Below are 288,358 nucleotides of genomic sequence, written 5' to 3'. Positions count from 1 at the left end.
AAAAGCACATTCAACTGTCATTCTGCACCTGTTGAGCCAGTAGTTGAATCTTTCCTGGGTGCTGTCGAGGTTGCTAGGGCACCTTCATGAACCATGGGAATAAGGGGTAGGCTGGATCCCCCAGAATCACTACTGGCATTTCAATATTGCAAATACTAATCCACTGGTTCGGAAAGAATGTCCCTTGCTTGCAGCTTTCTGAACAGTCCTGTGTTCTTAAAGATGCAAGCACCACACATCTTCCCTGATCAGCTCACAGTGAAGCATCCCCAGTGATCCACCAATGCTTGCATAACCATAGAAAAATAGGCCTTTATGTTGATGTATTCTGTGGCAAGGTGGGCTGGGGTCAAAATAGGGATATGCATACTGTCTATTGCCTCAGCACAGTTCAGGAACCCCATTGCTGCAAATCTATCCACTACATCCTGCACATTGCCGAAAGTCACAGTCATGAGTAGCAGGAGATGATTAATAACCTCACACACTTGCATGACACCATCCCTACTGTTGATTTTGCAACTCCAGAATGATTTCCCACTGATGAGTAGCAATCCAGCGTTTCAACCTTCTAGAGTGAAATCTCCATATGCCGTGTCAATGCAGCTTTTATTCTGGTATCCCTGCACTAGAAGACTGGAGCAGGCTTGGCAGACAAATCCAGAAATGTGGCCTTTCACATCCGAAAGTTCTGCAGCCACTGCTTGTCACCCCAAACGTGCATTATGATGCAATTGCACCTCTCAGTGCTTGTTTCTTGGGCCTACACCTTCTGCAGCTGCTCTGTGAATGTCACCAACAACTTGAATTGCTTTTCGTTATGTCTCTCAGCAAACTGTCCTCAAAGAAATCGTCATGTCCCCTATTGTTGCAATACTTCCTGCGGGTCTGCAAATACAGGGGAATTGTGTATCCTGTATTTGCAATATTCTTGAGAATAATGCAGAGCCCTGCAGCCTCCATGCTTCTGTCAAATGTTTTCTGAATGAGAATGTGGAACTTTAAATATGACAAGGTAACGGAGGGCAAAAATCACAAAATGTATCAAGGTAAAAAATTTTAGACAGAAAGTATAAAGGAAATTGGAACATGGTAGAGGGAAGAAAAAGGAAAACCAATGCGAAGTGGCAGAAGGGTTAATTCTTTTTCAAATGGCACCCATCCTAAGGATTTTTTTTAAATCATCAAATTTGCTTAGAATATATGGTTTCCATTTTTGCCAGCTGATAAATCCAATCCACTCATTCTGTTAGTGTTGATCTATTATTCACTTTCGTAATGGTAGTCACAAAAGTGTTCACTGTAGATTGATATACACATGAGAGGAAAGTACTTGCACACATAAGAGCCGCTATTTTTAGTAGCTATACCAAGTGGAATGAATACATAGAAGAACCTGCCATGAAGAATTTTTTTGGTGAAACTGACATACAATATCAAGAGAAGTTATTGTATACAGAGAATATGTAGAGAAGGAGTAGCTGCCTTTTGAGAAGTTACCTTCTAACTTCCCTATTTTTCGGGCAAAAATTCTGAAATGTATATAGGCAGCACCAAAAATTACTCTTAAAAGATACATAAATTCCTACTTGGTAAGGTTCAAAACATAATAGGAAAGTCAGAGCTGCCAGATGCCATGAAATGTTAATAGCCAATGTTACGTGAAGACAGGCCTAAAAATAGCCCAGCCCTAACTGTAATAAGATTTTCTGCTGCATTTAACGAGTACATATGATGGAAAGTGGATTATGTACAAATTGATATAGCAACATGACATAATTTATTTCAATTTCATCAACGTAAACCATTCTTAACACTTACAAGGAAAAAGTAGATCATTTATTTTTTAAAGGGAATGTTACGCTTGTGACGATAGCCCTAGAGATGAAAGCTGCTTATATATTCACAACAGAGGTCCAGCATGGTAGTGCTAGTTACACTGCCTCAACCTGATTCTAAAGGGATCATACCTAGGAGTGAGAGGTAGTTCAGTCTCCCTACCCTTTGAATCTCTGAGCTTTCTGATGAGACTGCCAACAAGGCCTGTGTGATAGCCTATGGGACGCCTATCTGCTTTTAATCTTTTCAGTACTTACGACTTTCTACTTCTCTATTGCAAAAAAATAAGCAGTCCTGTTGGCATTACGCAACTGAAACTTGCTTGCTTTGTACCATGGATTTAAAAGGGTGATCTAGTCATTTTCATGTTAATGGAATTTTATGCAGGACTGGTCAAGTAAGAAATATTCATGATAGTTAGTTTGCACAGGTGTATGAGGAACACGGCCAATAAGGAAAGAAATTAGCATTAAGTGTATTTTAGAATCACAATAGAAAAAGAATCCCATTTTAGTAGTACCTTGAAATCAAAGACCTAAACCATTTAATGATAGGGGGTAAGACAATCAAACCTTAGTGAATATTGCAAAGGTTGATACCTTTATTTCAAAGCTTGGGGAATTATAAGAGGAATTGCTTGGGTATGACACAGCTATATACATTCTCTCAAGTTCATCACTAAGCTAGGAGTTGTAAGTAAAATGTATTTCTTTGAACTTTCTTCTTTTATCATACTAGCTTTTAGGGTACTTTCTACTTCTCCATTCACTGGCATTGGTTCAAGTCATTCCATTCAGACAGCAGAAGGTAGCACTGGATGAGACTAGCTCAAGGGGTTCTTACAGATCTGATTCTGCTGCTAACCATTTCTGTTGGTCTCTAGCTGTGACACAAGCAGAGTTTCAAGATGACAATAGATTTGGGAAAAAAAGAAGGGCCAGATTCTCCTCCCTATTATACCAAACCAGATTGGTATGAATGAGGTTGAACCAAGGAGAATATTGTTCAAACTGTGTAATCAGAATGTACCAGCCACATAAATTCTGAGTTCACATTTTTTAAAAGATGACTCTAGGAAACATACCAGGTTATTTATATTTCTCCTAATTTACATTATAATCTCATAGGATGAAGATTAAAGTACTGGTGAGAAGGACATCTATGAATGTTAGGTAGACTTCTCTCTGGTTTTTCTTTGCTACAACTGTGGCCTCTCCTTGAAAGCTACGTACCAACTAGCTAGCCAACAAATTCAGTGAAAAATTCTTATGTGCCCAAAGGCTGAGGGAAAGTGTCCACATCAGAATGAATAATTTCTTTTCTTTCTACTGCTGCTCTTTATTGTCTCTCCATTTCTTGTTTCTGTGTCTCTGGCTCCTCAAAATATGGCATCCAGGAGGAAGGCTAATGAGAAAATACTTGTTCTATTATTAGGAAGTTATTTTCCAGTTATTAGTTCAGGTATTGAGCAACCTCTATCCTCATCCAGAATAATATTGAGCTTGGAATTACAGCAATTCTTGAGGTAAAATATAAATTTGAGAAGCTATGTTAAAGATTGAAAAAGGTTTTTAAAAAGTGAACATTAAAAAGTAAGGGGAAATGAAGTCTGCTTTGTTCCTTTCTCTATTCCTTCAGAATGAGAAACAAATCTTTTTTCCTGAATATATCATTCTTCCTTTATTCTTTTTGCTGACCTTTCATAAGGTAATAAGTTTATTTGTATTTCTTTATGTCTATTGTTCTCTGTACTTTTGTGGTGAAATATAGACTATAATAAATGCAGACCAGATTCATGAACTCTTTGGGGTCAACCAAAAAATTATGAATCCCCTCTCCTTCTCCAGGCTCTTTGATTTTCCTCTCAGCCCCTCCAAATGGACTCTTTCCCTGGATCCTTCCTATCCAAAACAATCTCTTCCTCCCTGTCTGCTGCTTTTTACAAGACGTTCCCAGATCTCTCTCTCCCAGACATACTTAGGGTCAAATGCTACCCTTCCCAGCTAACAGCATAGATAAGGACTCATTAATCTCAGCTGCATGCCCTTTTTAGGCATTCTGAATGAACTCTTGTAGGAGGTGGGGCCAGTGGCAGAACAGATGGCAGAATTCCAAGTTAATGGCCAAGATCAATGGGAAACACAGAGCCCTAATTCACAGACCTCAGCCTGGCCATGGCTACACTCCTCCCCCACACTTCCTGAAACACTGGCAACATGGATTTTGTCCCTACCATGCTGGGATTGGCTGGCTCTCTGCCAGCACCTGCCCACAACTCGCCAGCAGATTTTTTACTCGGGGCGGAGGAGGAGGAGAGGGGAAGGAATGCATCAACTGCTGCTCCAAGAAAGCAGCAACTCTTAATCCAGTGATACTCAGACCTCAGTGGTTCAGGAGTCAAATTAGCAATCAACATTACCCACAGAGCCACAGTAGGGTGAATTCATTGTTTCATTTACTATTTTTACATATATAATTCTCAAAGCAAAATTACTGTCCAAGTATTATTATTTTCTCAACTACAATGGATTAATAACAAGGTAAAAGGATCTTGATTGGTTAATAACTTAGATTAGTTAAATATTAAATCATACAGTGTTTTAATATCATGTGCTGCAAAGAGCTGCAGGAGACACATTAAAGAGCCACTTGCGGCTCACGAGCCTCAGTCTGAGTATCACTTAGTCTTAATCGTAAATTCTGCTGTCCTGATAGGGATCATGCTACACTGAGAACGCAAAATGCCTCAACCTTCTTTTTGGTTACACGTTCTTTAACTGAGCTCTAGTAGATTAGTGTCAGAGAGGAAGATGACACCATGCCTGTCCCTTTTACATGCCTCCCCCGAACCCATTTCCATAGATTTCCTACAATATGGCTTCTCCACACATCAGCCAAAAGAAAGGGGCACATGCCCTTCAATTTTTCACTATCTTGGCTAATATGTCAGGCCCCTTTAGACTACCAGGCCTGGATCCTACCTTTATCTGCCAATGTACACCTGACATTTAAGGCATCAGAGAAAACATAAATTTTGATGGCATCATTGTGTTCTTCTTGATTTTGTAGCAAGGATAGGTGAAGAAGCAAGTTGCAGAGTTAAGTAGATAAGGTTTTCTTTCTAAGTAGAAGCACTTCCCAGAGGAAATGGCAGAAGAGATCCACTTCCTGGACACTATGGTGCTAATAAGCAATGGTCACATAAACACCACCCAATACCGGAAACCTACTGACTGCTATGCCTACTTACATGCCTCCAGCTTTCATCCAGACCACACCACATGATCCATTGTCTACAGCCAAGCTCTACGATACAACTGCATTTGCTCCAACCCCTCAGACAGAGACAAAGACCTACAAGATCTCTATCAAGCATTCCTACAACTACAATACCCACCTGCTGAAGTGAAGAAACAGATTGACAGAGCCAGAAGAGTACCCAGAAGTTACCAACTACAGGACAGGCCCAACAAAGAAAATAACAGAACGCCACTAGCCATCACCTTCAGCCCCCAACTAAAACCTCTCCAACGCATCATCAAGGATCTACAACCTATCCTGAAGGACGACCCATCACTCTCACAGATCTTGGGAGACAGGCCAGTCCTTGCTTACAGACAGCCCCCCAACCTGAAGCAAATACTCACCAGCAACCACACACCACACAACAAAACCACTAACCCAGGAACCTATCCTTTCAACAAAGCCTGTTGCCAACTGTGTCCACATATCTATTCAGGGGACACCATCATAGGGCCTAATCACATCAGCCACACTATCAGAGGCTTGTTCACCTGCACATCTACCAATGTGATATATGCCATCATGTCTCAGCAATGCCCTTCTGCCATGTACATTGGCCAAACTGGACAGTCTCTACGTAAAAGAATAAATGGACACAAATCAGATGTCAAGAATTATAACATTCAAAAACCAGTCGGAGAATACTTCAATCTCTTTGGTCACTTGATTCCAGACCTAAAAGTGGCAATTCTTCAACAAAAAAACTTCAAAAACAGACTCCAATGAGAGACTGCTGATTTGGAATTAATTTGCAAACTGGATACAATTAACTTAGGCTTGAATAAAGACTGGGAGTGGATGTGTCCTTACACAAAGTAAAACTATTTCCCCATGTTTATTCCCCCACCTCCACTGTTCCTCACACGTTTTTGTCAACTGCTGAAAATGGCCCACCTTGATTATCACTACAAAAGGTTTTTTTCCCCCGCTCTCCTGCTGGTAATAGCTCACCTTACCTGATCATTCTTGTTACAGTGTGTATGGAAACACCCATTGTTTCATGTTCTCTGTGTATATAAATCTCCCCACTGTATTTTCCACTGCATGCATCCGATGAAGTGAGCTGTAGCTCACAAAAGCTTATGCTCAAAAAAATGTGTTAGTCTCTAAGGTGCCACAAGTACTCCTTTTCTTTTTGTGGATACCGACTAACACAGCTACTACTCTGAAACCTGTAAATATACCTGATATGCATTTATGGGAAGATAATTGGAGAAGAAAAAAAATAACACTGATTCCAGGCTGATTTTTGGACTAGATGACCTCCTGAGGTCCCTTCCAATCCTCATATTCTATGATTCTATGATTTGGGGACTGAAATGGCTCCTTGATATAACTAGGCAGCTAGGGGAGCTATTAAGTTACAACAACCCATTCCAGGGTGCCTATGGGCAGCAGGGCTGCCCAGAACCCTTCCATAGCACTATGTGCCATAGCCTCCACCCCTGCATGTTCCCTGTGCTAGGGTTTGCAAGAGGCCCTACGCAGAGCAGACTGTAATTGTGCTATGTAATTTCTGAAACAGAGGAATTCTCCCTCAGCCAACTAAGGGCATTTCACAGCCCTTGTATACTGCTGTAGCTGCATACAGGGGCTGTAGTGGGAGGGGTGGGGGCGGGGGTGAAAATCTCACCCCAGCTGTTCTGACATCTAGTCTAGCAGTTTAACCACAACATTGTCATTTCTCCCAATAGCATATAACTATTGTACTGTATATTTTCATAGCAGAATCAGTTACAGAATTCTTACACTATCTTAACTTTTATCTCCTATGTTTTACTATTAAGAATTAGTACTAACCAAAACTATAACTGTTTCAGGCCTCGGCACTGTTAATTATCCAGCAACAAATTAAATTCAGTGGAACCCTGAAATACTTAATATAAAATCAGATTGCAGTTTTCATTTTCAAAATAAAATTAAATATGTTTAGTTGATCTTCAAAAGGAGCCAACCTTGAACCTAATCTTGCAGTCCTTATGTAGTAGGAATGCCATGTGAAGTTAATGGAAATTTCTCTTGGAAAGAAAAAAATATTAAAACCCCACAATTCTGCAGATGTATTTTGTGACAAAAGGGGTCAGATTGATCCCTGTTTAATATAATTTCATTGACTTCAATGGAATAACAACAGGGATGAACTTGACCCATTAAATTAAGTGGATTTTTGGTCTTGTTTTGACTGCTTGCCATTTATCTCTATAAGCACCAACTAACTGAAATGTCATCTTATGTTTTAAACATACGTTTAAAAATTATTCCAATAGCTTTCAATAGAAAAGGTGCTCTTACTTTTTCTCCTTTATTTTCAAGTGTTGCTAACCCCCTGCATTCCAAAATCATGATGCAGACCCCCAAAATCATAGAATTGTTTTAAAAATCATGATATTTTTAAAGTAATAAATGTTGGATTCTTTGTGTTTGCCTTCTGGCTTTTGAGTCTTCAGGGTTCACATTTCAAGCTATTCTCCATAAGCATGAGAGCTAAAGACTTATTTTTCTTTAAATGAAAGCAGAGATTCTCATGTGAATTCAATGACCTCAGGAAGCAAGTCTTTAATAAAGACACCAAATATCACAAGAATCATGACAAAAATCACAAGAGTTGGAATGGCCTTGCATCTGGATGACACATCCTTCCAGTCCATAAAATTGGGACCTAGCCTTACTACAACCCTTCAGTACCCCTCCTGAGTTGGCCCTGAGGAGTGTGTCATTACTGAGAGAGTCAAGGAACTCTTCCCCTCACAAGGGGCTGCATGGTGTTGCCTCTGAATGGCACCCAGTCCCTCCTGGGTCTGGGAGCAAGAGGCAAGATGAGAAGCTGAGCTCAGATCTCTACAATACAGACTGACAATAATTTTTGATAAAGTGTGTAATTAATTTCAATTAACAGCTAGCGATCCAAAGCCCATTTTTTAGCACAGTGGGTGTCTAGTTCTCAGACAAAAACGATGACTCATACAAAATCTAGGACTTAATTTTTTTCCTGTGGTTAGGAATATCTATTTAAAGGAAGCTGAACATTTCATAAAAAAATTACATCAAACTCTGCAATTGTTTCATGTTGCTATTTGGTGGATTCTGAAAAATTTTAAAACCTTGGATGGGCTCAAACCAAAAGCCTACCTGTGAACGCAGCAGGAAAAACAGGATCCATCACTATTTGAAAACAAGATATTAAAAAACAAAAAAACAAAACGTGACCACAAATCATTTGGCCCCTTAATAGAGAGAGTAAACTTCATTACTATATCTCTTCCCCTCTCTGTCAAAATACCTGTGCTCAAAAGCAGACCGAAAAAGGAGCAGGAAGAAAAGAAAGAGAGTTCTTGGAGTGGGTGAGTGAACATAGCCCTCAGTTTAAAATAGGCTACTATAAATATTAAATAAATATATGCCAAATTGATGCACTGTTGTTGGAGTGCATAAAGGAAAATGCCTCTTCCCCTTCCCCTATACTACCTCCCACAAAAACTAGTGGTCACGCTGCAGATCTTCTATTACAGCAACCATGGAGTTGTGGCTAAAGGATCAGAAGCATGTTGGGTGTGTTAATGAACACATGCTCTCTGACAAGGGCAATGGCTGTATGCAGGACCCCAAATAGATTATTCCTCCTCTTAGTAGAAATAGAGCACACGGGGACTCTGCATGACATTATTCTCATCCAGAATATAATCATACATGCTGCTTTTGCATCCAGTGAGTATATGTCTGTCTCTTTGTGGAGGGAAGGAGATTATTGCTGTTGCCAAGTGTCTCCCTGAATTTTGCTCTCCATTAGGAGTATTACAGAGATCAGACTAGATAGCATTTATTATTATTTAGATAGCACTGATAATATGGAAGGCACTGTGCAAAAGATCTTACAAAGACTTACACATGCTCAACTTTAAGCCTCTGAGTAGTCGCACGGAAGGCATTAACATGTACACTGACTAAAATTCTCTAATGTTGAGCACCTATACTGGGGCTCCTAAATCTATATTTATGCATCCAATAAAAGTGATCGGGTTTACAAAAATGCTGAGTATCCAGAGCTCCCATTGACAACAGATATTGAAGGGTTTGCTTCTAGCATACTGCATGTATTTTGCTTGCTTGCCCAGTACCTGAACTAGGGCCTTGTCTACAATGAGTTTTTTCTTAAAACTTCCCATAATTGCACCACCAGCAGTGCAGCTCCTAGTACAGACAAGACATCAGAAGCCACTGACATTTTTACCATTGTTATCTAGAGTTGCACTGAACAGGGTTATATGACACCGTGGGGGAATAAAACAGTGCCTTCTCTACACCTGAGCACCAACCATTGCTACCAGTGATGGAGCTGCAGTAGTGGGGGAAAATGTTAAAAGAAAAAAAAGCCTAGTTCAGACTGTGGGCAAGTGATCAAAATGCATGCCGTATGGAAGATGCAAAATCTTAAATATATGTGTGGTTTACAAAATGTCTAAAATTGGAGATATGGCAACTGATTTGATTAAGACAGAATATAAATGGAATCAAAGTTTGTTTCAACTATGCTAATAGATAAAGGCCAAAATGTTTTTCGAAAATAAATTTCAAGGTGAGATTGAGATAATTAAATTGCTTTTAATATAACTATTTAAAATGTATTTTGCTAAAGCAAAAAGACATTTTTGTTTCTTTTTTAAAATCATTGATCAAGGAATAATGGTCTAGTTTCAACAAGCTGATTGACAGAAATGCTATTTCCTTTTATTTGAAAATATTTTAGTCTCTGCCAAAAGTAGATTTCCTTAAGTTCGCCTTTAAAACCATTGCTTTCTAATACCATGTTTCCCCTTCTCAATAAAGTAAAAACAAAAAAAAGTGTTAGGAGGAAGGTTTTTTTAAATGCAGACACGCTGGTGAAAAACAAACCAATTCCAGTAATATTAATCCCCCTCCTATGAGCTTCCAACAGCACAGGTTGCATTTACTGCCACAAGTCTGGTGAGAGGTCATTTTTTATTATTCACCAGACTGAGAATCTGAAATTAAATGTTCAGCAATATTTGTACAAATGAAGAAGCCCCCAGCTCTATACTTTGACATAACTAGGACAATCTAACATAATAACTCTATAAAGATTAACTTTGCCCCAAACCAGCGCCTGATAAAAACATATGGCACCGTGTTTATCAGAATGAAACTCCCTGGTAATAAGCACAGGTTTCTTATATTTACTGCATGTGAACAATGCCACTTGAACAATGTCTGAAACATTTCTATAATTAATTGCTATTACTGAGACACTATCAAAATTAAAATCACATTTTAAGAACCATTCCTTACCTTTGTTAACACTTTAGATTATTAAAACTGAAATTCTCTTTAAAATCTGGTTTTCTTTTAATAATTTTTGCTGCTTGTTTATCTTTCACACTTTGCTCTGGCTGGACAGGAAACGTCTGGATGGCTACCTCACTTCCTCCTCAGCCCCATTTAAACCACTTTTTGCTAACAAAGCCTGCACTAGGAGTGAGATTCTGTGCTGCAGGGGGCTATGGCAGCTTTAAACCATCATTGTGCCCTCCGCTCTTGGTCTGTACCAAGCTTCCTGTAAGTAACACAGGGCTTGCATTGTTAACTCCAGATACTACTCTTGAAGTACTTCACGCCGGCTATTTAGCTCAAGTGAGAGCATCCACACTGCAAAGGCTAACTACAGCAATCCTCAAGTTACTGCGTGCACACTGTTGCAGTTCTGACTGGAGTGGAGGTGCTTGTGACAGGACTTGAGTGGTGGCATATCCCTTGGTTCTTAGCGCAACACTACAATGAGTCACAAATTGAATGAGTCAACAATATGTTAATACACCAAAAGACTAATATACTTCTGGGGTGTATTAACAGAAGTGTCATATGTAAAACCAAGGAGGTAATTGTCACACTCTATTTGGCACTGGTGAGACCTCAGCTAGAGTACTGTGTCCAGTTTTGGGCATACCACATTAGGAAAGATGTGGACAAATTGGAGAGTCCAGAGGAGAGCAACAAAAATGGTTAAAGGTTTAGAAAACCTGACCTATGAGGAAAGGTTAAAAAATGGCACATTTCGTCTTGCGAAAAGAAGACTGAGGCTATGTCTACACTGCCAACATTACAGTGCGGCCATGACAACGCTGTGACGTGGGCTGTGTAGTCATGCTTTATCGCTGGGGGAGAGCTCTCCCGGCAATAAAAAAATAACCACCTTGAATGAGGGGTGGTAGCTTTATTGCCGGGAGCCACGCTAAAACTTTTGTTGCTCAGGGGTGTGTTTTTTCACACCCCTGAAGGACTAAAGTTTTAGCACTGAAAATGACAGTGTAGTGTAGACACAGCCTGAGGGAGGACCTGATAGTTTTCAAATATATTAAGGGCTGCTATAAAGAGGACTGTGATCAATTGTTCTCCGTGTCCACTGAAGGTAGGACAAGAAGTAATGGGTCTCATCTACAACAACAGAAATTTAGGTTAGATATTAGGAAAAACTTTATAACTATCCGGGTAGTTAAGCTCTGTAATAGGCTTCCAAGATAGTTCTGATATTCCAAGATAGTGTGGAATCCCTCCATCACTGGACGTAATGGGCGGCGGGTATCATTGGCCAGGGGAGGCCAAACAGGGCCCTGCCCAGGCTCTGTCCCGAGGCCCCCTCCTGCATCCTAGTCTCCCCCTGTGCTCCTCTTCCTCCCCTTGCTCAGCCTCTTCCCCAAAGCATGTGGGGACTGAGGCTAGAGCAGGCTGGCTGGCCGGTGGCCTGGGACTCGGGGCTGCTGGGGCCAGTGTTCAGGCTGGCCAACTGGGGTGGGGGCCACCCAGCTCTCCAGGGCTGGGGCCACCTGGCACTGGGGCCATCTGGTGCTCTGGCCACCCAGCCAGTCCAGGGCGGGGGCCACCTGGGGCTGGGGCTGGGGCTGGCTTGTCTGGGCTGGCTGGCAGGCCAGGATTCGGGCTGGCCGGTGGGCCTGGACTTGGGACAGCTGGGGTGGGGCTCCTCTGGCCATGGTGAGGGGCTCAGGGCTCTGACAGGGGAGGAGGGCAGAAGGGGTAGGGTAGGGGCAGGGCCTCAGGAGGAAGGGGTGGGGAGTAGCCTCCCTGAACGCGGGGGTTGACATGGTGCCCATGCTGGGATTTTTAAAAACTGGTTGGACAAACATCTGTCAGGGATGGGCTTAGTTTACTTGGTCCTGCGTCAGCACAGAGGGCTGGGCTTGATGACTTTTTGAGATCCCTTCCAGCCCTACATTTCTATGATGCAATGTCCATCGGAGTCGCAGAGGATTCCAGTTATGAAATACAGTTATGTCACTAGTGACTGCTGCCTGTACCTGGGTTATGTATTTTGTTTCTAGGCCTGGAAGTATTTGTAGATGCTTGTGTGTCAAGCAATTGCCCACTCTTGAATCATCAATGTGCATGTACCTATGTTTTTAATCATGTATTTGTAACCGTGAATATCTCTGGCATATGGCGAAGTTTCACATGCATATTATAGCAACAGGTTTTTGGTGGAGAATGGTGGTATCAGGGAAGGATAAAGGCCTTTGCTTGTCTCTCAGACTGCACAGGACCAGAGCAGGGGTGGGCATTACACCCCAGTGGCAGCATGTAGTAGTGCAAGATACTGCAGATAACCTTGAATAGTATATAACATATTGTTAGTATGTAGGCCTGTTTGTTAGCCCGAGATAGAATTTTGGGTTTGATTTTTGATACTCTTATATCCTTACTAATATGTGTGAACAAAGAATAAAGACACTGTGTGTTGCTTCTGCCCAGCCAGATGGGTTTGTTAGTATAATGAGAAAAGATCAGGAATAGAGCTAAAGTGTTGCTGGGTAGAGTATGAGTTTAATATATGAGCGTACACTTGAAGGACAGTCCTGTCTCAACTCCTCTACCAAGAAAAGATCAAGCAATCAGTTGGGAGGGATGAGGGGGATGTAGGAGGGGAAAGTATAAGAAACACTAAAAGCCAAAGAAATGCCTGTCCCTGACCGAAGCACATCCTCGCTTCCTACCCATCCCATGGAATATAAAAGAGGTGGTACCAAAGTCCCCAGACTCTCCAAAATGGAATATGACCATAAGTTGTAAGAGGTGGGACCAGGGGCGAGCACTGCAGGTATATTTGGGCTTGCTAAGGAGGAGGTGGAGGTGGGAACAGGGACACAGGGAAAAAAGCTCTACTGGTGTGCAAAGCTATGGATATTCTTGCTTGATTAACCCCAATAAACATCGTATTGCCTGCACTTCGGACTGTCTGCTTTCTGTCTGTGTGACAAGAACCAGGGGAGGGGCGTAACACAAATGATAAAACTTAAATGGAGCTAGAAGGCTGTTTAAGGGAAACTCCGCCTGTCTTCTTACAGTGAATGAGGAATATTCCTCCCCACCCGGTCCCAACAACTGGGGAAGATATATAAGCCAGATATCTGGAACCATCCAGAAAGCAGCATGGCTAGTGTTTCATACTGTATCAGAAACTGATCTCTACCAAAGATAACTGCTGGTTAAGATCCTGATTCAGCAAAGCATCCCTGTTCGGGAAAGCACTTAAACATGTGGTTATGTCCCATTGTTTCATCACTTAACCTTCATGTCCTGCCATGCTGCTCTCAGAATATTCCTAGAGATCTGAATTATATATTCACCACAATTGTTGGGAAAAGTTTATTCCTGAACTGAGGCCTAAGTGACTAATATTTCTTATATTTTATTTACTTAAGAAGGTCCCAGACGTTTCTAGTCAGGATAAGTGTTATATTCTATTTCCCCAGTTCTCTAAGGCGTTCCTTAAATAGACACTGTAGCTTCTAAGGCCAGAAGGGACCATTATGAACATCTAGTCTTGACATCCTGTATAGCACAGGCCATAAAACTTCCCCAAGATAATTTGTAGATCATATCTTTATAGAAAAACATTAAATCTTGATTTAAAAATTATCAGTAATGGAGAATCCACCATAACCATTGGTAAATTGTTCCAATGGTTAATTACTCTCACTATTAAAATGTACACCTTATTTCCGGTCTGAATTTGTCCAGCTTCCATTTCCAGCCATTGGATTGTATTATACCTTCTTCTGCTAGATATAAGAATTAAATATTTGTTTTTCAAAACTGGTTGAATATGTATTGACCCTGACAGTTATACCTGAAGAAGGTTGTCTATAGCATACCTGTCTCCAGTGCCAGGAAGGTTAATACTTTCTCCATTTTCTTGAGTTGCTGGCCTAACAGACAGTGGATGCTTCTGGGTTGCAGTAGCAGTCACTAGAATCTGACTTCGGGCAGCCTAGGGTCTCTAAGGTGCCACAAGTACTCCTGTTCTTTCTAGGGGGTAGTGTGGAGCAAAGACCAAGCAGGCTATATTCCTCTCAGCAAGTTACAGACAGACTTGACACTTGAATAGTATGATTTTTCTAGCCTTTGTCTGCGCAAGGTTTATTTAATGTGGGAAAGTTACAATTTAGTTTACATTTGCAATGGAGTTTTGCAATGGCACAACCAGATGGCAACATTTAAAAGAGTTTGCTAAAATTGTGGGCTTAGAAAATCAATATGCCTAGTAGCTGGTGAATCGCAAAGAAAATACAATCAGTAGGAGTTTGAAATAGCTTTGCCCCAATATCATAGAATTCCTGCAGTACATGACCATACACAAAAATCAAACATAACTGAAGAGGAGTACTTGTGGCACTTTAGAGACTAACCAATTTATTTGAGCATGAGCTTTCGTGAGCTACAGCTCACTTCGTCGGATGCATACCGTGGAAACTGCAGAAGACATTATATACACACAGAGACCATGAAACAATACCTCCTCCCACCCCACTGTCCTGCTGGTAATAGCTTATCTAAAGTGATCATCAAGTTGGGCCATTTCCAGCACAAATCCAGGTTTTCTCACCCTCCGTCCCCCCCCTCACACAAACTCACTCTCCTGCTGGTGAGAGTGAGTTTGTGGGGGGGGGGCAGAGGGTGAGAAAACCTGGATTTGTGCTGGAAATGGCCCAACTTGATGATCACTTTAGATAAGCTATTACCAGCAGGACAGTGGGGTGGGAGGAGGTATTGTTTCATGGTCTCTGTGTGTATATAATGTCTTCTGCAGTTTCCACGGTATGCATCCGATGAAGTGAGCTGTAGCTCACGAAAGCTCATGCTCAAATAAATTGGTTAGTCTCTAAAGTGCCACAAGTACTCCTTTTCTTTTTGCGAATACAGACTAACACGGCTGTTACTCTGAAACCAAACATAACTGAGTGACTGTGACTGCTAACAAAAAGATTATTCCAAGAATGCAGAAGAAAGTGGGATAGCCAATTTGTGCCAGAGAGCTTTAGATATGATATTTTAATCTAAAAAGTTCAACAAAACAAAACAAATGGTCCCCAACTACAAGAAGCCAAATTGTGTCTGGCTCTTGCTCCAGTATGCACGGGAGTTGTGGAAGGAAAGAGTCTTCTCCTCCTTGAACCTGCTGAAGGACCAGACACAACTTAACTCTGTAGGTCTGATTTTCATTGCTCTTACCCCACTCCCAGTCAGGAGTATTTCCACTGAAAATAATGGAACTATACCAGTTTTACATAGTTACACGAGAATTAGGTCCTCTGGGCGCTCATAGGAGTGGTACTCTGGTATCATGCCCTATGGTGCAAACCACTACACTAGGAATTGGGCGAAGCTGTGCCATGGGCCTGTCCCCTCCACACTAGCTGCAGTTGCAGCAGGCCTGCTCACCATGGCTCATCTGGCATGGGGAAAGGATTTAACTTGTTACTGAGGACTGTGTTTCAAACACTTTTCTCTGGCCCACTAGTGGAATTTCACATACAACATCTCCTGGGTAATGTCTTAAGGAAGCATTCCATCTCAGGTGGAGGTGATTATTAAAGCATTTCATTACAGTAGCTATAAGGCATAAAACATACAGCAGAGAAAAAATTCCCATTATGAAAGGGCTGGATCTCACGACTGGGTGTCTTTCTAAAACATATGCTCTACCACAAATAGAAGCTATGCGCTTGATGTAGAAATTATTGGGTGAGGTTCCATTGCCTCTGTTATGCTGGAGGTCAGACTAGATGATGAGAGTGGTCCTTTCCGGCTTTAAAATCTATGACAGCTATAATAAGTTTTTCAGGCTTTTGGGGTAAAAACTGTGGCAGCAAATTTTGAAAGATAATCTTAAAATCCCTCCCCCCTCTCCACACACACACACAGCGAGAGACCAAGGAGCTGACAAGCATCTACATGCAGTGTGTGACTGCTCTGGTGCACTCCTCTTTATTCCCCTTCCTTCTATGGAAGATTTTCTAGAAATTACCAGAATTCAAACAAAAAAAAGGTTCTCTAAGAAATTACTCTAGAACCTATATAATTTAATAGGAATGATATCCTTTCTGCAGAACTTGAGAATACAATCCCTCGTATAAAGTGCTATAGTGGTTTTCGACCTTTTTTTCATGTGCAGACCCTTAAAAAATTTCAGATGGAAGTGCAGCACCTTTGAAAATCTTAGACATGGGCTGTGGACCCCCAGGGGTCTGTGAAACCAGGTTGAAAACCACTGCTATAGGTGGTTTAAATTTTCTCTGTTTAATTCCTATAGACCCTCGCCACTCGGGGTTTAACTTCCTAGGTCTCATCCACCTCTGTTCCTTTGGGAGGACTGAGAGTAAGGTATTCTCAACTGCTGTCTGGTCATCCTTATATTGTAGCTCCATTTAAAATTAACTTCATCTGTCTTCTGATAGCGATTTCAAAGCAAGCAATTTAACTTGGGGATTTGCATCACAGGCATCCCTCCTCCCCACTGACAGAAAGTTTAAATACCAGTTTGGGCCCTTCATTCATCCCAAGCCCTGGCCCTGGCCCTAGCCCTAGGCGTTCTGTCAGGTGTTTTCACCATTTTTTCCTCCAGCAGTTTTGAAACTCAGGCCCACATTTTGCAAGCAGCTCTGTGTTTGTGAATTCCGATGTTTGTTATACAAGCCAGTGAGTCTCTATGGTGGAGTGCAGGGGTTCACTTGTGTGGAACAACTTGCAAGATTGGGCCTCAGATTTCTCTTTCTGGATCACAGAAGGGAGACTCTTCCCGCCCCCCTCCCCTGCATTGAGGTATTTAATGTAAAAATTACCACTCCACCCACCCTCTTCCTAGGCCCCAGGATCAAATTAAATTTTCATTTGTTCAGTTTTTGTACCAAAGGTGTTTTTTTTTAATTAAAAAAAAAATCACATGGTAAAATATATCATGTTACATATAGTGACAAATATTACACAAGCTCTCAAACAAGCCAATACTGACAAGCTGACAAAACCTTGTATTCTGTACAAGTAAGAAAATAAAAATATCTGCACTTTTGGTGGCATTACATGTGAGACATATGACATAACATTCTTGCTCATGCGTCTGTATAGGAGGGGCCAGAATGTAGACTGGACAGGCCACTTAAGCCCCAGTGGGATGGTGGTCGGAGGACTGTTTGCAGCTGTGGACTCATTGCTCCAGTGCTTCCTGTCCACACTGGCACTGCACCAGTGGAGACAAAATAATGGCTACCCTTACATTTTTGGGAGCAGTTTTGTGTGTGGACACATGCTGTATTGAAGACATGTTTGGGTGGACATAAACTGGTTAGTATTCTCGAATTAAGAAAAGGAGTACTTGTGGCACCTTAGAGACTAACCAATTTATCTGAGCATAAGCTTTCGTGAACTACAGCTCATTGCATCCGATGAAGTGAGCTGTAGCTCACGAAAGCTTATGCTCAAATAAATTGGTTAGTCTCTAAGGTGCCACAAGTACTCCTTTTTTTTTTACGAATACAGACTAACACGGCTGTTACTCTGAAACCTATTCTCGAATTCTAATTCTCTAGAGTAAACCAGGCCTAGGGTCTGATTCTGCATTTCTTGTACATTGCAAACTCCCACTAACTCAAGGGGGAGTTTAGGGTGCACAAGAAATGCAGGCTCAGGTACGATAATTAGTTCGAGAGAGAGTGCAATTAGAGTGTCTGAAACAGGAGACCACCTTTGAACCTGGACACTTTCTCTCAAAAACATGACCATCAGCACTCTAAAGGAAAGATGCAATTGATAATTGTGTTGCTTTCCTAGTCCTGCTCTTGCAGTCCTTTTCTGGCTAGAAATTGCTAATCAGATCAAATTGTAATGAATTATCTACAGTAAATGCACTGTGATATTTCTGACAAACTGCTATCCAATGAGAGCAATTGCCTGATCTACCAAACTGATCTAAAGGTGGTTTTATAAACTGATTCCCTAAACAAAGAGAAACTGTGTTTTAGTTTTAATCATTAGTAGCTGCTTTTCCTGGAAGAAAGTGTTAAATCTGAATATCTCCATGGTTCCAAAACACAGTTTTTAAAAGAAAGCTACAACAATTAGTGTCCATCGGTACATAAGTCTGGCTCATTTGACAGCACATGCTTCTTTTCTTTTATTTTTTCTCCTACAAATGATTTAAACTGAAACGTAAATAGGTACACTATGTCAAAAGTAAAATAAACAGACCGTTGCAGCCGATGAAAGCCAGGAAAATAAGATGGAGCCCAGCCTTGCCATCCTTTGTAGTACTGTACCACTGCCTCTTCAGTTTTTACAGTGTCAGCTTCTGGGGATTTTTTTCTTTGTGAGCTCGGATGTCAGTAACTTGACTAAAAATGGGAGTAAAAGGCTAGTTGTGCTTAAACCCTCCCTTTGCTCTGCTCCCGCCCCCTTGGAAAAAATAACAAAAAACTGTCACATAGATTTCTCTCTTTCCCTCTCTCTTCAGTCAAAGGATCATGAAATAAATTGTGCTTAATTTTTAAGACTAGAACTGTCCGTTTGATCCAGGCGGATGAAAGATGCAGTGGTGCCTATAGCACTGGCTAATTGAGGATTTCCCACAGAAAACACATTTAAAAATTGAAAAGCTTTGCTGTGTCTGCTCAGAATGTTTTGCATAGGTTTTTCTCCCTCCTATTTTAAAAACAGAGCAGAGACTGACCCCATCCTGCACTCTGAGGGCAGCTGAGTCTTGCACCAGACTAAAGAATAGCCTTTACTGTAAAATCTGTAAAAAAGATTCATGGGGAAAAGAAACATGACAATATCAATCTCTCACCAGTCAGGAACAGAAATGAGTTCTAAGGGCTAGACTATAAGACTAATTCAGGAGTTCTGGGGACTATTTCTGGTTTGCCACTGACTTTCTTTGTGAGCTTTAGTAAGTATTAGCCTCTCTGTACCTCAGTTTACCCAGCCTTAAAATAGTGACAGTACCTCCAGGGCCTTTGTTCTGAGGCTTAATTCACCAATATTTGTAGAACACTTTGAGATCCTTGGGCAAAAGCTACTATAGAAATGCAAAGTATTATCTTCATCAAGATTTCATACAGAGATTTTATATTTTGGAGAAATATTGAAATAAGAATTTCTTAAATTTTTTTTGTTAAAGCTATTTTGTTTTTGTTAGGTAATCATAGAATCATGGAATGATGGGACTGGAAGAGACCTTGAGAGTCCAGTCCCCTGCACAAAAGGCAAGACTAAGTATTATCTAGACCCTGACTGACAGGTGACTGTCTAATTTGCTTAGCTTATTTTATTGTGCTATCATAAGATATTAATCCACAGATTTTTTTAAGGTGCATTCATATTAGTTTTGAACAAAAGGTTGTCCATAATTATGAACTACTGTATTGGGTAAATTTGAATTGACACTTTGAAAGTGGCTAAATATAGTCTCAAGTAAATATTATGCACTGTTTGAAAGTGCTATTTCAGCCCATAATACAGTATTGGCTTCTTCCTTTGTATGAGTCTTTAGTCTTTGGATGTCTCTGCTCTCCTCCCTGTAGGTTCTATATCACAACCACCTCTTATAGTCTAGGCTGGCTGGAGAGCATTCTCTGTGGAGTCCATCGCTCCATGTCTTACTTGGTCTCTGATTCAGGAAAGCACATAAGCACATGCATACAGTTAAACAAGGGATGCTTTCCTGTTTAATAGGGGATGCTGGAGAGCAGTGCAAAGCACTCTGTTTTCCTCAACAGGTGTTAGGCCCTCTTGTCTTGATGCTGCTAGAAGTCAGTGGTAAAATTCTCATTGGCTCCAATGGGTCAGGATCAGGCTCCCTGCTTTCACTGTATTACACAGGAACAAGGGAATTCATAGAATCATAGAATCATAGAATATCAGGGTTGGAAGGGACCTCAGGAGGTCATCTAGTCCAACCCCCTGCTCAAAAGCAGGACCCATCCCCAATTAAATCATCCCAGCCAAGGCTTTGTCAAGCCTGACCTTAAAAACTTCTAAGGCAGGAGATTCCACCACCTCCCTAGGCAACGCATTCCAGTGTTTCACCACCCTCCTAGTGAAAAAGTTTTTCCTAATATCCAACCTAAACCTCCCCCACTGCAACTTGAGACCATTACTCCTTGTCCTGTCCTCTTCCACCACTGAGAATAGTCTAGAACCATCCTCTCTGGAGCTACCTCTCAGGTAGTTGAAAGCAGCTATCAAATCCCCCCTCATTCTTCTCTTCTGCAGACTAAACAATCCCAGTTCCCTCAGCCTCTCCTCATAAGTCATGTGTTCCAGACCCCTAGTCATTTTTGTTGCCCTTCGCTGGACTCTCTCCAATTTATCCATATCCTTCTTGTAGTGTGGGGCCCAAAACTGGACACAGTACTCCAGATGAGGCCTCACCAATGTCGAATAGAGGGGGACGATCATGTCCCTCGATCTGCTCGCTATGCCCCTACTTATACATCCCAAAATGCCATTGGCCTTCTTGGCAACAAGGGCACACTGCTGACTCATATCCAGCTTCTCGTCCACTGTGACCCCTAGGTCCTTTTCCACAGAACTGCTGCCTAGCCATTCGGTCTCTAGTCTGTAGCTGTGCATTGGGTTCTTCCGTCCTAAGTGCAGGACCCTGCACTTATCCTTATTGAACCTCATCAGATTTCTTTTGGCTCAATCCTCCAATTTGTCTAGGTCCCTCTGTATCCTATCCCTGCCCTCCAGTGTATCTACCACTCCTCCCAGTTTAGTATCATCCGCAAATTTGCTGAGAGTGCAATCCACACCATCCTCCAGATCATTTATGAAGATATTGAACAAAACCGGCCCCAGGACCGACCCCTGGGGCACTCCACTTGACACCGGCTGCCAACTAGACATGGAGCCATTGATCACTACCCGTTGAGCCCGACAATCTAGCCAACTTTCTACCCACCTTATAGTGCATTCATTCAGCCCATACTTCTTTAACTTGCTGACAAGAATACTGTGGGAGACCGTGTCAAAAGCTTTGCTAAAGTCAAGATACAATACATCCACTGCTTTCCCTTCATCCACAGAACCAGTAATCTCATCATAGAAGGCGATTAGATTAGTCAGGCATGACCTTCCCTTGGTGAATCTATGCTGACTGTTCCTGATCACTTTCCTCTCATGTAAGTGCTTCAGGATTGATTCTTTGAGGACCTGCTCCATGATTTTTCCGGGGACTGAAGTGAGGCTCACTGGCCTGTAGTTCCCAGGATCCTCCTTCTTCCCTTTTTTAAAGATTGGCACTACATTAGCCTTTTTCCAGTCATCCGGGACTTCCCCCGTTCGCCACGAGTTTTCAAAGATAATGGCCAATGGCTCTGCAATCACAGCCGCCAGTTCCTTTAGCACTCTCGGATGCAACTCGTCCGGCCCCATGGACTTGTGCACATCCAGCTTTTCTAAATAGTCCCTAACCACCTCTTTCTCCACAGAGGGCTGGCCATCTATTCCCCATGTTGTGATGCCCAGCGCAGCAGTCTGGGAGCTGACCTTGTTCGTGAAGACAGAGGCAAAAAAAGCATTGAGTACTTTAGCTTTTTCTACATCTTCTGTCACTAGGTTGCCTCCCCCATTCATTAAGGGGCCCACACTTTCCTTGGCTTTCTTCTTGTTGCCAACATACCTGAAGAAACCCTTCTTGTTACTCTTAACATCTCTCGCTAGCTGCAGCTCCAGGTGCGATTTGGCCCTCCTAATTTCATTCCTACATGTCCGAGCAATATTTTTATACTCTTCCCTGGTCATATGTCCAACCTTCCACTTCTTGTAAGCTTCTTTTTTATGCTTAAGATCCGCTAGGATTTCACCGTTGAGCCAAGCTGGTCGCCTGCCATATTTACTATTCTTTCGACACATCGGAATGGTTTGTCCCTGTAACCTCAACAGGGATTCCTTGAAATCCAGCCAGCTCTCCTGGACTCCTTTCCCCTTCATGTTAGTCCCCCAGGGGATCCTACCCATCCGTTCCCTGAGGGAGTTGAAGTCTGCTTTCCTGAAGTCCAGGGTCCGTATCCTGCTGCCATAATGAAGCTGACCAGAGTTCTGTATCATTCAGTATCCCATCTCTGGGTTTGTCTACACTTTGAGCTGGAAGTGTAATCTCCAATTTGAGTAGATGTACCCACAATAGCTCTGATTAAGCATGTGCACTAAAAATAGCAGTGTAGCTGTGGCAGTGCAAGTGATAGGAGGGGCTGGCTGCCCTGAGTACAATCTGAGATGTTAGGTATATATGCAGGAAAGCTAGGGCCTCCCACCACTGCCGCTACACTGCTATTGCTAGAACTTTAGCTCGATCAGAGCTAGCACATGTCTGTTTACTGAAACTGGCAATTACACCTTCAGCTAAAGTGTAGATGTACCTTAAGACCATGGACCCTACCGGGTGCTTGAGAAGAGGACGGTATAAGAACCCCACAGTAGGAAGATGTCGGGTAATCTGCTCCCACGTTGTCTCATCCTGATCTCTATTTGTTAAAGACTATCTTAAAGCCCCGAAGCACAGGGTTTAATACCACTTCCAAAATTTGTTATAACTAATTATGACAGTTCTGGACATTCTTGATATCCATATAATTATCCAGTCCCTTTTTGAATCTTGTTAACTTCTTGGCGTCAGTGACTTTATGTGACAATGAGTTCCACAGTCTAATTATACTTTATGTAAAAAAGTATTTCCTCTTATTGGTTTTGAATTCCCCCAGCCTTATAATTTCATTGAATTTTCTTGAGTTATGAGACAAGGAAAACAGAAGTTTCCAATTTACCTTCTCTAGACCATTCTTTATTTTATATTCTTCTATTATATTCCCTCAAAGTCATCTCCTTTTTAAAGGTAAACAATCCCAATTTTTCAATCTCTCTTCATATAAATTTTTTTCCAGGACTTTGATCCTTCTGTCTCCCTTCTCTGGACCCCCTCTAGTTCTTCAACATCCTTTTTGAGATGGGATGGTCCAGAAGTGCATCTTTTAGCATGTATTCCAGATGAAACTGCATCATAGAGCCAAAGGCATTATGATATTCTTTGTATTATCACCATTCTATTGTTCCATATGCATGCTAACATCTTGTTGTTTCTTTTAAACTTCAGCTGCACAGTGAGTGGAGGTCTTCATTGAGCTGTCCACGGTGATATCTAGGTCTGTTTTCTGATACAGTTTATTTAGAACCAGACAAGGTGTAAAAGTAGCTTATTCTTTTCCCTCCAATGAGCTTTTGCATTTATCTACATTGCATTTCATTTGCCATCATTTTGCCCATTCAACTAACTAGCTCAGGTTACTCAGGACAAAAATGGAATTTCTGAGAGACCTGGATAACTATGTTAGCTGCAAATGTTGCTATCTCACTACACATTTCCCTTTCCAAATCATTGATAAATATATTAAAGACCTCAGGACCTAGTGCAGAAACTTAAGATACATTGCTGTTAACCTTTTGCTATGATGAATATTAACTATTCAATCCTGCACTCTGCTTTCCGTCTCCTACCCAGTTTTTGAGCCAAGATAAATATTTTGTCTCTCAATCCATGACTTCTTAGTTTCTTTAGTAGCTTTTTGTGCAGGACCTTTGAAGTCTAAATAAATTATGTCAGCTGGTTCTCCTTTATCCAGTACTTTACTGACACATTCAAAGAACTTTAAGAGACTAGAGAGACATTATTTTCCTTGGAGGAAATCGTGCTGGTTAGACCCTATCATATCATGATTTTCCAGGTGTTTTGTTGTTTTATTTTTAATTATTGTTTCAACCAATTTTCCACGTCTATATGTAGGGCTTACTGGTCTGTAATTCCACAGATCACCCATCAAACCTCTTTTAAAAAATAGGTACAACATTTACTATCCCCCAAACTTCTAGATCAGTATTTTGTTTTTAATGAGAGATTGCATATTTTTGTTAGCAGCTCAGCTACTTCTAACTTAAGCTCCTTCAGAACTCTTTGATGTCTATCAACTGGGCCTGGTGATCTATTGCTTTTTAATTTATTTATTTTCTCTAGCACTTCTTCTGACACCTTCATCTCTGAGTACTCCATGTTTAATACCAGAAAAAAGCAGGTCCAGGGTAGGAATCTCCACAATATTCTTGGCAGTGAAGACTGATTCAAAGAAATCATTTAGCAATGTCTTTATCTTCCTTAACTGATCCTGTTAGTCACTGCAGATCCAGCAAACCACTGATTCACAGGCACAACGAGCCTGTGGAGATTGAGACCAGCACAGAAATCCAATCCTGGTCTCTGGCGTGTCAATGTAGAGTGCTAATTACAAGATAATTTGTGTCAGGCCAGTCCCATTGCATGCATTTTTAATCTTGTCCACACTAACCTTTTAAAAAAAAATTCTCCCCCTTGCTACCACCTGCACAACTACACCTTTGCTAGCAACAATGGGATCACTACTGTAGACAAATCACTAGTGGCCAGAGACGTCTAGCAGCCTACATCTAGCTCGCCTGCCATTCCTACCAAATGAGAACTGAATCTGTAGTAGCAACAGTGGGAAATTTTAAAGGAAGACAGGCTAGAGTAATATATCTCAAGTCAATCCACTATGCAAAGTCAGAATAGTATAAATAAGTATATGTCAATTACACATCTTTAAAATAATGTAATTGTTTGGGGAATTTTCTCTCTCAGGTATTTCTGAGCTGAGTCCATGTTTGCCTTGTTTCAGCCCAGAGGGAATATTGAAGGATAAGGCATACATCTCTGTAAAATAAAATATGATGCTGGAAACATGAGGGGCCAAATTGTCCCCTGATTTACACTCTGTGCGACACCACTGAAGTCACTGAAGGTTTCTCAGGGTGCCCAGTCTCCAAAGGCAGGTTTGGTGTAAAATAGGGTAAAATTTGGCCCCAAAAGACGCATCATGATTGCAGGACCAATTTGAATGCATAATAGCACCTTTAATTTCTCTGTTAAAAGAGGTTTGGAACATGGCTTATTTTAAAAGCTTCATGTAAACATTGTGCAAACCAGATTAGATATGTGTTTCAAAGTGAGCTATAACAGCAGCCTTAATATTAATCCAAATACTTAATTTTAAAGATTACCATCAGGAGAAACCATGCTGCTATAAACTATTTCAGAATTAGGGAGCGAGAATGTGTGTCTATATAAACCCTTCAGATAGAAGGGTGCCTCGATTAGGCTTTAACATTTTGGTTCAGTGTGCAGGTGTGGTGGGTCACTTATGTTCATCTCCACTTGGATTTAGCCAGTGCACTGTAAATAATTCAGCTTGACAAGATTTTCCTTTCAGTTTGTCTTATTACTAACCTCTCTCCCCACCCCCTTTACAACAGCCACCCTTGCTTACATCATTGTGGTTGGATTTAAATAGCTGTACATACCATATTTCTCCTAGATACAAAACACCTGATTGGCCATTACAGCAGCTAGCCTCTACCTACCAAAAGGGATAAGCCAGCATCTTTTACCCAATAGCAGCACTGCCTCTGCTGTTGCTAGAGTCCAATGACATCTCTGTCACTAAGGGAGGGAAATACATAGAGGCATAAAAGCTCTGTCATGTGTATTATAATATTTTCATGCCATGTCAGTGAATTATTTTTATGCTGATCTTAATATATTTTTTAATGTACATTTAGAAGATCATGGATGGATTCTTTTCTCTGTGTTCATTATCTGGGTTCATCAGGTAACAGGACTCAATATTTAGCTACATGATGTAGTAATGTCTGTTTGGGGGAAAAAAAGAATTGGAGTAAAGTGTTCAAACTACAGTTTTCTCCTTTGTTTTAAGGGATACAGTAGTCACATCCTTGGGGCAGTGAAATGTAGCATAAATATCAAGCTGAGTGTAGCTGCACTGTGTTTTTCTTCATGGAGCTTTTGTAAAAAATTACTGATGACTTGTGGGTTAACCAGTCTGCTGAGATTTAATAACCATACCTTGTGAATTTTATGGAAAAAGAACAAGATGAAAATATTTATAATAATAGTAAGAAAACACGGAGAGATAAATGTATCGTATATCCTATCATAGTCCTTGGATTTTTGTAAAGCAAGTGAAGGATCCAGAACCCAAATTACTATGTGATAGGTTGGAATGGACTATGCTGCCGTTGCCTGAAAATCTCAATCATTATTCTACAAAGGAAAAGCTTAGCTACCTGTTAGAAGCCAAAGTGCAACAATTTTTTAATAGAGAACGACAAAGAATCTTTTGATTTCCTAGTCAGCAAAGCTAGAATTCACAAGGTGCCACACAGATGGATTGCACGACAGCAATTACTCACGTATATACATAAATGCCACTTTACAGACACATCATACAAAAAATGAAAGCATGAATGTTATACATAGCATAGGGAATCAAAAGTGCAATTTAGAGAATAATCATTTGCTTCTTTTTCTAAAGTAAGTGTGTGTGTGTGTGTGTGAGTGAGAGAAATATTTAGTCCTCATAAAAGTGAAATACAGCACTCAGAACAAAACCCACTTATGGAAGCTTTCCCATACAATTACATCCATTACCTCAATCCTGATATGCAATTCCTTGCTTTTTCTGTCCTGGGCCTGTTCTAAACACAGACTTTTACTTATGTTTAAGAACTATGTCAAATCATGTAATGTTGTGAGATGGATAAAAATCCATTAAGATCTAGACTGAGACAATCTAGCTCATTTCACTTGCTATCTAAGTCATGTCTCCAGACTTGAGAAGAGAATGTACTAGCGTGCTTTACCACCAAAGCATAATGTTGTTTTGAAAATTTCCATGTAGCCATTATTTACTACCTTATGCCTTTCAAGTTTTTCTAAATTGTGTTTCTTGTGTTCTTCTTTTTTATTTAAAACAAAGTCTTTTAATACATTATTTAAAATCTTAAAAACATTGAAGTGATCTCAATGTGAGCCCCCGAAGTGAATGTTTGTGTAAGAAGTGTTGTCATAACTGGGTTGAGAAATTTCTGGGCTCTACGCCCAGGTGCTGGCTTCCTCTGTGGCCTATGGCAAGTCACATAACCTTTTTGCCTCAGTTTCTCTACCTACATAATGAGAATAAAACCCAGGTCATGGAGTGCTGTGAGGATTAAGCTTTTATCTCTTTAAAGCTGAGACGTTCTATATAATGCTAGATACAAAGGGGAAGATTTAACTTTGTTTTTTGGAAGGGCTCTGGAAAAATCCAAACCTGTGTTGATGCCATCTTTTGTTTCTGTATGACATACTGAATGAAGTCTTTATTTTTTTATGAATGTAACAAAAAAAATTCTGACTGTTTTCAGGGGTGTCAGGTCTCATTTTCCCATTTTCTGTTGGAGGACTTCTCAGATCATTCAGAAATAAGTACTGGGAGTATTCTCAGCCCTTAATTAATTATATAAGGCACTGAGAGCCCAGTTCTCTGTTGCCTTGAATCTTGTGCTATTTCCAGCAGCATAGGTAGGTATAAAACACAACCAGAACAGAATGGTAGCATTTTACACCCATTTTGCACTGGTATAAATGACTACACACAAGGTGCGGGCCAACCAAGAACTGAGGGTAAAATTGTCAGAAGTGCCTAAATTCCATTTTAAAAAGGATTTTTTTGAAAATTTTACCGTAGGGCTTTAATCTCAATTAAAAAGACTTTCCTCCAGATTGTTTTAGGTAAACAGGTGCTAACCAAAGATACTGGGCCAGATCCTCTGGTGGTGTGAATCAGTATAAACTGCATTGATTTCAGTGGAGCTCTGCTGATTTAGACCAGCTAAAGGTCCAGCGCAAGGAGTTTTAGACAGTCCGAATAAAAATCACTCCCCTTTTCAATCGGATTTCACCTCCTTGTTATTTGTAGAGTCATAATCCTACTACTTCTCCAATCAGTCAGACAAGACCTGAATTTCTATTGTAAGAAATGAGTGGAAAAAAATCTCCAGCCACCTTAAAAAATTATACATCATAAAAAAGGCAAAAAATAATGAAGGTACAAATCCAAGTCTTTTCTCTTTCCAGGTCAATTTAGATTAATTTGTTTTTACTGGTATTTTATAATATTAAAGTTGGGGGGGGGGGTGGTTCTCAGACAGTGAGAACAGATAATAGTCATTGGTGTGCCACCGCCTGTTCAGACTTTGAGAAAAACAATGTCATAAATAATAGCTTCATTCCCATTATTCTTTTTACACAATAGCAACAAGATTGAACCACCATTTCTAGCTATTACTCAATGGAACTCTTAATCTATACATGTGTCAGTTCAACTGTAGTTTTCTCTTTGCATGAATGTGAACCAGAAAAGTCTGATCTAGGTAGTCTCAGATAGCACTGATTCCAATGATTTGATCATGTCTGAGATTTTACCCATTACAAAAGTCTGAATAACATTAACATGAGGATTTAGTATGCTTTTCTGAATATGAGCTATACATTTCAAAAAAATAAATACACAAAAAGATGGCAAATAAAACATTCTGAAATTATAAATCCATAATAATATTCTGACTTAGATTATTCAAAACACTATTACCATGAACAATATAAAATAGTTATGTAATAATAAATTTAAGATCAAATGTGGGTTCCACATCTTTTTTAATGTCTCAGATTGCCCTCTGCGTTACTACATAATATATCACAAGGGAATATATATGTTCATTTCCTTCAAATCACTCCGACATTGGTGGTACTAAGCCCTTTCTCCAATGATTTTCCATTTCTCCGTAATACAAGTACTTGCTACTGCTAGTTGCTCTCAGCTCTGCTCTCTGTTATTGTAGTTACGATGCAAATCATAACCATCCTCTTGCTGTAAAGTTCATTGTATATTTCACTCTCCATCAATTATAGACTATGTTATTATAAACATAGCCTTTTTCTTTTCCCATAACAACAATTTGCATACAGTCTCCCAAGTCACAAACTGATCTGCTTCCTGCTCCTCATAAAAAAACTAAACATGCTTTTTTATATTTAAAAGCATCTGTACACAGCCACTCAAGTAGTATAACAAAGGTGGAACAGGCCTGTTTTTGGAACAGACCTAGCAAAGACTAATTAAAAATACAAAAATGTCACAAAATACTGAGATATTATTTAAGGGGATAAAAATCCATAATGAGTAATCAAACAGAATATAATCATAATCACAATCATAATCAGCCCTTAGACAGATTATAAAATCTAGATTATATATTATGAGATGCAGTTGACAAAAACAAGAAAAAGGAGGGTTGGTCTTTTTAACGATGTGTAATTCAGAACTCACTCATTTGGAAAGAAAGCGAAATTTTCCTTGTCCCTTCATAAAAAGATGAAATTGACAAGAGGAACTCCAAGCTAATAATTAGGAAGGTTGCTTGATATTTACTTTCTTATCTTTCCTACATGATGATCATTTACTGACTGAAATAGCATAGTAATCTAGTCTGTTATTGTTGCACCAATATGGTATTTTTTCAGACGACCTATTTGTTTAACAGGGCCTCAATTATGAACGTTCTGAAGTAGGAATATATTGTGATTTGGTATACTGGAAACGTAGGAATAAATTCTACTCTTATTTACACTGATATATATCCAGGAATAACTCAGTAAAATGCCAGTGCAACAGAGGATTTGACTTATATTCTTTTAACAGATTTTCTGATTTAACAATTTTCTACTGCATTTTTACCTTTCAGTGCACTCAAAGTTTTAGCATTTTTTGTTTTGTTTTAAATAAAGACTCGTATTCAGTCAGGTTTTGGATTGGTTCATGAGAAAAATATTCTTTCATTTTATTCCTTTTGCAAGTACTGGTATTTGTTGCTTAGTAGTTCTCCAATGAGAGATTAACCAAGAAAGACCACAATGGCTGAGATAAGCCATTTGTCACAGATGTTCATATAGTTCAATATTCTATTCTTAACTATCCCTACATGAGAAAAGGAAGAGGTGATCGATGTTTAACATGGAACCTTCGATCAAAGGAGAGTAAGTTGTTCAGGTTCAGACTAGTCTGATAGTATGTGGAACTGTTTCTGGATAACTGTATGAGAGCTTGGACACAAGAGTGTGAATTTGGAAGTGCTGGTGCTGTAATTTCTCAAATATGTTGCTTTAGTGCTAAGGAGTTATGCGGACAGGAACCAAATTACTATAAACCAGAGTACATTTTGCTATAAAATATTTTTGCTCTATTAACACCCAAATATTTTAGCACAAATGGCTGAGTTCTGTAGAACACAATGGGGCACTCCATCTTGAGAAGGTTAGCATGAAATGTGATTTGGGATAATGTCTCCAATATCAAAGAAACATATACACAGTTTACAGTATTTTATAGGTTTATAGACACATTATTGAGAATATATTCGATATTGGAAACAGATATTTCAAGACAAACTGTAAAGTAACATTTATTTAATCTTTTTCAGAGATGCTGAATTACATAATTAATAAAGAAGAACACACAACCAATACCTTTTGAGTGGGCCTGTGACTAGGGTTATTACAAAAGGGATATTTTTAAAATAAAACGTGGAACCCTTATTTTATTTGCTGCTGTTATTTAATTTTCTCTTTTGGAAGTTACTTCCTAACCACCATTCCCTCAATAGAACTGCTAATCCAAAGAAAGAGAAAAACATGTAATTCTTACAGTTAATTTCTGGTTAGTCCATCAAAGTTATATTTCCTTGAAATAAAAACAAAGTGTGACACTCTGGCACCCCAGGGGGAACCCGTCACAAAAAGTATGTGTATTAATCTTCTAGATTTTTAACTACTATTTTGTACTGTAAATTTTAAAACCAAATGAGTGACATCCATTTTAATGCAGCCTAGTACAGTACAGTGGCTATATACTAGCAGTATTTCCTCTCTATTGGCCAGAGATACGCAGATATATCAATATATTTAAGTACCTTAATACTGACCTGGAAAGAAATATTTTAATACAATAAACTTTGCATTTCACGCTGTACTTCCATTTGAGTTTTATAAGTAGGTACTAATTAGGCTGATTATCAAATAATCAAGACTTCCATAATCATGCCTGGCAGTTATCTATTCTTTATCCCCCTGCCCACACTTACCTTTTTTAATTTTTTTTTAAAATGATTTTCAATTGCATATTATTATTATTATACATTAGTTATATACAGAATTCTATAAGCCATATACTTATTGCATAAGAGATATTTATATACATGAGCAATATAAATGCTAGAAAAATTAAATATTAACACATGGGGTTAAAACATTTTTTGTATCATTGTTTAACACATTTACACATATTATAATGTAGCTCACCTTATATCATCAAGTCCTTCCCTTGCATAGGGAATTAGGATGATCCTACATAGTAAATGTCCGTCATAAGAAAAACAAGAATATTCTACCAGCTTTCTATTAATTCTAAAGGTGGCAATGCTTTCTTAAGAGGTCATTTTACTATTCACCTTACACAGGAACAGAATTAATTGCTGTAGACAAAATATGTAACAAATAAATTGGGATGGTGCTCTGCTAGAATAATTACTCATTGTGATGAATTCAACTTGTAATAATAGAATGCTACTCAAAAGATCAGTATATCTGCTAATGCTAAATCTTACCCATAGGTGGCAGTCTGCTTTCAGTATAATAGGGATATCGAACTTATATACATGGTGTACTTAGTTGACCTGAAACTATTTTGATGGTGTGTATGTTTGTGTAGGTGTGCATGCATGTGTTTTTGGCTAGATGGGGGGGGAGGGGGTTGGGTGAGGGAAAGAGGTCAGACTAATACATACATATCAAAGTCTGCCAGAAGCTGAATTACTATAGAAAAACAGTAATGGGGCTTCTCCTATAACCTCATCTGCAGAAATTACTGTTTTATGAAAGAAAGATCCAAACTTCGGGTGTCTTTTTATTATACACATTAATTTTACATGTATAATCAGCAATGGACAAACAAAAATATTTAAAGCTGTATTAAACATTTTTTTTGCCCCTCCAAATCTTCTTGAAAAAGAAGACGTGCGGTGCAAATTAAATATATGTTTTCAGGCCAACATTAAAAAGACAAGTAATCCATTTCCGCAGACTGTACACCTGTGAATGATTGGATTGAACCAATGCTGTAATGAAGATGTACTTGATAATGAAATCCAACAATACACTCCATTAAAAAGCAACATGGGCCAGAGTGGGGAGGGGATATTTAAAGCAAATTTCTCCTCTTAGATATGCAGAGTGAATCTCTGTTATGAGAGTCTGCTTTCCCTGTGCAGCGCTCCCACTGATGTCAGTGGCATAACCGTATGTGAAGAAAAGTAACAAAGTAGAGATCTACTCAATTTTGCCCTCAGCTCTTTTAGGGATTTATGAGGATTTCCTTTTGTAATATAAGTAAGGAGGCGCTTGGGACTCCAGCAAAACTGGAGAAGATGGAAAAAACTAATAAGGTGAAATCAGTTCAGTTTAAAAGAAACAGCATTTGTCGAACTACACATGGCATGTTAAGACCAAAGAGATCTTAGTGAAAAAAATAAGACTGAAAAATAAAATATTTGACTAGATAAGTCACAATTTTTTCTGCTACAAATGTATTGGGATTGTTTTCAATTAAGATAAATCTAATTTTGTCTGGAGCTCAGATACACGCGTAAGAGAGGGCAGAAATTGGCACTTTAAAACATTTAAAAAATAAAAATGGCCCTTTTTGTAAATATATAATTATTTATTGTTGCAGGAGTGTTTCAATGTCATGCAACCTTCTTGCCTCAGAATGAAAACAAAATAGCAGAATACTATTACAACACAGAGGGCCTGATTTTCAAAATTAGTGTGCAAAATATGGGTGCCCAATTTCATGCTTAATTGCACAAGTAGTTACGATGATTGCATGCACAAATTGAGTATCTTTACATATAGTCAGATTCATAACTGGACATTTATAATTTCTCAATTTGTTCACCCAACCACAGTAATTACAACCAGGTTCTGCATTTTTGCACACTTTTGTGCACCCTGTTGAATCCAAAAGTGTGGCACATTTGTGTAAATCTCCACACAGTTTGCACATTTTTACACAGTTGTGTGCACAATTTGAAAATCAGAGCCTGGAGGCTCAATTCTCTTCTGGATATGTGTGTGAAACACCTACTGATGCCAATGATACTTGCACCCATGTATTTGGAGACTGAATTATTCTTATTCAGGGGGATTTTCAAAGTGAGCAATTAGGGCATGCTGGAAGAAAGTTCAATGCTCTGTTTTGGGTGTGGTAGAAGTCAGAAGAAATCATGGTGGAGGTTGGGAGACGTGGCTGAAAATTCGCTTCCACCCTCACCCACCTCTCACTCTAGGTATGCAAACTAGCTGGGCCCTCTGGCTGTAGCTGCTCACTTAGACTTTAGTCTACCCAGAACTGTTATATTGGCATTGCTACACCAGTCCGGGGTGGTGGTAGTAAATAAACCACATTCCTGATCAACATAGTTGTGCCAACATAAACCCCAGTGCAGGAATAGTACTTCCGTTGACGTAGCTAATGTTGTTCAAGGTGGTGGTAATCCTACACCAACAGAAAAATTCCTTCTGTTGGTGTAGGCTGTGTCTACATTAGGGGACTATTCCACACTGACTCCTCATGTGGACACTCTTATTCCACAAGAACACTGCCTTTCTGTACATTAGCTTAATCAGCTTCTGAAGTGCAAAGTAAGAGTGAATAACAGACATAAGGTATCAAAGTTACAATCATCTTCAAGGATGGGTGATGAAGCAACTTGGTTTAGGATTCTGCTGGTTATTTTAAAATTTGTTTCCTCCCTTTCGACCATTCCTGAGCAGTAAGATAGGATGTCTTTTGCAGATAGTCAATGCTCCTGAATTTTTATATTCAACCCCAGATGAGTGGTCTTTAGAAGAGCATTTATGGCTGGACTCAAGGATAGAGAGTGGAACTGAAACTGCCTCTCCACCAACCAGAAAAGTGATGCTAGGCCAGGGCCATATAAACCTTGTACATCAAAACTAACAAGGAAGCACAAATGTATCTGGGATGTTTTCAGCTTCCTGCCTTCAAGGTCCTGTCTTGACTATTCTGATGCTCCCAAATCCATGATGAGTCCATCCACACTGCAGTTCTACAGTCTTTCTGGTTTACAATCCTATATTTCTTAGTGATGTTTTGAAGTGGTTTGGAGGGAGATTTGTTGGAGTCAAATGCACCATCTTCCCAAGATGATTTTCTGCTTTTTGTGAAAATCTTTGCATTTGCTTTAAAAACTGGGAAGTTTGCTGATTTCCACCACATATCACAGCTACTTCTAACAGTGTTCTGCTATGTTTGTATAGAAACAAACTCAATGCACTTACTCTTAGAATCAAAATGTTTGATTTCTCTTGATTGTTAGATTTCTTTGTTCTGCCTAACTCATTTTCTAGTGTCCACAGTTCAAGAAAAATGTTGATAAATTAGAGAGGGTTCACAGAAGAACCATGAGAATGATTAAAGGATTTAAAAACATGCCTTATAGTGATAAACTCAAGGTGCTTAATCTATTTATTTTAACAAAGAGAAGGTTAAGGGGTGATTTAATTACAGTCTAAGTACCTACATGGAGAACAAGTATTTAATAATGGGCTCTTCAATCTAACAGAGAAAGGTATGACACAGTTCAATGGCTGGAAGTTGAAGCTAGACAAATTCAGAATGGAAATAAGGTGTACATTTTTAATGATGAGCGTAATTAATCATTGGAACAATTTACCAAGGGTCGTGGTGGATTCTCCACTGACAATTTTTAAATCAAGATTGGTTGTTTTTCTAAAAGATATGCTCTATGAATTATTTGGGGGAATTTTGATGGCTTGTGCTATGAAGGCCATATAATTAAAAAACAACAACAGATCATCACCATGGTCCCTTCTGGTCTTAGCATCTATGAAAACACTGGGGTGCAATCTTAGCCCCGCTGAAGTCAATGACAAAACTCCCATTGATTCAACAGGGGACAGGTATTCACCCCAGGTAACTACACTGGAGAGAGTATCCAAAACGATATTCAAATGAAAGCTGTTTGTGGAAAGGTGGCTGGTCTAGTTGAATTCTAAACTGAGTGCATACAAGTATTTTATCAGCAAACAACTACATAGAATTTACTAATATTCAGTAACTCCTGGGTACCAAGTATGAAGTAAGACATTAATTGAAAGATGAATTCCTGGACACTGTGCTATCTGTTGACTTTTTTCCTCTCTTTATGGGATAGCATGACTTAAAAGTTTATTAATAACAGTTCTTGCCACAAAGTAGAATTGGTTAAGCAACTAGAATGAAGCAGAATTCATGAAGGATATAATAGGTGAGGAGTCAAATGTCATCAGATATCATGGGTCACATAAAAAGGGTATTTGACTAGGCCATATGCCACATGATAATCCTACATGGAGATCAAATTTGCAAGATCTGGGTCAAAATAATCTTATGTAGGAATGAAATAATATATTCATTACTCTATTTACAAAAACAATCTAATAGATTATTTTTTAAAATTATATGGCCTTCATGCCCAGGAGTGAGCGTATAAACGTTACTTGATTTTGAAAAGATTCAATGAAATTTGGAAAAAAAATATCCCCCTCCAAAATTCCCATTCCAACATGAAACAAGATGAAACTACCACCACAAACTACAAAATCTTTAACTTTGATTGGAAGGATGCCACAGATCAACTCTGCTGTACAGTCAGATGGATAAAGTAGGGGACGAAGAGTCTGGTAATCTTCAAGATGTGCATCAGTAACTTTAACAACTGCATAATCCCCTTGCCATAGCCCTGGTCCCTCTCTTTCTCCTACTACCTCAAGGATTTGTCACTTCCCTATTACATCTCTTGAACTGTAAACTCTTTAAGACGGGGACACAGGGCAACACTTTCAAAAGCACCTTACTCCCATTTTCAAAATCACTTAAGCACTGTAGAAATAGAACTGTATAATTCTCAGCTCTTCCCTTAACTTGTTTCATGAACCTGAGTAAGTCACTAGCTCACTTTGCTTTGATTTTCTCATCTGTAACATAGGGATAATTGTATTCACCTTCCACCATAAGATGCTTTGAGGGCTTTGGATCAGTGGTGTTATATAAGCGCAGAATATTATTTATGGGTATGGGTGGGGGACAGTATTCTAAATGCAACTATATTAATTTTCCTCTTGGTCAGGGAGTTGACCAAGAAGCTTAAACCCATTTCCCACGTGATTGGAAAAACAGGGTAGCATGGCATATCCAACTTCAGATGGACTAAAAACCATTTTGCTATATGCAGTGCTAATGTCTGACCCTCATGCAACTGTACCTGTGTTATTGAAGGTTCTGACGGGGTTTGGGAAAGTGCACTTAACTAAAATAAAAATAAAAAACTACAGTAATGATATTGGACTCAATACATCAAGTCATATTTCTAACAGAAAAATCTCTAATCAGTTTATAGTAATGTTGAGATGTGTTGCCCGCAGGCTTATCAGGAGAACTTGTGCAACTTTTGCCGAGATCTTTATGCTAACAACAATTCTGTTGGAGAGGGATATTATGAAATGGAAGTGTCACTATGTTTGTTGGGTGTTTCTTTATTAAAACATATATCTGCACTGGGGTTCTCCAATACAAATTGTTGTCCATATATGTAGAGTACACGGGAAGGAAGCAAGAAGATTGATTTCTTCTAGGATATACAAGAATTGTTTCACATGCAGACATATTCTGAGGTTAAATAAGGAGCCACATTGCAGAGATAACTGAAACAGAGGCCTGGTCTACTCTACAGGGTTAGGTCGATATAAGTTGCCTTGCGCCAACCTAGCCATGGAAGTGTCTTCACTTAAATTTGTCTCCTGCTGACGTAAGTGTCTCTGTACACCAATTTAGTAACACCACCTCCCCGAGCAGCGTAGAGTCACGGTCAATGTAATTAGGCTGACGGTGTCAGTGTATACACTGCATTGCTTATATGGACTGTTACTGGCTTTCAGAAGCTGTTTCACAATGCCCCTGTCATAAATATAAAGGGAAGGGTAAACCCCTTTGAAATCCCTCCTGGCCAGGGGAAAACTCCTCTCACCTATAAAGGGTTAAGAAGCTAAAGGTAACCTCGCTGGCACCTGACCAAAATGACCAATGAGGAGACAAGATACTTTCAAAAGCTGGGAGGAGGGAGAGAAACAAAGGGTCTGGGTCTGTCTATATGCTGCTTTTGCTGGGGATAGACCAGGAATGGAGTCTTAGAACTTTAGTAAGTAATCTAGCTAGGTACGTGTTAGATTATGATTTCTTTAAATGGCTGAGAAAAGAATTGTGCTGAATAGAATGACTATTTCTGTCTGTGTGTCTTTTTTGTAACTTAAGGTTTTGCCTAGAGGGATTCTCTATGTTTTGAATCTAATTACCCTGTAAGGTATCTACCATCCTGATTTTACAGGGGTGATTCCTTTACTTCTATCTACTTCTATTTCTATTAAAAGTCTTCTTGTAAGAAAACTGAATGCTTTTTCATTGTTCTCAGATCCAAAGGTTTGGGTCTGTGGTCATCTATGCAAATTGGTGAGGATTTTTACCAAATCTTTCCCAGGAAGTGGGGTGCAAGGGTTGGGAGGATTTTGGGGGGTAAGATGTGTCCAAACTATGTTTCCTAGTAAACCCAGTTAGAGTTTGGTGGTGGCAGTGGATATTCCAAGGACAAAGGATAAAATTAATTTGTACCTTGGGGAAGTTTTAACCTAAGCTGGTAAAAGTAAGCTTAGGAGGTTTTCATGCAGGTCCCCACATCTGTACCCTAGAGTTCAGAGTGGGGGAGGAACCTTGACAGCCCCACACTGACAATACAATCAATATAAGCACTCCTGGTGAGGACATGCATCACCGACACATGGAGACAAGGATGCACACACACAAGCGATTTAATAACTGTGGTGGCAATATGCCGACGTAAATTAGGTTGACATAATTTTGTAGTGTAGACATGGCCAGAGTTTGCTATGAAGTAACATGCTTTTTTCCAGGATTTACAACATGAGGTTTTGTCGGCTGAGTAACAAATTTCATCAATTTGCTAATGGCAGGGGGAAATGTGGTGGCATTAACATCATAATGGATAAGCAATCCTACTGCCTCAGTTAAAGAATAGCTAACCTATTCCCTGCTGAGAGGAGGTGCCTATGAAATCAGTGTTCATAATGTGGACAGTGTCCTACAACTAGGGTTCACCCATCATGGCTCATTAGAAAGACAGACACTCATTTAAATTGTGATATTTCAGTTACCTTTACCAACACAGGGTGTAAACCAACATAATCAAGGACCAGATAGGTTTTGGGTTCTTTAACATTCAGCTGCAGGTAGAAGCTTCCTGGAATGTGAAAAGCCAACACACTGCCTTGATAACTGCTTTTAAAATAAATAGCATAGAAGTAAAATTACATACTACCCAGCACACTGATGAGCTAAGAGACAGATCCTGTTGTTGTGCAGCCACTCCTCTTACTACTACTCTTCCTCCTTTTGTCAGGTAGTCACAGAAAGCAGGAGGTACAATATGTAGTGCTAACATTTAATACAAATAGTTAAACAGCAGGTTTCTGCAGTTAGTAGGCCAATTTCTGTTGTCACTTACATTGATTCAACCCCATTAACAGGAATAGGATTACAGCTGTAACTAAGGCCAGAATTTGGCCCATTACACCTGGTCTTTTAACTGATTGTGATTTTCATTGTTTTGTATATGCTATTTTTTCCCTTCTTATTCACCAGGTTTTCTCTCCGATCAGTTATTCAGAAAGGTTTAACAGATTTTGTTTTGTGCAGGGTACAAGTTTTGGTTTGTTAGCTTCAGTGGGATTTAAAAAAAGAGGGCCAGTCAGATATGAAATACTGTTAGAAAAACTTCTAGCAATTGTGGCAAGTCTCTTGGCAGGTTATTATGTCTAGCCTCCTGTGTTTCTTGTCAAGTGAATTTGTTACGCATCTAGTACAAGACAGACAAATATTTTAACAATTTATATACCAAGTTAGTCGGATGGTGGGATTTTTTTGCCCCCCCCCCTTCCCCCCATCTTCAATGGCAACAGGTTCTAAATATTAAAGAGCCTGCTCTACCTGTCATCCAGGCTAGCTCTTCCGAGGTCCTATTCTCAAATAAGAGACTAGGGAACAAGACAGTCCTAGTGGTCATCATGCAGTTTGTTTTCAACCTGATCTTTAATTAAAGCTGGTACCTTCTCTTTTCTCTCTCTCACACACACCCAGTCCTGACCCCCTTCCTTAAGGCACAAAGGCATTAGCTACCTAAAAGACTGTAGGGACTTAACTTCAGCTTGTCATTAGGAGATGCTGGAGAATAATGTACTCTGCATTTCCTGAGGCCATAATTGCCATTTCTGCAATGCGCCCAGCCTGGGGAGAAAGAGACCCATAATAACTCCCAAAAGGAGTTGTCCCAGACAACAGTATGGTGATCCATCCACTAAGCCATGGGGCTGGATAGGATAAAAGCTTTAAGATTACTCTTATCTCTCTAGCCCAGGGAGAATCAGAAATGAGTGAAATATGCCAGTCTAAAATTGTCTTGAAGGAAGAATTGGGCTCTTTGTTTTCTGTTTTAATCTTCATGGTCTCATTTTAGCAAGCTCTCTTTTCTCCTAATTTGCAATAAACAGTATTGACCTACTAACCCAAATCATCACCTAATTTGTATTACATCATACAGAAGTATTGTCTAATTGTTAGAACACAGACATGGGGGTCTGTAGTCCTGGCATCTGTTGCTGACTCTGCCACTGACTTGCCATATGATCATGAGTAAATAATTTAATATCTCTGTATTGTCTCAGTCTAGTCACCTGTACAGTAAGTGTTACCGTAACTACATCATAGGGCAGTTGTGAGGACTGATGTTTGTAAATGTTAGCTTTAAACTCCTTAGATGGAAGGAATAGTATTAGTACCTGATTTATATTACTGTCGCCAATAATTTTAGTTTATTGTTCATTATTGTGTGATGTTATGATTAACTCACATGTTATGTCATATATAATCATTGTATGTTAAATAAAATGAATGTGTGTGTGGTCACTACCCTTGGTCTTTATGTGTTCCTAGAGACTGTAAATCTGAAGCAAGTAGCAGAGGTGACTTACACTCTGTTAAGCTTAAAACTGTAGCCACCAGAGCTGAACCCACAGTGGTGTAATATCACATTACAAAATTCAGTTTAAATAAAATAAAAGGCTATATTAGCAACTGATTTATATCAAACAACTAAGATATTTTTGGACTAAAAATGGTTTGTAGCTTATTCTGTCTTGAAGTGCTTTCACGACAACATAAAATATCTTTTTGAAGAACTCTGACTAGTATAGGTTTGTCAAAAACATTAGTCTAAAAACATTAGTCTAAAAGCTGTGTACTTCGAAGTCTGTAACCTCTATATTTGTTTATAACACACTGATGAGACAGACAGAAGGAAGCGAAGAGGCCTTCTGCCAATATTAATAATAATTAAGCTGTCACTAAATTTGTACCCTAGTTTGCTTGAAGTGCAGGAGAAATTAATTGAATTGCAAGGGGGAAAGTGTTTTGACAATAATGGAATTCTGGCTGAATGACTCCATAACATATCAATGTTTCTGTTTCTGGAAGTTTAAGTTATTTCTGGAATAAATAAAAGGGCAACATTCTCCATTGATATGGTGCAGCTCCGCCAACTTCAGTGGGATATATGCCAGTTTACACTGGCAGACTAGTTTGGGCCATGTTTTCTAAGTATATACAGTATACATTAAAAGTCAATGGCAAATTCACATTCCATGCCAAATCCTGGTCAAAGAACATCTACTTTATGTACAGAAAAGTCTTAAGAGGAAGTTTGGGATGTGGCAAGTTGAGCCTCTCAGTAATACATATGAAATATCTTTCTTATATTAAAAGCTTTGATGATGACTGCTGGAAAACTGTGACGGCTCCCAAAGAAAAGTGGAAGACGGTTCATTTTCTACAGTGCTTCACACTGCACAACACACCCTACTTATATAGAGCAGAACAGAGTAAATCAAAGAATGCGGGGAAAGGTGGACAGTAAGGAGGATTAAGTACAAATGAACAGGAAGATCCTTGAAAGGATTTGTTCTTCTTTTCAATCTGGTGCACATATTCAAGTTTCTCCCAGGCAACACGTGCATGACTGATACTTACTCAGCTGATAACCCAAACCGACAGTAACCTTGGCACCAACACAGGGGCAATATTTACAAAAGGATGAACTATTTTAGAACAATGTCTCCAATGTACTAGGCACAAATGGGCTTTTCTTCAACATCAGGCATGCATGTCGTCTTGTTCCAACAATTTTGTTCATGTACAAATGTATTCATTGTGGACAATGCAAGGAAAATGTCACTCTCCATTTATATTCGAGTTTCCCTTTGTCCCTCTTACAGTATCTGAGGGCAGTGAACCAGTACAGAATCTTGCTCCAAACTCACACATTTTTGCCCCTAATCCCCCTTTAAAGCTCCAGTATTGCAGAGCAATTCAGAGTTAAGAGGCTCGAAATAGCAGATTTGTGGGGGAGTATGGGAATTGAGATTGGTCTCCCTCCCTCCACTTCCTCCAACAGAAGATTCCAGTCCTGCCTTTGCCCCATCACTTAAGAGTACACAATGTCCCTGGCAGCAGAGGATGGGGTGGCAGTAGCTTTTTGAGTTGTGTAAGTGGATGCACCTGGCACATAAGCATGAATAGACTATGTTAAGGCAATTCTCCCACGCTGATGTATGAAGCCATCCACTTCATGAACAGCCTCACACTGATAAAGGCTGCCTCTTTGTTGACTTGGACAAGTTCCACGGTATGGTCAAAAAGGATAGTGACAGACTTTGAAAGACGAACCCTTGCACAGAAATTAATTCATTTAGCAGTGGAAGGAGCATGGAGAAAGATTTAGTTACACTGGAAGGGAAAGGTTAGACCTACACTAAAAGATGGGTGTGGACCAGGATTTTGAAATAAACAAAGAGGAAATAATCTACCCTCAGAAAATAAATCCAGGGTTTCACATGGAGTACAGTGCATCTTCGGAGAGGAGTTTGGGAATGTAGTGTTATTTATTTCACTATGGAGTCTCAGTGATTTAATTCAAGGATATTCCAGTAACATGGGAAACAATATATGCACCAGAGAAGATTAGTTCACTAAGCAATACAGTAAGTAATTGGGAAGATTCTATGAGCTATAGAAACTATGCCTTGATTACACAGTATATTGTTAATCAAAAACAATCTTTTAAATAACATTTTCAGAACTATTCAAATATATAACCAAAGTATGAGAATACACAAAGATATAGCAGCATTACAACCAAGGCATCTATTAAAATACAGGGATTTATGCCACATTAAGTACAACTCAATGTCTATTTTTTGTTTTGTTCTTTGTTTTCCTTCAATACTCTCAATACTTTTTTAAAAAAGCCAGGTTTCCACTTGTGACATTTCTTGCTCTCCTCTGTAATCAGGGCCGCCTGGAAGGGGAGCGGGGGGGGGGAGGAGGAGGAGGGGGCAAGTGGGGCAATTTGCCCCAGGCCCCACAGGGGCCCCCACGAGAGTTTTCGGCAGCACTTCGGCAACCGGGGGTCCTTCAGTGCTGCCGAACACACCCGCAGTGAAGAACCCGCCGCCGCTTCTTTCGCTCCGGGTCTTCAGCAGCAATTCGGCGGCAGAAGTCCTTTCACTCCATGTCTTCGGCGAAGTGCCCCAAAGTCCCGGAGCAGAAGGACCCTCACCGCCGAAGACCCCAGGCCCCCTGAATCCCCTGGGCGGCCCTGTCTGTAATATTCTTTTAAAGTGAGCATACCTTATTAAAGAGGAACTGAACTAAGGCCCCATTTCAGAAAGGTACTGGAGCACATGCTTAAATTTAAGTATGTAAGTAGTTGTACTGAAGTCAATAGGAGAACTCACATGCTTAAAGTTAGGTACCTTCTTAGAAGATTTAGGGCCTAAAGAAGGAGAGACAGCTATTGCATGTGTAAGGGGACTGTTGCCCCTTTACTAACATTCAGTGGGGGTGTTTTGGTTGGCTAGCTCCTAGTACTAAAATGGGAAGAGTCTATGGGAAATCAGGACCTGGAGACTGATAGGCCCCAGGAACAATGGGGAGAGGCCAATGCTCCAGGTCAGCCTGAATGACAGGGCGGGCAGGCTAATCAGAGAGTCAAGAGGCCAGGAAGGTCCCGTCCTCCCTGTGAGCTGGAATTGCCTGGGTCAGACAGAGTGGGGCCTAGCTAAAGAGAAAGCAGGGGTGAAAGCTAAGCTGGGGAGCAGAGCTGTGCCAGATCCAGAGAGAGCAGACCCTGTGCTGGGAGCAGAGCTGCAGCCCCAAAGCCAGAGGCACAGCCCAGAGAGAGCAGACTTGCCCTGGGAGCAGAGCTGCAGCAACCAGAGCCAGAGGGGCCAGAAAAGCAGCCCAGGAAGCAGGTCAGTGCTGGGAGCAGAGTCACAGAAGCAGCAGGCAGAGCAGACCTGTCCTGGGAGCAGAGCTGTAGCAACCAGAGGCAGAGGGGCCAAAGAAGCAGCCCAGGGAGCTGGAGGCAGAGCAGCAGCAGGAGCTGCAGTGCTGAGACAGAGTGGCGGAGCTGGGCCTGGAGCAGTCTGGAGCTGGGTGTGGTGAGCAGCTGAGGAGAGCGAGGGGGACCCTGGGCAGCGGGCCCAGCACAGGGAGACACCTCAGCCAAGAGGCTCTGCAGGCCAGGCTTGGATCGTAACCCCGACAGGGGAGGGACGACACTGGGAAGAAGGGTCCTACCACTTAGAGCCTGAGAGCGTGTGGCCACCACCAGAGCAAGTGTCCAACCCACAGCATCCCTGCAGCACAGCCAGGGCCTGAGAAGAAGGCCTGGGACTTACAAGGAAATGTCTGCCCGGACATTGCAGAGACACTGTTTGTGATGTTCCCTGCCGCAGAGCGGGGTGATGTGTTTCCTTTAACCTTTCCCATTTTCCCTTATTCTTTTTAAAATTAATTGTTGATTAAATAACTTGCATGTGCTTTAACTTGTATGTAATGGTCAGTGGTTCAGAGAAGTGCCCAGTGCAGAGAGAGTACCCCAGAGTGGGGACACCCTAACCCCTGTCCTAGGTGACCACAGCAGGGTTGGGGGTCGAGCCCCCCAAGAATCCTGGGCCCAGCCTTGTTGGGGTTACGAGGACTCTGCCACACAGGAGAGTGGAAGGGGAGTCCTCAAGGGCAGGGAGGCCACTGGGTAAAGGAAGTGGGAGCGAGGACTCAGATCCTTTCGCTAGCCCACTTCATCAGGGTAGTGCAGAAGCCAGGAAAGTTCCCCACAATAGCGGGACTATTCCCCCGCTTACACATGGATACATGACAACACTTGCCATTCTAATATTTCTTTCTTAAGAGGGTGCATGTACATGAATATTACTATGAGACAAAATCAGGCATCATGGCAAAGCTTAAGCTCTGAGCTCCAGAGGAAGGGCCTGGTCTGTGCTTCTAACATGGCCAGGCTCCCATGTTCATTGTGGTAATCTGGACATAAATTATGTGTCAAGACCCCTGGTTTTTCTGCAGATTGGAGATTCTGTGGCAGCTTCAGCTAAATTAAATGAATAAATACAACTAGTGCTATAATCCAGCTGTTATTTATTTTTCTATTGATTTCAGTTTATTAGTAGCATGCCCTTAAATGGTCAGGCTACTCAGTTTTCAACTGACACTGTAGAAGTGTATTGTAAAAGTTGTCAGGTGAGGAAGTGGGGACAAGCTGGAGTTTTTAGCACCTGGACAGTTGAAGCTTTTGACACCATGGAAGGCATCAGAGGCTGTTTAAACCTGTGTAATTTGTAAGTTATCTGGATGTTTCTGCTAAAACGATCAGCAGTGAAATAGGTAACAACGGTTACATTTTAATTGGCATCATTGTGCTCCAGAGGCAGCCCACTTGAGATAAATGAGGGAATTCACAACACTGTACCAATCTACACCAGGTTCAGGTTTTACAAGTTTTATTTGCAACCATACGTGCTAGCAACAATAAGGCTCTGAGTTCTGTGGCAAGTTATTGCAATACAGTATGAATAATGCTGCCATAGCACATTCCACAGCCATGGATCCATGGAACATAGGGGCACATAGGCACCCGTCCTGAATTGGGTGGGACAGTCCCAAAATGCAGCTGGTTCCAGGCTGAATGACTCCGGGACAGCATTTGCCTGCTCTGTGCCTGCTCGAGGCTCAGGAGCACCGCTGGCCTCTTCCTGCTGGGGGAGGGAGGCAGTATGAGGTGGCCCTTTTACCCCCATCCCTCCATGAGGTCCCACCCCTTGTTCCTCCTCTCCCCCTCAAGGCCCCGTCCCCAGCCAGGCCAGAAGCCGGGCAGTAGTAAGAGATACCCAGGGAGTCTGGACCACTGTGGGGAGTCCCTGACCCTCCACCTGCCCTGAGCGGCATGCTCTGGAGGGAAGGGACTTAACCGGGGGCTGCTCTCGGGCACCCCAGCCCCCCGCTCAAGGCAAGTGGAGAGTCCAGGGCTCCCCACAGCAGCCTAGGCTCCATGGGTGGCTCTTACCATGGCTCAGCTATGCCTTCCAGGGTGGGGCCACGGAGTGGGGGCAGGGGTCGTGCATGTGTCCTGCTTTTGCCTTTGGAAAAGGTGGTCACCCTAGGGGCACTGGGCCTGTACACATCAGTCCCAAGACCAGGGGAGTTTCTTCTCCAACTTTTACCATCTTTTCATACATAATCACAGACCTGAACTGTGTTCCCCAGCCATAGGTGACGATCTGGCCCAGTATTTCTAAAACGTAACTATGAACTGATCAGCACTTCCTAGTTACATTTTTAAGTACAAAAACTGAACTCTCTTCTATGTATTGATATGGTAGTTGTTATCTCAAACATTAAAGATGTGATCCTCACAACATCGCTGTGAGGTAGGGAAGTACTGGCATCCCCATTTTACAAATGGGGAATTGCTGCACAGAAAGATTAAGTGACTTACCAAAGTCAGACAGGAAGTTGTGGGTAGAACCAGGCATTGAACCTAGCTATCAGTCTTCAGATGAACCCCCGCCTCCAATCTCCTGACAACTGCTCTTACAAAGGGGTCTGAGCTACTTTGAGATCTTACTTTCACTGAAGCAGCTAACAAGAGACCATTTTAAACAGCTTTCATTTTAGTTTTATATGAAACACTGAGGACCAGCTTTTGAGGCAGTGACAAGCATGGCAGCCAGGCAGCTGGAAGAAAGACTTAAAGGGAGAATTAAATGCCCCTGCAAATTATGATATTCAATATCTTTAAATGAAATGTAAACTAGCAGGAACTCTAAATGTCCCCATCAATGCCAGAAACATCTAATATAGCTATGATATCCCTAAGTCACCCATCACTATCGTACCTTAGCACCCAATACAGGGGCCAGATTCTGTCGCCCTTTCTCACACTGAACAGTGCCTTATTCATGCCTGCTAAGTAGTACTTTACTCAACAAATCATCGTATTTATTTCACTGGATTTCTAGTAGACAGAATCTGGCCCACAGTAATTAAAATGTACATGAAGTTGTCCTTAGCGTACTCTGCTCTTTGCATCTCCTAGCTTTGGCAGATTTGGTTCACATTGTGTGAAGGCTTGTTGCCAGCATCTGAGGAGTAAGGTATTATACAAGTTTGTAAGTCTCTCCCTTACTATCCAAGAGTGCACATAAAGGCAAATTAGTACATATACCATGGGCTTATCCTTTAGTGGGTTTACTATGGTGGAAAAAACTGCTGAATAATATCTTTGAATTAACAGCTCAGCTCCTTGTGGTGTCAACTTTTGCTTTTTTGTTTCCACTTAAGTATAATTTAATCAATATCATACCAAAAAAAGTGTGCAAACCTAAATCAAAATGTCTACACCTAGCTATAATGGCCAAGAGATGTCTTACAGGAAAATCCAAACATCCCCTCCATTACTGGAAAAATCAAAAAAGGCTAGTTCATAATCAACAAGGACTTTCCCTCCTTGAAAAAACTACATACAAAACTACCAGAATAGCTGAGGAATTTTACCTAATATAGGATTTCTACTGTATTCCATACAAAAGACTTGATACAATTAACAGATAATCATGACTTTTTACTTGTTATGTGATAGTTTGACTAAATTTATTTAGTGAACTAAATAATCTTCATGCGTGAATGTGAAAACAGACCTATTATGTTTCTATGGCAGGCTGCTCGGCATGTTTACCTCTTTCTGTTGAACAATGTGCTCTCACAGTATTCTAAGGCGATCACTGGCTCAGGTTCTCTGCTGTGCTGCGTTTCCACTCAGTGCACTGGAGGAGGAGGAGGAGGAGCCGCCATCAGGAAGCCTGTTAAGACAGATGAGTGCAGCCCCAGCACAGGGTGGGCTACTCCACCCTATGAGAGTTGACAATGGTCCCCAAAAGCACTGTGGACTCCACCCATACCCCCTTTGCCAAGATCTATTGGGGAAGGATGGTGCAATAGCCAAGTACACTTACTCCACACCATCTGACAGCTCCCCAGGGCAATTCTCAGCTGGCCAAATCTGCTTTCCAGCCCTTTTGACTTCTGGAGCAGCACAAGGGGGCTGACATTTTTCTCTGCTGGTCCAAAAGGGCTGTAAAGCAGAGAGATTTGGCAACGTACACAGGCATATATGTATGCTACATATGCACACATACAAATTCTAATGACAGATCTTGCTCTACTGTCTTCATTCCCTTTACTTTTGTTCTTGCACCCAGGAAAAAATCAAAGCTGTTGTGCTCTGTCTTGCTTTTGAAGTTGCTGTGTTTCTTTGAATATTGTCTATGTTTCTTCCTTCCACCTAGTGGAGAACAGGCTGGAACTTGTACGCTTCTAACTGGAATAAAACTGTTCCTATTCTTTACCTTCATCAGAATTTCAGACTGAGTTTCTTTCAGGGCACCATGCCATTCATAATTAGAGGCACACAAGTATTCAACACGTGTGCAATACCCAGTGTAGCCTGATGTTTAGAAAGCACTCAAGGTGAAGAGAAGATACGTTATTTTTTTAAAGAATTAAGTTTACAAGCACTCCACTCAAAATGAACCTGATCAAGTTTCTGGAAATATCTGGTTGCCACTGGGCATGCTCAAAAGGTTTAACAACTATGAGCAATTATTCACTTACTAGTGGGGTTACCATGTTTTGGGGTCCCCAAAAGAGGACACTGATGTGGGCTGGGGGAGAAAAAGGTGAGCTGGAGAGGTGAGTGTACCGGGAGGTGGTATTTGGGGGGTGTATTGGGGAGCATCTGAGGCCTCACTTGTGCAGTGGGGGCAGGTAGTATTGCTCTCTGTCACGGTGGTAGGGCAGCTGGCACAGGCCAACTGGCACAGGACACAGCGACAGATGTCTGTCACACCTCCCTGCAGGGCTCTCCCCCTCCCCAGGGCTAGGAGCTGGGGTGGGTAGGAGGGACCAATCAGATGTGGATGCAAGGGAGTGACCAATTGGGAAGCAGACGTCTGCTCCGCAAAAAACACAAACATTGCCTCCTATTTGAAAAATCCACCCGGACAGAGGACAGAGGATCAACAAAAGGGGCAATATACAGGAAAACCCGGACATATGGTAATCCTACTTACGAGTAAAATTAGGTCAGCTCCTCAGCTAGTGAACTGACATAGTTCCACTGAAGACAATGCCAATTTGCTCCAACTGAGGAGCCGGCCCATAACATCTATCCTTACAAACCGAAGTAGAAGTAAAACAATGTCTAGATAACAAATTGCACTGGGAGGGAGGGAACAGTGCCTGCCTTAAACTATATTACATATATTTGAAATAAAAACTCAAAATATGTACCAGCTCTGAGGTCCCTTTTCCTAGAAGGTCTTCCAGAGCAGGGGTGGCCAACCTGTGGCTCTGGAGCCACATGTGGCTCTTCAGAAGTTAATGTGCGGCTCCTTGTATAGGCACCGACTCCGGGGCTGGAGCTACAGGCGCCAACTTTCCAATGTGCCGGGGGGTGCTCCCGGCTCAACCCCTGACTCTGCCACAGGCCCTGCTCCCACTCCACCCCTTCCCACGCCCTCCCCTGAGACTGCCATGCCCTCGCTCCTCCCCACTCCCCCCCCACCCCCCGAGAGCCTCCTGCACACCAGGAAACAGCTGATTGGGAGGTGCAGGGAGGGAGGGGGAGGAGTTGATTGGCAGGGCTGCTGGTGGGCAAAAGGTGCTTGGAGCGGGGGGGAGCCGCTGAGGTATTACTGTGGCTCTTTGGCAATGCACATTGGTAAATTCTGGCTCCTTCTCAGGCTCAGGTTGGCCATGCCTGTTCTGGAGGGAAGATATCCCCAAACCTAAAGACCTTTGCTAGGATTACAAGAATGCAAACACAGACTGAGTGACACACTTTATTCTGGACCTGTTTTTGTTATACTAGCTTATAGTGCATAGCTGTATCAAATTTAAATCAGTAAATGCCACTTTATAAAAGGAATGGCAATGCCTCTGATTTATTTTATGATTTTCCTGCAGTTTAGTGATGTGTGAATTAAGTAAGTTTGTACTTTAGAGGTGGAAGGAGAATTCCTATATCTACTGGGCTCATCCCCTCAAACAAACAAAAAAATCTGAAAAACGGTACTTTTATCTCCCCCCAGCACAGGATCCTTGAACTTTGCAAACATATCCCATATTCTTTCTGAACCTCTCCTATTGTAGCTTCTACCCAGAAGAAGAACATATGACTGAAGGTTCAGCTTGGTGAAACCAGCTGCTCAAAACACTAGTCTAGCAAATAGGATTTGGGATTTTTCCTGGCATTTCAAGACGACTTCCGTAACAAAATATACACACATAAAAATAGGATGGTTTAATAAAGAAAGAGCTTTAATTGCTTCTAAATTAAATGAACCCTTTCCCCCCAAATCACTATTTTCTCTCTTACTTTCTTTTCTAGGCTTTCAGTGTAAAAAACAGATCTGTACAGAACACTTGGTGTGGTTAATGGGCTACCCAAATGAAAGGATAGTTCTTGTTCTTTTTGTGTAGCTTTACACTGCACAGGACCAAAGCTGGTAGATATGCTTTAAGAAATTAAAAGAAGAAGTAGGTGTGCTCGAGTCTGTTTCCCATCCAGAATTATGGTTTCAAAAGCTTTGATTTGCAGTGGTAAGTAACCTTTTCCTCTCATTCTTTGTAATGTGTAGAGCAAAATTGTTCTCCCTCAATAGCCCCTTGACTTCCCACCCACACCACATCAGTAGTAGGAAGATGTTGTGGGACCTTCCATCCAAGCCAAGAAGATGAGATACATTGCCTCCACTGAGGCAGCCGCTGATGACACACAGCAAGGAGCTCTGAAAATTAGGTACCAGGTGGCTCAGACCATTCCTCCTGCACACCAAATGGATCGACTCTCTGCCACATTCTTTTTTCAGTGCATTAGAAATCAGAGATCTCAGAGTTGCCTCCATACCTAGTTCTCTCTCACAGTGGCACACACCACTCTGCCATTGGACTGACCTTTAATATTCTTTCACTCCTCCTGGGTAGAGAGCTCTGAATCTGTATTCTGTCTATATTCATGAAGGGCAGCATTGACAGCAACTTAGTTACACTCCTATTGGCAATCAGAGGACAGAGACTGTAAGATATTAGTACCGCTGAATGGGCTATTCCTGACAGAGATTAACAAAACCTATTGCCAGCAAAATAGCTCTTTTAATCCTAACTGAACATCCATTGCTGTTGCACTTGCTAGGTAGAAATGTTTTTGCCTTTTAGATGTAAAGTGACTAATGGGATACATTCTTAATTCGTCAGCAAGTACTGGAGTCATTTTTTCATACCTTAGTGCCCTTTTAATATCAAGCTGCACCTGGAGTAAGTGGTAGCATTTAAATTAGACATAAAGAAAGATGGGGGAAATTTTGTTCTACGATAATCACATTGTATGTGGTTAACAAGGTTTATACCCTGCATAAGGGAAATTTTAAAAAAAATCTGTTTTTTTCATCTCAAGTGTTTTGCAATAATGAAGGATCTGATGGTGACTTTCCCCAAATGAGATTAAAAATATTATCTATGATGTGGGCTTAAAAATGGGGGGAAATAACACTTCCTACAAAATCCACCTAAAATTAAAATCCATCAGAAATATGTAAAAGGAATGGCCTTTTTAAACCTGAAGTGCAACCTTATATGGAAAATACACATCAATATGTGCCAAAATGTATGATAAGAAAATGTGTGTTCTAACTGGCATGTATGTAATAAAGGGTTAACTTTATTTTGGTTTAAGGAGAAGATCTTTAAAAACATAGGCCTACATTTTCAAAATTAGGTACCTACATGCCTATTTAGGCTCCTAAATAAGTGGCCTGATTTTAGAGGTATTGAACAGCTGCAGCTCCTATTTCAGGTTTGAAAATGTATCTTTCAGTATGTCACTAGAAAATGTCTAATTAATCTTTTTAAGGTGCCCTTCTAATTTAACTTCAATAAAGCACTCCTAAATTACCAAACACAGATTTACTTCTGTGCCTATTTCAGTCATTGGCAAAACTGACTGATTTCCCTGGAAGCACATTCCACTGTTATTTGCACTTCCATTGCATACTCGCTGGTCCCAGCATCACCAGACACTTACTGCTCCACACTCAGTTGTGGGTCCAATCAAGCTGTACAGGGTGAGAGAACATGGTCATCAAATGTATGTCTACAGTACAATTAAAAAAAAAGCTCACGGCACTGAGTCTCAGAGCCAGAGTCAAATGACTCAGGCTTGCAGGACACAGGCTGCAAAGGTGAAAATTGCAATGTAGACATTCTAGCTCAGTCTGGAGCCTGGGCTCTGAAAGTCCACAAGGGAGGTGGGTTTCAACTGACTTGTGCTCTGAGACTTGGTATCATGGGTTTTTTATTACAGTGCAGGCATACGCCTGGTGTCCATATTCTCTCAGCCTGCACAGCACGACTGGACCCACGACTGAGTTAGAAGCAGTAAGTGTTGATAGATGTTGCCCGATTGATCTATCAGTAGGAAAAGAGAATTTTAGGGCAGGGAGAGGGAAAGGACAAGAAAGAAGAAAAAGGAAGTTGTGAGGATAAAAGGAAACTGGAGAAGAGGAGAGAGACAGGATGAAAACAGAAAGAGAAGAGGAAAGAGACAGGGAGCTCAGGTTTGGGGATCATTCTGTGCTGTTCTTGATGTTACTTAATGGAAAATATGTTGTGCAATAAACATTGCACAGTTTTTGTTGTTGTAAGCTACTTACACTAAAAACTTTATATCCTCATTGTTTTGGGGAGATACTGAATGTAATGGATATACTGGTATAATGGAGGAGCCAGCAACCAGCACCAATGGGCAACATTCTTCAAACTTTTGCTATAGAGCAGGGGTCATGAGGAGTATGGTTAAAAACCAAATTTAAACAGGCACCCATTGTCACTTCAAAATATACTAGCCATACAAATATACCTCACCCCCTTCTGTGTAAGCTGGAAGGTTGAGGCAATTGGTAGGTTCTAAGGTTAATGAAGCATATACAGTAACTCTAGCCCCATCCAATCTGGAGTATGCAGTCTGCCAATATTCTTTGAGTCACTGTAGATTATGATATCTAATTTTAGATCTAGAAAGAGAGTCCAGGTAAAACCAATTCTACTGCCACCCCCTCTTTTTTAAACTATTTATTTAGGAAGTATTAGCAGGTTTACAAATCCTTGCCATGTAAATATCAGAAACAAAAAAATAATCACAACAATGAGCTTTTGTATAATAAGACATTATATAGGAATAAAGGCATCGGATCTCTCTAATAAGGTGTTACCACATTACTGAGTGAGAATCATTACAACAGCTCTCACACATTCTTTCTAGTGATTTTATTAAATTGGGTGAAATCTCTGATTATACACACTCAAATTTGGCCTGTCTATCAAATGTTAATATTAAAAAAAAATTGGACAAATGTGTTGGGTTTTTTGCAGGTGAATATACTTTGAGTATTGAATAAATGGTAACCAAATATATAATAAGTATCTATTAGTCCTCTGCTTATTTTTCTGGATACATAATTGGTGTATTATTTTTTCCATAACAATATCCTCCCATATCTTTTTGAATCAATCCTCTACAGCTGGTCAATTTTTTTTTCCAGTGAGAGGCTCTCAGTAATTGACCAGATGTCGTTGCTTCTATTAAAGTTAGCTTTCAGCATAGAACAGCTTTTCTAGAAATTTGAGAATCATATTGCCTAACTTGAAAGTACAGGAACCATGGGAGAGTAAGCCAGTTAAAGTTAGTTTTGATTTCTAACTAGGTTAGAAAAATTTATTTGCTGAATAGCTGGCCAACCATATGTATGCCATGGCTCTCCCAAACTTTAAAGCTCTCTGGTTCATGATTTGGATTAAGATCTGGATTATTTGCAATGGGTTTCATTGGAAAAGGAAAAGAATTTATCTCTACTTCTATCACAAACCCGAAGAATAATGCCACCACCTCTTTATACTCTTTTTTTAAAATCACCCTCTTATTTTACCTGAGTTTAAAATTATTTTGTGTACTTTGAAAGTATCAACAAGATTTACAGATTGAGACTTTACAGGGACAAGGTGGGTGAGGTAGTATCTTTTATTGACCAACTTCTGTTGGACAGAGAGACAGAAGCTTTTGAGTTTACACAGAGCTCTTTCACAGATTCATCTCTGTGAAACACATTCCAAATTGTGGGACTCAAATTGGGTGCAACCAACTTTTGTGGGTTTTTTTTCTTTAAACCCCAAAGGGGGGCTGATTCTTGCCAGGAATATAGAAGTTATTACAGAGTGAAGCTCCCTTACCATATGGCAAGACTCTTTATCTTGCCAACACTGTTTTATGCCTTGCTACAAAATTTAAAGAAACGAATCAGCAGCATGCTTTCCTTTGTGCTCTGAATGGGCGGGCATTTGTTTTTATTGCTATCCTTCAGTTTATTTAGTTTTCGTTAGTAAAGCATTTCAGCATTAGTTAGTAAAGCATTAATATAAAAGAGCTTCCTAAATTAGGCTTATCCCTGAACTTAATTTATAATGTAGGGACTAGACCACATGATGGCTTTTGAGTCTTTGTTCACGCCTGTTGAAATAAAAGTGAAATCGCCTCTTTATATGCATCTATCTCAATGTTTTAATGTTCCACTGGCCTTCTGGATGAAATTGACATATATTCCATTATTCTTATCAGTGAAAAAAATTAAATAAATTGAGAAGGGTGAACACAAATGCAAGTTATGATAAAAATATTTTTGCTTCTAAAAGAACTCAGCGCTAAAAGAACCAGAGAGAATATTTCAAAATTTGCAAAATAACAATGTTTAAAAGCAAAATTAAACATTTTCTTATTCAAATATTTCCCAAAGAAAATCAATGCACCCTTGAAGCTTAAAATAAAGGCTGCATGACAGACTTTTTTTTAAATGGCAAAAGTTATTTTCTGACAGTCTTTTGACTGCCTAGCTAAGAGTCTGATGAAAAAAAGAGTCAAATACCATGTTTGTATTTTTTAGATAATATGAAGATATGATGGTAACTTTAGCTCAAAGGGAAAAAAGTTTCAAACTGGTGAATTCATATATAAAGAATTTATGCCAGGGTTCTGAGTAAACAAAAATCTAATACACAAGAATTTTAAATGAGAAAAACTGGATAGTTTTGAAACTTTTTGATTTAGATCACCAGATGGTCTCAATTAAACTGAACAACTAGATTGAGAGGGAGGAGCAATGGAATTGATGTGCCATCTCAGCTATAACCCTCATGGTTGGAAATGCCTGAATTACTTTGCATATCAATGATATAGCAGCATCCTTTCAACTGCTTCCCCACTCCTTGGATATCTTAATGTCCTGATTAGAGCTGGCTGAGAAATTTATTTGTCCCAGGAACACTTTTTATGGAAGCAAGTTTTCCCCCATTTACTTTCAAATAGTTTTTAAGATTTATCAGGTTTCCACTGAAAGATCAAAAACTGTAACATTCTAGTTTTGAACAAAACAAATTCAGTTTATAGTTGCTGAAACTGAAAAAAAAAATGATGAAAACCTGCAGAATTTCAATAAAAACTGGAATTTTTTACTAAAATGTCTGTTTAAAAAAAAAAATCCACCCCATTGTCCATTAAAAAAAACCCCACCACAACATTTTAACTAACTCTAGTTTGAATTATGCCTCTGTCTGAATTAAGGATCAAGTCCTGCAGACAATTGTTTATGTGCATGACTACACCCAAGTCAATTTTGAAATCGATGGGACTACTCACATGAATCTAGTTACACATGTGCCTAGATGGCTCAAAGGAACCTGGCGGGAGGGGGGGGGGGGTTAGGCATGCCATTGTCTTTCAAGCACTGACTTTATTAAAAGAAGACCATACTGCCAATAAAATAATTATGTGGCAAATACTGTTATTAAAAAACAATCAAAGCTGGGAATTCTAAAGCAATTTAACACCTAGATAAACACCACTCATTCACTTGGCAGTGGCTGAACATATCGCCATTAAGTAAAATTTATGCAAGTATTGTCCCAGTTAAACAGTTTGTGTGACTAACAGTATTATTAAGTTTCAGAGTGGTAGCCGTGTTAGTCTGTATTAGCAAAAACAACGAGGAGTCCTTGTGGCACCTGAGAGATTAACAAATTTATTTGGGCATAAGCTTTCGTGGGTTAAAACCCACTTCATCAGATGTATGGAGTGGAAAATACAGTAGGCAGGTATAAATACACAGCACATGAAAAGATGAGAGTTGCCTTACCAAGTCGGGGGCCAGTGCTAACAAGCCAATTCAATTAACGTGGAAGTGGCCTATTCTCAACTGTTGATAAGGGGTGAATACCAAGGGAGGGAAAAATCACTTTTGTAGTGCTAATGAGGCCAATGCAATCAAGGTGGCTTATGCCCAGATAAATGTGTTAGTCTCTAAGGTGCCACAAGGACTCCTTGTTTTATTATTATTAAGCTAATTTTGTTCCTTGGGAGATGTCCCAATAGAGCCTCCATTAGATTCAGCATGTCCTAATAAATGGGAGTTCAAGCTCCATATAACAGCATAAGTGTGTACAGAGATTCTGTTTTTACACCTTGTTGTTTAAAGATTACTCTTTCAAGAAAAATGGCTTTTTAAGATCTCAAATCTATGCTACTACCTTTCAATAGACTCTGTAGATAAACTTCTGGACCACAACTTCTTTGTATATGTTCTAACACGAAGCCCAATATTTGTATTTTGTTTGGTCTATCAACCCATTTTTGATAGGTTTCTTTGAGGTTTTCTTCTGTAGCTTTAATTTATTGTAATTTATTAATTTGTTGTCATGTTTAGGAAGCTCAGTTTCTTCTGTTTCACAGAGTTTCCAGTCTCCTACATGGAAGTAAACCAATATCTCTCTGTAAATTTTTCTAGTGTCTGACAGTCTTTCTTGGAACAGTGAGGGAGACATGAGGAGTGGGATCTATTCAGATCAGAATAAAAAAACCTGTGAGACTCCCACTCTCCTAGAAATGACCCTCTCCAATAGGAATGTGTAGATCTGGCATTTCCTAATTTTACAGTGCTTGATTTTCAAGCCTAAACAACATCCTTTCAACATAATTTTTTGTATGTAATATCCAAGGTGGGTTTTTTTAGAAGGAAAAAGTTGAAACAAATTCACTTATGTCCAATTACAACAGCCCCCTTTCATGCGTCATCAGTAGAGTTTGAACCCTGACCTTTCAACATTGCAACACAGTTTGAGCTACAGGTCTAATTACACTAGGTGGCAGCAGGAGAAGGCTGTTATTTAAGTGGTTGAGTGGGGAATGAGCTGTGGGGGCCATGTTTTGCATCTCTGAGGGAGGGGGAGGTGTTGTTGGGGTGTGCCCAGCCTGGACCCCTCTCGCTCACCTCTGTGACAGTCTCTCATGAGTGCCTCCTGTTGGGTGGGTGTGAACCTGCACTCTCTCTTTTCACGGTGTCCCACCGGCCCTTGCCCTCATCAGGTGGGTCGCCAGTGGCTCAGCCCTCTGGCCCAGTCATGCAGAGTCAACATGTGAATGAACAAACCCCTTCCAGGGTAAATGTGCAACAGAGCCAGTCCCTGTGCCCTCGGTAATGTCTTTAGCCTTTAGGATTGGGGAGCTGCTCATGACGCAGGCACATTACTCACTGACATGGATGAAGGTGGTGGTGAAGGGCCCCACCCCAGCAGAGCTACTGGGCTCAGTCCTCCGCCCCTTCCGAGCTAGCATTAAGTCCGTGTCTGCCCCGTATAGAGCAGTATCCCCTGTGCTTTCTCCCTGTAGACTCTAAGTCCTGCCTTTCACTTGGGTCTCTAAACAAGCCTTATCCCCTTCTCAGGGCTTTGACCACCCTGCCAGTGGTGGGATTCAGTCCCCCACATTACTCCAGGTCCTGACCCAGGGACCCTATAAATAGCAGCCAGGTGCTGCTTCCTGTAATAGTTGCTGCTGCTATTCGCTAGGCCACTTCCCACATAGAATCATAGAATACCAGGGTTGGAAGGGACCTCAGGAGGTCATCTAGTCCAACCCCCTGCTCAAAGCAGGACCAATCCCCAATTTTTGCCCCAGATCCCAAATGGCCCCTTCAAGGATTGAACTCACAACTCTGTGTTTAGCAGGCCAATGCTCAAACCACTGAGCTATCCCTCCTCCCACATAGCCCCTTTCTCTTCACCCTTACCTCAGGGCTGAAGTTCTTCCTCACGGAATGCCAGTGTCACCAGAACCCATCTTCTGGTTCTCCCTGGAGCTCTAGCAACCAGCCAGCAACTGACCCGCTCAGGATATTATATGTGCATGTGTGTACAATGAGTCATTTTAAAGAAGGATGATGCCCCCTCCCCGCCACTTTCATTGAATGAAGCTGTAATAATTGTTTTAGCTTCCAAAGCAAGAAAAGATTCCCCCAGATCTGCTCTTCATTCTATCCAACTTCATGAATTAGCTCTGCTTTCCAAATCCTTTCAAAAGTGTTACCCTAGCAGTTAGAGAAGACAATTATCTTGCCCAGGTGGGTGCATTGCCAGCCAACATCTTAAATGACGTTACAGAATTTTTTTTCCCATTTGGGTACATTTCTCAAAGTACTTTTTAAATGCAGCATGGATTTCATTGGCTTCTGAAGAGACATTTGAACACTTAGATTTCCCTTTAATGTTTTATAGTATAACTTAACAAATAGCCCTATTCCTTTCCAAATGTATGACACTTTTTGGAGAGGGTCAGCTTTCAGGAGTATGTCTACGCTGCAATTAAAAGCCTGTGGCTGGCACATGCCAGCTGGCTCAGTGGTAAGGGACTCAGGCTAAGGGGCTGTTCAACTGTTGTGTAGATGTTCAGGCTCAGGCTGGAGCCCAGGCTCTGGACCCCATGATGGAGAGTGTCTCAGAGCTCGGGCTCCAGCCTGTGTCTGAACGTTTACACTGCAATTAGACAGCCCCTTAGCCCAAGCCCAAGCCCCACAAGCCTGAGTCATCTGGGACAGCCTTGCCGTGGGCGTTTAATTGCAGTGTTGACGTATTCCAGGAGGTCACATGTGCTGTTTGTGCACTGGATCAACCTGTTATGAGGTGGGGTGAGGAAAGGGGAGATGAGAAGGTCAGCCCTATGCAAAGTGAATGAAGAGCTACCCACCCTCTCTGTGGCTGGGACTGGGGAGCTGCTCATGACTCAGGCACATGACTCACTGACATGGGTGGAGGTGCTGGTGAAGGGCCCCACCACAGCAGAGCTACTAAGGTTGCTCCCCTACAGGAATGTGGCTTCCACCTCCAATTACTATTTGCAAGAGTGAGGCTGGTTTGAGGGAAGGAAAGAACTCTTCAGCCCCATAAGGCCTTTCCCCTGAATGATAGCTCCAGCTGTGTTTCAGAATGGGAAGCCAAGAGTTCAGCTTCAAGCGAGGCAGCCCCCTTAAATTTTTTCCTTAGCTAACTGTATTTTCCTGTATTAGAAGACTGGGGGGAAACCACAATACATTCAGTGCCTTTCTCCTTCCCCCCCACCCCCGCCATTTCGAAAGGCCCAGTTGCCATATATGGGCATTTAGGTGGAACTAAGTCACAGGCTCGGCTCTGGAAATGGGAAGGGCTTGTGCAGGCTATAAAGCCAACCTTTGTGCAAGCTGCATCATCTGTGTGTGACCCAAGCAATCACTTCATAATAAGGCCCCTACTGAACTATGTATTTAAGCACTTGCTTAAGTGCTTTGCTGAAGTGGGACCTTAAAGAGCCACCATAGAGGGTACACTAAAGTCTTGGTTCAGCGTACCATTTCTGGATATATAGTAATGGTTAAAAATCTAAAACTGGGAGGGAAAGGGGGTTGGCAGCCCTAGGCCATTAGTGTATCATTCTCTTGTTTCTTGTATCAGATTACGGGATGAAAAATGTAATTTCATCCAGTTATGTGCTTGGATGGAGTGAATGAGTAATCAGGAGCAGGAAAATCCAGAGTTGGATATTGCCTGTACTGTATGTTATCTATCTGCATTTCTAATGTACCCATCCCTGTAGTATCTGGGTTAAATAAGCACCTATTTTCATACCACAGAGAGATAGTGGGGCTGGACAGCTTCGCTGATGAGCTGTACGATGTGTAGGCACCAAAGCAGGCTCCTAGCCAGTGAAGGGATGTATTAATGAAGGGTGTTATAGTGGTTGGAGATACAATAACAGTAATTATCCTGTTTTAATGAAATAGTTGGGAGTTAAGACCCAGAGAAAAAGGAGAACCAGGAAGTGGGATACTGAAGGGATTGTTAGCTGCATTTCCATGGAGAGACTCAAATGTATAACGTATAAGTTATCAGCTAAGTAACTCGCCCAAGGTTACAAACAGTGGTCCATGGACCAACGACAGTTCACAGAGGGCAATACAGAGTTGGTGTGTCACATAGTGCCTGACTCATCTCCATATTCCCACTTGCTACATCATCCTAAAAGAATCTAAATACATGACATATTTTCCTACTATTACTTCTCCACGTGACCAGTTGCAGCAGTTGCAACACACTTGTTACATGCTTGCCAGTGACGGGGAAATAGTCCACATAAGTGTGAATGGGAAGGGAGGAGTCCAATGAGAAAATCTTTGCATTAAGAAGTGGTCCACTCTGTGCAATAGAGTCTGAGAACCTTTGTACTAGATCATGTTTCCTAGGAATGCTTGGAAAATCACAATAAATGAATATGAAAGTGAGGGAATGGACTTGAAACACCATTTTTCTGGTCTGTTTTTTCTAAATAGCATTTACAGCTCTACAACCACTTGCCATTCTATTTTAAAATACAGCCACCTGGAAACATACGGACTATCTGATTCCCGCTTACAATGGAAAACAAACAAGTGTTGCAGAACCTTGCAGCATATTAGCAACTACCTACCCCTTTGGTACTGAAAGTTCAGTAGTCTTATAGCACAGAACCATCTACTTTCCCACACTGCCATCCCTCTGTTCCAAACATGTGATTGCAGGTCTCTCAGGGAAGGCATACACAAAAGAGTCTTGATTATTCTGAGGGACCATGTGTTTTAACGGGGATGAGCAGAATGATTTGGTAAGCATCTTGGAGCCCAATAGTGTGTTGGGTTGAGCTGCTTGTGACTGAGGTTACCAGGAGGACTGACAGCTGGGAGGGGGATGATGCAGGATTTTGCCTTCAGAAGATGTGGGGAGTAAAATGATTTTGCTTATGGGTAGGAAATTTTGTGACTGAGGTTTTGGCAACTGCAGGTAGGCACATAAAGCTTATTGGATCCATATGAAGATCTGGAAAATGGAGAACTGACAGTTGTTTGTGTACTCCCTTTGTCAGTATGTTTTATCTACCCTACGAGTGCTCAGGAAGATGAAATGCGTCAGAGTTCTCCCAATTAACTATCTTATCCAAATATGCAATACCCTTCCAGAGGTCTTCAACCTTCACGATGGCCAGTGCCTGGTTTGGCTAATCAGACTTTGCAGCAAACACCTTAAAAGATTAACTTTAACTTTAAAAGAATTTGAACAGTCCAGAAGTAATGAAATTGCCAGACATTATGTTCTCACTGTGTCTTTCAGTTACCTGTCTAAACAGTAGCTGAGACTCTAACAATACCCTCAAACTGTGAACTTAAATAACAAACACCAGAAACATCCTCACTGTGTTTTCTGGTTACTTTCTCCAACATCCCTGCATCACCACAGTCATGTCTAGTTTGAGCTGCATCTATTTGGCTCTCATTCATGACCCAGTATCAGACTAACACGGAGTCAGAAAGCTGACTCGACCAAAATAGGAGGCTCACTGATGGTCTTGAATACAAGCTCTGTGACTGCTCAGCCCACAATTCACTGGACTCCGCATTGTCACAGTTCACAGCCCATGTTAAGGCTGTTTTGTGAAAACACAGACTGTGACTTCAAAGACAGTATTGTCTCATTGTTTCCTTGTGCTCTCTCTGCCTGTCGCTCTGTATTCACCAGTTGCATCTTGTCTTATATACATAGATTGTAAGGTTTTTGGAGCAGAGACTGTCTTTTTCTTCTGTGTTGTACAGTGCCTAGCACAATGAGGTCCTCATCCATGACTGGGTCTCTTAGGTGCTACTGCATGGGAGAGAGAGAGAGAGAGAGAAAGTCACATTTGACATCTGCATCCCATTATCTGGTTTTATCTATCTGACTGGATCCTAGTGTATGATTGGTAAAATGAACATCCAAAATACACAATCATTAACTTATTACTTAACTAATTAATAATTTTAATTTAACCAATAATATTCATTTTACCAATTGGTTAATGGAAATGGAGGAAGACCCTCCATTTTCTTGTGTTTTGCCCAGTCTTGTTTAATTCATCCTTCTAAGACTGCATTGAACTCGACTGGCCACAACACTAGAAAATGTGTCCAAGAGAACAATATTGCACCAGTAGCAGGATGGCCTAGATGATCTAACAGGTCTTTTCCACTGCTGATTTAGATTTCTTTCTGTGACTTCTAGGAACACTGTGCAGCCAAAGCACCCATTAGCTGGCATGCACAGTGTCTATAAATAGATACGTATCTCAGAACAAAGAGACAGAACAAACCATTAAGTGTTGACTCATTAATTAACATATTGATTCTTACTTGTTTCATGGTATATCGAATGGTAATTTATAGTTCTTCAGAGGCTACCTCATCTTGCAGACACTGCAGTGACTAAATACACATGTGCAGGGTCACAACCAGGGTGGGGCGAGTAGGGTGCAAAGCCGTGGGAATGGAAAAATGCAGTGGAGAAATGAAGGGGGGAAAATGGTAGAGGTCACAAATATGCTTGCTCGCTCTTGGCGCTAAAATGCCTAGTTATGGCTCTGCACATGTGCAGTATGGAGGTTAGTATATTTACTGTTCAATTATATAAACCAGATTCTGGAATTGTTTTGTATCAGGAAGGAGACCACAAGCATAAAAACAAAGGCATTAACACACAAGAGCAAAAACAAACAAACAAACTTTATGAGAGACTTTTTAATTGATATGTTATTTTAATTGTGTGCCATCAACTATATTTACTGAGGGGCTCCCCTATATTTATATAGCTATGCACACTACAGAAGTTTCATAAGAGCAGGCTTTCTTGGAAATAACCTTTTACTTTTTCTGTGGGGTCTTTCGCGGAGAGGGTCTTAATTTTACAGAACTGATAGTCCACTCTTATACTAAGCAATCCTAGAAGAGGCCTCATAGATAGACACTGATTGCAGGCCAGAAGATCCAGTCACCAGTTTCATATTGTCCCAGCACTCTACAAGTCCTGGAAATAAAGTTTAATTTCTAGCAGACTGAAAAGAATGGCTTTGTGAGGGATTAATTTTCCTTATCCAGTCACTACAATTAGGAAGAAATAATGTAGTCTCACATTTGTATGATGTGAAATCATGAAGAGTAGCCAGTCTTGAAGGTAGCCTGTGGAAAAATTAAGTGCAAGAATGCATTGGTTAAAACATGCTGCCCCACCTCGTTCATACCCAAGTCTTACTGCCAACGTCTTACTGCCAACCCTTCTCCTTGGTCCTGGAGGACCCGAGACACAATAGAACCACTACAGGAAGTGGGGTGTAAGCTGAGGAGACAGAGGAGACAGAGGAGGGTGAATGTCACCCTTTGTGAGAACCATGAAATCAGCTGTGACTTCCATTGACCTCCATGACATTTTCTGCCCCAGGGCTGGAGCTCCCAACTGCCCCCCCCACCCCCGCAGCTCCCAATCCCCACCCTGGTGGGGGGACCCCGCTGCTGTCCAGCCACAAGGGGTAGCAGGGGGACCCCTCCCCACAGCTGCCCAGCCACAGCGGGCAGCAAGGGGACCCTGCAGCTCCCGGCTTTGGCAGGCAGCGGGGGACCCTCTGGAGCTCCCAGCTGCCATGGGGAGTGAGAGGACCCTGCAGCAACCCAGCCCCTGTGGGGGGCAGGGAACCCCAGGGCTCCCTGCCACCACAGGTAGTGGGAACCCTCTGGAGCTCCCTGCTGCCACGGTATGCAGGGCCCCCCCAGAGCTGCTCAGCCACCACACGGGGGGGACCCCAGAGCTCCCACTCACTGCACTGGTGGGGGGCCCCAGAGTCCCAGCAGCAGTGGTTGCTGAACCTACCTCCCCATTTTGTCAGGGATATTTTTAGTGAAAATCAGGGACAGGTCACCGGCTTCTGTGATTTTTTGTTTATTGCCCATGACCTGTTCATGACTTTTCCTAAAAATATCCATGAAAAAATCGTAGTCTTACTCATAAGATACAGCTAGGAACTACTACACTATCCACTCAGATACGTGATCCTGTGCATTGCAGAGTGTAGCTCTGGGAACCGGGCCTCCAGGCATTTTCCTATGCAGGGGAGTTTGGAAGGTGAGGGAACAGGGATTAACCAGGTGACCACTGGAGGATTTTTTGCTATGTAGATTCACTGGCCCTTGTCCTGTACAGCAGCTGGAGCTATTCTAGCCTGAGAGCTATAATAGTGGCCACAGAGTAATTCAGCTGCTGTTTTTGTGCTAGACCCTCCCTTCTCCAACCCCAGTTACTCCAGCTTGAGTCAAATGCTGCCCTTAGGGCAGTGGTCTCCAAACTTTTTCTGTCACACCACGCCCCCATCCCCTTACCGGTAATGGAATCTACCCGCACACCCCTGGGAGCCACTGTCAGGAGCCAGGCCGGGGGACGAAAGCGGAGCTGCGGTCGGGAGCTGGGGCTGTAGCTGGGGGGCCAGGCTGTGGTCAGGACCGGGGCTGGGAGCAGAGCCCAGGCTGGGCCCAGAGCAGAGCTGGAGCAGAGCAGGGCGGGGTGGCGCACCTCCCCATCCCCTGTGGGGACTGGCCTGGGCTCTGCCATGCCCTCCTGAACATTCCTCTCTGCCCCCTAGGAGGGCACATCCCACAGTTTGGGGACCTCTGCCTTAGGGGTTGCACATATAGAAGTGAGGGTAGAAATCGGCTCCAAGCATTTAGTGACACAAAATTACAAGTGTTTTTAGGGGGTACTTTAGCTCTTCCATGACTGGCTTTTCTGACTCCTACCAAGTTCTGGCTGATAGTGAGAATTATTAACTTTGAAAGCAGCACAAAACTGTAGGCTTTTTGTGCTCTGAAAGGAAAGAGAGCATGGGAGAAAAACCACCTAAGGTCTTGAAATATAGAAAATAGGTCTGTGTTATTTCAGTAGACTTTCACTGCTAAAGACATAGGTTAATAAAATCTCCTTGGGCCACAAATGAAAGTGAGTAAGGCATTCTCATCCCAGTACTGTATATATCACAAAACCATCTTACAATTTGGTGCAATTGACAGTCTTATTAAGGAGAGACCCTGGACTAGAATTTTAAGGGTGTTGGAGGAGAATTGAAGGTTGCATTGGCAGAGTTGTGAATGGAAACACGCACTGTCCACACCTGGACTATTGCAAGGTGTAGCTCATGCAGTTAGTCCTTTATCTTACAGTGACTACTAAATTACAGAGACAAGGTGGATGAAGTAATATCTTTTATTGGATCAACGTCTGTTGGTGAGAAAAAAGAGCTTTTGAGCTGCTCAGAGCTCTTCTTCAGGTCTGGAAAACTGTACTCAGAATGACAAGTTTCAGAGCAGCAGCCGTTTTAGTCTGTATCCACAAAAAGAAAAGGAATCCTTGTGGCACCTTAGAGACTAACCAATTTATTTCAGCATAAGATTTCGCGATGCATCCGATGGAGTGAGCTGTAGCTCACGAAAGCTTATGCTCAGATAAATTGGTTAGTCTCTAAAGTGCCACAAGGACTCCTTTTCTTTGTACTCAGAATGTCACAGTTAAATACAGGGTAGAAGAGATTGTTCAGCATAAGTAGTTAACACATATTTCAAGGGACCATTCAAAGTGAAGTGGCCCGTTACCATCCCTTCCAGTCATAGGGAGGAAAGGAAAGAGGGGAAAGTAGCTGGGGTGGGGGGCTGTTATGGGTTACAGATTGTTGTAATAAGCCATAAATCCAGTGTCTCTGTTCAGTCCATGACTTTTAGTGACTAGTCTCTATATCTGACCTATCTGTCCTCATCCTCAAAGGAAACCTGCACAACAGCACAGTCAAAAGATGAGCTGGGAGCTTAAATTCATAACTGTGCTGGACACTAAAAATCATGGACTGAAGACACTCTAAGCTGATGGGAGAGAGCTCTCCTGTCGACTTAATGACTTCACCTCTGCGAGAGGTGGTAGCTATGTTGGCTGGAGAAGCTCGTAAGTTATACCGAAGTAAGTGGTAGTGTAGACAAGCCCAAAGTTAATAAAAAGATATTATTTCACCCACCTTATCTCTCTCATATCCTGGGCCCAACACAACTACAACAACACCGCATACTAAATTACACACTTTTTTTTAAACAGAAGCAGCTAAAGGAAAATACAGTGAAGTAGGTTCCTTTAGCCTCACAGCCTTCTTCAAATCCAGTATTTCTTTCTGCCTAAGAAATACTACTAAACTGCTTAAAATGTGGGACAAGTAAGTTAATGGGTAGGTATCTGATCATGTCAGTCAGCTTCTTTTAACATACCAGTCCCTATCAAAATTCAGCAGCCCTACTAATGCAGTCCCCTGCAGTCAGCAAGAAAGCAGCAGCGCTCCACAGATCTTTGATCCATCATTCCTAAAAATCATAGGCTACTACTGGATGCAGACTAAAGCACAGGAGGTTGGGTATTTTTATTTCAGCAGTTTTGCCTATTACATTTGTTCTGCTTATCCATACTCCATAGCACATAATCACACTGCTTACTTTGCAACACACACTAGAGCTACCTATAACATGAAATTGAACTTCCTTGGGGTAGTGCCACAGACCTCCGCATTAATGTTACTGTAAATGCATTCTGACACTACATGTCTTTTGTCTGGCAACTTTGGGATAGCCCTGTGGACGCGGCCAATTTATAGCACGTGTTGAAAGAAACATGTATTTTTATAAATAAATATTACATGTACAGCACTGTGAAGTATAAAACACCCTAAAGAATTATGCCATATTTATCACAGTTCTATATTATACTCCCACCCTTCTGGGAGAGGCCAAAAACCTTACAACCCAAATTTTAAAAAGTGTGCACTAACTTTGCGTGTCTGGAGTTTTGAGTGTCCAATTTGAGACAACTAGGGCCTAATTTTCAGGGGTGTTGAATGGCCACAACTTCAGCTGAAATCAGTGACAGCTGGAAGTGCTCTGAAAAATCACCTTTTATTAGTTGTCTGTCTTAGACTCTGATCCTGAAAACACTTACACAGGTGCTTAACTTTATACGCTGCGATCAGCCCCACGAATTCAATGGGGTTCTGCGCCCATACAGGAATACACTGAAACAAAGTTCATTGCAAGAACAGAGCCTAAACTGAAGCTGTTCAGGCCACGAACTGTAGGCACTTACATATCAGTGCTGCCTCAAGCACGGTGGGGCAATTAAACAATAAATAAAAAGTGGTACATACACATCTTTGCATGGAGTTGTTTTTACCAGTTTCCAGTCTTCACTGCCTAAAAAATCTACTGGTTACTACTTCACCAGCTGTTTCCCTCACTTTATTTAAAAATTGTAATTTAACCGTACAAGACAGTGTCATTTAATTTCCTAGGAAACAATGGTTTTTAATTTTGTTCTGTAAATAATGAAAATACTAGACTAGAATGCCCTAACCTGGATGTTGACAAAACCAGCAGAACAATGTCCCCTGTGATTTTAAATTTTATGAGCATGGCCGACTATGGATTAGAATAAATTGGCAGGGGCTGAAAGGTGTCAGTCACAGAGTTGCCCATTCTCATTTGATTTGGATTAATTTTTAATGTTATTTTTTGTGAAGAAGTCTTTTGCATTGTATTGCACAGAGACATTTAAAATCTCCCCTCTTCATCCCCTATGGGAGGTGGGAGCAGATGCAGTCAGGCACACTGAGGGAGTGGGGAGCTGGTAGCAAAGCAGTGGGAGCCACAACTCAGTCAAACCCTGGGTTGTATCACAAGGAGATTAATATTGGGAGACGCAACACAAGGGAGACTGGAAGCTGGATTTTAGAGAAAGAAGAAATAAGGAATGGAGAGAAAGCATTCTCCGACATGCCCAGAGGTCAGACTCAGAGTGACTGAGAGATTCACTGAGAACCAGGAATGCAAGGTATGAGTCCTGATTGGGTCTCACAAGGACCCCCAATTTCAGAGAAAAAGCTAAGCTCCCACACTGGAACAACCAGAAAGGAGGGCAACTTGGCAGAACCCTCTACCACCTATAAAGGACCCTTAGTCTCCCATAGTAGAACCCCTGCTGTAATCCCAGAGAAACCAGATAGACCAGGCAATGGCAGTATATGCCACCCCCGGCTTCTGCACCATTAGGCAGGAAGTGCTTCTCCTGTGGACAGGCAGGCTGCTTCTGAAGGGACTGTCCCTATATGGAATGTGACTATGGGCAAGTATGGACTACATAATCTAGGACCTGTAAGAAGAGCCCCACCAAGTGAGTACTCCCAGCATGGGTAGAGGCTAAGAAAGTAGTAGGGCTGATGGACTCAGGATCTAATCAGATCCAGATTCGCCTGCAACTCATAGACCCAGGGAACAACACAAGAGGAACGATCTTCCTCTATGGGGATGTAAGGCCCTACCCCACACAGTAAGTACGACTGGAGCTAGGGGGGTATATTCAGTGAATATATGGGTGAGCGTAGCATCTGTGTAGGGCCTACCCAGTTATACTAGGCTGGGACTGGGAGCGTTTCAATGAGGTCCTGGCAAAACAAGCAAACCCACAATCACCAGACCAATGTCACTCCACTATAGAACCTTCATGGGTAGGGGTGAGTGAACAAGAAAACCCTGGAGAGAGACCATCAAACCATGGCCCAACCCTCATTCCATCCAAGCCCTCTGCTCAAAGCTGAGATCTATAATGACCATGCAGATATTCTAGCCCGACACCAACTTTGTGCAGGAACAAGTGGATCCCACCCTCTCCCACATGTATGAGCAGTTAGCTGTGGTAAACAGGGAAGTCATAGACCCCCAGAGAGAGACAATGGCCCTGTTTCAAATTATGGGGAAAATGGCTTTATTGTACAGTATAGAGTGAGCAAGACAGACTGGAGAAACTAGGGCCCAACTGCTAGTCCCCAAAATGTATATGCAGGAGGTACTCCACTTGGCCCATGAGGTTCCCTGCGCAGGATGCAGGACCGGCTCTAGGCACCAGCAAAGCAAGCACGTGCGTGGGGTGGCACATCTCCAGGGGCGGCATTCGGGCCCTCCTTTTCTTTCGGGGCAGTTGCGCTCTCGGAGCTGTGTCACTTAGACGGGGCGAGGGCGCCGCGCCCCTGGCCGCAGCGGGAAGGGAAAGCCCTGGCTCCGAGATGCTGAGCTGCCAGGGCCCAGCTGCTACCTGGGGAGGAGAGGGTGAGTCTGCTGGGGAGCCGGGGCTGCGCTGCCTCATCTGCGCACGGGCTGCTGCGCTGCCTTGTGCCACCCCTTATATCGGGGCTTCTCTGCGCGGCCGGGCGGGGTCGGGGGGAAAGCCCCTGCAGGCGCTGGGAGAAGGTGACATCACTCCCTCCGCTTCCAGCGCTGCCTGCGAGCCCCAGCCCCACCTGAGCTTGGGGCGGCAAAAAACCTAGAGCCGGCCCTGGCAGGACGTCGAGGGAGGGAGAATATAGATGATCGCTTCACAGCTTGCTTTTCCTGGGGTGTTCCATGATGTTGCAGATTACTTTGCATCTTGCATGGACTACCAACTCTTAGGGGCTTGGTGAGAGTCAAATGGGCACCTCCTGTCCCATTTCCCCTAGCTGAAACTTTCTTTGAGAGGATAGATTAGATCTAGTTGGTGCCTTAGAAAAGAGCTCAGCAGGCTATCACTATATATTGGTGATAGTGAATTATGCAACATGTTACCCAGAAGCCATTCCCTTGTGATCTGTCAACATAAGCATGTTAATGAAACTCTTTGTCAGGGTAGGCCTGCAACAGGAAATCTTGACGAACCAGGGACCCAACCTTACGTCCAACCTGATTGTCTCCTGAAGATAGGCATGTTAAAAACTTTGGTCTACCATCTGCAGACAGATGGCTTAGTGGAACATTTTAACAAGAGCCTCAAGGGGATGTTGAAGAGGTTTGTCACCACAGACTTCAAACAATGTGATCAACTGTTGCCCCTATTACTATTTGCTGTCCAGGAGGTTCCCTAAGCATCAAAGGGTTTCTTCCCCTTCCAGTTGTTATATGACCAACATCCCCGCGCCCAGGGCATCTTCAATTTATTATGGGACTCCTGGGAAAGCCAGGGACCATGAGCAGAAAACTTAGCCCAATATGTCCTTCAGTTGCACAAGCACCTTAAAAGGTTGGGGGACCTTTACCCATGAGAACCTACAGGAGACCTAGCAACATCAGGCAGTGACGTACAATCATGGGACCCACTTACAAGAATTCAACCTGGGGGGAGGGGGCTGAGTTCTTCTGCTATTGGTGAGCACAGAGACCAAGCTACTGGCCCAAAGGCAGGGGCCTTTTGAGGTGTTGTGACACATAGGCCCCATCGAATATGAGGTATGACAACTAGGAGAAAGAAAAGACACCCAAATCTACTAAAGGCCTGGTGTGACAGGGAAGCCTTCCTTATCACTCACCTCACCACTGACTTGGAACTAGGACCTGAGATTCCAACAACGGAGTCTGGTAATGCTGTCAAGTTGGGGGAGATGCTTGAACAAAAAGCCCAGATGGATCAGCTGGTATAAACATTCCCTCAGGTATTCCCCTTCCTTCCTGGGTGTACTCACCTGACGTATCATCATATTGCAACCAATCCTGGACAGACAGTGAGGGAACACCTTGGACCCCTACCCAAGAAGATGTGGGACACTATCAAGACCAAACCCAAGCAATGCTAGACTAGGCATAATGGAGGAATCCCACAGTGAATGGTGAAGCCCCACAATTCTTGTCCCAAAGCCCGATGGCACAACAAGGTTTTTCATTGACTTCCACAAGGTCAACATGATCTTGAAGCTTGCTGCATACCCTATGCCACAGGTGGACCAGCTACTGGAACAGCTCAGGGCAGCCAGGTACCTGTTCACAAGTGACCTGACAAAACGCTACTAGCAGATCCCATTGACTCCAGATTTCAGGGAAAAGACAATGTTCATCACACCCTTTGGACTATACCACTTTCTGACCATGCCATTTGGACTTCATGGGGAGGCCACAACCTTTCAGAGACAAATGGATTGGGTGCTCCTTCCACGTAGACACTATGCCACAGCTTATCTAGACAAAATAGTAATATATAGCCCAGATTGGGACAGCCATCTATACCACATCACTACAGTATTAAAGTCAATTGCCAAAGCCAGCCTGCCATCCAACCCGGCTAAGTATAAATTCAGAAACAGCAAGATCATATCTGGGGTATATGGTGGGAGGCGGGTATATTTACCCACTTGTGGACAAAGTACAATAGCTACCAATACTCATGGCCAAAAAACAAGTTAGGCAATTTTTTGGTCTGGCCAGATACTACAGACAATTCATGCCTGACTTCGCCGCCATTGCAGCCTCACTTTCGGACCTGACAAGAAACGACAGACTTCAGAAGGTGCAGTGGTCAGATGAGTGTGATAGGCCTTTTAAAATGTTGAAGGAGGTGTTGTGTCATGATCCGGTGCTCTTGAACCCCAACTTCTCAAAAAGGAGTTTATATTCCAGACAGATGCATCAGATGTTGGTCTTAGGGGAGTACTATTCCAGACCTTTAAGGGAGAGGAACACCCCATATTATAATTAAGCTGAAAGATGTTCCTGCACAAAAGAGACTACTCTGTGATAGAAAATGGGCCTGGCTGTGAAGCGGGCCATTGATACATGGTACTACTATCTACTGGGAACCCCTCTCTGCTAGTCATGGGCCACACGTCCCTCTGATAGCTACACAGAATGAAAGACATCAACACTAAGATTATGTGTTGGTACCAAACCCTTCAGCCATACTGATTCCAGGTGCTTCATTGGGCTGGCAGGGCCCACACTAATGCTGATTTCTTCTTGCAGAGTACGAACACCATCATGGATAAAGAACACACATCTACCACCAGGAGCAACACCTCTGTGTCACTTTTGAGGTGGAGGGTATAGACCCCACCCAGACGAGGAAGGGGCAGAGAGGACCTGATGGCCAGACTAGCCCCATCCCTCCAGCCCTGTCAATCATGCATGATAGAGAGGAGGCCTTTAACAGGGAGGAAACTGCAGTTAGCAGGGGAGGAAGGAGCAGGATTGCCTTAAGCAGCAGACTTAGGAGCAGCTCCTGAAGGTGTGGATGGAACTCCTAGGCAGGAAGCCTTCACCCCAACCTTAAGGAGAGTATAGCAGTCTCCCAGCATAAAGACAGACAGTCTGAGCTGGTCTCAGAGACCCAGCCAGAGTGATTTCCCCAACCCATTGCCTGGGGCTGGATCATTGGCAGCACTATAGACTCATCACCCCCCTTCCATCCCCTGCTTTGCTGGGACTGCAGGGGGGGAGTATCTCTGAATGCATGGGGGTTAGTGGCGTTCATTTTGATCCCCCTGCTGGAAAGAGTTAAGGAGGCCCACAAAGGGCAGAACTCCCCCTCCCCACACAAAGAGTGGGAAATGGGACCCAGGTAGTGACCATCCAGTATGGCTAATTTGGCATGGTCAGATTCCCCCATGCCCCACAAATGAGGAACACCAAGGACTCTATTACAGTTCATTTTAAACAAAGTTCTTTAAAAAATGGAGGAGGAAAACTCCCTCAAATTCTTTGTTGTGAATTTTTCATTGTTCAATGGGACTTATTACGGAGTGCTTGGCCAATATAAAAAAATCTCTTTACATGCCGGTGGTGCTTGATTATTATTATTTACTACTCAAGTGAATCATTTTTACACAAAAGGGTGAAACTTACCAGTTTTAAATGTTTAATTCTAATACTTAGAAATGCAAAACGGATTATACTCCTATGTATATTCCACTTCTCTGGTTCTGACACTTTCCCCAAGTGCCTGGATAATTATTACAGATAAAAATTAATTGCTCCATATTAAAAAATGGCAAACTAGAACCTGTCCTCCAGGAAATGGAATGAGCCCAGTTCAGTTCATATAGGCTGAACAGATCTTTTAGAACTTGAAGCCAACTCCAGTCTGGGCTATATTTGAAACAGTGACTGAAGTGAAAGTCGATAGCTCAGGGATCGGCAACCTTTGGCACGTGGCCTGCCAGGGTAAGCCCCTTGGAGGGCTGGGCCGGTTTGTTTACCTGCAGCGTCTGCAGGTTCAGCCGATCACAGTTCCCACTGGCTGCAGTTCACCACTCCAGGCCAATGGGGGCTGCGGGAAGCGGTGCAGGCCCAGGGATGCGCTGGCCGCCACTTTCACCAGTGGGAGCTGCAGACGCGGCAGGTAAATAAACTGGTGCGTCCTACCCGGGGATTTAACCTTTGGCATGCGGCCCGCCAGGATGCCGATCCCGGCTTTAGCTTGTTTTACTGATTCCCCTAATCTACCCACTGTTCTACACACTCATTTCTCTTGAGATGATCATTAAAGTAATTTCATAACATTAAAAAAACCCTTTACATTGTAGTAATTTACACCTTTCAAATTACAAAGCAGGTTTGCTGGTAGAAATTTATCATTTATATACTTTCTAAATTAATTACAGGTTTGCAAAGTTCTTACATCTGAAAATATATTCTTTCATATTATTCATACAGATATTGTTGGGGTAATTAGTGACGAAGAATAAGACTTGGAAGGTTGACACTCTAGTCTTTCAAAACTTTTGGCGTGGGTTATGCAAGCCACTAGTTTAAGTCACATGAGCAGTAGGTCTACAAAGACTTCATTTGTTCATGCTGAATATCTTCTTACTGGGGAAAGGAATTAAAAACCTCCAGCTAGCCAGCGTATTAATGTTTATTGTCTCCATTGAGTGGTTTAGTCATCATGAGTAAGGAAAGGCTGTTTTTTAAAAGAAAACACACATCACAAACTACACAATGCTCACAAGAATAATAGAGGCATGGAAATGCCTTTATGTTTTCTCTTTTTCTTCCTTCTGTATTAAGGTTGGGTTCAGTTATTTACTTAAAACAGCAATTCACATTCTCTGTTTTGTATGAAGAGACAGTGTATCCTCTCCATCACCCCCCACCCCAGTATTTACAGCATGTAATCTGTGGATAAAGATTTAATTTTATGGGGATTTTCTAGTGAATCTCTTAGTGTATATGAGTAAAAAAAAAATTTTTTTTAATGGGATATTTAAAAATTTCTAGTATCTCACATTTTTGCCAACTATGGCTGGTTTATTATCCTTACTATTTTCCATATAGTTTAAACTCTTTGCCATCTACCTTCAAATATACATCTTCCAAAATTTAGGTTGTAATAAGCAAAGTTATTTACACATTATGTTTATATTTTAGGCCTTAATTATGACATTGTCACATTTAACCAACCTTAGTCCCATTTAAATAATTTTTTTGTTTATGGAATTTAATTAGATTAATACAATATATTTCTTGTACAGTTGCATTTGAAACTGTAATTTGAATAACAGTGGTTTCAACTATTTTAGCACGTACACATCTTTTGTTGATGAATCTCCTGATGTATATAGTAGAAACTCATCATTGGATAAACAAGGTTTTGGACAAAAATACTTTTTTCCATTACAAATAAAGCATATCAGGGACTTAGCCCAATTTCATATAACTGGGGTTTTCAGATAAGAAGGTCAGATAAATTAGGTTCTGCTATGTAGGTTACTATATAAGTAGAGGAAATAAAAGTTACAATTCCACACTCCAGGTACCAAATCCTGCCTACCTACTGCTTTTGCTAATTTGGCTTTGTGCTATCACTCTCAGTATATATTGCAGGTGTCTGAGACGAAGTGGATTAACTGGATTCAAGAAAAGTATACATCCAGGTATGTCAAGGGAGGTGGTTGGAAATCAGACACTTTAAGAGGTCTTTCCTGAACTGTGAGCTAATCAAATCTGTTAATGATATATGTGTCCTTTAGAGCTACAGCCTTGAAATTTGGTACATTTATTTAGCAAGGACTGACTATTACCATGGAAAAAACAAATTTGACAAATTTTTCTCATAGGTCACTAAAAGGTCAGTCTAAAAATATCCCCAAACTGTTCATTTCTTCCATGAGATCATTATGTTGGGTAGGAGGCTTCCAATTCAAAAAAACTAGGGTGATCTGAGGTCAGCCGTTCTATGCAACAGATTACAGCCCAGATAATTATTGAAGGTGAGCATGCCACAAATTCCAGTGCTGATAGTCACGCCCACCCTTAGCATGGACGGTTGTCAAGCAGGATACACACACACACACACACACACACTTTTATAAATGCACAGGAACGCAAGTTTGATTTGATCAGTCAGTGGAAGTTCTGGATTACATGCAAACATTTTTATTATTTACCACTACTTAGCAACATGATTTGCTCGTAGTGCAGAAGGAAGAGACAAATGTAAGGGTTTGTTGCATTTATTGTTTCACAGCTTCTGCTACACTGATGTACACTGAAAAGTTCTCTCTAGTTACTTTGCTCAACAGGCAGCTACAACATTCAAAAGTGTCCACGCCCTTGTGTATCCCACTCTCATCTCTGTCTCTGTCATGCACATAGCTTGACCCTAACAGGAGAGAGGAAAGAAAAGGAGACAAAAGGGAACAAACAGAATTAGCTCACTCTAACGATAGGAGAGCTGCTCTCTTAAGAGCAAGTATTTGGGGAGAAGGGTGACAGACTCTTGAATGGCTGGAGAAACTTCACAAGCAAGAAGAGATGCCTTCCAAAGGAGGAGCAGTCAGATTTGGAAGAAAATATGTTTATTCAAAACAGGTGCGTCTCTGAGGTCTGGGTCAAGCACACAAAGTGAGAAACAATTTCATTTTCTGTACCTCTGCCTGTGCGAGCTTGAATTGTGTAGAGATCAGTTTAATAATTCCAAAAAACAGATTTCGGGAAAGTGGAGCCAACACCTCACCCCTTAAGCCTTTTAAAAATATGTACAGCCAAGGGCTGCGCCAAAGAAGCAAAGACAACCATCCTGTAATATTTTACAAAGGTCTGAGCTCTCTTCCATGTTTTCTGGGGATGTTAGTTTTCTTAGTCCAGAATGTGACTAAACCCTACTAAGAGGAAACTGAATAGGGACCAACACAGGGACCATCTCCTATGGAATGTGTGATGGAGGGGCAAATTTAGTCCAATCACAAGGGGTAATTTTTAGAGACCCCCCAGCCCTTCAAAAAGAACAAATAGTCCATTGAAGGCTGTAACCTTGCTACTTTGTGCAAAACTATATTTAAGGCCTAATCTATACTAGAAAAGATTTGTCAGTAGATGCATCTGTGACAGAGATGAAATTTCCTGCAATATCCTTGAAAAACCTTATTGAAATAAGTTTGATTAGCTTTGGATTCCATTGTACTAAAAATGCAAAGTTTATGTATTATTGTGGGATTGTATGTACTGTAACTCCTTGAAGGGGGTGACATGAATAATGTAAAGCCTGGGAACAGTTATGCGCTTCAAAGGACTATTTGAAACAATGTGCCAGACAAGAATGAACTTGTGGGACAAAGTTAAGCAGGTTTCCCAGGAAATCTCTAGGGAGAGGTGTATGCAAATGTTCCCCCTCTGGTTATGCAAGAACTCAGCCTTTTGAAGTTTTGGCCTGAGGAAGGGACCTTTATCTGCTGATCATCTGTTACATGAGGACAAGATCAAAGGCCCAAACTGTATAAAGGAAAGAACGAACAATTCATGGCGGGGGAGGGGGGGTAAGGGGGGGAGAAGGGAGGGACCTGTTCTGATCTAACAACTATTATGAACTTGTAATCACACACACACACAAATCTCTTGGTGAGAGACACACACAGGTCTCCAGCCAAGAAAGGTGATGGCTGAGGAGCTGGGAGTGCATGCTGGTCCACAGAGGGGGAGTACAAGTGCAATTGCCCTGAACTGTGTCCTGACATCTATGGTGGCAGCATGTGTGGATTGCATAAGTGCCAACAGTGGTGAAAGCAAGTACACTAGAAGGGAAAAAGTACAAAGAACAGTCTCAATAGTCTATTCAAGAACGGAATAGGAAAAAGAGAGACATGGGAAAATGGATTATGTATAGCTGAAGAAAGGTAAGCTGGTTGAGGTATGCAAAGAAAGGCAGCTCAACCCTGAGAACCAGACAAAAGACACAGCTAGTTGACTTGCGATATTCTGATGACCAGAAGAGGAATGATAGTTCAGGTTCACAGGGAACATCCAACCCTTCCTGGAGGGAGGCTGGAAAGAAGCTGACAGAGGCAAACCATGTTCTGTCCAGCCCAAATGCATCACTGCTGCTGGAATTAGGGATAGGTCCACAGGTGGACCAAGAGAGGATACAGCTAGAGAGGGACTGACTTCATCTGGAAATCCAACAGACCGGGAGCAAGACAGAACAGATCAGGAGCACCAGCACAGGTAAGAAGAGAAGAATTAGGACTGTCAATATTAGCTTGAGATGGAGAAACTACACCAGCAGGACCTTAGTCCGGTAGGTGAAGCCAGATCTTAGGTACCTATCCTGGTGGGTGGCATAAACTCCAAACTATTTCCTTACTTTAGCGAGGCGGATGACATGGATGTGTTTCTAAATGTTTTTGAAATGGGGTGTGAATTGAATAAGGTGGGGAATGCAGACGTAGTATGGTATCTGGCTCCATTGCTGTCAGGGACACATACCTTGGACATTTTCACCCTTATGGACAGGGAGAGTTATAAAGTTTATGAGTTATGTAGACCAGCTTTGATGCCAAAGTTTAAACTGACCCATGAAACAGACAGGTTTTGGAGAGTTCAGAAAAAAGGGGACATGATCTGTGCTGAGGTTTCAACTCTAATTAGGGGTTATATAAGGAAATGAGGAACTGGTTGGGAGGTTACCATAGTCAATGAGGTCTACAAATTAATAGAACAATTCTGTAAACTCTGCCACTTCAACCATAAATAATGATTAATAGGCAAAAATCCTAGAGATGTAGCTATAGCTGGATAATGGAAAGACCAATAGGCAGATAGGTTTTCTATCAAACCCAGAACAACTAACAGGGAAGGAACGGGATCAGAAGACAAGGATCAGGCCTAAGCTGAGACCCATGCCAGTGGGTAGGGAAACCACCACTGAGAAGTCCTCGGACAAGTGAGGAAAAGTGGTGTTCCATATGTGGCCGGTATGGCTCAGGAGTGCCCAGTATGGCCCCTGATGTCCAGTGCAGTGCTGGAAAGGCCAGCCGCACCTCAGCTTCACAAAGTGAACTGTGTGCCTGAATCTCGGTAGGGAGGGAGTCACATAGCCAATTAGTTGATGGCATATAAATTCATGTTGAGCATTCACACCCCTAACCACTGCCCAAATGTCATGCTGCACCCTCCCGGGTGCAGATCCAGCCGATTGTTAGTGGGAGCGGAAGGTGGTAGTTAATGGGGAGACACTCCCTGGATGGAGAAGAACTGGCATTGCCAAGACTATAGTTAAGCCTCATGCTGTGAAACCTCATCAGATGCTCCTAGAGTGTGAAATGTGGGTTAAAGTTCCTGGTGCAAAAGCCTTCAGTCTCCCCACAGTCCAGATTTCTATTCAGACCCAGGAAATGTTGGGGCGCTGACTGTCAGTGTTTTGTCAGATACTCTGGATTCTTTGTTTTTGGGGGATGGTATTATGGCGTTGAGAGCATTAGGGGTGAATCAGACCCCCTCAGTTAGCTTCCAACTGGCCAGAGACTGCAAAAGCCAAAATGCAATTGGGGTAGCTGATAGGCAGGAGGGAGTGACTCCCCCTGCCACTATCTAAAAGGAAACTGACATGAAACTTACGGATACGTCACTTCCCTTGACCTTCTGCAACCTTGGGCAAGTTACTTCATATCTCTCTGCCTCATTTCTGTTTTAAAGAAAAGAGGAGGATAAATATTTCCTTTCTCTATCTTGTCTCTTGACACTATAAGCTTCTCAGGGTAGGGACTGTCTTTTTATAATGTGTGTGTACAGGGTCTATGGCGTCATCCGAGCATACCCCGAGCCCAGTCTAACAACTAAAACTACTAACTACTAACTGCTAACGCTAACTAGAGGTACTACTAAGAACACTGGAAAAGGCTGCAGCAGAACTGGAGCAGAAGTTCTGACTACCTTCACTGGTGGCAAGAAGGACCTGAGGGTGGGGGGAGTGCGCAGCTCCCCTCATAGCGTGATATAGAGGTGCCACTCCAGGGGTTGCAGCGGTGCTCCCCCCCTACGGGTACTGCTAAGGGTAAAACTTCCAGCACCGGTGCACATGGTGAGTACGCACACCGACTGTGGAATACACCTCAGCAATCACTTGAAGAAGCTGATAGCTACTGAACAAAGTTATTCTGTCAAAGAAAAAGAATGTCATACCATATTCTGGGCAATGAAGCAGTTCAGGCCCTATCTCCTTCACAAGAAATTCAGGGCCTTTGCTGACCATTCTCCATCAGTCTGGTTACACAGAACCAAGGGAACCACCTCTAAACTGCTGTAGGACAGCATGACATGCCAAGAATCTGACATGGAAATTGTGCATACTAAGGGAAAAGAAAATATAGTGCCAGATGCCCTGTCCAGGAAAGAGGGTTCTGACCCACTGCCTATGGTTCTGCCAGTAGCTGACCCTCTGAAGCATTGTAAGAGGGGAAGTGTGAGCCAGAAAGACAGTCATTGCCAATTGGCAGAGTGCACACCATAACCCACATCAGGCCTGACACACTCACTTCCATAATCTGTATCAAAAAGCTGCCACGTAAGGTATCATATGCAAACTGGTCATTAATATTATTGTGTGATGTATGTGCAGTCCGTGTATAAAGAATTATAGCGGTGTACTGGAAATATGTTCTTACAAGGTGTTTTTCAAGCAGTGCATAAGCCCTGACTGTTCTAGACAAAGGGATGTTCTTTCACCTGTTTTCCTGTGTCTCCAACATAAATTGAGTTAGGTAATACCTCAGAGGACAATGAAAAGTACATCTACATATGAGGTAAACAAATCCATCAAGCCACATGAGTGAGGGGAAAGACCACTTAACTAGCACAATGAGGGCTGGAGCCTGCATATCCAGGAAACCTTCCTGGCTCTTGAAATAGAGACAATAGACTTTTGAGAAATATAAGCAGAAGCAGAAAGCCATTTTGGTTTTCATCACTGGACGGACACATGGGGCCAGAGTTCTTGAAATCTGAGAAAGATGGATCCTTCAACCAAGGGAGCTGATGTCTCTGAAAACTGATCTTAGGCGAGAAACGGGCTTAGACAAAGATTGTAACTTGCTGAAGTTAAGGGCTATTCACTAGAAAGGGTGCTTTGTTTTACTTTGGGCATAAGCTTTCGTGCGTAAAAAACCCACTTCTTCAGATGCATGAAAAAGTGGGGTTTTTACCCATGAAAGCTTATGCCCAAATAAATCTGTTAGTCTTTAAGGTGCCACTGGACTCCTCGTTGTTTTTGTGGATACAGACGAACATGGCTACCCCTCTGATACTTGTTGTACTTGTAACATAGCTGGGTCTTCTATTCTTACTATTATCATTTAAATATCTGTTCTTTAACAAAAACAACAGAATGTTTATTAAGACAGTGCCATCTCAGTGCTCTGTCTTAAATGGAAGGGTGAACTCCTCAGCTAAACTAACAGGTGTGTGTGTGCTCTGGCTCTTTGGAGGCAGTGAATTGATTAACTTCTGCGAGTATCCAGTAAGAGGCACTGGACACTGCAGATGAGATGGTTTTGGGAAGACATGGGACTGGAGGCGCTGTTGGTGTCACCCTGCAAGGAGTAACCAAGTTGGTGGAAGCCAGGGTGAGGCTATTGCGCTGGGAGCAGGCTGTTAGTATCTATGAGGGCCCTGAGCAAAAGCTGCATAGCACAGAAGTGTTGCAGTGCACATGGTGACAGAAGCTCTTAGTGATCAGTCAGCAGGAACATCTGTGGGTGGCTTCTTTGAAGCTGCTAGTTCATCTGTCTGCCTCCGGCCCCTCCATCTCTAACAGGGACCCTGAAACAGCTGGATACAGAAGCAGACAACATGGGTAGGCAAGCACACAGCCAGCTGGTGGCAACTTCTTCTGGCAAACATCAGTCAGTAGGGCACAGATGTCAGAGAGAGGGAGGGTGTGTGTGAAGAGAGATGCAGGACTATCAGCGTAAATGAGGGGTGGAGTGCCATGCAAGTAATTGAGCATTTTGGGTGGGTGAGGCAAAGTGGAAGGGGATAAGGTACTTAAAGTTGTGAGAGAGGCCCACCAAACTTGGGCCTGGACCCAATACAAATATGGTTGCACCACCACAGAGCAAGGGATATTCTTTCCCCCAGTGTGCAGAGTCAAATTGTGGGGAGAAAGGAATCTGTTTAATCTAGATTTTACACCACCATAAATAAGAGATCCTCTCCTTGAAAAGGGAGACTTCAGTCATAATGGTGATGAAGCCAATCATGAAATAAGGTATGCTACCAAATCTGTTTACCTTAATCCCTTTAAGAATGCCCCGACTTTTTGTGACTTGTTTCAAATGGATGACAGCCAAATGATAAATGTGGATCATTGTCTTCAGTGGTCTGGCCTAACTAGCCACTGAACATATGTGGTCAATAGTTCCAAAACAGCTCACAGTCAGAGCCACAGACACGGAGGTTTTTGCGGGACTGGGGCAAAATCTGAAACTAAAGCCTCCCACCCTTCCAAAAAGTTACTGTTGAGGGGAGGCAGGGCAGGCAGGGGGAGGTTTGGAAAGTGAGCCTGCACTGCACTTACCCTGCAGCGGCAGCTTAGCTCTGGGCCAAAGAAGGGTCAGTGGGATAAACTGCCCCCTCCCCCAGACATCCCTGTTCCCAGTTTCTTCACAGGCATCAGCAAGAGCTTGAAATGATTTTTGTCTTTTAGGACTTAGTAAAGTTTGAAAATATTTTCAGAATAAAGCCACGTGTTCAGATAAGTATAATCGTACTTGAGATTGAGAGTAGTGAGCTCACGGTCATGGTTGATGCAATGCACAGCATAGTGAGTAGATCTTGTTTAATGTAGCATGTACCCCATCTGAACAACCTATACTCACTGCTGCCCCACCTAAATTCAGGCCAAGCTGTTCTGATTTGAGCCCATCTGTCTTGATCCCCACGTCTCCTAAAGTTGCCATAAATTGTGAATTCCAAGTCTACTATGAGAGCAAAGAAGTGAGGACAAGGTTTCCCATTCTGCACAGGTCTAATGTACATGAATTTGCTCAGCTCCAGACCTATTAATGGAGTCATCAGGAAGCACAGTAATAGATGCCAAAAGCTAGGTCTGAGACACTTTCTTTGTCTTTGCAATTTGCTCTGTTCAATCTTTTACTCCGTGGGTGTTCATACAAGTTCGAGTCAAGATTCAGGCTATTTTTTTTGCCCGCACTTTGCAAAGTGTTTCAAAAATCTCTAAAACTGAAATTGTGTTTAGCAGCCATGTTAGCTGCATTAATCAAGCTGGCAAACTTGGGGATCTCACCATGTTGCATTTTCCACAGCAGTCCAGCAATAGGAGCTTTTTGTGGACAAAGTGACATTTTCTGTTTCCATGTGTTTCACATGAACAGTAGAGTGGTTGTGTGCATACACGGATTCTGCTCTAAAAGTCATGTGCTCTCATGTAAAAGGGCCCCCCTTTTATGAAAGTTTATGCTTTTGGAAACTTATACAAAACCTATGAATACATTGCTTCCCATGGATGTGGGTGAGTGGGGGTTTTTTTGGTCTAAGTTTCTTTTATTCCTTATCATACTCTTCTATGCCATGTGCTTTCCGCTTGCTTCGCCCAGGGCTGAGAGTATTACCTTCTGCTGATGGTTTTCTTACCCCAAATCCCAATGTGGTGGCATCATGTGTTTCAGACGTTTTTCAAATACTGTGTTACACTAAGCAAGTCTGTGAGTATATAGTTCTCATACAAATGTGCTTAAAATAGCAAGTGTGTAAGACAAAGATTGATTTGCAAATAAACCTGTCTCAACCTGGCAGGAGCAGCTTACACGTGCAATAGCAACGAAGTATTAGAGAGAGGCCACCACCTTCCTGAAATCAAATGAAATTGTGTTTTTGCAACAGCAGCAGGAAATCTAATTATTGGTTATTTAACCACAAAACCTACTCTGGCTTGGCAGACTAATGGAACTGGTGCTTTCCTTCCTCACAAAAAATACTGGCTTTGAAGTTTGAACTATCTGACTGCAGCCTGCAGGCCTTATTCTCTCTCTTTAAGGCTATGTCTACACTGGCAATTGAACAACAAAACTTTTGTCTTTCAGAGCTGTTAAACACCCCTCCCCCCCGAAAGACAAAAGTTTTGGTGACAACAAGCACCAGCGTGAACAGCGTGTTGTCTGCAGGAGCGCTCTTGCAAACACCGCTCGTTGGGGGGTGGAAGATTTTTGTCGGCAGGAGAGCTGACAAACAGTGGCTACACTGTCTGACTTTCAGTGGCACGGCTGTAGCAACACCGCCGTGTTGGTGAAAGCTGTGTAGTGTGGACGTAGCCTTTAAGTCAAACCAAACCTCATCCTGCAGCAGTTGCTAAATTTGCAAGGCTCTAGGAGTGTTTATACAGCCCATTCTGGCTTGGCTGGAACACTAAACATGCAAAGCCCAAACCTATTTCCTCCCTCCACAATCACCCCAAGGCTCTAACAGACAACTCATTCACAGCGGGGCTCACTGAGGCACCCTCAGAAGTTTACTTTCCCCTGATCTCACCGCCTTCTCCGAAGACATTACTTGTCTGGCTGATGATATCTAGGCCCACCCTTCTCCCTTCTGACTGGCACTACAGTTTGTTTGCTGTGCTCAGCCTCTTTTCCTTCCCCTGTTCCTGAAGCTCCAGTGTCACTGACCCTGTGACTGGCAGGTGAACGGTGCTACTTCTAGTGTCATGCAGCCTACCCCCAGGCTCTGCTTTTGTCCTGGTTTGACAGACAGCAGACCTGAAACTTGCCCAGTTAACACTGCTCCTGAACCTGGTCAATAGGCTTACCCCAGCATGGCTGGGGTGTGCATGGGGGTGCTCTTACACAGAACACAGAACAAACCGAAGTGACCACATGATTTTACTCTTGAGCTCCCCTCTCCCCTTCAGTGGGTTTGGTCTCACTCGTGTCCTGTCTGAATGGAGGCTGTGAGCAATTTGGGGCTTGGACAATATCTTTTTATTTATTCGTTTAAAGCACTGCAGACACTTTGGGGCACTGTAAGTAAATGGTGATGACAGCAATCTCCTGGCATATTCAGTCCCACTGCTGGAAGCCATTTTTCTAAACAAAGTCTTCTCCTGCTTGCTCTGTAAACTAAAGCTGAGTCATGGAGTTTAAGGCTTGAAGCGACCACTAAATCATCTCATCTGACCTCCTGTAGAAGGCCACCAACACCACCAGCACATGCACCCTAACCCAGGAACTGAAATGACACCAAGGCATTACAGCCCACAGGAGACTAGACTACTAGCCGAGAATAGCAAGAACCAAAGTGCACCAGAGCTCAAGACCCCCTGCCATGGCAGGGAATTGCTTAAGTGAGATATACCCTGACAATCCGGACAAGTGACCTGCACACACATGCTGCAGACAGAGGAAGGCGTTTCTTTCCTAACCCTCTCTCCCACCAGTTCTCAATTTGTTCTCTGTATTTATCATTTTGGTTTCTATCATCAAGTTTTGTTTGTTAGTTAAAAATTGGTTTACACACACGTATCCCACGTTCTTCTTTTACCATCCCAGTGTGTAATGGCCTCGTAGTTCTTAGCCACTATTGTGCCCGGTTCCTCCAATTATAACCTAAGGGAAGAATCACTGTGTGAGAACTGGCAAGCTAGTCTGGGCATGAGACCTTTTCCACAGGTGGGTGAGACCCTGAGGCTGGAGGCTCTACCATGGATCTCTAACATCTTGAAAAACATAAAGCCTGGCTACATCAGCATTGCGGACTCCACAAAAACTTTGGTCCATTCCCAACCTCCAGGATGGAAACAGCCCTCCATATCTCCTCACCAATTCTGAGCAGGATGCCTGCTTCCCCCCCACACACCTTTTCTTTACTTTTGTGCTGGCTTCTTCCCTTCAGAATCCTTGGCTCTAGAAATTTCCTTTGGGTGATGAGGTAGAGCTGGTAAGAAAGTATACGTTGCCCCAGACAAAGGACTTCTGTGGAAGAGCATGTGTCTGCTAGAATGAATCACCCTTCTGTATTTGTGCCCCTCCCCCTTTTCTTGGGTCATGATGGCATGACCTGAGTGAGGAAAGGCATCCATTCCCTGTATCTCCTACTTCTAAGCTTCTTCCTGAGCAGCGCTCGCTTCCTCCAACTGTTACCAACAGGCAATCAGCACCTGGAAGGCAGCCTGTTGGGAGTAGAGCAGCAATCAGCTATGACACAGCTAGTAACAGGAGTACAGAGAGGTCAGAGCTGCAATCAAATGGCTGTATGCTCAATGCTTGCTGCCTCTCTGGTAGTGACTTGGATCTGGCCTTTGAACACCTCTGAATTCCCTCCTAGCGGGAGGCCTAGAACCATATACCCACTCTTAATCCCCTTTAGAGGCAGCATTAACTTTGGGCATGGGCAGCTTTAAAAAAGCAGACTTTAACGCACTCAGATAACTGGTAGGTAAAGTCCCATGGGAAGAAAATCTAAGGGATAAAGGAGTTCAGGTAAGCTGGCAGTTCACAAAAAGACAATATTAAAGGTACAATGGCAAACTATCCCAGGCAAAGGAAAGATAGAGCCATATTTGTCTCTTATTATCCTTCCTATCAGGAGCTCTTTAATGATCTAAAAATCAAAAGGGAATGCTACAAAAAGTGGAAATGTAGACAAATTGCTAGGAGGGAGTACAAAAAAATAGAACAGGCATAGAGGCAAAATCAGAAAGGCTAAAGTACAAAATGAGTTAGACCTAACAAGGGACATAAAAGGGAGTAAAAAGAGGTTCTGTAAATACATTAGGAGCAAGAGAAAGATGAAGAAAATGTAGGTCCTCTACTTAGTGGGGAAGGAGAGCTAATAAAAGATGACATCAAGAAGGCTGAGGTGTTTAAGGCATATTTTGCTTCAGTCTTCTCTACAAAGGTAAATTGTAACACAATTAATGTTAACAACAAGGTGGAAGGAACACAGGCCAAAATAGGGAAAGAACAAGTTAAAGACTATTTAGATAAGTTAGATATATTCAAGTCTGCAGGGCCTGATTAAATTCATCCTAGGGTACTTAAAAGCTAGCTGAAGCAATGTCAGAACCATTAGCAATTATCTTTGAGAACCCATGGAGGACCGGAGAACGGTAATCATAGTACATATTTTTAAAAAGAGGGAAAAGGAAGACCCCAGGGAATTATAGATCAGTCAGCCTAACTTCAATACCTGGAAAGATACTGAAACAAATGATTAAACAATCAATTTGTAAGTACCTAGAGAATAATAGGGTTATAAGGAACACCCAGCATGGATTTGTCAAGAGCAAATCATGCCAAACCAACTTAATTTCCTTCTTTGACTGGGTTCCTGGCCTACTGGATGGGGGGAAGCTGTAGACGTGATATATCTTGAGTTTAGTAGGGTCTTTGACAAGTCCCATATGACCTTCTTGTAAGCAAACTAGAGAAATGTTGTCTAGATGGAATTACTATAAGGTGGGTGCACAACTGATTGAACAGTTCTCAAACAGTAATTATCAATGGCTCAAAGTCAAACTGGGAGGAAGTATTTAGTGGGGTCCCATAGGGGTCTGCTTTGGGTCCGGACTGGTACTATTCAATATTTTCATTAATGACTTGGATAATGGAGTGGAGAGTGTGCTTATAAAATTTGTGGATAATACCAAGCTGAGAAGGGTTGCAAGCACTTTGGAGGGCTGGATTCGAATTCAAAATAACTCTGACAAATTGAATAATTGGTCTGAATTCATCAAACTGAAATTCACTAAAGACAATTACAAAGTACTTCACTTAGGAAGGAAAAATCAAATGCACTGTTACAAAATGGGGAATAACTGGCTAGGTAGTAATATTGATGAAAAGGATGGGGGGGGGTTATAGTGGATCACAAATTAAATCTGAGCCAACAATGTGATGAAGTTGCAAAAAAAAAAAAAGCAAATATTCTGGGATGTAACAACATGAGTGTTGTATTTATAATACAGGAAGCAGTTGTCCCTCTATTTGGCACTGGTGAGGCCTCAGCTGGAGTACTGCATCCAATTCTGGGCACCACACTTGGGAAAGATGTGGACAAACTGGAGAGAGTCCATAGGAGAGCAACAAAACTTATGAAAGGTTTAGAAAACCTGACCTATCAAGAAAGGTTAAAAACAGGGCAGGTTTAGTCTTGAGAAAAGAAGCCTGCTGGGATAACCTGATAACAGTCTTCAAATATGTTAACAGCTGTTATAAAGAGGATGGTCAATTGTTCTCCATGTCCACTGAAGGTAGGATAAGAAGTAATGGGCTTAATCTGCCTGAAGAGATATTTAGTTTAGATATTAGGGAAAACTTTCTAACTATAAGGGTAATTAAGCACTGGAATAGGTTATCAAGGGAGGTTGTGAAATCCCCATCAGTGACAGTTTTTAAGAACAGGTTGGACAAACACCTGACAGGGATGGTCTCCTTGGGACAGACTCACTGCAGGGGGCTGGACTTGATGACTTTTCGAGGTCCCTTCCAGCCCTACATTTCTATGATCCTATGACTTTATCAGCAGAGGTAGCACATTCACAACTGGGCTATACATATCCTGAAAACTCCATAACTCTGCAACATATTTTATGAATACATGTCTAATTAGAGCCCTGCCACCCGACCCAAAACTGACAGGAGCTGACTACAAGTGTCAAGGTTGGGTGGTAAAACAACTGGACCCTCTTGGGCTCGGGTCAGCTTTCCTCCTCCTGCACATGGGGTCGGCATGATGGCAGCTGTGTGCCCGGCTCCTGCTACCTCACCGTGCTGTGTGCACTGTGGAGCAAGTGTGCCGAGGAGTCACAGTGTCTCTCATTCCACAATGCGCACACAACACAGCAGTGGGTGGTGGCTGGCAGGAACAGGGCATGCAGCTGCTGCTGCACCAACTCCACAGGCAGGAGAGGCTGCGCTGCCTCAGGGTTGTAGGGGAGGGGGAGGGTCAGGCTCAGGTTGGGTGGGCTTGGGTCCAGGTCAGGCCTAAATATTAGGCCCATGCAGATCTCTACTTCCAATATTCACACCTCTTACTTATACCTGATATTTCTCACCATGGAGTATTTCCTCCATGCCTACAGGGGGCTCAAGGCACAGTGGAACCAATCTAATTTTGCTCTGCAGGACATGAGGGAGGTGTAGGCTTTGGGATATCTGTTTCTGAAAGGCAATGGCGGTGCGGGGGTGGGAAGCAGGGCATGCCAGGGAGGAGAGGGGATAGGGTCAGTGGATTTGTCGTTTAGCTGATATACCGGATACTGATCCTTGGAGAGAGAGAGAGGGCATATGAGCAGCATGAACTGCAGCCTCAGGCCTGCAGTGGTTTGGCTATTTTTTTTGGTGCAGAAATCAGGGTTTAGTTCTATATATATTAGAACCCAGGGACCCCAGAGCCTGGAATAAGAGACTTTATAAATGTGTCTGGGTTTAGCTGCATTTTTCATGGGAATGAATCGTCCCGAGTCAAGGGATTGCTACTGAGAATGCCCTGCCCTATTGCTCTTAATGTCTCAACCTTCGGCTAAACGGGGGGAGGGATCGCTCAGTGGTTTGAGTATTGGCCTACTAAACCCAGGGTTGGGAGTTCAATCCTTGAGGGGGCCATTTAGGGATCGGGGCAAAAATTGGGGATTGGCCCTGCTTTGAGCAGGGGGTTGGACTAGATGACCTCCTGAGGTCCCTTCCAACCCTGAGATTCTATGAATGTCTTCAGTATAGGCTTGATCCAATGAAGGCTATGTAAATAAGCATTCTAATTGACATCATTGGGCTTTGATGAGCCCCCCCTTCTCCCCCCCCCCACACCAAACAAACAAAACCCAACTCTATTTAGTTAAATTTATAAGTTATTTTTTCCCCTCCAGATTTCTAGGTTTAAATGTCTGAAATGTAATAAAATAGAATGACAAAAACAAAGCTGCACATTCAATGTAGAGATCCATTATGCTTTATTTACATGCGGCACCATCTCTTTTACAAACTAGATTACAATTTAAAATGGAATACACAAGGCAATATCTACTAACACCAAGTGGAGTAAGCACTGCATCTCTACTTCATTTGGAAAGGGGAAGATTTTAAAATCAAACATGTTTCCAATCTTTGTGTAGTAAGGTAGTATATTCATCCAAGGCAGCAACTAATTTACAAAGTCCTCAGTAAGAACGCAACATGAAAGTGCAAGAAAGCCCAGATTAATTCTTCAGTTCTTCAGTATGTAAAGACAGCCATGCATAAAGGCTGTCGATTTAATATTTTTCCAATGTATATGGCTTGACATGGTGAAACAAAAACAGATAAAACAGGTTTACAGATACTGTATACAGGTTATTTTCCAGTCATGCAACTTTTTTTTTTTAAAAAAAGTTTAACATGTGAAGCCAAAACGTACAATCATTTCCCCCCCCACCCCCCCATATTAACAAAATGCATCTGGTCCTCCTGCACGTGTTGACATTTCCAGTGTACATAATGTACTAAAACAATTATAGGAGCCTGATTGCCAAGCAATGACATAATTTTAGAGCAATGTATGTCCCAACATTCAGCTTTGTAAAGCAGTAGTACAATATTTCTGGAGTTAGGCAGTGGCCTATTAACCAGCTATTCATATGAGAAGATATTTCACAAAGAAAATTAAATAAAAGCAGACTTGTCTAAACTGCATAAGCATTACCCTTTTTAGAATGTTTTAAAACACAACATTTAAACAATCACCTGTGCATGTGTTCTGAGACTTTATCTGTTGGGCATGATTTTTGTGTGTGTGTGTGTGGGCGGGGTGTTAATGCTCAAAAATATTCCTGGAACAAAGGCCAAAGTTTCAAAAATTCCTGAATCCATACTTTGGCACCTAAATAAGTGATCTGATTTGCAAAGGTGCTCAGTCCCCATGGCTGCCGTTGGATGCTCTAAGAGATGTGACTATTCTGCACCTCTGAAAATTGGGGCCCTTTTTATGTGCCTAAATATACATTTAGGCCTGGGATTTTCCAAGGGGTCTCAAGGAATGAGGCACCCTACTCCCACTGAAAAACAATGAAAGCAGAGCACCTAACTCCCTTATGCCCCTTGAAAATTCCAGCTGTAGGTGCTTAACTTCACATATTTAAGTTTGAAAATGTTGGCCGCCAAAATTAGAGAGAGAAAAAACCTCTATGTTTTTCTAGTCCATCCCTCCCCAGGTAGTGCAGGTTTTTTCCCCTAACACTAGGAAGCCAAAACTGCACTGCGGAAGCCAATGAGAGTTTTGTCATTAACTTCAGTGGGAGCACTGAATAATAACTTCAGTGGGAGGCCCCTTATTTGCTTGTGCTTTGATTTTGATTTGTTTGAAAGGTTCTATAACTTCTCTGCCATTGATTGGATGTCTCTGAACCGACTGGTATTTCTTCATTTTCTAAAAAAAAGTGGACCATATTTTGCAAATCTGACGTAACTCCACTGATCTCATGGGAGTCACGCTGCATTAACACTGCAGTAACAAAGTTTAGCCCAGTTTGTTCAAACAAGCAGTCTTTCCCTTCCATTAGACATATTAGTTCCGTACCAAGAAAAAATAAAATTACTCGTCTTTGTTGCCGTAGTCATAACGTCAAAACAGAACTTTGTTGGTGTTAACAAAGGACTCTAACAACACAATCTGCACTCCTTATGCAGGCAAGCCCATTTAATGGGAGATTTCATCTGAGTAAAGACTGCAGCACTGGGCCTTATCTCCTTGTGTGCAACTGTGAACGATGGGGCAAATCCTGGTCACTGGCATAAATCCTGTCCTCCAAAATGGGTACAAGCAGGTTCTGCCTGCAGTGGAAGAAGAGGGGCAGTTCTGCTGCAATGTGAGTCTGCAGGAGTTGAATATCTGAAGACGTGGAGCTCACCTCAGTATGTACTGCCCAGAAGGGATTTGGGGATGGGGCACAGTTGGTGGATCTGCTGCTACGTGGATCTGATGGCCATTCCCTGCTGTGGAGGGGCACACAGGCAAGGCAGTGCTAAGGCTATTTCTGCTCTGATGCTGGAGTACCAGCTATGGAGTGGCCTGGAGAGGAGGATTCCTTGTTCCTGCTCCCAAGAAGATCCCTAGAGCAGAGCCTGGGTGCTTGGGTTGTGCATCAGGGAGAGACAGTGCTGTAAATCTGGAGTAACTCACTACCATCAGTTATTCCAGATTTACATCATCATAACTGAGAGCAGAATTTGACCCAATATGTTTTGTTATTCTGCTCTATAAAGTGGGCCAAATTTTCTGTTGGCACTATGCCATTTAAGTTATGTGAGCAGACAGGTTGGTCCAATATTTCTCCAAAAAATCCAAATAAAAAAGGTGCAGTCAGTGAATATATACGGTAGGTAGATTCAGTACCAGAATCCTGTCCTACCTATGTATTTGTAACCTGCCTTAAATTAGACCATGTGAAAGGGAGAATCTGCTGCTTGCTCTATGACAGCGCCACGATGTATTCCATCCTCCAGTGGACAACAGATAGTTCAACAAAACGTCACACCAGAAATAAACACAAAGCCTGCTTTGTACCAGAGTACTTGTGCACAGCCCTCCTATTAATCAGAGAGTGAGACTTTAAGATTGAAAAGTGTCAATCAGCAAGCACAATACCACAGAAGACAAAGAAAGAAAACCACCCTCAGTTTAATTCACATTTAATGATGTACCAAAAACCTGACAGATACTGTTATACACGCCGAGTACAGTGAAGGCTTGCAGTAAAGCTCTTTACTAACTTTGGTAAAAGGTGCCTGCATCTGGACTCCTGTAAGTGAACTGACCCCTAAAACAGATGACTGCTGTACACCATTGTCGTACTGGGTAGCTGGTTACCCGAAATATCATCTCAGCTGGGGAGATCAGTAATGTGCATCATCAACTAATTCTGATGATAAAGAAAAAAACAATAAACTAGTCCCTGCCATTGATAAATAGACCACCTTAATTTAAAAAGAATGTTGTTTCACCTAATGAAAATGATAAACTCTTAGCTGCTTGATATGCTACGGGTCTACTATAATCACAACTGCACAGAGTTTACATATTCAGTAAAGGGCAGGATGAAATCAACAGGTTCATCTATAAAACAGAACAGCACAAGCATGAGGAGGTTACAATACAAAACAAAATTTCCATCACACTAGGAGCTGTTATTTCACCAATATTACTTCAGGAAACTGGAAAGTAAGGAGCAAGATGGGGCCCACAAATGTGTGCGTGTGAGTTTGTGTGTGTGTGTATGCGTGCATGTGTGGTGGCAGCGGTGAAAGGGAGTCACTCCACATTGCATGGTACATGTGTCAGTGGGAACTCATGCACTGAAACTTTGGGTTAAAATGCTAGCTTGTTTTCCTAACATCCATGCATAATGATCCATTTCTGTACATAATAAAATATATTTATATATTTATATGCATAATGCTTTTATGCAAAGAAAAAAGTCTTCATATATCACTTTGGAGAAGTATGTATACACTGTCCTATTCAGAGCATCTTCATACCAAGTTCTTATGTACCATTGGTGTTTCCTCCTCTTTTTTCCTCCCCCCGCAAAAAAATAGTAATAAAAAGTAATCAAGCTTTCCAGATTATAGAATCTATACAGCAGCACCATACCTTTTATTCATTATTATTCATTTTACAAAAGAAAACCCATATAAGCAAAACATAAAAAACTGCCTTGTCTTTCAGTGTCATTTATCCAATTACAATCTAAGCTTATATGAAAAGCTGTTTGTATAGCATTACTTTCTTGCCTTTCCCTCTACAGCTTCTTTCAGATTGGATTACGCATAGTGAGAAGGAAAAAATAATCAAGGATATGTATGTAAAAAAAAATCACTGATGTAATAACTTACCCTGCAGTGATCTGCATTTGAACTTCTGATGACTCTACTGTAAGTCACTGTTGATGCATATACTGTAAGTTATCTTTTCTGCAATGTCATATATTTTACTTCCCTTTCCTTTTTAAACCATATCCTCACAAGTGGTTACATTCAACTTGTTTGGCAATGGGTGGACAGCTTATCTTATTACTTGTTTTAAGATCAACCAGTTTCCAAACTGCTGAGGCAGACTAATTCTATTCACTGCAACCATTAGGGCAGCTGTGCTAACATAATGCAATAGGTGAGATCGATCAAATCAAATCAGGTGCCGAATCAGTAAATATGATGAAATGGCACCCTCACTCAGTCCTTATAAACACTGGACAGGACTAGCAACCTTGCTAGTTTCTCTCGTTATGTAATCAACTCTGGTTTGCTGTTTATGAAAAACAAGGTATGTACCATTAAATTGAAGAAAAGGTTTGAAAAAACAAACAAACAAACAAAACCCACAAGCCACCTCTCTCTGGACTTCAGTCAGTTGCTTGGTGTAATGAATGCTACATACTCAGGTAGTGCTGATGTCTGAAGCTATGTTGGGTAATGGTAATTAGTATAGCCTTTCATTGTGCATACACTGTATTTCAGATGCACCAGGAGAGAAAGAGAAAATGGTTAAAACATCTTTAAAAAACAAAACAAACTGAAGGTTAGAGGGGTGAGATGGAGACCCCCCCCAAAATAGAAGCCAACTTAAAATAACCCACAAACCATTAATATATTGAAACACCACATACTCATTGACAAATAACTACTGTAAAGGCTACACAGTGTGTTCTCAACAGGATGGTGCTGAACATTGTCTCCACAGTAGGTGCTTGACCATCCCATAAAAGGAAGATTTTGCATACTTTAGAACGAGTTCAATTCCGAAAAAGGAGGCTCTTCGCTTGGGTAAGGGGCCCATTAACAGTCTCTGCTTCATTAGGAAAATAATGCAGGGCTCACAAAGATCATAAGCTGTAAACGGTATCACTGTCCACTTGCTGACAGCAGATTTGGCAAAGGGTTCTCTCTTTAGGTCTCATGTCAGTTTAAGGGCCTGGAGAGGAAGAAGGAACAAAAGAAAAGAAAACAAGATTATTAGGTGTAAAAAATAACCCACCTGAAATCAACAGACAACATTAACCATTTGGAACCAGCAAGCTCAGAGCTCTCCTGCCGGAAACATGGTACACTGTATAACAACCCTAAGCATCAAGCAAATGCTGGCTTCTGGCATGGAAGGATTAATGTCAAATTGTTTAGCGTCTCCCAAAAATTAAACAAACCCTCCTAATTAAAGAACACTACGGATCAAGTCTGAATGACAGAAACCTAATCAGGGGACAAGGAGGGTGAGGTAACTTTTACCAGCAGAAGTTGGTCCAATAAAAGAGATTACCTCACCCACTTGGCCTTGCTACCATCCTGGGACCAACATGGCTACAAACACACTGCAGGAAAGCTAATAAAGCTTCTGCAAATGCAATATATTTCCAGATGGTTGGTGGAAGGATCCACCAGTCTGTCTACCCATTCCTCTCTACCGTCCCTTGTGGGCCTTCCCAACATCACCAGATGGCTGGACACAACTTCTGTCTGAGTCAGACAGTAAATATCACTACAGGCATCAGCTAGAGCAGAGGTTCTCAAACTGTGGCCCGCGAGCTCCATTCAGGTGGTCTGCGGATAGTTCCCTCAAAGGTGCGCACCTGGGCGGCCGCACATGAGCGAATGAAGGGCCACCCGTCTAGTTAGTGGAGCCATGCAGGCGTGGCTCCACTAATTAGGTGCCGGACCCTGGAGAAGACACACATGTAAGGTGAGGTGGTGGCTTGGAGGGAATAAGGGGTAGGTTGGAGGGGACTGTGGGGTGAGAAGAGGGGGTGGGGGGAATTTGGGACGTGGAGGGCTGCAGCGGCCAGAGAAAGAAGCGACTTTCCCCAGTTCCAGGGCTGTGACTGCTGGGGAGAGACGGCCCTCCTTCCCAGCCCCAGCTCTGTGGGTGCTGTGGTGGTGGGAAGAGGGCACATCCATCGCATTAGAAAGGTAAGACTACCGATATTAAAATGCGAGTTGTGTGCTTTTATTTGTAGAACAAAAAAACATTAATTATTATTAAGTTTTTTTTTAATATAGCGCTTTTATCTAAAGCGCTTTACAATAGTCAGCTAATGGTACGAACAACATTTGGAAAGATCATTAAGTGGTCTGCCAAGATCCTCAGCAATTTTCAAGTGATCTGCGGAAAAAAAAGTTTGAGAACCACTGAGCTAGAGGATGCTGCCAAAGAGAAGCACAAGTTGCTCCCTTCCTCCCTGGGATTGAGGGTGCTGCTTCCTCTGTACTTCTGGCCTCTGCTGGTGCAAGGAGCAATGAACTAAAAGCTCAGGCCCTGAACTCTGACCTTCCACATGGCACAACATGCCACCACTAGACCAACAGGTGAGCCCCTACAAATTCAGTGATAATCAAAAACATTAAGGGCCACATCCTCAGCTACAGCTGAGGAGCACACAGAGCAAGTCGGGGTGTGCAAGGTAGCATAACGCTCACCTCTACATTCCCCCAATGCTGGAGCTGCTGTACTGTATATGCAGGACTAATCCCCAAGAATAAATTACACTGATGGATCCTAAATTAGTAACTGGAAAAGACCTGGATGTCATTGTGAAGAGCTCAATGAAAACCTCTACTCAGTGTGCAGCTGTGGTCAAAAAAAAGGAAAGAAAAAGTTAGGATATATAAAGAATGAGATAGAAAATAACACAAAAAATGTTCTAACGCCATTATATTAATGTATGTTATGCCATCACCTACTGTACTGTGTTCAGTTATGGTCACTCTATCTGTAAGAAATTGCACAGTAATCATGTTTGTGAGAAGAAGAAAAGCTAAAGAAACTAAAAAGCTAGAAAACACCAGTTTGGACTAACACTAACTCTGTACTGCTGGGAGAGGAGAATTAACATGGAAATGAGAGACTAATAAGTATGTATAAGAAAAGGTAACAAAAAGTTACAAATAAGTTTGTGTAACTTGTGAAGCTGTATTGTCAGGTGCTGGAGGCGACTGCGATGAGATCGTCCTCATCAGCTTCCCACTTATGAGTAAAGGGACGTGATAGAGGTATATACAATTATGACTGGTTCAGACAAAGGGGACAATTTTCAAAGCCACTTAGGGACAGATTTTGAAAGGTATTTAGGCACATAACTATGCAGTAGAGGATTTTCAAAAGCACAAAGATGCCTATCTGCATTGCTAGGGGCCTAAATACTTTTAAAAATCTGGCCCTAGCTGACTTTTGAAAAGGGGGTTTAGGCTCCTACTTCACATAAATGCTTTTGAAAATTTACCCAACACAAATTATTTAGCATTTTGTGTAATAAAAGAACAATGGGGCATTTAATGAAACTGAAAGGCAACAAAATGAAAACTAATAAAAGGAAATGTTTTCTCCCTCTGAAACATCTCGTCTTGGTCACTATCAGGCAGTGTCACTATGGACTAGATGGACCACTGATCTGATCTGGTCTGATCTAGTTTGGCTATGTTCCTTATTTCCAGGGTGAGTAACAACAAAGGAGATCAACCAGTGAACTAGAATGTTGTCATCAAGTGACTATCTCTGGCTGCTAGAATATTCTGAAGTCTCCACCCTCTAAGTTGCCAGACACTGATCCTATAATAACATTTTACTAAAATGACCTATTCCTATACTACCAAATGACTGACAGAAATTTAATTCTGCCTCTTGGTTACTGGAGCAAGAGAACGACAGCTGCTCCCTGTACCATTACAGGAGAACTTCATTCTGAATGCCTTGGAAAGCAGATGAATTATTGTTTCACTCAATCAAAATTTGGCTTCATCCTTAATTATGTATTTTTAGATAGACTATATTTGATGAATAAGGGGATTTCTGCATGGATAAACATATCGATTTTTTCATTTCTAAAGAGTAAATTAACGTCCGCCATTCAGTAATTTGGCTGGATAGCAGGGATTCCATTTAGTAAATGTGCGATGATGCTATCACAAAAGGTCATTTGATGAAAGTGAGCCAGGTCTAGTACTCACAATATAATCTGGGCAGCGATTTATATAGTACAATAAGTACACACCCTTTTCGGTCTCATACTCCCACATTTTCATTAATTCCTTGGTACTGGTGGTGTTGGAAGCTATCACCTTCTGTAAATAGAAAAGGAGTACTTGTGGCAACTTAGAGATTACTAATTAATTACAGGAGAAAGACTCACTCCTCAGCATCAAATGAAGTTCCCTATTTAGCAGAGCATTTAAGCATATGTAAAAAGTCCCACTGACTTCAAAAGGGACTATTCACATACTTGAAAAGTTAAGCATGTACTTAAGCATACTACTGAATCGGGTCTTGAGTAAGTTATTCAGCATTTACATAAAAAAAACTATTTCAAAATTGTATTGAGAAAGAGTAGGAACAAAAAAGAAAATACTAAGGATAGACAATCACATATCTAATTTTTGTAATTTGCACCATCAAATACTCTTCTGAAACTACAAACAATATACTGGGCAATATAAAGAATAGCTAGAATGAGGCTTAGCAAAGAGACAGTGTTAAATAAGAGAAACATGCAGCTAAGGTAGCATCTGCCTGGACTGTCACTAACAAAAAGAAAGAAGTAGGTTAAATTCGTAACCTATAGACTTTAACATTGTCCCATTACAGTTTATCATATACATAGACTTGCCCATGATAAACTTTGTTAGCTTTGAGTTAAGATGGCTAGACTGCAATATCCCACCACTAAAACACAGGGAAATAAGCAGTTATATCATTCAACACTCCATCCATCCCTCTGCTGATCAGTTCTCCTACTCAACTGTAAATACCTCCTTTCCATTGCCCACAGGTGTCCACCTGTGTCCTGAAGCACCAATAGGCATTCTTTCCTTTTCACCCCCGCCCCCACATCCCTGGGAAGTCCTAACCCTCCTCAACAGGCGTTCCAGTCTGATTCCGGTCAGTCAGTCAGGGGGGACCCCCATCTGGAGAACCATGAAAATTTGCTACAGAGATACAGTCTCTGAAGACAAATTGGTCGATCTTCAATTGAGGCACCAGTAGCTGTCCCGGCCACACCATTTCCCTTATTACTGATGGAGACAGGGTGAGAGGAATAATTAAAGCTGAAGTGTGAACAGATGTAACCAATGCAGAAAAATGTCTAATGGAGTTAGGGCACAGGTGAAGGGCAGCTGAAGAGAAGGTCAGAAGTTGGCTGGGTTTTGTGGGATATGGGGAATCCATGTAGGTGGGTGGGTAGTGGACCTGGGTAGCAGATCTCTTAGCTGACTCCCTGGACTCCTGCCCACTTGTCCCCAGCCCAGTCAATTCTCTGGCTCCTATGGGTAGGTGGGCTCCCTAGTTCCATGGGTTTGGCAGAATTTCCAATAGGGAGCATATCTAAATGTTTCCTATGCAAACAGAAAAGTCAATGATCCTTTGAAGAGTTTCTGTGCCAAATTTGGAGACTAAATTGAACCAGCAACATGCGACACCAAGGCATTTCAGTCTCACTGTTAGTGTAAACCTCAGTGCACCTTGACTACGGAGTTAATACCAACAACTCTAACGCAAACACACACATGCACGCACCTGCACTAAATTCAGAACCAGTGTAAGCAGATGTAGCAGCTTTGCTAATGATAGCTTTGATTTTGGCCCTCTGCACACAGAAGTCCACAGTAACGAAGAGAGCCACTGGACTTTTTCCACAGTGGTGTGTAACCTGTAACAAACGGGAATGTGTATGTGTGCACACGCATGCAAGCAATATTAAGAAAATAGGGTCCATATTTTTAAAATCACTGACTATAAATTCATTTTGACTACAGATAGCTCAAGACTATGTTCTGTTCTATAATACGCAATTAACATTTTGAATCCTAGATGATGGCTCTGTTAATTCCACTAGGAGAAGGTACAAGGTAATCAATCAATCAATCAAATGCTTTAGTATTTTCAATGTATTTAACTTGCAAGTGACTGTGTGGCAGACAACACACAGTCCTTTCATTCTGCCCCCTCCTCCTCCTCCTGTCTTATTCACCCCCAGCTTGCTCCCCACAGGTTATGAACCACTTCTCTTTGCATACTTTGTGACTTGGTTGTTTGAGATGGGATTTCCCTCTATGCAATAACATTTAATTTACCACTATATAACATCATTCCACCACTGTTAAATTGGAATTAAGTCCCCCAAGCCCTGATCTCAACTCAGGGACCAAGAGGGAAACTCTATAAGCATTACCTAATACAGACTGCTTTCCCCCTTTGGTTCCCACTGGTGTTCATTATACTGCACTGGAAACTTCTTCAAAATAGAAAGGTGACGCACTGATGTTCCCCAAGTGCAAGTCACAGCAAATGTGCTCCTGCTGAAACTGGCCTGCTCAAAAAAGTTTAAGTACAGGACATTATGTCTCTACAATATCCGAGAAGCCTCTGATCTTACCGTTCGATGGGCAGAACTCTGTCTTTCCCCCACAGACCTACACACGGGGAGAGCAGTGGTATCAACCGTGGGTGAAATCCTGGCACCACTGAACTCAGTGAGACTTTTGCCATTGACTTGGGTCAGGATTTCAACTTGCATGTTCAGCACTACCGGCATTCTGCAGTTGCAGGGCATGATGCTGCTGACCAAACGTACAGGTTAGTTAGCTGGAGGAAGAGGATTTAGATATGCCTGCAAGATAGTGAAATCATGCTCTGCATGAGACATTGTGTGCTAGCTGGCACGGTAGATAATTCCTATGTTCTCTGGAACACGAGAGAGAGGTCAGGTCTTGCTACATGTGTTAATAGGAAGAGGAAGTGGTATCCTAGTGCCTCTATGAAGTAGAAGGAAGGATTTTACTACCACTTTTGTATCTGAAGAACAAATGCCACTTTCGCAGTGAGAGGGTAAAAAGTATCTTGCTGACTGACAGCAGAACTAGACATAGTGAATTCTGGATTATATTGCAATAGAAACATAAAATCTACTCTTCATTACTCCACATGTATTTACCGACAACTTGCTTTTCCTCTGTCAGATTAGGGTAGTGAGCACCTCTTTAAAAGGATCCTTCCTGCCATACAGACTTCCCATTTTCTGCTGAAGTTAACTGAAAATGACAGGCCAATAAGCCAAGCAAAAATCACTAAAAGGAAGGCGCGCCCTATAGATATGATAGAGGAAAGGTACAATCTCGTCTATCACAAGCTCCAGAGGGGCAGAAACTCAGAAGGAAATGCGACAGAGAGAAAGTTCTCCCACTACATCAAATTTCTCTAGCCCTCCTTGAAATCAATTACTTTTCTGTGAAAATCAGGAAAAGAAGAATTTTGAAACAAGGCAATATAAGAAAAAAGACTGGAGAAAACATTAACTGAGAATGAAAATGTGCATAAACACCCACTGTTCTTTCTAGAATAATCCGGAAAGGCATTTTTCTCTTGAAACTGATCTCAGACCTTCAGGGCCACGCCGTGACCTCTGTGAAATGAGTTTAGTGCTCTCAGTCCAATTACCACTCAACAGATGTCCACCTCACACACCCCACAACAACTGCCACCCTCGCTGGTCATCTCAGTAGAAAGACCAAGGATTAAATGCTCCTGGAGACTGAGAGCACAATTTACAGGCTCTTATGGCATTCATTATTGCAGTATCTGAGTGGGGAAGCTTGAACTGCTGCGGTCTGTGCTGTACCTATCTGTGAACATAATAAACAGCAGTCTCCAGAACTGTCCATCACCTTAATCAAGCACAGAATTCACATGAAAAAGTGTTTTTTAAAAAAAGACCGCTCTTGACCCTGTGTTTCTAAAATGAACCTCTATGTGCTTGATTCTTTAAGAAAATTGTGTTTTTTAAAGGATTATTAAAAAAAGGCACCGTGTTCTTTAAAAAGAAATCAACTTGTAACCATCACAGTTATTAGGCAGTAGGACATTTCAGAACAAATGCTAACCTGCAGTTCTAAACAATCACTACAGCTCATTCACAGGAAAAAATTTTTGCAAAGACCCATCCTGTAATAAAATCCTAATGCTGTTGATACAAAGAGGAAAGCATTTGGGAGACCAACTGATGCAGGCTGTTCTAAAAATATCAGTTTATGCTGTCATCTGGTGAGAGTATGTCATCCTGTAATCTTGCATGGATGGCATGCAGGGATGGCAAGTTTCAGCTAATTACTGCTCTTGAATCACATGACAAAAACATACTGTACTAAAAAATAAAATACAATCCATAAAAATAAAACAAATCCAGAAAAAAAAAGAGGCAACATTAGAAAATTTCTGGTTTTGCAGTTGTCTTTTCACAACTCTATTCTATGGAGGGGATGCTGATTTTTATAGATTATTTTTCTTAGTTAATAAAAAATAACAAAAAGTAAAATCCAGCCCAACTCCAGATAAACCAACCTACCAATTGCAGAAGTAGTGAACAATTCAATGATTATATTTTGGGGCCTGTCACAGGTGACTGGCCCCTTTATGAGCAAGCAGGGTCCAATGCAGCTGGACTGATTACTTACTGCCCAATTAGGCTTAAGGGAAGGCACCTGAGTCTTTCAAAGGGAGAGACAGCTGCAGGTGATTGTTGGCAGAGGTGTGCAGACAGCAGGGAGTAAAAAGTCTCCTGCAGGGCCGTGAGTCAGTAGGGGGAAGACACCAGCAGGGAAGGCCTGTGGAGAAGGTCAAACTCCAGGCAAGAGGTGCTGTGAAAACAGGAAGCCAGACCCTCAGGAACTGGAGCAGAAGAGTGTTGGAACTCTGAAGGGAAGCGCCATTTGGGAATGGGGTGAAGAAATGAATTTTAAAGAAAGGACAGACATTTAGGAGCGAGGGGCTAAGTCCAACTGAAACTGGGATGAAGACTTCATACTCTTTGAGTTCTATTTTGAAAGACTTTGTACACGTCTTAATAAGCTGAATCCTTCCTCTCAACCAGGGAATGTGCTAGGACCATGAGAACCACTTCCAGCATTAGGCTGGAGTAGTCTCCCTTGTTGCTCTGCAGTCTTAAAGGGAGGATTCCTCTCTTTTTGGACATACCTAGTGCCTTGCAGAGATCTTGGGCGGGGTACATAGGGCCGAAATTCCCTCTCGTGCATAGTCATCTGGATGGTTCAATTGTCAATCTTCTGGAGTTGACTGTAAATCCCATGATTTGACTGTTAGTGTAGTGTATTTATTAATGATAAGCACATCCCTGCCATGGACCTGTACATTTTATTAATTGGAATTATAATAATCTATAAAAAATTTAAATAAAGGTATTTTTTATAAATGACAAAAGCTGGTGAATGTGATGTTCACCTGGACACAAACCTGATACGTAAAAGCTTGCCTGGGGTGAAACAACACTTAACATTAAAGTACACCGTCAACTCAAATACTAATCCATTAACAGTGAGTCAGAAATATTTTAGGTACTACACCTTCCTCTGTATCCTCCTGCCAAAACTTTTGTGGTTTACAAGAACATTTCCTAATCGTCAGCATATTTCTTTCTCTCTTCTTACTATCACCTTTAAATGACCCACACAAACAAGTGGGGAACTCACTAAGGCCCTGATGCTGCAAAGGGATATGGAAAGTGAATGGGGCATAAAGTTTGGTGGCATAAAAATTCACCAGCACAGAATCCCATTGATTTCCTATATTCCTTGCAAGGTCAGACCCTGACTTACTACTCAGGGCAACAGTGAAGTAGACTATAAGCAATGTGCGGTATATGCACAAAGTAAAAGAACAGAGAAAAGCCAATCTTTGGGAAACGTTTCCTGAAATATGAAGAAACTGACAGCACAGTTTAGAGTAAAAATAAAAACACCAAACTAATGTCTATACATTTTTACAAATAACATACTGAATGCGATAATTAAGCACCCAATCCTGCAAGGTGCTGAACCTCTCCTGTAAGGTACTGAATGCCAATGGGAATTGAGAGCATTTGTAGCAGGTACTTAGTGCATTGAAACAATAAAGTTTATTACATGCAATAATGAAGCACATGCCTTATTCAGATTTTACTCAATCTTTATCCATGGACACTGCTGCGGCAATGTGCTGGCTATCAAACTTAAGATATACATTTGTAGTCATTGCTACCTACTCAACCCATATGAAAGAAGAATGGGTTGTCAGCATTGAGAATAAACTCAAGGCCTGAATCATGCAATAGAGTCTGCTAGTTCTGACCCATATACCCATGGCAATTGCTTGCCTACATAGTACTGTCCTCTATGGCGGGATTTCTAAAGCACACTAAGGTGCTGCACATTAATTGGTCCATGTAGCCCCTGCTGGTGTGAACTAAAGGTTCCCTAATGCGCTTTAACACCATGTTAAAGCACTCCACCAGTGTCTACATGGACCAATTAATGTGCAAGATGTTAGTACGCTGTAGAAATCACACCCCCATAGTGCGCTTTGCTCTACCTTCTTCTCTACCCACTGAAGTCAATGAGACTCTTCAAGGGTACATGGTCCAAATGAAGGGACTGCATTGCACCTCGTACCTCATAATTTCACCAAACAAATAAAACAGTTTATCTCATCCTGGTCAATGCAGAAGTCCCAGAAATGGAGTGCCTCTTGGCAAAGGGCCAAGGATCATGCTCTGCCTTGCCTGTTGATGTAGAACATCGAGGCTGTGTTGTCCATGAGGACTCTGACTTGCTGCCCGGTAGGTGAGCTAGAAAGACTGTGCATGCTCTGTGCACTGCCCTGAGCTCTTTGACGTTTATGTGTAGCATCGACTCCTCTGGGGACCACATACCTTGGGTCTGGAGGGTGCCAAGGTGCACCCACCATCTGAAGTCCGAGGTGTTCAAAGCCAACTCAACTAAGTGAGGGGTGCTGACAAAGGGAACTCCTTCCAGGACTTTCCCGGGGTTAGTCCACCATCGCAGCGATGTAAATACCATCATGGGGATGGTGACAACCTTCTCTAGGTGGCCCCTGGACTGGGAGAAGATCATCACTAGCCACTGCTGCAGGGGACACATCCGGAGCCTGGTGCGGAGCACCACGTATGCACATGTCGCCATGTGACCTAGTATGCGTAGGCAAACCCTAGCTGGGGTCAGGGGAAACGCAGAGACTTCCATGAACTTGGTCATGGCCTGCCACATATTAAAATCATAGTGGCCTAGTAAGGCCTGACAGTTGTCCACCCACAACTGTAGACTGGAGAATGAATAAACTTTATGCCCAACCAAGTCTAGTCTCCTTGAGTCTTTATTCTTAGGGGTAGCCCCGGGTTGACCCTGTCTCTCCCTGTGGTTGACCGCCTCTACCAGTAGGGAATTGGGAGCAGGGTTGGTATAAAGGTACTCGTGGCCCTTGGATGGCACCAAGTACTTGCGCTCCGCCCTCTTGGAGATTGGAGGCAAGAAGGAGGGGGCTTGCCAGAGGGCATTTGTAATTTTAGCAACCCCCTCATGTAGGGGCAAAACTACCCTGGCCAGGGCCACGGGGCAGAGAACATTAAAGAGGGAGTCTGTGGGCTCCTCTAACTCCTCTGCCTGGAGTTGGAGCCAGGTTGGCGGCGACCATTTTTAGCAGCTCCTGATGTGCCGTAGCATCATCCTGGGGAACCGGTAGAAGGGGCCCTACTATGGCCTCACCTGGCGATGATGAGAAGGAAGCTGGTACCAGGGGGTCCTCTGCAACCAGAGGTGGTCTGGCGGCTTGCTCACCCACTTCCTCCTGTGCCTGCGGGGTGCCTGCAGCCAGGGTCTCTTGGGCTGGAGGGGGATGGAAAAGGGCGGTTGCCAGTCTCTCCGAAGCTCCGGACACTGAGCAGGTGGCCTGAGAGGACTGAGTGAACCCCCATGGGTTCCATGGGTACCATTGTGCCGGCCATGGAGTCTGAGGCCACAGGCCTGGCTGCGGTGCCATTGACATAGTCTGCACCGTAGGTGCTGGAGCCTGTCTTGCTGCTAGGGAACCTTGCTTCGAACCTGAGCCAGAGCCCGAGCAGTCGCTCCCCTGCGACCAAGACGGAGCTGATTGGTGGCTCTGTCCCGATTGGTACCGGTCGCCCCTCCCAGAGTTGGATCTGGTTGACCTCGACGTGCATCTGGACCAGGGCCTTGGCAACCGGCAACGCTCAGCGGATCCGCGATGGCCAAAGGCTGGTGATCTATGCCTCACGCTTCATGAGTGGTACCGCGATGTGGAGCGGGATCGAGAACTAGAGCGGGCTTGGCGTCGAGAAGATGCAGCTGCATGTGATGACACCACCCTGAGGGATCGGCGACGCTTTGGGGAACGGTAACGTTGGTCCCTCGATCTGTCCCTGGAGCAATACCGATGCCACACAGATTCTGGGCACTGACTCCAGAACTCCTGCCGGGGGGCGCGTGCCTCCAGAGGACTGCACCCGGTCACTGGCGAGCAGCGCCTCGAACCTCTCAGCCCTTGTCCGAAGTCCGGATGGGGCTATGAAGCGTCTGCCTATCATGATCAGAAGCATGTCGGCTGTGACGGGAAGACTGCTGGCATGACATTCCCCCATGACGGGAAGCGTTGCTGGAAAGGTGGAGACTATGCTGGTCCCAACATGGGTTTACCCCGGGACTGTGATCCCGAAGGGGTCGGAGTGTGCGACACTGGGAGGGACATACTATTTTGTGCTGCTTGGAGGGCCTCGGGCGAGGATGACACCCAGAGCTGATAACCTCTGCTGCTATCTGGGGTAGCCGACGCGGAGTGGGATGGGCTGCACCTCTCAACCTGAGCTGGGGCCCGAGATCCCAAAGGTGGTTAAGAGGCGCCTGAGACAGGGCCTTGGTCCACCCCAGACTTGTCCTTTCCCTTGCGGGAAATTGGAGACCTTCCTCGCCCCGTCTTCCTGGGCTTCTTGGCTGGAGCCACGGAAGGAGACCGGCACCGGCTCGCAGACGGTACCGGGGGGGTGCTGCGCACCGAGGTCATGGTGTTCAGTGCTGAATCAGAGCACTGCTCCAGCATCGGGGTAAGGGCAGACTCTATCAGGAGCGCCTTCAAGCGAATGTCACGTTCCTTCTTCATCCTGGGCTTGAAGGACTTACAGATTTTGCACTTATCGCTAATGTGACCTTCGCCCAAGCGCTGTAAACAACTGTTATGTGGATCACTAATGGGCATGGTCACAGGGCTTAAGGCCTGGGGACCGGGGCATGCCCTGTCCCAAGGTGAAGTCCCTTTAGAGACCTACTAAGTCTCTAACTTAACAAATAGGTTGAACTAAACTAGAGGGAAACTGTATACAGTAATATTTGCAAGAGGCAAAAGAATTCGAATGAAAGAAAAGCAACAGCTCTAGCTGAAACAGCAACAGTTCCATGCACCATCACTGGTGGCAAGAAGAAACTGAGGGTGGAGGGTGCCGGTGGTGCCCTATATGCCGTGGCACACGTGTGCCACTCCAGCAGGTGCCAGAGCCAGTCCCCTACGGATACTGCTGAGGGAAAAACTTCCAGCACCGGTGCATGTGGCGAGCACACACACTTAAGTTGAATGGACATGAGCAATCACTTGAAGAAGAATTGAACCTTATTTAATTGTTTATTTCTAAAACACTGCCATGATAAGCAGACATGAATATTAAATTTAATATCCAAAGAGGTCAAATCCACACCTACTAATTAAATTGCAATTTTAGAGAAAATGAGCCAGTTTCTAATCTCACCCGAGCAACATATACTGTCATCAAATATCTCAGTAATACTATAGTGATAAGCACTTTAGAAATGTTAATAGATAAACTGGCAAACATCTACAAAATGTCTAGTTGATGATGTGCAGTAGAAATCAGAATCTGTTATACATCTGAAAAAATACAAAAATACAGATATGTTATAACAAGATTTAGGACTTAACTGATTCCTTTTAGTCCTCATTATCTTTTTAAAAATGGAGAATTCATTTTATGCTCATGAAAAGGTTTGGCTTTATACAACAGTTAGAAAATATATCGGTCTTACATGTACTAATGGATAAAGGTGATGGTTTCACAAATAATTAGTGAAAAAGATAGTCCCACAAGTATTTCTGTGCTGTCTTCCATATTGGCCTCTATGCTTGGAACACATTCCTTCTTCCAGTCTGCCAAGCTGCTAAACTCTCCTCATTCAAATAACCTCCTGAAGACTCGATTCTGCTGAAATGCCCACGTGAGCCAACAATTTATTATCATATCAGCTACTATTAAAAAACCCAACCTGATGACTGAATCAGCCTGGGAGAAAGACTAATCTTGGTAATTGTGTAATCTTGTTGCTATAACTCACACAGCACCCCATATTACCTATTGGTTGCAATCCCCATTTCTTGTATCATGTCACCTATTGAATTGTAAGATCCTCAAGGCAGGGATCATGTCTTCTGTCAATGCTGTGAGGTGCCTACCACATGTTTGGGCATTGTAAAATGATAAATAATAATAATAATAATAATAGTAATCAAAATCAGTAATTGCTGATTCAAACTCAGACCTGAATATAACTTAGATCAGAATGTAAGTGAACTGTAAAGTAGACAGCATTTCTTCAACCCCATAAAATTGCCTTCTAGTCTGGCCACAAACTAGGCAGGGTCCAGTCTCAATAGGGGCAAGAGATGTACAAATATCCATTAAGTTCCTTCAGCATTCTGTGTGGGTCCTTGTGCCACTTCTCTGAGTCCTACCTGCCATCCAAGGGCCTCTCTGAAATCCCTTAATCCTCTGGTGGCTTTAAAATCCTTTAGATTTTGAAAGCAATCTCTATCCTATCTCCATCTATATAAACCTAGATAACTACTGCCTGCTGACCCTACACTTAAGATACAAGCTTATTTGAGGGTGCCTTCTTTCTGACCAGCACGGTGATCCCCATGATGGTGTTTACTTCAGAAAAGGGAACACGTATGACCCTGGGACAGTCAGACTCCTTGGACAATAGGTGCTCAATCTCTGCTTTCTTAATTTCAACTGCAGCAGCAGCAAACTTATTTTCTACAAAGACAAAAACATCTTTGTGGAACATTCTCTAGGCAAACCTCTCCAATTCAAAGGGTGGAATTTATCCAAGTGTAGAGGCTTTATGCACTGCTTAAGCTTTAAACATGAGTTTCAGTGGGCCTTCAGTGATCCACGGAGCCTTGTGTGAGCACAGGGGTGAATTTCACTGAGAGAGGCTTAACTGGTGAATACAGGTATAACAAATCAACAACCAGCCCAAAAATTCATCTCATTTGCTATATTGTGGAGGTAATTGTTGTTTTCAGTGATGTAACACTATGGGTTACCCTTTGTAATTTGGGTAATCTACAACTATAGTTAGCTGACTTTGCCAGGACTCTCTGACCTAGGAATGTACTATTTTAAATGATGCCTGAAGGAAAAATGAACGTCTCTAGCCAATTTTTGAGGTATTTTTGTTTTCAATTTTTAAACAAGTCAACTCAATCCCCCTGCAACTATATTATGGAACCTAGAGGAATCCGATGAAATAGAAATTTAAAATCTCTCTTCAGAAGATGCTGATCACCAGCCCATGACATTCTGATATAAAGTTCCAAACTATTCTACCTTTCTAGGTACGTTTTGGTCAGTACTGCTTCCTGAGTGTTCAGTGGGTGAGAACAACCACAAAACGAAGAAGAGCTGTTGTGGAACACCCAGGTGATAAGAAGAGACATTAACAATCAGAAGTACTCTAAAGAGAGGTTAGGGAAATAGTGACTGAAAAATTGTCCTGATTATTGAGGGTGTTGGGGGGTACATTCAATACCTTTGGGAGGGGGACAAAAGAAAGGAAGCTAAAAAGGAACACACGCCTCAACTGTCTGAACAGGAGGAAATCGCAGACAAGTGAATGAAGTAGGAGAAAGTTTACTGATTCTCTCCCTTTCCTTCTTCTAGACTAAAACCAACAACCATTATATCATGCTCCAATCAGGTCCCTCTGAAATGCTGGTCCTGGTTACCATCAGAGGCACATAGCCAGTGTAACAAAAGTGGGGAGTGTTCTATCTCAGAAATTTCTACATAAACTAAATTCATAACATTGGATTATTTGCACATTTGCATTGGCCCTATAAAGAAAGTCTTTGGATTAAAAAATAAAAAAAAAAATCCCACGTAGAAAATAAATTCTAAGCACAAACAAAACAACTCTATTTGTTCTTTCCAAAAAACTGACTCCCAAGAGATTTTGCCGGTTTATGGAAAATTTAGTACTTAGTATTCTATGTATGTTGATAACCTGTTGAAAATGATACATTTTGGTTTTGAAATCCCACTCAGCCTTTTTCGTGGAGCAGATTTCAAGTTTGCAATGGCTGAAACATTCTGCTGAAAAGTAGTTTCTTAAGCTTTAATCTTATAAAGATTCTTTACTGAGATCAGAAAATTGCTTAGAGAAGCATTTAATTCAAGCTCCTTATAACTATGGTGAAGCAGACAAATAATTGAAAAAGCAGTGCAGAATTACTGCATAATATTTTATGTGAGACACTTTTACCAAAATAAGAGACACTCATATGGAAGCAAATTCTCAAATGGGATTGTTTAATAAACCAGGAACTATTCATAATCAGTAAATTCAGACAAAAAACACATCTACCCTTGCACCTGGTACCAAATGAACCAATAGCACCAGGTCCAATAATCAGAGGCCATGACAGCCTTCCACAGAAAAGTGGCCAGTACTCCACCAGAGTTAACAAGTCTGTCCTTTGTAGAGAAAGGCCTTTCATACACAAGTACCAGTTTCTTTATTCTGAGTATTCAGCCTGGGAAAGATCAAGACATCTATTCTTTCCATGAATGACAAAGGGCAATCTTTTATGAGGCAGCTGAGAGAACTTTGCAGATATTCCTCCGCAGAACACTTATTATAATGTTGCCCAGCCAAGGCTCCATGTAGATATCCTTTTCGTGTAAGTGGCATAGCGATGCTACTAAAACATGGTGTCAAGGCATTTCCTTGGATACATTTTGTCAACCAATATTGTCAAGGGCATTTATTTTTGTGAGGCCTGTTGGCAAACGGTGACCTTGTACATTTTACTGTGATAACATTCCTGCTTTGTTTTTATGCATCACTTGAAGATTTGGGATTTCTAACTCAATACACTATGTATGCATTGAGAAGGAAAAGAAACAAACACACACAGAAAAAAACCAGCTCTCTCAACAAGTATGGAGTTTTGGAAGTTTTTGTTAATAGTTCAAGGACAAGGGTTCTAGAGTCTGAGGGACGGCAATCATTCTTTTTTAAAATTATTAAAAGACAAAACTGAAAGAGAGTCTGAGTCTTTTGAATTTCAGTAAATAACCACATAGCATGCACGGCCTTGTCAAGGTGCTATCCTACAGAATGATCAGCAGGATGAGATTAAGATTCTTCGGCTCATTCTCTCCAAAGACCATCTCCCGGCCTTGCACTTCAGCAGTCTGACATGTGGAAAGAGTTTGGCTTGTACTGCAAAGAAATCAGTGAAGCTCCTTTCTTCCAGACAAGATAAAGGATGGGGGCAGCCAACTATCACATCTACTGAAGTGGCCTCTGAAGACTAAATGAAGGAATTCTGTACATGGCACAGTCCTTTCTGTTTCAGACAACAAATCAATCTGTATCTTCTACAATGCTCAAAACATGCAGCTGGAAGCATCGCTCACCACTGCTGTTCCCCAGCTTCAAAGCCTTTCCTTAACCGTCTAACTGTGAATTAGAGAAAGAAATCTCCATTAACTACAGAATACCTCAAGTAGCAAGGGTCAGCGGGCTGTTCGTCAGCACGTTATGCAATTTAAACTTGAAAGACAAAAAAAAAGTTTATAGTATGTCGCAAACTATTAGCCTTGCAGTTGGGGTATTCTATACATTAGTCTAAAGTTAATGGAATTTCCACACTCTAATTTATAACTAACCTTTTGTACTCCTGTATTTTGAAATCTATTCCCCTATACTAATAAACAAACATTGGAGACAAAGGACACTTCAGGAGGAATCTATAACATGAGAGAGTGAATGTGTGTATGTAAGAAGATGGATGTATGGATGCAGATGAAAACCCAAATGATCTGCAGAAACAAAGAGGAGCACATTGACATCAGCGGCAAGCTTGACAATTTCCACTATTAAGGAAAAGAAATATGGAGAAACCCCATGAAACTGTAGTCAATTCAAAAAGATGGGAAGAGGCTAACGCCTAACCAGGAATATATTACAGCCCAAATCCGCTGGTGTTATGTGAGTGAAACTCTAAGTGAAGATACCAGGAGTCATGCATAGGACAGATTACAGGATTGGGCCCTAAAATGGAAAGAGTTGGCGACTTTTGGCTGTGATTACCCCTTACACATTTTACACATTTAAAATGGCTGTTCCCTGGGCCCAGGTTCCTAATAATTCCATGATTTTTGCATATTTTTCCTTGAGAAAAGAATGTGAAAAATATGTATAGCAAAAATACAGCTCTGATTAAGTCCCAATCCGTTGTGCACTTTACCGCACCAGATTCATGCACTGAGTAGATCCATGAGTGCAATCTCTTATCCTATGCTGTACTGCTGTTCCATACACCATGGGGCCCTCTGCCACCAACCATCCCTGCATATCACCCCGGTTATTTGGTTACTTGGGCTGTATACTGTGGTGAAGGTTCAGTCTGGCGTGATATAAAAATAAGTCATTTCTGAGTTCCATGAGTCCTAAAACACACATCTTCCACTGTTAATTGGTTTTTCATTATTTTCTGTAACTAAAAAGTTTGGTTTAATTAGTAGTTAACATTTCTAAAAACTAAATTAAAAAAGCCGGTGGCTTTTGACACTGTCTCCCTCAGTGACAGTGTTGCAGCTGAGAAGAAACTGCCTAATTGGGGTCTGGGGGTTAGCCCTGAACTTTGAACTTGAAATCTTTACAACCTTTAGCTTTTCCTCCCCTCCCTCAACACCTCCTAAGTTTGCTTATATCATATATATCACAATACAACAAGTTCACCACAGACCACATTAATATCATTAATGCACACAAACTATTGACTACTCAGGGTAACCACCAATAAAAAACAACAAACCAAATATTTTTACCATGTCTACAGAACACTGACCTGCTTTGCCCATTTCTCCTTTTCTCAAAGATCCTTCAGCCTGGCACCCAACTCTGTGACGAAGCCTGCTTAGCACCAGTGAAGCTCCCCACGTTCAGACTGACAACGTTCTGAGCTGAGATGAGGGAATCGAAGTTAAAATCCAACCCATCTGCATCCATGAGTTCACTGCGGATAATGGACTCCATGTCACATTCCAAGCTTCCATTGAAAATATCCAGGTCCAAATCACTTGGGAATTTATCATGCCCCATGACTGGAAGGTTCACACTAGTGGAATACAAAGAAGAGCCTGAGAGCGAGTCAGAAAGTGTTTGCATAGATTGATTGACAGGTGACTGCTGCTGGTGTTTGGCCGACCCCAAGTTGTTCGTATCATTTAAGCCCATGTTACTGATGGAATTTGACAAGGCACGACTGCCACCAAGAGAAGAATTCTGAGATTGATGTTGGTGGTGGAGCAGGTTCTGATTGACCAAACTTCCCTGGTTGGACTGAGCAGCAAATGACATCATTGGATCACTACGAAGCATGATACTCCTGCGTGAATTCTGGGCAGACACAGCTGTGCTGGCTTGAGACATGAGTGGATCAGACTGCGTCATCATGACATCACTGTGACTAAGTGAGTCAGATGCCAGCAGATCCTGCAGCGTCTGGTTGTTATAATGAGAAATGGAAGAAAAGGTAGCTTGCTTGTTCTCTTGAATGGTTTGCATGGGAGACTGACGAAGAGAATTCAGAGATGATGGTCCAAACACAGCACTGTTGAAATTACTTGATGGAGAACCAAGTCCGGAACCTTTGGAACCATATGGAAAACTGGAGCTTCTTTGCATGAGCCCCCCTGATGGTGACTGTTGGGGAGAGGGGAGCGTTATATTGTCCAAAAGATCATCCATGATGAGGTTATCTGTCAGTCCATCATTCAAGTTCATTGTGCCTGCCATATCAGTCAACCTCGGCAACTCAACAGTACATGGTTTATTTACCGATGGGGACATGCTTGATGGACTATTGTACAGCATTGGAGAAAGTGGAGCATCATCATCCTGAACGTCATCGAGTTCGGTACTCGCCAATATCGGTGACAAACGGCCACTTATTGTACTGGCATTTGAATTTGTACGAGAGCGGAAATCTGTCCAAGCATCCAGCTCATCACTGCTGCGGGAAGTTGGGCTCCCTGGCCACTTGGAAAGCTGAGATGGGCTGTCCTCGCTAGCTTCTTGTGCAGCTTGCAGGGCTGCCTTTTTCTTAGCTGCTCGGCCTCTGCTCTTTGTGTACTTGTTGCTATTGTCCATTGAAACAGCACGTCTCCGGGGGGGCTTCCCACCTTTTCCACCATCTGGATTAATCATCCACCAAGAGCTTTTCCCAGTTCCTTCATTCTGTACCCTGATGAATCGACTGTGAAGTGACAAATTATGCCGGATTGAGTTCTGTGGGAAAGGAATACAACAGAAAGTCAGGGCAAGTACCATTTCCACTGCTAGTCTAATCTCAATCATGCAAGCCCAAAATTAAACGAAACTTTGAAATCCGATCAAAACACTGGGCTGCTTAGGCAGGGGTCAGATACTGCCTGTAAATTGCGAGCAGGGAGTTTTCCTTGTGGAGAATGTCATGCTGCTGTAAAGCAGAGCCCGCTCCTTATCCCGCCTCACCCTTGACATAGAGAGCACTTCCAGGGAGAAGGAATGTGGCAGAGCTCCACTCTGCTGGGCCCATCCTCCACTGGTGTAACCATCACCCAGGCTGGGGACTGCAGGACGAGGGAGCTGCAACTGACACCCTGACAACCCACCCTTCTTCTGGGCTGAGCGTGACAACTGAGCCCTCTGTAGGTTGCTCAGACTTTCAAATCATTCAACAGCAACAAACAAACAAACCGCATCACCAACTGCAAAGCCCCGGTGGATCTGTACCGCTTCTATTTTTGACTGAATAAAATGTCCTGCATACAGATTAAATTATGAGTTACTATTGTTCCAACTCTCTCAAAATGAGAACTGCAAACACTTCAATAAAGGTGATTGAAAGGCTGTCTACTCTCATTGCAGCTTCTGTAAGTACCTTTGTATTCTTTACTGAAATGCAATTTTGTACATGTATTATAACAATACTCCAGTGCAAATCACAACTGCTTTCCCGCCTCCTCCTATAGAACTGCACACTGGAGGTGGGATGTACTTTTTCTTTCTATTGTTGGAATCTGAATTATATATACAAGGTAGCCAGACTGTTGCTCCCTGCACCCACAGCATCCTCATAGTGTCCCAAAGTTGGAATGCCATTATGCACAATAAGATCATTAGCACAGCAGGCTGTTAGTAACAGAAATACCCATAAAAGGTCCAATGAATCCCAAATCTTGCCAGGTGCCACCAGATACACTGGGCACAAGAAATGAAAAATAGTCCTGTATTCTGCCTATGCATTCTCAAAAGAGTGGTGTGACTTCACACTATGGCGATTGAACCCAGTACAAAATCCTGAGAGAGACCCAGAAAACTAGCTCCCAGTAACTCAGATAAAATGACACCAGACTTACACAAGTGTAACTGAGATCAAAATCTCACTCTAGAGCCTCTGCTTAAAATACAGCTAAAAAGACCATAAGAAATCTGCTAATAAGAATTTGTATGTTTTTTGATTTTATGCTCAAGTTAAAGAGTTTTGGAGCGATGCCATATTATTTTGGCAAACCAGTTGTACTAATGCTGTATATTAAATATGAACAAGTTTTAAGTCATAGATGTTTTTAAAATATTGGCAAACATCAGCTGTATCTATGTGGAGGATACAAATACATGTGTTCCACCAGCATGTTTTAAAAAGAGAAAGTCAACAGGCTCTCATTGTAATCAAACAAGCCAGAATAAGTGTTTTCCATTTACAATGTACTGAAGGGATTCCAGTTTCAACTGGACAAAGAACACACACAACCAAACAATTATTCATAAACACATTAGCATTCATACTATTAACATAAAGGGTCGTTTGATGTAAGTGAACTGAAGACACATTGGCTGTGTGAAGAAATGTAGCCCAGATTATTTTTTTTCTGTTTTGTTGACTGTAAATAAATTTTTTAATGTTGTATTTTTGGTCAGTTTCAGAACTGCCCCCCCACCCCCCCGCCATTTCTCTCAAATTCTTCTCACACATGGGCCACAGAAACATTCTTGTTTACCACTCATGAAAAAGAAAAATTAATAAACTACAGTTCAAAACAGGAGTTGTTATTTTTAAACAATTTGCACAGCATAGCAAACAAGACTCCATAATGACACTATAGTTAAGTTTGTATCAGCATCTCAATTATACACTCTTATATTTCCAAGGGACTATATAATGCCTTGAAAAAATTATTCTGGGTTCATTCTCAGCATAAAATTTCCTCAGTCTAGCCAGGAGGGAATTTTTTTATTATTGAATTAGTGAGATTTTAACTATATTTAGGGTCCGGCAGAAATATGTTTTAAATTATATTAACCAGATGCCACTACCCACTTTCCCACTCTCCCCCAACAGGGCTCTTAAATAAATCATTTGAGTTTTTAAAATGTAACTAACATTTCCTACCTGAGGCTCCAATCCTGCAACTGGGTCCATGTGGATGGACTCTTATGCCCATGCCTTGCTGGCTTCAATGGGCCTCTGTGCAGGAAGTATTTATGTCTGTCCATATGGATCCAGTTGTAGGATCAGGCCTAACTAGGGTTGCCAACTTTTTACACAAAACCGAACACTCTTGCCCCGCCCCTGCCCCTCCCCTTCTCCGAGGCCCTGCCACCTGCTCACTCCATCCCCACTCTCTCTGTCGCTTTTTCTCCTCCACCCTCACTCACTCGCTCATTTTCACTGGGCTGGGGCAGGGGGTTGGGGTGCAGGCTCTGGGCTGGGGGCAGGGATGAGGGGTTTGGGGTGCAGGAGGGAGCTCCAGGCAGGGGCTGAGGGGGTTCAGAATGTGAGAGGGGGCTCCAGGCCGAGGCAAGGGGTTGAGGTGCGAGGGGGTGTGTGTGGCATATGGGCTTCGGGAGGGAGTTTGGGTGTGGATGGGGCTCAGGGCTGGGGCATGGGTGCGGGAGCAGGCTCTGGGTGGTTTAGCCTGGAAGCGGCGACATCCCTCGGCTCCTACGTGTAGAGGTGGCCAGGCGGCTCTGTGCTGCCTCCACTGCAGGCGCCACCCCTGTAGCTCCCATTGGCCATAGTTCCCAGCCAATGGGATCTGCAGAGCTGGAGTGGGGGCAGTATGTGGAGCCCCCTGGCCGTCCCTCCACTTAGGAGCTGGAGAGCCATATTGCCGCTTCTGGGAGCTGCGCAGAGCGAAGCAGGGAGCCTGCCAGCCCCACCAACCAGACTTCTAATGGCCCGGTCAGCGGTGTTGACCAGAGCTGAAAGGGTCCTTTTTTGACTGGGCTTTCCGACCGAAAACCAGACACTTTGCAATCCTAGGTCTAACTGCACACATCAGTAAGAAAAAGTCACTCAAACCACTATAACAAGAGCACAACGAAGACTGGACACACAAGTAAACTGGCCAGTGATTATGCTAAAGAAAACGATCTTCTTACGGAAACCAGTAAAAAAAAACAAGAGTTGGTATGTAAATAGTACTTTATGTAACTTAAGACATACAAACATACTGCCTGAAATGTCAATCGCCACCCATTTTCAATGCAAAACAACCCACTGATGCTTGCCAGCTCTAACCCTATCCCATAAATCTCTGACATGCAAAATGCTGAGTGGTCTCAACTTGCATTGACTTCATGGAGTAGAGAGAGCTTAGCAGTTTACAGGATCAGGTCCTAAATGTGGGGGGGAGGGGGAAGGGAGATGTAGTTTGTATTTTTATATGGATCATCATCTCTTTGAGGCACAGTGTTGGTATTACACAAATAAAAAAATAATTTTTCCACTGAAAATTGGTGGTTATGAAAAATCCAAGCGGTTTGTTTTCATTTAAGTTACACGAAGTGCCATTTACATACCAGCTCTGGTTTTCCTTTATTGGTTTCTGTAAGAAGATTGTTTTTTGTAGCATAATTGCTGCCTATTTACTTTTGTGTCCCACCACACCCCCACCCTGCTCCACGCATGCCTCTCTGCTTCCATACATGAAGGGCCCTCCCATTCCCCTTTCAAATACTTCCTTAAAACACAATTATTTTGGGTAGCTTTCCCACATTACTCTCTTCATAATGTCTTGATACCTTCTTGTGCTGGAACTATGGTCCCATGTATCACATCTATCCAAGTCAGTCTGAATTCTGGCCTGATCCTGCTAGTGTTTCTCTTGTTAGCATTCCCACTAAAGTCAATGCAACTGATTGGTCTCATGAGCAAAGGCGATAGGATCTGTCCATCATCTTGTAAAGTGGGAGTGACCCTCTCTTTTACAGGATTTCTGAAGTGTCACGTGGACTTATATCACTGTCATAAAAAAAATGTAAAAGATTCTGAAAGAAATATTCACTCACAAAAATCTGCATTAGAAATATATCATCCTTGTGACAAACCACAAAGGGACCTCCCACAGGAAAACGCCAAGTGAGGATTCAATCCAGCTCCCATTCAAATCAATTGGAGTTTTGCCTTTGCGAATGGGAGCAGGATTAAGCCATTAAGATGGAAATATAACAAATCCTTCCATGCCCAATGAGACGCTTTAAAGATACTATAATGGCACTCTCGTGGCACTGTACTGGAGGACATATGCATGAGACAGATGCTAGTCATGTTGTTTAATGAATCAGTGAAAGGGGCTCAGATACCTCAGTGATGGGCGCAATATAAGGATCTGGATAAGAACAGAATAGAAAAAATATGGTGCATTGCTCCCTTTATTGTCTGTGGTGCCCAAAGTGTGCTATATATTTTATTAACAGATAGAATATCTGTGGTCCTTACAGTCTAAAATCAAATGTATAGAGTACTTATGTGTTTGTATAGGTGCCTAGCACAACAGAGCCCCAATCCCTCAATGGGGATCTAGGCATTTCTGCGCTACAAATAGTAAATAATAAAAATAATAAAGATTCAACACAAAAATGAAGAACAATAGGAAAGATGCCACGAGGAGAAAATAAGATGGTGGCAAGAAAATAAGAAAAAGCTGAGCCTTTGTTTGGCTGCACACTTCTCAAAGTTACAGGCAACTCAATTATTTGAACACTGGTGTTAGTGATTATGGATTTTAGCGGGTGGGAAAGGCTGAGATGGGTACTGAGCAGAACTGGAGCTGGGACAAGTTGTGGTGTTCCTGATGAGATGCATGATGAGCAGGGGGGAGTGAGCCTAGCAGCAAGGGGGCATGCATGTCAGAGAGTCAGCAAGATGTTAGAAGCAACTGGAGATGCCACTGTCAAGATGAAAAGTCCAGGAAGAAGAGAGTCCACATGAAGTCAGAAGGCTGCTGCGTCTGAACTGTGGCTCTTGCTGTTGCAAGTGGCTAAAGAACTCTGCTGGGATTTCTGGGGGGGGGAGGGGAGACCTTTTATAGACCACGTCTGGAAGGAGAAGTCTGGTGGAGGTGGGCCACATGGGTAGGAGGAAATGCTTGGGGCCTGAAATTTATCTAGTGGAGCTATGAAAATAGGGCTGGAGTGTCAAACTCTCGCCCTTGGCTCCTCTGCTGTGTGCTTTCTTGTGTCTGTTATATATCTCAACCTTTAATTTTTTCATGTTGTTTTGTATGTGAAAAGGACAGAATGCTGTATGCTAGGACAGGGCTCATTAGCATACAATGGTCCCTTCATAATGAATCAGCAGACCAGTGCTCAGATCAACAGCACTCATGGAGGTACTACTTTTATAGAACCCAGAGCTATATTTTCAAATTTTAATGAGCAAACTTTTATCCACTGCATAAAACTTCCTTAAATTAGTCTTCCCTCAAAAAATCAGCTATGTTTTGCTCTAGAAAATGGATGTACCTACTATGTCCTGATAACTTATTTCTCTGACCCTTTTTTGATAGGATTACAAAAAGGTAGGATTACATACCGGGCATTTTATCATTTCCAAAATATTATATACCAGATTTGATATAGACACCTAACTGCTCCTTGCCACAAAAGCCTTGCAATTGTAAAGTATTTCAGCATTTTATCCTCATCAGGCAAAACTGGCAGAACCCCTAGTCTTTAAAAATGCAAGAATTTCCCCGCCTCTCCTAGCCAGTGTCTGTTTCAGTCTCTTCCAAACTGTGTTTACCTTGTGGAGCCCATCCATTAACTCAGACACCAGCTGCAAGTGCTTCCACAGGAATACAGAGACTTTTTTGTCTGGAAGCAACATGTGGTATCAATTTATCATTCTCAACAACGCAACAAGGAATCCACTCACTTTAAAAATAAAAAGAGAGTTGTGTAACTTAAATCTTCAAAGCCCCCCCCCTTATTTATTTATTTTTTTTTTTAAAAGGCTGAAAATTATCATCAATGCAACAAGGAATCTACTCACTTAAAAATAAAAAGAGACTTGTGTAACTTAACTCTTAAAAGCCCCTGTTAAAAAAACAAAAAAGCCTGAAGATTAGCATGATGAGGTACAGCTGGTGAATGCTGAGACTAAGTTACATGTCCCTCAAATAATTCTACTCGTCTGGTGAGGAATGATTTCCCTTTATAAAAGCTGTGTTGACCCTTCCCCAACAAATTGCGTTCATCTAAGTGTCTGATAATTCTCTTCTTTACTATAGTTTCAATTTACCTGGTACTGAAATTAGTCTTACAGGATCACCTCTGGAATATTTTTTAAAAATTGGTATTGCATTAGCTATCCGCCACTCCTCTGTTACAGAAGCTGATTTAAAAGATAGGATACATACAACAATTAGTAGTTCTGCAATGTCATATTTGAGTTCCTTCAGAACTCTTGGGTGAGTACCACTTGGCCCTGGTGACTTATTACTGTTTAATTTATCAATTTGTTCCAAAACGTTCTCTACAGATACCTCAATGTGGGACAGTTCCTCATATCTGTCACCTAAAAAGGATGGCTCAGGGGAAGGAATCTCCCTCATGCTCTGCAGTGAAGACTGATGCGAAGAATTAATTTAACTTCTCTGCAATGGCCTTCTCTTCCTTGAGTGCTCCTTTAGCATGTCAATCATTCAGTGGCCCCGTTGATTGGTTTGGCAGACTTCCTGCTTCTCATATACTTAAAATATTTTTTGCTTTTAATTTTTGAGTCTTTTGCTCACTTTTCTTCAAGTTCTTTTTTGTCCTGCCTAATTACACTTTTACACTTGCCTTGTCAGAGTTTATGCTCCTTTCTATTTTCCACATTAGGATTTGACTTTCAATTTTTAAAGGATGTGTTTTTGCCTTTAACCACCTCTTTTAGACAGTGTTTTACTCGGCGAAGAGCCAACTTGTTAGTGTTGGAAGGACCTTTCCTACATAGCTCCACAGGACTGCCATGTTCCTCTGGTTCAAGAAATTTAAAAGATCCAGAGAACTCAAGAACATTTTATCTTCTCTGTCCCTGTTTTCCTTTAAGAATACCAGGGACATGCAACACAATAACTAGTGTTAATGCATTGCAGACGCAGAGAAACAAAGCACTCAGAAGTAAAAGTTCAAATCAAGCTTTCTCCCACAACATTAACTCAGCTATGTTACACGTATGTAATTTTTATTTCCTGTGTTTCTTGTTGAATATAAACCTATTTTTAAAAATATATTCCTGTTTGTTATTAATGTTAACCTAAGCAGTTAAAGTTGCAGGGAAAAAAATACAGAATTGGAGATTTCTTCACATTTCAGTGCTCGATTTCTCAATCTAAAACGCTGCATTAGCGCTAAATTTTGCATTCCATATTCTCTCCATAAACTGTGTATCAGCATGAAATATAGATATTACAAACACACACAAATTGAAATGTTCTTGATATAGTTTCATTTTCTAGTCTCAATATCTGATGAAATCTGTGAATCACAACAGATGTTCAGTACATGCAGTGAAAGAACAGTACTGTTACCAAAGTGAGAGCAGCGGCCCTTTATATACAGTTAACAATGGTTATTGCACTTAAAGTTCTGAGCAGAAATAAAGTAAAAGTGAGCCATGGGCTCCTTTCTGCTAGCCCCAGATGACCAAGCTGGGGTGACCTTTCTGTAGAAAAAAATTGCAGGAAGAGAAAAAAGTCAGCTGGAACTCTGAAAAGTTTGCTTTGTGGAATTCCCTTCTTATTCTCTTCTCAAGAGAGAGGTATTTCTGAGTGTAGTTTTAAGAGAGGAGCCAGGAGAGAGCCTTGCTGCAGTTAGCTCTCTCCCCCACGCACATCCTTTCTCCTACTCTTCGAAAAGGTAGGTTTCAGAGTAACAGCCGTGTTAGCTCACGAAAGCTTATGCTCAAATAAATTGGTTAGTCTCTAAGGTGCCACAAGTACTCCTTTTCTTTTTTCGAAAAGGTAGAGGGCATCAAGGGAATAATTAGAACTGCTTGAAGCAACATTCATTGGAGTGAAGATTTACACTCTGAAATCTGCTGTGGTCAGATAGGAGACTACCCTGCAGACCTCAGTCCACCCGAAAGTGAGGATCCCAACTGTGCCATATTGTGATGGGAAAGTTTGCTTAGAGAAGGGGAAACTAGCTCTCCTACACATGTACTTTCTGCTGGCTTTTGCTCCCTTACATCAGCATAAGTAGAAAGAAACTCCCATGTGTAGGAGTTTTACTCCCTCCCCATTTAGCTGCTGAAAAGGACTTCTTACACACTGTTTGAAAGTGTATGTACAATAGGGAAGTTATAGCAAAACAGTTATATGAGTTAGTTAGTTAAATTTATATTTAATCAAATGTTTTACACAATAACATTATCATTAAAACATGCTGCTGCCCTGTTCTTTAAAAACACTGACATTTAAAACTACTACTCTAACAACACAAAAAACGGGGTAAAAGTGTCTGGGAATTGGCTGAACACATCACACTTCCAGTTAGCAGCAAAATTTCCAGTTATTTTACAGACAGCCATCCAATGACCACAGGAGGACTCAAATAACTACCATTTGTTTTGCTTTTAGTAAAGCACGCTGGTTTCAGTTTACTTTTTTCCACTGAGTGGGGGAAGGGAGTGAAGTAAATCTCAATAATGTAAATAATGTAATTTTAGAGGACGACCAAACAGCAAAAAGTCAGAGGATTAAAAAAAGAAAAAAAAAAAGCAGAAACAACCTCTCACCCTAAAAAACCACAACATAATGAATGTGCCGAAAAGTGAAGTAAACTTTATGAAGAGAGATGGCAACGGCTGTGCGGCGTTTATTTTTTCAGATTTAGAAATTGTCTCAGTAGCCTATTTCCCAGCTGGTTTTGTTCTTGGAGGAGTACAGAGAACATTCCATTCCACACAGCCAAACCTGTGCTTCCGGCACACACTGGACTTTGGAAGCCGCTCTCAGAAGGTTTTTTTTTCCTTTTGGCTGAGCACTCCAGCAATTCCTGTCAACATTAGAAAACTGCACACATACACTTTAACACAGAATACTGTGCAAAAATAAAGTATCTGCATCCACACTAGGGTGACCAGACAGCAAGTGTGAAAAATCGGGACGGGGTGGGGAGTAATAGGACCCTATATAAGAAAAAGACCCAAAAAACAGGACTGTCCCTATAAAATTGGGACATCTGGTCACCCTAATCCACACACACACACACGCACGCGCGCACACCCCCCAAACTAATTTAATCAGGAGTTGAAGATGGGTCTTGTAAACAAGAGCTCCATTATCCGCCCCCATCCAGACACTAGATCATGAATGCAAATACTTCAAGATCACAACATTATTTTCAATTAAGAATAAAAATTTACTATCAGGGTTTGATCTTGCAAGGTGCTGGGTACCTACTGACATGCTAAGTGCCCTCTATTGCCATTGAAGCCAATGAGCACTGAGTGCAGTCAGCTAGGATCTAGATAGATTCCCCACCTGGCAGGACAGACCCTACATTTGGATACATTAAAATCTTTTCTGGTATATATCACAGCCCCGTAATAAAATTCCTATTTGAAATCTTAACTTGTACAAAATTCAAAAATGAAACGTTTCCAGTTCCCATTGTATTTAAAAAAATATATTTTTCAAACTTTAAAAATCACATCCAAGGGTAAAGAAACTGAGGGAATCCAGTTTTTTATATTTATTAGGAGGTACTATAGAGAAGAAAAAGGATTAGAAATGAAAACACCTACAGCCAGCCATTCTGTTAAACAGAATCTTAAAAATTATGGGCAAACTCATTTCTGGTGTGACTATTATTTTCAACAGAGTTGCAGCAGGTTTGAATTTGGCCGGTATGCTGCCCTCCAACAGGTCTGGTTAAGCAACAAGTAACTGTATCTTGTAGAAAGTTTGCTGACAACTGCTAAACTGAGCTGCCCTGTAAAAATAGTTTAATAAATGAAAATAAATTGGGCCTGATACTGAACTCACAGCCATGTAAATATGGAGTATCTCCATTGAAGGAAATGATTTTACACTGAGATAAAACTAGTGAAGTAAGGGTATGTCTACAGTGCAACTAAAAAAACCATGGCAGGCTCATGCCAGCTGACTATATTAATTGTTGTGTAGAGCTTTTTGTTCCGTCTGGAACCCAAGCTCTGGGACACTCCCCATCCGGGGCCCCAGAGCTCATGCTCCAGTCCAAGGTCCGAAGGTCCGTACTGCAATTAAACAGCCCCTTAGCCAGAGGCCCACAAGCCCCAGTCAGCTGGCACTGGCCAGCTGCTGGTGTCTAATTGCAGTGTAGACATACCCTGAGAAGTAAACCAGGCCAGTTCAGATTACCAGGGTCACTGCAATGAAAGCGGAGTTTGATTTGCCATAATAAAAAGCTTGATTTGGAGGGGTGGTCTGGTATCTTTGCTGTTTCAAATGTCACTTGAAATTACTGGACGCAATATATGTTGTTGTTTTTTCATATCTGCAGATGCACTTTTTGTAAACGTGGTTAGAAACAACAAGGCTGAAGAGAACACCATCCATTCTGCAGACACTGTAGGCAGTCTTTTGGGTGGATTCCTACTGATTAGTACAATGTTTTTATAAATTTATTTTTTTATTAATCTTTTGGTATTTTGGAAAACAATCAAGTGTTTGGAAATAACAGTTTGTACATCAGGTGCTGCAACATGTAGGTGCTCAGAGTCCCACAGCTCTGGGTAAATTGTTATATATAGCCCATACTGTGAGATACATCCCATATTGTCTTTTATACAATATAACAGACTGGGCTAAAGCAGAGCACACAGAACACGGACTACCGAAGCACTCTGCTGTCAGGATCAAGACCCAGCGTCGTTCAGTGGATGAAGAAGCCACCAAAACATCCCCCTCTGTGCAATACTTGGAGTGGGGGGAGAAGAGGGAGGTTCCCTCACCATCAGCAGGATGGGCAGGGATGGAGTTGCCAATCCCCTCCTAGCAGACAAGAGGTGGAGGAGAAGCAGGATAGAGCAATGTGTTCTAAAGCACAGTGGGCCTGAACTTTGTGGCCAATCCCCCTACCCAAGGGTGTGCACACCCGCACTGAATTCTTCTTCAGCAAACTGGAAATTATGGAATAGTGAGAAATATATGGAAAAATATTTACTAACGTATTTTACTGTCTATTATAGCATCAACTGTTATGCATTATATCCTTTAATTAATCAAAGTCTTCTGTATCTGATGCATGTATTCTCTATGCATTTCAGGCAGCTGCAGAATTTTCATTAGGCCATGGTTGGTTGGAGGGGAGGGGAGGGGCCCTGCTGCAGAATTTAGGTTTCTGCAGTTTTCTGCACTTGGTTGAAATGGGTGGACCCTGACAATTTGGTGCTATTACAGCTTAAAACCCTTACCCGAGTTCACATCCTTCACTATTTTTCATTAGTAAACTATTATTCACCAATCTTTTTTATAAGAGGGTTGTACAGTAAGTATACGCCCATTAATCCGAAACCCTCTTATCTGAACCTCCAATTATCAGAATCCCTACATAATGTCCCTTTATATATTACATGTATGTTCTTGTTTCCTGATTTTAGTCATTGATTCATTTTTAATGTTTATGTCCAAGAATCCGAGTGTGTGTGTGCTGGAAGAGAGATGTTACTACACTCGAGATTTGCTAACAATCCTAAATCTACCCTCAGTTCCAGACAAGCTTGATTTTTTTACTAAAATGATCAACAGTGAAAGAGTTAATGTAGATATAAAAGCAGTCATCATTAGTGTTCAGATTTAACTCACTGAGATGAATAGGAGGAACTCACTGCTCACGGAGCTCTCAGTTTGTCTGTCTGCTGACTCAATGAGGCGGCTCTGCACTGGTCTCACACAAAACGTTTTCTTCACAACGAAAAGGATTGAAACAATTTCTTTTCAAAACAAAGCATTAATTTCTGTAGTAACCACGGAGATCCTCAAAGATGTTGATATGATGAACTACTGTACAGAAACTCTGAATCCCTACTTATGATCAGTGTCATTAGCATGTATGTCTTATCGTTCTTTTAAAAATAGTTATTACTTAAAACGTTTTCCCCATGATAACTTCTGAGATTATATCACATTATGTTTATATAGCACCACAATAGGAAAGTACAATTCTCCCTCTCAATTCAAGAAAGTCCCAGGAAAAGAGCAGGCACACACATCACTAATCACAATGTTATTCAATACAGTAATACTCAAAAATAGTTACCCTGTTCACCATGGGCTCGATCCAATGCCCACTGAAGTTAATGAAAGAATTCCAATAGACTTGAATTATCTTTGGGCTGTGCATCATGTAAACATTCCAGTTTTATTCTAAGGCAAATTCTTGGCTTGCAGATTTTTAAACTACAAGAGTGTATTCCCTCTAACTGATTAAAAAAAGAAAGAAAACCACCATAGCAAATACCTCACACATTTTTGTGGGAACTGAAGTATTAAATAGCTATTTTCTTTCTTTCTCAACATATGGCCTTTACTATACATTGACTCCTTAGATGAACATGTAGGTGTCCTTTCATACTGTTCTAAATAAATGTGAGTAAGTGCTGCTACGGCCTATAATAATCCACTGCTAGAAATATTAGTTTTACATGAACGATCACTAGGGTGAGTCAATGTTATACCATCCTTTATAAATACACACATTTTATTGAAATGTACCAAGCCTAAGAAACGTGACTAAACTAGCTATTCTATAACAAGATTCACCATACTGTAGGAGGTAAAGAATAAAACTAATCAGCTCCACTTGTATTTATAAGCATTCCAAAATCTCAGTACCTCTCTCATGCAAACAGTCCTGCTGACCTGCAGGATCAGACCCTAGTTTTATACAATAATGTATATATGTTAACCACTATATAAGGTAACGAAAGATTAAAATAGTAAGTGATATTACCATTAGGGGTCATGGCAAAAAAGCAGTCATTAAAGTATTAACATGTGCCAAGAACATCTGAGATTACCACTTCTTTTCCCTATACCCAACTGGAGACATCTGTTCTAGTGACTGGCAAATTTTTGACTTTTTCATGGTGTCTGTGTTGGTTAATATATCATATTAACAATGCAACCTTTCAAAGGGAATGCCTGATTTACAAAAGCGTAATAATGTGCTGAGTTTAGTTCAGCAAAGAGTTAACTCTGAAATAGCAGGTCAGCAATAGATTGTTAAATATGTGGACAGTATTAATCAGAAGCACTCAGCTGCACATATTAACTTTCAAATCTGGTGACAGTATATAGCTAACATGTGACTGATTAGAGAAATAGATCAACACGTTGTAAACTGACCAAGTTTCAGCAGGCCTGTACAGGCCCTTCAAAAGCTGGCATGGAGTAACAGTTCTCCAAGCAAGAGGCTTTACTACCTCCTGCATTGTCCTCGGACTTTCTATTAAGAAGACTAAACTGAATCAGGAACTCTATTCTGAGCTATTTAAAACACATAATTAGTTTATTATTGAACCAGAAAAGATGATCTACTTTTAAATATTTTTTTTTATTTTAAAATATGATTAATTTCAGCTGGCCATGGGCACGGCAATAGTAACAGTCTGTATGACAACCCCAAGACCATGATGCAAAACAACTTAAGGAAGCATTTGAAATGTGATTTTAAATTTTTCTTTTTACAATGGGCCTGATTCTGTGGTCTCTACTCAAGCAAAAACTCCTGATGGCTCCCACAGGAATTTATTCCTATGTGAGAAATGCAGAATTGTAACCAGAATTATTTACAGGAGGCCAAACAGTTGAATGAGCTCGAGAAGTTGGTATGGAAGTGATGGATGAGTGAATTAAACAGTTTGAAAAATGGGCATCTCCCCTTTAAAAAAAAAAAGCTGAAGGTGACTATAGGATACCAACAAGTATGTAGCCTGCACCATCTTCAAGCTGTAATGCTAGCTATAAAATATTAAAATGTTTTTAAAAATAGGAATCAACTAGTTTTCATCTTGAGCTGTAATTATTCCACTCCAGTATGTCAGAGAACACCCAAGCCCTGTCTACAGTAAAGATTTTCTCCATTTTAGGAAACAAGTTTTAAGCACAGAATTTGGAAAATACATTTTAAAATGGGTTTATAATTGGTTTCAGCAAACACATGTTAAATGCATGGTATGCCAAATGGTGCAGGTGGGGCAATACATGTCTTTAAACCATTTCTGAAATGTTTTGAGACAGTAGATACACACCCCTATTTAGTACTCTTTATTCCAACTTCCCTCAGTATTGCATGAGAAAAGAGTAAGAGATCTGGAGAGAGCTCTCAGTCTCAAAAACAACACTATCCCGTCCCATTTAATAGTTTAAACGCAGTTATGCACGCTCCACACTCTCGGGCATAACAGTATTTAACCTGTAGAACCCTTTTTAAAAATCATAGGGTAGATGGGGCCATGGTCGCTGTATGGCTGACTATCACTTTGGTGTATACAGTGTTATTGTGGTTGTGTTGGTCTCAGGATATGAGAGAGACAAGGTGGGTGAGGTAATAGCTTTTATAGGACCAACTTCTGTTGATGGGAGACACAAGCTTTCGAGCTTACACAGAGCTCTTCTTCAGGTCTGGGAAGCTTAGGGCTTGTCTTCACGTACAGCACTACAGCGGTGCAACCGCAGCACACTAGTGAAGATGCTAGTACACAGACAGGAGAGCTTGTCCTGTCAACATAGTTAATCCATCTCCATGAGAGATGGTAGCTCTGTTGACAGGAGACACTCTCCCATCGACACATTGCTATCTATATGGGGGAGAAGGGAAAGAAGTTAGGTTGGTAAAACTATGTGTCATAGCTAAATATAAGGTGGAACAGATTGTTTAGCGTAAGTGGTTAACACACATTTCAAGGGACCATTCCAGATTAGGTGGCCCATTAACACCCCTCCAGTCACTGGAAGGAAAGGAAGTAGGGGGAAGCAGCTGGGAGGAAGTTGTTAGTGGGTTATGGATTGTTGTAATAAGCCATAAATCCAGTGTGTCTATTCAGTCCATGATTTTTAGTATCTAGTCTCTATATCTGACCTATCCAGTCGTCAAAGGAAACCTGCACAACACTTTCAAAAGACGAGCCTGGAAGCTTAAATGCATAGCTTTGCTAGACACTAAATATCATGGACTGAACAGAGAAACTGGATGTATGGCTTATTACAACAATCCATAACCCACTAACAAACCCCCAGCTGCCCCCCTTTTCATTCCCTTCCTTCCCTCCCTATGACTGACTAAAGGGGCCACTTTACCTTGAATGGTCTCTTGAAATGTGTGTTGACTACTTATGCTAAACTATCTGTTCCACCTTGTGTTTAGCTGTGACACTCAATGTTTCCTAGACATGAAGAAGATCTCTGTGTAGCTCGAAAGCTTGTCTCTCTCAGCAACCGAAGTTGGTTCAATAAAAGATACTACCAGACCCACACTGATGACATCTTTATCATCTGGACCCATGGGAAGGAGGCCATTGAGGAATTCCACCAGGATTTCAACAATTTCCACCCCACCATCAACCTCAGCCTGGACCAGTCCACACAAGAGATCCACTTCCTAGACACTACAGTGCTAATAAGAGATGGTCACATAAACACCACTCTATACCACAAACCTACTGACCGCTATACTTACCTACATGCCTCCAGCTTTCATCCAGACCACATCGCACAATCCAAGTGTTCTTAAAACTACAATACCCATCTGGTGAAGTTAAGAAACAGATTGACAGAGCCAGAAGGGTACCCAGAAGTCACCTACTGCAAGACAGGCCCAACAAAGACAGTAACAGAATGCAACTAGCCATCACCTACAGCCCCCAACCTCTCCAGCGAATCATCACGGATCTACAACCTATCCTGAAGGATGATCTCTTACTCTCACAGACATTGGGAGACAGGCCAGTCTTCGCTTAGAACCTGAAGCAAATACTCACTAGCAACTACATACCACACAACAAAAACACTAACTCAGGAATCAAATCCTGCAACAAACCCCGGTGCCAACTCTGTCCGCATATCTATTCAAGGGACACCATCATAGGACCTAACCACATCAGCCACACCATTAGGGGCTTGTTAACCTGCACATCTACCAATGTGATATATGCCATCATGTGCCAGCAATGCCCCTTTGCCATGTACACTGGCCAAACTGGACAGTCTCTAGGCAGAAGAATAAATGGACACAAATCTGACCTCAGGAATTACAACATTCAAAAACCAGTAGGACAGAGGTCGACAACCTTTCAGAAGTGGGGTGCCGAGTCTTCATTTATTCACTCTAATTTAAGGTTATGCGTGCCAGTAATACATGTTAACGTTTTTTCGAAGGTCTCTCTCTATAAGTCTATATTATATAACTAAACTATTGTTGCATGTAAAGTAAACAAGGTTTTTAAAATGTTTAAGAAGCTTCATTTAAAATTAAATTACAATGCAGATCTTATCAGTTTAGTGCAGTGTTTCTTAACCTGGGGTGCACACACACCCTGGGGGTGCGAGATGCCCTTTCTGGGGATGCAAGACATGCGAGATTTGTTTAGAAGGTAAATCATCGAAAACACAAATTAAGCACAGACACATAAGTACAACTACTTTGTTTCATCAAACCTATGTATTTATTAACATTATACATTTTTTAACGATTACTGTAATATACAAAGTATTTAAGTTTTCACGTTTTTAAGCTAATTTTAGTGTAATTTTTGATAAGGGCTGCAGAGCGCTGAGCCCAGGCCAGGAGCAGAGCAGGAGGGCTGAGCTGGGCCGGAGGCCTGGATACTGGCTGGCAGGGGGCCAGGCGGTTGGAACTCCAGACCAGCAGTGAGGTGAGCGGGGCCAGCGGCTGGTATCCCAGGCCGGCAGTGGGCTGAGAGGGACAGATGGCCGGGACCCTGGCTGGCAAGGGGCTGGTGGCCAGAACTCCAGACTGTCAGTGGGCTGAGCGGGGCTGGTGGACAGAACCCCAGACCGGCAGTGGGCTGAGCCGCTCAGCCCGCCGCTGCTCTGGGGTTCCGTCTGCTGGCTCCTGCCAGCCAGGATGCCGGCTGCCGGCCCCGCTCAGCCCGCTGCCAGCCTGGGGTTCCGTTCACCCAGGCAGGCAGCAGGCTGAGCGGGGCTGTTCACCCGGCTGGCAGCAGTGTGCCAGTAAAAATCGGCTCGTGTGCCACCTCGTGTGCCGCAGGTTGCCGACGTCTGCAGTAGAAGAACACTTCAACCTCCCTGGTCACTCAATTACAGACTTAAAAGTGGCAATTCTTCAACAAAAAAACTTCAAAAAACAGACTCCAATGTGAAACTGCAGACCAGGGGTAGGCAACCTATGGCTCGCGTACCAAAGGCGGCACGCAAGCTGATTTTCAGTGGCACTCACACTGCCCGGGTCCTGGCCACCGGTCTGGGGGGCTCTGCATTTTAATTTAATTTTAAATGAAGCTTCTTAAACATTTTAAAAATCTTATTTACTTTACATAAACAATAGTTTAGTTATATATTATAGACTTACAGAAAGAGACCTTCTAAAAACATTAAAGTGTATTACTGGCACACCACTTCTGAAAGGTTGCGGACCCCTGCTGCAGATGAATCAATTTGCAAACTGGACACCATCAAATTAGGCCTGAATAAAAACTGGGAGTGGATGGCTCATTACAAAAACTGATTTTACCATACTAATTTCCCCCTACTGTTACTCACACCTTCTTGTCAACTGTTTGAAATGGGCCACCTTCATTACCACTACAAAAGTGATTTTTCCTCCCTTGGTATTCGATTGTTAATTGCATTGTCTTATTAGACTGACCCCCCACTTGGTAACTCCCATCTTTTCATGTACTATGTATATATATACCTGCTACTGTATTTTCCACTCCATGCATCTGATGAAGTGGGTTCTAGCCCGTGAAAGCTTATGCCCAAATAAATTTGTTAGTCTCTAAGGTGCCACAAGGACTCCTCGTTATTGATTCATCTCAGAAACTGTTTTTGCTTTAATCAAACCTACTGGTTTCACTAGATTTTTTTTTAAACCACAGGAGGTAAAATATGCCTCATGACTGCCAGGATGGAAGGTGGGTGTGGTAATATCTTTTACTAGACCAACTACAACACCGAAGAGAGCATGGAAGGTGACACTTACTATACTTTCAGTGAATCACCCTTTTAATATGGCAAGCAGGATGTTCCCATGGTGTCTGTTCTGCATGAAGCACCACCAACCAGGAAACCCCAGAGTCAAGGCAAAATGAACAGGTAAGGAAAGTCTATTTTCATTGGCTATTTACTTTACTTGAGAAACTAGTATCATTGTAGGTTAAGTGTTGACTCTAAAGCTAGGTCATCAGAGTTTTTAAATACTTCCAACACATTATTAGCACCACACCCTGACACCAAATCCTGAATAGCAAAGTGATGAATGGAGTCATTTCGTGTTCCAAATGTGAACCTGTAACACCGTAATCATTTATTTTGAAACTGAGATTAGGACAATAGTGGTATCTTAATATTTATGTTACTTAATATTTGTGTTTCAGGCCTTTTTAAAAAGTGAAGTAAAATATTGAATAACTTAGGATCAAATTCAGTTCACAATCAAAACATGCTGATTTCAAAAGGATTGCATGGAATGTATCAAGGCAAAATTTGGCCCTTAAAGTTTGATAGATCCAGAACTCTACTCAGAATGCAAGGTAATGCATTCCAGGACCTTGATTCTGTAAACAGTTGTGGTCTTTGTGATACATTAATACAAGCATACAATAAGCAACATCCCTATCATATATTAAGTTATGCTGATAGCATCTGGAAGCCCCAGTCAGGATGGAGGCACCATTATGCTAGGCCAGGGATCGGCGAATCTTTGGCACATGGCCCGTCAGGCCACACTGGCTGCGGTTCACTGTTCCAGGCCAATGGGGGCTGCGGGAAGCGGCGGCCAGCACATCCCTCGGCCCGCGCTACTTCCCGCAGCTGCGATTGGCCTTGAATGGCGAACCGCAGCCAGTGGGAGCCGTGATCGGCCGAATCTGCGGACGCTGCAGATAAACAAACCATCCCAGCCCGCCATCGGATTTCCCTGATGGGCCGCATGCCAAAGGTTGCCAATCCCTGTGCTAGGCATTGTACAAATAAAGAGTATGACATTGTCTCTTCCCCAAAAACTTATAAATCCAATAGACAAGATAGACAAACAACAGTATATCATGCAAAAAAACAAACAAAGCAAACTATTAAACCAAGACACTACCATCACAACAAAAAATAGTTTAAAAGTATAAAATAGGATAGCTTCATTTTCACTTGTTAGGTTTTGTTTAGTTCCCACAAACTGCTCCCATACTACCATCCTTTATGTACAGCTGTTCCAGACAATCTGGTCTACCATTACTCATCCGAAGTGTCTGCCCCTTCGGTCTCCTCACTTCACAAAAAGAGCTCCCTGCCCAAAACAAAATAAGCAGGAATCTTGCTAACGTGTTTGCTTTTCTGGTTTTGTTGTTGTTTGTATGTTCTCCTGTCGGCCCCCAAGCTTTTGAAGGCATATGCTCTCTGATGCTGCTGCTGCTCGGCCTCTTGGGGGTCCCATGCCCATGAGATAAGATGATGCATGCCCAACATGCTGCCCTCAGAGGGAAGGGAAGTCAATGAGATTGCTCATGCACTTAAAGTTAATCACCTGCTAAGTGTTACAGGACCAAGACCTTTGTAAGACAGACTTTAATAGAGAATATCCAGAATCATGATCTCATGATCTCTGTGATTCATAGATTCCAAGGCCAGAAGGGACCATTGTTATCATCTGGTCTGACCTCCTGTGTAACACAGGCCACAGAACTTCCCTAATTATAATTCTTACAGCAGATCTTTTAGGAAAACATCCAATCTTGGTTTTAAAATGGTTAGAATCCACCATGACCCTTGGTAAGTTGGTCCAATGGTTAATTACTCTCACTTAAAAATGTACACCTTATTTCCAATGTGAATTTACCTAGTTTCAGCTTCCAGCCATTGGATTATGTTATACCTCTCTGCTCAACTGAAGATCCCATTATTAAATACTTGTTCCCTATATAGATAAGTACAGACGGTAATCAAGTCACCCCATAAGCTTCTCTTTGTTAAACTAAACAGATTGAGTTCCTTAAATCTATTAGTGAGGCATGTTTTCTAATCCTTTAATTATTCTCATGGCTCTTTTCGGAACCCTCTCCAATTTATCAACACCTGTCTTGAATTGTGGACACCAGAACTAGACATAGTTTTCCAACAGTGGTCTCACCAGTGCAAAATAAAAAGGTAAAATAACCTCTCTACTGCTACTCAAGAATCCCATTTATGCATCCAAATATTGGATAAGCCCTTTTGGTCACAGCATTGCACTGGGAGCTCATTGCACTGGGAGTTCAGTTGATTATCCACCATGATCCTCAAATCTTTTCCAGAGTCAGTGCTTCCCAGGACAGAGTCCCGCATCCTGAAAGCAGGACCTACTTTCTTTGTTCCTAGATACATATATTTACATTTAGCTGTATTAAAACACATATTGTTTGCATGTGCCAAGTTTCAGAGCAATCTGGATCGCTTGGTAATCAGTGACCTGTCCTCTCTATTATTTACCACTCCCTCCATTTTTGAGTCATTTGCAAACTTTATCAGTGATGATTTTTATGTTTTCTTCTACGTCATTGATAAAAAATGTTAAATAGCCATAGGGCGAACAACTGATCCCTGCAGGACCTCACTAGAAACAGACCCGTTTGATGATGATTTCCCATTTACAATTACATTTTGAGACCTATCCGTTAGCCAGCTTTTAATCCATTTGTTGTGTGCCATGTTAATTTTATATCTTTCTACTTTTTTTAATTAAATGTGGTATCAAGTCAACTGCCCCACAGAAATCTAAGTATATTACATCAACACTAGTACCTTTCTCAATCAAATTTGTAATCTGACCAAAAGAAGATATCAAATTAGTTTGACAGGATCTATTTTCTATAAACCCATACTGACTGACATTAATTATATCACCCTCCTTTTTAATTCTTTATTAATCAAGTCCCATATCAGCCACTCCATTATTTTGCCCGGGACTGATATGTGAGTCAGCCCATTTACCGTTTTTAAATATTGGCAGATTAGCTTTCTTCTAGGTGTTCCAAGACTTACTGAAAATCAACATTAACAGTCCAGCAAGCTTCTTAGCCAGCTCTTTTAAAACTCTTGGATGCAAGTTACCTGGCCCAGCTGATTTAAAAATGTCTATGTTAGTAGCTACTGTTAAACATTCTCCTGAGATACAAGTAGAATGGGAAAAGTGTTATCATATGATATGAGTACATCATCTGCTTTTTTCCAAATATAGAACAGAAATATTTACTGAACACCTCTGCCTTTTCTGCATTATTATTGATAATTCTACCATTTTCATCCAGTAATGGAGCAATATCATTGCTAAGATTCTTTTTGTTTTTAACATACTTAAAAAACTCCTTCCTATTGTCCCTAACTCAGATGGCCATAGATTTCTCCTGGGGTCCCTTTGCTTCCCTTATCTGTAAAACTATGGAGATGAGACACTCAAGAATTCCACTAATAGGACTATTCAAAGCCAATACAAAGCCATTTTGTTCAGAGTGTTCTCTTTATATTGGCCCTGTCTGTATCACACTATACAAAGTTAAGTCCTGAATCTGTAAAGACTTATGTGTGTGCTTAACTTTAGGCACCATGAGTAGTTTCATAGACTTCAATGGGAATACTCACAGGGTGTAAAAAGCTAAGCATGTGCATAAATCTTTGTCAGATGAGGGCCTTACTTATGTAAATAACAATTTTTTTTTTAAATAAAAATCTGGCTTCCAATTTGTGTCACAGACATGATCTAAAGGCCAGCCAAGTTAACAGGAGCTTTCAATGGGCTCTGTCTCAAGCTCTGCACAGGGTGAAAATATACCATATTAATTATTTTCAGTAGAAAATATCTCTTCAAGTTTATCCAATCACAGCTATCATATAATCCTAGCAGTCCTTCAGAAGCAGAGTGACCACTGAGCTACTCCCTAATGCTAACTTGGGGACACCAAAAAAAAGGTGAAAGAGAAGAAAAAAGGAACCCTCGAGGAGCTAAATGCAATATAATGTCATCTTTTTATAAGGTTAACAAGTCAGCTGCTTGTGAATTGCTGCCATCATCGTAAGTACAATAAGATGACCCTGGACAACCCATCTCAGTCTAGCTCTCTTTCTCTACTGACATATAAAGGAGGAGAATGAGATGGGGCGATAGCCTAGTCTTTCAGCATGTTCTGAACATTCATGAAAATGGTTAGTGATAGCCACATACGGTTTCAGTAGAAGAAATAGCAGTGTTGTCAACAAAGGGCGGGGCGGGGGGAACAGATGGGGAACTTGTAAACTTGTATTTTCCTGCATCCGTAGCAGCTGCTATCTTCGTCAGCTGTTGCCCTCTGTGGTGTTCTGCCTCTACCAATGGGAGTAGAGGGAATTTTGGTTTCCCTTGTTTAATTAACATTTAAGAATTCCTCCCCCTGCTCCTATGAGTGCATTATAATCAGATAAAGTCAAAATAACAATCCACCTGCCAGCTATAAGCATGAAGGAGCTCCTTCTCTCCAGAGACCCAATCTCACAAGGTGCTGGGCATCTGAGTACCGTGCCCTTAGCACCCAGAGGAGGGAGTCTCTTATGAGCTATATTTTAGCAAGATTACTTTACAAGGGGCCATATTCTGGCAGATGTTACACACAGGCACATGCCAGAAAACGTATGTCCAGCAGGAGACTCCACAGGCCCTCTTTGTTAGGAAGCACAATATGTACTTATTATGTATTAGGCAGCCCCTGGGCCTGAGTCTCCATTACTCTGCACCTTATGTATTATTATTATTACTTATACATATTACCATAGCAACTAAAAGCCCAAGGCATAGACCAGGATTCCACTAGGTGCTAGACACACACACAACAAAAAGTTGGTCCCTGCCCCAAGGAGCTTACTATCTGGCCATTTACACCAGTGCACAGTGAGTGCATAGTAGGGGGAAACTGCTACCATTCTGATTGGTAGTGTACTATGCATTGACTTCGCACTAGCTTAAATGACTTCACAAGATGCAGAACAGAAAATTGGGCCCCTTGTGCAGATGATTCCTGGCAACAGTGTAGTTATGTGGCTCCTCAGAAATGCTGCCAACTTGCACATTAATTCTGCTTTTGCAGTGTATGTGTGAGTCCTTTTCAGGGAGCCATTTCACATTTTTCCAGAGTTTGACCCCAGTGTGGGTCATTTCTACTTAATAAACTCCTTGTACCCACAGTATTCTTTAACAGTATTTCACCTAATTTAAACCACTTTATGACTGTTATCCTAAAACCTGGCCAAGTTACATAGAATATTTTAAGCAGAATCATAGTGTGGTCCTTATCTGCAAGCCCTTACTCACGAGAGTAATCTTTGCTCATGTGAAAAGTCCCCTTCACCTTAACAGAACTCCTGATATGAGAAAGGGTTTGCAGGATCAAGTCCTATGCTTGAAGACAAGATTATCTCTTCCCTCTTCCCACCCCTTCTATTCAGTATACAATGTTCTCTTCATTATTTTGACATAGCCCTGGTCTACACTAGGTCTTTAGGTCGAATTTAGCAACGTTAAATCGATTTAAACCTGCACCCGTCCACACAGTGAAGCCCTTTATTTCGACTTAAAGGGCTCTTAAAATCGATTTCCTTACTCCACCCCTGACAAGTGGATTAGCGCTTAAATCGACGTTCCCAGCTCGAATTTGGGGTACTGTGGACACAATTCGATGGTATTGGCCTCCGGGAGCTATCCCAGAGTGCTCCATTCTGACCGCTCTGGACAGCACTCTCAACTCAGATGCACTGGCCAGGTAGACAGGAAAAGAACCGCAAACTTTTGAATCTCATTTCCTGTTTGGCCAGCGTGGCAAGCTGCAGGTGACCATGCAGAGCTCATCAGCACAGGTGACCATGATGGAGTCCCAGAATCGCAAAAGAGCTCCAGCATGGACCGAACGGGAGGTACGGGATCTGATCACTGTTTCGGGAGAGGAATCCGTGCTATCAGAACTCCGTTCCAGTTTTCGAAATGCCAAAACCTTTGTGAAAATCTCCCAGGGCATGAAGGACAGAGGCCATAACAGGGACCCGAAGCAGTGCCGCGTGAAACTGAAGGAGCTGAGGCAAGCCTACCAGAAAACCAGAGAGGCGAACAGCCGCTCTGGGTCAGAGCCCCAAACATGCCGCTTCTATGATGAGCTGCATGCCATTTTAGGGGGTTCAGCCACCACTACCCCAGCCGTGTTGTTTGACTCCTTCAATGGAGATGGAGGCAATATGGAAGCAGGTTTTGGGGACGAAGAAGATGATGAGGAGGAGGAGGTTGTAGATAGCTCACAGCAAGCAAGCGGAGAAACCGGTTTTCCCGACAGCCAGGAACTGTTTCTCACCCTAGACCTGGAGCCAGTACCCCCCGAACCCACCCAAGGCTGCCTCCTGGACCCAGCAGGCGGAGAAGGGACCTCTAATGAGTGTACCTTTTAAAATGCTATACATGGTTTAAAAGCAAGCATGTGAAAGGATTACTTTGCCCTGGCATTTGCGGTTCTCCTAGATGTAGTCCTAAAGCCTTTGCAAAAGGTTTCTGGGGAGGGCAGCCTTATTTCGTCCTTCATGGTAGGACACTTTATCACTCCAGGCCAGTAACACATACTCGGGAATCACTGTAGAACAAAGCATTGCAGTGTATGTTTGCTGGCATTCAACCAAAATCCGTTCTTTATCTCTCTGTGTTATCCTCAGGAGAGTGAGATATAATTCATGGTCACCTGGTTGAAATAGAGTGCTTTTCTTCAGGGACACTCAGTATAGCCCATTCCTGCTGGGCTGTTTGCCTGTGGCTGAACAGAAATGTTCGTCGCTGTTAGCCACAGGGAGGGGGGAAGGTTGAGGGGGTAGTCACGCGGTGGGAGGAGGCAAAATGCGACCCTGTAACGAAAGCACGTGTGCTATGTATGTAATGTTAACAGCAAGGTTTACCCTGAAAGAGTGTAGCGACTGTTTTATAAAATGTGTCTTTTTAAATACCGCTGTCCCTTTTTTTTTCTCCACCAGCTGCATGTGTTTCAATGATCACAGGATCTTCTCCTTCCCAGAGGCTAGTGAAGCTTAGAAAGAAAAAAAAACGCACTCGCGATGAAATGTTCTCCGAGCTCATGCTGTCCTCCCACACTGACAGAGCACAGACGAATGCGTGGAGGCAAATAATGTCAGAGTGCAGGAAAGCACAAAATGACCGGGAGGAGAGGTGGAGGGCTGAAGAGAGTAAGTGGCGGGCTGAAGAGAGTAAGTGGCGGGCTGAAGACAGGGCTGAAGCTCAAATGTGGCGGCAGCGTGATGAGAGGAGGCAGGATTCAGTGCTGAGGCTGCTGCAGGACCAAACCAGAATGCTCCAGTGTATGGTTGAGCTGCAGCAAAGGCAGCTGGAGCACAGACTGCCACTGCTGCCCCTCTGTAACCAACCGCCCTCCTCCCCAAGTTCCATAGCCTCCACACCCAGACGCCCAAGAACGCGGTGGGGGGGCCTCCGGCCAACCAGCCACTCCACCACAGAGGATTGCCCAAAAAAAAGAAGGCTGTCATTCAATAAATTTTAAAGTTGTAAACTTTTAAAGTGCTGTGCTTAAAGTGCTGTGTGGCATTTTCCTTCCCTCCTCCACCACCCCTCCTGGGATACCTTGGTAGTCATCTCCCTATTTGTGTGATGAATGAATAACGAATGCATGACTGTGAAGCAGCAATGACTTTATTGCCTCTGCAAGCGGTGATTAAAGGGAGGACGGGAGGGTGGTTAGCTTACAGGGAAGTAGAGTGAACCAAGGGGCGGGGGGTTTCATCAAGGAGAAACAAACAGAACTTTCACACCGTAGCCTGGCCAGTCATGAAACTGGTTTTCAAAGCTTCTCTGATGCGTACCGCGCCCTCCTGTGCTCTTCTAACCGCCCTGGTGTCTGGCTGCGCGTAACCAGCAGCTAGGCGATTTACCTCAGCCTCCCACCCCGCCATAAACGTCTCCCCCTTACTCTCACAGATATTGTGGAGCACACAGCAAGCAATAATAACAGTGGGAATATTGGTTTCGCTGAGGTCTAAGCGAGTCAGTAAACTGCGCCAGCGCGCCTTTAAACGTCCAAATGCACATTCTACCACCATTCTGCACTTGCTCAGCCTGTAGTTGAACAGCTCCTGACCACTGTCCAGGCTGCCTGTGTACAGCTTCATGAGCCATGGCATTAAGGGGTAGGCTGGGTCCCCAAGGATACATATAGGCATTTCAACATCCCCAACAGTTATTTTCTGGTCTGGGAAGAAAGTCCCTTCCTGCAGCTTTTGAAACAGACCAGAGTTCCTGAAGATGCGAGCGTCATGCACCTTTCCCGGCCATCCCACGTTGATGTTGGTGAAACGTCCCTTGTGATCCACCAGAGCTTGCAGCACTATCGAAAAGTACCCCTTGCGGTTTATGTACTCGCCGGCTTGGTGCTCTGGTGCCAAGATAGGGATATGGGTTCCGTCTATAGCCCCACCACAGTTAGGGAATCCCATTGCAGCAAAGCCATCCACTATGACCTGCACATTTCCCAGGGTCACTACCCTTGATATCAGCAGATCTTTGATTGCGTGAGCTACTTGCATCACAGCAGCCCCCACAGTAGATTTGCCCACTCCAAATTGATTCCCAACTGACCGGTAGCTGTCTGGCGTTGCAAGCTTCCACAGGGCTATCGCCACTCGCTTCTCAACTGTGAGGGCTGCTCTCATCCTGGTATTCATGCGCTTCAGGGCAGGGGAAAGCAAGTCACAAAGTTCCATGAAAGTGCCCTTACGCATGCGAAAGTTTCGCAGCCACTGGGAATCGTCCCAGACCTGCAACACTATGCGGTCCCACCAGTCTGTGCTTGTTTCCCGAACCCAGAATCGGCGTTCCACAGCATGAACCTGCCCCATTAGCACCATGATGCATGCATTGTCAGGGCCCATGCTTTCAGAGAAATCTGTGTCCATGTCCTGATCACTCACGGGACCGCGCTGACGTCGCCTCCTCGCCCGGTATCGCGTTGCCATGTTCTGGTGCTGCATATACTGCTGGATAATGCGTGTGGTGGTTGATGTGCTCCTAATTGCCAAAATGAGCTCAGCGGCCTCCATGCTTGCCTTGGTATGGCGTCCGCACAGAAAAAAGGCGCGGAACGATTGTCTGCCGTTGCTCTGACGGAGGGAGGGGCGACTGACGACACGGCTTACAGGGTTGGCTTCAGGGAGCTAAAATCAACAAAGGGTGTGCCTGTACATCAAGGAGTATTTCAGGCAGGACTGCACGGAGGGTTCCAATAAGAAATGGTGCACCAAAGTTATCGTTGTTATTGGAACAAGGAGGTTAGCCTGGCCTCTGATTGATACATGGCTAGATTAACCTCGCTGCGCCTTCTCTGTGACTGACTGCAGTGTGATCTAGACAGGGGAGGAGGAAAATGAGTACAAAACAAATCTGGTCTATTTCTTGTTCTGACCCACTCCATCTATCCTTTACATCTTTGGCTGGCAGCAGACGGTGCAGAAGGACTGCATGCCATCCACATCTCATGGCTGCTTGGCAGAAGATGGTACAGTACGACTGCTAGCCATCTTCATCTCTTGCCTGCCTGGCATAAGATGGTACAGTACGACTGCTAGCAATCCTCATCTCTTGCCTGCCTGGCAGAAGATGGTACAGTACGACTGCTAGCAGTCCGTATCGCCTGCCCGCTCACCATAAGACGGTTCAATAGGACTGCAGGACTAAAGAGAATGACCTGGTCAAGTCACTCCAAATTTACAACAAGTCGTATTGCACCGTCTGCTGCCAGAAGGCAATGGGTTGCTGCTACTGTGCAGCAAAGCCGTACCGCGTCTGCCAGCACCCAGGAGACATAGGGTGACGGTTACCTGAGCGGGCTCCATGCTTGCCGTGGTATGGCGTCTGCACAGGTAACTCAGGAAAAAAGGCGCGAAATGATTGTCTGCCCTTGCTTTCACGGGGGGAGGGAGGGTGGGAACGGGGTCCTGACGATATGTACCCAGAACCACCCGTGACAATGTTTTAGCCCCATCAGGCATTGGGATATCAACCCAGAATTCCAATGGGCAGCGGAGACTGCGGGAACTGTGGGATAGCTACCCACAGTGCAACGCTCCGGAAGTCGACGCTTGCCTCGGTACTGTGGAAGCGCTCCGCCGAGTTAATGCACTTAATGCACTTAGAGCATTTTCTGTGGGGACACACACACTCGAATATATAAAACCGATTTCAAAAAAACCGACTTCTATAAATTCAACCTAATTTCGTAGTGTAGACATACCCATAGTCTTTATGGCTTTAGACCTGTAACAAGAAAAACAGAATATGCAAGTCCTGTGATTCAAGGATATTTAAAAAAGAAAAAAGGGCAACTGTTACTCAGAATCTTCCAAGAGAAAGAATGTGTGTGTGCCAAGAAGCAAAGAGTTCATAGTCTGAAATTCAAAGGCCTTTCAAGAAAGATTATCTCAATATACTTTCAGACACTACTTTAAACTAGTCACATTCTGGTATTGTTCTGTTGTTTTTTTATAACCTATTTCTGTACCTGGTGCAAGGTACAACATTTACTGTACTCTTTACGTGCATTTACACATCAAATGATGCTGGAATGATACTGGATTGCTGCCATATGTCGAAATAATATATACTCTGAAAAATTATCGTCAACAATTAAATGCCATAAAATTGCGCAACAGTTCAACCTCATTCACCCTGTGTGGCATTTTGGCCAGCGGACACAAAGAGCTTTCTTTAGCTACCCCTCCCTTCCCATGAATCAGAACATTACTTTAATTTGATATAATGCTGTTTGTGGTCACATGTGATAAAAAACAGAATGACTGTAGGAAAACAGGCCCATTTCTCAGACTGCCTGAAATCCACCACACAAACACTGCCCCAAAAAACCCACAAAGCTAGAGCTTGCATGTTTACATTACAATTGTAGCAAAAAGGGGAAAAATGTAAGTAACCCATTTTCAATGCATACAGAATAGAATGACTGCCAACAGATTTTGGCAACAACCAGCAAATTAAGAACATCTGACTCGTTTCACTCCCAGGTTTCCATTAGTTCCTAGTAGTTGGAAGCCAGTTCAGGATAAAAGAGCTATAGAAGTGCAAGGCACCTGCAACTCTCAGTCTGCCAGGAGCATGGTCATGTGGAGCCAGCCCACACTGACCCAAAAGTGAGCAGCGAAGGCTGGGGCGGGAGCAATGTACAATAATCATGAGACAAAATACTCTGCTAGTGGGGAAGCAAATGAGAACATAAGAACGGCCATTCTGGGTCAGACCAATGGTCCATCTAGCCGAGAATCCTGTCTTCCGACAGTAGCCAATGCCAGATGCTTCAACAGGAATGAACAGAACAGGCCAATTATCAAGTGATCCATCCCTTGTTATCCTGTCCCAGCATCTGGCAGTCAGAGACTTCGGGGCACCCAGAGCTAATAGCTATTGGTGGACCTATCCTTCATGAACTTATCTAATTCTTTTTTTTGCATCTAGTTATTCTTTTGGCCTTCACATCATCTCCTGGCAATGAGTTCCACAGGTTAACTGTGTGTTGTGTGAAGAAGTACTTCCTTTTGTTTGTTTTAAACCAGCTGCCTATTGATTTCATTGGGCAACTCCTGGTTCTTGTGTTATGTGAAGGAGTAAATAATACTTCCATATTCATTTTCTCCACACCAGTCATGATTTTATAGATCTCTATCATATCCCCTTTTAGTCGTCTCTTTTCCAAGCTGAACAGTCCCAGTCCTTAATCTCTCTTCATACAGAAGCAGTTCCAAACTCTTAATCATTTTATTGCCCTTTTCTGTACCTTTTCCACTTCTAACACATCTTTTTTGAGATGGGGCAACCAGAACTGCACACAGTATTCAAGGCATGGGTGTACCATGGATTTAGAAGACAGCGGCATTATGATATTTACTGTCTTATTAGCTATTCCTTTCCCAATGGTTCCTAACATTCTGTTAGCTTTTTTGACTGGCACTGCACACTGAGTGGATGTTTTTAGAGAACTATCCACGATGACTCCAAGATCTCTTTCTTGAATGAGAACGGCTAATTTAGACCTCATCATTTTGTATGTGTAGTTGGTTGGGATTGTTTTCCAATATGCATTATTAGTTTGCATTTATCAGCATTGAATTTCATCTGCTGTTTTGTTCCCCAGTCACCCAGTTTTGTGAGATCCCTTTGTAACTCTTCAGTCTGCTTCGGACTTAACTATCTTGAGTAATTTTGTATCATCTACAAACTTTGCCACCTCACTGTTTACCCTTTTTCCAGATCATTTATGAATATGTTGAACCGCGCTGGTTCAAGTATAGATCTCTGAAGGACACTGCTATTTACCTCTCTCCATTGTGAAAACTGACCATTTATTCCTACCCTTTGTTTCCTATCTTTTAACCAGGTATTGATCCACAAGAGGATCTTCCCTCTTATTCCATAACTGCTCAGTTTGCTTAAGAATCTTTGCCAGAGTTTATGTTCCTTTCTATTTTCCCCATTAGGATTTGACTTCCAATTTTTAAAAGACATCTTTTTGCCTCTAACCGCCTCTATTACTCTGTTGTTTAGCCATTGTGGCATTTTTTTGGTCCTCTTATTATTTTAACTTGTGATATACACTTAATTTGAGCCTCTATGGTGTTTTTAAAAATATTTCCATGCAGCTTGCAGGCATTTCACTCTTTTGACTGTTCCTTTTATAATTTCCATTAAACTAGCCTCTTTGGTATTCCCCTCCCTCCCCCGGATGTTAAATTTAATTATATTATGGTCACTATTACTGAGCAGTTTGGCTATATTCACCTTTTGGACCAGATCCTGTGCTCTACTTAGCACTAGATCAGGAACTGCCTTTTGGGTTCCAGGATTAGCTGCTCCAAGAAGAAGTCATTAATGGTGTCTAGAAACTCTTATTCTGCATCGCATCCTGAGGTAATATGTACCCAGTCAATAGTGGGACAGTTGAAATCCCCCATTATTATTGAGTTTTCTATTTTTAGAAGGAGTTATAGTTATAGTCTCTCTAACTTCCTGGAGCATTTCACAATCACCATCACCATCCCAGTCAGGTGGTCAGTAGTATTCTCCTACTGCTACATTCTTATTATTCAAGCATGGAATTTCTATCCATAGAGATTCTATGGTACAGCATAATTCATTTAAGATATTACTATATTTGACTCTATGCTTTCTTTCACACATTGTGCCACTCCTCCACCAGCTTGACCTACTCTATCATTCCTGTACATTTTGTACCCTGGTATTATCGTGTCCCATTGATTGTCATCATTCCACCAAGTTTCTGTGATGCCTCTTATATCAACATCCTCCTTTAATACCTGGCACTCAAGTTTAACCATCTTAGTATTTAGATTTCTAGCACATGTATACAAGCACTTTTTACTATCACTTTTTAGTTGTCTGCCTTCATGTGATGTAATTCAACGGGACTCCTTTTTTTGTTTGACTGTTTCTTTTCAGTTCCCACCTGTACTTTATCCTCTCTTCTTTACTAGAATAGAGAATACTTGTTTATAGATCCTCTCCTATGGACTGTCTGTGTTCGAACCATGTGCTCCTCTGCAGTGATGAGCTGCCAAAATCTTAACAATCGGTTCCCTATAAAAAGTTCTGATTTAAGGGATGTGCCCAGTATGTATTTTTTGTACCAACAGGGTTACCATACATCCGTATTTTCCCGACGGCGATTTAAGAATCAAAAAGCCTGACCTGTCCGAGAAAATATGGATGTATGTTAACCCTGCCTAAAGTTCTTTTTTAAAAAGATGGGCCTGAACTAGAAATGAGCTCCATTTCACATGTGGGTCCCCGCCACTCCCTGGGGGTGTGCTAGGGTGACCAGATGTCCCTATTTTATAGGGACAGTCCGGATTTGGGGGTCTTTTTCTTATATAGGCTCCTATTACCCTCCACCCCCTGTCCTGATTTTTCACACTTGCTGTGTGGTCACCCTAGGGTGTGCACATGTGTGGGTCCCAGCTGCTCCCTGCCACCCTCATTGAAGCAGGTGTGCAGGGTTACTGCCCTGGGAACTGCAGGGCACCAGTGGACATGGGGCCAGCTGCAGACAGGGACGTGGGGCAGGGCTGGCTGCGGGCAGGGCAGGGGGTGCGGAGCTGGCTGGAGACAGGAGGGTGCAGGGTTGGCTGGAGGCAAGGGGGTGTGGGGCTGACTGGAAACAGGGCAGGGGCTGACTGGAGGTAGGGGCTGGCTGCAGGCAGGGCAGGGGGGTGCAGGGCTGGCTGGAGACGGGGCTGGCTGTGGGCAGGGGGTGTGGCAGGGGCTGGCTGCGGGCAGGGCAGGGGGTGCGGCAGGGGCTGGCTGCGGGCAGGGCAGGAGGTGCGGCAGGGGCTGGCTGCGGGCAGGGCAGGAGGTGCAGGGGTGGCTGGAGACAGGGGCTGGCTGCAGGCAGGAGGTGCGGCAGGGGCTGGTGCTGGCAGGGCAGGGGGTGCGGGGATGGCTGCGGGCAGGGCAGGGGTGTGTGCGGCTGGGGATGGCTGCAGGCAGGGGGTGCGGCGGGACTGCTGCGGGCAGGGGGTGCAGGGGTGGCTGGAGACGGGCTGGCTGCGGACAGGGCAGGGGGCGTGGCAGGGGCTGACTGCAGACAGGGGGTATAGGGGTGGCTGGAGGCAGGGCAGGGGGTGCAGCAGGGGCTGGCTGCGGGCAGGGGGTGTGGGGGTGGCTGGAGGCAGGGGCTGGCTGCGGGCAGGGCAGGGCGTGCGGCAGGGGCTGATTGCAGACAGGGGGTGTGGGGGTGTCTGGAGGCAGGGCAGGGGGTGCATGCGGCAGGGGCTGGCTGCGGGCAGGGGGTGCGGGGGTGGCTGGCTGCGAGCAGGAGGTGCAGGGGTGGCTGGTGGCAGGGCAGGGAGTGCGGGGGTGGCTGGGAGACAGGGGCTGGCTGCGGGCAGGGCAGTGGGTGCGGCAGAGGCTGACTGCAGACAGGGAGTGCGGGGGTGTATGGAGGCAGGGCAGGGGATGCGGCAGGGGCTGGCTGCGGGCAGAGGGTGCGGGGGTGGCTGGAGGCAGGGCAGGGGGTGCGGCAGGGGCAGGGTGCGGGCAGGGGGTGCGGACGTGTCTGGAGACAGGGCAGGGGGTGCGGGGGTGGCTGGAGGCAGGGGCTGGCTGCGGGCAGAGGGTGCGGGGGTGGCTGGAGGCAGGGTAGGGGGTGCGGCATGGGCTGGCTGCGGGCAGAGGGTGCAGGGCTGGCTGCAGGCAGGGCAGGGGGTGTGGCAGGGGCTGGCTGCGGGCAGGGGGTGCGGGGGTGGCTGGAGGCAGGGCAGGGGGTGCGGCAGGGGCTGGCTGCGGGCAGGGGGTGTGGGGCTGGCTGCAGGCAGGGCAGGGGGTGTGGCAGGGGCTGGCTGCGGGCAGAGGGTGCGGGGGTGGCTGGAGGCAGGGCAGGGGGTGCGGCAGGGGCTGGCTGCGGGCAGGGGGTGTGGGGCTGGCTGCAGGCAGGGCGGGGGTGTGGCAGGGGCTGGCTGCGGGCAGAGGGTGCGGGGGTGGCTGGAGGCAGGGGCTGGCTGCGGGCAGGGGGTGCGGGGGTGGCTGGAGGCAGGGCAGGGGGTGTGGCAGGGGTTGGCTGCGGGCAGGGGATGCGGGGCTGGCTGCAGGCAGGGCAGGGGGTGTGGCAGGGGCTGGCTGCGGGCAGAGGGTGCGGGGGTGGCTGGAGGCAGGGTAGGGGGTGCGGCATGGGCTGGCTGCGGGCAGAGGGTGCGGGGCTGGCTGCAGGCAGGGCAGGGGGTGTGGCAGGGGCTGGCTGCAGGCAGGGAGTGCGGGGGTGGCTGGAGGCAGGGCAGGGGGTGCGGCAGGGGGTGCGGACGTGTCTGGAGGCAGGGCAGGGGGTGCGGGGGTGGCTGGAGGCAGGGGCTGGCTGCGGGCAGGGCAGGGGGTGCGGCAGGGGCTGGCTGCGGGCAGGGCAGGAGGTGCAGGGGTGGCTGGAGACAGGGGCTGGCTGCAGGCAGGAGGTGCGGCAGGGGCTGGTGCTGGCAGGGCAGGGGGTGTGGGGATGGCTGCGGGCAGGGCAGGGGTGTGTGCGGCTGGGGATGGCTGCAGGCAGGGGGTGCGGCGGGGCTGCTGCGGGCAGGGGGTGCAGGGGTGGCTGGAGACGGGCTGGCTGCGGACAGGGCAGGGGGCGTGGCAGGGGCTGACTGCAGACAGGGGGTACAGGGGTGGCTGGAGGCAGGGCAGGGGGTGCAGCAGGGGCTGGCTGCGGGCAGAGGGTGCGGGGGTGGCTGGGAGACAGGGGCTGGCTGCGGGCAGGGCAGGGGGTGCGGCAGGGGCTGATTGCAGACAGGGGGTGCGGAGGTGTATGGAGGCAGGGCAGGGGGTACAGCAGGGGCTGGCTGCGGGCAGGGGGTGCGGGGGTGGCTGGAGGCAGGGGCTGGCTGCGGGCAGGGCAGGGGCTGATTGCAGACGGGGGTGTGGGGGTGTCTGGAGGCAGGGCAGGGGGTGCATGTGGCAAGGGCTGGCTGCGGGCAGGGGGTGCGGGGGTGGCTGGCTGCGAGCAGGAGGTGCAGGGGTGGCTGGGGGCAGGGCAGGGGGTGCGGGGGTGGCTGGGAGACAGGGGCTGGCTGCGGGCAGGGCAGTGGGTGCGGCAGAGGCTGAGTGCAGACAGAGGGTGCGGGGGTGGCTGGAGGCAGGGTAGGGGGTGCGGCATGGGCTGGCTGCGGGCAGAGGGTGCAGGGCTGGCTGCAGGCAGGGCAGGGGGTGTGGCAGGGGCTGGCTGCGGGCAGGGGGTGCGGGGGTGGCTGGAGGCAGGGCAGGGGGTGCGGCAGGGGCAGGGTGCGGGCAGGGGGTGCGGACGTGTCTGGAGGCAGGGCAGGGGGTGCGGGGGTGGCTGGAGGCAGGGGCTGGCTGCGGGCAGAGGGTGCGGGGGTGGCTGGAGGCAGGGTAGGGGGTGCGGCAGGGGCTGGCTGCGGGCAGAGGGTGCAGGGCTGGCTGCAGGCAGGGCAGGGGGTGTGGCAGGGGCTGGCTGCGGGCAGGGGGTGCGGGGGTGGCTGGAGGCAGGGCAGGGGGTGCGGCAGGGGCTGGCTGCGGGCAGGGGGTGTGGGGCTGGCTGCAGGCAGGGCAGGGGGTGTGGCAGGGGCTGGCTGCGGGCAGAGGGTGCGGGGGTGGCTGGAGGCAGGGCAGGGGGTGTGGCAGGGGCTGGCTGCGGGCAGGGGATGTGGGGCTGGCTGCAGGCAGGGCAGGGGGGTACAGGTCTTGCTGGAGACGGGGGTGGCTGCAGGCAGGGGGTGTGGCAGGGGCTGGCTGCGGGCAGGGGGTGCGGGGGTGGCTGGAGGCAGGGGCTGGCTGCGGGCAGGGTGGTGGGTACTCACAGGGAGAGCAGCAGGACGCAGCCCAGGCCCAGCAGAGCAGCCGGGTCCCACCAGGCAGCAGCGGGAGCCCCAGGGCCAGGCGGCAGCCCACATGGCTCCTGCAGCACAGCGCCCCCGGCAGCTGGAGGAGGAATTACATCACTTCCCGGCGGGAGCCCATCAAAGCCTCAGCTCCCCCTGCAGGGAAGCAGGTTAACAACCGGTTCTAAAACTGCTTCAAAATTTAACAACCAGTTCGCATGAACTGGTGCCAACCAGCTCCAACTCACCACTGCTCCTCTGTACCTGTCAGCTTTCCCCCGTCTTTAGTTTAAAAACTCTAAGGCTTTTTAATTTTACATGCCAGCAAATTGGTTGTGTTTTGGTTAAGGTGGAGCCCATCCTTCCTGTAGAGGTTTCTTTCTTTCCCCAGTTCCTAATAAACTAAAACCCTCCTCCCTACACCACTCTCTCTTCCACGCATTGAGGTTGTGCAGTTCTCCCTGTCTAACTGGCCCTGTGCATGGAACTAGAGTTATTTCAGAGAATGCAAATAATTATAAAGACTGAGCAAACATTAGTTTTCATCTTGCCATAGACATATGCAGGTTGACTAACTACTGCTAGCGTTGACAGGAGTCACACGTATTCATCAGAAGTGGAGTCTATGGTACCCTTTCATTAGCTCACACTGTTATTTTTGCACTGGGAGAAATTAAAAATCTTATCAACAGAAGATTCAAGACATCACTATCAGCATATTTTGCTAGTATATTCATTGCAAAATAATCCAATACACTGGCTAAACTCTAGTCTCAATAAAGACCAGATCCTACAGTGTGTTGAGTGCCCACTGTGAGGTGCAGAGTTCACTTCAACTCCCACTGACTTCAACAGGAGATGAAAGCTCTCCACATGATCAGTCATTTAGTCACTGCTGACAGCTGAATTTAGCCCACGAAGCACAAACATTTATCTTATAGACTTACTGTGGTCCTACAGGGCAAGGGACAAAAGTTCAGTTACTTTCGTTCATTTTTTAAAAAACATCTAAATAAAAGAATAATTTTATTCCCATTACAAGCAGAATTGGGCTTTACATTGCGTTCCACTGAGAAAAATTACAATGACTGATCCTCTTGTGAGCCTGAGAGGGTAGCTGTGGTGGTATCTGTTTAACAGCACAGACTCATATGCCATTATGAACATGCTGCAATCTTTTATTCATATAGCTGAGTCTTCCACGTAAACCCCTTGACATTATAGTCAAACCATGTAGTATAAGTACTGTACTCTACATTTTTACAGATTAACATTGACCATTAAAGTAGAACAAAAATTGTTTTTAATTTTTTTTAAATCTATTTCAAGGATTGGAAATTAAACTAATCCTATAAGACTTGTTATATTCTCTCCCAAATCTAAACAGGAGTGCTAGATTGAGGACAATAGGAACAGATATAGCCAGATACTCCATGCACCATAAGTGCTAGAAAACAAATGCATTACACCACCAAAATGATTGGAGCTCCCATCCTTCAACTGGTACACAGCAATTGTTACCAGGAAAGGCAGACTGCAAGATACTTACAATATAAGACATTACTATGAGATCACTTGATTTCCATTTTACTGTCTTAGCGTCTTATTGGAATCCAAATGATGGCGATCTCTGGAACTACTAGATCCAGAAACCTCAAAAAAAAAATTTTTTTGTGAAGGTTTGGATGAAGGGTCAGGGTTATTTTATCTAACAGAAAAAGGCATAACAAGATCCAGTGGTTAGAAACTGAAACTAAACAAATTCTTAAAAATGTTCCCTATATTTCTAGGGTGAGTGAGGATAATTAACCATTGGAGCAATTTACCAAGAGACATGGTAGATTCTCCAACACTTGAAATCTTTAAATCAAAGCTAGATGTTTTTCTAGCAGATATGCTATAGCTCAAGCAGAAGTTACTGGGTGAGGTTCTATGTCTTGTGTTATGCAGAAGATCATATTTTCTATGATCCTTTCTGGCTTTAAAATCTATGAATCCAAGTTTAGTTGCCCAGTCCTAGTTTGAACAGTCTTTTCTGCTCTGATATTACTTTGGCACTTGCAGTAGTGATGAAAGTTAAGAGTCACCACAAGAGATCATAACATGTGACACAATAAGTACTTTGGGGAGGAAGGGGTTATATAAGAAAAACTCTAAAACATTATGTGTGAAGTACACTGCTTTCATCCCCATCACAAGAAATTAATAGCATCTTATCTTTGTTTTCTGTGCCACAAAGAACTTAAAAGTGATTGATCTTATCTTGTATTTCAAGTTAGTTATGGTATCTGTTTAGAGGAAGAGGTTCACATGACAGGCTTGAGGCTCTGATGGAAACTTTTTGTTGAAATGGTAGCAGCATTCTGCTATCTGGACATAAATAAATTCATGCAAGGATTCTCGAGTTGTTGTTCTTTATCAACCATGAGGCTGTTGATTTATGTAGCAGTTCTTTATGCGACTCTAGATATTAGCATTTACAGCAAGCTGCATTTTTACATACATGACAATCGCCATGAATTTTAAGGGCCTATTGCAGTCTTGTGCTAATTTTCACTTGATGTGTAATATAGTGGTACAGTGACGGACTAAAAAACTATTGAGTGACGTGGTTCTGTCTGGCATGTCATGACATCTTGTTTTAAACAGTATCATGATGTAAGTGGATTTACATTTATAACAAGAACACATTCTCTGCTGCTCTTGTCTCACGTGACAATTCAGTCAATGCTGTAGGTAACAAAAGTAAACTAAAGCAGGACAGAAACAAAGGCATTTCACCAACCTCTCATTGTACTGCAGGTCTCATAATTAAAATTAAAAACTATGCAGTGAGGGAACCTAGGATTACGCATATCATCATGAGGGCAACACCTCTGATTGATGTAACCAAATGAGACTTGCCTGCTAATTTGATTTCTGCAACTCATTGCACGAAGTGATGACTGATGGGAGCTGATAACCAAGGGCTAACTACAGAGATGGATTTTGCAGGGCCCATATGCCATAAGATATGTTTAACTCTCCAATTCCATCAAAATCTCTCTCCACTTATAACATTCACTGTGGCTGGTAAACCTGCTGTACTCACACAAGGACTCTGTATCAGCAGGACCGTATGAAGTTGTGTAGAGAGCAAAAGCCAGAGGGTGCCACTGCTTATTAGAGTAAACATCTTCACAGAGCAAGAAAAGATGCAAGGCAAGAAAAAGACCCTGGGGAAGGACACAAAGCACCATATATTCAGAGGCAACAACAACTAATTTAATGCCTCTAAGAGATTAGAAAGAAAACCAAACACTACACCACAGTCTAACTACGAAGGGTTCAAAGTTAAGATGGACAAAAAAAAATTGAAGGCAGCTCAGATGAAGTTTTTTGGAATGGACATGTCAAATCTGGAGGAGGCTAATGTTGGGAAAAGTCCTTGGTACAAACTTCCGGAAAGAAAAGGAGGGGGAAAGGGTTTACAACATGCAGGACTCCACAAGACTTTTCAAAAAGAATATTGGCAGAATGGATGAGCAATTGAGTTATAAATCACCTGAATCTAAGAAATCTCCAGATGGGTGCCTGCCAACTAATTTCCCTTTTCTCTGGAAAGCCAATGGACAGGTAGGAAAATGCAAGGAGAGAAGAAAACCTAAGAACCACGTGTCCTGGAAAAGTAGATTTTGAAAATGCCAAAACTCTCAGAGGAGACCCAAAAAATAACAAAGGAGCCCTGCTCAAAAAGAACAGGCCCCTAGAACTAGGCACGTTGTAGAAGAGGCCCTTCTGGAGTCCTTTTACCCAGCATCCTCCTCTCTCAAAGGAAACCTGATTAACAATGGGGCTGGCGCTAGTTTATGATATGACCATGCCTAGTCTCCTAATTCCTGTCCCCCAAAGCAGAAAAAAAAAATCACTTCTTTTGTGTTATCCATAAGTAGCAAGTTCATCCTAAACCAACAACAATAATAATATAGTGATGGTAATAAAAATACCCAAAGCATTTGTTACAGGGCTAGTTAAACCTCTCATTGCTCTCTAAGTGCACCTACTCAGGTCTCAGGCCTTGTGTCTTCACCAATCCTTCCACTTGTAGACAGAGTCCTAGGCTGAAGTACCCTGTGGATCAACTGGGCTTACCCCAAAAAGGTCTGACTGGGTTCAGGTATCTGTGGTCCTTCCCTTTGGGAGCTGTGACCAGTGATAAATAAAGTAGTAAAATAAAGCAGCCTTCTCAAACAAAAGCATTGTTTACTCTGAGCAACAGGAACAAAGCAAAACATAACAGAAAAAGGGTTTGAAAAACAATAAAAAGTCTATATAAATGTCTATTTTACCTACCCCTGCCTACTCACCATTCCCACCCCATGTAGGGAGCTTAGGAAGGCTGAGTTTCTTTAGACCCCCAAGTGGGTGTCTCTGGTTGTCAGTCTGTTCCCTGTGTTCAGCTCCCAAGTGACTGCCTCCTCTCCAGATAGAGAGAGACTTTTTAACTGTTTGTTGTTCTTTTGATCTGTTGGTTCCCAACACTGGTAAAACAAATTGTGTAACCTGGATGGAGACAGGGAGTTCACTTCAGATCTTCCCAGTTAATAGTTCAGGCATTGACTCTTAACTCCCTCCCCCGAAAATACTTACCTAGAGGGGTCTTATCTGGAGCCACTGTCTTGTTCTCCTGCTTGTTTTTCCAACAGCCTGCTTTTAAACTAAACCTACATATTATATAGTAAATATCCCAATAACTAGCTATTCACAAACTATTACGGAGCAGCTCCACGTACTTCACATTAAGTTAGTCTCTCCTTTGGATTTTCCTTCTCTTTGTCTTTTAGACTGTAATCTTTTGGGGGGCAGGGTCTATCTTTATCTTTGCATTTTGTACAGCAAGAAGAAATAAGCCAAATAATAATAATAGAGAATATAAAAATACTAATACAAATAAAAACCTGGCTCACAGAAGACCAGCTGGGTTACAAAATAAATAACACCACAAATAGACTCACCTCTTCACCATCCCTCTAGCCTTAGTACTCCTGGACCAAGGCAAGGAAAGATGACAAAAGAAGACATTATCTCTATCCTCCAACATAGGGAAGGACTGTGCTGAAGTATGAAGGTTTCTCCTCGAATAAAGCAGACTAGAAAACTAGGTGTAAAATTCTGCTCTGAGCCAGTGAGTAAATTTACACTTTAGATGTATTTATTTATTTATTTAACAAAATCAGATGTTGCCTCTGGTGCATGTACAGTAATTAAAATACATCAAATGACTAGACAACAAATTGATAAACGTCAACTCAAAGAAGGAATCCAGCTACCCTAGTTACGGCAGAAACTTGTCCTACTCAGGTATACTCCCTGCGACAAAAGCCAGAATAAGTACATATATTATGTTTTATCTTCCTCCTGACCTTCAGAAAAAAATACCTCTATTCAAAAATTACTCAAGGGCATGGCTGTCTAGGAAAAAAAAAAACAGAGTAAACCTTTAGCTCCTGAAGAGATCCCCTTACATCAGAAATGTGGTCACTCCAACTCATGAACAGCCAAGTGGGATCCTTAAAACTGGACATTACTGCTACTCTTCACCCTTAGTGAGGCAAAAAAAGATCCAAAACTGGGGGCGGGGGAAGAGTACAACTACAGTAATTGGCATGAGGTCAGAGAAGTGACAAAGAAGTACAGATGGAATGCCCCTCCACATAAAAACTGGTGTGATATGAGTAAAAAACAATTCACCTTATCACCACAATGATACAATAAACCTTTGGGTTGTGAGGTGGAGGGGTGGTTGGATGGTAAGAAGAATAGAAGACCATACACAAACTGATAAAACATTACCTCCCCCTCCCCACCCCAAAATATTACCTCTAACATGGAAACCCTCTAGAAATGAGAGTTTATTGTAAAGTTTCTGGGAAAATATTTTAACTGGTTACCTTCATGTGGATAACTCTCAATGCTGTATCTAAAGTGACTCACTCTCTTACATATCTAATCTCCTGTCTCCTTGCCTCCTATCTACTTTAATATCCTAAGACTGAACTGAATGTTTAAAAGACTAAAATCCTTCAAGGTAACAAGGTCTCTTTTGTCCTATGTTTCTAAATCCACTAACATTCTTCTCAGCTGAGCTCCTAACTTTGTTCATACTGGCAGAAATCTTGCAGTGGTCCTAAAATTCTCCACCTACATGGTCTACAAATGTCTATCACCATCTGTAGAAGGTTGCTAGAATTGTTCTTAGCTAACTCTGTCTATGCTAAATTAATTAGTTAAACAAAACCAAACTAAGACCACTTCAATTCTGTATGAATGTCCACACAGGGATTTAATGCAGTTTAAATTCACACCTTTAGTTTATCTGGATTAATTTTCCTGAGTATCCCTACATAGGCAAGCCCTTAAAATGCTGTGGCCAAAATACTCTTGTACTGCAAGTAGTTGGATCATACTGCTCCCAAACTTAGTCATACTCATCATTCACCTGTAAAGTTAAATTGTTCTCAGTAGTCTCAACCCAACCCCTAGCCCAGAGGTCCCCAAACTGTGGGGCACGCCATCCTAGAGGGGCACAAAGGAACATTCGGGGATGGGGGGGGCAGGGCCCAGATCAGCCCCCACAGGGGATGGGGAGGGAGCACCCACCCAGAAAGTTTGCTATTATCTATATAAAATGACTTAAGTACCATAAGAGAGAGACAAAGTAGGTGAGGTACTATTTTTACTGGACCAACTTTTGTTGTTGGAAAGGATAAGCTTTCGAGCTTCATAGAGCTATTCTTCAGGTCTGGGGAAGTTAACCAGAATGTCTAAGCTTAATACAAGTTGGGAAAGTTTGTTAAGTATAAGAAGTTCACTTATGCTACAGGAGATCACTTAAAATGAAGTGGGCAATTAAAAGTTAGCAGGCAGTAGGGTGTGTTACAAATTGTTGTAATGAGCCATAAAACCAGTGTCTTTGTTAAATCCATGGTTTTTAGTGTCTAGCAGAGTTATTAAATTAAGTTCCCAACTCAAGTTTTGAAGGTGTTGTGCAGTTTCCTTTGAGGATGAGGACTGAGAGGTCAGATATACAGCGATCACTTTGTGGAAAGCATTCGCCCACGGATGATAGGGTGTTTTGTCCTATATCATGTTTCTGTGTGAGTTCATTTGAAAGCGTAGTTATTGACTGGTTGTTGCTGGGTCATCTGATGCACTGGAGGAGTTATACTGCATATTGTGATAGACATGTATAAGACCCAGGGATCTTGAAGGGTGTGTTGTGGCGGTGGTGTATGGAACATTATAGCAGGATATATGTCTGCAGGTTTTGCATCTGTTGTTCTGAAAGGGTCTAGTGTCGCTTTGAGTTGGTGAGTCCTAGTTTGTGGGGAGCTTGCTTCTGATGATGAGCTTGGCAAAGCTGGGGAGTTGTTCGAAGGCCAGAAGAGGGGATTCAGGAAAGATTTTCAAGATGTGGTCCCTAGAAAGTATGGGTTGTATCTGTTTGATGATACCCCATTTGGGTTCTAGTGTGGGTGGTACAAACAGGGTTACCATTTGACAGTTGCTGTAGATAAACATGAGCTCAGAAAACATTCACACCACCTCTGATAGCAGGTAATACCTTGACACTGAATTCTGTACTCCCACAATTTTACCCTTCAATCAAAACTGTATGGGAGGAGGGGGAAAAAAATCACAAAAATAATCACTGTCTTTCGTAGCCCTCTCCCCAAAATCAGGAAAAGAGATACATCATCAGATATGTAATGTGACAATCTCTCTAAAATAATCTTCCCTATCCTCAAAAGCATTTTAAAACTAATGCAGGAACAAAACAAACATACCAGTTAATGTACGATGTATAACTTAGTAAGAAACACAATACACCCACTCAGCCTTTTTACTTGATGTGGTTGGAAACGTCTATGTAGGGTGGAAAAAGTAAAGGTAGGTTGATTTTATTTTTGGCATTAGTTTCAAAGTTTAGACTTTCTACACCAGTTATTTTACTCTATCTTTGTGTTGCTTCCAGCCAACAGCATAAAGCTGCTTTTTTAGACTCTAACTTTGGAAAACAAGAGATGTATTACCCCCAATTATTTCTCCACTGCACAGCACTTCCAATCTACTGCCAGAATAGAATTCAATTCAAAATGCATGATGCAAAATAACCCACTCTCTCAATAGCATAGAAAAGCAAGTTAAATCTCAATATAATCAATAAAGCTCATTGCAACAAAAGTCTTTATTAAACACAGTCTTATCAGAGACCTGTTTGTGGAGCTCTAATTAGTCAAGGGTACAATGTATCACTATTTTAATATCTTAAGCAAAGATTATGAACCAGATTCAGAGGGAGATAAATAGTGTAAATTACAACCCTAGTAAGCAGGTGTAAGTTACATGCTGAGGGGGAAGAACAACAGGGTTTTAGCAGAAGTAGTAACTAATGAAAGGGTGCGTTAGGAACTGAGACGTAGGCAATCTTGCCTAGTGGTCAGAGCAGGAATTCAGGTTTAGTGGGTGGAGCAGGCAGGCCAGCAAACAGAAGTGGGGGTCAGACCAGAGTCAGCTGTCAATTACCAGAAGCAGGGGTAGAGCCAGAGTCATGGACCAGAACCAGGACTCAAAGCTGACGATCGGCACCAGGCTCAGACACCAAATGCCAGAGCGAAGGGTTGAGCCAGACTCAGAGCCAGGGGTCAGAGCCAGAAATGATAGCCAATGATTACAAGCAAGGCCTCAGGGCAGGAACCAGAGGAGAGGCAAGGATCAGGGGCAAGGTGGGAGTTAGGAGCAGAGGGAAGCCAGGAGCAGACCAGGAACAGGGTTTGCAGATTGCAGTAGGCAGGCAAGAGCAGGGTCCAATGATGGTGGTGGTGATGGTAGTGGTGGTGCTCCAGCTGCTGCAGCAAGTCTTCACAGTTGATTGGACAGCCCACCTGAGTCACTTCCTGGCTTAAGTAGCAGGAGTGAGCCAATCAGGCAGCTGCAGGCCTTGGGTGCTCCAACAGGACTTCCCATGGGGCCTGGTGTACCAGGACTGGAGAGATGTTGCTTTGTCCATCTTCCTTGGTGGCAAGCAGGACATGTCAGAGATCCAGGTCACCCACAGCCCAGGGTCTAGACCGGCACGCTTGGATCCTTACAGGGTGGAAGAAAGGGTAATATGAAGTGGATTCCAACCCCGTCCCCAACACCCTCCTGTTGGCCGTTTTTTCAGCAGTATCCCTCCCTTCTGCTCTCGGAATACATGATACACACAGACTAACTGACCAGTGTGCACCACCATTTATGGGAGCACTGAACTTAAAGTTTGCCTACCTGTGCCAACTCTGGACCCATCTTAGGACAGTGCTTTTTAGGCATGAGTAGGAATAGATTGTAACTCCAGTACCCTGTGTGTGTATGTGCATGCATACATTGGGTGAAGGCATGAGCTGGTGTTTGTGGGGGGATGTTCTGATAAGTCTCTTAACTACTGAAGTTACATCAAGCAATCTCAGATTCTGAAGAGTATACATTTACTACAAAGCAAGGCAGGATGTCAAGGGTTGGCCAAAAAGGAACATGTGCCCTTGGTTCCATAGTGACTGAAGAAAAAACTAAAGGCCAAAAGTTCAGCCCTAAGTTAGGTCAGCTTCTGCCAAGGGCAGGAGGCTCCCAGTGGTGGGAAGTCAGCAAGGAAAGGGGTTGCACTGACTCAAGTAATACGAAACCTCTGTTCTGCCAGAGGGTGGCGCTGACCAGCACTGCCCCAAAAGTTGGTGGCAGTGACCACTAAAGGACATGGCCCGCACATTCAAGGGATAAAAATGATTCAACTCATTCCCCAGGAAGCCTCTGCTGTAGCTCCATGCACAAGATTAAACTACATCTACATTCCAATCCACAAAATTAAGCTGCCTATACTTGTCAAAACTTCTGGAGAAGGGTTGCTTGCCTTCCCTTGGTGTGAATCACTGTTGGGCTCAGCAGTCATTGGACGTAGAGAGGATGCAATGCTCACACTATTCAGGGGTGAATCAATAGCTAAATGTAGGTTTAATTGGTACTAAAAGCTGATCATATTACTGATGAAGAATCTGCTGAATGTTTTCTTACCATCATATCATACCAATAAGGAATCAGTGTGAATACAGTGTCCTTTCATTAACATGAAGATGAAGGATCTACACACTGCCCTTTCAAGCTGAAACTGCAGCTCAAACACCATGTTAATCTTTTGCTGATAAGCACTGGAAAATAATTCACAGTGAGATGTCATTAAAATCTGATTGTTTATTAGTTTAGTATATAATATTATGAGTATGAATTACCTTTTGTACTAAGTAGTCCTAAAACTGTATCATGTTCTTCCATCTATCATGGCAGCAATTTGTAGCTGCATTGCTATTACACACTTTCATTAAAAAAAAAAGTATTGTGTAAAAAGTGAATTCTAAAAGTAGCATGGAAGTAGGTGAAGTGCTATTAAAATCAGCAGTTCCATCAATAGTTCATATTGTTTTCATATCCTTCCCCATCCTCCAGCACTGTTCTTGAAAGAAGAATACAAAGAAGAAAAAAATGGAAGAAGGGTAGAAAAGATGGAAAGGAGGTACAAAAAAAGAAGGAATCCACTATTTCCTTGCATTTATTTGTTGCTGTATTAAAACCTCTCAGATGAATTGTATAATCTTGTGCTTAACACCTGCACATGTGTTGACCGAAATGTACTTGAGATGCCCATCATATCAAGAGCTTCCATATTAATAACTATTGAAGATTTCACTGTGTGTTTCCCCTGTATTTCAGGCAGCCTGGCATGCTTTCCAAGTTCCAGTAAAGAAAGGATAAATAAACTTCAGTACATGCCTAAGACACAATGATTTTTGTCTTGTTAGACCCTTCTGTTCCCCACCCAACTTAATTTACAGTAAGTTTGAAAAGGTCAGACTTGACACTGAATGCAATTGTGAGCACGAAAAACTCTAAATGAAATTGCCTGCAGCACAAAAATCAGCACACAGTTGATTTACTTCTTAGTTAAAAAACAAAAATAAACTCTGCACACAGCATATAGAAGGTGTCATGTAAAAATACAAACTTGGAATAATCCATTATTCCAACCACTTTACCCTTGGGAATCAGGTGCAGAAATAGCTATGCAGCAGTTATTCAGTGGTGATTAGTCACTGCATTAGTGCTGGGAAATCCAAACTTGCACATCAAAAAACAAACAAACAAACAAAATAAACCCCCAAAAAACAGCTATAAAAATACAATGGCCCCTATTCTCCCCTAAGCCTTTAGACACAGCTCCTATAAACAACAATAGGAGTTCAAGATGCAGAGCAATAGTAGAACATGGCCTATTATGCCAAGGATTCTTGGAAGTAACTAAATGTTTAAACATACAGCCTCAGACTTAAAAAAAACCTCAACAACCCGCAATGATATTCCATGTGCAAATTTTAAATTATTAAACATTTTCACTTGACACTGACTTTAACATAACACCAAACTAGAGCAAATTAAGTTTTTATGCTGCTTTCAAGGAGTAGGATTAGAAACGGACAGGAAAAGATGCAAGATATGAAGTGAAGATAATATCATTTGAAATGCTCTTCACTCCCTTCAACATGGCTCTTTCCTTTAAAACAGTCTGATATAAAGAGACTTTTACAACTTTCCTCCTAACTATATGAAAACTGCTTATTACCCATGTGGTAAAAATTTTTTTAAACACTCTCAAACTCTTTCCCAATGTCAATACTCCCCCTCCCCCAAGATGTAACAGCACAGGTCAACTTTGATTAACAAAGTAAATAAAAAATTGAGAAATGTATCACAGTTTGGTGCTGTAGAAGTGGAGTTGCAGTGGAACTGCAAAAGAATAGAGGCTTAGGAAGAAGTCACAAACATCAGAAAGATGAAATAAAGAAAAAATGAACAAGTTGTGAATACAGACTATTGCATGGCCAGGACCTGGGGAAAATGAAAAATAAGCTGAAAAACAGAACACACACGTACTAAACTAGCATAGGTACAACTCATCTTAAAAAATCCCAGTCAGCAAAATTTTTCTTGTAATCTGCTCTGCACAGACGTTAGTTGAGATATCCGAGCCACATACTGGCCTTGTGCAGCAGTGTGGTAGAGATAGAGTTCTGACAACTGAAACTCTGAAAGAAGAAACAAACAGGCGAAGGGGCAAAATATCAAATGATTCTCTTGTCTGCTTCATTCCCTTCAATCAGACGTGCGACTCAAAAAAAAATCCAATAAATCTGCAACTAAGTCCAGTATTCAATTTATTTATGTTTAATTTGTCTGCTAAGACCTTCACAGATATTAACAAGACAAGAGCCTCAACCCAAAGAACTTATATGGCTTCTTAAAGACTTATGAATCTTTTTATACATGAATTGAGAAGGTTTTCACTAAGACAAAAACCTAAGAGGAGATTTTCAAAGGCACAAAGGACAGTTAGGTGACTGACTCCCGCTGAAAGTAAGTGAAGGTTAGGTGCCTAATTCTCATTTGTGTCTTTGAAAAATCTCTCCCAGAGTGGTTTAATACGATAAAAGGACCAGGCCAAAAAAATGTTTGTTTAGATTCTGGTTCTCTAATAAAGAATAAAAATTACACGTGACAAGATGCTGTTATATGAATTTAGCGGTGTTTTTGTATATGTACATGAAAGGACTAACGGAGGAGTTTTCAAACTTTTCCCAGCAGCAGGGAACATTGCTGTCACTGTCATTTTTCATACAGAAGTCACTTCAGAGATACTCTAGTTCCCATCATGCAACATGCCTTGATCTAGTTTGCCTTCAATTTGGATTGAGATTGCATGCCATGGTCAATAGACCCCAAGAGCCTCGTACCTTTTAAAAACGATGACTGCACTATGCTTTTATAATGTCTGGGGCTAATTAATGCTGACTATGATTTTATCATGGCTTTGGCTCAAATTAAAAAGGATTAATTTAAATAACCCCACTGTGTTCCAAAGCCTGCTGCCTCTTCTCTTCTAAAAGCATTAATTTCAAATTTCTACAGCACCTTCTCTCACAATGGTATCATATTCTGTAGTTATCCAGATGTAATGCACACCTACTAAGAAATACTGAGAAGTTTATCAGTGACTAAAAGACATATCCACTGTGAAGTGACCGTCACTGCTCTTACTGGGCACCATAAAAACTAAACAAAAAGTATAGGTGGGCCAAGCACCCAAAGTTCAAATGCAGCACACACTTTCCCAAAGTTCATGGGTGTTTGAAATCAAGGTTTTGGCTTATCTTGGAAAAGAGAAAGGGGTTAGATGCAAAGTTCAGATCCAGAGCCAATTTTTCCAGTTTGTTTCGATTGGGAGGTATGGTTCAGGCACATCTCAACTAAAAAACCCACCCAGACCTCACTGGCTTACAAAAGGCACTTCAGTTGTGAGAAACTAACTGGCACTAAAAAGAAAAGGAGTACTTGTGGCACCTTAGAGACTAACCAATTTATTTGAGCATGAGCTTTCGTGAGCTACAGCTCACTTAGTTATCTTTCATCTCTCTTACCTCCACACTTCTCTCTGGGCTGCAATTATTAATGTTTGTTAACATGTTAAAGAAGCTTGAAGATTCTGATGTGGCCTAGAGTCCCACAAAAATATTTCAACCAACAAAAACATACAAGTATTTGGAAATACTGGACAAAAAGGTAAGGAGATAAATAGCCTTTTATGTGGTAACCAAGGACGAGCATCAAGGTAAGTGTCAGTGTGGTATGGAGAAAACATATTGCAATAAGCAGCACAGGTTGATTTGTTACTATATAAACAAAGGCTGGGTCTTTCAAGAGGGCCTCAGGGAGTTCTCGATGTATTGAAATTCAATAGGATTTGGGCACTTAACTCCCTTAGGCTCTTTTGAAAATCAAACCCAAAGGAATCAATGCTTCCATAATTTTCCATGTGTAAAAAATTACTCAAATTAAAAGAAGTTGCTAAAATTTTTGAAGTAGCTTTCTCTTTTTCAGCCTGGATTCAGAAAAAGATGCCTACCTAGGAAAGCACTTATGCACATGTTTAGTTTTAAGTATGTGCTTAAATCGCACTGAAGTGAATGTAAATTAAGCACATGCTTAGGTACATTCCTGAACTGGGATGATCATAATCACATGTTTAAGTTTTTTCCTGAATCGGGTCACTTCCAGCATTAAACTCTGCCTTGGTTCTCTAAGAGCCAGACAATAACTCACTGTACAGTTCATAAACATTTTTAGATCCAAATGTAATATTCTCATACGGTGTTACAAAGTAACAACATAGAGGGCACTTGCTTATTTAATATTTTATTTCTCAACAAACAGAAAGACATTTTAACATACCCAATTTTTTTATTTTTTTTATAGAACTAAACACATTATGTGACTCCCATTAAGTTACATATAGTGTAACTATAGAATATACTGAATCTTCCAAAAACTTCTAGTAGTAATCTTTTTTTAATCAGTCCATAAGCAGTTATTTGAATTTTGCCCTCTCTATTTTTGGCTTATGGATAGCCTTCCTAAAAACAACTGACAAATGGCATTAAAATTACAGAGCTTTCCTAAGATAGCTACATTGGATACATTTGTATTCATCTTGTTTTAAGCAACTAATGCTAATTTTAATGTCCTAACGAGTTTGGCAAAAATCTTTACAAAAGATAGACATAAAAGTACTTGCAAATGAAAGCATGTAGCATAAGGGGAACCCTTGTACAAAAATCACTGCAAACCCTTGTACAAAGATCATTTTCATCTAAGTCATAAACCTGTGACCTGTACCTTGAGCCTTACCAGATACTGAACTGACTGCAGGTCCCAACAGATACAATCTTCCCAGTAGATTCTACCTCTATCCTAGGGCCAATTCAGGAAAAAACAATACTCAAGAGTCCTCAACCTATGACTTCCTTCTTCAGAGCTGCCCTGTTATGCAAGTCTAACATTTTAAAGATTACTGTGTTCCAAGATCCATAGAAAGCAGAACACTCACTCCAATCCTTATTAGATCTCCTCTATAACTAACTCAGAACCTTGGGAAATCTAATCTATTGTTCCCCTCTTTAGCAGCAGTTAGCTTCAGTAGCCTATAATGAAAAGAACTACATGCCAAGAACAACATTAATACCAAGTACATATGAAGAACTATGTTAACGTTGCATTAAGGTTGAAACTTCTACTGTGCTTCAAATGTACAGCTCCTGTTGGGGATAGTGAAGGAGATCACTGGCCCTGTGAGAGCTCTGGAAAACACTGTGACTCAGCCAGGCATAATGCTTCCTAGAGGTCCAGAGGGCATGGCTGCTGTGACAACCTTTTATCTGCACCTGGCAAATTTTATTGGTAGGTAGGTCAGGGTTTGTGTGTGTATGTGTTTGTGTGTCGGGGGGGGGGGGGAGGGACAGAGAGTGCAGTTCACCTGCAAAAGGGAAAAAGCACAACCTTCTCCCAAGATTTTAGCTAGAACTGGACAAATAACATATTATTTGGTCCAACGGCAATTTTGACAATTCTCAAAACAAGTTTTGTTTCAGGTCACAAACCAAAATTTCCGGTGAACCAAAAAGTTGGAAAAAAATTCATTTCAGGTCAAACAAAATGTTTAATTTATATTTTGAACATTCTTAAATGATTTTGATTTTTTTTTAAATACAATTAAAGGAAATGGGGTCCACCTGGCCAAGACGGGGAAGAGCATCGTCACACACCAACTCACCAACCTAGTGAGATCTTTAAACTAGGTTCAAAAGGAGCAGGTGACAAAAGCCCACAGGTAAGCATAAAAAAGGGCACCCTTAACGGAGGACTAGATGCTGGGGGAGGGACATGGGAAAACTGCAATAGGGTCATAGGAGCAACAAGAGGAAAATCAGTTGGAAAAGTCTAATCAGCATCTTAGATGTCTATACACAAATGCAAGGAGTATGGGAAATAAACAGGAAGAATTGGAAGTACTAGTTAAGTAACCAAAATTATGACTTAATTGGCATCCCAGAGAGTCGGTGGAATAAACCTCCTGACGGAACAGAGGGGCATAGCCTGTTCAGGAAGGAAAAGCAGGGAAAAAAGGGAGGAGGTGTTGCATTATACACCAAAAACATGTTCTGAGGCCCAGAAAGAGGCGAGAGACAGATCAGTTGAAAGTCTCTGGGTAAAGATAAAAGGGGGGAAAATAGGGGTGATGTCATGGTAGGAGTCTACTATAGATCAACAAATCAAGAAGAGGAGGCACTTCTAGAACAACTAATAGAAATATCCAAAACACAAGACCTGGGAGTAATGGGGGATTTTAGCTACCTAGACATCTATTGGAAATATAATGTGGCAACATACAAAACTTCCAACAAGTTACTGGAATCTTTTAGGGACAGCTATTTGTTTTCAGAAAGTGGAGGAAGTAACCAGGAGGACAGCCATTTTAGACTTGATTCCAATCAGCCAAGAGTAATTGGTTGCAAATCTGAAGATGGAAGGCAATTTGGGTTAAAGCGATCATGAAATGACAGATTTCATGATGCTAAGGAAAGAAAGGAGTGAGAGCAATACAATAGGAACAGTGGACTTTAAAAAAAAGCAGACTTTAACGAACACAGAGATCTGGTAGGCAAGGTCCCATGGGAAGAAAATCTAAGGGATAAAGGAGTTCAGAAGAGGTGGCAGTTTCCCAAAGAGACAATATGAACAGCATAACCATAAACTATCCTGATACAGAGGAAAGATAGGAAGAATAGTAAGAAGCCAATATGGCTCCATTAGGAGATATTTAATGACCGGAAAATCAAAAAGAAATCCTACAGAAAGTCGAAATATGGACAAATTACTAGAGGATTGTAAAAGAATAGCACAAGTATGTAGGGACAAAATCAGAAATGCTGACGCATAAAATGAGTTGTACTAGCAAAGGACATAAAAGGCTATAAAAAGAGGTTTTATAAATGCATTAGGACCAAGACAACAACAAAGGAAAGTGCATATCCTCTACTAAGCAGGGAAGGAGATCTAATAACAGATGACTACAAAAAGGCTGAGGAGTTTAAGACCTATTTTGCTTCAGTCTTCACTAAAAGGGTATATTGTGTCCAGAACTTAACACAATTAATATTAACAAGGGGAAGAAACACAAGCCAAAATAGGGAAAGATCGGGTTACAGAATATTTAGACAAGTGAGATGTACGCAAGACAGCAGGGCCTGATGAAATTCACTCTAGCGTGTTTAAACTAGTTCCTTAAGTTATCTTGGAACCGTTACCAATTATCTTTGAGAACTCATAGAGGACGGGTGTGGTCCCAGAGGACTGGTGAAGCGCAAACATAATACATATCTTTAAAAGCGCAAACATAATACATATCTAAAAAAAACAAAGAGGACCTGGGGAATTACAGATCAGTCTGCCTAACTTTGATATCTGAAAAGCTACTCACACAAATTATTAAATAATCAATTTGTAAGCACCTAGAGGATAATAAGGTTAAAAGAAATAGCCAGCATGGATTTGTCAAGAACAAATCATTCTATCAATCCAAGTAAGATAATGGATCAGCTGATATTGGAGTAACTTGGTAAAGTCTACAAGGAGACTTATGTAATTAATTCTAATCAATGGGGTTTATGGAAAATAGAGCCTACCTAACTAATTTGTAATCTCACCAAAAGAAGATACCAAGTTTGGCTGATAAAGATAACAGTGTTAACATATTATATTTAGACTTAGGTAAGGCATTTAACTTGCCACCATATGACATTTTGATTAAAATCCTAGAACAATATAAAGTTAACATAGCACACAGTAAATGGATTAACAACTGGCTAAGTGATAGTTCTCAAAATGTTACTGTAAACGGGAATTATCATCAAGCAAGTTTGTTTCCAGTGGGTTCCCTGAGGGATGGTTCTTGGACCAACGCTATTTAACATCTTTATCTATGACCTGAAAGAAAACATAAAAATCATAACTGATAAAGTTTGCAGATGACTCAAAAATTGGATGAGTGGTAAATAATGAAGAGTACAGGTCACTGATTCAGAGTGATCTGGATCGCTTGGTAAGCTGAACACAAGCAAACAATATGTGTTTTAATACAGCTAAATGTAAATGTGTGTATCTAAAAACAAAGGAAGTAGTTCACACTTACGGGATGGGGGGATTCTGTCCTGGGAAGCACTGACTCTGAAAAAGATTTGGGTTGGACAATCAGCTGAACCTGAGCTCCCAGTGTGATGCTGTGGCCAAAAGAGCTAATGCGATCCTGGGATGCATAAACGGGAATCTCAAGTAGGAGTAGAGAGGTTATTTTAACTTTATATTTGGCACTGTTGCAACTGCTGCTGGAATACTGTGTCCAGTTCTAGTATGCACAATTCAAGATGGACGCGGACAAACTGGAGAGGGTTTAGAAAAGAACACCTATACTGATTAAAGGATTAGAAAACCTGCTTTATAGACTCAAGGAGCTCAATCTATTTAGTTTAACAAAGAGAAGATTAAGGGGTGATTTGATGAGTATCTGTAAGTACCGATGTAGGGAACAAATATTTAATAATGGGCTCTTCAATCTAGCAGAGAAAGGTACAACATGATCCATTGGCTGGAAGTTGAAGCTAGACAAACTCAGATTAGAAATAAAGCATACATTTTTGACAGTGAGATTAACCATTAGAACAATTTACCAAGGGTCATGATGGATTCTCCATCACTGACAATTTTTATGTCACTATTGGATATTATTCTAAAAGATCTACTGTAAGAATTATTTTGGGGAAGTTTTATGGCCTGTATTATATAGGAGATCAGATTAGATTATCACAATGTTCACTTCTCGGATGGAAATCTATTAATCAAACCAACCTAATTTTCTTCTTTGACAGGGTTACTGGTGTAGCAGACAGGCGGAAGCTGTAGATGTGATACAGTTGATTTTAATAAAGTCTTTGACATAGTCCCACATGAATTTATAAGAAAATTAGGGAAATGTGGTCTAGATGAGGACTTCAGTAACTCAGCCAGAGATTAGGAGTCTATCTCAGGAGTGGATCAGGTTCTGTGGCCTGCAATGGTCACGAGGTACTAGATGATCACAATAGTCCCTTCTGACCTTGAAGTCTATGAGTTTATGAAAATACTATGAAGGTGGGCGCACAACTGGTCAAATGGGAATACTCGAAGTGTAGTTATCAATGGTTTGCTGTCAAAGCGAGAGGATGCACTTAGTGGAGTCACACAGGGGTCTGTCTTGGGTGTGGTACTATTCAATATTTTAATTAGTGACTTGGATAACGGAGTGGACGGTACAGCTTGTAAAATTTGTGGGTGACACCAAGCTACATGGAGTTGCAAGCGTTTTGGAAGACAGGATTAGAAATCCAAATGAACCTCAGAAATTGGAAAATTGGCCTGAAATCAACAAGATGATACTCAATAAAGGTAAGTGCAGAGTACTACATTTAGGAAGGAAAAATCAAATGCCCAACTATAAAATGGAGAATAACTGACTAGGATGTGGAGGCTCAGGTGTATTAACAGAAGTATGATAAGACACAAGAGGTAAATGTTCCACTCTACTTGGCATTGGTGAGACATCAGCTGGAGTAGTGTGTCCAATTCTGGGCACCACACTTCACGAAAGATGTGAATACACTGGAGAAAGTCCAAAGGAGAGCAACAAAAATGATAAAAGGCCTTTGAGGAAAGGTTAAAAAAACTGGTCATGTTTAGTCTTGATAAAAGAAACCTGAGGGGGGAACCTGAAACCATTTTTCAAATATGTTAAGGGCTGTTATTAAAAGGGTAGTGATTAATTGTTCTCCATATCCACTGACGGTGGGACAATGAACTTAATCTGCAGCAAGAGAGATTTAAGTTAGATATTTGGAAAACTTTTTCCTCCTGTAAGCGCTGTTAAATTCTGGAACAGGTTTCCCAGGAATCCCCATCACTACAGGTTTTTAAGAACAGGTTGGACAAACTCCTGTCAGGGATAGCCTAGGTTTACTTGGTCCTGCCTCAGAGCAGGGGGCTGGGCTCAAGGTCCCTTCCAGCTCTGCATTTCTATGGTTCCAAGAAATTTTGACTCAAAACAACTGAAATGTTTCCTTTCAAAAATGTCAAAATCAAATATTTTGATTTGGGGGGGGATTTTAAAAGGACTTGTTCCCAAGTGAACAATCTGGTGAAATTGAGATGAATTTAGGAAACATTTTGTGATGCCAAATCTGCATTTATTTATTTTTTTGCTGAATAAAAAGTTCTGATTGACAATTTTTGCCCAGCCCCAAGTTTAACTGCATTGAAGTCAAAATAAAAAAAATCCCTCTGATCTGTTGCACACTTCCATTACACACTTAATGATAACATTAAAAACACAGCAAAATAAAATGTTACCTACCAATATGTGCATCTAAAGTACCAGTACAGATCCTGTGTAGAAGATGCTGAATGATACATTGCATTGTCCAGTGTTGTGCACAAAGTTTATGAAACTGTCCCTCAGATGATCTGTCTTTCATTCTAGAATACATAAGGCAAAACTCAGCAGCATTTTGAGTTAACTGGATGAGTCTACAGGGCACTCCAGCAGGGTGTCTCAACTGAGTATTAATAGCACCTTTAGGAAGAACCTCCAGCATTTTAACAATTTTTGAGAAAGCCCATTTTGCTCCTTCATGCTTTTTCTAATAGATTTCCATTTAAGGTGCCATACTATATATACACTCACCTTCCACATTTATTACCCAGTCACATGGTAAATTGTCCTATCCTCCTTTCTTACCTTGAACTGTACTTGCCTCCAGTATGTCTCACTTGCCAAGTTTCTTAACTTATCAGGCTTTTGTAAGCCAAGAATGATTGAAGTTCGCATGCAGTACTTCCTGCATGCAAAATCCAGAGTCAGCTAAACTGTGCACAAGATAGGTTATTTCTGCATCATCAAATGTGCTTATTGCAATTACAAGTTGCAAGGAGAGTAACATTTTGAAGTGAACTAAATGGTACAGACTACAGAAGGGGGAGAATCAGAAGAAGAATGAAGCAAGCCCAAAAGTCTTGTTCCTTTGCAAGAGAGGGCATCATCCACAGTTCTCAATATACATTAATAATATTAAAGGCTCTGGGATGGACTCATATTTTTCAGATTATTAAATATTACAGGAATGACATGCTTAAGTTTTCTGACATTTGTTAAACACAGGAGGCCAATTAGGAGGCTTTCAAATACTGCTTCTAATAATACAAAATGATGCAATTAAAAGACACTAAGAGCATCTCAAAGGGAATTTGATGGAATAGGCTATCAGTCAAGAATGTGAATACATTTGCAAAATCTGGTAACATACAATACCACATACTTTTCAATTCCCATTCTTCCACCTGTAATACTCTTTAAAATAAAATAAAAAATGCTCTCCCTCTCCTAAATTCCTTCTTTAATGGCTGTTAAAGCTGGCATCTTTACTTGAGAATGATGCCTAAAGTTCATGCCCTGTTACCTCCATTGGGCCACTTGAAATACTGGAGGCTCCTACATCAAATGACAGAAAGCCTTTATTTTAAAGAAAGCCTGAGATGTGAATGCCTTACATTAAAATGAGAGATTGGAAAAGAAGAAAAAGATGATAAGCATTAGGTGCATTAGTTGGCATCCCTCTGTATATAAAACAGACAGCAAGATGTCAATACAAATGAATTTTTACTGGGATCTTGCACATATGAAACAGAAACCGATTGAAAATAATAACTAAAATGAAAACAGTCAAACTCTTAAAATCTTGCCAACACTTCTTTTTGCGATACCACATTTGAAACATAACACAGTGAAATTTAATGAGAATTAACCTAAGAAGTAAAAATTCAATGCTTATAAATTTTGAAAGAGAGAAAGCTGTGAAGTATCCTTCAGGGCATAATTTATGTTTCATGTACATCACGCAGGAGGGTATGAAAATGTACACACAATATGCTGCTACATATTGAGAGACATTGTATCAGTCCCATGACCTCCATTCTCCAGTCTCTTCTTAGATGTTCTCCATATGGGCCAAGAAGCTATTAAAGGCAAAAGATCCCTTTAATTTGTTTGTAATAAGAATTCTTGTTTGGGATGTTCAAACAAAATGTGTTGTTCATCTAAACAGGTTGGGTTTTTTAAAATGGAGAACACTATGTGAAACTATTTTGATTTCTACTTGGCAGTTGTTTAATGTTTCTCTTCAGAAATACAGTTCTGAAGATAACAGAATAACACAAGTGCAGAGAGGGACATCAATGTCAAACACAAGCATAACAGGACTAATGCTTCCGTCTCTTCCTACTCCCTTCTGAGACTGCAAGATATTTGCTTTTATCATCACCATCATTTGACTTCCCAATCCTGACTACCAGTTACAGTAATACAATAGGTACTATCTAGAGTTGCTGAATCAAAGCAAAGTAGCCCTAGAAATTAAACCATAAACAAGAAAAAAATAACTCCAAAGAAGCCCCCACATATAAAAGCTACAACACAAATTGTGAATCACGCCACGGCAATCTCACATCCCATAAGAAAGCCCTGCCCTTGCTCTTTCTTTTGTTGCTCTTGTGTGTAGAGAAGATAAAAATGATTCATTTAGGCTTAGTCATCACAAAACATTAGCTGAGCCTATCACTTGTCTTCTTCATTTTTTTAGCACAGGGCATCTCCAGATGTCGATTTCAGTTTATGAACTGTAGCTATTGGGGGCGGGTACAGGGAGGGGACACGAAATCTCTCAACTATCCAGGGATACATACTTTCAGATACAGATTCACTGATACAATGCTGGAACGCATAGCCAAAAGTGAAAATGCATTTGCTTCTACACGCTGCTACCAGTGCATTCACTGCGAAGAATGAAAATGGCTGAATAATCAACTGCAGACAACTGCTGGGGTCATGGAAGGAGGTGGAGAGGTTGAAACCTTGAACTACTGTTGCTGATGTATAGTATCTTTATCTCCCTGTTCCCTATGGTGTGTAGTTGCTAGTTATCTCAAAGGATGAATGACTTGCCTGACATGAATTATGTCTGCTTATCCTTGAGACGGGGCATGCATTAAGTGATTATGTCATCTAAGAATACAGCCATTAGGGAATTACAATGGTGAACAAAAATGTGTGTCTTGCTTTTGCCATCATATCAGGGGCTTCTGTATATTTCTGTAGGGCTGAGGTGGGAAAGAAATGGAGGGATCTGTAAAAGAGGATGACTGTCACCTGTTGCATTAGCTACCTGTTAAGTTTTCTGCTGTTATTGTTTTTGCAGAAAACCAGACTACACTGAGAGTGTTTTAACAATAAAGATCTCCTTGATTCTGCAGAGGATTTTAATCCATCTGATCACCAACAAAGCAAAAACTTATCAGCGAAGATTAATGGCCAATGTAGGTAGAACAAAGAGCTCTCAGGCATTTCTCTTGCATTGGGATCATGTCTACATGACCGAGTGTATTTCTTCTGAAGAGCAACATGTATTTTTTAAAATTAAAATCAATAGATTTAGTGACAGAATTTACAATAGTGTCTTTGACAAGTCTATTGACCTACATGACACACGCACAAGACCCTTGGCATGGTTAATTCAGAGAAGCAGATTGTTGTTTACAATAATAAAAATATGTAACATTTAAAGCATAAACACCTATCAAAGTACAGTTAGTTCCTACTAAGCAGAGTGGGCTAAAGGAGGCAGAGAGTCAGGAATGTTGCACTGAATTGAACAGTTAGCTCTTCAGGATAACACCTGAGCAAGTTAGGAGGATAAATCACATGATTAAATTGAAAGCAAAGCACAAGTCTATAAAAGGCTCAAACATGCGTTATTACAGTCTTGCAAAATTCTACTCAACCATTTCCCCGGGACACTTTATGTATTATCTCCTGGTTTCATCAGTTCCCAATACCAAATAACTGAATATACCAGTTAAATGCTCCCTTTCAAATGTTACTACTATACGGGGGAAGGAGGAAAGCACCTTTAACTGGCAGGAATAAAATGATTCCAGACATGGAAGTAGTATTTATAGACACAATGGCACTGGTTGGGCTCTAGGCTCCCCAATTGTTTTTGAAGGGACTGCCTCTCCTACTGTGGTTTCACAATAGTAGGTCTTCCCAAAGGTGACCACCAAACATATCATCTGTTAACTATTTTGTCATAGTGCATTTTCAGAAATAAGTTAAAACACTATACTCTGGACCCTCCTGCACTGTGCTCTGGATGAACAGCAATTTAACTTCTCTCTCGTCTGACCTGCAGTTTACCTGGTGAAAATTTTTCTGAGAGTAAAAAAAGCTTGTGTAACTACAAACCGCTCCTTTACAGAACTGCCACACAAACTCTAGGCTTCTGTACTTCAGTGTCAATGGTACATGAATGCATGGATAATGCAATTTCAAGAGAGTGTATACTGCTCCAATCAACCCCTACAAAACTTTTAAAAAAATAACTTTGTGTGTTTACTTCTTTTCTTGCAATCTTTACTAAGTGAACACCCTCCTGTCCTGGCAACCCTGATAGGTTGTCCTGAACATTACCAGATAATATATAAAACCTAATCCTCATTTGAACATTCCTGGAACTGGGCCAGAACATTTGTATCTTTCCAGGGCACAGCTCAAGCTAGTACTTTTGATATCTGTTTATGCCAAGAAAAGCCTTGGTAGGACTTGGAAAGAGGAAATCATTCTCTTATTTCCATGTGGACACAGAACACTTTGCCCAGGAACAGAAGATGCCACACAAAGGGACAAAGAGCAATCAGATTTAGTTTAGAAAATATCGATCCCACTCATTGTATACATAAAACTGAATTTCTTTCTGACACAAATTTATTTTTAAAAAATAAAGATCTTGGAAGTGACACACTATCAGAGGCTCGTTCACCTGCACATCCACCAATGTGATCTATGCCATCATGTGCCAGCAATGCCCCTCTGCCATGTACATTGGTCAAACTGGACAGTCTCTACGTAAAAGAATAAATGGACACAAATCAGATGTCAAGAATTATAACATTCATAAACCAGTCGGAGAACACTTCAATCTCTCTGGTCACACAATCACAGACATGAAGGTCGCTATCTTAAAACAAAAAAACTTCAAATCCAGACTCCAGCGAGAAACTGCTGAATTGGAATTCATTTGCAAATTGGATACTATTAATTTAGGCTTAAATAGAGACTGGGAGTGGCTAAGTCATTATGCAAGGTAGCCTGTTTCCTCTTGTTTTTTCCTACCCCCCCCCCAGATGTTCTGGTTTAACTTGGATTTAAACCTGGAGAATGGTCAGTTTAGATGAGCTATTACCAGCAGGAGAGTGAGTTTGTGTGTGTATGGGGGTGGGGGGGATGTGAGAAAACCTTGATCTATGCAGGAAATAGCCCGACTTGATTATGTAAAGAGTTGTCACTTTGGATGGGCTAGCACCAGCAGGAGAGTGAATTTGTGTGGGGGGGTGGAGGGTGAGAAAACCTGGATTTGTGCTGGAAATGTCCCACCTGTTGATCACTTTAGATAAGCTATTACCAGCAGGACAGTGGGGTGGGAGGAGGTATTGTTTCATGATTTCTGTGTGTATATAAAGTCTGCTGCAGTTTCCACGGTAAACATCTGATGAAGTGAGCTGTAGCTCACGAAAGCTCATGCTCAAATAAATTGGTTAGTCTCTAAGGTGCCACAAGTACTCCTTTTCTTTTTAAATAATCTATGCTTTTGTTCAGATAATACTTTATCTGTGGGTATAAACAACTTTGAAAATTTGGTATTAATCTCATCTCCCTGTCCATATTGGTTTAAATTTTCATTCTCTTACATAAAATCTATTTCCCCCCCCAAACTGCCCCTTCACCCACCACCACAAATGAGGAGTTATACTGCATGATTCCAAGAAAGGTTTAATTAATACACTAGATCCCAAACTCAAGAATAATCTGTTCATGGAAAAATAAAGGCAACAGATTTACAGGTTTTTGTATGCAAGGGGAGAAAGGACTCCCTTGTTAGTTTCTATTTATGGACCCATAGCAGATGACCTGAATCTCCTCCATCCCCATCCCCCTTCCATTGAGCCTATAGCTCAGATTATTCTCTTCCTAATGAAAACACCACCTGCCATATGGATAGGAGATTAATTACATTACATTTATATTAATAAAATACATGAGTCACATTTGCACCACACATATTTTATGTGTTATAGCAGTGCTTTATATTTGGGTCTGTATACAATAGAAAGACACTCAAAAATGGGATTTTCCTCACTGAATTTTATGAAAATGAAGATCAGGTCTGATTCATATTTCAGTCTGAATGCAAATCAACTTAAGGGTAGAAAGGTAGTTTTCTCTTTCCACTTAGTCACAGGGCCTGAGCCTTAGGCCAAGGTTTAACTGCACCCCTTCTCCACCCCAAAAACACCACCTTCCTCACCTGAAGCCTGATCCAAAGCCCAATAAAGTCAATGGCTGGCTTTCCATTGACTAAAACAGGCTCTGAATCAAGCCCTGATTTTTACCTGGTTTAGAGATGCTGGCCACTTCCCCTTAGATTTTTGGTAAATGTTGTTTTCCAAGACTCCCAAAACGTAATTTTCACATGCTCCAGATTAATGCACCTCAGAACATGTTATGTATTCCAGAGCAAGTTAGACTTTAATTCTGTCATGTCCAGACCCCAGCTTAGGGAACTTCTAGAGCTGCGGAGCTCTATAAAAGGGTCTTTCAAAGGCAGGGAAATGAGAACAGAGTAGATTACAGAGGAGAAGGGACTTGGGGCTCCAATGGAAGTCAAAAAGAGGGAGTGACCTTATCTGACCTTGATCAAAACTTTTGGGTTTAATTTGCCGGGTGAGCAACAGTTCAAGCGAATTATTTCCCCTATCCCTAATGCTATACTCAGCACTCAATTTACAGAATGCTCTACCCCTCATGTTGTGTCTCAGGGAACATTTCCATCTCTCCACTAAAAGATGCATTATTCATGTTTCTGGGAATGAGGAGTGGAGAATTAGAAAACAAAATGCCTGAATAGGAGACGTTGCACGTAAGAGTTTCACCACTCAAAGATCACTGCAAAATGAGTCACTTACTGTACTGCTGATGCATTTGTGTTGAATTAAGGAGTGCAGCAAATTGATTTTATCCCCAGATTTAATGTTCTGTCCTACAAGCATTATTTGTTTGGGAGGGAGTTCTGTCTTTGACGACAAGACCAGCATGGAATTCTCTGCTGGTCTAGTCCACTTCCCTTCTCCCCAAGGAAAGCCAACTAATACAAAATAATATCAATCTTTTAACAAAAAAGGGAACAAAGATTAAACAACAAGAAATTCCACAAGCACTGTTCTGTCTTAATGATTAGGAAGTACCTAAGCATGTTTGGTTTGTCCAAGTAAAGGCTGTGGGATTTTTTCAACCCACTCTTACATTCCTGACTTCCATTCCCTGCTTATAGCAGAACTGTGACAGAAAAGATTCTCCAGGACTTTAATGCTGCTTGATACCAGACATTAGGGTAAAATCCTGGTCTTGCAAGGGAGTCTTGCCATTAACTTCAATGGAGCCAGGATTTCACTGTAAGGGTGCAACCCCCCTCAACATCATAACTTGCATCCTCTCTGAAACTTATCTCCTCCTCTTGCACAGAGCATAGGAATGAATATGGCTGGCACAGAAATGGTACTTGCCAACAAAAGACACCCAAAGTTTCTCTTTAAAAAGACTATTAAGATTCTGGTGAGAAAGGCAAATGGAGGGAATCCCAGAGTTATCCCTTTTGTTCTTAACCAATAGCCTTCCAAATCAGGCCATCTTGACTATCTGGCTGAGGACTGGTTGTGAATTTCTTCAAGGCAAGTCAACATCTCTACTGGTTTGGCAACAGCTGGAAGGCAGAGATTGCCTGAGATGCAAACTTCCATCCCAGCAACTGGACTGCAGATCAAACCTCATGGTCAGGACAGATTCTGTCCCTCAATGTTATATACACACCTATTACGTCAATGTGCATACATAACCCACTCTGACTTTGCAGGAGCCACATGTGGATCCAAGAGCAGATTTTGTCTGGAGTTGTTTTTAGCTTCGTAATGGTTTCTATCTCTCTTAAATAACAGAAAACATGCTGTTTATAAATCCAATAACTTCTTAAATGTATTCACAAGTTTATTCCTTTAACAGACAAACAACACCGAAGTTCCATTAGATGTACGTATTTTATATTTTTACTTTTGGGAACAATAGATTGTTCTTTTAACAAGTATGTTGTGTAACTGGAATTTATATTTTCATGTACAGGAACCGTATGTTTTATCAGAGCAGTCTTTTACAAATGGACTGACACAGATGCTATTTGTTTCACAAGTTCCACTGGCCTGGTCTAACCTGATCTAAGGAAGACATGATTAGATTGGTGCCTAAGTCATAAGTCTATACATCCAAAATTACCCCCCCCCCAAATTTTAAACATACAAAAGAAAACCAACGTTCACAGCACACAGTGCAGGTAGCTAAAGTTTCAGGGCATTCGTTTTCCTAACCTATCCCCAGCATTTTCAGCAGAGCAGGGATACAGGTCTCAATACTTGAATGCAGTAAGGTTTATTGCACTAGCTTGGTGATTCACTAAGTACAGGATGTGCCCAATTATCCTGTGTATTTTTCCAGTCCGATTTCATAAACTCCAATTGCACAAGTACAGGAATTCATCTTTTCTTGCTTGTCCATTAAAGCTCATTTTATGGAAGATCCTCCACCTTCAACAACAAAAATGCAAGCTGGCTACACGCATATTTTTTGGTTTTGTTGTTGTAACCATGGAACCAACAAAATCAGCTGCTGAGTATGTATATTATGTGATGAAATAACCAGTTTGGTCTTTGTCTGAACCTGTTAAAAAAAGCTTTGCCTTTTATACAGGACACAACTTCTGCTCCAAAATCCAAAAGTTAAAAACAGCAGTTCTGAGGACACATGTATTCTAAGCCAACAACATTTGGCTGCCTAATATAAAAATTTACAGAATTGTTACAACTAAAAACAAATCATTGGAGCTTTCCAAGATAAATAATTACTAAGAATTCTGGTTATCAGGCCATAAATGTGGCTTCTAATCTAATTGGTTTCAACATCATTGGAGTGATAAAAAGGAACAACATAAATTTACGGAGCTGTAAAGAGAACGTCTATATCCCAGGGAAATTGGCCAGATGTTAATGCTTCACACTTTTCCTTTCGAAACTAATCATGTCAGGTAAATAAAACACTGTATTTTGAAGTTAAAGTACATGATCAAGGTAATGTGGCCAACAATAAACCGACTTATCTTGACAACGATCTTGTTTCACCTTCTAGAGTTCAAGGATGCATTTTTATTTACTTTCCCAACCAAAACTTGCTTCCTTAGTAAAATTAATAAAGATGGCATTGTGAAACTGTCAGACTAATAAACCACCAGTGCCGTTTCCTAGTTTCCCATCCTGGTACGTGTGCAGCATTTATTAGCATTTATTATTATTATTCCTAGAAGCTAAAAAAGGAACATAGAATGGCAATACAAGACGTAGTTGCTATACAGTGCTTTTCACCTATAGATCTCAAAGCAGATTAAGTGAAGTGTCACTGTGCCTCTTTTGCAGATGGGGAGACTGAGGTACAGAGAGGTGAAATGACTTGCCCAATGAAAGGACAGCAGGTCAGTGGAAGAGCTAGCAACTGAACCTATGTTTCTTAATTTGATGATTTATCCACTGGCCCATGCTGTCTCCCCAGTGTGAATATCTGTTATATTAGGCGTTCTCAAACTTCATTGCACCACGACCCCCTTCTGACAACAAAAATTACTGTATGACCCCAGGAGGGGAGACTGAAGCCTGAGCCTGCCTGAGCCCCATTGCCCCGGGCTGGGGGGGCCAAAGCTGAAGCCCAAGGGCCTGTAACCTGAGCCCTGCCACCCAGAGCTGAAGCCATCAGGCTTTGGCTTCAGCCCCAGGCAGTGGGTTTCGGGTTTCAACTTCGGCCCTAGGCCCCAGCAAGCCCCAGCAAGTCTAACACGAGCTCTGGCGACTCCATTAAAATGGAGTCACGACCCACTTTGGGGGCCCGACCCACAATTTGAGAACCGCTGTGTTAGATCAACTAGCTTATGTACCTGGCAGTACATTTTCAAGACAGTCACATATCATCTTATTTGTTAATTTTAATACATGAAGCATGAATTATTTGCTAAAGTAAATATACACTTCAATTTCAAAAAGGTAAGAGTCTGAGGTAGATCTGTCTTCTGACCTAATAACCTTGAAAATGTGGGAAGGATTCTACTCCCTGCTCTGGTCCCTATATACTCCTCTATTGCTTATCTGCCTATCCCACAAGCCCCAACGGAGGAGATGTGTAGCAGGAGCTGGGCACAGGAGAGGGCACCTCAGAGACCAAATGGACGGCCAAGGGGGTAAGATATGAAAATACACATCTGAAAAAATAATTTTTAAAATGTGTTCCAACTTTAACCCAGCTTGAGAATTCTTTCCTTCTCTTGAGCACATCAGTCAGAGACACAGTACACTGTTTAAGGAAGTTGGTGCCACTTCCCAGGTGTGTGTATCTAGCAGTCATTTGTCAGGCTTTGCAACCCCACTTAAGAGAAAGACACGCCAAATTAAAATTTTTAAAGCCATTAATCACACCCTCACAATTTCAGATAAGGCAACATATGCTTACGTGGGTCTTGCCTTTAGCCATAATCAGGAGGTATTAACCTCTCAGTGAATAGGCTGTGTGAGGTACTCCAATAACAAACTGTTACAGAAATGTTTCAGAGTAACAGCTGTGTTAGTTTGTATCCGCAAAAAGAACAGGAGTACTTATGGCACCTTAGAGACTAACAAATTTATTAGAGCAGTGTTTCCCAAAATTAGCGCGGGGCCAAGGGACGTACTGGCCGCCGCTTCCCGCAGCCCCCATTGGCTGGGCACAGCGAACCGTGGCCAGTGGAAGCCGTGATCGGCCGAACCTGTGGACGTGGCAGGTAAACAAACTGGCCCAGCCCGCCAGGGGCTCTCCCCAAACAAGCGGTGTCCCAAGTTTGGGAAACACTGTATTAGAGCATGAGCTGTCATGGGCTACAGCCCATTTCATTGGATGCATAGGATGGAACATATAGAAGATATAGATATAGATATATACACACACACACATACAGAGAAGGTGGAAGTTGCCATACAAACTGTAAGAGACTAATTAGTTAAGATGAGCTATTATCAGCAGGAGAAAAAAACTTCTGTAGTGATAATCAAGATGGCCCATTTAGACAGTTAACAAAAAGGTGTGAGGATACTTAACGTGGGGAAATAGATTCAATGTGTGTAATGACCCAGCCACTCCCACTCTCTACTCAAACCCAAGCTAATGGTATCTAGTTTGCATATTAATTCAAGCTCAGCAGTTTCTCCTTGTAGTCTTTTTTGAAGCTTTTCTGTTGCAAAGTTGCCACCCTTAAGTCTTTTACTGAGTGGCCAGAGAGATTGAAGTGTTCTCCTACCAGTTTTTGAATGTTATGATTCCTGATGTCAGATTTGTGTCCATTTATTCTTTTGCGTAGACACTGTCCGGTTTGGCCAATGTACAAGGCAGAGGGGCATTGCTGGCACATGATGGCATATATCACATTGGTAGATGTGAAGGTGAACGAGCCTCTGATGGCGTGGCTAATGTGATTAGGTTCTATGATGGTGTCACTTAAATAAATATGTGGACAGAGTTGGCATCGGGCTTTGTTGCAAGGATAGGTTCCTGGGTTAGTGTTTTTGTTGTGTGGTTGCTGGAGAGTATTTGCTTCACGTTGGGGGGCTCTCTGTAAGCGAGGACTGGTCTGTCTCCCAAGATCTGTGAGAGTGAGGGATCATTTTTCAGGATAGGTTGTAGATCTTTGATGATGCGCTGGAGAGGTTGGGGGCTGTAGGTGATGGCTAGTTGCATTCTGTTACTGTCTTTGTTGGGCCTGTCTTGTAGTAGGTGACTTCTGGGTACTCTTCTGGCTCTGTCAATCTGTTTTTTCACTTCAGCAGGTGGGTATTGTAGTTTTAAGAATGCTTGATAGAGATCTTGTAGGTGTTTGTCTCTGTCTGAGGGATCGGAGCAAACATGGTTGTATCTTAGAGCTTGGCTGTAGACAATGGATTGTGTGGTGTGTCCTGGATGGAAGCTGGAGGCATGTAGGTAAGTATAGCGGTCAGTAGGTTTCCGATATAGGGTGGTGTTTATGTGACCATCGCTTATTAGCACAGCAGTGTCCAGGAAATGGACCGCTTGTTTGGATTGGTCTAGGCTGTGGTAAATAAATTTGTTAGTCTCTAAGGTGCCACAAGTACTCCTGTTCTTGTTACAGAAATGAAGAGGGAGAGGCAAAGGTCAATTGAATTCACTTTCTATATAAAAAGACATTATGTCAGAAATATCTTAATACCTGAACACAAATGGGTTGATTAACATTCATGAAATGAGACTAATCAATTCTTTACATAAAATGAGACCAAAATTTAGGTCGCATTCCTATTCTTTGACACTTTAAATGCTTGGAGTGGAGTTCAAATGAATCATTGCAGCTTCAGAAAGTTCCCTATAAAGAGTTGCCGAAGGAGACAAATCATATGAAACACTGCTTTATTATTCTGCTGGCAGAGGCAAGATGCAATTGTACAAATGACAGTTGAAGGTATGCAATTCAGGTAGCACTTTTAACCTGCTGCAGCACACTGAAAAAGCTGTTCTGTCCTGTTTGTGAACTGCAGGGAGTTAAATATCAAAGTAACTTAAAGCTTCTATTTGCAGACAATACTGCACATATTTTTGGATTTGTGTTAAAACATTTTAAAAGTGCCTATTCAATTTGCTTCATTTCTAAGTTATGTTAAATGGTAACACTGAGCTACTACTGTACTTAGTATCTGATCCAAATGCTTTGTATGTAAATAGACTAAATTTGGGCAGGCTGGGGGAAATGGAGGTGGTGGAAATTCATCCATGAAAAAAATGATATCTAGCTAAAATGTCACCCATTTTCTAATTAAACTACTTTTAAATAAAATCTTTGTCTTTTCTAAAAAGAATGTTCCAATTCTAAAAGTTACTGGCTCAATACAGGAATTACTGGGTGAAATTCTATAGCTTGTTTAATGCAGGTCAGATTTGATGGTCACATGGTTATTACTGACTCTAAAAATCTATTAATCTTAATAGACAAGTTAAAAAAAGACAGTTAATTCTAACTGCCCCTTATCCAACACAGAGCTCTATGCAGCTTCATGAACTGTAGGAACAAAGGAACTACCTTACTCCTAATTGTGTCTTTTTTAACTCAATCATTTAGTTAACCCATTCCTGAGCATGTGTGAGTATACAGATCTTTAAATGATTAATTTTTTCCCCTAACCAAGCTTTTCAAAATGTGAAAAAACTTCTTGGATCAGCTCTCACTTTTTGAAAGCAAAAAGGTAGACATTTTAATAAAACTACATCCTTAACAGTATGTGGACTTCTATCTCTGCTACAGGCCACAGCTAGTGTGGTGGGTGCCGAACATTCAAGCCATTATCAGGGCTTGAACATTTTATCAATGTCTGTTCCCTGGTGTATTCCAATATCTATGTGTATATACAATTTAATGCAAATCAAAACTTCATTTTCTTTATCACCAGAGAGAAGTGAGGAAAATTTTTACATTTCACCTATTATTTCTCCATAAATAGAACAAGTATTTAAATGTCTTTTTTAATGTGAAGTTAGGATGAAGAGGTCAATGGAGAAACACAACAAGAATAAAGAGTACAATATACTGTGAGGACAATACCAAAGACTACCTATCATTTTTGGTCCTGTAAGAATAGTGCTATTTCTAATTTGGCTTGAGTCACTGCTGTGACTCTCAATCCCTTTACTCAAAACAGAGCAACAGCAAAAGAGGGAGTGATATATACGTGAAGAAACTGCAAGAATTTGTTCCACTTATATGTGGAAACAAACCTGACGGACGCAGATCACTTTGGGGTGTCTGAGGAGGAGGGGTACAATGCATTCAATAGTATGTGGTGAGATGGAGAAGAGGAAGAGTAGTTCTTCAGGAATGTGCACATTAAACGTCTCCCCTTTCCTGTATTCAAGGTTAGACCCTGATCCTGCAACTGATTCTGAGCACGTGGATCCCTCTATTTGTTACGTCAGCACATCTCAGCATGGGCAGACCCCTGCTCCGAGCCCAACTGCACCGAGCCCAACTGAAGTCAATGGAGCATTGCACAGGTGCAGGGGCGCACCAGCATGAAATAAGGTGCAGGATCGCTGTCTAAGGTTTGATCAGAATCAGTTATGTGTTCCTATTCCAAAATCTGGACATTTAAGCCCTGATCCCATTGAGCTCAGTGGCACTACTCACACGACTGCATACCAGCATTGGTGGCATCTAGGCAACGTGTAGCTATATGCCACAGTGAAAAGCAAGCTGCATCCACACTACAGTGTGTAGCTACATGTGTCAGTGAAAACCTCTGCCACCAGGGAGGCAGCGGGGAAACACTCCAGCAATGGGGAAGCAGCGGAGTAGACAAGGAGGCACTGCTTGGGCGAATAGAGAGCCACGTACGGTATATACCTGGATACCTCCCCCTAGGGTTCAGGCACATCTTTACTCTACTCACCTAAGCAGAGCCTCACCATCTACGCTCCTCTTTATATCTGTGCTAGGGGGTCTACCCACGTATGTACCCTACACGCCTCCAAAAGAAGTGAGCAGAGTGGGCGTACCTTAGTTACTCTTGTACAGAAGTCTTTGCAGAACTGAAACTATACTAGGGAAAGGGCGAGTCTCAAGCACTAGTGTACAGGTAGCATTATCTGAGCTGAGCTAACTTTTATATACAAAATGCCTAAACTTATTCCACCCCACCCTCTCTTTTTCCCAAGCAAAAACTGAATACTGCTTCTAATTGTACACTGTTGGTTTGTGTTCTTTTCATATTAATTCCTCCAACTCCCTTAGAAAAATAGTAGGACTATGCTCAATGTCTGAGGTGCAGGGTTTTAGCCATGATACACCCATTTGTGCACATTTCGGAGAACCCTCCCTCTTCATTTACACCAAAGAGACACTGTCAGCTCAGAACATAGTCATTTAAAAACAAACGAACTTAAAAGCAGTTTCGGGGACTACCCTGAATCACCCTGATAATTGTGGTTTTACAAATCCTACTGTCCTATTTTTAAAGAGTTTCTCTCTCCCCTGCTGTGTGAAAGACCCACACAAACAATACAGGAAAGCAACTGACAATAAAGGGGAAAGAGTGAAATCGACTCTACCCAAAGGGCCTAGTCCCAAATCCTCTGAAGTCATCTCCAAATGACTTCAATGTACTTCATATTACGTCCAAAGTGCTGTCAAGTGCACAAAAGTAAACAGACTTAAAAAATCATGAGAAAAAAGTGTTCTTCTCTAATATCTTTCATTTACAATAATCTTAGCTGTTGCTTGTAACAATAGCAGGTAAAAATAATCCAGACCATAAGTGACTTTTAAACTGTTCCTTTGATATTAGTGAGTCACATGGTTAAATACTTACCATGCTGTAAACCTATCTCAAGGCTTTCAGGAGCTGAAAATAAATGTATATTAATACAAAAACCACAATGTTGTATGCCAGTTAAAGCTGGTCTACAATTCACTGATACACATAAAACAAAATCACCCAGCAAGGAAATGAAAATTAAGACATCTAACAAGTACACACTCTCTGCTCCTCCATCAACCCCCCCCAACTCACCTCACCACCAGAGCTAACTTCATAACCTGAACCCTTCCAGCACCTGTTTCATTAAACTCAGCACTACTGCCGCCACAAGCAGAGGGACTTTACCCCCACTATCCTTTCTGTACAGCTCGGGGGCAGGGGGATCACCCTCACTCATGTTCGGGGCAATGGGTGCTAGAAGGCTGGTATCCTTATTGCGGTAGAGAACATATGTGTAAACTATCTTTTTAATGGCAGCCGCTATATGTCAGTATCATATTATCGTTAAGAATGTTAGCATTAATGTTACTCTATAAGAAGCGTATAAGAAAAAAACCCACTCTCAAGAAATAGGTTACCCTTCACCAATAGTGTTTGTAATTAGGAGGCGTTCTCCTAAATGACCTTCTTCATGTAACTCCCCCTCAAGCCAAGAGTACCCAACTACTAAAAACAGCTAAAGGTAAAACCTGCTGCATGAAGGTCCTAAAAGAAGATAGCAATGCTGCATGCCTGGAAGGTGTCATTTGTCCGTAACATCTCAAGCATTCAGACAGGGATGGACAGAGACACGCTTGACTTAATGCTTCTCCCCCCCTCCCCTCTCTTGGAGCTGGTATTATGTTTGAACATTTTGCCCCAAGTACTTATAGCCGTTACTGATTTTACATGCTACTTTCCTGCAGGAATCATTTCCATACACGCCATTCTATTTATGTTACTCATTTCTAATCAGAGAGTGAAAGAATAGCACTTGCTAGAAATGACTTCTTGGTATACAATCCATTTTCAGGCAGTGTCAACAACAGTACTGCTTAAAGCTAATCCATTAACTCAGCTTACCTGTTACACTCCCATCTCCCTAATAAATGGGAACTGCACTGAACCTGAAAACTGCTTTTAAATGACATGTGTCATGTACTTGGAAAGCTGTCGATTTGGATTAAGACACAAGCAAACCAAAATTGTCATATGAGTTTCTCACATACTGCATATGACATTCAAAAACTACCCAAGCAAAGAATTTGAAAGCTTCTCTCTTTTTTGAGTTACAGCTGGAAGTGTTGTATGCATTACTGCATATAAACTGTTCAATGTCTATACTTTGCTTTCAACAAATTATACCCCTAAATGACAGCATAAACAGAGAATCTCTAGTGTTGAGGAAGCAAGCGTAAAGTATGAAGTTAACCCTTGTGATTTCTCTTTTCAAAATTCTCCTTGCCCCTCTATAAAAGCGGAGGGCAAACTACAGGATCCGGCACATCACAGCTTTCAATCCGGCCCGCGGGATTGCAAGCCCCGTGGCACAGCGGGGCTAAGACTGGCTCCCTGCCTGCCCTGCCCCACGCCGCTCCCGGAAACGGCCAGCACCATGTCCCTGTGGCCCCTGGGGGAGGGGGGAGCAGAGACCTCCATGCGCTGCCCTCTGCCTGCAGGCCCCCCCCACAGCTCCCATTGGCCGGGAACAGGAAACCACAGCCAATGGGAGCTTCGGGGGTGGTACCCACAGGTGAGGGCAGCGCACGGCAGAGCCGCCTGCCCCAGCCCACCGCCAGGAGCCACTGATGGACATGCTGGCCACTTCCAGGAGTGACGCGGGGCCAGGCAGGTTGGATAAAAATCAATTATTATTTTTTAAATAAAAAAAAAATCAGATTTTTTTGATAAAATGCTTTTTGAGGAAAAAACCTATCTAAAGATAGTTTTAATTAAGATACATTATAGCTCAAAGATATCACATCATGGAATAGGGATTATAAATTCTAATTCTATAGTATGAGACAATATACTCATGTAATGTTTAAGAAAAGTTTTGTAAATGAGTTCCAATAGTTCATGGATTAGGGACCCAATCTTATGGGGTTCCAGGGGCTTCTGTATAGATTATTTAGGTTAATCTTTTTATCTACCCACTGGGACTCAGTGCTCAGTCTAGAAGATACCATCAGAGATGCTTAGTTTTGAAATTCTCAAACTGTGGATTTGTGTCTCCAGAGATAACATGCTGGTTAACAGCAAAAATGTTTTTAAATAAATAAATAATATATAGAGGTGAGAAATAACAGACTTCAACCTTATTGTCCCTCTGCAAATTTGTGTACACAGAGTCAATCCTTTACCTCTCTCTAAAAGTGCAAAGTTTCAAAAAGTTCAATGAATAGAAGATTGTTGGGGGTGGAATAGATCTGGACAAGGAGAAGAAGTCTGGAGATAAATGTGAGAAGGGAGGGACAGGCAGTAGAAACAAAAGTGAAACTGTTTGAGCAGCATATTCCAGAAGTCTTGAGGTCTTTCTGAGTGTAGACTTCATTGATTTGAGATCTACCATACCATTCTCTCACTAGAAGGGAAAACCTATAATGACAGCAGGCTGTAAAAGAGACACTTTGGGAATATTTTAATGAAGTTCCTCTACCTGTGGGTAAGACAGGCATGTGTGCAAAATGCAATCAGTGCAACAAAGAAATGCGAGGCCTGATTGCCCAAATGAAACAACATCATGAGAAGTGTTCCTTCTCAGGAGGAAGCTGAGTTGAAGATGATGAAAGGAACATGTCTGAACATGCAGGATCTTCAGATTGGTAAACTTTTATTTCATACTTCTTTCTTAAGGACTGCCTGTCTTCCTTCTGGACTATTCTTGAACTCTCATGTTTGAGCAAAAAATATAGTTGTTACTCTATGGTACTATAATTTTAGATGCAGTTGTGATAAAAAATAAATACCTGAAATAGGCAGATCTTCCTTTTACAATTTCACCTTTAAAGTAGTACTGAGTATCAGTAAATGTAATGAGCAATACTAAATAAGCAATCTGGTAATAATAATTAAATAACTGCATTGACTTATTTTGCTTAGGAGAATCCATCCTCAACATACAGGATTCTGAAGACTATCCACCTTCAAGATCAGCATCATTTTCTACAGTTTCAGAGTTATCTGCCAATGATAGTGTTTCAGTGACATCATGTATGTCACATAGCCACAGTATATCACCCGTAGCAAAAAGAAAAAAAAATCTCCATCATCCAGAAACAACCATAAATAAGTTTGTGATAAGAACCAGCAGATTACAAAAAGAGGTAACTGATGAAAAAATTGCCCTGTTTGTTTATGCAACAAACTCTCCTTTCCGTATGATTGAGAACCCACACTTCATTAACATGGTTCAGTCATTAAGACCAGGATACAGTACACCCAACAGAGCAGATGTCTCAGGCAAATTCCTGGATAAAGTGTATGAAAGAGAAATTGAGCAGTGTACAAAGGATCTAGAGGGTGAAATTGTTAATCTGAGTCTTGATGGGTGGAGCAATGTCCACAATGATCCTATTGTATGTGCCTGTGTGACAACAGAAGAAGGGAATGTCTACCTTACAGAAACAATTGATACATCAGGAAATGCGCACACATCGCAGAATACTTACAAGATGTAGCAGTAAAAGCTATAACAAACTGTGAAAAAAAATTCAAATGTCTAGCATGCAGCTTGGTCACAGACAATGCTGCAAATGTATCCAAGATGAGAAGAAATTATTTAGAAGAGACTGAAGAGAGTCCCAGGCTAATAACATACCACTGCAGTGCTCATTTGATGCACCTCCTAGCCAGAGACTTCAGTGTTCCAGAAATTAAGGCTAATGTTGTTGAAATTGCAAAATACTTCCATAACAACCACTTTGCAGCAGCTGCTCTGAAAAAAGTGGGAAGAACCAAGCTAACTCTCCCACAAGACGTGCGATGGAACTCAGTAGTGGACTGTTTTGAGCACTGTGTCAAGAACTGGCCTAATCTGATGACAGTTTGTGAACAAAATCGTGAAAAAATAGATGGCACCCTCACAGCCAAAGTTCTCAACATTGGGCTTAAGAGAATTGCTGAACACGTGCAGAGTACCCTCAAGCCTATTTCTGTAGCCTTGAACAAAATGCAGGGAAATACCTGTTTTATTGCTGATGCTGTTGAAATTTGGAAGGAACTGAGTGCGATCTTAAAAATAGAAATATGCAATGACAGAGTTAAATTACAAGCATTAAAAAAACGAATGGGACAAGCACTATCTCCAGCTCATTTTCTTGCAAATATTCTCAGTACTCGGTACCAGGGTCAAACCTTAACTGCTGAAGAAGAGGAGTTGGCTATGATATGGACATCCAGCAATCATCCCTTCATAATGACAAGTATAATAAACTACAGAACTAAGGGTGAACCATTCAAGAAATACATGTTTGCTGGTGATGTTTTAAAGAAAGTCACACCAGTGAACTGGTGGAAGTCACTTAAGCACTTAGATTCTGAGACTGTTGAAGTGATAATCTCACTTTTAACAGCAGTAGCTTCTTCTGCCGGTGTAGAAAGAATGTTTTCTTCCTTTGGACTAAATCATTCCAAATTGAGAAATCATTTGGGACTTGAAAAAGCAGGAAACCTTGTTTTTCTTTTCCAGATTATGAACAAACAGCAAAATGAAGATGAAGACGACTGAGTTAGCTGCAGAAGCCAAAATTTTAAGTTTTTCATGTTGACCTGGCTGACACAGTCGATTTAATTTTGGGGTTTTTTTATAAAATATTTCATTTAACTATTTTAGTTAAAAACAATTTTAACAAAAACAAACCTGATTTTAAAAAACTTGAATGTTTAACTAAATTCAAAAATTCACATGCTTGTTTTGTTAAAATATTATATGTTTGCTGTTGAAGAAAAAAATCCAGAATACATAATGTTGTTGTTGTTTTAGTTAAATAAAACAATTTAAATGTCCGTCTGGTGATGTTCTCCTCCTAATATAGCAGGGCAAGAAAATCCTCCAAATATTAATGATTAACCTGTTGAATTGGAAATAGTTCACCTCCCAATGACTTCATAAATATCTGCCTCAATTACCTTTGGTAAATGAAATAACCAAACAATCATTCATTTTCTGATATAGCTGTAAAACTAATCTGAAAAGTTTTCAAAATAAATCACTTAAAAAGTGTATGGTGTGTACTTTCTAAAAATGAAACCTACATCTATCTCTGAGTTGTGAAGAATATGTATTAAGTTTATAACAACCAACAAGAATGTACTTTTATGTAGAAATCCATGATTAAATAGAGTCTTCCTGACTAGTGATTTAAATCAAATCCACCCTGGGGCCAGGGCAGGCAGGGCTGTGCGCTGCTGCCACCCTGGTGCCCCTCGAGGTAAGCGGCGCCGGGCCAGAGCTCGCACCCCGAACTCCTCCTGCACCCCACACCCCAGCTCTGAGCCCCCTAACCTCCTGCCTTAAGCTCCTTGCCGCACCACTCCTGCACCCCAACCCCCTGCCCTAAGCCCCCTCCTGTACTCCGCACCCCCTCCTGCACCCCTGCCCTGAGCTCCCAACCTCCTGTCCTGAGCCCAAGGCCGCACCCCTCCTGCACATCGACCCCTTGCCCTGAGCCCCTTCCTGCACACCGCACCCCCTTCCACACACTGCACTCCCTCCTGCACCCCAACCCCCTGCCCCAGCCCAACATTCATGGCCCTGCATACAATTTCCCCACACAGATGTGGCTCTTGGGCCAAAAAGTTTGCCCACCTCTGCTCTATAACTTTATCAGTTAGAACGGCTAAACTTTGCTGCATTCATGAAACAAAGGGAAGAAGTTAGCTGCTTCTGTGGTAGTTAAAATAAAAGGGCACTTAGCAGGCTTTGATTCAGATTCAGCTCTTTTTAAAAACACAAAAAATGAAAGGTCAGAGGGCGAACGCGTGATTCAATCTATACAAAAGCCAATACTGATATTTTTTGCCACTTCTAAAAATCACCTTATATTATATTTTGCCTTCCTTGATATTTCTTACGTCATCACTGAGGCAGAAGAGTCTGTCAAAATGTTGTTGGAAAAACCGCTTGCAGCTTCATACAAGAGGTTCTTCCACTTCAGGCCTTAGTATCCTCCTCCTCAAGTTCTTTAACCTTACCTCCATTGTCACAACCTACCGCAAGCTAAAGGCAAGAATAAAGAAGAAGCAGAAGATGGAGTGAGGCGCTTCTTTGGGCTTCGATAAGCAGCACCTGCTGCGGCCACAGACTGTTACAAGGAGCATTCTCAGGAAAATATGGATAGGTGAAAAGCCTGCTTGAATTGATCCTGGCAAGAACTGGTAAGTTACAAACTTCAATGACTAATGAATAATAAACAAAACTATCCTGTATGGACAAGCTGGAGGAGAGAACTGGATCAAGTGTACTGCAAAGAAAATGAAAACCACACTCTCCTAATTAAAAAGCTACACTTCTCACAACTAAATTTTAGTCTAAAGAAAACGTCTCTCTCTATATCCCCTGTAAGAGAGGTAAGTGAAGACTCTGGACAAACAGACCCATGCCCATAATATATTGGCTGTTCTGGACAGACAGATGGACACACATGCAGCCTCCTGACCCCTTTATTATTTAAAGAGTGGATACTGAGGCTATAATACAAATGAACCCTACAGAAGATTTTCTTTACACAGAAAATTGCTACCTGACACTGGTGTGCAATCGGTCCAGTGCCAGTGTGATCAAGAGAAACAATTACTGTAAAGTGACTACTGAATGTAATTCTCAGGGAGGGAACTCTGAGGACCACAGGACAAAAGGAAATTTAACTCTCAGGGAAAAATTCCATCCTTTCAAATTCTGAGGAGCACAGCTGAACACAGACTAGTGAAGCAAGTCTTTCCAGATGCTGGCATGGAAACAGAATTACTGTTCCCCACCAAACTTTGGATCAACTTTAAACATTAAATTGACCTCTTTATTTGTTGGTGAAGACAGAAGAATATTAGCATCACAGTGGCACTGAAAGATCAAGAGGACTAAATGAGTATTTCAGTGTGTATATTCATATGTATTTAACTTAAGATTTTGAAAGTTTTTTCTGTTCACCAAATGCTTAGCTCTGGAAATTCCATCTGAATATTTATTTAAAATATTTATTTGGGTTGATATGATAATAAAGTTAATTAATAGTAATGTTGAATCTCATTGATTGTTCATTTGCTTATAGAATACAGAGTTATTTCTAATAATAGATTCTGTATTTAGATTTAATGCCTTCTTATTTTATATTACCTTTCCACATTATCATAACAAATTCTGATTGATAGCTATACTCATGGTCAGAACTCAGAGAACCACTCTGAGTTTACTACCTCCCATCTCTGCTACCACAAATGCTGATCATACAGCTCAATACTTTATAATAATGCAGAATCTTATTTTTAGACTACTTTGGTCAGTGCACTTTGTACATCTCTCATAGCGTTATATTAACAACGACTAAGATGCAGTTCAATGTTGACTCATATGCGTAACTTTACAAAATAGGATTTTCCTTTATTGCATTGCTATTACTGTATTCAAAACCAAACAGTAACGAGATGTAAATAAAACAAAAACCACAATTTACGAAAGAATAGTTGTTAAGAGCCTTCCTTGCAGTCAGAGCTGCAAAAGTGCATCACTAACTTACAATCTAGCAACTCTGAAACAGAAACTAACATATGGACGATTTGCAAAACAAGTTACAAAAATGGTGTTTTGTAGCTTTTATTTCACAAGGAAATTCAGCTCTGAAGTTCCTGCATTTCTAGCTGTGAGTACTAATTAGTCATAATCTGACACAGACATTCCCAACACTAAAGAAGCAGGGCTTGATTGGCCTCTAACAGACAGAATCCTTATTTACCTTGCAGATCTGCAAAATATGCTGAATTAGCCATTTGCTGACACTACTCCACCTCTTTTAAACGTTTTGTTCCAAACCAGATTTATCACTTCTCATAAATAGTTGAGATTTTGACATGAAAGCACATTCACTCAATAATGATTTTCAAAAGCAATTAACTATTTAACTTTCCATGTTTATATTTTAGAAAATTAGCCCTCATTTCCTTGATCAAAGCTGATAGTTTCTGTTACTGAAGTTCATTGCAAAGATAGCTCTTACTTGATCTTCAGCTGCTTGTGGATGTATAGATAACAGCAGTGGCTGAATAGCCTTTTCCATCTTCATTTAGCAGAAGACTAATTTTTGGAGGGAGTGTGGGGGAGGAGATCAGCTGGAATATTGCAATGCCCTTTACAAATAACCATCTTCTCTGGTTACCTTCCCAGCCGACCAGCATCATCTTTGTCTTACCTGAATTGAGTGTCAGTCATTTTACTTTCATCATCCAACCCTCTAGCTCAGACAGACTATGGGAATGCTGAATGACTATATCTCCTGGATCTAAAACAGATGCACAGTTGACTTTTATCAGCCTACTGGCAGCACTGCAGCCCAAAATGTCTCACTATCTCTGCTGGTGACCTGATATATGTCCCACTAGCAACCTATGGAATGCCTTACAACAGAGCCCTCAAGGCAAAACCTCTAGGTCCTTGAAGGGAGAAACGAATAGAACCAATTAAAAGCAACTTTGTGTATCCATGCCAGAGTCCACAAACATGTCAACAACACATTTTCAACAGTATCCAAGGCAGCTAATGGTTCTAACACAATCAGTGTGGACACTTGATCTTTGTACAGTTCCAAAAAGGAGTTAATTGGCCAATGAGATCAACAGTCTGTGCACTATATCCCAGCGAAGAACCACATTGCAAAGGGTCAAAAGAAATCTAAAAAGTAAAGATAGTTCCAGCACTGCTTCACCATAAACTCGACAATCTACGACCACAGAGACAGAAAATAATTGTTGAGATTATCATAGTCAACAACGATTTGAGTGATACAGCTGCGCTCCCAAGAGGTGTTAACAGTCTACTAAAAGTCCACTTCAGTTCCCTATGCATGATTTTACCAGCTAACCAGGCTCCATTGGTCCAAATCCACCTCCAGTACCTCAATAAGAAAAACAGCCTGAATTCAGTTCAGAAGTGGCATATATCTGTCTTCATGGAATAAGCAAATCTGGCTCAAGTCCAAGCCAACCTCTTCATAAAGTAGACTGGTAACTCCTTGCAGCAAGAAATATCTGACACTGTCTTAGGAGGGACCGTTCGGATGCACCAAACTGTCTGCCGCCCAGAACAGTTCAATTTCTGGGAACTTCAGGCCTGACGTGACAGAGGAAAATCATCTTTTCTCTGCTTCTATCACTGCTCTGGCACAAGATTCCAAAATTCTTTATGCTGCAATCAGTCAGATTCAGAATGCAATGCCCATCATTTGTTCTTTAGCTTCCTCCTTTCCAGCTTCCTCCGGTGTGAATCATCTACCTACCAAAGTGACCTTCAAAGATGGCAGAGAAAAAGGGGACATTATATTACTAAGGGACAAAAGATAATCAAGATGTTCAGTTAGATATCCAGAGTGGTTTACTGGTGAAACAGCTGACCAGTTCCACTCAATCATTTCTGAAAATGTACCACTAATAAGAGAATCCAACTATGTCTATTAATCGCTGAGGCCACACCATTAAAACAGATCCTCCACCCAGCTGGAAGCAAAGTTGAGGCCCAACCTCAAATGAGATGAGGTAATAGCATTATTTTTAAAAGATACTTGTTTTCATTTAAAAGTTTGATCAGGAGCAAGAAAGACTACCATAAAGCTTTTAGATAAGAATTAAAAATGAATCTGGGTGTGTTCCTTTGACACAAAACCAGGCTGGATTTAGACCAGGATGAAATATAAAGATCAATTATTTGTGATAAGACAGATATCAGAGAAGTACACAGAACACAGCCAAAGCTATTACAACCTTACAGACTTCAAACAGGCTTTTGATAGTATTCGGCAGAAAGGGTTATGGCTAGTTCTGAGAACGTATGGTATCCTCCCAAAATTGATCAAGCTGATAGAAAACATCTATAGCAAGTCAATGAGTGCCATAAGAGTAGAAAAGAAGCTGACAGAATGGTTCAGGACTGTAGAAGTGAGACAAGGATGCACACTATCATCACATTTGTTCATCTTGGTTCTGGAAGCAATAATGTCTGCAGCACTGTGAGATGAAATGAGAGGAGTCATGCTATGTGGTAGGACAATGCATAACCTTAGATTTGCAGATGATATTGATGTCACAGCATTGACCAAGGAGTATTTACAGAGAATAATTGATATCGCAGACTCGGAAAGCAGAAAATTAGGAGTGAAGAATAGCATGGAGAAGACAAAAATTAAGGAAATTGGAAGACAAGAGAAAGAGGCAAAGATAAAACTTGGAGGCAAAGAACTAGATCAAGTGGAAAATTGTGTGTACCTTGGAGGACTAATATCAAAGAATGGGAATTGTGAAGATTACATAAAAAGAAGAATCGTACTAGGTGCTAGCCAAGATCTGGAAGGCTAAAGACATTTTGATAAAAACAAGGATCAGTGTACCGTATTTGAGACAACCATCATATCAATACTGCTGTATGGGTTGAAATGCAGGAGTATGAAGAAAGGCAGTGAACGAAAGATTTTGACTGCAGAAATGAACTGGCAGAAGGGAATACTGAGAGTATCAAGACTGCAGAAAATAAAAAAGAAGGGATAAGAAAACAGCTAGGGCAGTAAATAACACTTTTATGGAAGATTCAAGGAAGACAGCAGCGTGTCATAAATGGACCCAGAAAGAATACCATACATAGCAATACATACCAGCGTGCAAGGAATTAGAAACAGAGGAAGACTGAGGATGCGTTGGATACAGAGAAGAACGAAAAGAACAAAAAGATTTAAAGATGAATGAAGCTGGTACGAGATAGAAAGTGGTTCGAAAAACTTAATTTGGCCCCACCATAGCTGTTGATCTGACAGACAGGAATCAAAGAAGACGAAGCTGGTGTGAATAATCATTAGAGAAGCCATGTCCAGAGGGCAAATGGATTTTAGAATTACTTCTTTTGTACTATTCTCCTCGATCAAAAGTTGTAATTCATGGGTGTGATGTCATAAAACTAAGACCATATCAGCTCTTTGCTGCATTGCACAGAGGAAATGAATCTTCTGAATATACTGGCCAAATAAGACAAACGCAACAGTGGTGGAATTTCAGAGTCATGAACATTGTATGGTTGTAGCTCTATATATTGGGAGTGTCATGTCAGTCCAGAGGGTGGGTTGAGCTGGAGGACAGTTGGTCTGTACTGTATCATCCTCCAGCAAATACACAGACCTTCTAGTGGAAAATCCAGAGGAAAATAATACTGAGAGTTTCAGCACTAACCCTACAAGGAAGGGCAGGTCTACCAATCATAGCACAACTCCTCAGTGAGCTATGTTCCAAGACAGCTTCTGGCAAAGTCAAAAAGCTTGCCAAACTCCTCAGTGAGCTATGTTCCAAGACAGCCTATGGCAAAGTCAAAAAGCTTGCCATTAGATGTGGTCAGGAATTTTCCATAAGAATGATATTCCAAAGGAAAATGTAGTTTCCAGAAAATTGACCTTTTCCATAGGAAAATTTTGATTTTGCCAAAAATATATGATTTTCCTTCAGGAAAATCAAAATGAAATATTTCATATCAGGTCAATTTGACCCCAATCAGCATATTTCATTTTTGAATTGACCTGACATATCTTCTTTAAATCAGTTTCATAAAACATTCAACTGCAATTCTCTATGGGAGCTGTAGTTCCAGCCCACATTTTCTCCTGTGGGCCAAACTCCCAGGAGGACTAGATCTCCTATAAGGCAACACACTGATTTCTTTCTGGTGGAGCTAAATGGTGCATGATGGGAGATGTAGTTTGACCAGGGAGCCTGGCCCACAGAAAAGAATGGGGGCTGGGATCACAATTCCCATAATGCACCATAAGGAAATGCAAATTCAATGTTGAAATTACTCAAAACAATGCATTTTGGGACATTTCTATAAAGTGAAACAAAACATTTTAATATTGTGAATGCTGAAATGTTTTGTGTTGATCAAAAATGTCAAAACAAAATGTATCAACATTTCTGAACTGTAATGTTTCAGAATTTCCATTCCACAAAAAGTTTTGAAATGTCAACTGTTCTGAGATGAAAACAAATGCTGAAATGTCAGTTTCCCCCAAATTTCGCTCAACTCTACTAGCCACGTAGTTGCTGAGAGACCCAGAGATTTCCTTGCAATTCACATCATCTATGTGCTTGGAGGTGCCTTCCACTGCCCCACAAGGGGATGAGGAGTCTAGAACTCCGTATAAGTCACTGTATGCTTACCCAGCACACCACTGGTGGCAGCATGTAGGCTATGTGTAGCTACATGCCACAGTGAAAAGCAAGCTGCAGCCATACTGTGGTGTATAGCGACATGTGTCAGTGAAAGGCTCTGGCCTGGGGAGGAAGCAGGGAAATGTTCTAGCAGCGGAGAGCTGCTGGAGCTTTTCCCCGCGGCCTCCTCCTCCCAGCAGTACCAGGTTTACAATGGCACCACTGGTGCCAAGCCCACACTCAAAAGGGGCCCCGGCGCCCACACCGTGGCCTCACCCCCCTGCTCCGCCTGCGCTCTTCCCTGAGGCCCCTTCACGGCCTCTTCCCCCTGAGCCCCTACCTGCCACTCGCTCCTCTCTGACGCCTCCCCACCTCGCTCCTCTCCACCCCCTCCCCCATGTGTGCGTAGCAGGCAGGACCTTAAGGGGAAGAGGCCGAGCTGGGGTGGGGCCTTGGAGCCAGGGCCATCCCTACCTATACGCAAAGTACGCAGCTGCGTAGGGCACCAGGGAATTTGGGGCACCACATTTCCTGGTGCCCTGCGCAGCTGCTGCTGCTCCTGCCCTGCCTCTTCCCCACCCCTGCTCCACCTCAGCCCAGCCCCCGCCCCGCCTCTTCCAAACCCGGCTCCACCCCCGCCCCGCCCCTGCTCCCCTGAGGACTGCTGCAGGGGTCAGGCCTGCACTCACCGCGTGGTAAATGGAGCGCCCCGGCCCCAGCCTGCTCCACTCCCCTGACTCCCAGCCGCGCTGCCAGCAAGTGCTGGGTGGCGCTTTTCCTCTTTCCCCCCACAAGGCTGAGAGCCAGGGGAGCGGAGCGGAGCGGGCTGGGGCCACGTGGCGTTTCCCTCTTGCCCCTCAGCCCTTCGCTCCCGTGGAGGCGAGATTACACCCCCCCCACCCGGAGGTCTGGGGCCAGACTTCCCCCCCAGAGGCCTGGGGGGCTGTGTAGGGCACCAAAATGGCTAGGGCCGGCCGTGCTTGGAGCAAAGGGTGGGTGGAGCGGGGCCTCAGGGCAGAGTACAGGGACGCAGGGCCACGGTCTGGGCACCAGTGCCTACAAAAGATTAATCTGGCCCTGCCTGCCAGAGCCTTTCCCTGCTGCCAGAGTCCTTCCCTTCAGTGGGAAAGACTTCAGCAGCTCTCTGGCAGGGAAAGGCCTCAGCAGCAAGAAGCTGCCAAAGCCTTTCCCCACTGCCTCAGCCTTTCCCCACCGTGGGGAAAGGCTCTGGCAACAAGTCACTACACTGCTAAGAACAGCAGTCTAGACAGGGGAGGCATTGTTTGGGTGTGTAGGGTACATACCTACTGGGTTCAGGTGGTTCTTTCATCCCCTCAAGCAATGCCTCACTGTCTACACTGCTATTCATACCTGTGCAAGGGGAGTGTGCAACAGATGTACTCTACATGCCACCGTAAGGAGGGTGCGGTGTAGATCTACCCTTAGTGGGAGTTTCTCCAAATAACTATTCTCCTCCTATTGGAGGGGATGGTTTAGGCCCAAGTTTTTAAAACATCACATATTAGTTTCCCTTTACCTAACGACCATGAATTACACACTTCCTGACTCCTAAAATCAGTTAAAAATTGTACAGCATCTATATACACATTCACTCCATGCCTGCCAAATACAAATTATACTTTCTTGTGCGTTCAGCTGTACTTGAAAGTAGTAACTTATTAATGGAAGAATAAATAGGATTTCAGACATTTCAGTTTATTAAAAAAAGCTTCGAACAAAAGTATAATAAATCATACATGTACAAAAGAATTATTTCAAGAAGGCCTGTCTCATGGTGAGGGAGTTAAGATATTCAATCTATCTAGATTATTTAAGAGAATATTGAGAAGTGACTCAATCATGATCCATAACTACTTACACAAAGAGAAAATTTCTCACAGTAGCGGGTCTCTTTCATTTAGCAGACAAAGGTATAACAAGATCCAATGGCTGGAAGTAGAAGCTAGACCAATTGAGAATGGAAATAAGGTCCAAACTTTTACCAGTAAATGGAATCAACTAACAGTACAACTTGCCAAGGGATATGGTCAATTCTCTATCACTTGCTGTCAACTTGAGATTGGATGTCTTTAAAGGATATGCAGTAGCTCAATCAGAAGTTATAGTCCTGATGCATACGTTACTGGGTGAAATTCTATGGTCTGTGTTAAACAAGAAGTCACACTACATTATCTTAAGTTTTCCTTCAGGCTTTAAAAATCTATGAACTCCCATCTATGCATTATCAGAACTCAAAAACAGTTTTGTAATTACCAAGACTACACACACTTTTGCAGTAAACATAAACCCAAAGAAGAAACTTTCATTAGAATCACCAGACGTGGCATGAAAGGAGGCGTTTTCCTGAACAATTATACAAGTGTCAGTGCCTGGGACATGGGCGGTCTTGCCTAGTGCTTAGGGCAGAAGCCAGCGGACAGGCACCAGACCTAAGGGTCAAAGCTGAAATCAGGAATCAGGGCCAAGAGTCAGGTTACCTGAAGTTTGGCAAGGCAGGGGCAAGCTGGGGTCAAAGCAGGATGTAGGGGTGGGGGCAAGGCAAGCAGGACTGTGAACAAGGCAGGGGCAATTGCAGCTATGAGTGAATGCTTTTCAGAAGCCAGTGAAGTGCTGCTGGAATTAAGAGCCGGCCTGCTGATTCTTCCAGCCAATCAGGCAGCCTACTACAGGCCAGCTGCGCTCATTAGGTTGCACAGAGACTGGCTCTGCTGCAGGCCCTGATTCCTGACAACAAGAGTTCATTAATCATTCCAAAACAAAAAGACACAGAGACAAAATGCATGTGAATCTAATGTAATTTCTCCACCTCGCATTACCACTATGGTAACTTACTATTCTTTTGCTAACATTGCTTTGCAGTACAAAGTGCATTTACTTTTTTACTGTGAATAGATAAAGATAAAAAGTCAGGGGACAGTTCTCTTTTAAAATATATCATCTAGCTATCAAATGATATTTTGTTTTCCTTAAATGTGCTGAACTCCTACTGACTTATATGTACTGTACTGATTTCCCCCTCCATGTTTTTAAAGAACAAAATCCCTTATTTGTGTTACTGAGAACTTCAATTGTTAAGACTGACAGAATTTTAATATCTAACTTATTTTTTAAGGAGCATGCTGTATGGTTATTTTCTGCTTTGCAATCAGCTTGGACAATAACTAGACTTGTCAGCACTTTCACTTTCTGATTCTCATGCACTAGCCTGATACTATTGTCTGTATTTCCAACTCTGGAGGGGGATATGCTTAGTTTTGTTTAATTGTTTTCATTGAAATTAATTCTATTTACCAATTTGTAATATCTCTTTTTAAAATAAACTTTGTTGTTGTTGTTTTGTTATTATTAATTATTTATTTGTACTGTGGTAACTCCAGTCATGGATGAGGGCCCCACTATGCTAGGCGCTATACAAACACACACAGCAAAAAGATGGTCCCTTCCCCAAAGAGCTCAGTTAAAGTAAATTGACAATGCCTCTTTTGTATCCACTGGTAATATACACATAGGTAAAAGAACTATACTACACAGAGACCTCAATGACATATAGCACACACTGGTCTTTCGATCTCTCTCTTTAACACTCATACACACCTCATCTCCCACCCCTCCTTTCTGAGGATTAACTGCATGTGCGTACACACTGGTTACTTGATTCTGTTTCATTACAGCTCTTGTTCAATAAGATGAACTATATATGATTCCATCATATTTCTACATTAATGTCCATTTAATCTGATCTCTTTATTATACTCAATAATAAGGCACAGTTTTCAAATTTGCAGTAAATTAGTCATAGAAAATCTTTCTGGTGACTTTTTTTCCCCTTAACAAGAAAACAGAAAAATAACTATTCCTGTCTTTCTTTTTAACAGAACAAGCTTTTTCTGAGTAATAAAAGGATCATATGACAATAGTTTTGCAGTGTATCATGCAAGCTCTGTTGGAGTCAATCCAATTTCTATACAAGTACTGCCATCTTGACAACAAAGCAGCCTTATTGAAACAGGCAGGCCTCATCTTAATTCTGGCACCACTGAATGGAGAGTACACACTGGCCAGGGAACAATGAACCAAGAAAAGAGTTATAAATCTCTAATGACAACTGCACCCAAAGAAAAAGAAGATGCACTATGATAGCATTGTTTGCCATACTCCTTCAGACAGCCACTTTCATACAAAAGATTGATTTTTACACAGAAAACAAAAATGCTCTTTCCAGATTTTGCACATGTATACACCTCCCATCAACAATCCAAAACCATTATCCATTATTTCAGTAGGAAAATTTGCAACAGATCTGTATAGAAGAAAATATCCAATCATATTATTTCCTTTCTTCTCTTCCTCCCTTGCCTCATCAAAACAAGTCATTTAGAGCTTTCAAACCTATCTTAATTCCCAGAACACATATAACTGGACTGCTATGCAGTCCCGGAAAAAAATATCTAGACTTTATTTACTTTGCATCACTTATCCTTCCCCAATACAGTCTAGACTCTTTTCCTGCTGAGATGGATTTACTGTAGAAATTCTGTCTTGGGTTCCAATCCTGAAAATACCTATGCATGTGAGTAACTTTACTAACATGAGCAGTCCCTACATTTATTGGTTAATTCAGACAGGAAACAAAATGAAAGCCTTGGGTGATAGGTTTTAATCTATCATTAAAACAGAGCAATAGACACTTCTGGTAAAGGAAAAGAAGTCACAAGATGCCTTAAATACCTTAAAGAACAGATAAAAGTATTCTACCACCTACTAATTGTCTTCTCCAGATGAATTTTCTAAATGGAGAAGAAATAAACAATAAAGGTACACAAGGGGAGCAGAGGGGGAAGAAAGATTTCAAAAAGTGAACACAATTGTGCATCACATCCTCATGTTAAGTAGTAGTGACGTGAAAAGTCCCATTGCCATCAATGGCACTACTCAGGTGAGTATGTACCACTCAGCATAAAGAGTTGAATGCTTTTGGGCCTGATTCTCATTTCCCTAAGGCCCCTTTTTACACTGCTTTGGCAGTGCATGTAAAATTTAAGCCCCCTCTATTGTGCCAGAACAGAACAAAGGAGTCTTGGTGTAAATAAGAATCTGGCCCTGTATGATAGTAAAACAAAGCATTTCTCTTTGGGTATCAAGTCTGATTTTAACAGTGCTTGAAGCAGTTCGGGAAAAAGAGATGGCAACTTGGACCTGTCCTGACCTAGGAGAGTTAATTGTGATTCCTTTTTTAATTGACTACAGCTCTTCAGACTACTTTCCTTACAGGATGGGTAGAAAAAGCCAGCAGCACCCCTCCACCCCCATCCCACACACACACACGCACACCTCCCCTGCCCCCAACCTTGTGAAACCTGAGAAACAGGCTAGCTCAGTCCATGAGTTCCAGCATAATATTCCTTATAACCTTTCAAGTATTTACTCAGGCAAATGTCAACTGAGAATACAGGTATTTGTAACAGAAGAAACCAAATACAAGCATTAACAAAAATTAAACCCAGTCAAATACTCTTGCAAAATCAGTGTAAGTGTGTGCAAGGCTCTGCTTGTTAGTTCTGGTAAGAAATTCAGGAAAGTACTAGCTAAAAGTCTTTCCCAAAATACATCCCCATTACTAAATCGGAGACAAATCATTTAGGGAGACATTTTCAAAAACACAAAGGGCAGATAGGTGCCCAACTTCTACTAAAAGTCAATGTGAGTTGGGTTCCTAACTCACTGTGCATTTGAAAAATCTCCCCCCTTATTGTCCAAATGGTGGTCATAGAGAGCACTAGGAAAAGCAGCTAAATTTGAGCCATTTCTGCTATTGTGTGGTTTCAAAAAACTCATAAAGCCAGTGTTGATTTACATATGAACTTTTTTTTGAGACCGGGGGGGGGGGGTTTAAAAAACAGATTTGGTATATACACATTTTTTACACATAACACACATATACAGACGAGGTAACAGAAACTTCACTCTTTCTAAATAGCTTTCAATTCACACCCATCATAAAGGAATTATTTTTCCCCCACTAAATTGCTATATCTTGGCAGCAAATACCAGAACAAAAGTTTAATCTTTCTAGACTAAGTCTGCAAAGTTTGATAATGTGAATGAAACCATTTTATGGGGTTTTTCTTTCAGCCACTAATTGGGCTGAGAGGAAATTAAAGCAAGTTGCAGAGCTAATGAACAGATTTGTTCAGGCCAGCCATTTTGCTGTACAGTGAGAAGAACATGGCTTTCATTTTCTGATTAAATTAGCTTAACGCTCAGGTTGCTTGTGAGAAGAGAACTCTGAGTGTACAGTCTGCAACAGTTGTCTGTAACTAATACATTAATCTCTATTTTTTAAAAGATGCAAAAAATTAAAGGCATTAGAGGCATGGCAATTATTTGAGAATACTATGGAGAGCCAAAGAACTAAAAAACCCAACCATACATAGTTAGCAAACAGGCATTTGGAATTGGAATTGATTTGTGTATGCACTCAGTATTTACAAAAGGAACTGCCCTCCCCCTGTTCTCCAGAATGAGGGGCATGGCAGATGGAAAGGAGACTCCTTCTATGCTTGACAGGCTCTTCCACCAAAAAAACAAAACAAAACCCAAACCCACAACCCTGACACAAAAAGGTGACCTACGGCAGTAATTACCCAATCAGCTAATAAGGGCAAAAGGTTATCTACAACAGCCAAAAAGCTGCTAACATTGTTACTTAAAGATTTCAGCCTTTGTTTGACGGTCTCAATAATATCAACTTTTAAGGAAAAGTTGTACCCAAAGAACAAATCAAGGTCCTACTGGGAAAACTTTGTGTGTGTAAATGGCTAGAGAAGGCCTCAACTGTTAAATTAAAAACAAAACAAAACCACAACTTTACTTAGTATGAAGTGTTTTTAGTCACAGCTGAGCTACTAAATTGCTCCCATCTATTTCAACTCAAAGCTCTGAGAGAGTTAACCACGGACACCACAAACACCACTGTGTGCAGCACATGCAAACCCACAACTGATCCATCTGATTAAAAATTGTTTCTCACCTGTGACTCTTCACTACCTGCCACTCTAAAAAAATAATGTTATTATAACAAACTACTAGAGAAGGGGATTTTACCCTTACTCTCAAGTCCAACATTATAGTCACCATCCTTCAAGCCAAAAAAGAGAGGATGTAACTGCTTTGGAGCCAGTCAACTTTACCCCTTACTCAGAGGGGAGGGGTCATTGTTGCGAAATGTAATGCCTAACCAAACAAATAAACTAAAGAAAGTGAGTAATCGCCAGGATTTATCAAGTGTCCCAAGACTGCATTTGGACAGTCAGTGCAAAGGAAAAGAGGAGAGAGGGTTTTAACTAATGAATACTTTGAAAATTTTCACAGGAGACAGTGATAAGTACACAATACAATAACATATTATGAAATCTGCTGCAGCTGATTCAGGGATTCCTGAAATCAAAAAACAAAACAAAAAAAAGTTTTAAATAAAGAGATAGTAAGTAGTGACCAGCTTTATTAACATAAGATATTAAATGCTTTTAAAATGAGCACTTTTAAAGAACTAAATTTTTGTGGTTTTGATTACATTTTTAAGCTTTTTGGGTTCTGTACTCACTAGGGTAAATTAACATATTTAGACTGAGACAGGGATGTCTGGGAAATAAGACAGATCAATATGAAACTAAATATCCATGTTACACTCCACCAAAATATCAAATGAGTTAAGAATTAAAGAAAAAAATTGAAGTTATCTCCCGAACTACATCCTAAACTCACTTTCTGGTGCCTCGATAGACTACAGCTGTTCAACACAAACTGCACACAGCCTTTTATGATTACAAATTGCCAAAAAGGTAAACTAAGGGTATTTCTTCACTGCAAAGTTACCTTTAGTTATTACTGGAGTGTTGCCCCTAACCTGACTCCCATCCACACACAAAAATGTTGACCTCAACCGTGGTAGTGCTGGTTGCTCTCTCGGGGGAACAGTCTGACATTCGAGCTAAGACAGGCTGTGTGGATTCAGCTTAAACCATTTTATTTGACTTGGAGACTGGACAGCTATGGGTGGATATGGAATCTTTCACCCCGAGACCTGAGCTAGTTTACATCCAGCCAGGACAGGCTGTTTCATAATCTACCATTAAAGGAACCAGCAGCACAGCCAGTGTATTGCAATGGATATTTCAGTGCCCCCTGCCACACACACAGTAATGCTTTAAAGCAGTTTTAGGGGTGGTATGCGTGAATGAGTTGGTGGTCTCAATTCCATTCCTAGTAAACAAGACTCTGATTGATAAGAACTCCTTCTATAGTTGACAATCTCATCAGAAATGTCAAGTAGGGAGTTGGCTCGGAGACTGAACTACCCTTTCACCCCTGAGATGCCTTCCTGGAGATGTAGTATCAGAGGGGTAGCCGTGTTGGTCTGTATCCACAAAAACAATGAGGAGTCCGGTGGCACCTTAAAGACTAACATTGCACTGCTGCTGCGTGTGCTGTACCTGGCCTGTTGCTGACAAGAGGACTTCATTCTCCAGGCCTGTCAAACCAGCACCATTCAAATGGCAATACATTTGTTTTTTTTTTCATTATTATTGTCCAATTATTTCTGAGTGAGAAGAGAAAAACAGAGACATGCACATTCCAGTCCCTGGAATTTTTCCAAGACAATTTAAATCAATTAATTCAAGGTTTACTTTAAGACTGTAGAAGGTGGCGGGAGCTGGAGGAGAAGCTATCTAATACTCTCAAGATGCAAGCATGTAAAAGTACACACCACTTGTATTTACTTGTCACAATATCTTTGTTAGGAGGCAGGCTTTTCCACTAATGGAATCTTTAGGATGGGGATAAGAAACCGAATACATGTATGGAGGAACCACCATACCTTATTATAAACAATTTAAAACACATTTACTTCTGGGTTGAGACTCTGTATGCCAGGTTCCAACATGGACTAAGTTGTCACAACCGAATTATAATAAGATTAATTATGAACTCCTTGAAAGAGAGTGGTTTCTTGCGTTAATACTGGCCATCCTTAACTAGAACAGCTCTTGAGATTGCCACCTTAATTTCATGTGCCAAGCAACTAAATCCTTAAAGTCACTTAAAATATATAATGGTAGGGATTCCCCAAGCTCCTAAGGGGTGCCGGCCCTACCCCAGTTCACTTTGTAGCCCTGCATTTATCTTCCCTTATCACACCAAAATGACTGCAATGGAACTACTCACACGCTTAACTTTAAGCATGTGAGTGCTTGCAGGACTGTAGCAGAAAACAATTTTTTTCATAAATCTCTTTCATTTTTGAGACTATTTGTTAGTTTGTTCCTATTGATTCCCCCAAAATCTTGTGAAAAGCCTGAATAAAAGTGGAGTCTAAATTTCAAAATAACTGAAGTCATTGGTGCATGTTAGCTCCATTTGACATGCCCTTTTGTCTTGATTTGAAAGGAGGCAAAAGACTATCCTGTTTTAACCAAACATATATCAAATTCTAGATAAGTCATACTAGTGGATCCACAGTAGGAGAGTCAAAATTACAAGCAAGAAAAGCCTTTGCTTTTCTCCTGCTTTGAATTCACTACTCTGGACAGAAGTCATAACTCAAGAGTGTAGCGAACTGTGACCTCAATCCACATAAGGAGGTTAATAAAATAGTTAAACATGAAAATTGTCTTTAAAAATAAAGAAAACAGAAAGGTGACAGTAGGTCAAATACAACTAACCACCGAGTAATCCTCTAGAATTAGTCTGAGATTTAAAAGATGTTCTAAAGTCCATTCAATTAGATTTAAATGCAGAAATTACTTCCATCCAGAAGAAATAATTTCACCTATCTCTATAGAGTATTCACTCTCCTGTGATGTAATTATAATTATTAATACACATATTCATCCTGAAATGCACTAAGTATTTTGAAGTATCTGTTGCCCAAAAATTGTATAAAAAAATAGCAACTCTATTTTGTAATGCACAGGAAAAGAATGTATCTGAAGGCCATTTAGAAACACTGCAGGTTTCCTCTAAAGAGGGCTAGAGTTAATTCATCCATCATGTTGCATATCTTCAGCAGAATGAGTCACAAAATGTCAACAGAGATTCCTGGATTGTTGACATCCATGTCTGGATAATGGGATCATTTAATCCATCTGGCAACGTAAGTCTTGGAGGATAATGTAGTCCTTTCAGGATACTGCCAGACACCATGAGAAAGGCATGAAACGTCCTCCATATATTAGACTGGTTTAGATATAAGCTACTGTACAAACTTTTTCCTGAGAATGAAAATATATTTCTAAGTGGTCAAAAGATTATGACTGAAAGAAGGAAATGACGGCTTTAAATGAGCTCATTTTTATATGTGGGGCACAATTAGGGTGACCTGTTAGCAAGTGTTAAAAATCGGGACAGGGGGTGGGTCGTAATAGGAGCCTATGTAAGAAAAAGCCCCAAATATCAGGACTGTCCCTATAAAATCGGGACATCTGGTCACCCTAGGCACAATCTAGGATTGATCTATGGATCTCATCTTATCCAGACAGCAGAAAACAGGGTCTTACAAATGAAATAACATAATCCAACAAACTTAACCCTCCTACTGAACTGAAAGTCATGGGACAGGAGAGTTAGAATTGTAAGCTATGAAAATGCATTCAAATGAAGTTTTAAAGAGGACTTGTAATATCACATTCGAGCATTCTGGGCTCCCATGTTATCTTATAGGTAAGCAATTGTGAGGTACAGCTACAAAACAGTGAGAAATAGCTGGGTGCAGCTGAAGACTGCTGCAGAAGAGGAAAGGTTGCATGGTATGTAGTGCTGAGACTTGAACCTAAGTGACTTCCTTTTCAGACCTTGTGGAAAAAAATGTCTATACCGGAATTTTACGGTAACATCATGGAGAAAAAGAGGAATCATATTTTATCCAGGGTCACTCTGGAGCTAGAACCTCTGAATGGTTCAGACCAAGAAGTGACAGTTTACTTAAGTCTCAGGTGAGACACTGCAAGCAGTGGAGAAAACGGAACCCTATTAAATCAGGTTCACTATAGTTGGAAAGATACATTGTTTGACGTTGGCAGAGCTATGATCAGTAGCCTCTAGGAGCTGCTAGATCTTATTGACTTAGCTAATCTGTTAGAAAAAGTGCTCTGGCCTGGATGTACAGGGCTTGGAAGAGAACTACTACTCACCTGGTAGGATAGAACCTCCTTGGTTTCCCACTGAGGGACCAATGCTAGGGAAGATGCTTAAAGGTTCTTGTGCTTTAAAGACCTATACAACTTTTATAGTAAGCCTCTGCTCTGGACCAAGCAAACTATCATAGAGGTTCCCCACACCCAGGGGTGAAAGTAATATTAAACTCTTACCGGTACGGGGGACCAGCTCCAGGGAGGGGAGGCAGGGGCCCTTGGACGGAAGGGGCGGGGCCTCGGTCTGAAGGGGCAGGGCCTGGTAGCAGCAGCAGTGACCAGGAGCCCCAGGCTCTTTTAAAATCGCTGGCCCTGGGGCAGCTACCTCTTTTGCCACACACACACACCCGTCGGTGGCCCTGCCAGTAGGATCCCTCACCTTTAACTGTAAATGTCCTTCACCTTTAACTGATCTATTAAGATCACACCATATTAGACAACAATACTTGAGTGATTATGTATGCCATATGTCCTTGAACTTCTGAACTTAAATTTTGTTGGCATAAAGGCCACAGAAGGGAAGATGAAAAACTCTAGAATATACAAGACATTTTGAAATGGTCTGGTCAAAGTGGGAGTGGCCCAGAAGGAAAAGGGAACATGTTTGTTTTCTCTTTTCTTTAGAACCAGCCAATCTGCTTTGTAATCAGAGATGGTGAAGCATGATCTGAATTGGTTATATGTCTTATGAAAGTGCAGCACTAACTCCAAATGAACAAAATAGCTGAAAAGGATAGAATTGTCCTAAAAAATTCAAGTGGGGTGGGTGAGGGAACTGTCTCTAAACACTGTACAAGAGATGTTCATCACAGAAGGAAGAGTGGGTCATAATGAGGAAGTCAGGTAAGATACATCCTTGAGGGCCTTCTCTGAAAAGACATACTTTCAGTTTAAGCCCCTTGAAAAAAGGGAGAGGATTTTTAATAGGCAGGTTTGTTTGTTTGTTTGTTTGTTTTTAATCAGAAAGCTCTGAAGTATCACAAATTTTATTATTTTTTCCAGAGACCTTGGGAGTACCTATACCCTTGACTAGGATAACTTATTTGGGGACTGATGTGGCCCCAACTCTTGGTATTTAGTACTTTGAATGGTGAGATTAGATGGAAGAGGCAAGTTGAAACAGCAATAAGTGTATTTAACTGCACCACTTGGTCAGAGAATCACATCTATTTAGGATCAACCTTTCTAGGGGCTTAGTTTAGACTCAAGCCCTGACCTGGATGTCTTCCTAGAAGATTTTGAATTCCTATTAGGAGAACGCTGTGAAAGATTGGGAGCAACATCCATTGAACCTGCCTCAAGATCAGGAAAGGATTGGTGAAAAACACATCTACTTCTGACTGCAATATACCTTGAGAAATAATGCTTTATTTTATATTTTTGTTTGGTCAGGCCGCATTCTTTACTGCCAGAAAACAGCTAAGAAGAAGCAACAGTTACTGGCAGGCAGTATGGTACAAACTGCTAGACCTCTTGCTTCACAGCTTTACATACCCACTGAAAATTGAATTACACAAGCTACCCTAGGAGCAGGACCCAAGGAGAGAGAAATAAAGAATAGTAATTTGTTATTATTTTGCTATCATAAATCACTCTGGTTCACCATTTCAAGACTGAGGGGGCTTTTTTCATTATTGTTTTGCCCACTTGTAAGACAGAAAGGTCCAGGCTCCAATGAAGTGAAAAGAGTCCTGGTGCTAAGACTCTCCTGAGCACAGGACATATCCTGAGCCAACTACTTGATTTTCTGCACACTATCTACATTACTACCCCCGCACATCATCTTGCTTAGAAATAATGAGGCACATTGAAGTAAATATGGTAAAAATGAAAGAATAGAGAAGGTCTGCTAGTGAGCCCTGCCTCCTTTATAAGCCACTTTGCACTTAGGGACCTGTTGTTTTAAAGTAACCATAGACTTAAGTGTTCAAGGTACACAAGCACCACCACAGGAAGTTCCAAGTTCCGTCAAATCTTTATAACTGAATTACAGACAGATAGTGGTCAGTCAATCCAGCATGGAGGGCACATGGAATGTGTGAGTAATTGTTTTCAGGAATTGGGGAGACAGAGTAAAAGGAAAAACCAAGTACAAGTGTGCAGGCCCTCCGCAAAGCCAACTCTGATGGTTGCCTGCACAGCACCCCATTGAGGAAGCTTTCCTCCCCTTATCTGAACTTTCTTTCAGATTTGGTGACTTTATGGGTCAGGCAGAATTAGTTCAAAAACTGCTCTGCTCCTCTCTCCAAACTGATCTTGAAGGAAAGGCAGGCTGGTGTGGGGTGCTAAAAATCTTTTGCTGACTCTTCCAGAGCATCCCCAATCTTCTCTGCAGCAAAGCAGGAGGCAGCTAAACCACTAGCTGCTGGGGCATGTGAAGAACTGCTGAAGTCTGCTGGTGGAGGTAGCACAGCGAGAACACTTCTAATGCAAAGGTAATCTGCCTCAAGTACTGCACTCCATTCCAAATGTAAAATGCTAGGGGAAAACAAAGAGAAAAAAGAATCCCTTGTAAGAGGTTCCCATTAACCCTGATCCAAAACCCACAAAAGCCAATGGAAATCTTTCCACTGGTTTCAGTGGGGCTAGGATTAGGCCCAAGGAGAACAGAAGTGGAAACATCTGCTCTTTTCCATGAAGAGGGACCTACTGGGGAGAGTGTTCTCAGTTCAGCAAACATGCCAGCAGGAGGAGCATTATGGATGTCTTTGCACTAACTGTTTTTTCCCCTTGTATTTCCTACCATTGCTAGTAATAGTGAAAGATCTAGTTCTAACTAGCATGTCATCTAACCTTGCTAAAGCTAAGACTAAACACATTGGTTAAAAACTGACAGCTTGTCTACACTAGCACACCTGTGGTAGAGCTACATTGGCAGTGAAAAGTGCGGGAAAGCTTAAGAAAAAGAGAATGGCGAGGACAAGGTCTCAGTTTTGAAAGGAAAAATGGAATTCTGTCTCCATTCCACTAGAATGAACAGAAATACCCAACAGTTACGACTGTATCCAGAGTAGATGATACAAAGCTGGAGAAACATTTTTTATCAGACTCAATATCAGCAGATTATCTCCTGAATAAAGTATGTTTTCTGTGAAAGACACCAAACAAAAAAGAGTAACAAAACAGTGACTCTGTAAATGACCTGGGTAACTTTGTTCCGATAGCACCACTGGAATGCACAGCCCTCTTCAGACATATAAGAGAGGGTCCCTGCCCCACAGAACTTGCGTTCTAAATTACACATATAACAAAAAAGCAGGGTGGATAATAATAAAGGATTTGTTTTGAAAAAAAAATTAAAAATCAGATTTTTATTTAGTTATTTAAATTATATGGTTTTCTTTTTAAAAGTAAACCTGCTTAAAATGAAATCTGAATTTAATACAAAATATGTCAAGGCCTAAACATAAAATCTCTTAAAACATCTAAATAAAAGATAAATATGCTGAATCCATGAGTCGCTATCAAAAACAGAAAAATCTGGGGAAACAGAAATTTTTTAGGTCATGCTTTATAAATATGACACAACAGGTCATGTATTGTATGAAGGGCTTGTTTTTATATGCTGTTTTTGTGTGTTTAATTAAATTCCAGTTACTGTTCCAATGCAACTTGACATAAATCATGAGCAAAAAGTTAATTATCGAGTAAATAAGCAATATATCATTCACCATTTTCTAACATACTAAGAATGTACAATTTAACGGTTATGTCAACCGAGACCGCACCTCTCTTTAGAAAATAACTGAAGTACAAACAGACAAGTTGATAAAAATTGATGATTTACAATCAATCCATCCTGCAAAAAAGAGTTTCAAAACCCACTATTAATAGGGATAGAGACGGTGGGTGACAGGAGACAGCAGTAAACAATGGGAAGACACATAACAAAAACCTTTCCCTGCATACAGTTGTTTGACAAATGCAGGCTATCAAAGCTATTCAGTCATGGCATTTTCACACAACAATTGTACAGCCAAAGACATTACTTTTAGAAAACTTTGTCAGCCCTCTCGAGCCATTTGTTAAATGTAGGTTAATTGTAGAACACAAAGGTGACAGCTTTAGTGAAAACCTTCTTACTCTTCTTCACTTGCTACAAAAAACAATAATTTGCATTCCACACCAACGACGGCCTGCAAAATACTATGCTACATGTGTTCACTCTCTCAAAAAGAGAGATTGAAAGAAACATGAGCTTCAAACTACACACTGAATCCTTCAGAATCAATTAAAAATACTGATGTCTTGATTTACTAAAACTCAGTTTTTAGCATAAAAATATTAGTACATCCATCCACAAGATTTATAGAAATTGTTAGCTTTACTTACTAGGAAACAAATTCTGACTACAATTACATCCACCCAATCCCTGATGTCTTCAAACTGAAGTACAAACTATTGTCCTGATTTTCAGAGGTGTTGAACATCCAAGAGTTCCTGAAATCAGTGGAAATTGCAGGTGCTCAGTATCTCTGCTAATCAGGTTGTGAACTCTTAGATTTCTTCACAATATCTTCATTTTGTGTATTCAGAAAGTATTGTGCTAATGTCTCAGCTCCACTCAATTACAGTTACGAGCCTTGCATCTATTTAAGGGGCTTTACAAATATTTCTGAACAGTGGTTTTAATTTTTTTCTAATGCTACTTATTTAAATAAAAAAGACACAACAAATTTAAACTTTGTCCCTCTGTGGCTCAATCTTGTCATGCCACATAGGCTCTAAGTGTAGAGTAGTATTTAGAAAGAGCTGGAAACATGCCAGATTAAACAAAGCTGGATTTGGGAATGAGAACAGCTAGTCAATTCCACATTGCTATACTGACCTATATTAACTCCCAGTCAGCTGAGAAAGCTAAAACCAGTTGGCCAATGAGGTGAAGGGGAGGGAACGACCAGAAGCCTATGGAAAACAGCCAATGCAGCACAGCTCAGATTTGCTTTATGTATTTTTAGAGCTGGAGGAGGCAGTAAGAACAAGAGCAGCATGGCCCGAGCAGTTAAGAAGAAGGGGGAAAACAGCTGGCTCTTACTGAACACCAACCTACTTTAAGCTAGTCATGTGGGAAACTGAAAAGGAATCTCAAAGAACTCTTACGCAACAAATTTCTTCACAAAAACAAATATAAGCCAAATTCGACCAAATCTAATGTTGCACCTTCTGTGTAGCTCTACTTAGCACTGCAGACCTCAAAAAAAAAAAGGGGGGGGGGGTAAAATAATATTTTTGTTCAGAACCTGCTGCAAAGTTCAGAGTCAGGAGATGGAATTGATAATGGAATAGAGTTATTCATTTCTAGAGCATCAGATGAAATCCTGCCAGGTTGCTGCTAGTCACTGTCTGATAGCTGTTCAGAGGCCTGTGAAAAATGAGTTGGTTGTTTTAATCCAGTTTCCAGTAGACAGTCTTTAGATTCCAAGTTAGCAAGAGCTTTAGATATCAGATAGACAGGCATCCTTGTCCCAAAACTCAATATAACTGGGCAGTAATTGGCACCTGTAGCAAAAAGACTGAGGACTGAATGGGGTATGGAGATTAAATTTCCTCCATTCCTAGAAATGATTCATTCAGATAAAAGTTGAGGAATAGGGGCAGGACAATGTCAAGTGGTTTGCCTTTGTTCTGCATATTCTGTGAATAAGTATTTCAATTTCCTGTGCACTCAATCTAGCAATTCTCTCCAGTACTAAAACTTCTATAAAACATGTTTTTGCACAAACCTACTCCATATTTTCTGTATGTACTGAAAAGTATTTGCTATCCATTTATCCTCTTTACATATTCAAAAACTCTCTTCTTTCTCCCCAACAAATATTTAATTCCATTGAAAAAGCAGTGATTCATTTTTGCTCTATTGTGCTTAAGCTTTTAATTTTAAATGTTCTTTAGTTTTAAATTATCTTTTTTATACCTCATTCTACTTTTGGAAGGCAGCACATAACTTCAACAATTCATTCAGTAAACAATTAAAAAGCACACTAGATTCCTATTTTCTATATATTACTTAACAGAAGGGCCTTTTTGTTACCTCAGCCCTCATGTATAGTAGCACACAAGGAAATCTGAAGTTAGAATAGGGAAAAAAATCTTTACAAATGAAAATTCACAGCAGACACTCTTAAAAAGGCAGGAAATGCTCAGGAGATTTGGGAGAAATTACAAACATGGATGTAATAACTTTACATCTTAAGTTCACACAATCATTTCCTCCTCGTGGACTGCTCTGAAGAAAGGCATATCTGAAATCTTGCCTATTTAAAAATGCCTGTCCGAATCAAAAATATTTTACAAAACAAGGAATGACACTTTACCAACTCATTGACTGCAATGGTATTTGAGGGTGTAGACACTTGAGACACTTTGCAAGACTAGGTCCCGAATTTCTGTCTTTACAAACATTTTTCCATCAAAATTGAATGCAACCTGAAAAATATTTTGAATCTGTTATGTACAAATATCTTCTCCAAGTAAAATCTTCCAACTACACAAAGCTATTAGCTCATGCCACACTTGTCTGGTTACATTTGTACATGTTATATGCTATCATAGAATGTGCTAGCCTTTACCAGTGTGTCAATGGCATTGCATCATTATCACAAGAACAATAAAGCTCTCTCTCCATTTTTTTTTGTGAAGCCTAATTTCATTGCAATATGTATTACTTATCACACATTTAGCTTAATTTCATTGTGGTATACCTTACTTATCACACATGTAGGCTAACTTCATTGTAAAATCTATTTCGCACACATCAATTTTTTCTCCAACATGAACACACACAAAAATAACCCTGTCTCAATCCTAAACATGTCATGACTAAGCTTAAAGATTGGCAGCCATGTTATTGACTGTTATCCCCTTAGGTCTCTGAGTTTACTGCTTTCACTGACCATGATCAGAGCTCTCTTAGGAATTGTGCTGCTTTAAATGGCTACTCATATGGCCTCTCAAATCCACAACAAATGGCGAATTCTGATAAGAGGCCCCAGGTGTAGCTGATAAATCCTAGTACCAAAATATCTTAAACTCTTCTCTGTATTAACACAGAAACTAAAACAGGTGTGATAAACACTATCTCACTAGGATACTGTCCTTAGTTATTGTTCAAGGGACAAACACATGCACCACTCTTCCCCCATCCTGTTTTCAAAGAACTCTAAGGTTGGGCCGACAATATAAAAAGTTTCCCTTGCCAACTTTAGCATGTTACTTTGTCCACTGTTTCAGAGTAGCAGCTGTGTTAGTCTGTATCCTCAAAAAGAAAAGGAGGACTTGTGGCACCTTAGGGACTAACAAATTTATTTGAGCATAAGCTTTGGTGAGCTACAGCTCACTTCATTGGATGCAGTGAAGTGAGCTGTAGCTCACGAAAGCTTATGCTCAAATAAATTTGTTAGTCTCTAAGGTGCCACAAGTCCTCCTTTTCTTTTTGTCCACTGTGTAACTTTATTTTACTGGCAAATACTCCTCTAAAAAAATTACAGTGAAAAGTTAGGTTGCTTGCAATCACTGATCATTGTTCAGTATGCTAGAATAAGACAGTAACTAAAGAACATGAAGCTGAGAAGGCATCTTGCACCAAATGTAAAATGACTGACCAAAATTTTTTAAATATATTCTACAGTTTCTTTAAAATAAAGTTTATGTCAAGTGAAAATCCCTTTGTTCTGCATTTAAAGATTACAGACCAATTCCACCCCTGGTGTGACTCTACTAAAGTCAATGGGTTTTTCACGAGACATGGATTTTCCCCAATTTTTATTTTAAAAAAGAAATACTAAGTCTCTCTAGATCCATAGATTCATAGATATTTAGGTCAGAAGGGACCATTATGATCATCTAGTCTGACCTCCTGCACAATGCAGGCCACAGAACTTCACCCACCACTCCTAAAAAAGACCTCACACCTATATCTGTGCTATTGAAGTCCTCAAATTGTAGTTTGAAGACCTCAAGGAGCAGAGAATCCTCCAGCAAGTGACCCATGCCCCATGCTACAGAGGAAGGCGAAAAACCTCCAGGGCCTTCCAATCTGCCCTGGAGGAAAATTCCTTCCCGACCCCAAATATGGCGATCAGCTAAACCCTGAGCATATGGGCAAGATTCATCAGCCAGATACTACAGAAAATTCTTTCCCGGGTAACTTGGATCTTACCCCATCTAAAAACCCATCACAGGCCATTGGGCCTATTTACCATGAATATTTAATTACCAAAACCATGTTATCCCATCATACCATCTCCTCCATAAACTTATCGAGTTTAATCTTAAAGCAAGATAGATCTTTTGCCCCCACTACTTCCCTCGGAAGGCTATTCCAAAACTTCACTCCTCTGATGGTTAGAAACCTTCGTCTAATTTCTAATCTAAATTTCCTAGTGGCCAGTTTATATCCATTTGTTCTTGTGTCCACATTGGTACTGAGTTTAAATAATTCCTCTCCCTCTCTGGTATTTATCCCTCTGATATATTTATAGAGAGCAATCATATCTCCCCTCAACCTTCTTTTAGTTAGGCTAAACAAGCCAAGCTCCCTGAGTCTCCTTTCATAAGACAAGTTTTCCATTCCTCGGATCATCCTAGTAGCCCTTCTCTGTACCTGTTCCAGTTTGAATTCATCCTTCTTAAACATGGGAGACCAGAACTGCACACAGTATTCCAGGTGAGGTCTCACCAGTGCCTTATATAACGGTACTAAAACCTCCTTATCCCTACTGGAAATACCTCTCCTGATGCATCCCAAGACGACATTAGCTTTTTTCACAGCCATATCACATTGGCAGCTCATAGTCAACCTATGATCAACCAATACTCCAAGGTCCTTTTCCTCCTCCGTTACTTCTAGTTGATGCGTCCCTAGCTTATAACTAAAATTCTTGTTATTAATCCCTAAATGCATGACCTTACACTTCTCACTATTAAATTTCATCCTATTCCTATTACTCCAGTTTACAAGGTCATCCAGATCCTCCTGTAGGGTATCCCTGTCCTTCTCTAAATTAGCAATACCTCCCAGCTTTGTATCATCTGCAAACTTTATTAGCACACTCCCACTTTTTGTGCCCAGGTCAGTAATAAAAAGATTAAATAAGATTGGTCCCAAAACTGATCCTTGAGGAACTCCACTGGTAACCTCCCTCCAACTTGACAGTTCACCTTTCAGTAGGACCCGTTGTAGTCTCCCCTTTAACCAATTCCCTATCCACCTTTCAATTTTCCTATTGATGCCCATCTTATCCAATTTAACTAATAATTCCCCATGTGGCACAGTATCAAACGCCTTACTAAAATCTAAATAAATTAGATCCACTGCGTTTCCTTTATCTAAAAAATCTGTTACTCTCTCAAAGAAGGAAATCAGGTTGGTTTGGCACGATCTACCTTTTGTAAAACCATGTTGTATTTTGTCCCATTTACCATTGACTTCAATGTCCTTAACTACCTTCTCCTTCAAAATTTTTTCCAAGACCTTGCATACTACAGATGTCAAACTAACAGGCCTATAATTACTTGGATCACTTTTTTTCCCTTTCTTAAAAATAGGAACTATGTTAGCAATTCTCCAATCATATGGTACAACCCCTGAATTTACAGATTCATTAAAAATTCTTGCTAATGGGCTTGCAATTTCTTGTGCCAATTCTTTTAATATTCTTGGATGAAGATTATCTGGGCCCCCCGATTTAGCCCCATTAAGCTGTTTGAGTTTCGCTTCTACCTCAGATATGGTGATGTCTACCTCCATATCCTCATTCCCATTTATCATGCTACCATTATCCCTAAGATCCTCTTTAGTCTTATTAAAGACTGAGGCAAAGTATTTGTTTAGATATTGGGCCATGCCTAGATTATCCTTGACCTCCACTCCATCCTCAGTTTTTAGCGGTCCCACTTCTTTTAATTTTACCAGTTAAATAATTAGATTGCAATTCAGCATTGGGTGCTGTTCCAAAAAGTCTGACTGAACACTGCAAGCTGTACATCCTTCAAGTGCATTCATATTACTACCTTTATCCTTTCCCTCTACTTTGACCAAGTTGTAACAATTTAATTAGATACAAGACAAGAATTTAACCCATGCTATTATTCATGGCCATCACTCAAAGTATTATTTTTAGCTGAAGAACACTGATGGAGGAAACGGTGTCCGGGCAGATTTTCATGTACAACTTCCTGAATTTGTGACCGAAACCTGAACTTTAGGCAAAACTTTAGTTTAGATTCTGATCCTTTTTGATCTCACAATGTAGTAAGAACTTTGTTTTCTGTGCTTGTAACTTTGGTGTCTCCTGGTTCTATAATCTAAAATTCAACAGGTACGTTAGGGGTAAAACAATGTTAATATCTTTTAGTGGACCAACTTCTGTTAGTGAAAGAGACAAGCTTTTGAGCTCCACAGAGCTCTTCTTCAGAGCTCTTCTTCTTGGTCTCTCTCACCAACAGAAGTTGGTCCAAGAAAGATAATATCGCACCCACCTTGTGTCTCTCATATCCTGGGACCAACACAGCTCACAACACAGCAAAAAGCTTTATAAATTATAATCCCCACTTATGCAGCAATGAAGCAGAACTACCAACTTCTTCTAATTCTTGAGGTATTTTGGGGGGTGGGGGGCTAGAAATGCACATAACCGTATGTGCAGGAGGTATCATGTTACCAGAGCTTCATGTTCTTAGACTCACTTGCAATCTTCACTTCATAGTACAGAACAGTCTGTGCCTCACACCATATAGGTTTCAGATGAGAATTCCAGTGTCTGCAGGGATTTTTTTAATTCTAGAATATATTGGACTTTACTGTCAAGCATTTCAGTGCAGCTGCTATTCTTTGATTCTCTTAAAATACACACGGTAGGTACTGTACTATCACACACACAAATATTTACTTTCCTACCACAGCTATTTATAATTAAAGTAATTTTCCCCCATTTCTGATTTCATTTCCTCAATCTCAGCCCCATTCTGCATCCTTTAGAAGGTGCTCAGCACCTTTCAGGATTGGACTCATAGTGAGAAAGAACTAACTTTTAATATGACATGAAGCTTTCATAATTAAATTTTAACCTGGTTAGACATTTATAATTTAAAAACAAATTTCCTTAAGGCTGATCTATAAATCATTTTAAAAAAATTAGGCTTGAGTCATTTTTGCTTCTTTATGCTGCAGAAAGAAAACCTGAAGGCATTTTAAAGTTTTTTTTCCCCCTTTTAACTTAGAAATATCAGGAATGACAACTCTGGTCTTCTTTGGAGTTGCTGGATAATTTATTGGGTATCTCAGATCTTGTCTACACTGGAGATTTGACCCGATTACAGTAACATGATCCAATGGCTAGAAGACAGAGCTAGATAAATTCAGACTGTAAACAAAGTGTTTGTTTTTTTTCACAGTGAGGGTAATTAACCACAGGAATAATTTACCAAGGGTCCTGGTGGATTCTCCATCACTGGCAATTTTTACATCAAGATTGGATGTTTTTTCTAAAAGATATGCTCTAGGAATTATTTTGGGGGAGGTTCTATGACCTGTGCTACACAGAAGGTCTGACTAGATAATCACAATGGTCCCGTCTGGTCTTGGAATCTATGACTCTATTAACTTATTAATCTAATTGATGGCCAGCAGCTGGTGTAGCTGCATTGGAGCAAATCCCAGTGTAAACCCCAGTGTAAACCAGCAAACCACTGTGTACAGAGCTGGTTCTTACCTCTGCCTGAAACCAGAGAATAGCCACTTTTTGTTTCTGGAAAGAGAAGTACACACACTTTGGCAGCTATGAATGCCGAAGGGGGAAGGGAGAGGGTTAAATGACAGATTCTATCTGTGTACCACAAGAGAAGTTAATGTAACATGTAATGGTTCCCAAAAAACGAAATGCAATCTACTACTGAATGATGGGCCATAATGATCCCATGTAAGGTACAGAAATGGTTTCCAGCCACTGGTGTCTGTACCAGTTCTGGCACTTCAGGCTCTAGGAACTCAGACTCTAAACTCTCCTTCCCTACCTTGATGCTGAGACCCTGTGGTCCTGCTGAATGCCTTCTACTGAGGGCTCAAACTATGTCATACAGCTAAAGTGTGATAAGGAGACAGAGGTTTAGACCAAGTTCTAATGTGATATAGAGTGAACACAATTGAATGGGAAGGCTGCATCTATACTGACAGTGTGTAGGGTATGTGAAGCTACACACTTCAGTGTAAAGCCTGCTACATCCACTCTGTGGTGTGTAGCTACATGTGCCAGGGAAAGGCTCTGGCAGGGGGGGAAGACAACGGGGAAAAACTTCAGCTACTCTCCACTGCCAGAGCTTTTCACTGAAGCGAGGAAAGGCTCTGGCAACCTTTCACTTCCAGCTCCAGCAGCGGGGAGTTGGCAGAACCTTTCTCCACTGCCCCTTCTGCCGGAGACTTTTACTGCGGCGGGGAAAGGCTCCAGTAGCAGGACATAGTTTGGGCAAGCAGAGAGTAGGCAGGGTATATACTCACATATACACCTACATCTTTGGGCATGTCTTCACTCTATTTGCCTAAACTGTGCCTTACCAGCTACACTGCTGAATATACCCATTCGGGCAGGTGGGAGACGCTCTGTGGGTATGTACTCTACATGCCACTGAAAGAAGTATGCAGTGTAGATGTACCTGAAGTGGCATGCGGTGGCTAGTGCAGCTGAAATGTTTCTCTGGTACAGCTCACTATCTCTAAATATTCACGACACCAATAGCCACATTAGAAGCCAATTCACAATTGCTACTTATATAACTGCTCAATATTATTACTGTACCAATACGCTAACAGAATGAAATCCAGCAAAATGCTAAACACCACAGCAGTGGAAAATACATGCACTTCACAGGATCAAGCCAAATATCCTTCTCAAACCACCAGACGCTATCTCCCACTCCTCCTGGACTGAATCCATCAAATACAGCAGGATACATGTGTATATAAATACACTCACAACTCAATGTTTACAGAAACAAGTTTGTAATCTTCCTAAAAGCAACTACTTTACATGATCCTTAATGCTCCTTTTCCTTGCATGTAAATTCCATTGAACTTTATCATTAAAGACTCTGCATGACAACTCTACAAAGTTCATTAACAAAAATCTCTCTGGGCTGTAGGAAAGTGATACAAAATTATTGCAAAAACAGAGTGGTCTACATGCCATTAACAATTTAAGAAAAACTATTGGTTTACAACATAGAAATTCACAGTTAAAACTCAAAATCCCATCTGATGCTCTAATCTCATTCCATAATATGTTGACTCTGGTTTGTAAACCTTTCCTCCCCCGCCCTGGAACCAGAATTTAAAACAAACAAAAGACACAATGGAAGCATTAATACCACTGAGACATTGTGAGTTTTCTGGTTCAACTTTCAATTTCTTTGATTTTCTGGTTTCAGAATAACAGCCGTGTTAGTCTGTATTCGCAAAAAGAAAAGGAGTACTTGTGGCACCTTAGAGACTAACTAAGACTAACTAAGATGCTCTAATAAATTGGTTAGTCTCTAAGGTGCCACAAGTACTCCTTTTTTTTTTTGATTTTCTGGTTGTGTCAGATCTTTGATGTTGCACAAATGTGGTTATATTTATAGCTGAATAGGTTAACATTTTTGAACTGGAATAAATTTCAATACAAGGTGTGAAGGCTGGAAAATAGAAGTTATTAAAACACACACACAAACTACCTGTGGGTACATCCTAATAATTGGATTGTGTTTTAATATCTACACAGCATTCTCCAGGGACACATTGGCTTCATTTAGGTATTACAGCAGAAATAATTTATCTGCAGTTTAAAAGTGAATCTTTTCATTATAAAAAAGTATGTAAGAAAGGACCCCTCGAAATACGTGCAAACAATCCAAAGAAAAACAAAACAGCTTTAAAGTCACAGAAAGGTCTATAGAAGAATTTCCTGCTTCTCAAATTTTAGTTACTACTAAAGCCTCAGCCCAGTCTTGGATACTTGACAGAAATGTTCCTTTAACTTAGTTCTATAGTTTTGTAAAACTGTAAATGATTAGAGACTGATGCACTGCAATCCAAGAACAAACTGTGTATTGCAGATTAATCACTTTCCAAGACTGGAAAGGAAAGATAGGATTTAGAGATAAATCTGGCCCAGTGTTTGTGCAAGCATATCATACTTCTTAGTACTGAATGTCCCAGTACTTACAGAGGAAGTAAACAATGTTCTGTGTGTGTGTGTGTGTGTGTGTGCCCATACACACAGCACTAAATATGATAGCTTGTGAAGAATGTCTAACTTTCAGTTATGAAACACATACGTCAGAGATCTCCCAGTTATTGTTGGCTACAGTGCTACTGCTCAGGAAAACTGAAAACAAAGGCCAGTTGAGATACAGACTACATTTCTCTAAGCACAAAGAGAAAAGTAGAGATGGATTAAGTATTTGCTTAAAGCCCATGGCTACACTGTTATATCCAATAAATTACCTAAAAACAATTTTAAAATCCTTAGGTTTCACAGTCAGAGAAAAAAAGATAGCCTTTTAATGAAACATCTGCCTGCTTTATCATCAAAACCAATCCTGTGCTCTTTTTGACCCTCTTGTATAAATAGCCATAGTACATAGCATATTAGAAAGAAAAATATTTTAAGCACTGCTTGTTGGGATTTACTTCTGGGGGCATACTTAGGCAACCTACATTTTCAGTGTCCCTCTAGCATCTAATCATGCTGCTTTTGGCTGCTTAAGCAGTGCCAGCTTTCATGCATTCCTCATTTCTATGTAAACATATTTACATTTGTAACTCCTGACTGGCTTAATATTACATAGACATTCTGAGGAAAATCCCACCAGTGCCTGAATTAAATGCAATGTTTTGACAGTCAATTACATACAGAATAAACAACAGACAACTGTGAATGATGGGACTATAATTCCATAGGGGATTTCTTGTGAATTCAGGAACTACAAAAGTGCTAATGTAAACAATACCTCATCTTAATAGACCTGTCAGATTTCCACAATATACCTGCAAAAAATGAACATGTGCAACTATAAAAACATGTACCATGAAAAGTTAATAGGGCATAGTGGTCAATGCAGTAGTTTGTAACCTAACTGTTAGGTCATAAATTAAAAGTAGCTTAGTACTGTCTTCCTAGTACATTACAAAATGACCACACAATGTCACATGATTAGCAGTCTACTCAAGACTTGCAATGACTGGGTAGAAGGTGGTGCTGCAGATAAAAGATTGAGGTACACTGGCAAAACTTGTGTAGAAAAACTTGCAAAGGGCCGGCTTTGTAATAGCTTGGTTCACAAAAATGCTATTAGTCCCTCATTTTTAAGAGGATAAAAATTCACCCACATATTACCAAAAGACAAGAGCATCTGCAGTGGTTATTGCTGTCACCATGGCCCTCGGAACATATTCATGTGAAGTGATTCTAATAATTTTCATTATAATACTATACAAGATGTTACTGTTAGATTCTGCATTTTCTAAAACTCCCCCCCCCTTTTTTTTAGTTTGTTTTCCCCCTCTTTAGTTTAAACATGTATGGTACAAAACTACAAAACCAAACATTAAAAACATCTTGGAATCAAAAGTAAAGGACTTCTGCAATATAGTAGATTAAACATTACCCCAAATTAACTTGCTTCAAGATCCCAAGTTTATATTTCCAGATGACCCAATGATATTTTTCTAAAAATATAAACGGCACAAAACTTTTAGAGTATGTGTTATAATACTGCAAGGAAAATACTTAGCAGAAATCTACTGTTTAAGTTCCCTCCCCAGCACAAATATCTGACTCCATATTGCAGTAGAACACCTCAATTAACAGTCACCCATTCATAACAAGATTGTGATGCAGCTGTAAGATTCCCCTACAGCAAAATCCCGCCAATGCTAGTCATTGATCCAGCAGTATGCTCTAGCTCAACTGCACAGGGTGTCTCCAATTCTTGGAAACATTACATCCCTCACTCCCTCCCCTCCCCCCAAGGTCACAGCCTCTCAGAAAATCCCAGTACATCATGACCCAGAGATGTGATTAAACAGCTGTTATCAATAGTCTGGAGCACTAAAGCACAGTATCTGAAGTACAGCAGTTAGTACAAGTGAACCCTTTAGCCTATAGAGCCACGACAGTGGCCTTGAGAGCACTGACAGCGAATAAAATATATATTTCACACTAAGGGGGGGGAAACAACAGCTTTGACTTTGAATTGTGTATGTACCTGTGCATGTGCTCATTCACATTATTTCAACTGAATGAAGTTACAGGTACATAAAGAAAGATTTAAAACATGCAAGCTGTGTGCAAATCTCTGTATTTTTTAAAAGCAAATAAATGGTTGATCTTACCATTACATGAATTGATCCAACTCCCAATAAAGTCAACAAGAATCTTGACTCTAAGGCCTGTCTACACTATACCTTATGTCAGCATAATTTATGTCACTCAGGATTGTAAATAAACCACCCCCTGAGCGACATAAATTACACCAATAAAAGTGCCATGGGGACAGTGCTACATTTTCAGCACAGCTGAAAACTCTCTAGTCTAATAGGAGTTGGGTCGGGCCCTAAGAAAGAAAGGAACAAATTCTGTACCCAAATACATGGGGTATATTGCTGCATATTTAAGCATCACCTTGCAGTTTTAGATAAGGGATCAGACGGATTCTCTCTGTATTTCCTATCTCAAAAAACTGCTCTCAGTTTTTCATGCATATGTGTAGTATTTACCAAGCCTATTCAAGAAAGTGCATAAGGGTAGGAGGAGAGGTTGAAGAGTTCAGGAAAACAGGAAGTTGCCAGGAAAAATCTCCTTGTATTTCCTATTCCAAATATGCAGATTAAAAGGCTATGTGCTAAAGGCAGGTATAGATTGTGCATTGGCTGTGGGCTCTATATCTTTATACTTTGCATATTATCAAAGAGCTTCCTCCTACTCTTTCTTCCCACCAATTGTTTTTGAAAACAAAACCCTCACCATTGATATTAGAACAATTGTTATATGTAACATATTTTGTCAGCATTTTTAGGCTTTGATGTTTAAAACCCAGGTAAAAGGTTAGTGTGTGGGAACTGGGGGGCGGGGGGCTGAGCTAAAGTAAGAGCCCAGGTAACTCTGCAGTGAATACACACCCTAGCAGACGGAGTAGGTGGGGGCTTTTATGAGACAAACTCTGCTGACTTCACTGTGGCACCCACTTACATTAAGGCCACATTTGGCTCTATCACTATGAATTGACACAAGTGGCCATTTGTGTAGATTTCTCTCTTTCAAAGCCTTGCCACTCTCACTTGTCCTTTTCACTAACTTGGTAAAATAGGAAAGACAGCTGCCTATGGGCTTGCTAAGGCAAGAGGGTGGCAAATGGAGCACTTCTGCAGTTCAGCTTATAACCTGTTGTTTTTAAGTCTGTTTTTACTTGAAGTATTTCCCTTCACTAACAAATGTATCTCAGAATTACGGGAAGGTTGGAAGAAACTATGATTAATTCACTCCCATCTGTCACAAAGCAGACAAGGAATAGAATTCTAAGACTTTGTCTGAACTGCTCAATAGTTTAACTACTGCTCTGTTAACATCATGGGCTGTGAGTACTGAAGTACCATCCTAGATGATTTTTACTGTTTAGCGAAGAGCCGCAGCAAAACAGAAATTTAAGTCTGCATATTTAGGGCCTGATCCTGCATCCTTCATACAAACAAACAATCCTTACTTCCCAGGGTGGTTTGATTGAAATCAAAGCGACGTTAGCATCATGATTTAAATCAGCAAGCAGGAAACCTTGATTTACCATATCCATTTTAATTTTCTTTTGTATTTGTACTTTCTAGTTATTTTCCTAAAGAAAAGCTGATTCTCATTAGTTGGTACCCATAAAAACATGTGATTTGTAATATAAATATAGTTTTTACACTAGATTTGGTGCTTCTTTTTGCTAACCAGGAGAATACACTATATCCATACACATTTATTTCAGCAATTATACAACGTACATTTATTTGTTATTTTAATTTTTAAACTTTGTATTATGTTAGAAAATGATGAATGATGTATTTCTTATTTACTAGATGATTTTTTTTTTTTTTACTTGTGATTTGTGTCGAGCTCTATTTGGACAGAAATTACAATTCAATTAAAAAGCACAAAACCAGCATTTTAATTTATGTATTAGTTAAATAAAACTACCTTTCTGGATTTATAAGAAAAAAGTTTATCAAAAACATGTTTATCAAAACATGTTTTACATTTAAAACTAACTGAATTATTAAACAAAGGAAGTATTTTATCTGTAGTTAGTGAACAGAACAAATTGTTTCTGGTCACCATGCCCTTCAAGATTTTATAACCAGTAGATCTCATCTTCTCACCCCTGGTTTTTATTCGTATATTGAAAGAGGACACCAGGATTTCCTGCTTTTTCAACTCCCCATTGATTTCCTAAATTTGAATTGAGCTGAACTAGTTTAACAGACTGAAATAAAAAATCTATTCTCTTTGCACCTGCAAAAGAGGCTACTGCTGTGAAAAGCTGGTTTAGCACTTCAATAAACCCTGGTTCCAGATGTTTTACCAGTGACTTCCTCTGTTCAGTGGTCTGTTTTTAAAAAAAAATTTGGCAACAAACATGTACTGCTTAATATTATTATTCTCTAATTAACTTAAATTATTTTAATATATGATAGTAAATTTAGGCCTTACCATAGGTTGTCAAAATTTCAGATTTAATTATAACTTGCTTTTAAAAAAAATATAAACCTGTATTTAAATCAAAAATTCTACTTAAATTAAAAAAATCAATTTTTAAAAATTCATTTTTTTTATCCACCTTGTTACTTACACAAGTAGTTCCAATGAAATGGATACGACCACTCAAGCAACTACACAGTTTCATAAGTAAAGCAACAGGACTACTCATAAGTAAAACTGTAAATTATAGATGGTACTGGTAGCTCTGCCTATACTTACGGTTGCCCAACACTTCCCATTATAAAACCCTGTTTCCACTTGCTTATAACGATGCCAAACTTTAACAGCTAAAGTTTCCCAGGCTGGCAGCTGCTGAGGTAATATTTTTAATTTTTTTTTCAAGTTTTAACAAAAATTGTTCAGTTGTTTCCGACAATGACATCAGGGATAAATACATTGCTGTGCTCGTGTTAAAAAAATAATAATCTTACAATAGTTTTTTTTTTTGAGAAGCTCTAGCGTCCCATGCTTTGGAGCCTGACTTAAAAATTTGGTAGCAGGTTGCCTTTGTGTCAGGGATACGCTTTTTATTGTTTGCATGAAAAACAGGCAAAAATTGGCCATGTTATAAGCGTCATTTTACCATGTAGGAAACATTTCTCTACGTTGGCCTTAACCGTTGCAAGCAGACAGAAGTGTTGATTTATGCTCTGACTACCTCTAAATTAGGCTACTTCAGTGCCCTATTTTATACAATTCCTGACAGGTCACTATTTTGTACAAAAAACTATTGTCAGAGTGTTGCATGGCAAGGAGTCTTCACAGAAGTAGGAAAACTGTTGCCAGTGTGTCACATGGCAAGAGGAAACTTCACAGTTAATGCTCTAAGGCTAAAATTCTTAGTAAATAAAGGTACTAATTTACGTGAGATCCAAAATATGTATCATACAATGCACAGGACAAGATTGAAAAAAATGATCTTGAGGAAGCCAAAATAGGTCATTCAATCAGTGTTATTCCCCCTTCATTTTAAACACAGTACAAAGCAGTCAACTAGTTTTTCTTGCAATTAGCATCATCTTCTTCCCTCCAGGGTCTAAAATATAGAAATGGAGCTGTTCTTACCGTACAGGGACCTAGCTTTCCTACCTAGCAGTACTCCTTTTAAAATTATATACACATGCAGTGAAATCCTGGCTCCACTGACTTCACTGGGACCAGGATTTCACGCACAGTATTTATCTTCTTGGATTCCTCTTCCACATTCAGAAATGGCAGGCAAAATTAGGGAAAAAATGTACACATCCTCCCACAGATTGTAATGAAGTCTTATGGGTATGCACAGGAAAAGTTCTGTCCAGCTGGCATGTCCAACTCACCTACCAAGGATGGTTGATATGTTGTTGAGTCCTAGAGGAAAGGGAAGAAAACACTAGGGGCGAGGAACACTTGCATTTTGGAGGACTTGAGTGGGTGGTGAGAGACATTCAACATATATTTTAAATATATTTTAATTTTTAAAGATACTGGGGGAATTATTTTTTTAGATTAGGTAACAATTTTATTCTGCCACGTATTCTAAACTGCACCTCCAGGTCCAGTATATCTGATTTATAGACACCTCATAGCTAATCACTTTTTGCATCAAGTTCGTACTCCTCCTCTCACTCCTCCTACATCACCACCTCCTTGTGCCCCAAATAGCTTTGCTTTGCCTGTATTGAAAATGGTCTCCCTTTGCCCTTCAAATACCTCCTTAAAACACACTCCCTTCCCCGAAGACTTTTAACAAACAGTACCCCATATGGGATTTCTACCCAATTGCAAACACGTGCAATCATCTAGTATATCATTTTAATTTGAACTGCTTTGTCTGTGGCTGAGCTAAGTTGTACATGCTTTACAGAGTGATCGACATACTGTCAGCAGAATAACAACAGCAACAATAATACTGCTGGATTTTGAGATGTTAGTCACTGCTTAAACAGAATTTGAAATCTCCTGCCCTAGCCATTCAACTCTCTGAGATGATTTCAATTTTACACTCTTGGATAGATTAAACGTCTCTTTAATTTGATTATGTTTACAGCCCAAGCTACTGAAAAGTAGCAGGTGGTTATGGGAAATTCATAAAATTATCATTTTGATGAATAAAAGACGACCATTCAGTTGGAAACCTGACCTGTTCGACAAATGGTTTTTGAGTTTCAGAAGAAAGTGAAACTTCTAGTAGAACAGATTTTGTTGCATAAAACTGGGACGGTGAGTTTACATGTCTCAGTTTACACATCTTGTGCAATGACTTGAAACAGCACTGTCTCCTCTTGCAAATTCCTGGAAAATCTTTTGAAAGTCAGAGCTGAAGTCTAGAGCAGTCTAGGAAAACAAATGGCAGTTGAGAGGCTTTCAAGAAACCACACCACTGTGCCCAGAGCGTGACCAATCTGAGAAAAAGTGACAATTTAGGAGCCCTGTTAAAAGTCTCACAAAGGCATTGTTTGTATTACAATATTCTCCTCTTATCAGAAGGCAGCTTTATGTACTGGGCTTATCAAGAAACCAATGAATACAACAGGTAAATTGCCTCCATGAGGTGCCAGCAAACATATATTTATGCTAGAGATAGGTCTATACCAGAACTTCAGGCATCAACTCGCACAAACTTTGGGAAAGTTTTGATCTGAATTATATTCTTGCTAGGCCCATCCTTTAGCAAGATTTTAAGAACCAGGAAATTCAACTTCCATAAATACTCTAGGTCAAACTGTGAGACCAGAAGCAAATATTCTGAATATAAACTGCAGAAACTTGAGCACTGTTCTATTCAAAAGCATGGGCGGAAAAAGAGGTAACGGTGGGGGTGAGGAAGGAAAACTTGCTTACACACTTCCAGATGGACTGTTTTCGTAACGCTACCTCCTTGGGGGAGAAATTTTCAAGTACAAGCTGCTAAGTACAAATTCTTCCAAGAGTCCAAGACCTTGATCTTGCCAAATGGCTTTGGACAGATAATGTGGCTCCAGAGAGGTGCCAGGGTGTGTGTGCAGCATTGTTCTCACTACATGACCAGGGCCTCAGTCATTTGGAGTTTTATTCTGAGACTGTTGGAAACAGCTGAGAGAAGCACTGACCAATACAGCACCAAACAGAAGGTGGAACAATGGATGTCTACAAGTCCTTGAATTTGTAGACACAAGAAACCAAAGGGAGGTTTTCAGCAACGAAGTGGAAGGCGAAGAAGAAAAAGACAGATGTGAAACCTATCCTGCTGTCTGAAAGGGTAAACCAACATTTTCTGTAACATCTCTGAAACAGAAAGATTTAACTGGAGAGCTCCAGGCGTAGATGCATTTTGTTCATGACTGCTGCAGTTATACCAAAAGAAGCTGATTAGAGGATCAGGAGGTACTGGGGAAATGATCAATAAAAAGACGGACTGATGGATTAAACTTTCTCTGAAGAATTTAAAATGAATATTCACCTCTGAATTAAATGAAAATATTGCTAGTACACATATTAAAAGCCCTCGACTTTTTTCAGACCGTTGTAAACTACGCTTTGCTTATTAACAGTAAATCCTTGTTGTGATGCCCACAAGTACGACTGTTTTCTTTGATACCACCTAATTGATAGCACAGCCAGAATAATACTGAACAGACAGAACAACCCTTTCAAATTTGCACACAGATACAGATGACAGAATCAAAATTATAACTGAATGAGAGAAAGATGCAGAGAAGGGGTCTAGATGAAATGCAGGGGTGGTGCTGGGGATAGCTAGTACTAGAGATTGGAAATCAAATATCTTTGTGGTAGTAGTCATGGTGAAGAGTGGGCTAATCCATACAACATGATCCATAAAGAACACAAATGTATCTCCACAGATTAAAGGCAACATTTCCAAGGGTGACCACTGATTTTGGTTTCAGAGTAACAGCCGTGTTAGTCTGTATTCGCAAAAAGAAAAGGAGTATTTGTGGCACCTTAGAGACTAACCACTTTATTTGAGCATGAGCTTTCGGCTCATGCTCAAATAAATTGGTTAGTCTCTAAGGTGCCACAAGTACTCCTTTTCTTTTCACTGATTTTGGATGTCTCTGTTTTTTCAGTGCCCAACTTGGACCGGATGTTGAGCACAGGAAGCTCCTTTTGACTTCAAGTTGAAATTTGCTTTGAGATATTTGTAAATGGCATTCACTAGAGAGCCTCTGAACCCTCTGTGTTTATGCTTGCAGAAAAAGTGAATCTACTATTTTCAGTATTAGTCTGGTTTAGCAAAGCATATTAATTATGAGACTTTGGAGACTCATTACTTTGTTTCTGGTTATGAACACACCATGCACATTGGTCAGATTCCCTGTCAGGTGTTAACAATGACTGAGCAGGGTACAAAGAAGCTACACTAGAATTTGCATCCGAATTGTAGCAGCTCCCCCCAGGCAGAGGCTTCTGATCTATGTGGATAAACAGGGGAGGGTGGGAACTGTATTGTCAGAATGAGTAATCAAACAGTTTTCAGCACAGCAAGGATAACAGTGAGCCCTTGAAATAGTAATGCTTACAATCACAGACTGAAATTGTGTCAAAACAATCTTCTCAAGTACAGCTATATTGAAGTATAAGTTAGAGAGGACTTACATAGGTTACTTCCTTCTGAATAAAAATGAAGTTATAGAAGATGACTCTACCTCTTCTAAAACTAAAATGTTCTATACAGGTGAAAACTGTTATACAGTATAACTGTGCAGGAATCTTGTACAGCAAAACTCTCCATAAAGATAAGGGGAAAAGACAAAACACTCCCCCACCCCCTTCCGCACCACCCCAAAAAAACAACCTCTGACTTTTGGAAGATGCCTATCTACCCAAGCTGCAAGTTGTATCAAAGATGAAATTCACCCCAACCCTGGGAGCCCTCATAAATAAGGGTCTACTTAAATGGCGGAGAAATCCCACATTTTTCACAACTTGGTCATGGCATAAATAGCAAATTTCACAGGTGTGTTCATACAGTATATATACAACAAGTATTGTACTGTACTACTATCACCTTTACAATGAGGAGTGAAGAAGTGGGTTTTTTACCCACAAAAGCTTATGCCCAAATAAATCTGTTAGTCTTTAAGGTGCCACCGGACTCCTCGTTGTTTTTGTGGATACAGACTAACACGGCTACCCCACTATACTTACTATCACCTTTGCAAGTTGCCCTGAATAAAGAAGGCTGCTAAATGAATTAGTAATAATAAAGTATAATACACAAAGTTGTACATAAAGCTTAGAAATACATATATATGCTTACTTAAATAAAATAGTCCATTTTAATTGTTAAACACCGGCATGCAGCATCCACCAGCAGTTGCAGTTCATTTTTTCTGTCTCAGTGGGGTGAATACCTGTCCATACATTGAAACTGCACATTCTGCATCCACAGAATTGGTAGGAACTGTAAGGTAGCATTTTGTCAACTTGTAGAGATTTGGAAACCAATCAGAAACAGAGTCCCAAAACTGAGTTACTTTTACTGGCATCTGGCATTCTTTGACAAAGGTCAGGTAAGCACATTCATTGTCATTATCTTTCTCCCACCTCAGGAATTGCTTGAATTACCTCAGGGTCAAACCACAGAAAAGGCCCCTGATTTGGGTTGAAAAAGTGAAAAGCACTCAAAAAGTAAGCAGCTGGTTGTTTAAACAGAGGTGGAAGTGACTGATCATACCTGTAGTAGTGGTTTAACTTTTCTGCTCTTTACTGGAACACTTCTTGCCTGCAGCTATTTTCTGTTTGCCAGCCTGAAAGTTGCTCCGATGCCATATCTCGGATCAGATCTATTAGTTTGTTGTATGCTTTGTGAATCAAAACCTGCCGACTTTCAAACCATGTTAGAAGCTGCATGAACTGGACTGCATTCTCAGCCACGAACTTCACCTGGTCTTCAATGTCGCTCAGAGACTTTAGGCAAAGACTGTGTGCCTGATGTGATTTCAAGCGCCTCACACCCAAAGTGCTGCTGGTAGTATTTAATATTCTTTGCATGGTGGTAAGCAACTGCATTAAACCATGAATTTCACCTTGTGATCACTTCAGGTGGAAGCATCACTGCTTGGCTAACACTTTGATTGGCCTTGAATCGTAGTTTACAGCTTAGACAATGCTTGAATATTTTTTTAAAAGAAGAATCCAGCATATCCACATGAAGGAAATGTGTGCACAAGAGATCAACGGCCATTAAAAGGAAATGTGCATTACAGGTAACATGAATTACACTGGGCATCGTTCCTTGTAGTACATCAGAGAAAGCTTTGCACATGTACATCACGTCAGAGAGAAATGCTGAGACCTTGCTGAAATCTAAGCCTTAGTTTACAACAACCTTTACTACAGCTTGTGATTCAGTTGAAAAATTTATGAAGTCAAGCAGAATGGTTCTGTTAGGAAAACAGGCATGCAGTTGTCTTTCCAGCTGCCAGATACAAATAAAAAGTGGAGTAAGTACATATCCTGTGCATCTTTTTCTCCATCAGCTACAACTGAAGTGGAATTATATTCCACCAGCACAGATTTTGTAGACTGAACATGCTTCGCAATTACTTCTTCTAGATAATCTTGGCAAAATTCGTTTGCACATGGGAGCTTTCTAAAGTACTCTCTTTGTTTCAGATTATCCATTTGTTTCTGAAGGTATGTTGACAGCAGTGAAGGTCTCCACTAACTCCACTGTAGGTTTCTTTTTGCTAAACTACTTTCTTTGTTCTTTTAAACAGTGTGGCCACCGTCGTGAGTTTTGTGTTCTGATCCGTAGCCTCTGCACATGCTTTTTGGTTCATAGGTGATTCAGAATCAAAATGACGATCAATCATGTTTTTTCTGAACAAACCTAGAGTCACGCTGCGAGATGAACAAAACAATTCACCACCGTCTGCAGGTAAGGTTCTTACTAGGTGCTGCTTCACACGACTCAAAGCAGAAATGTTTTTTGGCTTTTGTTGATTTGTCAGCCATCTTTATATGCAATAACGATCCTTTCGCTCGACCTGATGGCTCCCGTGCTCACTTATTGTCCTAACCATTGACACAGTCTCAATCTAAGATCTACTATATTGACTGTCGTGCTCACTTCAGTCTATGTCATGCAACTTGACAGACACTCTCAATCAACTATACACTATGATGATTGCAGTGATATTGCATTATAGACATCTGTTTTTGCATTGTGGTAATCACAGAAGTTTTGCAGCACATTTATGAATAATACATATTTATATTTTGAAGGTTAATTTAGCAAACAATCCCGTATTTCACAATTTCAGTGAAATCCGCAAAACTGAGAATTAAGTAGGCCCCTACTCATAAATCTCTATACTTTACTTACATTTTATATTAAGGACTTATGTGGCTTAGGTAGTGCATAGGGCCTTGTGCTGAACCTCAGCACTGGGGGAAATTTCACCCTGAGAGAGGAGGAGTTTGCAAATAATTAGTAAATTCTACATTTACAAACTTTTAGCTTTGAGACTAAGTCTCAGGCTAGGGCTACACCACACAGTTAACGCAGGTGATTGGCACTCAGGTCTGAGCACCCAAGTTAGCATAGCCCAGGTTTGGGTACTTCCATAGCAAACGTCTACCTGTGTTACTGTGTCCTCATTTTTCAGAGTAACAGCCGTGTTAGTCTGTATTCGCAAAAAGAAAAGGAGTACTTGTGGCACCTTAGAGACTAACCAATTTATTTGAGCATAAGCTTTCGTGAGCTACAGCTCACTTCATCGGATGCATACTGTGGAAACTGCAGAAGACATTATATACACAGAGACCATGAAACAATACCTCCTCACACCCCACTCTCCTGCTGGTGGGATGGAAATTGTTGAAATTGTTGAAATCATGGTGGAATTGGCCCAACTTGATTATCATACACATTGTAAGGAGAGTGATCACTTTAGATAAGCTATTACCAGCAGGAGAGTGGGGTGGGAGGAGGTATTGTTTCATGGTCTCTGTGTATATAATGTCTTCTGCAGTTTCCACAGTATGCATCCGATGAAGTGAGCTGTAGCTCACAAAAGCTTATGCTCAAATAAACTGGTTAGTCTCTAAGGTGCCACAAGTACTCCTTTTCTTTTTGTGTCCTCTTGTTTCTGCACTCACTCATGTGCATCTGAGTGCATAACCCAGGGCTCTTTGGGCTGAGCTGTTCTAGGATTCTTTCCCAGTCAACTGTGTCAATTGAAAAAGAATGTGGGAAGGGAACTGGAGGAATATCAGTATTTGAGTAATTTTATCTGCATCCTCACTGAAAAGTGGATGGATTCCAGACTGAGATAAAGTGAAGCCTGGGCTCTAACCTGCACCCCCAGTCAGGTAAGCTAGCCTGGGCTTAAAGCACCCCAAATCCAGGCCAGAGATTTTCTGTGTGCATAGTAGAGGAAGTTAAGGCTATAAAATCGGGTAAGAACATGTTATGTAGACATACCATCAAAGTCTGTACTATCATGGCTTTTCATCTCTCAAAATTACACTCAGATTCTTCTCTTGCTTGTTTTCTTTAGTTCTTCAATAAACAATATTTTAAGTTTGAATTTGATTGTTAATGTTGGGGTACAGGTGCTGACTGAGCACCCAGAAAGAAGAAAATCTCTATTTACAGGTAATCAAGTGGGCGAACAAGTCCAGAACTACCCTTGCTCAAAAAAAAAGGGGGGGGGACCTTTGGAGGATCTGAAATCTCTGTCTAGAGCTAGAGTCCCATACTGACGTACAAAGAGTGCACACTCTCAGACTATAAGGATGCTGGTGTATGGTTAGAGGAATATAGATCAAACTAATACAGAAGGTCTTCTAGTTAAAATAAACAAATGCCTTTAGATCATGAAAGCGATGTTCCAAAATTATTCAATTTAAATAATTTATTCTTAATCATTTATTCCATGTGGTAGAAAAGCTGAGGCCAACCTGCCATAGCATGAGAACAGAGTAGAACACAATGATAAATATACAACAATACAGAAGTAAATACAGGTCCAGTCTAGACAAGGAAAATAAGTTGTGTTTGAAAACATGTTAGGTAACACGTTAGCTAACAAGTTTTTAAACATGACTCTGTACCTACCATTTAAACAACACCTTCAGTAACATATTAGCTGGTCATGGTCAACTCTAGAAAGGAATCTAGGGTTCACAACAACCTGCTAGCACATTTTTAAACGCTGCTGAGCCTGTTTCTGGTTTATATTAAGGCCGGTTTACATCTCTATGGCAGTGTAAAGGGTCTTAATCTCTCTAAACTCTAAAAGGGGCCACAGGCTAAAGGAAAACTAGGCCCCTGTCTTTGTTTACCCTAGGTGCTACGTGGTGTTTAAAACATGTTAATTAACACGTGTTAGCTATCATGTTTGCTAAACACACCACATTTTCCTAGCCTAGACAGGACTGAGAACTATAGCGTGTAGTAATGGTCAGGAAAGTGTACAAAAATGAAATAGCATAAATAATTGTCATTAAACTGCTGTGGTGCTAAGCAAGCAGTATTGAATTGAATGATTTTGCACATAACTTGACAAGTTACTACTAAACACTGCAATACATTTCGGTAGCCACACCGAAAGCAACCCAAACCCCAGAGTGTTCTGTTATCAGGTAGGTCATTCTGCACACTTATCAAGAGCTCTGTCTACCTCTGCTGTGAACGCTATTTGGGCCTCACTTAACATTTTCAGAACCTGTGATTATTTGGGGATAGCGACATCAGCTGAGGTGGCAGACACATCTGTATCAGAAAGGCCCTTCAGTAAAGGCATTCCTCAGTTGAACATGATTGGAGAAACACTGTCAAATAGCTCCATCGCACCTACAATAGCTACTACATGGATGCAAATGTTGGAGAAACTGAGCAATTTTAATGCAGGTTATTCAGATATCTAAAGCATAGGTAGATGAGTTAACAGATATAAGATGAAATAATGGATGTAAGATGGTCATGACCATCAGTTTATGTGCCTTATTACCTACCTCTGACTTCTACTGGAAGGTTAAAAAGAAAGCAAAAAAGATTTACCATTTTAAATAGTGAAAAGAAAAGGAGTACTTGTGGAACCTTAGAGACTAACAAATTTATTTGAGCATAAGCTTTTGTGAGCTACAGTTTGGATCATCTTCCATCCATCTGATGTGAGAACTGTATAGTCTGCCAATTTAGAATTTTGGGCAGGAACTGTGTAGTCTCTTTATTTTGTTCAGTTCTGAGTACACTGACCAAACTCACTTAAATAGTTCACCAAAGCACAACACACTAAGGCGTTGAACTAGCAAAGCTCTGAAACATGTATTTTAAGCATCCAAGTAATATCGCAGAAGCCCCAAAGGGCTACTCACATGTTTAAAGTTAAACATGTGCTTAAGTGCTTTACTAAATGGCTATCTAAACAGTCATACTACAGTTCCTTGTCCACACACTTCTGTATGAATCATTAAACTACTTTAGATTTCACATAAAAATAAAGAATATAGTACAAAGCTGGAAAACAATTACTCCAGATAGTCGGGTCCCAGAAAAGGGAAGTAGTGCACAGAGTGCAACTGATGCGATTCTGGTAAATTTCATTCTGCTGCTCCTATTAGGCTGTGTCTACACTTCCACTTTCAGCGCTAAACCTTTTGTGGTGCAGAGGTGTGAAAAAACACACCCCTGAGCAACAAAAGTTTTAGCGCTGAAAAGTGCCAGTATAGACAGTGCATTATTGCTCGTTCGGGGTGGGTTTTTTTTAATCGCCGGGAGAGCTCTTCCCCGGCAATAAAGCGTGTCTACACTGCCCATGTCACAGCGCTGCTGCGGCCGTGCTGTAACATGGGTAGTGTAGACATAACCTTAGAGAAGCTAAGTGCAGTTCCTACTGGAAGAGAAGTGAGAAGGGAAGAGATTGGTGCTGCTCCCTCCCCACAGTCTTTCAAAAACGGTGCTGACCTTGGATGTCACTGAGGGCTTGTCTACATGGGGAGTTATTCCAAAACAGCTATTCCTGATTACCTATTCCTGGCACATTTACCAGATATCTAGATGGATAACTAAATCTCATAGACAGAGGCTCATATCAAAGACGTGTGGGACTCTCTGTCTACACATAAAAAATAATCCAGAATAAGGCAGGATGTGAATTTAAACTATTCATTAACTATTGCCAGTTACTATACCTGATTAATTGCATGTGTGGATGTTCTTATTCTAACAGAAGACTGCCTTATTCTGAATTAGCTTAATCCACTTTGAAGTGAATTCAGATAATTTGGAATGAAACATGCTTATTGCAGAATAAGAGTGTCAATGTGTGGAATTAATCAGGAATAGCTATTATGGAGTAACTCCATGTGTAGACAAGCCCGCAGTGACATTTAACAATTACAACATCTAGGTAGGTTTTACAGTCACTAAAAACAAAGCTGAATTATAGTATATTCATGTTTGGTGTCACCTTTCAAATAAAGTTTCCAAAAACAATTACACATACTAGTAACTGGTCTTTATCCTTCGTAAGGAACATGTGAAAAACTATTAGGCTCATGATACAAAAATAAAACAAAACAAATGGTCTGCATTTAAACTCAGGAATTATTGGTAGATGTTCATAAAGGACCAATTTCACAGTCTTGGGATTCTGCTCAATAAAGAGGAAAATAGTCCCTCTAGTGTACTCTTCATGTAGAGAAAGAATTGAGTTTCACAAAGTATTGCCATAAGAAGTTACAAAATAATATTATAGCAAGAGATACCAAAGTACTTACAGAAGTTACAGTGAAACTGCACATTCCTCCAACCTACATACAAAGGTGCCTGAAGATACCATTCAGGGCAGATGGAAAATATTGAGCAAAGGAAGTTACTGAATCCTGAACAATTTAACAAAGTAATAAAAATCAGTTCTAATACACTGATTTTGTGAATGCATATTTTTAATGCAGCATTTTGATGTGGCATTAGATACTTTCATTTAGAAACTGAACACGTGCAAGTCTGGTGAACAGGAACCTCTGTGGTAGTAATGATAAAATTCGCCTACATATTGTGCACTGACAAGACACTATCAGGACATGTGCTTCTGTACAACAGAGCATACACAGTCTCTTTCTTTCAAAGCATTTTTTTCATAGACATCAAATACTAAAATACTCACTTTTATCACTCTTCAAAGCAGTGAGCAGATATTGAATCATATATCTAAATAACTGTGGGTGGTTTGGAAACATATAGGTCAGTATTGAAAAGACTGCATGTGAGTATACTAGAGTGTATGCTGCATCTAGGAAGATTTATTATATTACTGCACTAGTTAGCTGCCAACCACCATTAGATAAGCTAACATTCCAATGGGTTGCGAGTGGGGGGGGAAACAAATCAGCCTGTTGGTGTGTGAACTGGACAAATCTTATTTGAATTAGAGGAAACATAATGTTGTCTTCCTAACCACACCTGAATATTCATTTCTGCTTTAATGCCCTAGGCAAAAAAAAAAAAAAAAGCAGGTGAATGATAGTTGTAATTTTAATTTATAGCTTTTAAAGTCATTGTTCTGGGGGAGAATAATCTAAGATAGTTTTATGAAGTATGTTCTTCTGCTGATTACACTGGAAACAAAATTAATATTTCATATATAACATGTATGATAATAAAACTAAGTTATCTTTTTCACCTTTATTTAAAATGACAGTTTCCCCTTTTGATGCAAGCGGGAAATAACACTGTTAAATGTGTTCTTTGTCTATGAAGCTCAAATTATTTATATAATAAAATAATTGTAGACTATGGTAAAAGGCTTTCTCATACACAAATCTTTATCATTTTTAAAATCTCAGTTTCCCTGTCACTTTTCCCAAGGTCCAAAGTGAAAAGCTTAGTCATATGTCCTTTAAACAGTTATATCCCATACTTATGAGGGAAATAAAATGATAAAACAGTGTATATTCATTTACTGTGTTTTAGATACCAATAGGATGTCTACACAGCAGCTGGGAGGTGTAATTCCCAACACAAGTATATGTATGCTCCTTACTCTGCTTGAGCTAGCGCCTAAAAAGAGCAGAGTGGCCACGGCAGAATGGGCAGCAGTTCAGCCTAGCCATCTGAATACATTCCCAGGGCAGTGGGCAGGACTTCACTCAGGCAGCCAGCACAAGACACCACCTCTGTGGCCGCACCCACGCGTCTTTATTTAGATGCTAGCTCAAGCCGTGCTAGCACACAGGAGCTGGGAATCACTCTCCAAGCTACTGTGGAAACAACCCATTTCAGATGTAGATGGAGTCTAACAGGATTGTTTCCACAAAAAAGTAACTGATATTCCAGTCAAGAAACAGAAAGATCCCTGTTTTAAATGCATATGCACACCTTAAAAAGAACACTAATCCTGTCAGAAATTAAAACCTCTGTTTTGGGATGCCTGGCAGATTATTAGCTCCTGACCTCTCCTTTCCCGACTTTATCACATTCCTATCAGCCACACACACACATATGCACAGATTGCTAACAAAATCAAACATGTTACCGTCAGTTTCAAAGACAACTTGCACTCAACCATAAACAAGATTTTGAGCTTCTAATGTGCCCTCATCTTCTGATGAAGGTCATTTTAGAGACCAGTGAGAAACTTCTGAACTAAATTATATCAGTGAAATCTCAAAGGATCCAAGTTTTTAATATTTTAATTAGCTCCGAGTACCAGTTAATACTGCACAGAAATGGAATCAATATCAAATTAAAAGTATAAATTGTCAGAAAAACTGCAAGCGTATTAAGCATACTAATCAATGTTAGCACTTTGCATGATGGCCAAGATCCTACTTCCACTAAAGTCAGTAGGAATTTTGCCACCAAATTCAATGGAAGTAGTATTAGACCCTATACATTATAGGTTGTGTTATAATTTTTAGTTCCATTTGATTTGATATCATTGACTGAAAACTCAAAGTATTCAATAAAAGACTGGATTTGTCATAGCAGATAAGACAGAACAGCTGAGGTCTGAAACCAATGCTTTTGCAAAGGACATAAAGGTATATATTTGAAAGCAAGGATTGTCATATTCGATTTAAGCCTTATCACACTCTCTATCATGCTTGTGGAAGCTCATCAAATTCAATGTATAAAATAGGCATCCAATTTTAAAATGCATCTGTTTTTAAGATATCAGTCTTGAATTAAACAACTGGCCTTTTTTCTTAAAATATTTCCCTAACCTGAGTCAAATGCAGTGCAAACATTTTTCCTGTAATGCTCCATTTGGGAGGGGAAAATCCTGCATCTGTATTCAAATTAATTTCCTAGTGGTATGTCTTACTCAGAAATCAAAACATAAGAATGGGTTACTAGCATGAGAATATATGAGACTCTTCCAGCTTATACATTTCCAACTCATTTGTTTTATATCATGTAAGCTCTCTATTATTTGAATCAAATAAGGAGATTTAGCAGGAAAGTTAACTTCTATATAATACTGTATGCTAAAACTTCCTCAAGAATCCTCCTCCTATCATCCACTAAGACGCTCAATCCTAAATGGCACATAGTGGCACCACGATGTAATTTAACTGAACCAGTCTTCCCTCCTTTGTAAACAGCACCTACATCGTGCAAATGCCCATTCTTACTGTGCAGCTGCAACATTTAAATAAATGGCATTTTAGCAAATGGCATACTAACAGATGAACATGCAATACCAAAGCAAACGCTTTTTGTAAAGTACTTTTAAAATGTTGTCTACCCAATATTAGCTACTAGTAAGACCTTTATTTTAAAAGCGATCTTCAAAAGCAAAAGCCTGACTATATACAATGTGTTTTCACATGCACAAAGTAAACAATCTGGAAAATGATTTTTTCTCTAATGTCTTTACGTTATAGTAATCATAGGTGTGATTTGTAAAAACTGTAAATAGAAATTTCTCAGATATGTGTGATTTTTCAATTGATGTTGTCCCTATATGCACTAACATACCAGGAAAAAAATTCCAAACATTCAGAGAAGTCACCCTTTAAAGAATTCCACCATTAATTTAACTTTGTAAAGAAAAGCATATACCTTTCTTGGCTTTTTTTGGGTGGAGGGAGGAATTTGAATTTTTCTTGAAAAACTAGTAGTAATTCTATATTTGAACTCTGAGATTTGCATCTGTATATTTTTGGCCTACTACTGTCACATGCAACAGCTAAGATTCCTATAATTGAAAAAAATTGAAGAAAACATATTTGTCTATTTTCAGTTTGTTGTTTTGATCATTTGACAGCATTCTGTGTATAGTCTTCCCACTGTTTCCTCTGTATTTAGTTAATTTTTACTGTTTCTGTGAGAAACAAGGTGGGTTAGGTCATCATATCTTTTATTGGACTAACTTCTGTTGGTGAGAGAGACAAGCTTTCGGGCTTGCACAGAGCTCTTCTTCAGGTCTGGCTGAGTCTTCTGCAGAGCAAGGGAAGAAGGGGGGACTTTTTTTTCCTCCGAATTCAGAAAATGCGATTGTAAAACCACAAAAATTGACAGGTTTCAGAGTAGCAGTCGTGTTCGTCTGTATTCGCAAAAAGAAAAGGAGTACTGTGGCACCTTGGAGACTAACAAATTTATTTGAGCATAAGCTGTCACGACCTACAGGGGGATTCCAACGCAGATGTGGTCCCCGCAATTACTCTTAACTCATTTTTAACTGACTAGATTTCAGGTTGACGGTGTCCATTTAAGCACATCAGGCTAAGCACACCGAGACAATTCGTCCAACAGTTAACATTTTATTTGGCTGCAGCAGGGTCACTGTGATCTCAGAGGCCACGCCACACACCCCCTTTAAATCACGTGCCTCGAGCATTAAAGAAACTGACGTGGGCCAACAGAGAGGAGTCAGCCAAGTTCATCTAAACAGAGAGCCCCTCTCCCAGCCGAGAAGCCGCCTGTTTCGCTAGTACATAGTGGAGGCAGTCTGGGTCACTCTCAAATTAGCAAACATCAGCTACCGGTTCAGTCAGCAGCAGGTGCTGGGGCCCGGCCAGCCAAGCAATAAGAAGAGGAGTCTCACCAGAGCTTTCCAGGAAGCTCATTGGACTCCGGTGCCTCCCACGTTTAATATTTAACTGGAGAACCGTGCAAGGCAGAGTTTGCCTGGCAGATGTCACTCCAAGGAAGAGGAAGGTGCAAGACGAGGAGCTCAAATGGTTGAGAGGCCCAAGAGTCCAAGGTCTCCCCCGAGTATCTGCTTCTTGCATTTCAAAGGCAGGAAAGCCCTACTCCCCACGCTCCCCCGGCTGGTGCACTGACGGGCCCGCTGCCTGCGAAGTGAGGGGCTGGGATCGAAGTATTGTGCTCCACGGACGCTGCACGAACACGCTGCTCCTCAGCGTTACGCGAACAAGTTAATTACTTTAATTCCGGCCGAGGGCGCCTCGGTCACACATCGCCCCTCCGACCAGGGGGCCAGCCCGCCCCGTGCCACGCCAGCTCCTCCGCACCAGCGCACCGGGGGTGCCGCACACGGGCCTGCTACTGGGTTTACCTGGCTGAGCGCGGGCGCTTCCCCGCGGGGACCGCCCCCCCCTCCCGCCTCCTCCCGGGCACCCTCCCTGTACCTTTACCCCGGGACCGCCGCCCGAGAGCCTCCCTAGCCCCCGTCCCGAGTGCCACTCCTGCCCCCCCGGGGCACCTCCCGGCCCCCTGCCCTCTTCCACCGGGGCCCCCCCGCCCCGCCGCCATCGCTCCGCCACCCCTCCCCTTCCAGCCCCCCTCTGGTCCCGGGGCACCCCGGCCCCCCTCACCTTCCAGCCGGCCGAGCTGTTGCTGTCGCCCTTATCCTTGAAGTAGGGCACGCAGCGCACCATCCAGTCGTAGATCTGGGACAGGGTGAGCCGCTTGTCCGGGGCGCTCTCGATGGCGCGGGTGATCAGGTCGGCGTAGGACAGGTTGCCCCACGCGTTCCGCCGGGACGAGCATTTCCGCGGCGCCGCCGCCGCCGCCGCCGGCTGCCCGCCGCCCAGCCCGCTGCCCCCGGCGGCCGCTGCCCCGGGGGCCTGGCCCGAGCCCTCCGTCCCGACCCCGGACAGCGGGGCCAGCAGCCGCGCCGCCTCCTCCGGGGCCAGCGCTTCCCCTCCGCCGCCACTGCCGATGGCCATGGGCGAGCTGCCCCCTTCCTCCTCGTCGTCCTCCTCCTCGGGGATCATGGAGGCGGCGTCCGCGGCCGCTTCCCCCGAGGGCTTGGCCGGGCTCGCCTGCAACTCAGGTCTCTGTAGGGGCCAAGTGCAGGAGCGGGGCCGGCTCTGGGGCTCGAACTCGGGGTCCAGCTCCACGTCCAGGGGGGAGAGGGGGGCAGCGGGAGACGCCTCTGCCATCTTGGCTTCCCCTCCTCCCGCTGCTGCTGCTCCTGGTGCTGCGATGGGATAGACAGGTCCGGACCCCAGTCCTCCTCCTGCCGCTGCGGATCAGTGCCTACCAGGCAGGGGGGAGCGAGTGAACATGCCACTCTCCATTAAAGTCCTGCAGCCTCCTGCCTTCCCCCGCCCCCTCTCCCAGCAGACAGTGCACGCACACACACACACAATACCACTAATAATCACAAGGCGATCAATAAGGGATCAGGCAAGGCCAGAGGTTCCAGATGCGCCCCTTGTGCGCGATGGGTGGGGGGGATGGCGCCAGCGGCAGCCCAAACGCAGTGGAGTTGGTGCAGCTCAGTGGTGTGTGTTTGTTTATGTTTCACTCCATGCAGCTGCAGAAGCGCTCCACTGGCAATCACGCTGTATCCAGCGGAGAGAGACCCCTCCAACACCACCAAGCCTGCTCCCGGCTGCTCTGGCAGACGTGTCCCTTTCTCTCTCTCTCTGGCCGGGGGAAAGAGAGAGGGGTCCTTCAAATTACATTGATGACTTTTTCCTCCTTCAAAACGCCCCAGAGGGAGCTGAAGTCTTAATGTACCTCCAATCGCACACTAGCATTTGCCGTACTTATGCATTCCACTTTCCAAAAAATATACAGATCTATAGATATATATATACAAAACTAAATTTCACAACCAACCGAACAGGGGAAGAAAAAGCCACTCTGGATTTTTTATCCTTTTTGCGAGGAAAGCAAAACAAAAACAAATCAAATCACCAGTCTTCCAACAGGTCCAGAAGCTTTAAGCCCTCCGTCGGGCTGCCAAGAGGATGGGTTTTGTTCCAGCATCAACACCACATTCATAACCTCCTTGCTCCTGCTGCTGCCATCTTGACAGTTTTTCCCCCCTCCGCTCAAGTCATTTAAAAAACACTGGCAAAAGGGACAGAGGAAGACACATCGGCAGGGGAAGGAGGGAAGGGGAAGAACCAGCAGCAACCTCTACCCTCTCCAGCAAAAATAAAGATCCAGATTCACAGGAGGAAAAAGCAGTGCTGGCGCATGGTTTCCTGATTCTCCGGCTGCTGCGTCTTCGGCTTCTAGTCGCCTTCCCTTTAAAGGCAAAGGAGGAGAAGGCAAACAACCGCACGGTACCTCTGTAAACAGAAGGGGAAAAGCAAATGATCTGCCAGGGAGAAATAATGCTGCTGCTGCTGCAGCTCGCCCGACCAGCCTGTCACCCTGCACTCTACTGACTTCCACATTCCTTCTCCTAACCACCACCAGCAGCAGCAAGCAACACAAAGTTATAGACGCACGCAGCGAGGCTCAACCTAACCATACAGCAGCCGTGTCCCCGCCCACTGGGAGGGCTGATGAGCTAAGCCGCAAGCAGAGGGGCAAGTTTCCAAGCTACTACAGAAACCTGTGTTATCATAGAGATCTGTCTCTGTCAACTGCTCTGTTAATAGTCTGTCTTTAACTCCTCGAAAGTCAGGACATTCAGAAAGTAGAGTCAGAGTGTGTCATATGGTATCAGGCCATGTATGTTTCTATCACATTGCAAAGCGATACAGACTTAAAGAGACACCACCCTATTAACTATATAATATTGTAAAGCCCAGTGCCTGGCTACAAACATCTTAATTTATTCAAAGTAGAGGGCGGGAGAACATCTAACTTACTTTTTTTTATTAATCCACTCTGCCACTGTCTCTGTGTGATCTTGAAGATGTCACTTCATTTGCTGTACCTCAGTTTCCCCATCTGTAAAATAGGGATTATATGTATTTACTTCATAATGGAGTTGTGGGGTATAATTGATTTCTGGTTGTAAAGTCCTTTGAGATTCTCATATAGAAGTTGCTGTAAAAGTGCAACATTGTATTTTTGTATTATTATTATTATACTGTTTGTTGACTTTCTGTATTTATCTCATTTTGGACAATGCAAATAGACTAATTAGTATCACTTCTGTTTATAGTTCATTTTAGTCAGATTCACTTAGGTGCTCATCCACTAACACATTATTTCAATATATATTGTTTGTAATCATTTCACTATTGGGTTGTAAACACAACAGAGGGGTTTTTTTGTTGTGTTTTGTTTTGTTTTGCTTTCGTTTTGTTTTAAAAACTGTTTTCATTGTAATATTTGTTCTACATTCATGGAATTGTTTCCCTTGATTTTAAACTTTGTAAAAGTTATTTTTAGAAAATCTATATTTTACGCCAAATATAATATGACAGTGTCTCTTCAAAATTTCATTCCGCACTTTGAGTGACTAGGGGAACATGTTCAGACATGTATGTATATGCATATAATTCCACTTGACTTCCTCTTTGGAGTACATACTGTAATAGAAACCACTCCTAAATAGCTCCATGGAAGGCTCTGTTAATTACTTCTACAGTCTGGCAAAGCCAACGGGTATACCAGATATAGAACTAGTAACATAAATGTAGGTATAAATATACAACATAGCAACATAAATGTATGAGTACTGCACAGATTTGTATTTACTTTTTAAAATTCGATTTAATACAAAAATAGCATCTTCCCAAGTACCAGTTATAGACAACTGCCTATTGAAAAATTGGTTTGCTTCTAATGTGTTTCATGGCAGAAGAAAAAAATAGAATTAGCTCAGAAGACAAATAAAATTATCCTTGGTTTATTTATAATTATGGATTAGCCGTAGTGTCTGAAATAATTTGATTTTAAATGGTTATAAAAAAGTGAGGCTCTGATGCTGCATGCCTTTCTCAGTAAGTCAAAACTGAGTATGGCTCAGTATTTGGCCCTAATTATGTATTTTGTCTCCATTGCAAATCTGAGTGGCTCCCATTAGGAGTCTTTCACCATTATTTTATTATAGGAGACAACACTTCAACAGATATAGGATATAATTTAGATGTCAACTACAAGATTTAGTACATTTTAATATGGATACAAGTAATCCTCAATTTTCCTGATGGAATGGGGACATTGAATTAATTGGGATAAACATAGGTTCCAACAACAAAGGGAAATTTCAATGCAGTTAACACACACCTCATTTAGGATCATCAAGGTTTGACTCTGTGAGCATGTCTGCAGAGGCCACCTATAGGAATTAAAGGGTAGTTCAGACTCTGGTAAGGATATCACCAAGGGTACAGTTGTGACACTGATATTTGTCCGCTGAGAACTAAGCTAATTATTAGTTTGTATTATTTATAATGTGGTAGCACCTAGGATCCCCAATCATGGTTCAGGACCCCATGATGCTAGGCACTCTACAAAGAATTTAGCCCACCAGTTCATCTCTGAGCAGTCACTAAATGGTAAGGACCTTCAATAGTTCACAGGCTGGAACCATTGACCTATAGGTGATAGGCTCTCCCTCCTAATATTCCCCTGGACTATTGAGTGACTGAGGTGTGCACTGAGATTTTTAAACATAATTTATCCTATTTAAGAAAAGTTTATATAGCTCAGTATTCAATGAGACCAGCATTGGATAGTTGGAATTAATTTGCCAGAATTACCAGTAGAGTTAGGCCCACTTTTATTTTTCCCAGATTCACATCACAAGAAGAGACGAGGCTTCCTTCTTGACTACCGGGGCACAGTCCTGGCATGGACTGAAATGCTTAGTTACTTAGAATCTCTTTTTAAAATGGTCCCTTCTGTACTTAAATTCTATGAAATCTATGAACTAGACTATTTGTTAAAATTGAAATTGGCTGGCACACCTTCCATGTCAGTAAATACCTTCCAAAAGAGATCAGACAGAAATATGTTGTAAAGAAAATTCATATTTAATGGAGAATGGTGAGAACACTAAGGGATGTATTTCCACTTCCTGCACGTGGGTTGGGGGGAGAGGTAGCAGGCTACACAGAGCTGCTATGTCCCTTGCTCGTGCAGTGGAGTAGGAGAGGGTAGGAAGCAGAGATAACTTTGACTCTGCCCTACCAATGTATTTGGAGGCATAGTTATGCTGGCATGCTGGGCACCCCAAAAGAGATTGGCCTCATTGTGCTAGATGCTATATACACTATATGTGTATGCTATATGTATAGATGGTAAGAGCCAGATTACGTCCCAAAGAGTTTACCATCCAAACGGGCAAGACAGACAAAGTATAGGAGACAAGAAGTAGTATTATCGCTATTATATAGATGAAGAACTGGTGCACAGAGAGATTAAGTGACTTTTCTGAGGACACACAGGAAGTCTATGGCAGAACTGGAAACTAAAGTTAATTTTCCTGAGTCCCAATCCAGGGCCTTAACCACAAGACCATCCTTCCTTTTAAAAGTCCACTGACATGTCAGCCATATAGTCTTTATCAAAGGGAGTTACAACTAACCAGTTCTTCAGAGCTCCACATAGAATTTATTGTCTTCATTTTTGCTGTGTAGAGGAAGAATGAAAAATTAACACCAAAATTTTTTACCTGCACAGACCTCCATATAAAAAAGGGGTAAATGGGCTAAAAGCTGCTTATTACAATCCCAGGAGTAGCCCCACTGAATTCAACATGTAAACTGAGCAGAATTTAGCCCAAAGTCTTCATGATCTGATCACTCTCTTCCTTCAAGTCTTTCCCTAAAATTCACTTCTTCACCACTTCTTCCATATCTCATCTCAAAATCCTTAACTGATCTCTCATTACAACATAAACACACACACATATCCTTTGGCACATGCCAAATAAAACTGCTCACTCACTTTGCTCACATGTTGCATCCATTCCCTCAGCTCCATTGATAGGATTCTCAAAAGGGCTCAGCTTACAGGAGTTTTATCATTGGCTTCAGTGGCTAAGCAGAATTAGGCCAGCACAGACACCTTTTGAGAATCCACCCATGTATTTTGTCTATTCAGATTGAAAACTCTTCAAGGCAGAGCTATGTTTTCTTGTATGGCCCTCTCTCTGCATATGATCTTCACACACTCTAGCTAACTACTTATTGTGGTGGGTCATGCTTCTACACAGCGGTATGTGATGCCACTCTTCCCACATGGAATGTGGGATTCAGCAGCTTCTGTGGCAACATCCCCTTTCCTGAATTGTGGGGAAGGCTATCTACAAATCCAGAGGTTGGCATGGGTGAAAGAGTACAGTGAGTGAGTAAGGAGGAGTGGACTGGTTGGGGGCAAAGCTGGTAGGGCTGCAATTTAGCATCCATCCAGCAGAACTTGCTAAAAAAAAATCAGCCTGATGTTATATTACCTATTTTGTGGAGCCGCCTCCATTGTGGGAAACTCTTTAAATGTACAGATATATTTAAATCAATGGTGCACCCTCACCTGGATACTGTGTTCAGTTCTGAGCACCCCAACTCAAAAAAAGATAAGCAGAAATAGAGGGGATTCAAAGATGGGCGACAAGTCACAAGAATGATAAAAGACAAAGAAAAACTTCCTTATGAGACAAAATTGGAAAGACTCGCAGTTTTTACCTTCAAGAGGAGACCAATACAAGGGATTAGGGTGAAGTTATGCAAAATAATGAATGGTAAGAAGGCAGATCAGAAACTTCAGTTCACCACCCTGTCTCATATACAAGAACAATGGAACAGTAAGTGAAACTAAAGGCAGCAATTTTAAAAAGATAAAAATAAATGTTTTTTCACACAGTGCAGAATTAGAATGTGGAACTCACTAGCACAAGTTATAATTGAGGCCAAGAACTCATCATGATTCAAAAAAGGATTTGGATATCTTCAGAGAAACTAGAATAGCTGTCCCGAGTTATAATAGTAAGGTTTGAAAAAATAAAACACTCAGATAGTTTTGGAAGGAATATAAATGCTCATGTTTCAGGGCATAAGTCAACTTCTAACTGAGGAGATTAGGAAGAAAATGTCCCTATGGGCAGGCTGTTCCATAGCTGTCTACTGCGGGGTTTCTTGCACGTTCCTCTAAAACATCCGGTAGGATGTCAGAGAGAGGATACTGATCCAGCTGGACTTCAGATCTGACCTAGGATGGCTGCTCCTACGCTCTGTAATACAATACAGTTATATAATGAGGCAGCTCTAAAAATTTTATTTTGTCCTAATTTTTAATGTGTGCCAGCCTGCCTCGTTCATTACACACCATACAACAAATACGCATGCTGAATAAAGCTGACGTCCAATTTTGCAGTGAATGAGTCCAGGGTTTGCCAGAGAAGGTTACAAGAGCTGTGCCCCACAAACATTCCCTCTGAACAATGGACACTGTGATTTAGAAGACTAAGGGTGGGTTTTGACTGTGGATTACTAACTCACCAAATATCCTTATGGGGGGCAGGGGCGGCTCTACCAATTTTGCTGCCCCTAGCAGTCGCAAAGCTGGTGCCTGGATGAGGGGAGAGACAATGCAGTAACAGATGAAAGGGTTGCATTGCTGTGGAAAAGGAAGGAGAATTCCTTCCCCTGACCACTATGGAAACCTCTTTTACCAAGAGAGCTTGACTCAGGGTTGAGAAACGGGCCCTAAAACTGGGCAGTTTTAAACTTAAATATGCCTGCATTCAGTAGAAAGTATCTGCCACCTTCGACACTCTGCAGGCCCCAGAGACTGCAGTTGCTGGCTCCAGTAGACAGGCTGACCAATCTAAGGGAAAGCGATCTATTGCAGAAGGCCCAAAAGATATAAATCTCAGTAAGGAATTATAAAGCAGACTGGAGAAGTGAGAAGATCTCTTCTACGCTACAATTCCCAATTACAGTCCAGTCTGCTTTCCACCTGCTGGGGTTGCACTGCCACAGTTTACCACAGCTCTCAATCTTGTAGTCTTTACTCAAGAAAAACTCTTACTGAGTTCAAAGAGTGTTTGGACTGAGTAAGGACTGCAAGAAAAGGACAATCCACTAGGTGGGAGAAGTAGATTTTTAACCATTTATTTTATTTAAAACAAGAACCCCAAAGTGTATATAATTTAAGCATTTTCTGTGTTGCCAGCTTTCACAATTTCATTGTGAGTCTTGCAATATTTGGTGTTTTTCCTTAAAGACCCAGACCCTAAAGTCCTATTAAATGAAATCTCCCCTTTAATTTAAAACAACCATACAGTCCTAGACCTTATGGTTTCAGAGAAAAGCTTGAAAATGTCATCTGTGTGTATTCTAGGGGTTCAAAAACTAGAAGTCAAATAGAAAGAAACCCACATGTAGGGGTTTTTTTAACAGCTCATGATTTTGTGGGGGGGCCTGTTTTGTGGATTTTTAATACTAGGGGGTTTGCAATAGTTCAGTTTGTATAGTGGAATTAATCTAAGCTGCTAAAACCTACCAGCCTTTAAAAAAGAGAGTCCTTCTTTTTTGCACTAATTTTTAGGCAATATCTGAAGTATTTCACCTCTATGCTGGAAGATTTTGCTCTGTGTGTGTTATTCAATGAGGCATTTAAAAATCTCAATGTTTTCACTCAATATTTCGCAGATTGACAACTCTGATCACTTGGTTGGGTGCTTTATTCATTTCACCAGGATTCCTCTAATGAGTCAGGAAATGTGGTTCTGCTCTTGGCTCTGACACTGACTCGTGTAATCTTCAGAAAGTCACTTAACCTGTTTATGCCTCAGTTACCCCATATAGGAATAATACCTGTTTATTACTTAATTACCATATTAGTATAATTTAACATGCCCCTTTACCTAGATATTTGAAGATATGATCCCTACCCTAGGCGCATACAGTCAGTCTGCCTCAGAGAGGTGTTGCGAGATATTATTTATGAATGTTTGTAAAGTATTTTGAGAGGCTTCCAAGAAAGGTGCTATATAGAACAAATATCACAATGCACCTATTATTATTAATGTAAATAAAGCACCTTCCAACTGAGAGACTCAAAAGTGCATTCAGGAACCCTTTGCCCCTCTCCTCTCCTTTCCCCCATGCAGCAGAGTTATTTGCAAAGAACTGAGCAGGACGTCAGAGTGTACTGTACAACAGTGCTTCTCAAGCTATCTGATGTGGGGGACCGGCAATTTTTTTGTCCAATGTGCGTGCAGACCGGCAGCCAATGGCTCGCGGACCGGCACCGGTCCGCGGACCACCACTTTGAGTAGCACTGCTGTACAAGGCAGTGAGTTAAAAGCTGCTGGCCTGACCCCTCTCCTGACCCCTGAGCAGCAGGTCCATGGACACTTTCTTGGGGGCTGTATACAATATGCTGTACCAGGCATGGACGCATCAGCAGTGCATGGACTGGGAACTGTATGCAACGCAGAGCAACTCTCTTCGCAGCCTTCTCAGGGGTTTATAGGAGCCACCAGGTACCCGAACTGCAAACAACCTACAACCTACACCCTCCCCTCCCCTCCCGCCCCCGCCTTCTCGTAGGTCGCTCCCCCTCCCAGCCCGCCTCTCCCCACCAAGCTAGGCTGCGGCGTGCAAACAGATGATGTCATGCTATAAATAAGCGCGTGATCACAGGGACCCGCCCTCTCCCGGCATTGGCCGGACACTGCCATCCGTCTAGGCAACGGCGTTCCTGGTTGGTCGTGCGGGGCGCCCCCTCCCCCGCCCATTACAAAATAATAAACAAGCTAGTAACAGTAGGCGAGGGGCGTGGGCAGGCTGCTGTCGCCTGCGACCCTGCCGTGCCCGGGGAGGGGGCCCCGGCAGCGGCGGGCGGCCTCTGGGGCCGCTGCCGGGGGGAGCCCCGGGCAGAGGGCCCTGCGGCAGTTCGGCCGGGGTGGGGCACGTGGCAGGGCCCGGGGGAGGTTCCTTGGGCGGGCAGGGTGGCCCCGCGCTGTGTCTGTGAGCGCTGCGGGGAGGAGCGTGGCCCGGGCCTGGGGCTATACAGCGCCCCCCGCCCCCACCGGCCTGAGGCTGGGCAGGGGCAGACCTCCGTGCCTGTGAGAACTTGGGGGTGGGGGAAAAGAAGGGGCAGGTGGAAACCTTAGGGTTAAGCTGCCTTGGCCGCCCGCCCGTGTTGACGAGGGAGAGGAGGAGAGCGGTGGGGCCTGTATGAACTAGCCTTGTGACAGCGGGGAGTAGGGTTGCCAGGTCAAAAAGGGACCCTGGCAGCGCTGAGCAGAGCTGACCAGGCTGTTAAAAGTCCAGTTGGCGCAGGGCTGGCAGGCTCCGTGTGGCTCTCGGGAAGCGGCCCACATGTCTTTGGCTCCTAGGTGGAGAAACGGCCAGGCAAGCACTGGCTCTGCAGCTCCTATTGGAGCTGACCGTCTCTGTGAAGACCGAGGCAAAAAAAGCATTGAGTAGTCAGCTTTTTCCACATCATCTGTCACTTGGTTGCCTCCCCCATTCAGTAAGGGTCCTACACGTTCCCTGACCTTCTTTTGCTAACATGCCCGTCGAAACCCTTCTTGTTAGCTTCACATCCTTTGCTAGCTGCAACTCCAATTGTGCATTTGTCTGACTGATTACACCCCTGCATGCTCGAGCAATATTTGTATACTGTTCCCTAGTCATCTGTCTAAGTTTCCACTTCTTGTAAGCTTTCTTTTTGTGTTTAAGCTAACCGAAGATTCTGTTAAGCCAAGCCCGTCGTCTGCCATATTTGCTATTCTTTCTGCACATGGTTTGTTCCTGCGCCCTCAATAAGGCTTCTTTAAAATATAGCCAGCTCTACTAAACGCCTTTCCCCCTCATATTAGCCTCCCAGGGGATCCTGCCCATCAGTTCCCTGAGGGAGTCAAAGTCTGTTTTTCTGAAGTCCAGGGTCTGTGTTCTGCTGCTCTCCTTCCTCATTTCAGGCCACACTCCAGAGCCTGCACCCCCAGCCCAGAGCCTGTACTCCCTCCCACACCGCAATCCCCTGCTCCCTCCCACACTCCTAGCCTGGAGCCCCCTACAGTACCCTGAACCCCTCATTTCTGACCCACCCTGGAGCCTGCACCCCCAGCTGGAGCCCTCATACCGTTGTGCACCCAACCCTCTGCCCTAGTCTGGTGAAAATGAGTGAGTGAGGGTGGGGGAGAGCGAGCAATGGAGGGAGGGGGGATGGAGTGAGCGGGGGCAGAGCCTCGGAGAAGGGGTAGGGCTTCAGGGAAGGGGCAGGGGGTAGGGCAAGGGTGTTTTGTTTGTATGATTAGAAAGTTAGCAACCCTATGGGGGGGGGGGGTATTCTAGAAGGGGCCTAACTGGGGTAAGAGGTATAATGCATGTTCAGCTAACCTGGTGAGGTGCACACACCAGTCATATGTGCCTCTGTTCATCTGCTGTTGCAAGTCAACTTGCACGTCCTTACACACATGACTAACTCTTATAAAGAACATAAGAATGGCGACACTGGGTCAAACTAATGGGCCGTTTAGCCCAGTACAGTAGAATCTCAGAGTTACGAACACCACAGTTACGAACTGACCCATCAACGACACACCTCATTTGGAACCAGAAGTACAGGCAGCAGGAGAGAGTAAAAAAAATAAAAAGCAAATACAGTACAGTACTGTGTTAAATGTAAATTACTGGAAAAAAAAGGAAAGCAGCATTTTTCTTCTGCATAGTAAAGTTTCAAAGCTGTATTAAGTCAATGTTCAGCTGTAAACTTTGAAAGAACCGTAACGTTTTGTTCTTGAGAACTGTGAACATTTCAGAGTTACAAACAACCTTCATTCTTGAGGTGGTGTAATGGTGAGATTCTATTGTATTCTGTGTTCTGACAGTGGCTTGTGCCAGAAATTTTAGAGGGAATAAACAAAACAGCAAATTTGAGTGAGCCGTCTCCTGTTGTCCATTCCTAACCTCTAACAGTTAAAGGTTTAGGGACACCTAAAACATGAGGTTGCATCCCTGACCATCTTGGTTAATAGCCATGCATGGACCTGCCCTCCATGAACATAGCTAATTCTTTTTTAAATCCAGTTATACTTTTGGTCTACAACAGCCCTGTGTCAATGAATTCCATAGGTTGGCTGTGCGTCGTGTGAAGATATATTTCCTTATGTTTGTTTTAAACCTGCTTGCCTATTAATTTCATTGGATGACCCTTAGTTCTTGTGTTATGTGAAAGGATAACACACACTTCCTTATTCACTTTCTCAATATCATTCATAATTGTATAGACTTTTGTCATATATGCACTTAGTTATCTCTTTTGTAAGATGAGCAGTCTCAGTCTTTTTAATCTCTCCTCATATGGAAGTTGTTCCACACCCATAATAATTTTTGTTCCCCTTCTCTGTACTTTTTCCATTTCTAATATCTTTTTTGAGTTAGGGTGACCAGAACTGCACACAGTATTCAAGGGGTAGGCATACCATGGATTTATATAGTGGCAATATGATATTTTCTGTTTTATCTCTCCCTTTCTTAATGGTTCCTAATATTCTGTTAGTGCTTTAGACTGCTGCTGCGTATCGAGCAGATCTTTTCAGAGAACTAGCGATAATGATGCCAAGAGCTCTTTCTTGGGTGATTACCGTGAATTTAGACCCCATCATTTTCTATGTATAATTGGGATTATGTTTTCCAGTGTGCATTACTTTATCAACATTGAATTTCATCTGCCATGTGTTGCCCAGTCACCTAGTTTGTGAGATCCCTTTGTAACACTTCTCTATGTGCTTTGGACTTAACTATCTTGAATAATTTTGTATCATCTGCAGACTTTGCCACCTCACTGTTAACCTCCTTTCCAGATCATTTATGAATTTGTTGAATAGCACTGGTCCCAGTACAGATTCCTGGGAGACCCTGCTATTTACTGCTTTCCACTGTGAAAATCAACCGTTTATTCCTACTCTTTGTTTCCTATCTTTTAACCAGTTATTGGTCCAAAAGAGGACCTTCCCTCTTATGCCATGACTGCTTAATTTGCTTTGGTGTATGACCTTGTCAGAGGCTTTCTGGAAATCCAAGTACAACTATATCCACCGAATCACTCTAGTCCACATATTTGTTGACATCCTTAGAGAATTCTAATAGAGTGATGAGACATGATTTCCCTTTACAGAAGCAGTGTTGATTCTTCCCCAACAAATCATGTTCATTTATGTGTCTGATAATTCTGTTCTTTACTACAGTTTCAAACAGTTTGCCTGGTACTGAAGTTAGGGTTACCAGCCTGTAATTGCCAGGATCACCTCTGGAACTTTTTTAAAAATCAGCATTACATTAGCTCTCCTCCAGTCATCTGATACAGAGGCTGATTTAAGCGATAGGCTATATACCACAATTAGATATGAAATTGCAGAACAACTGAGTTCCTTCAGACCTGGGGTGAATACTATCTGGTCGTGGTGACTTATTACTGTTTAATTTACCAATTTGTTCCAAAACCTCCTCTACTGACATCTCAATCTGGGACAGTCCTCAGACTTGTCACCTAAAAAGGATGGCTCAGGTGTGGGAATCTCCCTCATATCTTCCACAGTGAAGACCAATGCAAAGAATTCATTTAGGTTCTCTACAATGATCTTTTCTTCCTTGAGTGCTCCCTTAGCACCTCAGTTATCCAGTGGTCCCACTGATTGTTTGGCAGGCTTCCTGCTTCTGATACACTTAAAATTTTTTGCTGGTTTTATGTCTTGCTAGTTGCTCTTCAAATTCTTTTTTGTCCTGCCTAATTATATTTTAACACTTGAGTTGCCTGAGTTTATGCTCCTTTTTACATTTGTCAGCAGGATTTGACTTCCAATTTTAAAAGGATGCCTTTTTGCCTCTCACTGCCTCTTTTACTCTGTTGTTTAGTCATAGAGGCATTTTTTGGTTCTCTTACCTTTTTTTTAATTGGGTATACATTTAGTTTGAGTGTCTATTATGGTGTTTTTAAATAGTTTCAATGCAACTTGAAGGCATTTTACTCTTGTGACTGTTCCTGTTCTAAATGGGATGTACTGATGGTGGTGCTCTAGCTGAAGGGGCAGCAGTACTGCTGAAATTAGCTAACTAGGATGCCAAAAAGGAAAAAAAAAAGAGCAAACTGTTACTATGATGATTTTTTTAGATGACAGTCAAGATGTAGAGAGGAAAGAGGCTGCATACTGCTTAGGGCCATTAGGCAGCTGGGACACTGAGAATGAGAGTTAAATTATGAGGGACATTTTAAATGTCTCATAGATTTTAAGACTGGAAGAGATTATTATAATCATCTAGTCTGACTTCTGGTATAAGAGAGGCCATAGAATTTCTATGCAGTAATTTCTGCATGAAGCCCCATAACTTCTGGTTGAGCTAAAGCATATCTTTTAGACATTTAGTCTTGATTTAAAGACGTCAAGTGATGGTGAATCCACCACATTTCTTGGTCTGACTGAGACACATGCAGAAAAATTCCCTCATCCTTCAAAGGAGAGACTTTAAACACTGCCTAAAAATTAACTGCCAAATAAAAGTCTCCATTTAAAGGAGACATGAGGCACCTCTCTGTTTATGTAAATTACTGCACAAGATTTGTTCCATTCCCAGTGATAGTAACAGTGAAAATGATTCTATGTTAAAAGTACAGGGAAACTTGCACTAAAGACCACCTTCAACAGGCCACTTTAAAGCTTCCCTCAGAGTTTCTCGTATATTTTTGTTCAGCATTTGAATGAAGACTACCCTCTGCTTGCTTGTCCCTTGAGTAGTTGCTTAAAACATGCTTCACTATGTATTGTATCTTTCATTTGGTTATGGTTGGGGTTTGTTTTGAAATTACAGTATTAGTTGCTGTGTTATTAAAACGATTGTAAGTTTTGTGATATCTGTTGAAAGTGTAATTATATTTCATGCGGGGAAAAGTTCAACTTTAATGTCTGACCTCTGAAATATGGAGAGAGGATTTAGGGCTCTGAGTGAACATACAGTGAATCTGTCATTCTTAAAAGTCCAGTGGGCTGAGCTCCCACTGAAGTCAATGGGAGTTTTTTCACTGAAATAATGGAAGCATGATCAGTCTCATAGATATGAATATATCTTGATCTTTTCAAGTGAAATCAAAAACTGTTGTCAGGTTTTTTTTGGAAAAAGCAGTGACTTTCCTACTCCATTTAAAATGCATTTCTCCTGTGAAAAATGACTGTAAAAATGAGAGTGTGAGATTCCCAACATGGGAAATTCTTTATTAGACCCTGTCATAATAGATAAAGAGGAACTGATCACAGAATTAAAAATTAATGGTAGCTTAGGTACAAGTTATCATGACTTGATCACATTTGTAATGTGATAACAGAATAAAGTCCAGACCAGTTATGTACTTGGTGCTTTAATAAGGCCAGTTTCACAAGGCTGAAAACAATTACAAGCCAGATCAGCTCAAAGGAAGAATTTAATCAGAAAAGAGTGAAAGATATTTGGGAATTATTTAAGAACACCATACTAGTTGCCCAAACAGCCACAATTGAGAAAGAAGGCCATACTGGTTAAAAAACCAACCTGGCTTAAAGAGGAAATGAAGGTAGCTATAAAAAATAATATATAACAAATGGAAGAAAAGGGAAGTTGATAGTAATGAACATAATTAGACGTTAGGAATTGTAGAAAATGGATAAGGGAAACATTTGAATGAAGACTACCCTGAAGACTACAAGGAGAACTCTATGGCCAGCAGAGTTAAGGACAATGAGAAGGAGTTTTTAAAATATATTAGGAACAAAAAGAATCCTGACAGTGGTGTTAAATGGAAATTGTAGAAGTATCAATAATAATGCAGAAAAGGCAGATGTGTTCAATAAATATTTCTGTTTTGTATTTGAGGTAAAAACAGGTGATATAGTCTCATCATATAGTGATGGTAACACTCTTTCCATTCCACTAGTATCTCTGGAGGATGTTAAACAGAAGCTACTAAAGTTGGACATTTTAAAATCAGCAGCTCGCTGAACCATTAGAGATAATTTTCAGTTAGTCTTGGAGCACGAAGAAAATTCCAGAATACTGGAAGAAAGCAAATGTGCCAAATTTTAAAAAGGGTGAGCAGAATGACCCATGTAATTATAGGCCTATCAACCTTAACTGGATCCTGGGCAAGATAATGGAGCAACTGATACAGGACTTGATAAATATAGAATTAAAGCAGAGTAATGTAATTAATGCAAATAAAATGCATTTGTAGAAAATAAATGCTGTCAAACTAATTCAATATTTTTTATGAGATTACAAGTTTGGCTGATAAAGGTAATAATGTTGCTGTAATTTACTTAGACTTCTGTAAGATGTTTGAGTTGATTAAAAAAATGTTATACTATAATGGCACACATTAAATGGGTTAAAAACTCGGTGATAGGTCTCAAAATGTAGTTGTAAACAGGGAATAGTCATTGAGTAGGGTGTGTTTCCAGGGGGATTCCTGACCTGGAATAAAAACAAAATCATCACTGATAAAATTTGCAGATGACACAAAAATTGGGGGAATGGTAAATAACAAAGAGGACAAGTCACTAATTCAGAGCGATTTGGATCACTTGGTAAACTGAGTGTAAGCAAACAGTATGCATTTTAATACATCTAAATGTAAATGTATCCATCTAGAAACAAAGAATATCGGCCATACTTATAGGATGGAGGACTCTATCCTTGTTAGCAATGACTGAAAAAGACATGGGGGTCATGGTGGATAATCAGTTGAACCTGAGCTCCCAGGGTGACGTTGTGGCCAAAAGAACTAACGTGATCCTGGGATGCATGAATGGGAATCTTGACTAGAAATAGAGAGGTTATATTTCCTCTACCTTTGACATTGATGCGACTGGTGCTGGAATACCATGTCCAGTTCTGGTGCTTACAATTCAAGAAGGATGTTGATAAATTGGAGATGGTTCAGAGAAGAACCGCAAGAATGATTAAATGATTAGATAACATGACTCAAAGAACTTAATCTATTTAGCTTAATAAATATAAGATTAAGTGGTGACTTGATTACAATCTAGAAGTATCTACATGGGGAACAAATATTGAATAGTGGATCCTTCAGTCTATCAGAGAAAGGTATAATATGATCCAAAGGCTGGAAGTTGAAGCTAGACCAGTGGTTTTCAACATGTGGTCCACAGACTCATGGGGTTCTGCAAACTATTTCTAAGATTTCCAAAGGGGTCTGCACTTCCTTTCAAAAATTTTTAGGGGTCTGTAAATGAAAAAAGATTGCAAACCATTGTGCTAGACAAATTCAGACTGGAAATAAGATGATTTTTTTTAATGGCGAGAGTAATTAATCATTAGAACAGTTTACCAAAGGTGATAGTGAATTCTCCATCACTGACATTTTTTAAATCACGATTGGATGTTGTTCTAAGAGATCTGCTGTAGGAATTATTTTGGGGAAGTTCTGTGGCCTGTGTTACACAGGAGGTCAGACTAGACGATCACAGTGGCCCTTCTAGTCTTGGAATCTATGAATCTATTCTATGTGCCTCAATGACTTCTACTTTAAATGTGCTTAATTTAGAAGTGGATGGGTTTGTGTGTGTGTTTAATTGCCAGCCCTACATACTCTTCCTGGGATCTGGCAAATTTACTTGAATTCTTCCCTTCTTGTGCATTATCAATAACAGAGGTTCTGCAAACCACATTATGCCCTCATTGATACCTCTGCAATCTTATTGCCTTCAATTTAGTAAACAATAGTCCATGCACAAAAAAGAGCTATAATTCAGTTTACTTTCAGCTGTTTTAGCTCTGAAGGGCTAAGAGGAATAAAAAACAGTAAAATCTGACAACTGCTTCTTCCTTTTTTGTTTGTTTTTGGTCATTGAGATGAGCATATAACGAAATACACAGGGAACAGGTCTCTTCAAGAAAGAAGGCTCACATTTCATAATATAAATACACATTAAGCTTAAAATATATAAGTGATGAATTATTGCAAAGACTTGCTTTTTTAAAATTGATTTTTTTCCTGGCAAAGTAGAGTGGAAAACTAGGGTGGGAGTGTAGTTTGGGGCTGACATATGTTCAAGTACAAGAGGCTTAAGGAGGAATGTATGCTATTCAATTTGCTTGCAGAGGCTTTATGTCCTGTGTCTTTGCAGTAATGATGACACAAGCAGTTTTTGAGTAAAAGGAGGAAGAAATTAATTGTCCAGGCTGATGGCATCCTTGCTAGCTAGCTGACCAAGGACAGCATTTGATTATGAAAGCTGTTAATTCACCCAACCTCTCAGCTGGGGAGAACTCTTGAAGTGTGTGTGTGTCCATGTCCACATGTTAGAAAATCTATTTAAAGCTTTTTAATTGGAAAATTAAACATAAATTGCTTTAAAACAGTAGTGTACCACTTTTAAAAATGAAGACCATATGGAGCCATGTATTACTTTTCAGTATGTATTCAATCTCTCTGGTGCAATTTTATGTACCCACTAATGCATAAAGTCTTCTGAAACAGGAATAAAGCACCACAAAGCATGATTTAATGCTATAGGGTCACCAAATCTGTTTCAGATTACTGCCTATATCAATCAGTTGAAAAGAAGGGGACATCCCTGAACCAATGAAACTGTGACAACACACAAAAGCCCATAAAGTGGGAAAACTTTGGAAACATGGTACACACATCAACAAAAACTTTCTTAAATAGTATTTATGGGGCATGCAATATATACTAATATGAAACAAACTATATTTAAATAATCTGAAGGTTGAAACACAAACAGATTCAGTGCTAATGATACAGTACTTGTCTTGATGGGTTTGAATTTAAGATGCCTTAACTTTCAAGGGTTATGTTTTCAAATGGAGAGGCCAACTTGTACAGTCACTGTAGCCAAGCGTGAAAGTAAGGTATTTGTATGAGCAAATAGGTGTCTTTTGCTTATGAGTTTGTGGTAATTTCAATTGCATATTTTATGCTATTTTTTTAATTACCTCTGCTTCCCTCTTTATGAAATGCTGTCCAGAGGTCTGCTTTGATTTTGACCTCAATGGAGGAATATTTTTCTTCAGTCTTTAACACATCATTTCTACTGCTCCTCCCTCCCAGTTCTGTGTTACAGTGACCTTTCTTGTCCAAATAAGCCTGGATAGGTCTCCCTTCAGACACGTCAACACTCTGATGTCTCAGCCATTTGAATCACTGTGGACTGACAGGACATGGGGCAATCTTTGCCTTCAGGATCAGAGCATTTTCCCTTCACAGCTTTCACGGTTTCTGCCAGGAGAGCAATAGCTTGTACCTAAAAATGGACCCAAGTCTCTAATGTGTCAGCAGAGAACTTTACCAGTTGGGTGGCCTTATCCAATCCTTATTATCCGATAGCATGGAGACGAGTGTGGTGTAGATGCCTGACTAGTTAGATTTTAACATAAAGCATGTTTTATTTTTGGTTTGTTGATGGTAGAGTTATTTTGACTTCTTTTGCAATGTCACCTCTACAGTCTCTCAGTGAGCGTGAGCCTTCAGTTTTGTTTTGTATATCTTACAGAAATTATACTTCTAAAAAAAATTCTCTTTAAAAGATTTCAGTGAAGAAAATGATAGGTAATTCATATATAGCCCACCTAGTTACTGAATTAGCACAAAATTCTTACTTAAAGGCAAATATGAATGAAAAAGAGCGGTGTTTAAAAATCATTTTTACATTCGAAGCAATAGACTAGAACAGATTTTGGGGCACGGAGTGGGGAAGGGATATGTATTTGTTTTCACATGAACCAATAAACCAGTTGATTACCTCTTCCGCCAGGATAGCATCCTCTGTTCCTACTGCAAATTTTAGGAAAAAAAGTTAAATTTACTCCATCATGTAGGACAGAGGCATGTTTGTTAGTGTTTTGTGTCTTTCAAACATCTTAAAACATCACAACAAAAATGGACCTGAGTAACTTCAGAGTAAGTTCAAATCTTTAGTTTAAAACAACAAAACACAGGATCATTGTGTCCACACTTTATTATTTTTATTTTGTCTTTCTAGACTTTATAATGAGACTTCTCTAGATTGTTGACATGTGAGCATCATAATATAGTTGTTCGGCCAAAAGTAGGCCATTCAAGTGAATACTTAATGTTATAACAAACGCTTTGAGAAGTAATTACTGGAATTAATTTAGTTTTCCTCAAATTATATAGCTTAGCTGTTACAAGATATTTTAAAAAATTATTTAAAATCCCTTAAAACTTTCCTGACTGTAGTCAGAATGTGACCAGTTCAATATATGTTTCTACTTTGTATTATAAAATATGAATGTTAATGCTACTACTTACCTATAGGTGGCAGTAACATTTCATTGTTGCAGTAATTCCCAGCCTATGGAATCCTGGTATGATGGTGAATATTGATTTCAAGAATGGGTTGAAAAATATTACTATGACTGAATTTTTGCTGCAGACTGGTTTTGGAAACAGCTCCACTTGCATTGCTGTTGGGCCCTCTCATATGAGAGAAGATATTTGAACTATCATGTAGCATATTTCTCATTACTTGTCAATGATCAGTTGTATTTAAAGGAACTTTCAACAGAGGCCCATAACGAGGAACATGACACCAAAGAGCAGACAGGGATAGCTTGAAGTGAGGTAAGATACAGGTCTTCAGTGTATGAATTGCTTTTTTTTTTTTGCTTTGTTTTGTTTTTGAGCTTTGGGTTTGTGATTCAGCATTTTTATGTCACTAATTTACAGAAAAATTAATAATACATCAGGAAAATAAAACGTCTGTGGGAAGGGAGAGAGGCTTGGATGTAAATATAAGATGTAAGATGTAAATATCTTTTTATAAGATAGTAAAAATAAAAGACTGATTTAAAAAAATGTCCAGTAACTAATGGTGAGATGGGTGGAGGATATCTTGTCTCAAAAATTCCCTCATCTGAATATTCCTGAAATTGGAAGCAGTTGTGGCTTTGGAATTTGAACTCAGCTATGGATTTCTCAGATGTCTCCTATGTCTACAGTGAATCTGAAAACCCTGCAAATTTTGTTGGATTAGAAACTTGAATTGTATTGTGTTGTGCAGGCCCAACCTTACCCATGAGACACAGATATATTTGGGTCTAAAACAAATAACCTACCCAATAACTGGATGTAACTGGATTAAAGTAAGCTTTGCTGAATGCACCCAATTCTAGCTTTTGCTGATTTATTGTAGTGGTTAAAACTAGATCAGAGGTAGGTAGTAGACCCAGACAGGAAGTGCCATATTTGTGCATATTGTGAGGTGTAAGAAGGAATAGAAAACTGATCTACTTTATTAAAGGATTTATACAGAGGAGTCAACTTCTTGCACTTCAAGCAGAGAAACCCTGAATTAGTGGCTTTTGAAAGGATACAAGGTTTGCTGTTAGTGTTTGCCAAAGTTCTGTTAACAGGTATTTCTAGCTCATGATGGTCACATCTTATTGCCATCTATGGCTAACAGCAAACTGCTACATTTTCAGTGTTATGCTGTGCTCCATTCAAGAAGGAAAGCATCTCATACATAACTTACATAAATGGGAGACTCTTTGTATTTCCCACACATTAAAAGGAGGGCAGATTGAAGTTATTATATCCCTTTAGCTGGATACCTCATCTCAGGACAAATGCACAACTTCTGTTTTAGACTTCATTATAGTGTCATCTCTGTGGATGAACTACTCACCAGCTGCCATTCATGTAATTTCATACAAAACTAGCTTGTTGGCCAAAGACTCTTGTGTGTCTTTGACAGGGTGGACTAGGCCCTGAGGCCCCTCTGCGGGAGGTCTTGCGACTCTGCCACACTCCACCCCAGAAAACGGCAGTGGAATGGGTCCTCCAAGCTGCCTATACTGGCTGTGTGGGATGTAGCCAGTCAGAAGGGGCTGCAGGGAGCAGCCAGTCTGGGCCCAGCAGCCCCATATAAAAGAAGCTGCAGTGCAGAGCAGAGATCAGTTCCTTGCTAGAGGTGGAGGAGAGTGGATGGTGCACCTGACTGGCTGAGGGAGCTACAGAGCCTTGGACAGAGCAGTGCTGGCAGAGGCCGGGGGGAACATGAAGGAGCTCTGGACTGGCTGCTGGAACTCAAACAGGACAAGACTCTGAGGTAAAGGTGAAGAACGTGCTGGGCCACAGGGAAGTGTTGCTCAGGGAATTGTAGCAACAATGCAGTTTATTTAAAGGGATGTAGTGGAGAGCTGTTATCTATAGGGCCCTGGGCTGGGACCCGGCTGGGTCCCGGAGTAGAGTGTGAGCCCAGGTCCTGCCCCACCAGCCACTGGGAAAGTGGCCTGAACTTTGATACACCCCAGAAGGGGTACTGAACTTTTTTAGCTGAAGAGTTGGGGCCAGAAAAGCCTGGAGAGGCAAAGATGTAAGGAGCACATAAAAGTGGAAGAGTCAAAAATGTCTGTGAAAGACTATAATGGAGGAACAATTCCAGTGTTTGGAGAGAACACACTGACACTTAACTACAAATGAAAAATGATAAAACAAGAGTTTGTGGTGGTACACAGAAGCAAGCAACCGATCTTGGGCATACACACGTGAGGTGCTTGGTCTCTTAAAGAGGCAGTGAGCCACAGAGAGACAGAAAGACAACTGGCTATGAAAGTAGTTATCATAGGAAGATGTATTCACAGGAAATGGGCTTCTTTCAGTACCATACAAGACACTGTTAAGAGAGGTTACAGAACCTGAATTCTGGCCAAGACAATATACAAGTATCTTCACAGGAAGAAAATAACAGGTACTAAAGGGCTCTGTAATCTGTCAGAGAAAGACCTAACAAGAACCAATGGTCAGAAGCTGAAGCCAGACAAATTCAAAATAGAAATTAGGCACACATTTTTAACAGGGCGGATGATTAAAAATCAAAGGAACAAACTACCAGATCAAGAGTGGAAGATCCGCTTTAGCCAAATATGAGTTATGATTTAGTCAATACAACTTATTGCACCCCGTACAGGGGCAACTGGATGAAATGTAAGAACCTATAATATACAAGTACATGATCTAATGATCCCTTCTTGTCTTAAACTCTACTGAAGAGCTGCACTTAGACGAAAGTGAAAGAAAACAGTCAACATGAAGGCCAAACACTGACACAGAAATTTGTCCAAAATTTCTAAGAAAGGTGTATCTTTTACAGCTACTTGTTCAGTGCCTTATAATATATGCTGAGTACAGAGTTCTTCCCCAGTCCACAAACCCTGTGCCAATTGGCGTCAGCTTCTTTCATTTTATTGGATTGAGTGTAAAAGGCACCATGCTTAGCAGCCCATATGGTAGCCCCATGCTGCTCTGCTGTCACTATCCTCATCGGTTTTCTAATATAACCTTTGTCTCAGATTCATGAGTTCCCTTCTTTTCTATGTTGGAATATGAGTGGTCTCCCTTTGGATTGTTCTTATTTCATCTCCTAGAGACTTGGAACAGCCTGTACTCTAGACTTCCTAATTTCCCTAGGAACTGGTGTATGCTTACTTTCCTTCTACTCTCAAGCTGAATATACTGTATTATTCATGGGCATAAACAATTTGGGGGTCTAGCTCCCCCTGCCCGCCCCCACAAATAATTAGGGACTGCATTAATGAATAAAGGAAACACTGAGTTTGGTTCTGAAGCTCATTTATCTCACTTGTTAAAAGAGAACCAATTTAGTTATGGTACAAAATTACTCCAGTGATATTCAGCAGCTATTATTTTTTACCTCTAGCCCCCTCCCTCAAATAAAAAAGGCTGTCTCTGTCCCATCTATTGATAAGCTCTGGCACGGGAAGCCTTAGATGTTTCCCAGAGCAAATTCTGGGAGCAGGCTCTGTTTCTTTCTCATAATATGTTTGACAAAATGCATCAGTTCTCCCTCCTACAAATGTATTGTGGCCTGGGTCTGTTAATGACATGGTATTTTAGATGCCCGTGTTTAGGTACATGTAAGATCCTAGCACTGGAGAGTGGCAAGACAGTGTTTGAGGGAGCATAAGCCTCCAAACTGGGGAAACAGAACAGATCACCCTGGAGGTAGGACTTGTGAACAGAGGGAAAGAAACGGATTTATTAAACTCCTGGTAAAGTCCTGCCTAGGGTTTCTGCCATTCTTGTATGTTGGCTTGCATGGGTCTTCAGTATAGTGATCCAAACCAGACTCAAATTTTCTATTCTTTAGGGGACATTCAGCTCTGTAATTTTATGAGTGGGTCCCTATTTCTAGATCTGGAATCAAACCAAAACCATGAATCTGAAATCTGCCCAAACAGTGGGAAATTTTTAATTGGGAACTCAGCCTTGTTGGTTGAGGCCATCTCTAGTTTCCAGGTGGGTAAAGATTTCCTCTGGGTGTTAAAATATCCCCCCTCTCTCCCCGCTGTCTAAGCTGGAATTTAGCGTACCGTTTCATTCCTTCAGTTTCCTCTTGGCTTCTCTTTCTCTCTCTCTCTCTTTTTGTACCTCAGTGTTAAAGCTGGGGTAAAATAAGTGATTGGTTCCCCAATGCTGTTTTTTTTTCTTCTGCATGGTGTTCACAGGTTTCAGTCACTCTTACAATAATGTATCACTGAGAACTGATAGCTCGGCCCAGCTGGCTTAGATCCAGTTCTTGGGCCAGCACTGTGAGATCCCTTTCTATTTTGAGTGCTGTGGAAAGCCCTCCAGGTCTCGGAACACTAGCACTAGTAATCAATTTGTGCAGAAATATTTCCATGATACCACAGAGTCCAGCAAACAGACGTTGTTAAAGTGAAACCTGTTTTCTGGGACAGCCAGTTTGTCTTAATTTTGGGGGGTCCATACAAGTTTGTAGCAGATCTCTACATCTCTCGGTGTGCTGATTTGTGTTCCTTGGCCTTTCCAATCTGGTTACCCCAGCAATGCAGCTAATTATCTGGGGAAATCAATTCTCTCAAAAGTCATTGACTTGTTTTGTTAATGTGCCTCTTTTCTATGTTAATAGAATTTAGTATTGTCTTATGTTCAGTCTTAGGCTCTTTAACAGGGTTGGAATCCTTGTTTTCCTCAAAGATGCCCTACAAAGAGAGTTATTGTTTCACATCTTTGGTTGTGTTTTTTCTTTGTTTCGCCTTTGATTTAGCTTGACTGATCATCTTTCTTGCCTGCCAAAATATTGCAGCTTCTACCCCTTTTTATTTATTTATTTATTTAGTCCTGCCTTTTTTAAAAAAGTTTTCCTTGTTTTTAGACAATATTAGACCTCTGTTGTGGCAGATTCTTCCTAACAGTGAGGCTTTCCAGCAACATTACTTTCACTACATGACCCTTAAATATGTTTTGTGTGTTTATATTTCTGAATCATGGAGAATTTTTACAGAATTGTTGTGGTTTGAAAAACCCCCAAAGGTACAGTCACCACATCAGTAGTGCTCACTAGACAGAATTTGTATATGCAGGAAAGAATGGAATATGATTATGCAATATATTTGTTTTCCTTTATTTGCTGTCTGAAGTAGAGAGGGAAGGTCCCAGCATGGTTTTTCTCACTTGTTAGGAGTAAGAAGAAATATCTTCCATTAAGTTTGCAGGCTAGTGAAAGAAGTCACTTCCTTCCCAGCTGTTTAAAATCAGAAATATTTTATATTCAATTATCTGATTGTGCCATCTTGTGGTCTTAATCATACTTGCAGGCAAATTCCAATTAAAAGCATGGAATGTAACATAATCCTCCTTTTCCATAAGTTTCTTACTGGTTCTTTTAAATTTTGAAAAAAAACTTATTTGAAAATAAGAGAAGGAAGAGGCCATAGGCACCATCACAATATACACAGCCCTTCTATAAGTGGTAAATGTGTAATTACAGGATAAACAGACAATTTTTCAGAGCACCTGTAACTGTCACTGACTGTACTTAGAATTAGGGGTGTGTAGCACTTCTGAAAATCAGGCCTCATCTGTAAAAGTCAGGAAAGACACTAACTGGAGTGCCCAAAATAGGCGGCCGCTTTTGAAAATGTTGTCCTGTATGGTGGAAGGTAACTCCCACAGGAACTAAGAACCAGCACAAACCTCACCACCCTGCGCTCCAAGTGTAAAGTGCACTTCTACCTGCCTTCTCTAACAAACAGAGCAGAGTGTACTTTTAAAAACCAATAAAGCACTACCAAAACAATACTCTCCACTGCATACACAGTTCTTCCCATGAGAGAGAGCTCATACTACACACATGAGATACTGTCGTCACGTTGCTTAATGCACTACTGAAAAACTACCATGAGGAGGGCTGTAGAAGAACCTCTATAGGCTAGAATTTTTTAATCAATTATCAAATACCTGTAAATAACAAAAGCTCTAGAGATTGAAATAAAAAGGAGATTTTATTTTTGTACTCTTAAAATTCATTAAATACAATTGTGTTTTGGATTTAACCATGGTTCCTTTTGCAACCGGTCAACAAAATTCCTTCTTCATTCTTTAAGATAAACATTTGATTGTTGTTCTTGGCAAAACGTAGTCAGGCTCTTCCTCTTCTTTAAAAATGACACATTTAAATAATATCAAAATTTTGGAAACAGGGGAAATACATTAAAAAAAGTTTTGGAAAAAAACTAGGACAAAATTTTCACAAGTGGTGGCTTGTTTTGGGTTCTTCAACTTTTGGGTGCCTAGTCTCAGTTGCCGTGGGCCTGATGGTCAGATATGCCCAGCACCTGCAGCTCCCATAGTCATCAATTGTGGGTAGCATGGCCTTCCTCGTAGGTAACCCAAGCTTTCCAAAATGTCACATGCATATAGAGATGAGTCAGTACCAAACTCCTGCTCCATACAATTGAACTTTGGGACAGTTCTGATTATATACAAAGTGCCACCAAGTGCACAAACAAACTAGGGTGGGAGGGGAGAGAAATGTTTTGTTCTCTTTTCTCTACTAGCCTTCAGTCATAGTAAATGTTAGGTGTTACTTGTAACAATAGCAGGTAGGAGATTTTCAGAAAGACGTGTGTTTTTTTTTAAGTTGATTGTGTTCTTTTAAGTTTAATTCCATTAGTTCAAAATGACATGCTCCCTTGGATGGTGGACAAGGTCAGACTTGTGCATTGAAAAGGATGGAAGGGAAGTTCAGGCAGTCTCTATGGGATGCTGTGAATTGCATTGAAGTCTCTATGGGCTCAAAGGGAATACCCTTAGCATCTCTGTGGGAGGGTGGGTGGATATGGGAGTGAATCAGGCTCCAAAGTTTGAAGGGGAAGAAGCAGCAAAGCCCAGTGATGTAAGCTTTGTATATGACAAGTTCTTACAGAAGTCTGGTACCTTACTTCTAAAAACATGGCTCCCTCAGAGTCCAAACACAACCAGAAACCAGCAGGCCTACCTCACGATTTTCCTGCCATTAATGCAGCAGGAATGGCCATGTTTTTCAGGTGCATATTCCTGCAGAATGTCTGTGGAAGACTAGAGGATAAGACCCGATTGCAGAGAGTACATTTATCTCTGAAGTGTTAAGGAAGCACGCTGGATGATGCATTTGATTTATGTATACAATGTATATTGAATATATTAAAACATTTAGAGGTTTAAAAAGTGTACTATTATGGGCCAGTTGGTATGTAATGGGGTTAGAAATAAAGAGTATCTTCTCCTCTTCCCCTACTGCAGAAAGATTTGATCTCAACACTTGGTGGAGCTAGATGATGACATATGAAAAGTAACATATATACCCAAAGTAAAAATGTTTTTTACAATCATGAGGGACTAACTACCTATTCATGGCTTTCAGTCTTACATGATAGCCTAGCACATGCACTATTTTATCTTGAAATGTTTAATCCTACATTTTAACTGGATTATTGAATTATACTATATAAATTAATTTTTAAATACAGTATAGAATACCTTTCCTGATCTGACATGCCAGTGATGAAAAGGTCAAAAAAGTAAAGAAAACACACCAACCAGCATGCATTTATTTTTTTCAGAAGTCAATTTTCCTTAGGTGAAAGTTATGAAAAATAAAACTAGTAGCAAAGTTTATGTATAGAAGCCCCTAAATCAGATACAATCGCACATGTAAATATTTCCACGTATACTTTGTATGGTCCAATATTTGCACAGTGTGGTTCAAACAGCTTGAACAAGGAGAGGTAATCTCACTGCACCAGGGGGAGGGGACCCGTGAATAACCAATACCAGGAAGAAGGGGGATGGGAGAGCTCTATTCTGCTTTTAGCAGAGAAGGGGGAAGCTAGGCTCCACCCCCTCTTCCTTACTTTAACCCCTGATCACCCACACAGACCTAGACATGTTACATTGAATGATCTTCCTGTTTAAAAGGCAATGGGTAAAATTTTCAAAAGCAACTGAGAGACTTAAGAGCCAGAGTCCCATTTTCATGAGTCACTTAGGCCCTAAGGAATGTAAATCTCATTGAATGTCAATACGATTTAGCAGCCTAAGGCACTTTTGAAAATGACTCAAGTCATTGAGCTGCTTTTGAAAATTTTACCTAATAGCTGTAAACTAAGTAAATGCTGAAGTCCAAGCACCATGAGGCTATTGCTAGATATAAAACTGTACCATTTCATTATTAAATAAGAGAAAGTTGGGTTTAAAATGTTTACTTTTAACAGTAGGAAAAGCTGACATTTTTCTTCTTGTCAGCAGGGTAAAATGAAAGTTGAGGCAGTCAGCATAGTTGTGGCCATAGGGAGAGCGATTCTAAGGCAGGAGAGAATGAGTGAGCAGGAATTTGCACACTGTGGTTAGAGAATTCCTGTATAATGGTGAGTCAGTAATTTTAGTTCTTAAAGTGATCTGAACAAAGGGGAGGGCTTGTCACCCCCACAATCTGCCCATCCCCCTGGCCAGTAATTAATTCTACCCCTAAGCCTCAAATCAGTTCCTCCCTCCCATCAGTTTGGTCCCCCCTCCCCATCTTATGAATTAAGCACCTCCCAACCTCACTTCTGCAGCTTCTGAAATTCTTCATCTCCCTCCCCAGGCCTGCAGCAGAATCCCTGCTTTGCAGTGTAGGGGAGGAGCAGCAGAGCCATCCCATTCCTCACGGGGAGGGGGGAGAAGAGCTGTTCTGAGCTCTTTCTGCTCCCCCTCCCCAGCATGAAAATAGTCTTGGCTTCAGATAGAGGTGTGGGGGGAGAGAGAGAGAGAGCTCTGCAGCAGCTCTGATTGGCTGCTCTACCTCAGGATGTGGGGGACAGCTAGGGAAAGCAACCAGTCAGAGGGTGTTGTTTCACAGGTGCTATGAAGATCATGAGTCCCCGCACCAACCCAACTCATTTTTTAGAAAATGTATTTCCCAGGTCTTTGGCCCATTTCACCCTTGCGCCCTTTAAGCACTGAGGGGTTGTCTTTACTATCGGGGAGATCGACGCTGCCGCAATCAATGAGGCGGGTGGCGATTTACGGATCTAATGAAGAGTCACTAAATCGACAGCAGAGTGCTCTCTGGTCAACCCTGGTACTCCTCAGTTCTCTGAGGAGAGTGAGGTAAGTCTACTGGAGAGCGTCTCCCGTCAACTCAGCGCAGTGCAGACACCAGGGTAAGACGACCTAAGCAACGTCGACTCCAGCTCCGTTATTCACATAGCTGGAGTAGCGTAACTTACGTTGACTTACCCTTGTAGCGAAGACAAGCCCTGAGTAATTGTGCCTCAGACTGGCAGGCTGACTGGCTGAGAGCAGTATGAAATAGGAATGTGTAACTGGAAAGAACCAGAGTAAAACTCCAAAGAATTATACAGACTGAAGAAAATATTTTAAAATGAGACCAACCAATTACACTGTGGCTTAAAGGAAATGATTATAACACATGTTGGTGTAATGGGGATGTCCTAGGCACAGAAGACATTTAACTTTGTGCCTTATAAAGCACCTACAGTGCACCATGCCAGGCTATTATTAGGGTCAGTCTGACCTGACTAAGGTATCCCCAAGTATCACTCAAATCACTTTGCTGTGTCAATAACCAATTTCAAGAATCAACAGATTAGAGTCCCTTAATGAAACTGTAACTCAAGCCTATGGAAGCAATTAGACACGCCATGAAGACACTAAATCCCATTAAAAGGTCTCTGAGTATACCACATAATATGCTATAACAGCTCTGTATTAGCCATTAGTAAATCAAGTCATCAATGCATGTGAAAGAGCCTGCGTCTACAGTGACAGATAGTGTCGTAAGCACAGTCAATTCACTTGTAGCTTCGCTGAAGTCGGAGAACGAATGTAATGCAATTTAGTGTCTTGCATACTCCACTGAGAGTTTTTCTGTATTTAATTTAATTTACACGTATAAATCTATGACTTTAGTACTTAAGTCAAACACTTGTGGGCAGGGCATATTAAGAAAAGAATTTCAGCTCCAAGCCTAGATTTCTTTGGTTATGGGGTTAGAGCCATAATTTCAGTGTTATTTCTATGTGGCTCAGGCCACTATGTGGGCCTGGTGCTGTAGGATCTGAGCACCTTACAATCTATAATGTACTTATCCTCCTACACCCAAGGGAGGTAGGGGAGGGTTGTTCTCCCCATTTTGTGCACGGGGAACTGAGGCACAGGGTGAGTTGCCCAAGGTCACACGGGAAGGCTGAGGCACAGCAGAGAATTGAACCCAGGTCTCCCAAGTCCCAGGTTTAGCCCCTTTACCACTAGCTCACCCTTCCTCTTCACTTGGACAGTTTGTAGTGTAATCTTGAGGGAATATTACAGTGCAGTTACATCTGATCGTTGGAACCACAGAAGTGTTTTACCATACCTAGTACAAAGGAGTCTCAGCCCTGACTGGGGTCTCTAGCTGTTACTGTAACACAAAAAATTACTAACTTACAGTACAATTTTTAGTAATCACTGCAAGACCAGAAGACTATCAGCAGAGGGTGTGCTTGAGTGCAGATTTCAAAAGTGGCCTTACAAAGGGAACTGTACAAACAGAGTGCTGACTGAGCCCTTTACACAGCATAAGGCAAAAAGCAGCAGCCTCTGTTGTGTACTGGTTTGGTTTCATAGCAGAAGGGAGGAAAACCCTTGCAACACATTCTATTCATGCTTATCCTCCAGTCAAGTTCTGCAGCTCCAGCTGGCAACAGAGTAAGGCAGCATTAGAGTGCTGAGTGGTGGAACACTAGGATCCTTATACAGAGCAGAAGGGAATTGGAGACATTTCACTTTGATACCTAACTATTTTATGCAATACACATAAAGGACAATCACTTTTTCTAACATGATACTTGAGCTTGCTTAGAAAATATCAGTTTCTGTATTGCTGGTTCAGTGCTCGTACACAGCATCCTGTTTTATTACTGTTTTATCAATAATTCCCTACTTATCATGGATAGTTCTCAGAAAACATCTGCTCAATGTTCAGTGGCAGTCAAAAAAGCCAGCAATGTTAGGAAACCTTGGGAAAGGGAGAGATAAGACAGAAAATATTATAATGCCACTGTATAAATCCATGGTACACCCACATCTTGAATACTGTGTGCGGATCTGGTCTCCCAATCTCAAAAAAATATATATTAGAATTGGAAAAGGGCAAAGAAGGGCAAAAAAAAATGGTTACGGGTCCAGAACAGCTTCCATATGAGGAGAGATTAAAAAAGACTGGGACTGTTCATCTGAGAAAAGAGACGACTAAGGGGGGATATGATGGAGATCTATAAAATCATGAGTGGTGTGGAGAAAGTGAATAGGGAAGTGTTATTTACCCCTTCACATGACACAAAAACCAGAGGTCATTTGATTAAATTAATAGGCAGCAGGTTTAAAATAAACGAAAGTACTTCTTCACACAAGATACAGTCAACCTGTGGAACTCCTTGTCATGGGAGGTGGTGAAGGTCAAACATACAATTGGGTTAAAAAAAGAACTAGATGAGTTCATGTAGGATAGATTCATCAATGGCTATTAGCCCAGATGGTCAGAGATGCAACCCCACGTGCCAGGTGTCCCCAAGCCTCTAACTGCCAGAAGCTGGGACTAGATGAAAGGGGACGGATCTCTCAAAGTTGCCCATTTCTGTTCCTTCCCTCTGAAGTACGTGGCACTGGCCACTTTCAGAGACAGGATATTGGGCTAGATGGACTGTTGGTCTGACCCAGTATTGCCATTCTTATGTTAAAAACCACTATTTATTTAGGAAATGTAGGTAAACCATACATGTAAGCACAATCATACAAAAAATTCAATATTAACCACCACTAAGAGGAATGTGTCACTTTTTTGTGGAGAAATATTATTTATGGTCTTAAAGCTTTTCTGTTAAAGTATGAACCTCTTCAGAACATCCAGGACATGTTTGTGTGGATTTTTTCTTGCACTGAAAGATAATTATCTTTACTCAGATTAACAATGTGCAACAAGTTGATGACACTTATTTGTATTCAAAACATTTGCCAAATGCAATTTTCCTTTTGCAGACCAGTGTACTTGGAGTATTGAATAAATGGTAACTAGATATCTAAGGATCTATTGATGCTGTTAATTTGCACACAGTTTTTATGCTTTGTCTTGATCTCAAACATTGCAAAAGGCAGCTTTCCTAAGATATATTAATGCAAAGAGGAGGAACACTTTTAATGCTTCATTGCCTGTGTCTGTATACTCTTTGGATGCATGAAACCAAAACTGGACAGGAGTCTGTGACTGAAATTTCATTTGTGTTGTGCATTCAGTGGACAGTTCAATCAGCATTTTCCAACAATTTACTTGGCAAACAGGCACAACTGGCAGCTGCCTCATTAAATGGGCCTCACACTCAGTCCAACTTTACAATTCTGGAAAATCTCTCTCTCTGCTAGGATATTCTATAGTGATCGCCACCATAGTATCCAAGCGTTTAACCTCAGGTTTCTCCCAAATACAACAACTTGGTCAGTCATTTGCAGAATGTTTAAAATCTTATCTCTATAGGGAAACGCTGAATGTGCTCAACACATCAGCCAGATCAAGAAGATCTGAGCGCCAGTAATAGTCAGAACAGAGTTGGTGGAGAAAATGAAAGAAAGAAAACAACCAAAACCCAATCCTCATCCTAAATGGAGCTAGCACATGAAAGACATTTCAGTCTGTTCATAGCATACATGAGCTCAATGTCATTAGGGACTATAAACAGAATGAACTCTGTGCTTGCTGTGTGAAGATTTTTTTGGCTTTAGCAATTCTTAAAGATACAGCAGAGGACGCATTTAAGACTTTTTCCTGAGGCAGAGGTAATCCTTTGCTTTTCCCAGCTTGGTTAACTTCAGCTTAAAATAATATATACATAGTTATTTGCTTCATTTTTAGTGGTCCCTCAGGGCCCCAATTAAGATGAAGGCCCTGTTGTGCTAGACACCCTACAAACATAGACATCTAGTTTCTGAAAGGCTAATGTAACCCACAGGGGCTTTGGGAATTCAGTGTGACAAGTATAAGTTAAGCCTAAAGCAAAGAAGCTACAATTATTCCTTTCAGAGTAGCAGCCGTGTTTGTCTGTATTCGCAAAAAGAAAAGGAGTACTTGTGGTACCTTAGAGACTAACAAATTTATTTGAGCATAAGCTTTCATGAGCTACAGCTCACTTCATCGGATGCATAAAGTGGAAAATGCAGTGAGGATGTTTTATACACACAGACCATGAAAAAATGGGTGTTTATCACTTCAAAAGGTTTTCTCTCCCCCCACCCCACTCTCCTGCTGGTAATAGCTTATCTAAAGTGATCACTCTCCTTACAATGTGTACGATAATCAAGGTGGGCCATTTCCAACACAAATCCAGGGTTTAACAAGAACGTCTGAGGAACAGTGAGGGGGGGACGGGGACGACGGATGGACGCGCAGGAAAAAACAAGGGGAAATAGGTTACCATCGCTTATTAGCACTGTGGTGTCCAGGAAGTAGATCTCTTGTGTAGACTGGCTGCCTGGACCAGTCCACACAAGAGATCCACTTCCTGGACACTATGGTTCTAATAAGCGATGGTCACATAAACACCACCCTATAACGGAAACGTACTGACCGCTATTCCTACCTACATGCCTCCAGCTTTCACCCAGACCACACCACATGGTCCATTGTCTACAGCCAAGCTCTATGATACAACCGCATTTGCTCCAACTCCTCAGACAGAGACAAACACCTACAAGTTCTCTATCAAGCATTCTTACAACTACAATAGCCACCTGCTGAAGTGAAGAAACAGATTGACAGAGCCAGAAGAGTACCTAGAAGTCACCTACTACAGGACAGGCCCAACAAAGAAAATAACAGAACGCCACTAGCCATCACCTTCAGCCCCCAACTGAAACCTCTCCAACGCATTATTAAGGATCTACAACCTATCCTGAAGGACGACCCATCACTCTCACAAATCTTGGGAGATAGGCCAGTCCTTGCCTGCAGACAGCCCCACAACCTGAAGCAAATACTCACCAGCAACTACGTACCACACAACAGAACCACTAACCCAGGAACCTATCCTTGCAACAAAGCCCGTTGCCAACTGTGCCCACATATCTATACAGGGGACACCATCACAGGGCCTAATAACATCAGCCACACTATCAGAGGCTCGTTCACCTGCACATCCACCAATGTGATATATGCCATCATGTGCCAGCAATGCCCCTCTGCCATGTACATTGGTCAAACTGGACAGTCTCTGTGTAAAAGAATAAATGGACACAAATCAGATGTCAAGAATTATAACATTCATAAACCAGTTGGAGAACACTTCAATCTCTCTGGTCACGCAATTACAGACATGAAAATTGCGATATTACAAGAGAAAAACTTCAAAACCAGACTCCAGCAAGAGACTGCTGAATTGGAATTCATTTGCAAATTGGATACAATTAACTTAGGCTTGAATAGAGACTGGGAGTGGGTTAAGTCATTATGCAAGGTAACCTATTCCCCCTTGTTTTTTCCTACCCCCCCCCCTTCCTCAGACGTTCTTGTTAAACCCTGGATTTGTGCTGGAAATGGCCCACCTTGATTATCGTACACATTGTAAGGAAAGTGATCACTTTAGATAAGCTATTACCAGCAGGAGAGTGGGGTGGGGGGAGAGAAAACCTTTTGAAGTGATAAACACCCATTTTTTCATGGTCTGTGTGTATAAAACATCCTCACTGCATTTTCCACTTTATGCATCCGATGAAGTGAGCTGTAGCTCACGAAAGCTTATGCTCAAATAAATTGGTTAGTCTCTAAGGTGCCACAAGTATGCCTTTTCTTTTTATAATTATTCCTGTGTTTTATAACCTTCTGCCACTTTGTTTCTGCTTCCTTGTCTCTTGCTTTTAGATACCAGAATGTGGTGTCTTTTGAAACCAACCAACAAAAAAGGTGGGACGGGGAAGGTGGGATAGGGTTTGTGCCCAGCAGAGTTGCTGTCACCAAGGAAATGGAGTACTCCACAAGCTATATGCACTGCAACTCAATCAGGATAGAAAGGTTACCCAACTTCATGGAGAGGAACATCGTTCCTTACATTTCCTAGCCATTACTGTTACAGTGCTGCTTCCTCTACAGCTCCTGCCATCTGCAAAAGCCTTACAGTGTCTGACCATCTTATTTCAACTCACAGTCAAACCATATCGCTTCACCCTTTAGGTGACTTAATAGCAGACAGTTGGAGAAATGATGAGACTCTGCAGTTCTGTTATGCACAGTAACCCTAATGAGTTTTTTGCACTACAGTTCACATAGAATAAACTTGTATCATATAAATCATGGAGCTCAACTGTGTGGAATAATCTTTTTGAAGTAGAAGAACATGACAGAGCAATGTTTCATTGTTGAGGGAACTGATAAACAGATAACTGTTGTCATCACTTGAGATCTCCTAATTATTCTTTCCTATGCTTTTTATGGATGAGCTTGCTGATTGGAAGGTGAACTGAGGGCATTCTGGACAGCTGTTTGTGAACTTGCTTTGGACAGGTCGAGACCCTGATTGCACTGAAAGAAGAATTTGGAATCTTTGTATTAGAAGTGGGAATGGAATTTTGGAATACAAGATTCTCATCGGAAAGGACTGGGTTTTATAATGATTTAAATGAACAATTTCAGCTAGCAAGTGAAGTATCAGAGCCAAGCAAACCCTTCACCCTGACAAAAAACTGCATGGTAAAATATAAGAAACTCAGCCAAAATTTTACCAGCATGAATGCAGAGTGATAGGTCAGAAAGAAACATTTCTATATTTTGATGGCACTCAAAGAGAATTACATTCATTTTTAAAACAAAAGTAGTCTTACAAATATGTGGAGAATGCAGAAAGCTGGAAAGGAGAGGAAATAAATCGCTTGCATGCTCCATCTGTTGTCCCTTTCCTGTTCTCTTAGACAGTGGATTGCAGCTATAAATGCTTCTTCTCAGCAGGAGGAAATGGGAATGCATCCATTGACCTAACCAAAAGGTAGGAAAAATATTCCATTTCAAAGGCAGCATGGACATTCCAGATTTACCATGCTATTTCATTCCAACTATTAAGGGAAGTGGTGCACTTCCAGAAGAAAGAAAATTCTCTACAGTTATATTCCTGAGAAAGATTTATGCTGTAGAACTCTGCAAACCTAATGAAAATGAATCCCTACAGGTGCCTTATTAATGTGGAATACTCTGGGGTGTCTCTCTAAGCCCGGGCAAAGAAAGGTGACATTTGAAGGCACACCTTTCCTGGTCCCCTGCTACCTAATAGTGAGGTGGACAAAGCATCCTGTCTTTGAAGATGCTTCTCTGATGGATTTGTGTTAGTGGGGCCTGGCTACATTGCTTGGAAAGGTCTTGCCAGCCATCCACTAAAGACATTGCTTGAACATCGGCCTAATAGGCTGGTGAGGTACCCTTACCCCAGAAAATGACAGAAGATAAGGGGAGCCTAGTATCTGCTGGCAGAGAATACTTGAACCCAAGTAGCCTTCCTAACCCTTCGGTGGGAAGAAGTCAGCAACAGGGATTTTCTCTTTTAACCTGGCTGAGTATAAGGCAACGTGATCGCAAATTAAGTTCAGTGTTGATAAATACAAAATAATGCACATTTGGAGGGAAAAATTTGAAACTACTCTTTCATCTCATGGGGTTCCACATTAATAGTATCAGCTCAAAAATGGAACCTGGTCATCATTATGGGCAGCTACAATAAAAAGGCTAAACAAAAGAAACAAACAATAAAACACAAACAAGATGCAAAAGGAATGAAATTAGGAACAATACAGAAAATATGACATTATATAATCAATGGTATGGCCTCATCTGAAATACGGTGTGGAGTACTGCTCATGTTCACCCTACCTCAAAAAAGGATATTGCATAATTAGAGAGGGCTCAAAGAAGGGCAATGAGAATGATCAAGGGCACAGGAAAGCTCTCATATGAAGAGAGATTGAAAAAACTGGAATTATTTATTTTAGAAAGGAGACAGTTAAGAGGAAACAAGTATATAAAATACCGAATGGCACAGAGAAGGTAAATTGGGAACTTCTCTTCACCCTGTCTCATAACACAGGAACAAGGGGACATTGAATGAAATGCAAAGGTGGCTAATTCAAACGGATACAAGGAAATACTTTTTCACACAATCAAATAATGGAAATCATTGCCACAGGATGCCACTCTAGCAAAAAACTTAGCAAGGCTTACAAAGGGACCAGACATTTATGTGAATAATAATTTCTAGAGTTAGAATAGTTAAGGTTAATGTTAATTTTGGAGGAGATATTAAACTTCATGCTTCAAAGTTTAAGCCTATTTTAAATACCTGATTTAAACAAACCTCAGCCATACCTGACAGAGCATTAAAGGATCTTATGATGAATACATCTGGTGTATATAAGCAAGCTCTGTGACCAGGCCATATCTGGTATAGAGGAACATGACATGGTAGTAAGAATGGGATTAAGAACAGAAACAGAAGGAACAAAGCTACAAAGGTTGCAGGATCTCATCAACGTGCCACTCTTCAATACCCCAGAGAACTTCAGCTTTGACAAATCTTCAGCATCGACTGGAAGCAAACTGGAAGCAAAGCTCTTCAAGGAAACTGATATACCTTTACATTCTTTAATTTATGCTATCAGGAAGCAAAAGCAAAGTCTATCTTTAAATCCTTTGACTTTACAGAAGACAGTCACAAAGATGACTATGAAAGGGTTCTGGCTATGTTTGTTGCACCCTTTATACCCCAGAGCAATGTGGTTTATGAAAGACCATGTTTTCACCAGCGAATTCAAGAACGAGGGGAAAATGTTGAATGTTTTATAAGAGCTCTGCATACATTAGCTGAAAACTCTGGTTTTTGAGCATGTAAAATATGAAAATATCAGAGGCAGGCTGTTTATTGGGTTAACAGATAAAAACCTTTCACAACAGCTACAATTGAAGAGATTTAATCCAAGCCACAGCTATAAAGAGAGCAAAGCTGTCTGAATTAAGCAAACAGAACAAACATCAGGAACAACTTGAAAAACCTGAAAATAGTTTAGAAACTGTAAACAGACACTTGAGTGTTAAGTCATTATCATAAAACCCCTATACGTGGCAGCCATGATGGACCTAGTGAGAAAGGTGGAAGAACTTGACGGACAATTTGATGATACTGGACTTTTGATAGGAGAACCAGTACAAATCAAGTTAAGAGACAATGCTGAACAATACAGTGTACAAACACTTCTACCAGAGAGACCTTGGAAGAGACTAGCTGCAGATGAATGCGAATTCAGAGGACATCATTGCATGGTCATAGTGGACTGTTTCCCCACATATATAGCATACATGTCACAGTGCTCTTTTTCCTCACTTCAGTATTCTAGAACAACTAGTGATGGACAATGGACTAAAATTCACTGTAGCAAAATTTAAGTCATTCTGAACAAAATATGATTTTGACCATATTACAAGCAGCCCACATCGCCCATGAGAGAATGGAGAGGCTGACAGAGCTGTACAGACAGCCCAAAAAATCCTACAGCAGGAAGATCCATTCCTTTTCTGAGTTACAGATCAACACCAACATTAGCTACTGGATATAGTTCAGCACAACTCCTAAATGGGAAGACAACTCAGAACTATTATTCCAACTTTAGAAAAGATCCCATTTTCAAAGAGGCCAGACATGAAGAGAATAGCAAGCTAAAAGAGTTTATGAACCCTTTTTTACAACAGATGTCATTCAGTTAGAGAACTGCGGGGTCTAGAACCTGGTGACTGTGTTCATGTCAAATTGGATGGGGAAAAAGGATGGACAACTCCTGCTGTTATAAAAAAAATAATTCAGTGCCCAGATCATATGTGATCAAGACCAACAGTGGAGAATTTGACAGAAAACATCAATATCTTTGATGTTTGTTCCTCAGAAAGAACAATCAACAGAGAAAACTCTACAAATAGCAGATGCAAAACAAGATGACTCCAAGGGATGCCAAACCAACCACAGCCAGTCATTGCAACCAATAGACAGCCAGATGACCAAGTTGTTATGCATTTGGGTTACATAATTAGAAAACCCATAAGATTCAAAGACACTTAACATACTGACCTTCAAAGGCAGCATGATAGTTTAGATATTGTAAATGGTAGGCATGGAAAACTTAAAGGGGGAGATGTAATGGAATGCTAAACTGTATTATACTGTATTATCCCTGGCAGAGCATTAAAGGATCTTATGATTAACACATTTGGTGTCTATAAGTAAGCTCTGTGAACAGTCCATATTTGGTACAGAGGACCATGACAAACATATACACAGCACATCAATTAAAACACTTCGACAAATCTGGACTCTTCTATTAGTTTCAGACTTCTTTACTACAGCATAAATTGTTTTCATGTAATTGAAGGACTTAAAATTGTTTAACCCTTTATACATTAGACTGAAATTATAATTTATAAAATTCTCAACAAACAGTGAAATGAAAATCCAAACAAAGTTAATGCAGATACTGTAGCTGACGACAACAGGTCACATCCAGTGAAGGTAAAGCATTAAAGTAACTCAGTCATTACAGGAAGAAGAAAAACTGTAAAAGAATTGGATAGAATTGATCACAAAACTAAGAAGTTTCTTTTCACATATATACAAATTGTGCAGAGGAAAGGCACTGCTACAATGAGGGATGTGGTTGGCACAGCTCAGCAACTACCTAGAATTTAATTGATGCACTTATTCTTTAACCTTCTTTCTTGTTTAAATTTAAAAAACCCTAATATTTACTTTCAGAGGCTGTCTTTAATTTCTAATGCACTTTTTACTACAACATCTGTCCCTAAAATATTAATAAATGAAGTCCAGTAACAGCTTTGTGAGTGTTAGTAAATTGGAAGTAATATTATCCCCATTTTATAGATGGGGAAAACTGAGGTACAGACAGATCATTCTGGGGCAAATCCAGGAACAGAATTTCCAGACCACCAGCCTCTCAGTTCTATGTCTTGTTCACAAGATCATTCTGCCTTCTCAGAAGATACTTGGCCACTATGCGTATCTCTTTTTAAAAGGTGGCAATTTTGTATAGTTAGTTGCTGGAAATGACATTTGCAGGTGATGTGCACACCCAGTCAATTGTTGCTTTTCACTATGGTCAAACGCATTCAAAAAGCCACTTCTGGCTTTAACAAGTGATTCTCTTTTTTACACAAAGGAATTTTTTTTAAAAGCCTTCTTCATTCTCTGCATAGAGCTTTAGAAGCCCATCTCATTATACCAAAAATACCTAACTGATCCCTTTATTTATATGAAGCTAGAAATGAAAACTGTTAGTACAGAAAGAGGGAAAAAAGGTTTCAAAGTTCCAGTGCACATAAAGGATAAGAATGGCCATACTGGGTCAGACCAAAGGTCCATCTAGCCCAGTATCCTGTCTTCCAACAGTGGCCAATGCCAGATGCCCCAGAGGGAATGAACAGAACAGATAATCGTCAAGTGATCCATCCCCTGTCACCCATTCCCAGCTTCTGGCAAACAGGCTTGGGATGCCATCCCTGCCCATCCTGGCTAATATCCACTGATGGATCTACATAGCCATTGATGGACCTAAATGAAGTGATTACGCATTTATAACTAAAGTTTCTATGCTTATTTGGAACCTAATTGAAGAAAGTTCTACTTTAATACTTGGGGCATTAGAAATACTTGTTTCAACTAAGTGCTTGTAACAATTAAATTATCTGACACCTATTTCACTAAGGTTATTATAGATTTATAATGGAATATAGGAAAAAACTGTACATATCAAACTCCATTGTAAAGATTTTACTTAAGCCTATTATGTTAACAAATATACAAGAGCTATCAGATTATTCCTAGAAGACATCTTAAAATAACTTCATAGCAATGTTTTTACTTACTTACTAGTCATTAAGCAAACAATGTGCACATCTAGTTTATGTCTGGACTGCATGGGAAAAAAAACGTCACTCGTATTTCATTTAGTGACTGTCAGAAATACACCGTATACGCACATAGTTTTAAGGCCACTGAAGAGTGTGCATAATTTAACTACAGGTATTTTTCTGCTTGTCATTACATGGCTGGCATTTTCCTGTCTTTTAGAAGTAAAATATTTAAATGTAGAAATAAAAATGTAAATCAGCATTGATTGGCTGGACCTGCAATCTAGTCACAATGCACCACAGGGACTCAAGTGCCTTAGTAATGCCGTGGGCTGGAAGCACTGTGGAGATAATATGTCCTGCTTTTGGAGGGTGGGGGACACGTGGAATAATTTAATCATTCTCGAGTAACACTCTCTGGCCAGTGCTTTTTGGCTTTAGAGGTGCCCAGCCAGTCCTCAGCCGGAAGGAAGGTTAGTGCAGTGAGAGCCCTTTGAGGGGAAGAGAAGTATTGTAAATAAATGTGTTGGGCCTCAGTTTTAAAGAAATCAGGTAATTTATGTGTGTAGTCACTGCACTTACCCCTGCCAGGCACCCCACGTGTTGAAACTACTTGGTCCCTTCAGTCTTTGGCTATTGTCCAGATCCAGAAGGGGCCATAGCCAGTCCACCATGTGTAATTTGTCCACAAGTACAACACAGAGCTGTGAGCGGCTCCTCTTTGTCTCACACTCTCCATAAGTGACCCTGATGAGTTTTTTTTGTGGTTTGCCTGTTGCAGCAGAGTGTGGGGTGGGTCATTTGCTGGGATTATCTGGGTGCATTTCTCTTAATCAATTTGCTGCTGTTGTGTGGCCTCGAGCTCTGGTGCACCTCCATCCCTCCTGTTCTCTGCCAGTGGCATGTAATAGTCTCCTGTGGGCTATAATACGTTGGTCTAATTTTGGTTGTTGGGTTTAGTGTGTGGGTGCTGGATGGTGTTGGTGGCCTGTGATATACAGGAGGTCAGACTAGATGACCTAGCAGTCCCATCTGGCCTTAGACCAGGGGTGGGCAAACTTTTTGGCCTAAGGGCCACATCAGGTTTCCAAAATTGTACGGAGGGCCGGTAAGGGGAGGCTGTGTCTTGGCCCCCGCCTCCTATCCGACTCCCCCCGCTTCTCGCCCCCCTGACGGCTCTCTTGGGACTCGTGCCCTATCCAACCCCCCCGTCCCCTGACGGCCCCCCCCCGGGACTCCTACACCATCCACCACCCCCTGCTCCCTGTCCCCTGGACCCCCCACCCCTGACTGCCCCCTGCCGCCCCATCCAACCCCCCTTCTCATTCCTGACAGCCCCCCCGGGACCCCTGCCCTATCCAACCCCCCTGTTCCCCGCCCTCTGACCACCCCGACCCCTATCCATACCCCCACCCCGACCACCACTCCCAACTCCCCTGCTCTCTATCCAACCCCCCCGCTCCCTGCCCCCTTACCGCGCTGCCTAGAGCACCGGGTCAGGCCGCGGCTCTGCAACTGCGCTGCCCGGCCGCCCAAAGCATTGTGCCAGCGGCATGGCGTGGCGCGCTGAGGCTTTGGGGAGGGGGCACAGTAGGGGAGGGGCCGGGGGCGAGCCTCCTGGGCAAGGAGCTCAGGGGCCGGGTAGGAGGGTCCCGCGGGCCGTAGTTTGCCCACGTCTGCCTTAGACACTACTAGGACTCTAAGTACTTCTGGAATGCCCTCCACGGCCTTTCCATGACAACTGCAGATGCCTTCCAAAAGCTCCAGCAGAACATTTTCTTGCTGAGCATGGAATGCAAGCTGACCACTGATCCTGACCGCTATTTTGTGAAAAGGTCTTGGAAGTGACACTGGCTCCAGAGGATTTATGGGAATTGGATCTCTTCTCTCATAATTCTCCAGGGCTCACCAACATATCCCAGAAGGCCTTTTCAAAATTTCCCAGAGCCAGCTTCTTTTGGGGGCAACGCCAGGGATTTTGGGATCGGTACCCAGAATGCAATACGTTGGGAAAAAGTGTAGAACAGCGCTAGTGAGGTGCAGAGCAAAACTGTGACAGCTAACATGAGTAAGAATGGCTCTGGGGGCAAACTGAACTGCATGTGATTAAACCAGTTCAGTCTCCGATTACACCAGATCACTGAGAGACAGTTCCATTTTTTAGCTCAGGTACAAGCTATTTAGTAGCAGGGGAAACCAGCAGAGCAGCATCCTCTCTCCATATGAGTCCCCCAACCCTTTTCGCTAAGTTTTTGGCCCTCCTAGTCCCCGCCACACAAAGTGGGAGAGCACAGGGGCTGCGTTTATAACAAGTTTTAAAAACCACGCAGATGCTTCACCCAAGTGCAAAAATGCATCTGAAAAACGTCATGAAATGAAAAATGCTTTTGCAGTCCTGTTTATAGCATCTCTATTGTTATTCCGATGATACTACCGCTTTTCCCGTTCAAATTCAAACATCTCATTTACTATGAATGGGTTTTTTTCATAAATACTTTACAATTCTCTTTTATCACCCCTTTGTGTGAATGAAAAATCTTGTATTTATAGAAGTATACATGTACAGACTTTGAAAGTGATTTGAAGTACAGGTGTAGCAAACGTGGGTGTCTTCCAGTGCAAAGAGATGATCAGAGTGGCAAACCTTGTAGGATTAATACACTCAGCATATGGCTCCAAAGAAAACCAGGTCACGCTGGAGTAATACATCAAGTATATGGCTCCACCACCTAAAAAAGTATACGGCCATGAAGCCCAAAGGACTAGTTCCTTTTAGACAGTTTCATGGTAGTAGCTGTTATAGCAGCAGTTTGATCAGGTTGCTAATCGATGGGGAGAGAAAAACAATAATACTGAGCCATACGCGGTACATGGATTCTTCTCAGAAGAACCAACGGTGAGATGGAAATTCAAACAAAATGTGTCTTTACACAATAAAGACAATCCTTTTATGCCCTGTCTGCAACCATTTGCTCTATCCAGTGAAACTGTTTTGAAACATGCTGTTACAAATGGTTTCTAATAGAAATAATGTACTCGTCAGAAAGGACAGTACATAGCTTTATTAAAACTAGGCTTAAAAAATATCCAAGGCAATTTTAACGAAAGGCAAGTTCATGCTACAAGTAGAGGGGACATGGTTACACACCACTGTTAAGGTTTCATCTCCACTGTAAAATGTAACCATGTTGGAATTAGAGCCCTGCGCAGATACACAAATGTGTATCTGCATCCGATCTGCTATCCGCAAAAATTATCTGCAGATATCCGCGGGCGGATTTGCAGGGCTCTACCCTGGGGGCTGGGCTGAGGCTTGGAGGCATCCCGCCCACCGGAGCCCGGTCGGGGAGAGCCATGGGCAGCTGTGGGGAGCCCGCGGGGAGTCGCAGACCCTCCCGCAACTGCCCTCAGCCAGGCAGGGAGCCTGGGGGGTGGGGCCACGGCCTGCTTTCGGCCTCCCCCCCGCACTGGGAGCAGATGGAGGGCCTGCTGTGGCTGGTCCAGGGGAGAGGGGAGACCTGTGGAGCTGCCTGGGGGCTGATTGGACACCTTGCCCAGGGGAGGCAGAGGGTCCGCCATGGCTCCCCACCACTTCCCCCACCTGACTCTTACCGTGGCTGGGTTGTGGCTCCGAGCTGCCCGCCTCCCCAGCCAGAACT

The 288,358-nt window shown here is 41.7% G+C and overlaps 1 protein-coding gene across 8 annotated transcripts; it reads right to left on the bottom strand.

Annotated features, from left to right (window-relative positions):
- Positions 1-92,962: 92,962 nt before the first annotated feature.
- On the bottom strand, positions 92,963-246,047 carry FOXO3 (forkhead box O3). Of its 8 annotated transcripts, XR_012158011.1 has the most exons (6): positions 244,111-246,041; positions 112,424-113,865; positions 99,792-99,972; positions 97,413-97,482; positions 95,842-95,992; positions 92,963-94,345 (listed from the first exon to the last, which is right to left on the bottom strand). XR_012158011.1 is itself a non-coding variant. In XM_073336946.1 (3 exons), exons 1-2 carry the CDS (start codon positions 244,678-244,680, stop codon positions 112,459-112,461), a joined length of 1,977 nt encoding a protein of 658 aa, XP_073193047.1. In that variant the 5' UTR covers positions 244,681-246,040; the 3' UTR covers positions 92,963-94,345; positions 112,424-112,458. The 8 variants fall into 8 exon arrangements, 3 of the variants coding, with proteins under 3 accessions (XP_073193047.1, XP_073193048.1, XP_073193049.1); XR_012158012.1 differs by lacking the exon at positions 95,842-95,992; XR_012158013.1 differs by lacking the exon at positions 99,792-99,972.
- Between the last annotated feature and the right edge of the window lie 42,311 nt (positions 246,048-288,358).

The sequence above is a fragment of the Lepidochelys kempii genome, chromosome 3, assembly GCF_965140265.1.
Source record: "Lepidochelys kempii isolate rLepKem1 chromosome 3, rLepKem1.hap2, whole genome shotgun sequence".
In the NCBI taxonomy this organism is placed as follows: domain Eukaryota; kingdom Metazoa; phylum Chordata; order Testudines; family Cheloniidae; genus Lepidochelys; species Lepidochelys kempii.
This window is presented reverse-complemented; position numbering and strand designations above follow the sequence as displayed.

What these genes read in the sequence shown, in the direction of transcription:
- FOXO3 (XM_073336946.1), bottom strand. Translation starts at nt 244,680, where the DNA reads ATGGCAGAGGCGTCTCCCGCTGCCCCCCTCTCCCCCCTGGACGTGGAG. An exon ending in ACAGCTCGGCCGGCTGGAAG is followed by an intron (nt 113,866 to 244,110) that starts GTGAGGGGGGCC and finishes CCTTTCCCACAG; the next exon opens with AACTCAATCCGGCATAATTT.